General features: G+C 46.6%; 3 protein-coding genes and 1 long non-coding RNA gene across 11 annotated transcripts; 3 read left to right on the top strand and 1 right to left on the bottom strand.

The window, feature by feature from the left end:
- The first annotated feature begins 31,952 nt into the window (after positions 1-31,952).
- On the top strand, positions 31,953-47,582 carry LOC115094106. The gene is made up of 3 exons (XR_003857498.1): positions 31,953-32,118; positions 42,394-42,656; positions 45,676-47,582. It is a non-coding gene; the product is annotated as an uncharacterized LOC115094106 (long non-coding RNA).
- A 22,881-nt stretch (positions 47,583-70,463) lies between these two features.
- Positions 70,464-134,906, top strand: PHKG2 (phosphorylase kinase catalytic subunit gamma 2). Of its 3 annotated transcripts, none has more exons than XM_029606809.1 (10): positions 70,464-70,778; positions 78,374-78,534; positions 96,708-96,883; positions 101,964-102,018; positions 102,574-102,639; positions 111,400-111,563; positions 111,658-111,748; positions 112,787-112,940; positions 115,749-115,874; positions 134,285-134,906. In XM_029606809.1, exons 2-10 carry the CDS (start codon positions 78,440-78,442, stop codon positions 134,564-134,566), a joined length of 1,209 nt encoding a protein of 402 aa, XP_029462669.1. In that variant the 5' UTR covers positions 70,464-70,778; positions 78,374-78,439; the 3' UTR covers positions 134,567-134,906. The 3 variants fall into 3 exon arrangements, with proteins under 3 accessions (XP_029462669.1, XP_029462670.1, XP_029462671.1); XM_029606810.1 differs by lacking the exon at positions 70,464-70,778 and adding an exon at positions 70,785-70,940; XM_029606811.1 differs by lacking the exon at positions 70,464-70,778 and adding an exon at positions 71,020-71,269.
- Positions 134,907-135,714: 808 nt separating this feature from the next.
- CCDC189 (coiled-coil domain containing 189) lies at positions 135,715-181,502 on the bottom strand. 2 transcript variants are annotated; one of them, XM_029606812.1, is made up of 9 exons: positions 181,340-181,498; positions 180,882-180,913; positions 180,107-180,172; positions 179,763-179,932; positions 163,570-163,640; positions 149,366-149,482; positions 136,562-136,628; positions 136,299-136,382; positions 135,715-136,018 (listed from the first exon to the last, which is right to left on the bottom strand). In XM_029606812.1, exons 1-9 carry the CDS (start codon positions 181,367-181,369, stop codon positions 135,834-135,836), a joined length of 822 nt encoding a protein of 273 aa, XP_029462672.1. In that variant the 5' UTR covers positions 181,370-181,498; the 3' UTR covers positions 135,715-135,833. The 2 variants fall into 2 exon arrangements, with proteins under 2 accessions (XP_029462672.1, XP_029462673.1); XM_029606813.1 differs by lacking the exon at positions 149,366-149,482 and having other exon boundaries at positions 181,340-181,502.
- A 749-nt stretch (positions 181,503-182,251) lies between these two features.
- Positions 182,252-271,755, top strand: RNF40 (ring finger protein 40). Of its 5 annotated transcripts, none has more exons than XR_003857497.1 (20): positions 182,252-182,352; positions 182,775-182,983; positions 198,292-198,459; positions 198,556-198,712; positions 206,117-206,347; positions 206,446-206,567; positions 206,786-206,932; positions 207,077-207,151; positions 207,506-207,625; positions 207,923-208,102; positions 232,188-232,323; positions 255,782-255,903; positions 256,280-256,671; positions 256,924-257,041; positions 257,144-257,293; positions 257,466-257,678; positions 266,029-266,154; positions 270,421-270,561; positions 270,719-270,887; positions 271,028-271,168. XR_003857497.1 is itself a non-coding variant. In XM_029606804.1 (20 exons), the coding sequence occupies exons 2-20, from the start codon at positions 182,852-182,854 to the stop codon at positions 271,202-271,204; spliced, it is 3,009 nt and encodes a 1,002-aa protein (XP_029462664.1). In that variant the 5' UTR covers positions 182,252-182,352; positions 182,775-182,851; the 3' UTR covers positions 271,205-271,755. The 5 variants fall into 5 exon arrangements, 4 of the variants coding, with proteins under 4 accessions (XP_029462664.1, XP_029462665.1, XP_029462666.1 ...); XM_029606804.1 differs by having other exon boundaries at positions 270,786-270,887; positions 271,028-271,755; XM_029606805.1 differs by having other exon boundaries at positions 182,254-182,357; positions 270,786-270,887; positions 271,028-271,755.
- The last annotated feature ends 16,603 nt before the right edge of the window (positions 271,756-288,358 follow it).

Here is a 288,358-nt window from a genome sequence, read left to right as displayed (position 1 = left end):
TTTTTTTTCAAGATAATCAACATAAGCCTGTTCGAAAAGCCATGTTTTTAGAGCTTTTTTAAAAGCTTTAAACTCTGACTCTAAACACAATGCCTCAGGCATAGTGTTCCAAATGCATGGACCGGCAATTGAAATGGATCTCTCTCGGATTAATATAAGATGGGCAGAGTTCACAAATGGAATTTGAAGCAGTCCTTTAATCGCCAATCTTAAGGATCTCTGCGGGCCATGTAACCAGATTAGGAAATTCAGCCAGTCTGTTTTTTGTCTATAAATCGCTTTGTGTAGTATACAACAAGCTTTGTACTGTATTCTTTGTGTTATTGGCAGCCAATGCAGATTGATTAAAACAGGGGTGATATGTTCACGTTTCTTACAATTTGTTAAAACCCTTGCTGCAGAGTTCTGAAGCACCTGTAAAGGGCACAAAGTAGATTGTGGAAGGCCTAAGAGAAGGGAATTACAATACTCCAAAGATGAAAATATCAAAGATTGTAGCACCAATCGGAAATCATTAACATCTAAAAGCGGTTTAAACTTTCGCAACACCAACAATTTATAATATCCTTCTCGTAATTTAAGGGAAATATGTTTTTTAAAATTTAGCTGACAATCAATGGTAATTCCTAAGTCTTTAACTGATTCAGATAAAACTAGTTTAATATTATTGGGTAATAAAAAGGGTATTATTTGTACTAGCGAAGGTATCTTTTAATTTTCTGTCAAGGAGAATCATTTCCGTTTTTTTCATATTTAGGGCTAATTTCATATGGCATAGTAATTGGTTGATGGCTCCGAGATAGATGTTTATTAATTTAAATGTTTGTTCAATAGTGCCAAGAATAGGTATAAGAAGCTGAATGTCGTCGTTATAGATATAAAAATTTAGACCTAAACCTACTAAGAGATGACACACTGGAAGATAAATATTAAACAGGGGCGCCGATAAAGCGGACCCTTGTGGGACACCAGTTTGAAGTTGAATTTTATCGGAGCAATTATTTCCTATTTTCACTTGAAAGGATCTTTGTAAGAAAGACACTATCCAATAAAGGGTTTTATTAATAAGGCCAATTTCTTTTAATCTTAATATTAAAATATTATGATCTATCGTATCAAATGCCGCAGACAAGTCTAATAAAACTAGAATATATTTTTGTCCAGAGTCAAAACCTTTTAAAACTGTATCAGTTAATGATAATAAAAGTGTTTCTGTATTCAAATATTGACGGAAGCCAAATTGGTTTAGATATAAGATATTGTTGGATTCTAAGTGTTCTACTAATTGTTTATGAACGATTTTTTCAATAATTTTTGCTAGACAAGAAAGATTTGATATAGGCCTATAATTACTTAATACTTCGGGGTTTAAGGTGGGTTTCTTTAAAATGGGTTTAATAACAGCTGACTTCAGAACTTCCGGAAGATATCCTTCAGCAGATAAGATCCTTTACTCAGATGCAGTTCAGGATTTCAATCTCTTGGGTCCTTGGGTGAGCCTTTCCCCTTATGCATTGCTTCTGGGCACGAATGTCCTTTATTTCCTTATCTTTATTCTTTTATTGAAATATAGGACAATGAACAAGTCCCTTAATTGTATTTCTTTAAATATTCAAGGGATTTCCTTGCCTATTAAGCATAAGTGTATATTGCAGTTTGCTAAGCATGTTGAAGCTCAAATCATGATGTTACAGGAAACACACCTTTCCAAGTCAGAACATGAGAAATTGAAATCAGGTTGGGTTGGGGAAGTTTACCATGCCTCTTATACCTCCAGAAGTAGGAGAATCTGTATCCTGGTGGCAAAGAACCTGTCTCTTCAGGTTCTTAGGTCTCTCTGATCTGAGGGTCGATTTTTGTTGCTTGACTTTTCCTTATTTAACGTGGTTTTTACCCTTGTTAATGTTTAGAGCCCTAATACTGATTGGAGAGAGCTCTATTGGAAGCTAATTGACAATATTGTACAATTTGGTTTTGTGAACCTCTATATTGGGGGGGACTGGAATGTATGTCCTGATCCTAACCTGGATAAAACTTTGCATTCTAAGAGGGATACAGGTGGCTTAGTGGGATTTACAGATATCTCCGAGGGTCTCCATGGCTAACATGCGTTGACTCTTAATATACTTCATATGGCGAAAAAATCCAGCCAATCTGCTTTAATCTTATCCCTAGATGCTGAGAAAGCTTTTGATGGGTTACACTGAAGCTTTCTCTTCTGAACCCTGCACCATGTCCTGATACCCACCCACTTTTTAAATTGGATCTTGGTTATGTATTCTCGACCTTCTTCCTAATTGCTGATCAATAGCTTTCTTTCTCAGTGATTTGACATTGCACAGGCTGTCCCTTGTCCCCTTTGTTATTTGATTTGGCCATCAAGCCCTTTGCAGCTGCAGATCCGCTGGCATATTCATATACAGAGTCTTCGGTTAGGAGGGTGGTTGCAGAAGATCTCTTTATATGCTGATGATGATCTACCAAAATTGAACTGTCTTCACATGCTAGAGACCTAGGAATAATTATTGATGGCAAATTAAATTTCAAAAAACATATTAGTACAAAAATAAAAGGTTACAATAAACTGCAAATTTTGAAAAGGTTAAAACCTGTTATAATTAGTGAGGTTTGGGTGGACCCTTGGATACCGTGGCAGCTGACCACGCCCACGGGGGGAAGTCCCGTGAGGGGCCACAGGTCAGGCTCAGCTCTGGACACGCAAACACAGATATTTCTTTATTTAGATAGTTTGAGAAGTCACCAGAGGTGGCAGTAGTGAGTAGAAGATGTAGCTCGGCTGGGCTGGTATTCCCCAGGGCACTGGAACAGCGGTTCCTCCGTAGCAGTGCTGTAGTGGAGAGAACTGAGAGAATGAGTACAATAGAATATTCACAGAGTCCCAAATATGGAAAAGCCCTGAGATAGGGAGAGCTGGCCCATGAGGAGCGAGTACCAGATCCCTGGGAGCAGAGATACTCGTTGGCAAAGTACTCATACAGCGGTTCCACGTAGGAGATGGCACTGGCGCTGGAACGGAGGCAGGCCCTCGAGGAGCGAGTACCTGGTTCCAGGGAGACAGCTCTGAGGAGTAGATGATGGTAGTACTCACTGATGGTGTCTGTAGCGAATTCTTCCAAGTAGAAGAGGAGATAGATGCAGGTAGCGGGTCAGGGAACATGGGCCCTCGAGGAGCGAGTACCGGTGACCTGATAGCAACCTGAAAGAAGCAAAAGAGGCCCCCGAGGAGCGGGTACCCTGTTAGCAGAAAGAGTCCAATGGAAGTTGGCGAGGCAGAGTAGCTGGGTACTGAGAGCGAATCCCATCCGTAAGAATCCCCTTGCTAACTCAACGGCTAGCAATAAACTGTAGGCTTAAATATCCGGGCAGTATGACGTCATCTCAGGGGGACGCCCCTGAGGAACGTGACAATGAGGAAATAAGGAGGGCCGCGTGGCGTGTGTGCCCTAAGGTACCTGAAGAACATGGCGGGAGGCAGTGCCCAAGCCGGTCCGGGGACGGCAGGTGGACGCTGCGGCAGCCAGGCTTCCGTGAAGAGCAGGAGGAGCCGCAAACAAGGAAAGGTAGGCAGAGCCATTGGGAATTGACAGTCGCAACAAAACCATTGCTCCACTATGAACATTTCCGTACAGTACTACAAACACTGCTCTTCTCTGGCCTGGATTATTGTAATGCATTTTTACTTGGCCTGCCAATAAGTATATTAAGACCATTTCAATTATTGCAAAATGCGACTGTGAGAATACTGACTGGAGCCAGAAAATTTGATCATATACACCTATTTTAAATTCCCTGTGAAATCAAGAATCAAGTTTAAAGTCTTATGTTTATTACACAAATGCATAAATAATAATAATACAGAATGGCTGAATGCTTCTATTCAACTTTACACCCCACAAAGAAATCTGCGATCTGCTGATAAGGGCCTCCTTGTGGTACCAACTGTACGTACCTCACACCTCAGTGAAGTCAGATAAAGAGCTATCTCTATAGCAGGACCGAAATTGTGGAATTCGTTATCTCTTAAATTAAGAATTCAGACCGATTACTTGGCTTTTAGAAAGGGTTTAAAAACATGGCTCTTTCCGAAGGCATTTGGCACTGAGACTTAATAATGACTAAGGTTTCTAATATTGTGGCAAGGATTTATTTTAAAATGTTTTATAATTTTTATGTTTTATTTTATAATGTTTTATTTGTATTTATAATATCTTTAGCTGGCTTTATTTTATTTATAATTATTTTAATTATTTTCTGCCTATTGTCAAGATTGTAAGTTTTTATTTATTTTTATTTATTCTGAATTATTTGTTTAATTTATTGTAAATTGTCATGATTGATACCCAGAATGGCGGTATATAAACGTTTTAAATAAATAAAGTAAATCTTATTTATCTGGCGTCTCCCTTTCTTTCTGGCCCCTCTTTGTTGTCCTTGATTGACTAGTATGAAAAGTTGTTGGGATTTAAGGTTAATACAGCTAAATCAGAGATTTTCCTGATCGATCAAAAAATACCCCTCCCTGGCTGCTTTTGTGCATTTCGTAGGGTGACTGAAGGATTTACTTATCTTGGTATCTTCTTTCCTCAGGATTTTCATGACCTTTTTTCTTCCAACTCTCTTGCAGAAGATAAAGGGTGACTTGCGTACGAGGGAGGAGTTATCCGTTACTTGGGCGGGTCGAATCAACCCTTTGAAAATTCATATTTTGTCTAAGTTATTATATAAATTTCAGCATTTCTGTGTTTGGTGCCTGCTCCAGGTGTTTGCAGACCTATATAGTACTTTCGGTAAGTTTATCTGGCTTTGAGAAATTTCTCTGTGATCCCAATTCTCATAGGATGGGTGTGGCCTTAATAAATAAGGGCCTTCTGGTTGGCAAGTATGGGAGCAACATTCCACAAATCCTTATTGAAGCTTAGAATAGGGATTTGAACCTTCAGCTAACTGATAGGGACTGGACGCATATATTTATATTTTTTTTTTTATTTAACATTTTCTATACCGACCTTCATGAAAAGGATTCATATCAAACCGGTTTACATGGAACTTAGGGTCTAACTAAATAATAAATAACCAAATAATAATTAAATAACCAAATAACAAGTAGGCCAAAGCAAAGTTACATATAACAAGGAGATATATGGCAGGACACACATTTATTTATTTATAACTTTGTAATACCGAGGTTCAGGTAACAGAGTTACTTATCACTCCGGTTTACATTCTAACAGGCAATAAATAATGACAATAATATGTCTTACAAAGAACAAGGAGGAGAATAACTTGGAATAAACATAACTAGGAAAGAAACAAAGTGTGCAGGTAGAAAGAGGTGGCCTTGAGGGGATTCAATCCAAAGGGGAAGTTGACTAAAGGAGAAAGAGAAGATAATAAGGTTGAATGAACATGAGAGTGGGCCCTGTATAGGGGACAGTTTGTGGAAGTTGTGAAGCAGCTTAAGGCAGACAGAACACATAAGAGTTCTGTCTGCCTTAAGTCGGTGGCTCTCTTGATCCGGCTTCTACATAGAGCCTGTAGAACACCCCCCCCCCCCCCGAGTACTATGCCAAATTTGTTCCTGGGGCTAGTACTAGTTGCTGGAGAGGTTGTGGAGTCCTTGGTACTGACATCCATATGTGGTGGCATTGTCAAAGTGTAAGTTTCTTATAAAAAAAATAAATTAAAAAAAATTTTACATTGCGTATCTTATCCAACTTAAGACAACACCTGATGGTGAAGATGTCCTTAAATGGGTCCACAATGATAACTCTGGCTCAGAACTTTGGTTCATTCAGCCATTCCCAGAATCCTCAGCTGGTTGATTTACACTGACACTGTTGAAATATAGTGAATTTCTGACCCTCTCAGACTCAAGAATGTGGAAGATCTGGGAAACTTGTATGCTCTGCAAAGCCTATAATTAAAGGCCAGGTGGACATCAATGGCAATATTTACAGCATAATACAAGAAAGCTTGGTTCTCACGACAAGCTTGTGGTTCACAGATGCCTATCTCAACTGCAGGAGCCAGGTGAATGAAGATTCCCTGAGGTTACAGCTTTAATTAAAGTCCTGGCACCAGCAACAGAATTCAGGCCTACTGTCTATTCAGAACACAGACCTACTACCTGTTTACACAACACAGAAGATCAAAAGGAGATCAGAAGAAACAAAGTGCATCAAAGCCATGTTGATAAAGGAACTTTTATGGTGGGAGGGTGTTGTCAGGAAAGACAAGTATAGAGTATGATTTTGACAAATGAGTGAAGGATTTTCTCACAAGCATGTTCTATGTATGTGTTTAACTATAAAAGAAGGGTCACTTCCTGCATTCAATGAGATGCTGGTCATTTTGAAAGACAAAGGGCACCCAGAATTACAGCATCTCCCAAGAACATTTTTTAATGCCAAATAAAATTTACTTTATACCGTTTACTGAGTCTAAGTGTTCTTGTGTGCCTGGCCCTGAGTACAGAAATTATGTACAACAATCAGCTCTAAGTTACAGCTCCCGCTTGCAACTTAGTGTCTTGCCCAGGTATCTTTACCAAACTGTTATTGTGTTTTATTGCATCCAGTTCTATCTTACCTTTCACCTTGTAGAAGAGGGACTCGCTCATGAAGGAGTCCTCTCTACTAAACATTAGGTACATGTATGTTTTGTGTCTCTGCTAGCTGGACATATACTGAAATGGCGTCTCCGCTCCAGTGTATGTCAGTCAGCTTCCTGGTGTATACAGAGCCGGTGCTTCCATTAGGCAAACTAGGCGGTCGCCTAGAGCGCCAAGATTTTGGGGGCAGATAAATCCTGCCATGATGAGGTTCAAAGTGATGCTGTACTACAGCCAATACCACCAAAGAAGGGAGCTTGGTGCTGGAACTGCCGCCAATAGTTAAATTGGGTGAGGGTGAGGGTGGGGGGGGGGGGGCAAATGATCAAAGGTTCGCCTAAGGTGCCAAATATTCTTGCACCAGCCCTGGGTGTATACCAGGTGTGTGTGTTTTGTTATAGATGGACTTACTTCCTGAGCTCCTGAATCAGCTCTGCTCTGGTCAGTTGGAGGTGGGGCCCGGTCAAGACAGATCTCCATTCAGTTGGAATCTAGGACAATGCTAAGTATGGCCTCCTTTTCCAAGAGGATAACATTGTCATTATTGTCTTCCCCTTCTTCTGCCTGTCTGTACCAAAGTACTAGTAGGTCAGGATCTGCAGACCTCTGGAAATTTATGGAGAGTAGTCTTTCTGTTCTATGGAGCAGAAACTATGGGTCCCTCCCCCTTTTGAGCCTCTCTTCCATACAGGAGAGGGTACCTGACCTGAGTCCACATGACCTCGTTTACATAGCCAAGGATGGGGGACAGTCTCATGAATTCATGAGACTGTCCTGCAGTCATGGAAAAACCTCACCGCTACCACTTAATCATCATTTTTTTCTATATCCTACCCCCCGATTCTCTGTCTAAGCGCTCATCAATAATCCGCAGAAGCCTTCAGACCTTCTTGGATCTCCGTCGATTGACTCCCGGACCTCGACCTTTTGCTGCGCACCGCCTGCAACCACGACCCATCTGAATTCTCTCTATCTGCCTCTGCCCACAGCAAGAACTGTTTCTCTCTTCCAACAAGTAACATACAACTGTCACCACGTTCTGAATGAACTCTCCACTGTACCCTTTGCTGCATTAATCACCAGTATTAATTACTACTTTCCTAGCGTGTAGCCAGATGGACTCAGAACAAGTGGGTATAGTGTGCTCTTGCTAGCAGTTGGAGACTGATCTGACGTCAACACGGGTACATATACCCCCACAGGAAGTGAGGCAATTCAGTAATTTCCGTCTCCAAAGCAGTTTGGAGAGCCTGCACGCTCGCTGAGCGTGTTTTCCAATACTACTTTCTACTTTCTATATTCTACTTATTAAATTTCTACAGAACATCGAGCCCCGCACTCCTGCGGTGATACCCTCGGGTCCCTCCCCCAGTTGAGTTTCCCGGGATGATTTCCGCGATCCCTCGGAGGTCTAGGCCTCGGTCTGGTGGCCGAATCGCGGCAGGGATCTAGCCCCCGAGCGTGAAGGGCTTGGGTCGGGCTAAGAGGCGCCTCGGTCCCGGCGTGGACCTAGAGGCAGCGGGTGCATTTCCTCACAAGCGGCGGTGAAGGTATTTTCCCTCTCCCCCCGCAGCCGGAGACCGCCCGGGTTCCAGCCGGGAAGCGCCGAGGATCAGGTAAGGCATACATCTCTTCTTTTTTGGTCTCCGAGGTTCGAGATTGGCGGCGTTGCCTGTATGCGGCACACCGTGGAGGTCGCCATTTTGTCGGCCTTGTTCAGGTATTATTGAACGCATATTGTATTGAGCGTATATTGCTGACAGCATATTACTGAGCGCATATTGTATTGAGCGTATATTGCTGACCGCATATTACTGAGCGCATATTGTATTGAGTGTATATTGCTGACCGCATATTACTGAGCGCATATTGTATTGAGCGTATATTGCTGACCGCATATTACTGAGCGCATATTGTATTAAGCATATATTGCTGCCGCATATTGTTGAGCGCATATTGTATTAAGCGTATATTGCTGCCGCATATTGTGGAGCGCATATTGTATTGAGCGTATATTACTGCCGCATATTCTTGAGCGCATATTGAGCGTGTATTGTATATTCTTCAGCACAGATTGCTGCCGCTTATTATTCAGCGCATATATTTCAGCGCTGCGAGCCGCGATGGAACATTCGAACGCCCCGGTGTCTCCTGCGGCGGCACCTCCTGATTCTGGAGTGAAAGCTCTCGGCCTCTGCTCTGCATGCCAGCTTAGAGCCACGCACAGCGAGGAGCCAGACTCCCTTTGTGCCCAATGTGAAGAAGCAGTGGGAGCCTCGGGCCAGGACCAGTCTCAACCGAGGTTTGCTGACAGTTCCCCAGGGGCCACTCCGGATCTAGCGGGCAGTCTCGAACAACCTGGGATCCCGGGGGACCTGGTACCCCGACGGATAGAGACCACTTCCATTTCCTGGGTGGATCTCTTTAAGGGGATCCATGCCTTCGTACAGATGCAGTCAGCTTCCCATCCAGGCCCGGCTGCTGCTGCTCCAGCTGATCCTGCCCCTGGACCTTCACGCCCTTATCGGGGGCACCCGCCTCCGGGCAGTCCGACTCATGCGGACCCTGATGTCTCGGAGGACGAGTCCGAACCCCCCGAGGAGGGAGGACTTCCCTCGGGGATTGAGCCCTATCGAACCATGAGGCGGTTCTTTCCTAAGGAAGATCTCTCCGACCTGGTTTCTCAGTGCCTGACGGAGTTGGCTATTACAGGCCCCAGCACTTCGGTGCCATCTACGCAGAACCCCCTGCTGGAAGGTCTTCGTCCTACAGCCCGCCATTTTCCCTTCCTGCAAGCAGCACAACAACTGATCGATTTGGAGTGGAATGCGCTGGCGGCTTCATTCAAAGGGGGTCGGGCCCTGACGGGCATGTACCCCCTGGACCTGGCAATCAAGGAGATGCTGGCGTGCCCTCAGGTGGACGCCTTGATTAGCGCTGTGGTTAAGCGCACTACCATTCCAGTTGAGGGGGGGGCGGCCCTCAAGGAGCCTCATGACCGGCGACTGGACGCCATCCTGAAACAGACCTTTGAGGTGGCAGCTCTAGCTTTGCGGATCGCAACCTGCTGCACAGTGGTGACACGTTCCTGTTTGTCACAGGTCAGGAACAATGCTCCGGCAGCGGACATGGAGTCTGCTCTCTCGTTCCTCACGGATGCCGCATCCGACCTAGTCCGTACAACAGCCAAGGGAGTCTCATCCTCGGTAGCTGCCAGGAGGCAGCTCTGGATCCGGAATTGGTCAGCCGATGCCCCTTCGAAGACACGTCTCACCAGAATGCCCTTTAGGGGTTCTCTCCTGTTCGGCAGCGACCTTGATAAACTGGCCAGCACATGGGGTACCTCTCCAATACCTCGCCTGCCGGAAGATAGGTTCAAAAGGAACCAGCGCACCTTTCCGAGGCCTTCCAGAGGCAGAAGCTCCCAACGCTTCACTCCCTATAGGAATTGCTACCAGGCACCTCGTCCTCAGGCCAGAAATCAGTCCTTTCGGACCAAGCAGCACAAGAGGGGAGCCGGCTCGGGTTCAGGGCCCGGCCGCGCCTCCCAATGAGAATTAGCCGATCCATCCGGGGGACGGAGCCATAGGGGGCAGGTTAACCCTCTTCTACCCCAGATGGGTCGAGATTACGTCGGACCAGTGGGTCCTCGCCATCATCCGAGAGGGGTATTTTCTGGACTTCCATCACCTCCCTCCGGACAGGTTTGTGGAATCTCCGTGTCCAATCCACAAGAAGGCAGCATTGGAAGCTACCCTGGCGAGGCTCCTGTCCTTGAAAGCCATAATCTCAGTACCTGCATGGGAAATGGATTCTGGGCATTATTCCATTTATTTCATGGTACCCAAGAAAGAGGGTACTTCCCGGCCCGTATTGGACCTCAAGTCAGTCAACCGATACTTAAGGGTCCCAAGGTTTCGCATGGAAACTCTGCGCTCAGTCAAGACCGCAGTACAGCCAGGAGAGTTCCTCACGGCCTTAGACTTGTCAGAAGCCTACCTGCATATCCCGATCCATCCGGATCATCAGCGCTACCTACGCTTCAAGGTTCTGGGACAACACTTCCAATTCCGGGCTTTGCCCTTCAGGTTAGCCACGGCGCCACGGACCTTCACCAAGGTGATTGTAGTGGTAGCAGCAGCGCTCAGACGGGAAGGAATCCTGGTCCTTCCCTACCTAGACGATTGGCTGATCAGGGCAAAATCACGAGAGGAGAGCCATCGGGCAACCAACAGAGTGATCGCCCTTCTGGAAAGCCTGGGATGGGTAGTCAACCTAAACAAGAGTTGCCTACAGCCTTCCCAATCACTGGAATACCTGGGAGTCCAGTTCGACACCCAGGCAGACAGTCAGTCTCACCGCCAAGAGAAGGTTAAAACTTCAGACGCGTCTCCGGTCCTTGATGGGAGCCAGCCGGCCCATACCTTGGGATTATCTGCAGGTTCTCGGCCTCATGGCATCCACCCTGGAAGTGGTACCCTGGGCAAGGGCCCATATGAGACCTCTACAATGCTCCCTGCTCTCTCGATGGAGCCCCCGCTTCCGGAATTACTCCATGCATCTACCTCTACCTGCCAGAATGCGGACCCAGTTACGGTGGTGGTTGCAGTCCAACCACACGAGCAGGGGGTCGAAGATGTCCTCCCCCACGTGGATTCTGCTCACCACAGATGCCAGCCTGAGCGGCTGGGGAGCACACTGCGAAGAACTCACCGCCCAAGGGCGGTGGACCAGAGAAGAGTCAGGGTGGAACATCAACCGCCTAGAGGCACGGGCAGTCCGGTTAGCCTGCCTGCGATTTGCTCACAGACTGAGGAACAGAGCAGTCAGAGTGATGTCCAACAACGCCACCACGGTGGCATACATCAACCGTCAGGTGTCCCTAGAGAGAGCCCCGCTGATGGCTTGGGCAGAGGCGAATCTCCAGGACATCTCCGCCGTCCACATTGCCGGAAGGGACAACACCGCGGCAGACTTCCTCAGCAGGGAAAGCCTAAATCCGGGAGAATGGCAGCTGTCCCCCACAGCCTTCCAGATGATTGTGGATCAGTGGGGGATTCCGGACATGGACCTACTAGCGGACAGGTCCAATGCTCAAGTACCCAGATACTTCAGCCGCAAGCGAGATCCGTTCTCTCACGGGATCGACGCCCTGGTCCAGCCATGGCCTCCAGGGACCCTGCTATACGCTTTTCCTCCGTGGCCCCTGCTGGGCACCCTTATCCACAAGATTCAGAAGCACCGGGGCCTAGTTCTTCTAGTGGCAACAGACTGGCCAAGAAGACCCTGGTACGCGGACATGAGAAAACTGCTGGCAGGGGAGCCTCTTCCCCTGCCTCCTCTCCGGTACCTTCTACGTCAAGGTCCCATCCTCCACGAGGATCCGGCCAATTCTCTCTTATGGTCTTGCCATTGAGAGGGCTAGGCTTAAGAAAAGAGGTTACTCGGAGCCGGTGATAGATACACTCCTCCGAGCTCGCAAGTTTACATCCCTCACCTACGTAAGGATCTGGAGAGTATTTGAAGCCTGGTGTGACACTCACGGCACCAATCCACATGCGGCCACAATCCCTATTGTTTTGGATTTCCTGCAGGATGGGCTTCAGAAGGGTCTCTCCCTCAGCTCCATCAAGGTTAGGTGGCGGCGCTGTCTTGCTACGGTCCCCGGAGGGACGGCAAGACTATTGCCACGCACCCAGATGTTTCCCGCTTCCTGAAAGGAGTCAAGCACATTCGTCCGCCACTGAAGTGGCCAGTGCCTCTGTGGAACCTCAACATAGTTTTGGATTTCCTCGCGGGATCCACCTTCAGGCCCCTTCGGGGCCTGTCTCTCCGTTCTCTAACTTTGAAGATGGTGTTCTTGCTGGCTGTGTGTTCAGCACGCCGCATTTCGGAGCTACAAGCGCTGTCCTGCCGTGACCCCTTTCTCAGAATCACTCCAGAGGCTATCCATCTTCGCACGGTTCCATCCTTTTTGCCTAAGGTGGTCTCACAATTTCACCTCAACCAAACCATATCCCTGCCAACCACAGCGGGTTTGAAGAAATCAGAAGAAGGGCGTTTACTACGCCATCTCGACATCGGCAGATTGCTGCCCAGATATCTGGAAATGACAGAAGAAGTACGAAAGACGGATCATCTGTTCATCCTTCACAGCGGGAAGAAACAAGGAGAAGCGGCCTCTTGGCCCACCATCGCCCGCTGGATTAAAGAAGTTATCAGAGCGGCCTACGTAGAGGCCGGGAAGTCACCGCCTCTACAAGTCAAGGCTCATTCTACCAGAGCCCAAGCAGCATCTTGGGCGGAGTCTAGGATGCTGTCGCCCGCAGAAATATGTAAAGCGGCGACATGGTCCTCCCTCCATACCTTCTCCAGGTTTTACCGTCTGGATGTCCAGGCCAGGGAGGACACAGCATTTGCGAGGGCAGTCTTACGCGGTCCTCAGGCAGCCTCCCGCCCAGTCCGGGAATAAAGCTTTTGTACATCCCACTTGTTCTGAGTCCATCTGGCTACACGCTAGGAAATGGAGAGATTACTTACCTGATAATCTCGTTTTCCTTAGTGTAGACAGATGGACACAGCATCCCGCCCGACTGCCGGTATACATGGGTTTCACCGATTCAAGGTAGGCCATGTCATTTTCTTACATAAGAGCATCCCCTTTGCCAGGTGTCGACGCCTTCCGGTTGAGAACGCTGGCGATCTCCAGCTACTATCAATCGGTCAGGGGAATCCTGTTTCACTATTTCATTGATCGTCAGTACACATATATCCATAACAGCTTTTGCAAGGAAGATTACTGAATTGCCTCACTTCCTGTGGGGGTATATGTACCCGTGCTGACGTCAGATCAGTCTCCAACTGCTAGCACGAGCACACTATACCCACTTGTTCTGAGTCCATCTGTCTACACTAAGGAAAACGAGATTATCAGGTAAGTAATCTCTCCATTTGACACTTAGTTTGGCTATCTTTGTTATCTGAGTATTTAGTTGCAGACCTTTTCGCTTATATTTAGCCTAGTAATTGCTCTGCCTTATGTATTTTAATAAGTTCTTTGATATGCTTATTTAGGCTCAGCCTCAATTAGTTGTAATCTCCTGCACTGTTTTTCCTGTAGTATTGCCAAATCTGTTATTTGCTTATTTAATTGTTTCTCAGCATTTCCTGCAGAATTTTTGCACCCCCCCCCCCCATCTTGTTAACTGAAATGTGTCGCTTGACTCTACCTATCTTGCACCACCCCTCCCTGCGCAAAATTCACCCAGCCAATCCACTCCTTTCCAGTTCTCACAAATCATTAGTGCCATCATGATTTCACCCCTTACACAATTTCTAGGCCTAGCTACACTAGCCATCTCTTTATTCAATGTGCAATCCATCCTTAAAAAAGCACCCATCCTCCATGATCTGCTCTCAGACTCCAATCCTGATATTTGTGCCATCACTGAATCCTGGTTAAAAGATTTAGATCAGGTCTTCCTTAACCAGCTCCCCCTACAGACCTACGACATCTTCTCCATCCCGAGACCTAAAAAAAAAGGTGGTGGTTTACTCTTGGCTGCCAGAAAATCCCTCCACCTCAAACTCCAAACCTCCCCCCCCTCCCCTCGATTAGAAACTGGGCTTCTTAAATCGAACTCTCTGCAGGTCTGCCTCATTTATGCCCCCCCCCCCCCCAGGCCTTCTCAAACATGACCCTTCCCCTATCATCGAATATCTTGCAGACAATCTTAAACCAGACACCCCTGCAGTTATACTCGAAGATTTCAATCTCCATGTTGATGTCCACCCTGTCACACCTGCATGCGAAATCCTCCTTGACACCCTCAAGGCCTTGGGCTTCAGACAGCTTATCTCTGTACCTACTCATAAAGCAGGTCACACCCTCGACCTCCTCTTTGTTAACTCACTCATTACAGCACCCAACACCCCTGTAGTTTCCCCCATCCCCTGGTCCGACCACTTCTTCATTAACGCCCACCTTACCACAAATACCCCCTGCCAGATTCACTAACACGTAGTAAGACAATCTCCTTCCGCAAATCTTGTCCTTCAGAGGACCTTGCTCTAGCGTTTAATAAAGTAGTCAAGAACCTTGACCTTGCCAATCCAGATGCTGCCCTACACTCATGGAACACCATCACCACCACTGTAGCTGATGAAATCTGCCCTATAGTCCATAAAGAAATACCCCTGTCGCGAACAGAAAACCCTAGTATACCAGTGAACTAAAAAAGATAAAACAGGACCTCAGAGCTCAAGAACGCATCTGGCGTAGTCAACCCTCCCCCTCACACAAAACAGCTTACAAACATACATTGCACACCTACTCTCCAAGCCAAACGAGATTTCTACTCAGCTAAAATTCATGATTATCAATTCAACTCAAATGCCCTTTTCTCTTATGTTGCGGATCTCACTAAGACCACTCCTCCCACCTCCCACGAAGAAAACACCAAAGATAAATGCGAAGTACTAGCTAAGTACTTACAGAACAAAATCACCAATATTCTCCTTTGCTTCCCCACCAATCCTTCCCCCACCTCTCCGCACCCAAATAACAGCGGAGTCAATTTTGGCTCTCTCGACCTTACATCATCCTTGGAGATTGAATCCATCCTGAAAAAGATTAAACCTGCTACACACATTTCAGAAACATTCCCCTCGAAAACCCTCCTCTCTATCCCCACTGCCATTGCAAAACCCTTAGCTGACATAGTTAATTGCTCCCTTGCTTTTGGTAAAGTCCCAGACTCTCTTAAACTTGCTGTTGTCAAGCCCCTCCTCAAAAAATCTCTCCCTCGACCCCACTGACCCAGCAAACTACTGGCCTATATCCAACCTTCCTTTCATCTCCAAAATCCTTGAAAAGGTTGTCAACAAGCAACTCACTGACTTCCTTGAAGACTACAATATCCTACACCCATCACAATTTGGTTTCCGCAAAGGTCGCAATACTGAAAATCTCTTGCTAGCAATTACAGACACCATCCTCATAGGCATGGACCAAGGCAAATCGTATTTACTTGTCCTCCTAGATATCTCGGCAGCCTTTGATACTGTCAACCACAGTCTAGATGTATTCCACACATTAAGAAAGATGGAAAGAAAGCAAAACGATTACCGGCATGGTTAAAAGGGGAGGTGAAAGAAGCTATTTTAGCCAAAAGATCTTCATTCAAAAATTGGAAGAAAGATCCAACAGAAGAAAATAGGATAAAGCATAAACATTGGCAGCTTAAATGTAAGACATTGATAAGACAGGCTAAGAGAGAATTTGAAAAGAAGTTGGCTGTAGAGGCAAAAACTCACAGTAAAAACTTTTTAAAATATATCCGAAGCAGAAAGCCTGTGAGGGAGTCAGTTGGACCGTTAGAAGATTGAGGGGTTAAAGGGGCACTTAGAGAAGATAAGGCCATCGCGGAAAGATTAAATTATTTCTTTGCTTCGGTGTTTACTGAAGAGGATGTTGGGGAGGTACCCATGATGGAGAAGGTTTTCATGGGTAATGATTCAGATGGACTGAATCAAATCGCGGTGAATCTAGAAGATATGGTAGACCTGATTGACAAACTGAAGAGTAGTAAATCACCTGGACCAGATGGTATACACCCCAGAGTTCTGAAGGAACTAAACAATGAAATTTCAGACCTATTAGTAAAAATTTGTAACCTATCATTAAAATCATCCATTGTACCTGAAGACTGGAGGATAGCAAATGTAACCCCAATATTTAAAAAGGGCTCCAAGGGCGATCTGGGAAACTACAGACCGGTTAGCCTGACTTCAGTGCCAGGAAAAATAATGGAAAGTGTTCTAAACATCAAAATCACAGAACATATATTTATTTATTTATTTAGTTTCTTTTACTATACCGATGCTCAAGACTAGGTCTTATCGTACCGGTTTACAATGTAACTGAGGGGAAACCAATTAACATCAAGGTAGAAAGTAAAGTTACATTAAACAGGGAGCGTAAAACCTGGGCAATGGAAGACAGTACAGAGTTTAAACTAAGAAACGATTAGAGAGAGATAAATATATAAATCAACAAAAACTATAAGATACATAAACATAGGTTTATCCTAGGCAGTTATTAGCATGGTATGTCCATAGGGAGAAGGAAAGGGTGAGGTTGGGTGGGGGGGAAGGGGAGAGGGAAAAGAGGGGGGGTAGAGATTGGGGAGGGGTGGGAGAGTGAGAGTCAGTGATGGTTGAGGAGATCCTTCAGCGGTAGGCTTCTGCGAACAGCCAGGTTTTCAATTTCTTTCTGAAAGTTGAATGGCATTGTTCTTGGCGTAAGTCATGAGGAAGTGAATTCCAATGTAGTGGACCTGCTGTTGAAAGAGCTCGCTTGTGAATAGTGTTGTGGACCGATGATTTGTTGGGGGGGGCCTTGAGCGAACCTTTGTAGGCAGTTCTGATCGGTCTTGCGGAAGTATGTAATTCAAGTGGGAAGGTGAGTTGGAGAGTGGATTGCTGGTAGACAATATAGAAAGACATGGTCTAATGGAACAAAGTCAGCATGGCTTTACCCAAGGCAAGTCTTGCCTCACAAATCTGCTTCACTTTTTTGAAGGAGTTAATAAACATGTGGATAAAGGTGAACCGGTAGATGTAGTATACTTGGATTTTCAGAAGGCGTTTGACAAAGTTCCTCATGAGAGGCTTCTAGGAAAAGTAAAAAGTCATGGTATAGGTGGCGATGTCCTTTTGTGGATTGCAAACTGGCTAAAAGACAGGAAACAGAGAGTAGGATTAAATGGACAATTTTCTCAGTGGAAGGGAGTGGACAGTGGAGTGCCTCAGGGATCTGTATTGGGACCCTTACTTTTTAATATATTTATAAATGATATGGAAAGAAATACGACGAGTGAGATAATCAAATTTGCAGATGACACAAAATTGTTCAGAGTAGTTAAATCACAAGCAGATTGTGATAAATTGCAGGAAGACCTTGTGAGACTGGAAAATTGGGCATCCAAATGGCAGATGAAATTTAATGTGGATAAGTGCAAGGTGATGCATATAGGGAAAAATAACCCATGCTATAATTACACAATGTTGGGTTCCATATTAGGTGCTACAACCCAAGAAAGAGATCTAGGCGTCATAGTGGATAACACATTGAAATCGTCGGTTCAGTGTGCTGCGACAGTCAAAAAAGGAAACAGAATGTTGGGAATTATTAGAAAGGGAATGGTGAACAAAACGGAAAATGTCCTAATGCCTTTGTATTGCTCCATGGTGAGACTGCACCTTGAATACCGTGTACAATTCTGGTCGCCGCATCTCAAAAAAGATATAATTGCGATGGAGAAGGTACAGAGAAGGGCTACCAAAATGATAAGGGGAATAGAACAGCTCCCCTATGAGGAAAGACTAAAGAGGTTAGGACTTTTCAGCTTTGAGAAGAGACAGCTGAGGGGGGACATGATAGAGGTGTTTAAAATCATGAGAGGTCTAGAACGGGTAGATGTGAATAGGTTATTTACTCTTTCGGATAATAGAAAGACTAGGGGGCACTCCATGAAGTTAGCACGTGACACATTTAAAACTAATCGGAGAAAGTTGTTTTTTACTCAACGCACAATTAAACTCTGGAATTTGTTGCCAGAGGATGTGGTTAGTGCAGTTAGTATAGCTGTGTTTAAAAAAGGATTGGATAAGTTTTTGGAGGAGAAGTCCATTACCTGCTATTAAGTTCACCTAGAGAATAGCCACTACCATTAGCAATGGTAACATGGAATAGACTTAGTTTTTGGGGCACTTGCCAGGTTCTTCTGGCCTGGATTAGCCACTGTTGGAAACAGGATGCTGGGCTTGATGGACCCTTGGTCTGACCCAGTATGGCATATTCTTATGTTCTTATGTTCTTAACTACCAAATCCTCATTTCCCGCCTGGCAGAAATAGGCATCGCCGACTCAGCACTATCATGGTTTTCATCCTATCTCTCCCACAGAGAATACTTAGTAAAAATTGAAAGATCTGAATCATCATGCATTCCACTTACACAAGGTGTTCCCCAAGGTTCCTCACTATCCTCCACCCTATTCAATATTTACCTTTTACCACTCTGCCACCTACTCTCTGACCTAGGCCTGAAGTTTTTCCTGTATGCTGATGTTGTGCAAATCCTTATCCCTATTCAAAAAACCCTCATGGAATCCCTGCAGTTCTGGGAATATTGCCTTGTTTCTATCAATTCCCTACTATCTAACCTCCACCATGCACTAAACGCATCTAAAACCGAAATCCTCCTCATCTCTAAGCAACCGGAACACACATCTATATCCACCCCTCATAACTCTGCCTCAGCCCTTACCCCACTGTACTCCGTAAAAGACCTAGGCGTCTCACTAGATCAATGCCTAAACTTCAAACCCCACATTAAGTCTCTAATAAAGGGGGGCTTCTACAAACTCCACGTCCTTAAAAACCTTAAGCCCCTCCTCCACACCCAGGACTTCCACCTAATTCTGCAAACGACCATTCTATCTAAACTGGACTACTGCAATTCCCTTCTTTTAGGCCTCCCATCATCAACTATTAAACCCTTGCAAATACTGCAGAACACAATGGCGAGAATCATAACCAACACCCGTAAGAGGGACCACATCACCCCCATTCTAAAGGATCTGCACTGGCTTCCCATCCCTTTCCGCTTTCAATACAAAACTCTCACCATCCTACCCAACATGCTTTACAAAGACAACCCTCCCTGGCTCGAAGAACTGCCATGTTTCCGATCCTCTAACCGCCCCATCAGAACCTCCCTTGCAGGCACCCTTCACACCCCATCCCTCAAAACTGCACACCTTACCCTCACTAAAGAAAGAGCCTTCTCCATTGCTGGCCCCTCCCTCTGGAACTCCCTTCCCACTGATCTCTGTCTAGAACCATCCTTATACAATTTTAAAAAAGGCATCAAGACATGGCTTTTCAAACAGGCCTACCCAGACACTAACCAAACCTAGACAAGACCCACCCTGCCTCGCAGAACTCACCCTACAATATATTTATGTATATAGCTAGCCCAGTTACTTTATGTACTCTCCCAATGATGTAAATATAGTAAGTTTCTATAGCTACTTTGGTTCCTCTCCACTCTCTCTTCTTTACTTCGTTTCAGTCCTCTACTCTTAGTGCCTCTCGTTTCCAACCCTTCTCTTCTCCCCTTTTCTTGCCTGCTCCCTTCGCCCCAACCCCCGTTAAATGTAATTTTCCTTTCTTTGAGTTAATTGTAAACCGGCGTGCTGTGTTCTACGAATGTCGGTATATTAAAAGTACATAAATAAATAAATAAATAATGCCTGATTTCATGCAATATCTACTCCGTTGATCTAAGCCAACTGCCTATATGTCACAGACATAATTTTTATAACAAAAAAATTCCTGATCCTAACTGCTCCTCAACTCCTGCATACCGATATGATATACTATAGCGATACCTGTAAATTATTATTTAACCCTCTAATAGCCATTGATGCTCTCCTATAACATAATATCCACCCCTTAGACTATTTGTGTAACCTATTACCCATGTTACTGTTATAGATGTTCCCTGTATCAAACATTATCTATTGTTATTATTATTATTGTTATTATCCAAGTTACTGTTATTATCTATGTTACTGTTATAGATGTTCTCTGTATCATGACAAAAGGAAACGCTTGACTTCCTGCACCACCAAGTTGTATGTAAACCGATGTGATATGTAAAATTGAACACCGGTATATAAAAACAAATAAATAAAATAAAAAATTCCCAATAAGGAATTCCTCACCGGGTGTTTTAGTGATCAGAACTGGGTGCTTTACTTTCATCTTCCCTATCTGAATGGTGACTCATGCATTACCTCTAACCTCCACCAGCATTCCTCCTTAGGCCCCTAGGCCCACCTTATACAGGACTATGTTTGCCGTGGACCTACTCTCTAAGGAAGCAGACAGCTTGTCAAATAAACTCTGAGACACTAGTGTGACCTCAACCCGTATCTAGAAGACCCTCACAACTGAACACATCTTGTATTTGGATGGAGATCAGAGTCCCTGCGGTTTCAGTTTCCCTAAGAAATACTTATGCTTCCTAACAGATTCCACATCCAGAAGGAGTGAAGTACTCTCCTGCGGCTGGATGTCACCTTGTACTGAGGAGGTATTGGCATCTCTAGTTTCAAACAGAGACGACTCCCAGGTACTTATAGTAGAGACCTGGGGAGAAAAGAAACATGCTATTGGAGGACCCTTGGGTACTGGGGCCCTCTTGGGGTGTGCTAAGCCCAGTGCTACTCTTAGATTCCTCAGTCTTTTTCAATTTCTTTCTGGGGAACATTTTGGGCATATCAGGCACACTGTGTTTTTGGTCAATGAGATTCTGGATGGCAGCTACCAGCTGACTTTCCACTGATGATCTCTGGTTATTTAGATTTTTTTTATTCCAATACTTCAAAGTGGGTTACATTCAGGTACTGTAGGTATTTCCCTATCCCCAGAGGGCTTACAATCTAAGTTTGTACCTGAGCCAGTGGAGGGTAAAGTGACTTGCCCAAGGTCACAAGCAGAGACAGTGGGACTATGAACCTTGGTCTCTTGGTTCCTAGTTCGCTGCTCTAACCACTGGGCTACTCCAGTTATAGATTTTCCAGCACTTCTGTTGCAATTCCTTTTGGGAGGCTATGACTTGCCTGCGTCCTCTTCTGGATTAGCTGCTGGTGCAGCAGATTGCTCCTGGGGAGGAGGTGTCTGGAGCCTGTCAGACTTAGGATAAGAAGATAGAGAATTAGTTTCAAAGTGTATTTCTGGATTCTGACTCGTGGTAGATACTTGGTTCCTCTCCTTATCTGTCTTTTGCTCTCTAGGGACGGCCTTTCCTTTGTGGCAAATGGCATAGCGCTTCTCTGCTTCCACTATAAGGAAACTTAAGGGTGCCTCCCTGTGGAAATATATGCGAGTTTGCATGGTTTGAGGAAGAGACTCAAAAAAGAGGTTTCAGAGAGTGATCTTGTCAGCTTCTGTGACACAGGGCTCCCCATAAAAGAAAACCTGCTTTAAGTGATAGCTAAAAGCTCGGGGACTTTCCTCAGCGCCACATCTTAGGTTGTAGGTGGCCTGCCATGCCATAACACTATTAGTGTAAGTCCCAAAATGCTCTTTGAAGGCAAACTCAAATGTGTCTAAAGACTCTTACCTTGGCGGGGATGATCGCTAGGTATTGTCTAACTTCTTCACTGAAACTCTACGGGAATAGGGCTACCTGGTCTTTTTCAGAGTGAGCGCCTACTACAGCAAACATTTCATGCAATTTGGCCATTGCTGCAAAATATGAGCCAGAATTTTCCTTAAAGGGGGAGATTAGTGTCCAAAGGAGCTTAATTTGTTTGGTGAGGATTGAAGCTCCCTCTAGTGTTGGTTAGTTGTAAGCCGGTCTACATCGTGGCTTCTGATCCCAGCCCCCTGTTGGTCTCCCTTTGCGGGTGGACCCGCCCCACTTCTGGGAGAATGGGAGGGGGCACCCCTTCTCATCCCAGGCTGCATGGGGAGGGGGGGCAGGGGTGTGCATCTCTTGCCTTTGTGCCAGTGAGAGGCTGCAGCTGTATCTAGAAGCTAACATGTCTACAGATTCTTGCGCCCTAGGCAGATCAATGTAACACTGTTCCCAAAACCCACCCTGAGTTGAAAGTGCCCCTCTTACAGTGGGGGAGATATAGTGTCAGATATTGTCTATAATAGAGTCTCTTTCTCTCTTTCTTGGACACATGTACATTCCTTTTAAAATTTACCTGTTAGTGAGATGTGGGGTCATGGGCATTTCTTGAGCTGTGCTGGGATACTCTGATGTCTGCATGTTCAGCTTTGGAGAGACAGGATTTGGCATAACAGTAGCTGTCAGGGCTGGAGGAACCACTAGGTGAGCTAGGCCTGTGCCTAGGGTGCCGAGACTTAGGGGGCGCCGCGGCAGGTGGCAGATTTTTGAAAGGGCAAAAAGTGCCCTTTCAAAATTCTGCCAGCCCCCGCCTCACCCTGCCTCCCCCCCAGTGCCATCCTCCCAACTCCCCCCTAGTGGTCCAGCGGACGGCCTGGGAACAATCTGCTGCTCCTGGGGCCTCGGCTGCCACTAACCAAAATGGCACCGGTGGTCTTTAGCCCCTACCATGTGACAGGGGCCAACCAATGGTACCGGTAGCCCCTGTCACATGGTAGGGGCTTAAGGCCACTGGCACCATTTTGATTAGTGGCAGCTGACGACCCGGGGCGGCAGATGGATCCCGGGCCCCTGCTGGACCACTAGGTGATTTGTGAGTTTTCTTTTTTTTGGGGGAGTCGGGGCTGCGACCGGTGGAGGGGGGAGCGCAAGGTTGAAGGTACCTAGGGCGCCAAATCCCCTTGCACTGGCCCTGGTAGCTGTTTTTTCTTTTAATAATCATATTTTGAGATAGCTTTAGTTGATACCTGAATTCATTTAAATTTATTAACAATTCCTGGTTTTCTTTTCTAAAATTAAATGTGCTTCATGTAGCTGGCAAAGCCAAGCTGTATTTTGCTTACTTTGCTTATCTGCAGAGAGCCTGTTAACTTCCTGTGCTCTAACAAGCATTTGAACCTCCGCAAGTTGTCGAATTAACATTCTATTGCTATTCTTTAATAACTCAATTTCAATGAGGTGTGCCTCCGGAAGAGACAGCCTCTGTTGTAAATCTCTGATCTGCCCCTCTCAGAAACCTGAAAGGAAAATTGGTTCTTACCTGCTAATTTTCGTTCTTGAAGTACCACGGATCAGTCCAGATAAGTGCATTTATGCATCCCTACCAGCAGATGGAGGCAGAGAACAAAACTTTAAGGTACTGCTACATAACTGAGAGTGCTACCTGCAGTCCCTCAGTAATGACCTGCAAGCAAACCAAGATGTCTACCTCAACAAACTACAATAAAGTTTGGACGAACAGAGACATAAAATTGGAGCTCCCTGCAAACTAGGCCCCCTTGATTTAACACAACACCATATCCCAAACTATGTACACTTCTTACTTTAATTCAATCATAAACTAGCTCAGCCAAATCTAGAAGTGAAGAAGTCTTTCGACAGATTGGAACAGGTCTCTGGATTGAGCCATGGTGCTTCAGGAATGAAAATTAGCAAGTAAGAACCAATTTTCCTTTCCTGTTCATACCCCGGATCAGTCCAGATGAGTGGGATGTACCCAAGCCCCTCTATTCTGGGCAGGAACGCGAAAGACCCGCACGCAATACACTTTCCCCAAGCATTGCCTCTTCTGGGGCCTGCACATCCAAGGAGTAATGTTGGTAAAAGTGTGAATAGAAACCTTATTTCCTTTTTTTGTTCCACTGAACAGGACAGATGATCCAATCTCCAAAAGGTATTTGTCACTTTGAGATATCGCAAAAGAACTTGATGCACATCCAATAAGTGAAGCTCCCTAGCCACTGGAGTATCTGCCATCAAGTTCGGAAAGGCCGGAAGCTCAACGACCTGATTAAGGTGAAAGGATGATACCACCTTCAGCAAAAAAGGAATTGTATGTAAAGAAACGCCATCCTCCAAAAAGCAGAGGAAAGGATCCCTGCACGACAATGCTTGCAGCTCTGATATTCGCCTAGCTGAACAGATGGCCACCAGGAAAATCATCTTCAAGGTTAAATCCTTCAACGATGCCCTCCACACTGACTCTAAGGGAAGGCACACAGTACCAGAAGAACGAAATTCAGATTCCAAGCCAGAAAGATCTTCAGCACTGGGGGGTGCCGAACATTTCGCTCCTTTTAGAAAACGAACTACATCTAGATGAGATGCCAACAGCCTACTCTGAATCTTGCCACAAAGGGAACCTAAGGCTGCTACATGGACCCGAAGATAATTATAGGACAAGCCCTTTGCTAAATCACTCTGCAAAAAGGCCAGGACCTGAAGAATATCCACCTTTAAAGGCTGCACCCTGTTCTGCAAACACCAAGATTCGAAGGCTCTCCACATTCGGACATAAGCCATCAAAGTGGAAGGTCTCCTTGCCTGAAGCAAAGTAGCAATCACTGGCTCCAAATAGCCCTTCAAACAGAGTTGCCACCTCTCAAAGGCCAAGCTGCTAGACAGAAGTGATCCTCCCAGTCTGAAAATACGGGACCATCTACCGCCAGACACAGAAAGTCCGCAAACCACGGCCACTCAGGCACCACCAGAATCACCCTGCCTGGATGACGTTCAATGCGCCGCAGCACCTGACCTATGAGAGGCCACGGGGGAAACGTACAGCAGCAGGCGTACTGGCTACAGTTGAACAAGAGCGTCTATGCCTTCTGACCTGACCTCCCTTCTGCGACTGAAAAACCAGTCCACTTTGGCATTCGCTGGAGTCCCCATGAGGTCCACTACTGGTCTGCCCCACTGTGCCTGCAGTAAGGTGGCCTTCGCTGACAACTCCCACTCCCCTGGATCCAGACGCTGTCTGCTGAGGAACTCCGCCTGCACATTGTCCACTCTGGCCACATGAGAAGCAGCTATCCGCACCAGATGTTTCTCCGCCCATTCGAACAATTCTTGCATCTCTAGTGCCACCAGATGACTCTTTGTGCCACCCTGCCAATTGTTGTATGGCACTGTTGTCACATTTTCGGAGAACACTTGCACCGATTTGTCTCAGATGAGCAGGAAAAACCCTTACAAGGCCTTGCACACTGCCCTAGTTTCCAGCCGATTGATTGACCAATTCACCTCTTCCAGTGACCACTGACCTTGGGCTGATTTTCCCTGACAAATCGCCCCCCCAGCTGAAGAGGCTGGCACCCATGGGCACTAACACCCAGTCGGGCATTTCCAGATCCATCCCTTTCTCTAGATTGCGTCAAGACAGCCATTATGAAAGACTGGACCTGACATCTTCCAGCAACAGTAAAGGAAGCTGAAATTCTTCTGACAGTAGATTCCAATGGGATAACAGAGCCCCCTGAGAGGACACATGTGAACAAAGGCCCATGGCACTAAATCCAGCATAGACGCCATGGAACACAGCGCCTGCAGGTAATCCCAGACCCTAGGAACCGACAGGTCCAGTAGCCAAAGAACCTGACTCTGCAACTTGAGGACTCTCTCTGTAGTAAGAAACACCTTCCCTAGCTGGGTATTGAAGCGAGATCCCAGCTATTCCAAGAATTGGCTCGGCTCCAGATGACTCTTTGTAAGGTTAGTCACCCAGCCCAATGACTCCAGATGCCATAGTACTTGCTGGACCGAGTGAGCACACTCCACTTCTGACTTTGCCCATATCAGCCAATCATCCAGGTATGGGTGCACTCTAGAGATACCTTCCTTCCTGAAAGCCACCGCCACTGCCACCATCACCTTTGTGAAAGTGCGTGGTGCCATTGCCAACCCAAAGGGAAGAGCTTGAAAGTGGAAGTGTTCCCCCAGTACCATGAACCTCAGAAACTTCTGGTAGTCAGTCCACATGGGGATATGCAGATAGGTTTTTGACAAGTCCAATGACACCAGAAACTCCCCTTTGCGTACTGCCATATTACCGTGTGCAACATCTCCATCTGAAAATGCAGCACCTGGAGGGCAGCATTGACCTTCTACAGAACGAGAATGGGCTGAAAAGTCCCTTCCTTTTTGGGCACCATGAAGTACATGGCGTATCAACCCTGTCCCCTTTCTAGAGGAGCACTGGAACAATGGCGTTGCAGACATTGCAACATCTCCCGCACTGCCTCCTGCTTGCTCCAGAGATTACAAAGGCGTTCTTGAGAGGCCAAGAAAATTCTAAAGCATAGCCTTCTCTCATCACCTGCAGGACCCACCGGTCCGATGTGGGTTGGCCCACTCCTCGTAAAAGAGGGCCAGCTTCCCTCCAATAGCCTCCGGAGAGGAGTGGACCAGCAGGCCTTCATTGCTCAATCTTGTTTCCGCCCCCACCTTGGGGACCCATTGACCCTCGGGGGCCTGTGTTGGGCTCAAAAGGACTGCTGTCAGCCAGAACTCTGCTTTGGGGCAGCCAGCACCAGACTCCTGCCACCTTGTCTCCAAAAATCAAGAATGTGGAGGAAAAAACTTTGTGGGGTTCTTCTTGTCCTCTGGCAACTTGTTACTCTGACTCCCTCAATTGCTTCATGAGCTGCTCCAGATCCTCCCCAAACAGCAGCTTCCCCTTAAAGGGAAGGTTAGACAGCTGGGCCTTAGACCACACATCCACCAACCAATTTTGTAACCCCAGGAGTCTCCTTGCAGCTACCACCGAGACCATGCTTCTGGCATACTTCATACAAGGCATCCGCCACATAGGCTGCTCTCTCTTCCAAGTGGGACGCTTGAGCCGCCTCCACGGCCATTCCCCGACCTCTTATTGTGCTGCTCCTGAATCCAGCACAAACAGGATCTTTGCATCAGACTCCCACAAACCGCCTCATGCAGGCTCAGAGCTGAAACCTCAAACAGTCTGTTAAGGAGGATTTCCAGTTTCTGATCCTGAATATCGTTCAAGGCCGCTGCGCCTGTCATCGGGATGGTAGTCGTCTTGGTAACCTCTGATACTGCAGCATCCACCTTGGGAATCTTCCACGATTCCAGAGTCTGTTCTGGCAAGGGATATAAGTTGGCCATAGCTCTGGCTACCTTCAAGCCCACTTTGGGAGATTCCTGATCCAACAACTTCTTCACCATCTTAGGTAACAAGAAAGCCTTAGGGGTCCCCACAATCCCTCCAGGACTGGGTTCACCCCCTCAATGTTCGACTCCTCCTGAGCGACCTTAATCCTCAGCTCTTCCAGAACCTGGGGGGATCAATGGGCCCAACTTCTCCCTGCGGAACAAATGAATTACTCAAAGATCATACCCATCCGCAGCCGGAATCTCATCTGGATCCTGCATAGGATCCTCTTCAACATTAACAGGATCCTGACCCGGATCCTCTAATGGATCCAGCAAAGTACCAGGAGGGTTCCTGCCCGGATCCACTGGACCTCCCTGCCCCCTGATTCAGATCATTCATCTCATCCGACATTTCTTCCTCCACCGCGGACCTTCTTGAGACCCAAAAACCTCAGGAACCCTCCAGAATCTGCCTGTCTAAGCTTTTTCTCCTCCAGGGACTTCCTAGGCAAAAACCTCTTGGTCCCAGCTTCCTTCCTGGCCAAATAGGCCTTATGCATCAAAAAGACAAAACCTGTAGAAAAAGTGTCTGGATCCGCTTTCCTCCTACGCCTGTTCCTCCGCCCTGCTACCAGCAGGGTCTTGTTCCGCAGGGAAAAGCATTGGAGGGGAGTCCCAAGGGCCCTGAAGCTGCAGCCTGGCTCCCAGCATGTGTGCACAAAATGGCCACTAGTTCCTCAGACCATCCCCCAGGGCCTCCAAAACCTTCCCCGCCGAACACAGGCTCCTGCCATCCCCCGGGGTGCCCGCGGAAGTCCCGGCCCCTCTGGAGATGCATTCCCCGCAAAACGTAGCCGAATCAAGGTGAGAGTGCCTGAAGCTGCAGCCATGGCAAACTTTCCCACGCAGTGCGGGAGGAACCATGCTGGGAAGAAAAGAGGCCTAAAAATAAACCCTGCCTGCGAGCACTGCAGGCGGCGCTGTCCAGTGCTGAACAAGCACCCAGCTCAGACACACCAGCCCTGGGCTGGTTTGTCTTGGGTTCCTTTCCTTTTTTTTTTTTTTAAACTCACTTAAAGGGAAACACACACAGAAGGGAAATTAAAAATTGAAATACTTCTCTGCTTCCGGCGAAGGCTGAGCCCAGCAAGGTGACAGGGACCCAGAGGTGATGAGGGAACTGGAACCACCATCTATCACCCTCCTGAAGACAAGGGCCGAGCTACCCCAGGGATCACCAACCCCCTGCTTGCCCTGCTCTACCTGAGGGATGGTCCACAAAGGAACCTAACACCTTGGGGAGCCGAAATCTTCTCTCAAATCCTTTTTCTTTTTTGTTTTTGAAAACTCCAGACTGCAGGTTTGCACCTCTGCCATCTGCTGGAGACAGAGAAATACTGAGGGACTGCAGGTGGCACTCTCGGTTATGTAGCAGTGCCTCAACGTTTTGTTCTCTGCCTCCATCTGCTGGTAGCGATGCATAAACTCACTTGGCTGGACTGATCCGGGATATGAAGAGGAAACTCCAATTGCGTAAATTTCTTGGGACAATTGTTTATCTCTTGAATCTGTTCTGCAGCTTCCTCTGAATTTACCTCCTCTTCCTGTTGTCTGATGATCTCCTGAAATTCCTGAATTTTCTCTAAATATCTGGGTAGTTTATCTAAACGGGGATCTTGAGGCTGTCCTTCAGCAATCTTTCTCTAAGTCTTGTACCTTTAATATTGGCTCTTGGTTCTGGTCTACTAATAAACTGCAAATTGCCTTCCTATAGAGACCATTTTTCAATTACATCCTCAATTTCTGCTCTTAGCTGACTAATATCTTTTTCTAATGCTTGATTTAGTGACAGTAAATGTGAGTTATTATTTTGCAATAATTCTCTTAAGTGCAAAATGGTGGCATATTTAGCTAATGTCTTAAGGGTGGCCTGGCAGCACCACTGAATAAATCCGGCTAACTTTAGGACAGCCCTGTGGCTGGAATTAGCCAGATAACTTATCCAGCTAATTCAACTCCTCTCAGTTACGCCCATTTCCTGCCCCTGACTAAATATTTAGCCACTCTAGCCAGATATTCAGCAGTGTCACATAGCTAGATAAGTAAGCTAATGGTTACAGGAGAGGGCTACGAACCAGGGATTACCAGGGTTCAAATCCCACTGCCATTCCTTGTGACCATGAGCAAATCACTTTACCTTCTGCGGCCTCAGGTACAAAATTAGATTGCGAGCCCACTGGGGATAGGGAAATACTTACAGTACCTGAATGTAATCTGCTTTGCAGCACCAAAAACAGCAGAATCTAAATAAGTACCATTTTGAACATTGGGCTATTAGAGTTTAGTCCTTAATATGTATTTTAATACTGTTAAGCTGCTAATGATCCCTAATTTGATGCTGCTATTTCAGTATGGTATTCTGAAATTATGTGCTGCTATTCTAATATGTTGTACCCGGCTTTGGATGAATTTTCATATTAAAAAAAAAAAGGCAGATGATTAAATAATAATTGTAATGTTTTTGGGTTTTTTTTATCCAAGTTTCCCAACTATGCTGTCACAGAAGAGTGAGTTATTTCTGAGTCATTCCTAAGTTTTTGTCTTGGAGGCCTGGGGATCCCCACTGCACACACCCGGCCAAAGCAGTATCGAACAAAAGCACTATGTATAGTCTGATAGTCATCAGCCAAAGTGGGAGGAGTGTAAAATGTTGCTGCAGTCTAGTAACAGCAGTGAAAAAAATTGTTCCTTTAGAAAAGTTGTTATTGGGTGCTCAAGTTATCTTCTCTCTCTCTCTCTCTCCCTCAGAGAATGGGGGCTGTGTTTGTTGGGTTTCTCTTAAGAAGGCTGCCACATAAAGAGCTGTATGAAGGAAGATTCTTATTAAATAAAGAATCAATTGCTGTTTCACCTGATTGAGAAGCTGATTATGTTATATGCCTCATGGATGGGAAATAGATCTGCCTGCATTTTTTCCCATTTTCCTATCAAAGGAACCAAAGGGGAAAAATAGATGGATGGTGTTTAAAAAAAAAAGAGGACAGAGTGTGGAATTGTATCCTTGTCCTAATACACAGGCCATTTGAGAGGCTGAGAGATAAGAGAAATTGGAAGAAGTCAGAGCCTAATGGGCTAATTTTAAAAGCCCTACACACGACTATACCAGGAGAACTGCTAAAAAAAAAAAAAAAAGGGGGGGAGGGCAGGGGCTAGCTGGGACAGCGCCATTGAACGCTGTCCCGCTGAAGCGTGCACCGGCAGCTGGTCGGCACGCGCAACAACTAACTGCCACTCCGTAGAGCAGATAAGCTGAAAAAGAAAAAAAAGAAGGGTAGTTATTGGAGTGGACTGGGAGGGAACTGGGGAAATGCCCGATCGCATCACTGTGCAGATGTTATAAAATCCACCCCCCCCCCCTTCAGTGTGCGAGTCGGCACTCGCATGCACATGCGTGTACTGATATAAAATCGGGTGCGCATGGGTAGCTGATTTTATAACAGGCGTGTTGATGCGTGCATGTTATATAAAATCGATGCATCCATGTGAGCGGGCTGGGAACCGTGCGCACATGGACACCAGTGCTCGTGTTGTAAAATCTACCTTTAAGGGGACAACTGTCTTAGCACTCTAGCCATAGCCTTCTCTAAAAAAAATCACAGGTCAGACCTCTAAAAGTCTTGACCACAGCCTTCTCTAAAATGAATCAAGTGGATTGGAGAGTCATTAGATAGGGCCCTTATAAAGGGTGAGCAAACAGGGCAACTGCCCTGGGCGCAAAGCCTGAAGGGACAACCCCACTGTCCATTTGAGTCAGTTTGAGTCTGCAAACATGGAAGTCCAAATATGAATGGGGCACCAAAAGCAATACTTACCCTTGGCACCATTTTGTCCATTGATTACATTGGCCTTAAGGTTACTGTATGCTCTTTCTGTACCCCCATGATGCAAACTGTTCTTAAAGTGAGTATGTGCAGAGGGAGCACATGCAGCTATTTGGCTTTAAGACTTTTGAGCTGCCAATGCAAGGCTACAAAAGGGTGGCAAGCTTTCTAGCTTAAACATCTTCAGGCCGATGCAGTATTGGCAAGCAGAAAACGGGCACTCAGGAGAGCGCCCGCTCTCCTAACACGCCAATCAACCTCTCCAGGGTGCTAGATGAAATATGCAAATGGGCTGCCGCGGTAAAAAGGAGGCGTATGGGGAAATTGCTCAGTTTTACGAGCGTCCTTTTTCCTAACCTGACTGCCAGTTCACTTTTTTTTTTAACCTAACTTTTTTTTTAGTTCCTCGATCTTAATATTGCCACAATATTAAGTTGGAGGAACTACAGAAAAGCAGTATTTTCTGCTTTTCTGTCAACTTTAGGAGCTCCTCAAAACGTAACGCCTGCTCCGGGGCAGGGGTTAATTTCTGAAGGTAAAAATGTGCATGTCAGGCGCACTTTTTATTTTTATTTTTTGCATCCGGCAGCAATAGCTAACAGCCTGATCAAATTCAATTTACATGTGATGAGCGCTATTAGCTTCGTGGGGGGGTTGTGGATACACGGGGTCCCACTATGGGTTAACCAATGTGCTTGGCTGAGTGCACTGTATTGCTTTGTCCCGCTTAAGCTGCTTGCCAAGTATTTAGGGAGGAACTAGAAACCAGAAGGGGAGTGAGCATTCCAGACATTCAGGCTACCTGAGTCAGCCTGTGACATCAATGGCCAGGACACACCCAGAAAAAAAACTCCAGGGAGGCAGAGGAAAGAGAAGTCAGACAGATGGAGAAAAGGTGCAGAAGAGGAGCCCAGAGAAAGAAAGACAGGTGAAACACCTGCTCAGAAGAAGTTGTGTGTGTGACGGGAAAGAGAGGGATCACAACTCCCTGATCCAGCTGAGGTAAAAAGAACCTGTTTGACTTCAGTTTTTCTCACACATTGTGGATTTCAAGATGGCAGAGGAGGGAACAGCACTAATCTGGGGCTTAAGCTAATTGTTAGATTCTGGGGTTAGGGAGAAATATATATATATATATATATATTTTTTTTTTTTAACTGTGATAGTCAGCTGAGAAAGCAGAGTATATGTTTTTCTGAATTACCACATGACCTCTGATCTTCTTTGACTTCCAACCCAACTTTGCATCTGAATTCTAAAAGGTTTTATACAATATGCCTTTTGTATTCTGAAGTGTTATTTGAGCACCCAGAATTTGGGATCATTTCTCCTACTCGAAGCAGTGTGTGTATATATATATATATAAAGTAGCATGTGGTGGTGTGTGGTGGTATCAGTGTGTCCAGGATTTTAGTAGATGCTGTGTACGTGTATGCTTCATTCTGTACGGATTTTTTTTGTGGGGGGGCTGAATGTGTCATCATTTGTGCCTGGAATTTGTAAATATGTAAATGTGTGTCCAGGGGTAAGGGTGTGTCTGGATTGTATGTCTAGGTATGTGTGCCTGGTGTGTCTAAGTGTGAGTGAAAATGTTGGTGTCTATGAAGGTGCATGTGTCTGTGTGTGTCATAGCTAAGTACAGCAGAATAGGATTAGGTGGGTTTCTACTCTGAGTGTGGGGGGAGTAAGAGAAAAGGGGTCAGTTCTGATTCTAAAGATACTTTTCTCACTTTTTTGAATGTGTTCATATAACTAAGATCAAATACAGTCCATTGTCCCTACACCTGCTTCTCACATTCCATTGCTGATAGGCAGGGGAGTCATTAAATAGCTCTGTGACACATAGGCAGGAGGAGCAAGCCCTGGTTTAACCCTCATGGCATGCATGGAGATGTTTTTCTTAGGGTAAATCAGAATTTCAACAGGAACTAAGCTTTATAAGAATGTAAGAAATGTCATGCTGGGTCAAACCAAGGACCATTGAGCCCAGCATCCTTCTCAGACAGTGGCTAATCCAGGTTACAGGTATTTGGCAGATTCCATAAAGTGATTTGTTTCCTGTTACTCACTCCCAGGGATAGCAATAGCTTTCCTTATTCTACCTGGCTAATAATGTGTTATGGACCTTTCCTTCAGGAGCTTGTCCAAACCTCTTTTAAAACCTGCAATGCACCTTGGCCATGTTCTCTGGCAGCAGATGCCTCATCTTGATTGTGTGCCGTGTGAAAAATATTTTCTACAAATTGTTTTTAATCTGCTGGTTGTTAGGTTCATGCAGTATTCCCTAGTTTTAAAACCTTGTACTTTAGCTGTTTCTCCGCACATATGATTTTATAAACCTCTATTGTGTCTCCTCTAAGTTGCCTCTCTTCCAAGCTGAAGTGCCCTAGCCTGCGTAACCTCTCATCATAAGAGCCATTCTATTCTCTATACTTTTGTTACCCTCTTCTGCAGCTCTTCTAGTTTCACTATGCCTTTTTTTTATTTTGAGATGGGGTGACTAGAACTGCATCTACATCAAGATGATGGTCTCTCATCATGATTAGACTTGTGCATGTACACAACATCTCATCAACAGGTAGATAATCATACATGTGACACTTGGTGCAAAAGATTGGATAGTCCCCATCTTGCTACAGGACTAAAACAAGGGTTGACTCTGCCTGTCTTAGGAAACCCGGAGGCTGGCGTCACTGATGGTCATTCTAGCTAGATCTCAAACTGAGGACAAACTTGGCACAATCTGAGTCTGGTCTGACCTGTGTTATATCTATTAAGGGTATATGATAACCTTGCAGGTATTCTCATGATGCTTGTAGAACAGATAGTATCACTAGATGTCTCCAGATCATCAGGAAATCGCAAAGCAAAAGGATCTGTAAAAAAAAAAAAAAATTTGTTTTAAAAAGCTCTTAAAGAAGATCCAAGATGGTGCCAACCTGAGAGGATGCATTTGAGAGGTCTCCTGATTTTCCTTGCTATTTACCTTTTCCTAAGGGTAGGAAGCGTAAGGCAAACATGGGTATGATTTCCATGCCAACATCTTTCACCAGTGGAGCTCCTCTGGACTCATGGATCCTCTTTTCTAGCTGCTGAGATTGGGCAAGTGCAAGAGAAGGAGATGGAGGAGACATTTTGGTGTCTCTTATGGCAATAACTCTTTCAGCCCTAATGTTGCGATGGAGAAGGTACAGAGAAGGGCAACCAAAATGATAAAGGGGATGGAACAGCTCCCCTATGAGGAAAGGCTGAAGAGGTTAGGGCTTTTCAGCTTGGAGAAGAGACGGCTGAGGGGGGATATGATAGAGGTCTTTAAGATCATGAGAGGTCTTGAACGAGTAGATGTGACTTGGTTATTTACACTTTCGAATAATAGAAGGACTGGGGGCATTCCATGAAGTTAGCAAGTAGCACATTTAAGACTAATCGGAGAAAATTCTTTTTCACTCAAGGCACAATTAAGCTCTGGAATTTGTTGCCAGATGATGTGGTTAGTGCAGTTAGTGTAGCTGGGTTCAAAAAAGGTTTGGATAAGTTCTTGGAGGAGAAGTCCATTGACGGCTATTAATCAAGTTTATTTAGGGAATAGCCACTGCTATTAATTGCATCAGTAGCATGGGATCTTCTTAGTGTTTGGGTAATTGCCAGGTTCTTGTGGCCTGGTTTGGTCTCTGTTGGAAACGGGATGCTGGGCTTGATGGACCCTTGGTCTGACCCAGCATGGCAATTTCTTATGTTTTTATCCCTCACTGCTGACTGAGGGCTTCTTGTGTTTGGGGGAGAGCGAACCAATCCCACAGTCAACAACTTGCACTCTTAACAGGGCAACTGGCTTGACTCTGTCTCACCAACCAAAGAAGATGCCAATTGTAGTGAGCTGGGTGTTGCAGTCGGGGAAATTTGAAGCTGAGCAACCTAGAAGACGTAGTTATAGGGAGGGCTTCCCTCAGATTTGAGATTCCAGCCCCAGTGCTATCACTGGCTGTAGGGAAGCCCCGAACCCCACATCCAGCTAAAACAGTACCCTTGGCAGATTTGGAGTCTCCTTTTCTAGAATGGAGGGTATATTGGAGGGATGTGTGACTCAGCTATGCACCTTCCCCTCTGAAGTGGCAGCTAAGATCCAAGAGCAAGAAGGGACACTGGACTTACAATTCATCTCAGTTAAGTGTTCTTTCTTTGAATTATTCAGTGGTTAGGGCATCCAATACTTCTTTAATCCAAAGAAAATAGATTTCCCACAGTGAGTGCAGGCTTTGGAAAACTCTTTGAAGTATAAAAATCTCACATTTGTAAATTATTCTGGGTTAAGGATGTCCTTGTCCTATGAGTCTCTTAAGAGGTATTTTTTGAAAGTGCTGAAAATTCCATCCTACCAGCTACTTCCAACTTACAGAGTTTTTCTCCCTGCATTCAAAAGATCTATACCAGGGAAGGTAATTTGTTGGTTTTGGTGAATAGCCTGGATCTAAAGAATCCCAGGAAGAACATTTGCACTTGAGATGGACCGTGACTTAATTTTAAAGCTCTTTGCAGTAGCGTTCCAAAATGTTCTATGAGCAAAACATTTTTTTTCATATTTATCTAAAGTAACACAGGAAGTCAGAAAGTTTTTGTTATAAAAAAAAATCAGGTTTTGCAGATTGGCGCTCCCTTGTAAATATTTGGTATGCTTTCAAGACAATACGTTTTTTTATAGAACCTTTGCAGCTGTAAATTTTCTTAAGGATGTTCTTTTCCTGTAGACTACTGTGTTTTGGCTTACAGTCATGATCACTGACTTGCTTGGTCAGGTTTCATGTGTGTTAGATGACATATCTTTATTGGATATTGCCTAATAGATGTCCACTTGGGTTTCCCTGTTGGGGACTAGTATCATAGTGTGTGTTTATGAATTTTCTTTTTTTCTTTTCACTCCTGTTGCCAAAATGCTTATGACTTTTCCAGCATTGTATTTCGGTTATAATGTTTTTGAAGTTATAAATATATAATTTTTAAAAGCCCTCAAGGGGCAAAAAAAAACCATGTGAAAATAGTCTAAACATGGATACATACAAAACTGATCAGAGAATCCTTATATCGTAACATAGCAGTGATGGCAGATGAAGACCAAATGGTCCATCCATTCTACCCAGGAAGTGGCCCATGGTAGCTACTGCTGTGCCATGCAGGTTATACCCCTATGCAGTGTTGCCAACCTCACTTATTTCCCATGTGTTTGGACTTGTTTTTCCAGCGATTTACTTTTTTCAATTTGTGGGTTGCTTATTATTGGGCTTTTTTTTTTTCTCCCAATCGTGTCATTTTTTGGGTTGGTGTGCCCTGTTGTTCCTGTGATTGGCTGTTGCTGCCAATAAGGCCTGTTAATAGCAGTGGAGTCACTACGGGTGTACCTGAGTGGGCCATGGCCCACCCAAAATATTTGCGAGACAGCAAGGTGCCGCAGCCTATAACAAGCAGTTTCAGGGCACTAGGGCAGGCATTCGGCAGTCCAGGCACTCAGGCTCAAGAGGAGTCTGCGCGGAGGAGGCATGTTTGTGGCAACATAGCAACAAGCTAGAGCTGCAAAGGTCATCGTCAAGAAGCAGGTGGCCAGACATGGTGCGGCAGAACCAGCCTGCCTTAGTAGGAGCAAACACGTTGGGTGACCAAAGAAGATTTTATGTAGCACAGCAGGCCTGAACGCTGAAGGGAATGATGCACTCAGCTGGTAACAGTCAGAGAAGAGGTACCTGGAGGGGGAGAAATGAGCGTGAGGAGGCCGGAGACATGCTTGGAGAGGGTGGGGGAGGGGGGAATGAGTGTGAGGGGGGCCATAGCCTCTGGCGCCCCTCTCTGGCCAGGAAAAAAACCCCAAATGCTTAGTGTGTTCTCAGACAATCAGCTTATGATGCTACGAATGCTGCTTTTCATGAAGACTAAAAAAAAAAAAGGTAAAAGGAAAGGAGGGAACCAGGAGGATCAGTCTGCTCAACAACATCCACTGCGCAAAGGCAGAAAGGAATCTTGACTTTCAGCTGGTGTCCTTTACCTCATCACAGAATCGATTAACTGAGGAGGTAGGGGTATGGAAACAGATAAGAAACCAACTAAAAACCTAAATATGTAACAGCAGGTTATATTTTGGGGGAAGTGGTGGCAGGCAGAGGAAACCGTTTACCGCCCATTCAGCAGTGAATATTCAAATGGTGCTAAGTACGTAAGAACATGCCATACTGGGTCAGACCAAGGGTCCATCAAGCCCAGCATCCTGTTTCCAACAGTGGCCAATCCAGGCCATAAGAACCTGGCAAGTACCCAAAAACTAAGTCTATCCCATGCTACTGTTGCTAGTAATAGCAGTGGCTATTTTCTAAATCAAATTAATTAATAGCAGGTAATGGACTTCTCCTCCAAGAACTCATCCAATCTTTTTTTAAACACAGCTACACTAACTGCACTAACCACATCCTCTGGCAACAAATTCCAGAGTTGAGTGAAAAAGAACTTATTCCAATTAGTTTTAAATGTGCCACATGCTAACTTGAATGCCCCCTAGTCTTTCTATTATCTGAAAGAGTAAATAACCGATTCACATCTACTCGTTCTAGACCTCTCATGATTTTAAACACCTCTATCATATCCCCCCTCAGCCGTCTCTTCTCCAAGCTGAAAAGTCCTAACCTCTTTAGTCTTTCCTCATAGGGGAGCTGTTCCATTCCCTTTATCATCTTGGTTGCCTTTCTCTGTACCTACTCCATCGCAACTATATCTTTTTTGAGATGCGGCGACCAGAATTGTACACAGTATTCAAGGTGTGGTCTTACCAAGGAGCGATACAGAGGCATTATGACATTTTTCCATTTTATTCACCATTCCCTTTCTAATAATTCCCAACATTCTGTTTGGTTTTTTGACTGCCGCAACACACTGAACTGGCGATTTCAATGTGTTATCCAGTATGATGTCTAGATCTTTCTTGGGTGGTAGCTCCTAATATGGAACCTAACATTGTGTAACAATAGTATGGGTTATTTTTCCCTATATGCATCACCTTGCACTTATCCACTTTAAATTTCATCTGCCATTTCCATGCCCAATTTTCCAGTCTCACAAGGTCTTCCTGCAATTTATCACAATCTGCTTGTGATTTAACTACTCTGAACAATTTTGTATCATCTGCAAATTTGATTACCTCACTCGTTGTATTTCTTTCCAGATCATTTATAAATATATTGAAAAGTACGGGTCCCAATACAGATCCCTGAGGCACTACACTGCCTACTCCCTTCCACAGAGAAAATTGTCCATTTAATCCTACTCTCTATTTCCTTTCTTTTAGCCAGTTTGTAATCCATGAAAGGACATTGCCACCTATCCCATGATTTTTTACTTTTCCTAGAAGCCTCCCATGAGGAACTTTGTCAAACGCCTTCTGAAAAGCCAAATACACTCCATCTACCGGTTCACCCTTATCTACATGTTTATTAACTCCTTCAAAAAAGTGAAGCAGATTTGTGAGGCAAGACTTGCTTGGGTAAAGCCATGTTGACTTTGTTCCATTAAACCATGTCTTTCTATATGTTCTGTGATTTTGATGTTTAGAACACTTTCCACTATTTTTCCTGGTACTGAAGTCAGGCTAACCGGTCTGTAGTTTCCCAGATTGCCCCTGCGATGATTTTAATGATAGGTTACAAATTTTTAATAATAGGTCTGAAAATTCATTTTTTAGTTCCTTCAGAACCCTGGGATGTATACTATCCAGTTCGGTGATTTACTACTCTTCAGTTTTTTCAATCAGGCCTACCACATCTTCTAGGTTCCCCGTGATTTGGTTCAGTCCATCTGAATCATTACCCATGAAAACCTTCTCCGGTATGGGTATCTCCCCAACATCCTCTTCAGTAAGCACCGAAGCAAAGAAATCATTTAATCTTTCCACGATGGCCTTATCTTCTCAAAGTGCCCCTTTAACCCCTCGATCATCTAACGGTCCAACTGACTCCCTCAGAGGCTTTCTGTTTCGGATATATTTTAAAAAGTTTTTACTGTGAGTTTTTGCCTCTACGGCCAACTTCTTTTCAAATTCTCTCTTAGCCTGTCTTATCAATGTCTTAGATTTAATTTGCCAATGCTTATGCATTATCCTATTTTCTTCTGTTGGATCCTCTTCCAATTTTTGAATGAAGATCTTTTGGATAAAATAGCTTCTTTCATCTCCCCTTTTAACCATGCCGGTAATCGTTTTGCCTTCTTTCCACCTTTCTTAACGTGTGGAATACATCTGGACTGTGCTTCTAGGATTATATTTTTTAACAATGTAGCTGCTCCTTTCAGTTTTTTTCTAACAATTTTTCTCATTTTCTCAAAGTTTCCCTTTTGAAAGTTTAGCACGAGAGCTGTGGATTTGCTTACTGTCCCCCTTCCAGTCATTAATTCAAATTTGATCATATTATGATCACTATTGCCAAGTGGCCCCACCACCATTACCTCTCTATCAACTCAGGGACACCACCAGCGGTAAATCCCACTCTAACAGTTCTGTGTTCAAGGATGTGTCCAGGGTGTGATCCACCCTGGACACATCCTCCCTCTCGGCTATCTGCTGGGCTTTGGCCAGCTGATCTCTCTTGCTAGCCTTCGCCACCTGGGCTATGGGCCCATCTATGGTCTTTTTATACCTTTTGCCCAGGTTCATTAATTCGGCATCTGGGGCATCATGGGTGGTAGGCATTGGGGTTGCCCGATCCTGTGGTCCTGCAATTTCGAATACAGGTTTTGTCCGGCATTTCTTCACCAGCACATTTCGTGCCTCTTGGCCTTCAGCCTCTGCTTCCTCCCTTCCTTCCTCTCCCTGCCTCTCTAAGGTGGCTTGGGTTTCCTCAGGGGGTGCTGCTGCTACCTCTGCGGCCGGATTCCTGAGGTCAGTGGGACAGGGGGGTTCTGCGGGGTCAGACACCCCAGGTGTGTTCTGCACAGTGGCTGTGGTGTTACTGTCAAGGGAGCGATATCCCCTGACTTGGCCTGTACCGCAGCCTTGGAGGATTTTATTTTAGAGGCTTTGACAGGTTTTTCCTTGGGGTTCTTCCTCCCCTGGACGTTTCGCCATTTGAGTCCCATATTTCGATACCCTTGGCCCAGGGCCTCGGGTCTTTTACCCGAAGCTTCTGCTGGGGCAGGGGGAAGGTCCTCCTGGATTTTGGCCTCAGCAATGGAGGAGTCGGCAAGCCCAGATCTCCTTTTGCGCTGTTGGGCGCTTGTGGATGTTGAAGCCGGGGCCAGGATTGTGCAGATGGCAGAAGGTCCAGGGTCCTTCCTTCCAGATGACACGCTGTCCTTCTGGCCATGCCCAGGGGAGTTTGGGGCCTTCTGTTGAGGGGCTGAGTGGGCTATCATGGAAGAGGTGCGAAGCACTGCGGCCGCAGGGGAAGGTGGGAACAGTAACTGGGGGCGACCCAGGTGCAATGCCTGCCCTCCCCAAAGCTCATTGGTCAGACATATTCCTCAGCCAATGGGCTGCAGGAGGCAGCAAGAGCAGCAGCTAGGAGACAGAATCACTTCTTTACTGCCTTCCCCCCATTTCCCTGCAGCATGGAGTTCTCGGTTCCTGATCCACAGGAGACAATATTGGGGGTGCTCTAGCAAACCACAGCACCCACAGAGCTGGTGCCTATGCTTGTCCTCACCACTTCATTCAGGAGTTGGTGAGGACAATAGATAAATTTAAAAGTTGCTAAAAGTGAAGACACAGCAGAAAGCATAACCTAGCTGCATGTTTTTATAGTGCCACATTTTCCTGATTCAGCAGTGAGTGCTGGGATAGCAGAACACATGGCAAAGTGGTAATATGAAGTGTTAACAGTTCTAGTGGAAACTTAGGCCACCATGTGGCCAAGTTTCTCAGATGGGCTGCATTAACAAAATCAACCAGCAGCTGGATCTGTTTGGCAAGCTGCAAGTTCTGTAATAGAAATCCTAGTGGGGTCTATCTGGCAGACTATGCAGGGGATCTAAGAGACCGGATGCTTGGGCAACTGCCACATTAGTACAGGGTAGCCCAGGGAAAAGTAGCCCGCCTCCAATATTGTAGGCAGGCTACTTTTCCATGGGCCACCCTGTATTACTACTGGCTATTTAGATTACTACAGAGCTTTGTGATTAGGTGTTGGAAAGGTGAATGCTGGAGGAAATTAAGTGGGGAAGACAAAAAGACAGTCCTGGACAAGAAGTTTTGCAGGTAGTCACACTGTGGCTGGCAAATGGGTCGTATCCTTAGCAGTGTGGACAGTGTACCTGAACAGACTGAATGGGGTCGATTGTTTTCTGCCATAATCAGCTATGCTATTATGTTACTAGGTATTGAGAAGTACTGTACATGAAAGGAGAGAAATATGAAGAATGATACAAATCTTCACATTGTATATACAAGAATAAATGAACAACATTTGTAAAGGACTCACAGATCAAAAACTGTGAATTAGGTTTTCACAATGCAGATTCTCATACAAATTTTGGACAATAAAAGACAAATATGGCATACAATGAACAAACATATATGTATTATGTGAACCTAAAATGCATATAATTTTAATACCAATGGTCCCGGACATTTTTTGGTTGAAGAGCTGCCTCAAGTGTTAGGTGAATTGGATGCTAATAAGTTTTGTATGTACCAAGTTTAAGACTATCTTCACCTGCTATTTTGCCCCTTTAGAGCTTTCTTACAGGTCTTTTTGTTTTGCGATTTCCTTTTTTCATCCAGGTCATCGGGGACAAGGTAAACTGATGTTAAGCCAATGTATGTAGGGAGCTGTAATTTCAATGTTGCTGTCAAAAGAGGAACTATTAAATCTCTGCCTGCTACAGCAGTGGTATTTTACTTTTAGTCCTCAAGAGCTGCAAACTGGTCAGGTTTTCAGGATATCGCTAATGAATACGTATGAGACAGATCTGCATACAAATTGAGGTAGTGCCATGAATTCATGCATATTCATTAGGGATATCCTGAAAACCCAACCTGTTTGCCACTTGAGTACCATCATTGAATACCACTGTGCTGCAGGGTAAAATCAGGACTGGCTTGATCTGTCCTTCATGGCCTAAAAAGCTGCCTGGTGATCCCTTTCTCACTAAAGTGATGAGGTTTGCCATTTTTGGATTCAGGTTGACTCTATTCAGAGATTGTTCTGTTCAGGATGATGACAGAATTCTGCTTCCTACATCGTTAGGCTAGACTCTCCTTCCACCGCTATCCATTCCTCTGCTCATGGCAAGCATTTTCATTTTCCCTACTAGGAATGACGGCTGACACCGCAATTGGCAACGGGCATATGAAGGCACATTTGGAAGAGACATTGCTCCAAGAGGCACCCCTCCCCATGGACAAAATCCCACAAGAGCACTTAGTGCAGGTTGTAACCATGGACAATAAATTGAATGGGACCCCAGGATGCGCTTGTGCTGAGAGAAGGTCATGCAAGCTACGCCATCTTGCCATTGCCAGCATCATTTGTGGTTACTCCTGTATTGGAATTGCTGCGCTCTTCTATGCCATGAAGGTAATACTCGTTTCCTGGAAGATAAAATAGTGACACACAGTGCAGATAATACATGTTTACAGTACAGGTTCTACGGCTATGTCTGTGCTAAAATACATACAGAAAATGCAAGTGTTTTTCAAGGTTGCTCAGCATAATTAATTTAGATGTGTTTTGGGATTGCGATCAGTGGCATACTAAGGGGGGGGGGGGAGTGTGACAGCTGGGAGGTCGGCGGCTGCGAGCGGAGCCTATCCCACTCATGCTAGAAGAGGAGGCAGGCCTCCGGACAGTGAGCGGTGGGAGCACTGGGCGGCTGCCTAGAGCCAGAAACTACATAGCCTTTTCTTCTTCTCGCCCCCTGCGGCCTGGAAGAGGAAGTGGTGGGTCCGCGTGGGCAGGAAGAAGGGGAAAGGTCATGCAGTCGTAGCCCAAAGCAGGAGGAAGAGCAACAGTGCTGCCCCCCCCCCCACCACCACCACCACCGCAGGTGCAGGAAGTATAGCCGTACCAGCCTCAAGAAAAATGAAGAGACCCTGTCTGTCATGGGGGCTGATGGAGGAAGCTGCTGCTGTGCTTCTGATGGGGGAGCGGGGTAGGACGTGAGAGAGAGTGTGTTTGTGTGTGTGTGTGTGTGTGTATGGGAGTGAGGGTGCATATTTGTGTATGAGAGAGGGAGCTGTGTGAAGGGGTGTGTATGAAAGTGTGTGCAAGAGAGAGAGCCTGTGTGAGGGAGAGGGGAACTGGAGATCACTGGGGAGGGGGAGGGGGGATGGAGAAATGAATCGGGGGGGGGGGGGGCCAAAGGAAGTATCCATGCCGGGTGCCAAATACTTTAGGAACGCCACTGATTGTGATACAATGCAGTAATGCAGATATGTTCTAGGATAAAACTAGAGAGAATACAGCCCACTTATTGTACCAAAACATACAAAAGATTACAAAGAAAATGAAAAGGAATAGAATCTGATCCAATCACTGAGCACTCTTATAATGATACACAAAATTACTAAGCAAAATGATATCAGATCCTCAATGATCTCTCTCAATATGTTATTTCACAAATAATTACATAATTATAGAGTCGACATATTTCGCTTAGCTGACATGGAGATAAAGTCACACTTTTGCGATTCTCAAAACAAGCAAAATTTTTATCTTCAATTGGACTTTTTAAATTCTACATACCGACTTGATCTTATCCAAAACTTCTTGTTCTAATGCATTGAACGCCTTTTCTCGGACAGCATGTTGTTCAGCATCTTAAAAAACAAGGTGCCATGAAACCGTGTTTTGAGAATCGCAAAAGTGTGACTTTTATATGCAATCCGATGAAGCTTTGGTGTCAGTCGGGTGATATTGGTAATAAGACTTCTCCGTTTCAAGAATATAAAGGGCACTGTTTGGAGAAGAATGCTGCTTGGTAAATAGCCTATGTGCAGTTTAAGCTTTGAGTAAAAGCGATGTGAGGTGAACCACATCTGCATGGGATCAAGATGTGTTTAAGTCCATGAAGGACTTTATCTCCATGTCAATGAGGTTATATGAACGACAAACATCTGTCATCGATCTTTAATAAAAATGTTTAATTGGTAGTATTTCTATAACAAGAATTAGTGGCTGGGTGCTGGTGAATTGTCCTGACGCAGCTAAGCAAAATATGTTTCTATTTGTGAAATAACATATTGAGAGAGATCATCGAAGGATCAGATAGCTTAGTAATTTTGATTATCATTATAAGAGTGCATAGCTATTGGATCATATTTTTTTCCTTTTAATTTTCTTTGTAATCTTTTGTATGTTTTGGTACAATAAATGTTCACAATTGTTATTGACTATGCCACATCTTTTAAATATATAGTTATTTTGATATCCAGTCAGCTGAAAGTTGTTTGGGATGTATTCTCTCTGTTTTTATCTACTGATATCTTTACAGTCTAAGGATCTAATTTGACATGTAGATATGTTCTGGGGCCATGAAACAAATAATTTGGGATGGGCTGAGTTTAAAAAAAAATTGTTTTAGTTCATTTGTTTCATAGGTCACAGTCATTTGCCAGGTTCATCTGAAACGAAAAAAAAAGATTAATTCCTTTGTTTCATTTGTTTTTGTGTTTTATATTGAAGTCAATGAGGGAAGCAATTGATAAGCCCTATTGATTTTAACGTAAAAGGCCAGGTCCTGTTGCCCAGGACCAGGCCTTCTGGCATCGTCTTTCTTTATCTGACAAATGAAAAATATGCAGTCCACCTGAGAGAGAGGCCACAAATGGTGCCACTGTGGCGCCTTCCTCCCAAGCAAACAATAGGGATATGCATTTGTTACACTAGTTTTGGTGGTACCTGAGTGCCTTGCAGACTTTACTGATAGTATGCGCATATTTTTAATAACTAGCATTGTGCATACTTTCTGTTTTTACCCATGTATTATAAAGTCCAAGGTACACTGGGACCGCCGAAACAGATGGAACGAATGCACATCCCTAGCAGAGAGTGCCTTTTTGCCGTACGGTTGTACATTTCAACAGCCATACATCAAAATGGAGAAGTACACTCAGGAGGAAGGCATCACTGCGGCGGAACCGTCAGGAGAACGGTATCATTTCCATTTGTTGGATGCAGAGAAAAGATGCTGGAAGGCTTTTTGACCTTGGTGATGGGACTCTACCAGGCTCCGGCCTAGGCCTTGGGCAATGGGACCCAGCCCCTGTCCGGGCCCTTATGCCTGAACTAGGCTGAGGCCTGGTCCCACCAGAAGCCCATTTTGATAATAGCGAGCCCTATTTGCTAATGGTGTGTACTATTTCCTGAAAACAAAAAATTCATGAATTTTTTGTTTTCAGGAAAAAAACATTTGGTTCATTGCATCAAAACAATGACATCCTCATGCATATTTTCCTTTTTTTAGTTCAAATGAATGCACATCCTTACAAGTAATGCAGCCCATTTCAGGGCTGTAATAAAGCACAGAATAGATAATGTGGGCTCTGGGCTGTTATGCATTAATGTGTTACTAGTTCCCTTTCTTCTTCCCTTTCAGGCTATGGAAAAGGAGAAAGTGAATAGAGGAGATGCAGGACCATTCAGAAGGAAGTCTTTTAAACTCGCCGTCCTTAGCATCATTCTCTGGGTTACCACACTCATTCTTGTGCCCCTTTTCCTTTATTTTCTCTCTTATATTCTTGCTGTGGCAGAGTGAATCCAAAGGTGCTGGAAGCTCTTAAGTCCATGTTACAGACTCTTCTTATTTAATGAATCTTGCAAGGATCCCTGCCTTGGAGCTTAAGCTACTCTCTGGGAATTTGTTGGTAGATTCGGCAGCAAACAGATGGGCCACCTACTTCAAAAGCGTAGGATCAGTATCCAGCACTGGAACCAGGGACTCTCACCAGAGAGAAGGGAGCTTTCAGACTCCTTGGTCTTCCTCTTTAAGTGCCAGGGTTTCCTGGCCTTGTTCGGCCCATTCTACAGGGCTTGGTTACTTCTTTTCTAAAAAAAAAAAAAAAAGTATAAATACCAAACATTCCATATTTAAGAGGCAATTTTCAGACCCTCCACTTTATGCCAAAGTCTGTGGGTACTTTTTACCCATGGGCATTGCATTCAGTTTCAGAGAAAGTAGGCATGTATTTTCCTTTTGAAATCTGCTACTTGCAGACTTTTGCATCTGCTTTTTGTGTGGGTAATTTGAAAATACAACTTACATGCATTATTTTCTGAGCCCACCCAAAGTCTGCTTCTGAGAACACCTCCCCTTAATGTAGCTAAAAGTGTGCACTTTGTACAACACACGGTGCCATATCGAGGGAAGGAAATTTTCAGACAGCCAATTTATGCATGTAAATCACTATTTACCTACATAAATGGCTTGAAATTTGCCCTCCCTTGGAAAGAACAATTTCTAACATTCCAGTTCCACTGTTTTGATTTAGAGAGCAGGAATGCAGAAGGCTAATAAGGCTGGGTAGGGAAAGCCACAGTGAGACGAAATCTCTTACCTTTAGCAATTAAAGAGCGTCAGGTTCTGAGGGGGAAGGGTGAGAGAAGGCACAATCTGGACTGGAACCCTTCGGGATTAAAATCCTGTGCCTGAAAAACAGCTTTTTATTTTGTTTAGATTTATGTGTAGACTTTGTGTGTGTGTATGTATATTTATTGTTCCTGGATATGTTGTTAATATGATTAATATGAGTTTTGATACTGCTGTTGAGATTGGAAATAGGATATGGAGGAAGCCCATGGAACTAAACTCATTATTCAATAACATCCAGTGCAATGCTTTATCACTTTCTATGATCTGTTAAAGGGGGCTTTTCATACTCTGTGGTCTCCATTTTATCGGAGCCACCTCTGACATTTTCAGCCCTCACATTTTGCTGGAGTTTACCTGTAATTTTAATGTTATAACAAACAAAAAAAAAGTCAATGGAAAAAACAACTTTGATAAAACACACAGGAGAAAAATCAGTAGAAAGTCATTTTTCCACTGATTTCTTTTTAGCTCTAACGTTGAAATTCTCAGGCAACATAAAATAAAAACTGAAAATGAAGGTCCCTACAGATGGGTTAAAGTGGGAGCATATCTGTAGCAGCTGCTGCTGTTGCTCCCTGGACAATACTAGTATGATGAGCCTGACCCCCTGAAAACTCTGCAAACTATACCGGCAGTTCCAGATGGCAAAGGATAGGCTGAGTCAGTCCCATGTCAGTCTGGGATTTATTGTCCTAACCACCCTTTGAGAAGCAGGACTGGTAGTCCTAGCATGCTATGAAAACCGAGATGCAGTGGGACAGGACTAGTTTATCTTGTTCCTGACGTCCTAGGGCCCTGTGCCCTCTACGTGCAGAGAGAGAGAGAGACTGTAATGAAAAATGGGGAACCTTTTTCACATCTCTTAACACTGGAAGGAAGATGTTTACATTTCATAATAAAATGTTTATATTGAACTCTGCTTGAGGCATCTTTCTGTCTTCTACTTTCTCTGTAAGATGTATTGTGTGCCGCATGCTTTATGTGCCAGAGCAGAGGTCTATAAACCTTGTAGATAAAGGGCTGCATGCAACATTTCAAATGAGTTTTGATGAATGTTGGTGACGGGAGAAGTTGGTCTCCCTTGGAGTCTGTCCCTTTCAATGATTTGAAATGCTGGAGAAGGGGAAAGGCAGGGGTCAGGATTCCCACAGAGGTATGGCCGATAGGATGTCAGAATATTTCTAGGAAGGTGGCATCTTTGCCATACCCCTGTGAACTCAATATCCTGTCTTCTCACTTCCTCAGCATCTCCATCTGTGCCCTGGGGAAGAGTGTGTGGGGTGTGTGAATAAAACATAAGCATTGTCAAGTTAAGTATAAAACATTGATAAGACAGGTGAAGAGAGAATTTGAAATGAAGTTGGCCATAGAGGCAAAAACTTTTTAAAATATATCCAAAGCAAGAAACCTGTGAGGGAGTCAGTTAGACCATTAGATGACCGAGAAGTTAAAGGGGCTCTTAGGGAAGATAAGGCCATTGCAGAAAGACTAAATGAATTCTTTGCTTCCGGATGTTGGGGAGATACCAGTTCTGGAGATGATTTTCAGGGTTGATGAGTCAGACGAACTGAACCAAATCACTGTGAACCTGGAAGATGTAGTAGGCCAGATTGACAAACTAAAGAGTAGCAAATCTCCTGGACCAGATGGTATGCATCCTAGGGTTCTGAAGGAACTAAAAAATGAAATTTCTGATCTATTAGTTAAAATGTGAAACCTATCATTAAAATCATCCATTGTACCTGAAGACTGGAGAGTGGCCCATGTAACCCCAATATTTAAAAAGGGCTCCAGGGGCGATCCGGGTAACTATAGACCAGTGAGCCTGACTTCAGTGCCAGGAAAAATAGTGGAAACTATTCTCAAGATCAAAATCGTAGAGCATATAGAAAGACATGGTTTAATGGAACACAGTCAACATGGATTTACCCAAGGGAAGTCTTGCCTAACAAATCTGTTTCATTTTTTTGAAGGTATTAATAAACATGTGGATAAAGGTGTACTGGTAGATATAGTGTAGTTGGATTTTCAGAAGGCGTTTGACAAAGTCCCTCATGAGAGGCTTCTAAGAAAACTAAAACGTCATAGGATAGGAGGCGATGTCCTTTCGTGGATTACAAACTGGTTAAAAGACAGGAAACAGAGAGTAGGATTAAATGGTAAATTTTCTCAGTGGAAAAGGGTAAACAGTGGAGTGCCTCAGGGATCTGTACTAGGACCGGTGCTTTTCAATATATATATAAATGATCTGGAAAGGAATACGACGAGTGAGGTAATCAGATTTGCAGATGATACAAAATTGTTCAGAGTAGTTAAATCACAAGCAGATTATGATAAATTGCAGGAGGACCTTGTGAGGCTGGAAAATTGGGCATCCAAATGGCAGATGAAATTTAATGTGGACAAGTGCAAGGTGATGCATATAGGGAAAAATAACCCATGCTATGGTTACACAATGTTAGGTTCCATATTAGGTGCTACTACCCAAGAAAGAGATCTAGGTGTCATAGTGGATAACACATTGAAATCGTCGGTTCAGTGTGCTGCAGCAGTCAAAAAAGCAAACAGAATGTTGGGAATTATTAGAAAGGGAATGGTGAATAAAACGGAAAATGTCATAATGCCTCTGTATCCCTCCATGGTGAGACCGCACCTTGAATACTGTGTACAATTCTGGTTGCCGCATCTAAAAAAAGATATAATTGCGATGGAGAAGGTACAGAGAAGGGCTACCAAAATGACAAGGGGACTGGAACAGCTCCCCTATGAGGAAAGGCTGAAAATGTTAGGGTTGTTCAGCTTGGAGAAGAGACGGCTGAGGGGGGATATGATAGAGATCTTTAAAATCATGAGGGGTCTTGAATGAGTAGATGTGAATCTGTTATTTACACTTTCGGATAATAGAAGGACTAGGGGGCACTCCATGAAGTTAGCATGTGGCACATTTAAAACTAATTGGAGAAAGTTCTTTTTCACTCAACGCACAATTAAACTCTGGAATTTGTTGCCAGAAGATGTGGTTGGTTCAGTTAGTATAGCTGTGTTTAAAAAAGGCTTGGATAAGTTCTTGGAGGAGAAGTCCATTACCTGCTATTAATTAAGTTGACTTAGAAAATAGCCACTGCTATTACTAGCAATGGTTACATGGCATAGACTTAGTTTTTGGGTACTTGCCAGGTTCTTATGGCCTGGATTGGCCACTGTTGGAAACAGGATGCTGGGCTTGATGGACCCTTGGTCTGACCCAGCATGGCAGGTTCTTATGTTCTTATGCCAGGGACAGCATGCCCATGGCTGTTCCCTGGTTTTATTTTTAAGGAGGCAGCCTCTGGGGAGCAAAGACTGGAGCCTCTGGGGTCTTTACAATTGAGACCTGGATTCAGATAGATGATTTCACCGTTTTGGAAGGACAGTGTCTGAATCTTTCAGCATCATGTCTCTTTCTGTGTTTCCTGATCTCATATTTTTGTTTACATTTAAGATTTTATTTTTTCTAACATGCCTGAGTACTCTCCCAGGGGCTCAGTGTATGTAATCTAAGGAGCGGTCTCTCTCAGTCCAAGGGCACCGGTGAACTGTAAGGGAAAGGACAGACCCGTCCCTAGGTCCATTAATCATCTCAAGCAGATAAGAGGAGTAAAACAGGAGAAGGAAGGAAGGACTTCTACTGGATAGGTATGAGAGATTTGGACTTTCTATACCAGACTGACTAAAAAAAAAAGGACTATCTAATATCAATTGGGAAGGAGCTTACAAACCACCTCAAATTGATTTGAAAGGAAAAGAAATACACTTATTTAACTGAAATTGGATTGGCACATCCATATAAACTGATTGAAAGAGAAAAGGTCGCAAGTTTATTCTAGAACTAAATATGTAACAACCTATTCTGAGACATCCAAGGCTGTAAAGAACTTTTCCATCAACTGCACAATTGATCAGTAAACGTTATGTTAGATACTGCCTACAGCTTATCAGTGCTGTTTACATGAATTTTATGGTGGGATTTGAGTAAAAGGTAATGCATAGCGCCTCAAAGAAATTTCTTCCACCCGCTGAGCGAATCCTGGCCATTAATTTAAAACCAACAGTATGGGAAGTTTGAACATCAGGGACTGTGTTTAAAGTGTGGGACCTGGGACCTTATCCGGGGGTTAAAGATAGATTTGCATACTCTGACTCTCCAATGTATGCAGATCTGTTTTCTGCATATTCGTTATGGATATCCTGAAAACCCAAATGGTTAGGTGTGCCTCCAGGAGAGGGTGGGGAAACTGCTGAGGCCTGTAGCTGGCATAGCCCTAGTCCCTCCCTTCTTGTCAGTCCCTGTTCCCTGCCTCCTCTACCCTTTTTTTTGAGGGAAGGAGGCAGAAGAGGGAGGGGCTGGACCAGGGGGATTAGCAGGTTCTTTACTCTGTAGTGTCAACTCTAGCCTTACCCTCTCTCCTCCCTGAATGTCAGTTGGGGACGGCTGGATTAGGGGTCGGAGTAGTTTTTATTTTGCTTTGCTAAAAGGCTCACCCTCTCCTCTCCGCGCAAGCTGCCTGAGGTTGGAGTACCGTCATGAGCCCATGCTTAGTAATACCCACCTAACGGGGCAATACTGCAAATGTTATGGGTATTTTATTTACCTTTATTTATCCAAAATTCCTGGGCAAGGAACAAAACACAAACATTGTATTCCTAACAGCATCACTACAGCACAAACTGACATAAAATGTTACCATAACAGAATACTGTCCTACAATGTTGACTCAGTGACGTGTTAAGGCTAATATTACTACACAAAACTGCAGATCATGCTAGCCAATAATTATTCTTAAGCGCGTTTAAACAAAAAGGTTTTCAATTTCTTCTTAAACTAGAGAGGACACGGCTCGTTTCATAGACCATCTGAGAGAGAATGGCACATCACAGGACCGCCAATTGAGATCTGTTCCTATGTTTCATCAAGAAAAAATCTTGGTAAAAGGACATCCAGTAAATTGTGGCCCAGTGATCAAGAAGGTTGACACATTTTTTTTAACAGCTTAATTCAAAATGGAGCATTATGACTTCATGCCTTACTAGACCAGCATCAATACCATAATTTTATTTTCTGTACATCAGGCACCCAATTGAGTGAGAATAGGACTAATGTGTTCCCTTGCTTCGGGTGCTGGTTAGCAGATGAGCTGCAGAATTCTGCACTACCTGTAAAGGGCTGTACGGCAGTGTTCCTTTCCCTGTCTGTCTAAGGTAAACTGAATTTCAAAGGAAATAACTCTTATTTATTTATTTATTTTTGGTTTTTATATACCGGAAGTTCCTGTATAAAATACATATCACTCCGGTTCACGGATAAGAGGTAACTACTGCCGGGTGGCGGTTTACATGTAACATATCAAACAGTTGATCTATAATAGAGTAGAGTAGAAAACAAACTAAGTTCAACTAAGAATACCTAAATAAAGGCAAAATAATAAATACGGCAAATAAACATTACATAGATGCTATAGTATCTATAGTACAGGGTTGTTTGTCTTGGTTGTTTGTCTTGTTGTCTTGGTCACTTTGTTAGGTATAGAAGAATGCTAATGGCACATGTTTCTTTTGAAGCCAACAGAAATCATTCTCATGTATTTGTGAGGGCCAATAACTTTTCCCTTTGATATTCAAGGGGATTCTTTGGCTGGAAGCCAGTGCTGTATTGTTTGGTAGATTACACTGGCACCTGCTGGACATGACTGGAAGGAAAGATATTAGAATTTAATATAAGTAACATTCCATAAAATGCAAAATTATTTTGGGATGGACCAATGGGGAGAACACTGCATTAGAGCCTGGGTGGGCAAATCTTGTTGGAAGCCAATGAGTGGTATGGGATTAAATACTAATGAGCTTTTTTAATTAGGTATGAAAGGTGGGTTGCTTTTTGCTTTAGAGAGGAGAGAGTGAGATACAGAGATGTAGTCATGAGGTTTTCCTGCAGCTGGGTGCTTCTAACAAAGGAAAACAGTTTCAGGGGACTGGAGATTTTCTTGTAATAATTATATGAAGAAAGCTATTTATTCAGAGTACGGAGACAGATAGGTCTTTTGTTATTTTGTAGTGAAGGAAAGCAAGGTGATCTGCAGATATCCCATGACTTTATTTTATTTCACGCCAGATGAACAGTGAGCACGATTAATATTAATCTGAGAGAAATTTCAGAAGACTTGCTGTGACTTTATTCAGAATAGAGAAGGAATTTTTGTTTATTTTGGAAAAGATCCTACGTGATGAGCTGGAATCAAGTCTTCCCAAGCATCAGCAGCTGCTTCATTCATCTGGACTACAAAGAAGTTTGTACTATCACTTGAGATTTAAACTGGGAATGTATGCTTACATTCTGGCCTGAATTTAGAAAGAAAATTTGAAACCCAATATTTTAGTTTTTCTTGCACTGAACTGAGATATAGGGTGGGGTTAATGATTTTCTGTAATAATTTACAAATTCTTCTTTCACTATGTAAGGATCCTGTTAGTCCCCTTCTAGCTTTAGTCTGGCTTATACCATTTGGTGTGGGAAGAGATAGTTGCTAACATATGGGCCAATTCAGTAAAGTCCGCGGGCAAATGCCCGCTCTCCCGGCATGCGCACAGGCCATTTGCCTGTGCGCGATTCGGTATTTAAATTAGGTCCGGCGGTAGAAACGGGCAAAAGGAGGCGCTAGTGCCTCCTTTTGGCCCAGAGCGGCAGCTGTCAGCGGGTTTGACAGCCGACGCTCAATTTTGCTGGCATTGGTTCTCGAGCTTGCTGACAGCCATGGGCTCGGAAACCGGACGCCGGCAAAATTGAGCATCCGGTTTTTTACCTGACAGCCGCCGGCCAACTTCAAAATTGTTTTTTTTTTTTTTTTTACTTTTTTTACCCTTCGGGACCTCCGACTTAATATCGCCATGATATTAGGTCAGAGGGTGCACAGAAAAGCAGTTTTTACTGCTTTTCTGTGCACTTTCCCGAAGCCTGAAGAAATTAGAGCCTACCTTTGTAATGAATCTGATATTGTAGTGGGTGGATCCCTGGGCTGATGGCAGATGACTACGCCCCCGGGAGGATACCCCGAGAGGGACCACTGGCTAGGCTTGAGTATGGAGACAGACACACATTAGTTCTTTTATTAAACAGGTTTTTGAAACCACCAGAGGTGGCAGTAATGAGCTGATATGCCCGGCAGGGCTGTAGTCCCTCAGGTACTGGAACAGTACCTGAGGGACTGGAACAGCTGAGCTGTTGAGAAACTGTAGAAAGTGAGTAGGCAGAGTTCATGAACAGAACTAGATGACAAAACTCACGTAAGATCTCAAGTAAGCTCAGAAGCTGGAAAGGATTAGGCCCTCGAGGAGCGAGTACCTGGTTCAAGGGAAAGCTCTGAGAGAGCGATGGTAACTCACAATTGTTTGTAGCAGTGATAGCTTCCAGGCAGTAGAGAATCTTCAGAGTGTCCAGGAACATGGGCCCTCAAGGTGCAGGTACCGGTTCCTATCTGTAATCTGAAAGTAAAGAAAAGAGCGAGGCCCCCGAGGAGCAGGTACCTCGGGTAAGTCCAAGGAGGCAGAGTAGCTTGGATAGGGAAATCTTGTCCGTAACCTTATCCCTTCCTTGCTAACTTGGTTTGTTAGCATTTTCAAAGACCTTTAAATATTGGAAGCAGATGACTTCATCTCAGGGGGACACCCCTGAGGTTCATGCCCTTGCTGGTACAAGAGTCGGGACGCATGCGTGCGCGCGCCCTAGGCATCAGGACAAGATGGCGGAGTTGCAGCGTTGAGCCGGTCCGGGGATGCTGGAAGGAGACGGCATGAAGAAGCCGCGGCAGCCAGCCGTCCATCAGACCCGGAGGGAGTCGCCACAGAGGTAAAAAGGGCGGAGTGAGGGCGTCGAGCAGCGACGGATGCAATAGAGAGGCTGAAGGATCTGAATACGTATACCCTGGAAGGGAGGAGGTGCAGGGGAGGTATGATACAGACCTTCAGATACCTGAATGCTTTTAAGGATGCATGTTCCTCGAATCTTTTCCAGAGGAAAGCAAACAGTAGAACTAGTGGTCATGATATGAAACTTCATGAGGGACAACTTAGAACCATTGCCAGGAAATATTTCTTCACAGAGAGGGTGGTGGATGCCTGGAAGGCCCTTCTGGAAGAGGTGGTGAAGACAAAAATAGTAAACAAATTAAAAAAGGCATGGGATAAACACTGTAGATCCCTAAAGGCTAGAATTGGAAATTAAGAAAAGGATGCATGGGTGGGTAACTAGCATGGAGCGGCAGCTGCTAACTAACAGAAAACATGGGGATTACTAACCTTAACCAATTAGCTTACATGATTTTTGAAGCATAGGTATTAATAATCTTAACTAATTAGCACACATGATTTTGAAACAATTGCAGCATCACTATTCACTTTGATGGCAGGGGGAGGGAAAAAAGGGGAACTGGATTCAAACAACCAACGCTGGACCCTGACTTTTATGTTCTAAGGTTCTGATATGCAGTCATTAGGGAAAGAGCGCAGGACTGCTTCTACAGGAAAGTCCAAAAGCAAAGCACATTCAAGCACATTAAATTATCAGGAAGGCTGCACATTCTGTAAAAATGTTACAAGCAGTCATTTTGTTATGGATTTCACAGTTGCTTGGTTTTGATTTTTAATATGACTACCCTTAACATAGGGCTTTGCGGTAACCTGCAAGGAGCAGCAGTTAATCCTCTTAACCTGTACGGAGCAGCAATTATTACCATAAGAAATTTGCTAGGCAGACTAGATGGACCATTTGGTCTTTTTTCTGTTGTTTATTACTATGTCATTGTTATGTTACTTGCAATAGAAATATGTTACATGTTTTGTTTTCTTGTACGTTTTTATTTTTTGCTCCAGTATCTCCTCCCCATCACTGGGGAACCCTTTAGTTGTGTAGGCGTGTTACACAGGCCAATTCTAAATCACACAGCTGAGAGATGGAGTTATTTATGTAGCTTTTCCCATACTTTATGGGGTTTACAGGACTTAAGGAAGTCCCTTCTTATTGGCAGTCCAATGAGAAAAGAACTACAGTAATCTAGGCTGAGTAACACAAGACCCTGCAAAACAATAAGAAAATTTGTAGTGTGAAAAGGTTTTGAGGTTATGTAGTAAGCGTAACTCGGAAATTATATCCGGGGCGGTTTGGCCTATCGGGGCTTCGGGCATACCACGGTGGGCTGCTCAAATAGATCACAGGACCTATGTTTGCTGTGTTCCCCGTGCTCTGGTAGGAAGGGTCCAGAGGAGCTGCCACAGGAGTTCATTTTATTGGCAGGCAAAAAATGATAACAGGGGCTGCAGTCCAGCCCGACATCTGAAGAAACAGAAGAGTGGCTGCGAGCTGCCGCTGGAGCCCAGGCCAGCAGTGGTTGAAGAAATAGAAAAGAGGCCAGGAAACCATGGCCAGAGCCCAGGCTGGTGGCAGTTGCAGAAATGGAAAAGAGGCCGTGAGCCACTGCTGGAGCTCAGGACGGTGGCGACAACTGAACAAAGGGACGAGAAGCCACGAGTTGTCGTCGGAGCCTGGGCCAGTGACAGCTGAAAAGCAGGGGATTTTTAAAAACCATTTCTAGGTTTAATTCGGTGTATTTGATATGTCTCCCAAACACAAAAAAAAATGTTTTTAAACAAAATTTTTAAAAAGTTTGTACTTATTGGATATTCTATTCATCTGCTGTATTTAAGTTTTTCCATAGATAAGCAGCTGAATTAGCCATGCTGTCTGGGTCCGTCCTCCGTGCCACTAAGTAGCGGAGCTTCCAAGATCACCCAAAGTCTTTTGGTGAGGTGTTCCTTCTTGTATACTCCCCTGCCCCCTCGAGGCTCCTCAGTCCATTTTTTTCCACGTGACTGACTGCACATGGAGATCTTCTCTCTTGTGAGGAAAAAATATTGTCAAAAATTGATAGAATTAAAAAAAAAACAACAACTCTTCAACTTAGGATGCCTCGTCCAGGGTTTAAGTTTGCAATTGTAAAAAGATTATGTTTGTAACTGACAGACATCAATTCTGTTACCTCTGCCTAGGTTCCAGACATGACCAGGCAAATTGCAGGGACTGCGGACGCATGTCCCCATGGGCGCAGTGCCAAAGAGCCGCCGTATCGCCCTCTGAGGCTTCAGCTAGGTCGTCCCCGGGATTGAAGACGACACCTAAGGCCCAAGCCCATCGAAAGGCCACTTCTGCGGACTCTCCAGGTCCAAAACAAACAAACAACATCGAGAATCCCATTGACGCAGGGCGCGGGAGATACGCCGCAGACGCAATCTGCATCTAAAAACGTCAGGACATCGTGGCATCGATGCATCTATGGTGCACCGAAGCTAAACCGATGCATCGACGCTCCGACACATCGGATGAGTGTCGATGCATCGACAACGCTGCGTTGAAGCCGAAGTTGGCCAACGCATTATCGATGCAATCCGGCACACAATTTTTTCAACCGACGCAGCCTATAAAAAAACATAATAAACATCCAACTGGTCACAAAAGACATAGAAGTCCTTCACCATTGCTAGTGGTAGACTTGGAGGATAGTCCGTCCCTCCACGGCTTTCCAGTCAGGGGTTTTAAACGTGACAATCCAAAACCACCAATTTTACGTGGCTCAATATCTGTTCGAGTGCCTACAGACCTTAAAACCTATTTTACAACAAGGTTCTGAGAACTACACCCCTCCACAAGAATTTCATGATATGGAGGAAGGCCTTCGGCATCTCGTGCGCTCTATTTATGAGGGTTTTGAAACCTCTGCGAAGACCATGGCTAATGCCATAGCAGCAAGGCGACTAGCATGGTTAAGGGCAAGCGCCATAAAAGATGACGTACATGATAAGCTTGCCAACCTCATACTCTCAGCGACACTTCAGTTCGGATAAAAAATCTTACCCTAGATGAACATATTGTCCTTACACCACTTACAGGCCCCAGCAATACCAAACGAATCGCCAACAGCCTTACCAGCAAGAAGATTCATGCCAGCGCCCTCGCGTTCCTCACCAGCCACGCCAATCGGCAGACCCTCAACCATCCAAAAACCAACAAAGTTTTTAGGATTAACCCGACCACCACTACCCACCCAGAAAATAGGAGGATGGCTGTCCCACTTTCTTTAAGAATGGAGCAACATAAAATCAGATTTATGGGTCCTCACAATAATAAGAGATGGTTACTCTTTCAACTTCGCATCCCCTCCATGTCTCCCGCAACCAGTTATCACCAAACATCAAGGTATTCATCGAGAGATTCTTCTCCAAGAAATAAACCAACTACTTCAACAACACTGTATACAGGAGTACGTCCATCCCAAAATCAGAAGGGATTCTATTCACAATACTTCCTCATCCCCAAAAAATCTGGAGGGCTTCAACCAATTCTGGATCTACGCTCCCTCAACAAGCACATAAAGAGAAATTCAAAATGACTTTTCTCAAATCCATTCTTCCCTTCCTACAACCCAGGGACTGGATGTGTTCCCTAGATTTAAAAGATGCGTATGCCCACATACCAATGCATCCTAAATCTTGGAATTACCTTTTTTTTCAAGCGGGAAAGAGACATTTTCAATACAAAGTTCCCGTTCGGTCTCTCTTCTGCCCCCAGAGTATTCACAAAATATATAGCAGTAGTGGTGGCACACCTCCGTCGACAGGGGGTTCAGATATTTCCTTATCTCGACAATTGGCTGTTAATGGCCCCCAATCTTTCTCTCCTTCAGGACAATTTAGTTCGCACGATCACTTGTCTGGACAATCTGGGACTTCTAATAAATTACGAAAAGTCAAACTTGCAACCTACCCAAACGTTGCAATTCATCGGAGCTTCTATAGACATCATTCAAGACAGAGCTTTCCTACAACAACCTTGAGCACTGGCTCTGACTACACTAACGCACCACTTATTAAACCTCCCGACGGCTTCAGCCCGTCAAATCCTAACCATACTGGATCATATGGCAACATGTACCTATGTTGCTCCACACACATGATTACATATCTGTCGCCTACAATGGGGCCTGAAGAATCAATGGTCTTAGTTCCTAAGCCCATTGTCTACCTTAGTGACACTGACAACCAGAATGAAAACAGACCTTCACTGGTGGATAACCCCACCAGCGTTGACAGAGGGCTCACCGCTAAGACCCCTTCACCATCAACTAGTACTTACCACAGATGCTTCCCCAAGGGATGGGGAGCCCATCTTACCAATCAAGAATTGTGGTCCGAACAGGAACACAATCATCACATAAACCTCCTGGAACTGAGAGCTATCAAAAATGCCCTTCGAGCTTTCGAACACAACCTAAAACATCATGTTGTCATGATTCATACAGACAACCAAGTGGCAATGTTTTACATAAACAAAGAAGGAGGGTCTGGTTCATGGAATCTTTGCAAAGAAGCGATAGAGATTCTAGACTGGGCCCACAACAAGGGAATCTCCCTACAAGCCACATACCTACTGGGAATCAACAATACCAAAGCAGACAAGCTGAGCAGAATTTTTCACCCACATGAATGGGATCTACATCAAGATGTCGCCAATCAAATATTTTCCATTTGGGGTCTTCCCCAAATTGACCTTGCTATGGAATGCAACAAGAAAGTCAACCTATTTTATTCAGTATACCCCAGCATGCACCGATTGACGCAGGACGCATTCCTCCTCGATTGGTCCCACGATCTCCTTTACGCATTCCCCCCCCCCCATCCCTGTAATCTCTCGCACAGTACAGAGATGCATTGAGGACAGGGCGGATCTGATCCTGATCGCACCAGCATGGGCGCGTCAACCGTGGTACATCTACCTAATTCAACTATTAATCTACAAACCAATCCCTCTAGGGAACGCCCTCACCTTCCTCACCCATCAGGGAGGCTCACTGCTCCATCTGCTTCACGCATCGTTGAATCTCACTGCATGGAGATTGAAAGGGTCATGTTCCAAAACCTAAACAATTCCCCTCAACTAGAAGGCATTCTGATCGCATCCAGGAAACCATCAACTTGACTAAACTACCAATGCAAATGGGCGCGTTATGTATCCTGGTGCTCCTCAATAGACACAGACCCACTCACATGTCCACCAGAATGTCTTCTGACTTACCATCATCTGCTTTACACGTAAGGTCTGGCCATAGCCTCTCTTCATGTTCACCTCAGTGCAATAGCAGCTTACCACACTCCTCTCAATGGTGAATCTATAGCCTGTCATTCTCGTTTGCCGATTTATGAAAGGCGCACTACACCTACGACCCCCCCATAAGAAAACCACCGGTACCACGAGATGTCAACCCAGTTCTGGAGCAGCTTATGCTACCACCTTTCGAACCACTAGACATTTGCCATCCTAGATACCTTTCCTGGAAGATACTATTTTTAGTTGCCCTCGCATCCGTGAGGCGAATCAGCGAACTTCAAGCCTTAGTACACTACCCACCTTACCTTGAATTCTACACGACAAAGTTATGCTGCATACACATCCAAATTTTCTTCCAACAGTGGGCTCCACTTTTCACTTAAAGCAAGCCATTTCCCTCCCGACTTTCCACCACAAACCTCACGCAAATGACAGCGAGCGCTGCCTTCATACATTTATTTATTTATTTATTTAAAAACTTTTTTATACCGGCATTCGTAGGACACATCATGTCGGTTTACAAAAAACTGAGAAGGAAAGGAAATTACAAAGAACAGGGTGGGGGGTAACTGGGTGAATATACAAGTATAAGAGAGTAAAGTTAAAAGGCAGCGATACAACTATTTGCATTCGATTCGGATTAGATATGCAAAAGAACTAATATACAATGTTACATGGCATGTGCATTTGATACATTTAGCACATGGAACTTATTTACAGTGCAACATGGCATGTGTACTTGATATACAGTGATGGTTGCGGGGTGGGGGGTGAGGGGGGGGAGGGGGCGGGGGGGGTGGGGAGGGTTGAAGAGAATAAGGTAAGAGGATATAGGGTAGGGTGGGATTGAGGTGGGATTGAGGTGGAGCGTTGCCTTCATACGTTGGACTGTAAACATGCGCTCGCTTATTATAAGAAACACACTGATTCTAAAAACAGAGCCTCTCTGCTCTTCCTCTCCTTCAATCCAAATACAACAGGATTTCCTGTTACTAAAATAACATTATCATCCTGGCTTTCCAACTGTATACGTTTCTGCTATCAAAGACGTTCAGAATCCCTATCTTCCACACCCAAAGCACATCAACTACGTGCGATGGCTGCTTCCGTTGCTCACCTCTATGATGTACCTCTCTTGGATATCTGCAAAGCAGCCACATGGTCCTTGCTACACACCTTCGCATTCCACTACTGCTTAGACAAACAGACGGGGGAATGACGCAAGGATGGGGTGGATAATCTTGGACAAAAGCACTTCCTTAACTAATTAAACTAACTCATAAAACTGTCTGCCTCTTATTCTGTATTGAGCGATAAACTACCTACAACACACTTGCATGTAATAACGTGCTCAATACTTCAGCAGGGGACTTCCAGACAGCATGGCTAATTCAGCTGCTTATCTATGGAAAAAAGAAAGTTTGCTCACCATAAACTGTGTTTTCCGTAGATAGAGATGAATTAGCCATGCTGACCCACCCGCCTCCCCGGACAGTTCCAGCATTGCATATCATCTTGCTTTGACACGGACTGAGGAGCCTCGAGGGGGCAGGGGAATACACAAGAAGGAACACCTCACCAAAAGACTTTGGCTGATCTTGGAGAGCTCTGCCACCTAGTGCCACAGAGGACATACCCAGACAGCATGGCTAATTCATCTGCTATCTACGGAAAACACCGTTTATGGTAAGCAAACTTGCTTATTTGTTCTTTTGTTTAGTATGCTTTTACTATTATGTTTTATATTTTTTGGTTTTATTTGATGTTTGATGAAGAATATGTAACTCTCCCTTGACTGCTTTCCTTGCAGGGGCGTTTCTGGGTCTGGGACCGACCTGGTGGGAATCCCCCTAGGGCAGACTCTGTCTTCACATTCTTGGCACCTGGTGCCTCCACCTGGGGAAGGGAGGTGAGTTTTCCCTCCCTTCACCCCAGGAAACCAAATAGGACTGTGAACAAGGCTGGCAGTATGTGCAATTATATACAGGTTTTATTAGACTACATAAGTATATTATATAGTTCTACATGACTAAGTACATTGTTAATAGGATGTCAAACAGCACACTTATCTACTCATGATAAGGAGTCTCAGGACATGCAACTATATACATTTCAACACAGATAGCAAGAACATTTAATATTTGGCAATTTGGGGTTGTTGGCCCCCACAGTATACCATCATATAGAAGAGACCTGTTGCATTCCTGATTAATCAAGTATTATTATCCTCCCCTTTTTATCCCAAGTCTCACCCATGCAAAAACATACAACTGGGCTGGTGGGCAGTGTTGGCCTGTGGGGAGTCCGTTGTATCTAAACCGCTGCCATCTCCTCAGTGCTGCTTCCACTCGGCTGATAGATCCGTGTAAATGCTGGGGTCCACGTCCTCCTGGGGACCTGACTCCACCTCCTAGTCTGTTGCTGGGGTCCACACCCTCCTGGGGGACCTGACTCTGCCTCCTGGAATGCTGCTGGGGTCAACGCTCTCCTGTGGAACCCAACTGCATCTCTGGACCTGCTGCTTGGGTTCACACCATCCTGGAGGACAGTTTGATCTGCCACTGGGGTCACCTCCCTTGATAGAACTCTGTTTTTTTCTTGGCTTTGTTTTATAGCTCCACTAGGCAAATGGCTTATTTAGGGTACAGTGATTCAGGCCGTCCGCATTATTTAAGGTACAGTGATTCAGGTCTCAGCTTTCAGTGATTTTAGCGCTGCTAAGCTCCTGGCCAGTCATTCGCTGTCACCCAGTTGGATAGGTCACCCTCTCTGAGCCAAAAGGCAAAGACCCAGGCAGGGACCATAGCAAGAGAATATGTGCACACCCTTCCATCCATCCTGCCTTTTTTTTCCTGTTGTCTGAGAACTATGTACCCAAGGCGATTCCCCTTGTTAATCAGGGTGAGAATCTGTTTGCTTCCTAGGACTGTTTTTTCAATATATTTCTCATGTAAATCCCTCTCTCATTCAGATTTCTCCAATGTAGGACTTTTCCAGTCATAGTTCTGTTGATTTAAAGTGATATTCACTGCAAGTTACCAATAGTAGCCCAGGGAGCTGTGACATGAAAATCCCCTGACTTATCTATTCAATGGTCATTTAAGCACTTTCATATTAAGGGGTCTGGCAGCCTTTTCAAATTCATTCTAGGTTTTCTGGGCTGGCGGCTCATTTTAATAGCTGCATTGTCCTTTTTTTTCTCTGCTGTGGTTCACTTAAATGGTAACGTTATTTTCTCTCTCTCCTTTGGGAGGGGGATGTTTCAAACAGTTTTTTGTTTTTCACATAGTCTCTGGCTTGTTGCGGTTTCCAGTTCAGTTTTGTGGATAATGTTTCTATTTATACTTTTATGGTATATTTATTCTGTATTTGTGTTCTGCCTGTGTCAGACCAAGGTGAGGTATTCTGTTAGAGTATAGTTTCTGTGTAGGGATATATATAAAACAGGTTGACTATTTGTATTTTCATAATAGTTTATTGATGTTTTAGGGCTTTGTGAAATATGAGTAGTGTTGTCTTTTCATGAGTAGGGTTGTTACTGTTGGTGCTTTTTTGGTATGAGAGGTTTAGTATATTATAATAATTGTAATTTAGTTTGCGTATAACTGTTAGGGAACGCTAATAAAGCGGTCCCATTTCCAAGGAGATTGTGTGCCCTTGGGCCAAGGCACGACCCCAGAGGAACTCCGAAGCGGTGCCGAGGCAGGTGAGACATGTCCAAGCCTGGGCTGAGACCAGGAAGCCAGGCCCCTGCCGACTTGCACAGCCTGAGTTAGGCCAACCACACAAGGTTAGTCTCTGAGTGGTCCTCCGACTACTCCAAGCCCTTTTAGACCTGCTGCTGGGAACGGCAAAGGCGGTAGGCCGGACAGGAGGCAAGGGCGGACGAAGACTCTGGAACATGAAGACTCAGACGAGGAACTTGGAAGATGGAGACTCAGATGAGGAACTTTGAACGTGAAGACACAGACGAGAAGCATGGGATGCGAAGACTCAGGATCAAGGTTCAGGAACAAAGTCAAATACTGGGTTGAGGCTGCGATGCAGCGTGCCCTACACAGCCCACCACAGGGCGAACCCACAGGACCGGTCACGGACCTCGTTTGAGTGCGAGGCAGACTCCAGACGAATACGTGGAAGATGAAACAGGGACATTTCGAAGATTCAGTAGAGGCCTGCACCGGTGCGTGCCCTACACAGCTGCCCATGGCTGGTCACAGACCATGCTGGAGCGGAGCAGGTTCTGGCAGAGTCTTGGTCATGGACGGAGCAGCCACAAGGGAATCTGAGGGCTGGAATGAGCCTCAGGGAACAGAACCAAGACGAGACTTGGCTACAGGGAAGGATGACCCTCTGGAAGCTTGTGCTGCGGACGAGGAGGCAGGCCTGTGCCACAAGGTGACGAAGCACGATGGTGGCACGCCAGGAAAGGTGGACAAGGAACCAGGGGTTCAGAACATCACAGCTGGATGACGAAACATCCGGAACATTAGGACTGGATCACGAAACACAAAACATCAAGATATCAGCAGAGACCAGGAACGGAACAACGAGGGATCCCATGAAGAACAAGGAATGCCAGCAAGAGTGAAGATGAGAAGTCCTAGGGAGGACGAACCCCTTGCGAAGGCAAGGATGAACTGACTGCAGGGCCCTTAAATAGGGCTGAAGATCAAAAGTCGCCAGGGAGGAGTCCAGGTGGGGCCAGGAGGCTGGCCCTTTAAATCTTCTAGGAAGACACAATCCTGCCCCTTAGGGGAAGTGGGCAAGACTGTGGACGGCAGCCATGCTGCTGCTGACGCCAACACAGGAGCGAAGCAGAAGGAAGCTGGGTCTCAGGGCAGGCCCCGAAGTCAGAGGCGGCTCTGAAGCTGCCAAAGCCAGGCAGAGGAGCAGCTCCATGCCGCAAGGGAGCCCGAGGACTGCAGCCCCCAGACCACCACGAAGACATCGTCTGTGGCCTCCTGGCCGCAGGCAGAACATCAGCGGCGGCTCCTGCCACGCTGAAAGGTCCCGGGAGGCGGCTCCTGCCGCAAAGAAGCAGGAGGAGAGGTGAGAGGCCTCCCGTGGCTCCAGCCGTGGGAGGAATCGTAACAATAACTTTAAGAGCTAAGCCCAAACCTGACACACATTACAACAGACCTAATACAATTTGAGTTCCAATTTTTTTTTTTTTTTTAGGGTTTTCTGGTTGGCACCACAGCAATGCATGTAAAGATAGTTTGCATGTTGATATATTTACTTCATAAAACTGTACTTTGAATGTCCTTTTTTTTCATACTACATCATATTACAAATGCATACTTTTTAATTCTGTGTGGGGGGGAGGGGTGGAACTAGGGGGTGCAAAGTTGTAAGGTTGCCAGATGCCTAATATCCTTGCAGCAGCCCTGGCTTCATGTAGGAAAGAAGAATTCCATCTGGAGCTGTGCTGTCATGGGTAGGCTCTCCCCAGCCTCAGTTGTAGCAGAGGGAGGAGGAATAGCCTAGTGGTTAGAGCAGTGGGCTACAGGGTTTGAGACCCGCTGTCGCTCCTTGTAACCTTGGGCAAGTCACGTTACCCTCCATTGCCTCAGGTACAAACTTAGATTGTAAGCCCTCTGGGGATAGGGTAATACATACAGTACCTGAATGTAAACCGATGTGATATCTCAGATCAAATGTCGGTATATAAAAATAAATAAATAAATAGAAAATAATTCACATAGGAGAAAATTAAGCCATGGCCAAGCCTTTTTTAAACCCTGGAGAAAGGCAGTAGGGATAACTTCTGGTCCCCCTCCTCAGGAGCAGATAGGCAGAGCAGAGCCTGTATAAGAGTAGGGGAAGCCTTGAGAAGTGGAGGCAATAGAAAGGGGGGTTGTGAGCCAGAAGGAGGTACCTGTGCAGTGTTAGTGAGACATCTGTCTGAGGTGGGTGGGCTGAGCTTTGAGAGGGGCAGCTAGTTGGTTGTGGATCTAGTGCATCTGATGGAGAGTAACGGTGCCGAGAAGGGGTGAAAATGAGAAAGGAAAGGGGCAAGGGGTGAAAATGAGAAAGGAAAGGGGCTGTTGCAGGCTGAGGGAGGGCCCCCGTTTGGACGCGCTATTATTACCCTTTATACAATAAGGGGTAGTAATAGCGCGTGGAAAACATGCGGCCAAACACCCCCCCCCCCCCGAAACTAATAGCACTCATCACATGCAAATGCATGTTGATGAGCCTATTACGTATTCACCCGCAATACAGAAAGCAAAATGTGTGGCCAAGCCGCACACTTTACACTCAGAAATTAACTCCTGCCAAATTTCAGATGGCACCGGACAAGTATACAGAAAAGCAGAAAAAACTGTACACCCTTCGACTTAATATCATAGCGATATTAAGTCGGAGGCCCCAAAAATACAAAAAATAAAAATCTTCTTAAAAAAAAAAAAAAAAAATTCTGCCCGCAGCCCAGAAAACGGATGCTCAATTTTGCCAGCGTCTGTTTTCCGAACCCATGGTTGTCAGCAGGTTTGACAACCGACGCCGGTAAAATTAAGCGTCAGCTGTCAGACCCGCTGAGAGCCGCCGCTTCCGCCAATAAGGAGGCGCTAGGGACGCGCTAGTGTCCCTAGCGCCTCCTTATTAGCGCGGGCCCTAACTTAAATACTGCATCGTGCGCCCAGGAGAGGTGCCTGGGCACACGTTGGGAGAGCGGGCGCTCGCCTCGGAGCGCTGGCTCTCTCGTGCAATTTACTATATGGGCCTGTTTGTTAGGAAAAATGTGAAATTTATGTTGGAGTTTTTTCTAAGTTCTGCCAGGCTCAGGTCCCAGGATGTACACTGCAGCAATTAGCTTGGTGTGCTTTTTGGAGCTTTTAAAGTACGTGCCACACAGAAAGTACACAAGTGAATCAGATACCACTGTGGAGCAGTTTTGGAAAAAAAAATCCCCCGGGCTATTTGCCAGCAATCCGCCCCTGATTATAATCTTGACTATTGCTTTTATGTGCGGTTGAAAAGACAACTTCCAATCAAGAAGAACACCAAGATTTTTAACCTTGGAGGAGATGGGAACAAAGAAATCATAACTTTATAGTAAACAGGGATCACTGAAGCCTTTATACCAATTTTCAAAGGACATGCCCTTTCACAGAAACTTGCCTCAGGCAAATCTATCTGAAGAGATTTTCACCTCCTTTGTCTATGAATACGTTTCCTGATCAAAACCACACATGTAGCTTTCTCCCCTGACCCTACCACACCCTGGAACGCCTCCGCTACAATGCATGTTATATAATTATGCATATACTTTTACCTGCATACAGGCTTGCCAGTGTTCAGACACGCAATTGCATTCAAATACAATGGGTTGTGGATTTTTTTTAACCCGTGGAATGCTATTTGAAAACTTGCCCTCCTAAATAACAACTTTGCTGTAAATGATTCGAAAGAGGAGATGAACTGGACAGGATGAATGATTGGGGTGGGGAACACTGGAGTATGTGCATGTTCTTTCTCTCTCTCTCCCATCACCAAGTAACCAATGCAATCTTAAGCTATCTGGTCCAGTGTTGCCAACTCCTACATGAAGAAAGTCACTAGATCCACTGTGAAAAGTCTCCATATTGCGTAAAATGTAGCTAAAATCATGTTGTACAGTGGCATCAGCATTGCTAGTAAGCCTAAGCTTAGTGGGGGGAGTGGGGTGGATCATACTCGCTCATTCTCTTGCCCTGTCCGAAAATCTCACACCCTTTCTTAGAAATATTCACATAACGATGCACTCTTAAAAACTCTGAAATACACTTACTTAGATATCCTTCACACACACACACACACTTCTACTCCTGTTCATGTGCTCACTTAGGGGTAGATTTTCAAAGGTTTACGCACGTAACCCCCGAAAACCTACCCCTGCGCGTGCCGAGCAAGCCCCGGGACGCGCATATGCCCCGGGGCTTTAAAAAATGGGTGGGCCGGGGGTGTGGTGGCAGTTCGGGGGTGGGGCCAGGGGCGTGATGGCGGTTTGGGGGTGGGCCAGAAAACTCCAGCATGGCGGCCTGTGCTGGGGGATGGCGAGCCGGCAGACATAACTCAACGAAATAAGGTAGGGGGGGGGGGGGGATTTAGGTAGGGCTGGGCGGTGGGTTAGATAGGGGAAGGGAGGGAAAGGTGGGGGGGACAAAAAAAAAAGTTCCCTCCAAGGCCACTCCGATTTCGGAGTGGCCTTGGAGGGAACAGGGAAAGCCATCGGGCTTCCCCTAGGGCTCGGCACGCGCAAGGTGCACAAATGTGCACCCCCTTGCACGTGCTGACCCTGGATTTTATAACAAGTGCGCGGTAGCGCGCACATGTTATAAAATTGGGTGTACATTTGTGCGCGCCGGGTGCTCTGCAGAGGTGCTAGGTCCAAAGAAACAAAGCGGAAATCGGTCGAGCGTAGCCACAAGTGTGAAGAAAACAAAACAAAACTAGACCGATGTCTTGGAAGATGTAATATTTATTCCAAGTACAAGTAAAAGTGCCTGACTCTGCCCTGATGCAGCCCAAAAGGCGAGTTTCGCCTTTTGGGCTGCATCAGGGGCTGTAAAAATGATAATTTAATATTTGATAAATAACAGTAAAAGTTAAACAATTATGCACACAAAATTAAATAAGCACAACAATCATAAAAATGGAAATCAATTGTAAACAATCAATTATAAAAAGGAGGGTTACACATGTATAAAAATACCACCAACAAAAGAGTGAAGGGAAACAGCCACATACTATTTTAATAATTGATTGTTTACAATCGATTTCTGTTTTTATGATTGTTGTGCTTATTTAATTTCGTGTGCATAATTGTTTTTAACTTTCTTACTGTTATTTATCAAATATTAAGTTATCATTTTTACAACCCCTGATGCAGCTCATAAGGCGAAACTCGGCAAGAGTTGGGCACTTTTACTTGTTATTGGAATAAATATTACATCTTCCAAGACATCAGTCTAGTTTTGTTTTGTTCGCAGATGTGCTAGGAACACACAATTTTCCCTAGTGCCTCCTTTTTAGCATGACATCTCATTTACAGGCCGATACAGTAAAGTGCACTCTGGCGGAGCGCACTGTTAGCCCCCGGTTGGACGTGCGTTTTCCACACGCTATTTTTACCCCTTATACAGTAAGGGGTAATAGCGTGTGGAAAACGCACGCCAACCCCCCTGAAACTAATAACGCCTGAAACATGCAAATGCATGTTGATGAGCCTATTAGTTAGTCCTGCGCGATACAGAAACTAAAACGTGCAGCCAAGCTGCACATTTTACTTTCAGAAATTAACGCCCGCCAAAGGGAAAGTGTACAGAAAAGCAGAAAAAACTGTCATAGCGATATTAAGTCGGAGGTCCCAAAAGTAAAAAAAAATTTTAAAAATTAAAAATCTGCCTGTGGCCCACGGGTTGGAAGACGGACGCTCAATTTTGTCGACATCCATTTTCCGAACCCGTGGCTGTCAGTGGGTAAAATTGAGCAGTGGCTGTCAAACCCGCTGACAGCCGCCGCTTTTGTTACCGCGGGCCCTCATTTGAATATTTTTTTCCCCTGAATCTCCCACTCTCCTGTGGGGTTTTCTGTATCGGCCTGTGAAATACTGCATTGCGCGCCCAGGAGCAATGGCTAGACCAGCGTTAGGAAAGCGGGCATTCAACATTGAGCACCTGTCTTGTATGCACAAAACGAGTATTGGCTGTCAGTGTCCATGGCTTACTGTACTGCCCTTATCTGAGATCAGACTAGCCAGCTCACCCTGAGTAACATAGCAGAGAACTTCAGTTTCTACAAGCAGCATAGCAAAGAAGAAAACATATTGAAGATAGAAGAGAGCCTGCTCCTTGTCGTCTGTCATAAGGTGATAAGACCGCAGCTCCTTTTTAATTGCTGGCTGGCTGTGATGTATTCTTTCGCCTTCCCGCAGGGAGAGCTCAATCGTGCTGTCAGATTCTCTGATGGTTGGGGAGAGGTGAGGCCTGAACCAGCAGAGCCTGTTCTGAAGGGCTGAAGGGCTGGGAGGGGGCAGAATCTGCCAGCACGGCGCGCACTCTAGGCAGAGGGCGTCTTACCCTCTTGTAGTTTCCCGTCCCATTCTACCCAGAGAAGGTCTCACGCTCTTGCACTTTTCTGCTTCCCCATCTGCTCCACACGTAGGGAGTCAGATGGCATTTTTAGAGCTGTGACCGGTGCTAGAGTTGTGTCTAAATTGTTCAAAAAATAGCTAAATTAGCTTCCTGTCTCATTCACAGTTATCCATTTGGTTCAAAAAGGCGCGGGATAGGGTTATAAAATCTCTAAACTGGCAATGCGGAGTCCTTTTCAGGCTTCCAAGCAACGAATGTTCCTCACGATGTTCGCATAACTTTATTGGCAGGACAATTTTTCATAGGTTGTCAACGTAAGATACAGAGAATAATTAACATCTCCCTGTCCCATCGTCTCGCGATGGGCAGTTCCCCACCTCAGCCCAAGCAGAATTTATAATTCCTCGAGTGACCAATTGGGGGGCGGGGGGGGTTAGAGCTCCTCCTCCACCTTTGCTGGTTCTGAGGTTTTCCCTTCAACACTCCCGCCCCTTTCCGTCCAGGAAGTAGCTGATGCCCCACTCTAGCGTCATTTTGCCCAAGCTGAGTGGAGGGTTAGGGCCTCCCCTCGCTCACGCCAGCCTTCTTTAAACGATTGGTAGAAGGCTTCTTGCGCAGTGATTGGCTGGGCGTCTAGGTCAATTGGTGCAAAGCCTGCCTCCCTCCCGTTCGTTCATTGGCTGGTGCTTCTGTAGAGGGGACCCGGTACGAGTTAGGCCTGATCGTGCTGCGGGGGCGAGAGCGCTCGGTTGTGTGTGACCGGCCTGGGTACCGCAAGAAGTACTGCAAATTGTGGGATCCCGCGCCGGCAGTCCGGGGAGCTACATAACGCAGTAAAAGCGGTGAGAGTGGGCATCGAGGCAGTCCGATTCAGACATCCGGATCACCCGGGCTCTCGTGTGGCACGCCGGGAGTTGTAGTCGTGTGTGTAAACTGACGCCCGTGGAGAATGCTGGGTTCTGATCCCTCGTCTTCTGCCAGTCTCACTGTGTGATAGCCTAATGGTGAGAGGCTGAGCACAGGACTGTAACAACTGCAGACTTGCATTCTGATTTCACTGTTGCTCCCTGTGTAACAGCCTAATGCTTGGTAGTACGTAGATGCCACTTCGGCATAACTTATTTATTTATGTACTCTGCTGCCAGTTTCACTCTGTTATAACCTGATGGAGTTCCGTATCTCGACTGCCACCAGTCTCTATATGTAATGGTCTGACTGAGAGCACAAAGTGATACAGAGCAGTGATATTTGCAGACCTGTGTTCAGATATTCCTGCTACTACCAGTGTCCTTGCCTGACACTCTAGTGGTGAGAAAACGTAGAAAACCTGCAGGTAAGGGTTCATTTGCCATTGTTGACATCAGTCATTTTGTGATGGCCTTGTGCTAAGATCACGAATCTATACCTACAGTTACTTGAACATAATACACTTTTGAAGCGTCATAAAAGGCAGAATATAAATAAAAAATATTAATAATAATATAATGATTCTACCGCTGCCAATTGTTGAGAGCACAGAGCTGAGACACTTAAAGAGCAGGATTCCAGTTACATGGCAGCCACCAGTCTCACTGTATGGTAGCTTATAAACAGGCCAATACAGAACGGTGTGCTCGACCGAGTGCACCGTTTGGATGCGCGTTTTTGACACACTATTATTACCTCTTATACAGTAAGGGGTAGTAATAGCGCGTGGAAAACACGTGGCCAACCCCCCCGAAACTAATAGCGCTCATCACATGCAAATGCATGCTGATGAGCCTATTAGGTATTCACCCGCAATACAGAAAGCACTGGGCAAGTGTACAGAAAAGCAGAAAAAACTGCTTTTCCCTGTACGTACCCGGATCAGTCCAGACCATGGGTTGAGCCTCCTGTCCAGCAGATGGAGACAGACCAAAACTGAAAGGGTATCCTATATGAGGACAGTGCCTACCCTGTAGCCCTTCAGTATTTGTCTGTCTCCAGCAGGTGGAACAGCTCACCCTGTGGTTCTCTGTGTCGTCTTCTTGTCCCTTTTGGGGATTTTGTCGTCTTCTTGTCCCTTTTGGGGATTTTTTTGTCTTGTGTTTCTATTGTTGTTTGGATCAAGCAAGTAATTATGCTTTCTTAATTTAAAAAAAAAAAAATTTTGTTCTTTGAACTCTGTGGATTCTTTCTACAGGAGACAGTCCCTGTCTCCTTGCTCTTGCGGGGGCCATGGGGGGCTTGGCCCCTTGTTTTATATAGCCTAGGCTCCCTATTCCCGGTGGTCCTCGGCTGCAGGGGTGGAAATTGGTGGTGCCAGTCACTCCCCCTGTTCAGCCTCTCTCTCTCTCCCCCCATACTTGTCTCCCTTCACTGGGATGATTTGTCTCTGAAGCTGCTTACAGGGACGTTTTTTCCCCTGTCTGGGTTTTAAAGTAAAAAAAGAAAGGCAGGATCAGAAGGAAAGCTCCTCTGTTTTACCTGTGCAGTTTTGCAGCCTTAGAGAGAGTTAAGAGCGTGCACAGTTCATTCTGTGCCTCCGCTCCTTCAGCCCCGGCAGCCCAGCTGATTTCCTCCACATCGGGGCCATGCCACGATCCCCACTGTGCCTGGCTTGTGGGGATTCCTCTCTCCGTTTCTCTAGGGAGGGACTCTGTTATCGATGTCTACCGGGGGGGGGGGGGGAAGTTCCTCTGGGTCCCCGATGCCCTCAGGAACCCGAGCCAAGCCTCTCAAACGCATGGCCGCGCCGTTCCCGGGCCGTCAAACCACGGGAATGGCGGCCATTTTAGGTTTTTCACCTTCTTTCTCGGAGCAGCCTGAAGCTCCGGACCCGATTTTTTTGGAGCCCCCCCCCCCATCGATTTGAGTCCCGCGCACTCTCCTCTTGCAGGTCTTGCCCCCCCCCGGAGGCGCCAGACCCCGTTTTTCAGCTGATTTTGTGCTTTTACTGCACCAATCCTATTTGGCAAGTTTGCAAGAGGAAGTGGCCCCCCCCCCAGCTAAGGTCCCTCGGCTCCAGACAGGCAGGGGTCGATTCGGATTTGCGTGGTTCCGGGGGCTCCCGCCCCCCTGCCTGCCTAGATTCAGGACCCGGATTCGGCTGACGCCCCTCCCCCCCTGGAGGGGGATGACCCCCGGGTCCTCCGTCTCTTCCGAAGGGAGGAATTGGAGCCTCTTATCCCCTTCATCTCACAGGAATTGGGGATTGACTGTCCCCCAGTGGATGAGTTTTCGGCGGCGATGCCAGCTTCCTCGGACCCGGTCCTGGCGGGGCTCAGGGCTCTGCCATGTTCTTTTCCCTTCTACCCTATGCACAAACTAATGCTCCTCAGGGAATGGCAGGCCCCCGAGTTGGGTCTTCAGGTTGGGAGGGCCATGGAAAAGCTTTATCCCCTCCCGGAGGAGTGTTTAGATTTATTGAAAATGCCTAAGGTGTACTCTTCTGTGACGGCGGTCACTAAACATACCACCATCCCGGTGGTGGTGGGGGCTACGGCCTTGAGGGATGTCCAAGATCATAAGCTGGAATTCCATCTCAAGCGCATTTTTGAAATTCTGGCCTTGGGTGTTCGGGCGTCGATCTGCAGCAGTCTCATGCAGCGGGCAAGCCTTAGGTGGGTCCAACAATTACTCAGCACCCAAGACCTCCCGTCTGCAGAGGCAAAGCAGGCTGACAGGTTAGAAGGTGCTATAGCTTATGGGGCGGATGCCCTATACAACTTGTTCCGGGTGCAGGCAATGGCTTCGGTGGTCTCGGCCAGACAGCTCCTCTGGCTCCGACACTGGGCAGCTGATTCGTCTTCCAAGACACAGCTGGGAACTCTCCCTTTCAAAGGTAAGTTGCTTTTTGGCAAGGATCTGGAGCAGCTTATTAAATCCTTGGGGGAAAACAAGGTTCATAAGTTGCCTGAGGACCGCCCGAAACAGGCTAGATCCTTCTTCCCTACCCGTACCCGCTTCCGGGGCCAACGCAGATATCACCCAAGAGCAAGGGGCGCCTTCTCTAGGGGAAATTCCTCTAGGTCCCAGTCTTGGCCCCAGCCCTTTCGAGGCCGTTGGGCCTTCCGAGATGCCGCTCCTCATCGTCCCGTGCCCAAGCCCACCTCCCAATGAGAATCCGCCGGTCCATCCCTCCGTTCCCAACTTAGGTGGTCGTTTGTCTCTGTTCGTAGAGGAGTGGGCCAAAATCATGTCAGACCAGTGGGTCCTCAAAACAATAGACAAAGGCTAAGCCTTAGAGTTTGCTCGCGACATCCAGGACCTGTACATGGTCTCTCTGTGCGGCCACCGGAAGCGGGCCGCTGTGACTCAGACTCTTACCAGACTCCAGAGGCTGGGGGCCATCCTCCCGGTCCCAGTGGCAGAACACGGCACAGGCCAATATTACATCTACTTCATGGTCCCGAAGAAGGATGACTCCTTCCGTCCCATCCTGATCTCAAGAGGGTCAACTGGGCCCTCAAGGTGCCCCATTTCCGGATGGAAACCCTTCGGACAGTGATAGCGGCGGTCCATCCCAGAGAATTTCTGGCCTCACTCGATCTGACGGAGGCCTACCTGCACATACCGATCAGTCCCGAACATCAGAGATTTCTCCGGTTCCACATCTTGGGCCAACACTTCCAGTTCCGGGCCCTGCCCTTCGGTCTCGCCACAGCACCATGCACGTTTACCAAGGTGATGGTGGTGGTGGCGGCAGCCCTTCAGAAGGACGGTGTGCTGGTTCACCCGTACTTGGACGATTGGTTAATCCGGGCCAAGTCGGAGACCCTATGCCGCCAGGCGGTGGACCGCGTACTTGCTCTTCTCTCGTCCCTGGGATAGATCATCAATTTTTCCAAGAGCAATCTCCACCCAACCCAGGTCTTGGAGTTCCTGGGGGCTCGCTTCGATACCCGCGTTGGCAAGGTTTTTCTGCCGGACTCAAGAGCTTTCAAGCTGATGGATCAGGTTCAGAGCTTCCTCTCCATGCCTCTTCCCACGGCATGGGATTATCTGCAGGTCCTGGGGACCATGGCTTCCACGATTGACTTGGTCCCCTGGGCATTTGCACATATGCATCCTTTATAGAGAGATTTGCTGACGCGTTGGCGGCCGGTATTGGAACAGTTTCAGATGCAGCTCCCGCTCTCCGACTCTGCCATCAGCGACTTACAATGGTAGCTTTCTCTCAAGCACCTCCTCCGTGGAATGTCCCTTTGGACCCCGCAGTGGATGGTAGTCACGACGGATGCCAGCCACTCCGATTGGGGAGCGATTTGCCAGTCTCAGACCACGCAGGGGTACTGGTCCCCAACCCAGTCTCGCTGGCACATCAACCGCCTGGAGACTCGTGCGGTTCGTCTGGCACTCAAGGCATTTCTCCCACTACTTCGATGATGGGTGGTCCGGGTGCTCTCGGACAACTCTACCACCGTGGCGTACATCAATCGCCAGGGGGGCACCAGGAGTCGCCTGGTGGCCCTCGAAGCAAGTCGGTTTCTCGCGTGGGCAGAGTGACACCTGGACTGCCTCGCAGCTTCTCACATAGCAGGCAACGAGAATGTTCAAGCCGACTTCTTGAGTCATCAGTGTCTGGATCCAGGCGAGTGGGAGTTATCCGATGACGCCATAGCCCTGATCATCAGCAGCTGGGGTCCCCCGCACCTGGACTTTATGGCAACTCTGAACAATGCCAAGGCTCCCTGGTTCTTCAGCTGCTGGCGGGAACATTGCTCGGAAGGGGTAGTTGCTCTGGCCCTTCCGCGCGACGTTCTTCTGTACGTATTTCCTCCTTGGCCCCTCATAGGGAAAATGCTCAGACGGATAGAGCTTCACAGCGGTCCGGTCATTCTCGTAGCTCCCAAGTGGCCTCGCAGGCCGTGGTTCGTGGACCTAATCAACCTCGCGTTGGACGGTCCCCTTCGCCTCGGCCATCTTCAGTACCTTCTCTGCCAAGGTCCTGTATTTTTCGACCAGGCGGATCGCTTTTGTCTTGCGGCTTGGCTTTTGAACAGCGAAGGCTGAGGCGGAGGGGATATGCTGAGAATGTCATCTCCACTATTTTGCGGGCTCGCAAAACTTCTACTTCCCTCGCCTATGTCCGGGTCTGGAAGGTTTTCGAGCTGATCTGCGAGGAAGTGGGTGTTATGGCACGTTCGGCTCCAGTCTTGCTAGTCCTCTCGTTCCTCCAGTGTGGCGTCTCTAAGGGTCTGTCCTTTGGCTCGCTCCGTGTACAGGTGTCTGCCCTCGGTTCTCTCTTGGGAAGCCTTGAAGGCTACGTGGTTGCATCTCATCCGGATATTGTCCGTTTTCTCAAAGGGGTCAAACATTTGAAGCCGCCGTTGCGTCCCACTTGTCCCTCGTGGAGTTTGAATCTGGTCCTTCGGGATCTCTGTCAGGCTCCCTTTGAGCCCCTTCGCCGTTCTACCCTCAAGGATTTGACGCTTAAGGCGGTGGGTCTGGTTTCTATTTGCTCCGCCAGACGGGTGTCCGAGATCCAAGCGTTGTCTTGCCACGAGCCCTTCTTACGTTTCTCGTTTCTCCGGGGTCTCTCTTAAGACGGTCCCGTCATTCTTACCAAAGGTTGTGTCTTCATTTCATGTCAATCAGTCGGTGGAGCTCCCCGCGTTCTCTCCTATGGACATTGCAAGCCCTGGTGGGGATGATCTCCGTCGTCTGGATGTGAAATGCGTTCTTATGCGTTATCTTGAGGTGACTAATGACTTTTGAGAATCGGATCATCTTTTTGTCTTATGGAGTGGCCCCAACCGGGGCAAACAGGCCTCTAAGGCTACGATATCTCGCTGGTTGAAGGAAGTGATCTCGTCGGCTTACATCTGTCAGGGACGTCCGGTCCCGGAGGGCCTCAAGGCCCATTCCTTACGTTCTCAGGCGGCTTCCTGGGCGGAGAGCCAGTCTGTCTCCCCGCAGGAGATATGCAGGGCAGCTACTTGGAAGTCTCTGCATACTTTTGCTCGACATTACTGCCTTGATGTTCAGGCGCAAGTTTTTTGTTCCTTTGGGCGGCAGGTGCTTCGAGCAGGATTGTCAAGGTACCACCCTGTCTAGGGAAGCTTTGGTACATCCCATGGTCTGGACTGATCCGGGTACGTACAGGGAAAGGAAAATTAGTTCTTACCTCTTAATTTTTGTTCCTGTAGTACCATGGATTAGTCCAGACACCCTTCCCTTTCTTGTCTTCCTGTCCGCTCGAAGATCCTTATACTATTCCTCCAATGCTGTATCCTACATTGTTCTTTTCAGTTCTATGTGTTCCTTAATAGGAGGCACCGGAAGCATCTATGTGATTATTGTGGGCATTCATGCAAGAGTGTCCATGCACAGAGTTCATTCACTGTTTTCTCTTGTTCAAAATTTTCAGAGTTCTCTTGTTGTTTGCTCGAGTTCTTCTGTTACTTGCTTGTTCCATGGTGTTTATCTTCTCTGCTTTGACAATGGTTATACTGAAGGGCTGCAGGGTAGGCTCTGTCCTGAAATAGGATACCCTTTCAGTTTTGGTCTGTCTCCATCTGCTGGACAGGAGGCTCAACCCATGGTCTGGACTGGTCCGTGGTACTACAGGAACGAAAATTAACAGGTAAGAACTAATTTTCCTTTCTGTACACCCTCCGACTTAATATCATAGCGATATTAAGTCGGAGGCCCCAAAAATAAAAAAAATAAAAATCTGCCCGCGGGTTGGAAAACGGATGCTCAATTTTGCCGGCATCCGTTTTCCAAACCCATGGCTGTCAGTGGGTTCGACAACCGACCCCGGTAAAATTAAGCGTCGGCTGTCAGCCTCCTTATTATCGCGGGCCCTAATTTAAATAGTGAATCGCGCCCAGGAGAGGTGCCTGGGCGCGCGTTGTGAGAGTGGGTGCTCGCCTCGGAGCGCCGGCTCTCCTGCGCACTTTACTGTATGGACCTGATTGAAAGCTAGAAGGACCAGCTGGCTCCATAATTGTGGGACAGGCTGATCCATGCTTAGATATACTCCATTATGTGTATGCACTTGTAGTCCTGATTTTCTTACAAAAACCGGAGATACAAATCCATATATGTAATGGATTATAGACAGCATTGGGTTAGAATGTCCTGAGGAAATGGAGCTAGCTGTTCACTCTAGTGAGAGCACAAACCTGTGACACCTCAAGTTTCAATCCCATTGCTTCCACATATCTCTTTGTGATAGCCTAATGCTGAAAGACAACTGTGAAAGCTGTGTAACTGAGTTCTGATCCCATTGCTACCACCACACTCCTACTGGTGAGACCATAGAGCTGCAATATCAAATCCAACCAGTACAATTTTCCCTCTCTGTATCTGTGTATACTTTGTTTTATTTTTCAATTGCTGAAGTGAATTATGGGGTTTCTGGTTTCAGGTTGTGTAATGCTATAGAAATGTTTAGTTGTAGTAGGTGGATCTGGCTATTTCAGGTTTGTGTGTTACTAGTAATCTGCTTGCTCTTTTGTCTGTACAGAATTAGAGAGTCCCACTTTTGAGAACCAGTGGACGAGGTGACCCATTTTCCAACACAGTTGACACCATGACCCGTGATGTAGGTCTAGACGATGAGCTCCCAGACTGGGCTGGAGCTAAAGAGTTCTATCAGAAATACGACCCTAAGGACATAATTGGCAGGTAGGCGGCAAGCGTTTCTTGGTGGGAAAGAAGTTTTAGAACAGGAGTTCATTGTTGGGAAGGGGGAAATAAGTCCAGGAATAATCTAAAAAAAAGTATTTCTTCACTGAAAAGATGGTAAGTGCATGGTATAATCTCTCTGTCGAGATGGGAATAGTTTTGGAATTCATAAAACCATAGGCAAAGCACAAAGAATCTTTGGCAATGGGGGAAATGGGTAACACTGGAAACCAAATAGGGTCTGCTGTATTGTAGTAGGAAGGCAAAATAACCTGAAGGTTATTGTTTGTTAAAGAAAACACAAATAATCCAATGAATCCATGGATAGAAATGCAAAAATAACCATGGATTACCAAAAAGGTCAAATCAAATATATTCTTAATTGTTATCTGGGCTTAGTTAAACAGTCTTTGAATTATCCCTTTGATAATTTCACAGTCATGCATCAATGTAATCAGTTTTGATCCCCAAAGTAGCCATAGGATTGTGCTGAAACACATCTCTGTCCGAAAGGGAAATCTGCCTCATCAGAGAGATCTACAGATAAAAACATAGATCACATCACTGTGTCTCGAAGGTTATGTGCTCTCTTGAAAGCAAACAGATAAGGAGAGGAAAATACAGAGTGTACCTGTAAAATAGCCCATTGCCTACACATAATTTGGATGTAAGAAAAGAAGAGGAATATACACACTGGGTATATTATGAGGCCAATATTCAAAGGCTTTTAGCCAGATAACTCATAAATTATTTGGCTTAAATGTCAAGTTCTCAAAATTGCTCATACTTATCTGGCTAACCTTTACGCTTTATACATTGCCCACATAGCAACACTGAAAGCACTGGCGGGGATCACTTTCGGACTGTTGTCCAAGCTTCCATTTTACCTGGGCTTGACTACTTACAGTGCCATCTATGTAGATTTGCCAGATTCTGCCTTGAAGCCCTTACAGTTGTTACAGAACGCCACTGCAAGATTGATCACAGGAACCAATCGTCGTCAGCATATTGCTCCAGTTCTGATACAGTGCCACTGGCTTCCTATTAAATTTACAAGGCAATATAAAATCTGTCTGATCGCCATCAAATTGATTGGTGGGTTGGAGTTAGGGTTCTGTTTTTACAGACACATTCAGAAGTATCCATTGTAAAATTCACATCATTAAAAGATTTTTAGACCCTATAAGTGATGAAAATTCTAAAAAGAGTTGATTTGTACACTGCAGTTTCTGCTAGCTGCATTGTACAAATCAACTCCTTTTCATCACTTCTAAAGTAAAAAAATCTTTAATGATGTGAATTTTGCAATAGATACCTCTGAATGTCTGTAAAAACATCCCCCAACTCACCCCCCCAAAAACTCATCCCGAATGAAAGTGCCCACTTACAATGATCAATGTATGCGTGCCCTTCCTGGTCATTTAAAATTCGCGTAGCTCCCACTCGGGCCACTTAACGTGCATAAGTGACCTTTTTTGCACACACAAGGCTTTTAAAATCTACCTTTCAATTTGCTTCATATAGGAAATTTTAGTTGAATGGAATACAAAGACTCATTTATCTGTATTGAAAAAAAAAAGATTTTGGATGGGACATGATTCTAATTGGGACAATCGCATGTGAAAAATTATTTGATTGTTGCATGTGTGATCACATCTAACAATGCAGTATATACTCTGGGTAATCCATGATTATCATCTGTTGTCAGTCTATGGGTGTAATGTGTATGTGTTTCTGTGATCTGTCATTTTTTTTTCTCTTCCTGGGTATCTCACTTCTGTTATGATTTGCTGTCTTTCATCCTTTCAGGCTGATGCAATAATCTTAGTGCTAATAAAATGTACGCTGGTTTTCAGTGCACATTTTTAATGCCAAGATTATTTTTTTAAACTCCTGATACAGTAAGCTAATATACTAATGCAACAGGAGTTAAAAACAATAACACAAAATATGTAAAATATGCATTCGGCACAGGTCAAATGCACATTTCAACTAGGGAAGGGCATGGAAGCATCCCTGACAGGCTATCCAGGTAAACAGCGGCAACTGCTATTTCCACTTATCCGGATAAATTCAGATTTATCCATTTATTTGGCAGTAGGAAGCAGCCACCAGATAGATACATAAATCAATACTTATACGGCTATATGCTGTGGGTATCCAAGACTTAGCCAGATAAGTACTTTAATTGGCTAAGGTAGCAGCGAACTGCTGCCAGATAGATGGATAAATCAGTATTTATCTGAGTAAGTGGCAGTGGCGGCTGCAGCCAGTTACACGGATAAGTCATTTATTATCTTGGTAAGAGGCAGTGGTTGCCGGCACTTACCCAGAGAGTATTTTAAACTTTTTAAAAACTTTTAAAATCTTTTTTTCATACTACTGGAAACTTAACTCCTGCACTAAACAGGGGTTAAATTTCCAGTGCTAGAAAAGGTGTGCTGGCCAGATGCAGTCTCTCTGCCTCGGGGATAATGATTAATGCCCTCGTTTGCATGGGATTTCCATGTGAGGGCGCTAAGCAGCACTCCCATTTGGAAACGTGCAAATCCTCTTGCTGCAGTATGTTTTGCCCACAGAAAATGCACGTCAAAGTTTGCGCAGAAAGGTACATTTGGCCTGTCTGTGAGAAATTCTTGGTCTTTCCTTGGCCTCACTGCTATTGTTACCCATCTCCTCTCTTCCCTTTATTTGTCAGCCCCTTCGATCTCCCTTGCCTTCTGGGGCCCTCTCCCCTTTTAGTCTGTCACCATTCTTGCAGAGTTCTCTCATCCTCTCTCACTCTCTTGCCCCTCTTGTGATGCTCCCCATACCTTAGAGTGACAAAGTATACTTGTACTGCTCTTTACAACTTTGTCCTATGCCCTGCTTAAGCAAGAGCAGGATGCACAGTTGTCCCATTTTTCAGTCTGGCTATCCATGGAGAGAGAGATTTGACTAAAAACTCCATGTACAATATTAACTGAAGAGCTTAACAGATTTCTCAGAAAATAAATAACAATATACTGAAAAAGGAATCCAATAGCTTAATAAAACGTTTTAAATCAATTGTATTGGATGCAAATGTGGTAGCAGAAATCATTAGTGCTCCAATTCAAATCTACAGCCCTATGCCATGTAATGGGCTTTAGGCTGAATCATAACCGGCATTTAAATGTAATCATTTACCACCTTATACACGGACTATTTAACAGTTCTCAAAGATTTTATTAGGAGATCAAAAATGTAAGCTAAGCTTAAAAAATTCTAAGGAATTATCTTGAAAAAAACCTTTCTTATTTAAAAAAAACGAATGTATGAACTTATCTTGATAGTGACGCAGTAATCAGCGTTTAGGAGAACATCGGCTCCAAACTGTGTTCATCAGTAAAAGAAGATTGGCCCCCAACACCATGATGTTTCGACAAATGTCTGTCTTTGTGAAGGGGTAACTACAAAAAAAAAGGTGCATAAAACATTACTGCAGGACATTATTTAGAAGAAATATGTATACCACTCTCCTTACTTCTTAAAAAAGCACCATTTATCATGAAGTATTTCAAAGAGGGCAGATATTTTGTCTGAGTTTATAGCCCAGAATCTTCTCCCCTAATTATAATATCCGATCAGCATGCAATCATAATAGCTAAACCAACTCACAAAATGACATGCAAATACATTAGTCAAACAACTGGCCCCACCAATTGAATCATATTAAATGATTCTTGTGCTTACAAAACTACCACAAAGTCAAATTCCTTATTTAAACCATGAGAGGACATTATGTGTAATTGATAATTCCAAGTTTGTATCCTTTGCAACAATAAAGAATCATAATCTTCTAAGGGGTTACAATGTGGTTTCTCAAGTTCTGACAATTTAAGATTGCTAAAAGAATGTTCCAACACCATACAGTGTTGGACTAAAGGGCTTTTACCCTTTTTTTCACTAGACAGCTCTGGTACTCCATAATCTATTACTTATTTATTTATTTATTTAACATTTTTTATATACCACAGTTCTAGAAACAATGTTGCTAATCACTTCGGTTTACAAGTAACTTTGGGATGACAAAACATATGTGTGTCTTACAGAGAACAGGAATATGAACTGGGAATGGTTAAGATAAATATAAATATATATAACTTCCAAACATTAAACATTAGATTATTATACTTCAAAACAGGCACAATAGTATACTACACCTCCTGACTGCTGAACAATTGAAGACAAAACTGTACATTGTTCACAAAGGAAATGACCCTTGATGGAATCTGCCTTATTATCAGAGATATCTACAAATAAAAAACATAGATCACACCACTGTGTCTGGAAGGTTGTGTGCTCTCTTGAAAACAAACAGATAAGGAGAGGAAAATACAGAGTGTAACTGTAAAATAGCCCTTTGACGACATATATTTTGTTGGACATAAGAGTACGGGAGTATACGCATTGGATAAATGGAAGTTGGATCCTTTGTTGAATGTAATAATTCATGTTGTGCCCACCAAGCTCTTGTATAGGCTAGTTTGACATATGGGGGATATCATGTATCAATAAATCTGTATTTCATTTCTAGAGTGTGTGCCTAATATTCTGTTACTGAGGAACACAATCTGTGCAGTTAAAAATTGGCCAAAGAGTAAATTCTCCTTTAATTTTCTAGAATGACAATTGCAGAAATGCAAAAGTGTGTTATGATCATTTTTTTGCGATTATATATAAAAAGTAAAGTTGTTTTTTTGCTCTAAAGTAATATTGTCGTCTATTTAAGCAATTGATGAAAAACTGTGATTTATATGAAAATTGACAGCTCTCATCTTAAGAATTTAGCCATGTAATTCCAAAAGAAGATACTATTTCCTGCCCATTGCACCAGGACATCATCAGTATAGTGCCACCAAATCTGAATATTATGTTTATAAAGGTAAATAGTTATAAATATACCTCAAGATGGAGCTATTCGGGTTATTAGGGAGGTATTCAACCAAAGAATGAACCTCCCAGGATACCTACATCCTTTTTATGTCATTTAGTTTCTATCCTTTTTTTTTTTTTTGTTTTGACACTATTACCAATGGACAAAAAAATAGATAAATTGGAGAAAACTATTAAAACTCTAGAAGAGAAATCAGAAGACCTAGAAAACAAGTGCTACTAAAATATAAGAATACATGGATTACCGGAGTCCAGCAAGGGCTGTGACGCAGTGGCTTATATTTCAAAATGGCTGCCGGAACTGGTAGAACTGACAGTGAAAGAAGGCCAAGTTAAAGTGCATGGAGCACACAGGTCTTTGGCTCCCCAACTGGGCCCAAAAGGAAAACCCAGAGCAATCATTGTCCACTTGCATAATTTTTCCGATCATACATTAATAGGCATTTAAACTAGAGGGTGGGGATAGCAAAAGGTGGCCAGCAAAATTAGCATGTCATCCTCAAGCAATACAGGAAGTGGGAGATGAGAATAACAAAATCAATCATCTCAAAAAAGCAGAAGAGCATCAAACCAAGGGAGAAAAGTTGGAAAGCTATGAACACTAATGCTCGTAGTCTGGGCAATAAAATCCCAGAGCTGCAGGCCTTAATGATGAAGGCAGACTTGGACATTGTTGCTGTTATGGAAACATGGTTTACTTATTCTCATGATTGTGATCAAGCCATTCCAGTCTATAACTTGTTAAGGAAAGACGGAGGACAGAAAAGGAGGAGGAGGGAGGAGCTCTTTATGTCAAAAGCAATATCCAAGCACCTGAAGTGCAAGGGATGTGGGGTAGGGAAGAAGCATTATATGCTGTCCTAAAGAAAGAAGATGGTGCTTCCATTTATACTGGTGTGGTCTACAGGCCCCCGACTGAAACAGAACAGGGATCTGACCGAAGTCATCCAAAAGGTGGGAAAGAAAGAAGTGCGGCTCATTAGAGATTTTAATTTTCCAGATGTGGATAGATGTATCAATTCTGGATGCCTTTCAATGGGCTCTGTTCAAAGAAATGGTAGTGGAGCCCATGCGAGAAGGCATAATGTCTCTAAATCTGGGTTGGTGCCCACCTGAGCACCAGCGATCATCAGATCATAATAATATTAATATAATAATAATAATCAGATTAATATTAATAGCATCCCGTATACAATATAAGGCCCTCTCTCTCATCCACAAGGCTTTATACAACCCTGGAATGAACTGGTTTAATGAATCCTTCCGCTTACACCAGTCTAATAAGCCTACCAGACACACACATCTCGCAACCATGCCTATCCCTTCTCCTAAACTTTACAAACTAACATCCACGAGAGCCCGTGCACTATCGATCGCCGGGCCGACCCTTTGGAACACAATGCCAGTTGAATTACGGCAAGAGGAATGCCCTAAATCTTTCAAGCGGAAGCTCAAGACCTGGCTCTTTGCCAAAGCATACACCCCTTCCTCTCCACTGCCCCCTCTATTGTCCCTCTCTCCCCTCACCTCGCCCCTATCCTACCTTTCTCCCCCCTCCTCCCTTCGTTCTCCCCCCTCTGCTTGCCATTCCCCTCTCTCTTCCTAGCATTCCTAAATTTCATATCTCTTAGTGTCTCCACTTTGTACATATGTATATAATTGCAATGTGTATTATTTAATGCAAATTATCCCATGTTATCTCACACCATCTTTTAATCCCATGTTAACATGTTTTATTTGTTCAATGTAAAGCACCATGCCTGGCATCTGTTTGCGTTACACTGTGAACCGATGTGATATCCTGGATGAATGTCGGTATATAAAAATTTTAAATAAATAAATAAATAATAGCAGGTAATGGACTTCTCCTCCAAGAACTTATCCAATTCTTTTTTAAGCCCAGCTACACTAACTGCACTAACCACATCCTTTGGCAACAAATTCCAGAGTTTAATTGTGTGTTGAGTAAAAAAGAACTTTCTCCGATTAGGTTTAAATGTGCCCCATGCTAACTTCATGGAGTGCCCCCTAGTCCTTCTATTATAGGAAAGAGTAAATAACCGATTCACATTTACCCATTTTAGACCTCTCATGATTTTAAAGATCTCTATCATATCCCCCCTCAGCCGTCTCTTCTCCAAGCTGAAAAGTCCGAACTTCTTTAGTCTTTCCTCATAGGGGAGCTGTTCCATCCCCTTTATCATTTTGGTCGCCCTTCTCTGTACCTTCTCCATTGCAGCTATATCTTTTTTGAGATGCGGAGACTAGAATTGTACAGTATTCAAGTTGCGGTCTCACCATGGAGCGATACAGAGGCATTATGACATTTTCTGTTTTATTCATCATTCCCTTTCAAATAATTCCCAACATTCTGTTTGCTTTTTTGTCTGCCGCAGCACACTGAACCGACGATTTCAATGTGTTATCCACTATGACGCCTAGATCTCTTTCTTGGGTGGTAGCTCCTAATATGGATCCTAACATTGTGTAACTATTGCATGGGTTATTTTTCCCTATATGCATCACCTTGCACTTATCCACATTAAATTTCATCTGCCATTTGGATGAACAATTTTCTAGTTCCACAAGGTCATCCTGCAATTTATTACAATTCGCTTCTGATTTAACTACTCTGAATAATTTTGATTGATCTGCAAATTTGATTACCTCACTCGTTGTATTCCTTTTCAGATCATTTATAAATATATTGAAAAGCACGGGTCCCAGTATAGATCCCTGAGGCACTCCACTGCCCACTCCCCTCCACTGAGAAAATTGTCCATTTAATCCTACTCTCTGTTTCCTGTCTTTTAGCCAGTTTTTAATCCACGAAAGGACATCGCCACCTATCTCATGACTTTTTACTTGTCCTAGAAGTCTCTCATGAGGAACTTTGTCAAATGCCTTCTCAAAATCCAAATACACTACATCTACCGGTTCACCTTTATCTACATGTTTATTAACTCCTTCAAAATAGTGACGCAGATTTGTGACACAAGACTTGCCTTGGGTAAAGCTATGCCGACTTTGTTCCATCAAACCATGACTTTCTATATATTCTATGATTTTGAGATTTAGAACACTTTCCACTATTTTTCCTGGCACTGAAGTCATGCTAACTGGTCTGTAGTTTCCTGGATCGCCCCTGGAGCCCTTTTTAAATTTTGGGGTTACATTAGCCACCCTCCAGTCTTCAGGTGCAATGGATAATTTTAATGATAGGTTATTAATTTTTAGTAATAGATCTGAAATTTCATTTTTGAGTTCCTTCAGAAGCCTGGAGTGTATACCATCTTGTCCAGGTGATTTACTGCTCTTCAGTTTGTCATTCAGGCCTACCACATCTTCTAGGTTCACCGTGATTTAGTTCAGTCCATCTGAATCATTGCCCATGAAACATTCTCCGAAACGGGTATCTCATCAATATCCTCTTCAGTAAACACTGAAGCAAAGAAATCGTTTAATCTTTCCACGATGGCCTTATCTTCTCTAAGTGCCCCTTTAACCCCTCGATCATCTAACAGTCCAGCTGACTCCCTCGCAGGTTTTCTGCTTCAGATATATTTTAAAAAGGTTTTATTGTGAGTTTTTGCCTCTACGGCCAACTTCTTTTCAAATTCTCTCTTAGCTTGTCTTATCAATGTCTTACATTTAGCTTGCCAATGCTGCAACAAGTGTTGACTGTGGACAGCTCTATTCTACCCTTTAATGATTTGGTAATCCAGTATGTTCCTTGGACGGTGGATCATTTCTCTTATCTACAACTGTGCCATTATATCAGCTTGTTACCCCAAGGCTCCCTTTCTTAGGAGTGGATATTTAAAATAGAAGATTCCTTCCATACTGAAAGATGAAAATTAACAATCTCCTTAATGTACCAAAAATTGCAAACTTTATATCCGCTTCAGTCTGCGGGTGTAGTGTGGGATAGATGGGTGAAAGAGAGCAATTTTTCCCTTACAGAGAGTCATTCAGTCATGCTTTAAAGGTTTGCAATCTATTTCCTTGAATATATATCTGAAAGAAATGCAGTTTAAATTTTTGCATAGAGCCTACATCTCTCAAACTCTGGCTTTTCATTCTAACCTTACAGATTCTAGGATATGTGTGAAGTGTAAGCAACCTCCAAGTACATTATCTCATGCTTTCTGGGATTATGCTGTAATTAAGAAATTTTGGTGGAAGGCTTTTGGTTATGTCACCAACTTGGTGGGTTATCATGTTCCTTTATCTTCTGAATTGATTCTGTTTAACAAAGATATTTCCAGACTTTTTGTTCAGAGAGGTATTGTTCTTTTTGCACAAAAAGCATTCCTGCTGGGGAAAAAGTCGATTTTGTTACAATGGTGGAGCAACTCTTCACCTTCCTACTGGCAATGGAGCAACTCTCTATATGATATGATGACCATGGAATCTTTGTGTATTTGGAAACCTGGGAACTGTATATCCAAAGTTTGTCACCTAGAGCCCACAGTCTCATACCGAATACTTTGTAGCTCTGATGTATTTGGCCAAGATTCATCCAAGATGATGAGCACTTCTTTACTTTCGTTGTGGGAGGGACACAGGGTGGGATATTCATGTTTGTTGACCCTTTGTTCTATTCTTTGGTTGTGATGGGAAAATGTCTGAGCTTAAGTGCACAAGAGGCAAGCACTCAAGATCATTTGTCAAATTGGCTTTTAGGATTTTCTTATGCATATATGCAAACTTTTTCTGACATAGAGCTATCATGTATCTTAGTTCAAAGTGCTAATTCTGTTTGAATTTAGCAATATTTCATGCATACTTTGTATTTACCAGCTTATATGTCATGGCTTGTTGGTAATGTTGGTTTTTTGAATAAATGGCTTTGTACCAAGATGGGTGGGAGGGGGGATGAGGGAGCGGTTAACAGGGGATGGAAAGTCATGGTACATGTATACACAAATGGCAGCACTGGGAAGGATCAACCATTTGCTTGAATGCTTGCCTGTGTTTCTGGTACCTGGCTGTTGAAATTTAATAAACCATATTCAAAGATAAAACAGTTTTATTAAGCTATTGTTTTCCTTTTTCAATATATTGTTTTTTTTTCTGAGAAATCTGTTAAGCTCTTCAGTTAATACTGTACATGGAATTTTTAGTCAAATCTCTCTCTCCATGGCTGAAAAATGGAACAATTGTGTATCCTGCTCTTGCTTAAGCAGGGCATAGGACAAAGTTATAAAAAGAGCAGAACAAGTATACTTTGTCACTCTAAGGCATGGGGAGCATCACAGGAGGGGCAAGTGAGTGAGAGAGGATGAGAGAACACTGCAAGAATGGTGACAGACTAAAAGGGGAGAGGGCCCCAGAAGGCAAGGGAGATCGAAGGGGCTGACAAAAAAAGGGAAGAGAGGAGATGGGTAACAATAGCAGTGAGACCAAGGAACGACGAGTGAAAGACCAAGAATTTCTCACAAAGCGTGAAAATAAGACAGAAAATCTTAAAAGAAGCAAGATACTTAGGGAGAGAGAAAATATGGCAGAACACAGAAACATAAACACCTGCACCTATAGACTGACAACAGATAATAATTATGGATTACCCAAATATCCCGAGTATATACTGCTTTTATTCTGCACTGTTATCTTCTAATATCTTTTGAAGCGTGCTCACATTTGTGACTCAATCAAATAATATTTCACATGTGATTGTCACAATTATAATCCTTTCCCATCGAAAGTCTTTTTGTTTTCAATACAGATAAAATGGTCTTTGTGTTCTGTTTCAATAATATTTCCTACATGAAAATTTTCATCTCCTTTTTCTAAGACTCCTTTTCCTGATCAAAACCCTGCATGCAGCTTTCTCCCCTGAACCTACCACACCCTGGCACACCTCCAGTACAATAATATATGAACCAAGGGAACAACTAGTCTCCAATTCCTAAATGCACAATAACTAGCTGTGAGGACTATCTTTAGTTATCGTGTGTGAATACTCTGTTAAAAATAACCTTTATTTAAACAAATAGCAGATTAAAGTTGGTATTGCAGTTTTTTTATAGCAAGCTGAAGAGCTTATTCGATAACATAAAGACAACGTGAGCCCATAGTTTGCTGTATAATAAAGGCATGTGAAATTTCCACCTTTATAACACGTTAACCCAAACTTCATGGAAAAGCACTTATCTTATGGCTTGTTATGATTCTTTTCATTTTAAACAAGTCAGTGCAACGCCGACACCACCAACGTTAACGTTTCGCTTGACGCTTCATCAGGGAGGTCTGAGCCCAGACCGTAAGAAGCTGCAAGTAAAAATCCGCCCTGATGAAGCGTCAAGCGAAACGTTAACGTTGGCGGTGTCGGCGTTGCACTGACTTGTTTAAAATGAAAAGAATCATAACAAGCCATAAGATAAGTGCTTTTCCATGAAGTTTGGGTTAACGTGTTATAAAGGTGGAAATTTCACATGCCTTTATTATACAGCAAACTATGGGCTCACGTTGTCTTTATGTTATCAAATAAGCTCTTCAGCTTGCCATAAAAATGAATAAGCTCTTCAGCTTGCTATAAAAAAACTGCAATACCAACTTTAATCCGCTATTTGTTTAAATAAAGGTTATTTTTAACAGAGTATTCACACACGATAACTAAAGATAGTCCTCACACTTCCAGTACAATGCGTGTTATGTAATTATGCATACACTTTTACTCGCGCACAGGGCTGCCAGTTTTCAGCCAGTACAATTTACATGGCTTTTTTTTTTTTTTTTTTTTAAACCTTCAAAACACCCTTCCCTGTACGTACCAGGATCAGTCCAGGACACCTGGGTTGTGACTCCGCATCAGTAGATGGAGACAGAGCAAAACTTGTGGACGGAGCCATATATGCCCCTGTGCCAGTCACAGCCCCTCAGTCTTACTCTGTCTCCAGTAGATGGTGCAGGTGCGGTCACAGCTCCTGCCTGCCCTGGTTCTGGTACTCTGTCAGGGTTGGTTCTCTTGCTTGTTTTTAGGACGGTTTAGGCCATAGTTGTTTTCTTTTGGGAATTTTGCATTTTTGCATTGTAAATTGTCACTGACGTCCCATCTGCCCTGCCTCCCAGGGGGGTTGAGAGGCCATGAGGGGACTACCCCCCCCCCCCCGGTTGAAGCCGCTGCTAGGGTCGAGGACCCGGCTACGCGAGTAGCAGCGTCTGGGGTGACACCGGGGAGCCCGGTTCACTCACCCCTGCTAATCCTGTCAACTATCCACCCAGGACGGTGGATAGTCGACAGGTTTTTGTAAAAAAAAAAAAAAAAAAAAAGTTGTTGATTTTGTTTCCGGCTCTGTTCCTTCGCGTCGCCGCTCCGTGTTGGTTCCGGGGGGGGGGCGCTGCTGGCGGGGGGAGGTCGGTCGCCTTAATTTTACCTTTTTAGTCGCGTGGCTCTCCGTCTCGCCGCGTTTTCGCCGGCATGCCTCGTAGCTGGGTCGTTTGCTCCCAGGGGGTCCCTAGGTCCTGAAGGGACCATTCCTCCGGGTAGAGCCCTTTCTGGGCTACGGGTCGCGGATCCTGGGTTAGCTTACAGCCCAGCCGGGGTGATACCGGGGAGCCCGGTTCTCTCGCCCCGGCTGGACCGCTGCGAGGGACAGCTCCGGGTAGTTTAAAAAAAAACAAAAAAAACAGTGCAGTTTTCTTTTCAGCGCGCCGGGTTCTCTGCTGCAGCGGTCGTTTCGACGTTTCCCATTTTAATTTTCGTCATTCTTCCGAGCAGGCCGCTTGGGTCGGCCTGCTCGACTTGCTGCTCCAGCACCGCGCGCCTCTAGCGAGCTCGGTTTCCTCAGGCTGCGAACAGGGGGGGCACAGGATCGTCGGCCTTGCTTCGGGGGGGTGCTTGTTCGGCGGCAGCCTCTCGCGAGTGCGGTCGGGGACCGTCCGGCGGCCTTCCCCAAGCAGTTCCTGTCTGCCGCGGAAAAAGATTAAAAAAAAAAAAAAAAACGCCGACCTCTCGCGTGAAATTGGCGGGAACGTCGGCCATCTTGGTGCCAGCGTCGAGCGCGACACCAAGCGCGGCAGGTCCCAGGGTTTCCCTCGTTTCCGTTTCCCCCCCCCCAGCGGCCGGCTCCGCGGTCTGTTTGCCATCGGAGGCGGTGGGGGGGAGGGCTGGGGGAGAAACGCTCTTTGCCCCTGGTTTTCTTTTGGCCTAGCATGGTGCTTTTCTGCCCCTGGTTTTCTTTTGGCCTGGCATAGGGCCTTTAAGGCCCGCAGAGTCCACAAGCGACCTTCTGGCCAGGGCGGGGGCCTGAGAGGCCAATCAGTTTGGACCGGACGCGTACTCGGCCGCGGATCGCGGCGGGGCGATTCATAGCCAAACGCCCGTTGCGGTGCCCTTCCCTCCTCCGAGGGGGGCTGGGGGAGAGGTCTACTTCTGAATCGTCGGGTCCGGAGATTTCCAAGGTGTCCTCCCCGCCTCTGAGGGGGGCTGAGAGGGATGGCGCGCCGCCGCAGGGGGCGGCGAGGCAGACACAGCCTTCGGAAGGGGATTACTCTAGCTTGATCCGCCTCTTCATCAGGAAGGAGCTGGCCCCTGATTCCCGCCATCCTGGAGGAGTTGGGCAGCGCCACCCCGCCAGGGGTAGTTTCGGCTGGGCTTCATTCCTTTTCACCTCTCTGTGGCAGCCCTGCTCTATCGAGAATGGGGTACTCCGGCTTTGCACCTCTAGGTCACAAAGGCTATGGGTAAGCTCTCTCCCTTGCCGGAGGTCGAATGATTTCCCTAGGGGACATCAGGGTTTTTCCAGCTGCCCGAGGATAATTTCAGGGCGCGGTATTCGTTTTCGGCCAGGTCCCGCTTTCGTGATCCCAGGACGTCGCGTCCTCAAAAGTCTCCTGGTCAGTCGTATAGGTCTTCTTCCTCCCGGACCCCGCAATGGCAGCAGCAGTCCTTTCGGGGGAAACGAGGGAGCCCTGGCGAGCGCAGGGGCCTAAGCTTCGCAATGAAAGGGGGTCGGCCTCTCTCTCACTCTCTCACCGCAGCCACAGCACGCCGTTCCCAACGTCGGGGCGCGGTTGATTTCAGTGGTCGAGAGATGGGCCGGTGTAACGTCAGACCAGTGGGTCCTCAAGGCAGCACGGCCAGATCTATTCTGGATCTCGGTGGGGTAAACCGATGCTTTCGCGTTTCTCACTTCAAAATTATTTATTTATTTATTTATTTATTTATTTAAAAACTTTTATATACCGGTATTAGTATGCATACATCATACCGGTTTACAATGTAACTTTAAAGGTAGAAATTACAATGAACAGGGAGGGCGAACAAGGAGGAGTATACAAAGAGCAGGAGGTGGAGGAATTAAAGCAATAAATAAAAACTGCAACGGACTATTTACAGGAATATACAAGGCGTAGGCAAGATACTTGCAGAAGTCGGTGTACTTAATCAGGGTAGGCTTGTCGGAAGAGCCAATGGAGTCGATTCGGTCGGTAATTGCTGCAGGGCGGCCCGGCGAGTTTCTGACCTCCCTAGATCTCACGGAGGCGTATCTTCTCATAGGCTTTCAGCCGTCGTTCCAGCACTTCGTCAGGTTCTGCGTTCTAGGACGGCATTGCCAGTTTCAAGCGCTCCCGGTTGGTCTCGCGACGGCCCCCGTACGTTCACGAAGGTGATGGTGGCGGCGCGGCTGCGCCAGTAAGGTCTCCTGGTCCATCCTTCCCTGGACGATTGGTTGATTCGGGCGCAGCCCGAGGATCAGTGTCGGTTGTCAGTTGGCCAGGGTCCTACACCTTGGCAGTCCCTAGGTTGGGTGGTCAACTTCAACAAGAGTCATCGGACACCCTCGCAGACCTTGGAATTTCTGGGAGCCGTCAACACGTAGCAGGGCAAGGTGTTCCTGTCACACGAACGGAGATACGAACTGCCAGCTCCAGTAAGGCGCTTCTTGTTTCTCCGCCGGCCGCGGGTCTGCGTCTGCCTTACGGTCCTGGGCTCTAGGGCTTCCACTCTTGCGCTGGTTTCCTGGGCGTTCGCTCATCTGCGACCGTTACGGTCGTCCTTACTATCTCGCTGGGCGCCGGTTTCCGAGGAGTTCCACTTACCGCTTCCACTAGGGGGACACGCGAGGTCCAGCCCGCTCTGGTGGCTGGATTCCAGTCACCTGTCCTCTGGAGTGTCTCTTCTGGTGCCCAATTGGACGGTGGTGACCGCGGATGACAGCCTCTCCGGTTGGGGAGCGGTCTGCCTAGGGAGCTCGGTCCAAGGCCTATGGTCAGTGTCGCAAGCCCAGTGGTCTATCAACAGACTAGAGACCAGAGCGGTCCGTCTGGCTCTGCAAGCCTTCCTACCGGTAATGCGGGGAAAGGCGGTCTGAGTGTTGTCGGACAACGCGACCACCGTGACCTACATCAACCGCCAAGGCGGGACAAGGAGCCCACAGGTGGCGGAGGAGGCTCAGAGCTTAATGGTCTGGTCAGAGCTACATCTCAGCAACATAACAGCCTCTCACATTGCAGGAGTCGACAACGTTCAGGCGGCTTTTCTTAGCCGGCATCGCCTGGATCCCGGAGAGTGGGAGCTGGCGGACGAAGCGTTTCTTCTCATTTGTGAAACGTGGGGAGTGCCCCACATGGATCTGATGGCCGCGTGGCACAACGCGAAGGCTCCGCGATTTTTCAGGCGACGTCGAGAAAGGGGGGCAGAAGGCGTCGATTCGTTGGCGCTTCCCTGGCCGACGGATGTTCTGCTGTATGTGTTTCCCCCGTGGCGGATGATCGGCAAGATTCTGCGGCGCATAGAGTTGCACCCAGCCAACGTGATCCTGGTGGCACCGGGGTGGCCGCGCCGGCCGTGGTTCGCAGTCCTCATCCAGCTTTCAGTGGCGGCACCCCTTCAGCTCCAGGGACTTGGGGGGTCTACTCCATCAGGGCTTCGTCTGTTTGGAGGATGCGGATCACTTCTGTCTCGCGGCATGGCTGTTGAGAGGAATCGGCTGAAGAGAAAAGGTTACTCAGATGCGGTGGTAGCCACATTGCTACGTTCCAGGAAACAGTTGACGTCCCTGGCTTATGTCCGTGTCTGGGTGGTTTTTGAGGAATGGTGCGTGCAGCGTGGGGTGGACCCCACTGCGGCTTCTGTCTCCGACATTCTGGCGTTCCTCCAGGCAGGTCTAGCCAAAGGTCTGGCTTGCAGTTCTCTACGTGTCCAAGTGGCGGCGATTGGTTGTTGGTGAGGTAAGGTCTGTGGTACTTTCCTGGCTCTTCACCCGGATATCTCCCGTTCCGTCGGGGAGCTAAGCACCTTCGTCCTTCATGGCGTCTCCCCTGTCCGGCTTGGAACCTCAATTGGGTTCTCTCCGTTTTATGCGCGGCGCCGTTTGAGCCCTTGAAACGCGTAACTATTAACGATCTCACGTTGATGACGGTGTTCTTGGTGGCGATTGCTTCGGCACGGCGTGTTTCAGAGTTACAGGCCTTGTCCGATTCCGGAGTTTCTTTGCGGACGGTTCCTTCCTTCCTGCCGAAAGTGGTGTCGGCCTTTCATGTCAATCAATCGGTTGAGCTGCCCGCTTTCGCGGTCAGGGAGCCCTCTGATCCAGAAGCGAGGGAATTACGGAAGCTTGACGTGCGGAGATCCCTCCTTCGCTATCTGGAGGTCACTGATCCATTTCGGGTCACGGATCATCTGTTTGGTTTGTTCTCTGGTCCAAAGAAAAGAACTGCAGCGTCCCGCACGACGATTGCCAGTTGGCCCAAGGAGGCCATTGGTTCGGTGTACTTGGTGCGGGGAAAACCACTTCCCGTGGGTCTTCGGGCTCACTCAACTCGATCTCAAGCGGCGTCTTGGGCGGAAGCTTCTCAGGTGTTGCCTCAAGAGATTTGCAGGGCGGCTACCTGGAAGTCGTTGCATACCTTTATCAGGCATTACCGGTTGGATGTCCGGACTACCGATTCCAGGGGATTTGGAGAGAGGGTACTCCGAGCGGGACTCTCTGCTTCCCACCCTCGGTAAGTTTGCTCTGGTACATCCCAGGTGTCCTGGACTGATCCTGGTACGTACAGGGAAAGGAAAATTAGTTTCTTACCTGATAATTTTCGTTCCTGTAGTACCAAGGATCAGTCCAGGATCCCGCCCGCAGCGCTGCGTTGAAGTAACGGAGAGTCCGCTCACTGTTCTGGGTTACTCTTGTCCGCTTGTTTAGCTCTCTCGGTTGGAGAGTCCGTTTCCAGAAGGGGTGTTTCTTTCCCCGTTCTATTAGCGGTTTATAGCTAGTTTTAGTTTTAGTTCTCTGGTTGTGTTTCTACTTTGACATTACGTATGACTGAGGGGCTGTGACTGGCACAGGGGCATATATGGCTCCGCCCACAAGTTTTGCTCTGTCTCCATCTACTGGTGCGGAGTCACAACCCAGGTGTCCTGGACTGATCCTTGGTACTACAGGAACGAAAATTATCAGGTAAGAAACTAATTTTCCTTTTGAAAATTGCCCTCCCAAGTAACCAGGCAGCTGTTCTGTAAATGCTTAGAAAGAGGAGATGAACTGGATGGGATGAATGACTTGGGAAGGGGGAAATACTGGCGAATGTGCTAAGTAACCAATGTAATCTTAAGCTGTCTGGTCTCTGCTGCTTTCAAGCTTCCAAGAAACAAACGTACCTCACTAGATTCAAATTTTAATGGTATGACAATTTTACATATGTTGTCAAAGTAATTTACAGAATTAAAATAATTAAAGGGAATGATTGGATTTTTTCCCCAATATTTTGGTTTTTAGATTCCATTTATGACCCACCTGTGCATATCTAGGATTTTGAAATGAGTGCTGTAGATGCTTGCTAGAACATCATCCCCCACCTGCTTCTATCCTCTCCCTCTCATCCTCCCTTCTACTCTTTCTTCCCTTTCCCTTCCCTCTTATCTAATCCTTCCAGTTTCCTTTCCCGTTTCCAGTTTCAATCCCTCCTCATTCCTCTCTGCTTCCCCTTTCTCTCCCTCGGGTACCTCTTCATCATCCTATCCTTCCTCCTTCCCCACCACTTTCCTTGTCATTTCCTCTTTCTTACTCTCCACCAGGCTCCTATCCAGCTCCCTTAGATTCCTTTCTGTCTCCCTCTTCCCAAGATCCTTTCCCTCTCTCCTCATGTCCTGTATTCTGAGGGTGCATCAGTGGCCGCTCTACTCTTCCTGCTGTGTCTTTCCTCCATTTGTCTTTTAGCTTTTCGGTGCCCCATTTTTTTTCTCTCTCATTTTGTCTCTGTCTCTCTCTTGGTTACTCACTCCTCCTGTGGGCCTTCTCCTACTCTTTGTGCAGGGGAGTAAGTAGCACTGTTCGCCGATGTATCCTCAAGCAGACAGGGAAGGAGTATGCTGTGAAGATTATAGAAATCACCCCAGAGCGTATGACACCACAGCAGCTGGAGGAAGTCAGGCTCTCAACTGTGAAAGAGATCGAAATCCTCAGGAAGGTGGCAGGACACCCCTACATTAGTAAGAGCCATGCTTGTTTCTTCCTGTGTCACCTTCTGTTTTTCTTTTTCTCTTTGGATCTTATTTATAAAGAGATTTTTCCACTGATTTTTAGATTAAGGTCCACTGTTTCTTTCTGTTTTTTTTGATGTTGCTTTCCGTCTGTTTCCACATATTTCTCTCCCCATTTTGTATTATCAATAATACCTTTTTCCCTGTACGTACCCGGATCAGTCCAGACTCCTGGGTTTTGCCTTCCCTCCAGCAGATGGAGACAGAGAAGTTTTAACAGACTCTGTCCTATACCCCTGAGGTACCACCTAGAGTCTGTCAGTATTTCTCTGTCTCCAGCAGATGGTGGAGGTGCAAAACCCACTTTCCCTGTACGTACCAGGATCAGTCCAGACCGCTGGGATATGCCTCCCTTCCAGCAGATGGCGTCAGAGAAAAAAGCTAAAGGCACCCCCTGATAACCCAGTATGCCACCTGCAATCCCTCAGTATTTCTCTGACTCCAGCAGATGAAGGATGGCATAACCTGAGGTCCTGATCCTTTTACGATCTTTCATTAGTGTGAGGGATTATTCTTTGTATCCCTAGTTTCCTTTGGCTAGATCAACTGTTACTTTAGAAAAAAAAGAGGAAGTAGTGTTTGAGTTTAATAAGGTCAGTCAGCAAGCAGTCGGCTGCAGATCTCCCAAGGGGGGTGGGGGCGGTCTTCCCCCACTTGGTAGCAGGCAAGGCAGGGCCGGGTGCCCTACAGCCTAATTTCCCAGAGAATTTTGGTGTCTCAGCCCGGTGAATAGGGGGGATTTACCGGTGGGCCGGTCCCTCCCCCCTAATGATACAGAAAAGCTTCATTCCTCTGTTAAGAGCCCAGGGACATGTCATTCCCCTGGTTTGCTGGTTTTAAAAGTTTAAAAAAAAAAAAGGAGCATTTAAAAGTTTTTAAACATAGCTGGTTGTAATCTCCCAGGTCTCCAGAGGGGGTAATCGCTTACCCAGCAAATTTTTCTGTGGCAGCTTGGACGGCCTTGCTGCAGGGAGTGCGCTGCTCCGCCTGTGGAGAGCCAGCAGCGCGGCTCTCCCGCGAGGGACTTTGCTTGCGTTGCATCCCTGGGGGGAAGGCCCTTCTCAGGTACCGGGTGCAGGCAAGCGGCCATCCCTTACATGATTGCGAGGGTTAGAAAAAAAAGTCTCCCTGCTCGCAATCAGAGGCTGTCCCCGAGAAGCGCGGGAATGGCGGCCATTTGCCCGATTCTAGGTCTGATACTGCGCATGGTTCCGGGGGAGGAGAATCCCCTCCGTGGCTTTCTCCTGAAAGGCCTCGCGGTTTGGGGGTTGACTCCCCGCCTCGTTCCGTCTTGCCTCCGGTGGGGGGGGGGTCCTTAAAGCGACAGCACCCCTTTTCTTCTCAATTTGTATTATTATTGCATAAAGCTTACATGGAGGCTGAGGCAGTTTGGAATTTGCAGGAGCCTCCACCTGCAAAGCTTCCTAGGCCTGCAGAGGGTACAGTGGCCCCTAGGGTCCAGCCACCTCGTACAGTTCCTGATGCTGTGGTACCGCCATCCCTCGTCCAGCCAGATCCCGATCCTCAGGATCCTCCCACGGGTGATGACATTGACAATGCTGCCCCGGTTGACAGAGATGACCCGCGAGTGCTCTGGTTATTTCGTAGGGAGGAGCTGGACCCCTTGATTCCTCATGTGCTCGCGGAACTCGATATTCAGGCGCTGCAGCCCGTGGCGGAGCCTTCCTCGGGGGATCCGGTCTTGTCGGGTCTTCAGGCTCCACTTAAAACCTTCCCTTTTCACCCGATGCCATTGCAGTTTATGACTCGGGAATGGGATGCGCCTGAAGCCAGCCTGTGAGTTAGTAGAGCCATGGAAAAACTTTATCTGCTTCCGGAGGAGTCCTTGGATCTGCTTAAGATTCCTAAGGTGGATGCGGCCGTCTTGGCGATCGCTAGGCACACAACCATTCCTGTGACGGGAGCGGCAGCTCTTAAGGACCTCCAGGATAGGAAGCTGGAGGTTCTTCTCAAAAGGATTTTTGAGGTATCGGCTCTGGGTGTCAGGGCGGCTGTGTGAAGTAGTCTCATGCAGAGAGCTATTCTTAGATGGGTGCAGCAGTTGCTCACAACTCAGGAGCTTCCCCCGGCGGAGGCGGAACAGGCGGACCCTATGGAGGCGGCAGTAGCTTGTATGGCGGATGCTTTGTATGATCTCCTCCGTACATCCTCGCACACGATGGCCTCAGCGATGTCGGCAAGAAGGCTTCTTTGGCTTCGCAAGGTCGGCTGACATCTCATCGAAGTCTCAGCTGGGTTCCTTCCCATATAAAGGAAAACTATTGTTTGGTGATGACCTGGAGCACCTAATTAAGGCCTTAGGGGACAATAAGGTTTACAAGCTCCCGGAGGATAAGCCCAGGTCTTCTCGCTCTTTCAGCTCGTTTCGGGGTCAACGCAGTTTTCGTGCGGGTAGGGCCCCGTCCTTTCCTCCGCGACAAATGTCGGCATGGTCCCAGTCTTGGGCTCATTCCTTTCGCGGTAGACGGCCTCCTCATGACGGAGCCTCCCAAGGATTCTCCGCAAACAAGTCTACCCAATGAAGGTGCACTGGCCCATTCCTCCGTTCCGGAGATCGGAGGTCGCCTCTCTCTGTTTCACGAGGAATGGGTCAAGATTACTTTGGATCAGTGGGTTCTAAACATCATAAAACACGGTTACGCTTTGGATTTTGCTCGCCCACTACGGGATCTGTTCTTGGTGTCTCTTTGCAGGTCCCGGGCAAAGCAGCAGATGGTATTCCAGACTTTGGCTCATTTGAAGGCTCTGGGGGTGATTGCCCCAGTCCCGCCGGACGAGCATCGGACCGGAACCTACTCGATTTATTTCATAGTGCCCAAGAAGGAGGGCTCCTTCTGTCCGATATTAGACTTAAAGAAGGTCAACAGAGCGCTTCGGGTACCTCGTTTTCGCATGGAGTCATTGAGGTCCGTCATTGCGGCCGTCCACAAAGGCGAAGTTTTGGCCTTTTTGGATGTGACGGAGGCTTACCTGCACACAGAAATCCAAGAGCGTTATCGGAGGTTTCTGCGATTCATGGTCCTGGGCGAGCATTACCAGTTTCGGGTGCTTCCGTTCGGTTTGGAGACTGCTCCTCGCGTATTCACCAAGGTGATGGTGGTAGTGGCAGCGGCCGTCAGACGATGTACTAGTCTATGTGTTTCCTCCTTGGCCGTTGGTGGGAAAAGTCTTGAGGCAAATAGAGTTCCACCGGGGGCTGGTGATTCTCGTAGCTCCGGAATGGTTGTTCGCAGATCTGATCAACCTAGCGGTCGATGGTCCCTTGTGTCTCTGTCACCTTCCGAATTTACTTCGACAGTGTCCAGTATTTTTTGATCAGGTGGCTCGCTTTTGTCTAGCGGCTTGGCTTATGAGAGGCGGCAGTTGAGAAAGAAGGGGTATCCGGATGCAGTTATCTCTACTCTGCTGCACGACCAGAAGTTTTCTACTTCTCTCACTTATGTTCGAGTGTGGAAGGTTTTCGATTCCTGGTGCAGCGGGTTGAAGGTTCCCCCGCACCAGGCCTCTATTGTGCACATTCTCGCTTTCTTGAAGGAAGGCTTAAAGAAGGGACTGGCGTACAGCTCGCTCTGGGTTCAGGTAGTGGCGTTAGGATGTTTAAGAGGTAAAGTTGATGGTACGTCTCTTGCAGGACATCCTGATGTGGCGTGTTTTTTGAAGGGAGCCAAACATTTACAGCTGACAGTGCGTGCAGTGTGTCTTTCGTGGAGTTTGAATTTGGTTCTCCGTGGGCTCTGCGGTCCTCCCTTTGAGCCTATCAAGCGGGCTACGTTGAAAGATTTAACACTCAAGGCGGTGTTCCTCATGGCCATCTGTTCGGCCAGACGAATATCTGAGATTCAAGCATTGTCCTGCAGAGAACTGTTCTTGCGGATCTCGGATTCTGGGGTTTGGCCTAAGACGGTGCCTTCTTTTCTGCCGAAGGTGGTATAGGTGTTTCACGTAAACCAGTCAATTGAGTTACCAGCTTTTCAGGATTTAGATCGGAACTCTCCTCAGGCTCATGATTTGAGGAGACTGGATGTCCGCTGGATACTTCTGCAGTACTTGAAAGTGACTAATGCTTTTCGTTTGTCAGACCATCTTTTTGTCTTATGGAGCGGTCCTAAGAAGGGATGTAAGGCTTCCAAGGATACTATTGCCTAAGGTTGAAGGACACCGTTGCTTCAGCATACTTATGTCACGGGCGGCAAGTGCCAGATGGTCTTAAAGCTGATTTGATCAGATCTCAAGCGGCATCTTGGGCAGAGAGCCAATGTGTTTTGCCGCAGGAGATTTGCAGAGCAGCTACTTGGAAATCTTTGCACACGTTTGCTAAGCATTACCATTTGGACGTCTGGGCTCCGGATGTTGATTTTTTTTTGGCAGCAGTGTGCTTCGAACGGGACTCTCCGGGTCCCACCCCATTTAAGTCAGCTTGGGTACATCCCAGCGGTCTGGACTGATCCTGGTACGTACAGGGAAAGGAAAATTGGTTCTTACCTGCTAATTTTCGTTCCTGTAGTACGAAGGATCAGTCCAGACGCCTGCCCAGGGATATAGTGTTCCGGAGAGTCTGCAAGTCCGCACCATTGTTTTCTCTTTCTGCAGTGTTTTAAAGACTATGAAGAAGCATTCTAATCCGTACTCTGTTCATGTACGTAGTTTTCACAGGTTATTGTTCAGTGGAGTTCTCTTGATCTAGTCATTGGTTGTTTTAAATTTACTTCATTCTGCTTTGATACTGATTATACTGAGAGATTGCAGGTGGCAGACTGGGTTATCAGGGGTTGCCTTCAGCTTTTTTCTCTGACTCCATCTGCTGGAAGGGAGGCATAACCCAGGAGTCTGGACTGATCCTTGGTACTATAGGAATGAAAATTAGCAGATAAGAACCAATTTTCCTCTCTCTCTGCTTCTCTTCCATGCTATTAGTAAGAGATTTTGGTATGATGTTCTCTTTATCTGTATCTTCTGTCTGTCGATGCTGTGTTATCAGTCGCAGGTCTCATAGAGGTTTCTTTTTCAGTTACACTCATTGATACCTACGAGTCCTCCACATTCATGTTCCTGGTCTTCGATCTGTAAGTATTTTGTGATTTCCACCTCATGACAGGAAGTGGTCTGGCTTGTGAGTGAGAAGGGGAGGATTCACTTTTCATGGAGCCTAGATATTAGATATTGTTCTGAGTTTTCTCATGCTTGACTACAATGCCCCTCAAAATAGAATCCACTTATTAAACTCCTGCTTGCTCTCATCCCACCTGTCATCACCCGTGATCTGTGTTCTTCACCCAAAATATATTTTTCTATAGAAGTATAGATCGGGGTAGGCAAATCTGGTTCCATGTACAAATAGGTGTAGTTTTCATGATATCCACAATGAATATGCATGAGATAAATTTGTATACGATGGAGGCAGTGCATGCCAATTTACCTCATTGTGGATATCCTGAAAATCAGACCTGTTTGTGGCACTCCGAGTCTGGAGTTGCCTACTCCTATTATATAATGTTGCTTCTAGCTGTGCCTCCCTGCCCCGTCTCTCCTTCTGCCATCTCTCCCTCTCCCATCTCTGCAACCCTTATCTGTCTCCACACTTTCAGCACTTGTGTTCACAAAATGTCTTCTTCTGACAGAATGAAGCGAGGAGAATTATTTGATTACCTCACTGAGAAGGTGACCCTGAGTGAGAAGGAAACCAGGTAACTTTTCTCCCCTACAGCTCTGCACATTGAAATGCTGCCCTGTGCAACCTGGCACGACCTGCTTGGACAGGATAGGAGTGCAGAAGCTTTGAGCTTTCCCACAGGAAATGCTTCGTCACCATTTGCAACAGCTTCTACTAGAGGAAGATGATGGAAGTGCATGTTGGGTTTGAGGCCAAACTAGGGATTCCTGACCCAGGTCTGAAGCAGTGTTTTGTGATGAAAGACAAAAATAGACCCAGCTATAACTTTCAGAACAGTCCTCGGGATAAAGATACAGGAGTAGAGAGCAATAAGCAAGGTCATAGAATAAACAGAGTTGAGGACAAGAAATGTATACAAGGGATTGGAAGGATGGGAACAAAGCAGAAATAAAAGTAACAACAGGAGTAGATTAGTAATGAAGCAGATACAGGAGCTAGTCGTTTGTCCAAGCTGTTGTACCATCAGGGAGCAGATCAGGAATATTTGCAGTTGATCTGGGTTGGTTCCTGCTGGTCCAATGAACTGACAGCTGGGCTGATCCAAAGCAGATTCCACTTGTATTGGAGAGCATACTGAGAAACATCCAGCATATGGATGTATAACTCGCCATACAAGTCCTTGAGCTGAGAAGCCACAGGATGCCAGATCAGTATCAGCCAACCTTGACAGTATCTTCCTCTGTTCTGCCTTTTCCTTTCCCCTGGTCAAATCCTAGGATACTTGGATTTGGTTTCTCTGGATGCAAATGATGGAAAACGTGAATCGCTTCAGGGCATGTATATGCCTTACTGGCTCCCACTTGTGCACTTTGGGATAATAGCCCATTCAGCCTGCCAGGTAGTGAAGATGATCTTGAATATGTTAGAGATCAGAATCTCCTTCTCAGGAATTCTGCCTGACTCTAGATAACCATTGGAGGTGATGATAGGATGTAACGGGAAGAGCTAAGTATGGTAGGGTTTGAGCAGAGCTACATATTAAAAACAAATGGATTCACATAAGAATAGATAATGGAGCTTATAAAACCACAGAGTTGATTTGTTTAATTGTGGTAAACTGTTTCAGTTATTTGTGGCTTAACTTGGTGGAAGGTCATTCAGATTTCAGACGCTGAACAGAGAGCCAGACCTTATTACCAGAGCTTCTGGTTTCCTGTAGCAGGTTTTTCAAAATTCTGTGGCAAGTATATAGCAAATTTGTATGATTTAGTATAAAGTTTCAGTCTCTCACTATGCACAAAAGTCTATTTTTTTATTGAAAACCTTTCACATTTTTAAATAACTGCATTGCTCCCCTTCCTCCTTGTGTCTGGGATTCCTGCTTGCATCCTGCTTGGCTGTATGGGCACACTGCAAAAGTGATGTGCTTGAACTGGAAGGTAGTTGCTGTTACAGCAGAAAGCAACCTCAAACAGCAATAAAGAGGTGCAGAGGGAATAGTCTGAGTAGACACATCCTTCTAGCAGGCGGAGCTTCCGAGGGTTCTCTGTGCTGCCCAGGAGTAATGGCTGGAATAAAGATACGGGGAAATGGGATAAATATTCTCCCTATAAAAATACATTTATATAAATAAAACATGATTTTCAAAAGTGCAAAACATGCCATTCAGTTGGATCAGGGTAAAAGCAACAAAGTTAGAAGAGGCAAGTCTCTATGGCAGCTCTCTTGTGCCCTTGTGACTGAACTGGTACTGGCTGTGCTGACTGGCGGTCGGAGAGAGCCAGCATGGCATTCAGTGGTTCCAGGCTGAGATGGGTCATATTGAATCGGCCCTGCAGGCACTATCAGATAATTGAATTATGCTGCTGGGGAGCTTCAGGTTTGTTGATTCTGTGGAGGCTTGTAAATTATGCAGCAACAGCTTAATTATGGGACACTACCTGTTACAGATGTGCAGGATTATATATATTGGTTTGTCTAGTTATATGTAGATATTCTTGGCTTCTATGAGGTGACAAAGAAGGCTGAAATTCCATTTGTTGCGCATTATAGGTTCCACCCTTGTTTTCATCCTATAAAGTAGCAACAGTTAAAGGCTCCTGCAGAGAGAGTGGACAGCCCATCTACATAATATTCACTTTCTACAGTTCAGGTTCAGATGGTTCTGGCTGGGACTGGGAGTACCGCAAAGGTGACATACTTGATCCTTGGGAAGGAGGGAAGATGACTGCCACAACCATGACATTGCTTGCTGGCCATAGAGCAGAGCTAAGGGATTTTCTCGTGGGAGGCATCCTTCCAGTCCTTGGGACTGGCAAGGGTGTCTTGGTGCCATCTGGACCTGACATCTGAGGTGGGGGATTATGAAGAAGGAAAAGGAGGGGGAATAGGGCTAGATGGACAAGTGCACATGTTTATGGAAAACATTTGCTGATGGTAGCAGAAAGGCTTAATTATTCCAATGGAAACTGCAAAGACAGCAGGAATGTGCCAGAATCCAATTTACCCATTTCAGCTGGTTGGTTTACTGTGAATGGTGTGCTGTGGAAAGTTGCAGATGTATTTCCCAAAGGGTCTTGGGTTGTTACCAAAATCTTTAAGTAAACTTCAAGCTATAGTCCAAAAAGATGTTCTCTGTGTTACAATCTGCTCCGCCAGAGGGAAGGAGTTAGCAATCTGTTAGGATCTGCTATGCTGATGAGAGGAGCAAGCAGATGAGAGTTAGCAGTCTGTTGTGCTCAGCTCCTGAAGTGGGAGGAGTGAGCACTCTAATGTAAATAGGTGAATCCTTGGGCCGATGGCAGATGACAGCGCCCCCAGGAGGATATCCTGAGAGGGACCACCAGCTAGGCTGGAGTATGGAGACAAACCCAGAGTTCTTTATTAGACAGGAAGTAGAACCACCAGAGGTGGCAGTAGTGAGCTGATGTGCCAGGCAGGGCTGAAGTCCCTCACATACTGGAACTGCGATCCCAGGGTTGTTGAGCTGTAGAGAGACTAAGATAGTGAGTAGACAGGGTATGCTGTATACATAGCCAGTAGTAGATAACACACTCACATACCCTGTTTCCCCGAAAATAAGACATCCCCCGAAAATAAGACCTAGTAGAGGTTTTGCTGAATTGCTAAATATAAGACCTCCCCCGAAAGTAAGACCTAGCAAAGTTTTTATTTGGGAGCATGCCCGTCACACAGAACACCAGAGCATGCAGCTGTGATTTTTTTACCCTGCAGGATTCACAGTTAGTTGTCATCACAAACCAGCATAACCAGACAACTATTCAGAATATGATAAATGTTCATTTTTTTGTTCAACAATATATGTGAATTCTTCTTCATGGAAAAATAAGACATCCCCTGAAAATAAGGCCTAGTGCATCTTTGGTAGCAAAAATTAATATAAGACACTGTCTTATTTTCGGGGAAACACGGTAGATTCTTAAAGAGGCTCCGTAGCTGGAAGAAGTTAGGCCCTCGAGGAGCGAGTACCTGGTTCCAGGGAAAGCTCTAAGAGAGCGGTGGTAACTCATGAATGTCTGTATCTGCGATAGCTTCCAGGCAGTAAAGAATCATATTTATTTATTTATTTATTTATTTATTTATTTATTTATTTATTTATTTATTTATTTAGGGCTTTTAGATACTGACTTTCTTGATACAAATCAAATCAACTCGGTTTACATCGAGCTAAAGTGGTTAACCGTAACCAATTAACAAGAGGCAGAATTTGATGAAGCATAAAGTTACCTTATAACAGGGGCGCAAAAACTGGGGATAGGAAAATAAAGGGGGGAGAACAGAGATAGTATACTATATACAGGTAAGGGTGTGGGAGGGAGGCAGAGGAGCCAACCTCATTATAACATATTTGTGTCTTAGCGCTTGTTTAATTACAATGGAGAAGGGAACAATTCTGAGTCAAGCTATTGGATTAGGAACAGGGAAAGGTGCGACCGAAAAGCCATGTCTTGAGTTTCTTTTTAAATGTTAGGAGACAGGTTTCCTGCCTGAGGTCTGGGGGCATGGCGTTCCAGATGGAGGGACCTATCATTGAGAATGCCCGGTCTCTGATGTTTGAGTGGTGCACCGCTTTGACTGGAGGAACGTGTAAGGATCCTTTGTAGGCTTCCCTTAAGGGTCTGGCTGTAGAGTGAAGTTTGAGAGGGTGTAGCAGATCGAGAGGCGTCTGATGGTGAATGTTTTTGTGAATAATTGTAAGTGATTTATGGAGAATCCTAAAGTTTACTGGGAGCCAATGAAGATCTTTTAATATAGGGGAGATGTGCTCTCTCCGATTAGTGTTCATCAGGATTCTTGCCGCCGCATTTTGAAGCAGCTGGAGGGGTTTTATTGTGGTAGCAGGAAGACCTTGCAAGATGGAGTTGCAGTAGTCGATCTTAGAAAAAAAGATGGCTTGGAGGACCGATCTGAAACCATGATGGAAGAGGAGTGGCTTGAGTTTTTTGAGTACCTGTAGCTTGTAGAAGCACGGATCTTTTTCAATGTTTATTAAAACAGAGACATATTTAAAAAACTTGCCCGACTCTGGCCGAGTTTCACGGCTCAAAATGCCGCTGCCTCAGGGGCTACAAGCAAACCAAACAGAAGTCAATATCAATATCAACAAATCAAAAGTTAACAATTAACAACATCATTAAGATCTCATAAATATTAAAAAGTCTTTAATAAAAATTAAAAACCTTTTTAAATTTTCACTAAGATCTAAGATATTGATCAAAACTAAAAAATGTAAATAATCTTAAAATGATGACAAAATTAATTATAATATGTTCGTATTATAATTAATTTTGTCATCATTTTAAGATTCACCATCAGACGCCTCTTGATCTGCTACACCCTGCTACGCCCCCGCCGGCACATACTTCGGAGCATAACACAATAAGGGGTGAGAAACCAATGTGCACTAACCTGGGGAGAGAGCTTGAGGTGATTGTGTGTGATGACCTCAAGGTAGTAAAACAGGTGGCGGTCAGAGCCAGAGGGATGCTAGGGTGCACAGGAAGAGGCATAACCAGGGCAGGCAACTGGCAAGTCCTCATCTAGAACATTGCTGCTGCCATTTGTGGAGGTATATACCTAGCAAAGGGTGGAGGCAGTTCAGAGAAGGGCTGCCAAAATGGTGCAGGTTCTGCATCGAAAGCCGTATGAGATGAGAGTTAGGGAGGAAGTTTTCTAAATGTCCACTGTGGTGCAAAGTTCATGGGTACTAATGTGTGTGGGCTTTGTACCAGATTTCATAGGAAACGTGCATGGATATTTTTCCTTTGAAATTGCCAGTGGTACTAAGTACTCATGGACTTTTGTACCAGTTCTTTGTACAGCTAGAATAGCCTACTTAGATTAGAAAATACAAGCTATGCACATTATTTTCTCACGTGCCCAATACACGCCCTTGGGAATGCCTTCCCCAGATGAAGCTAAATGTACACGCGTTGTGGAACCCTGCATGTCCTTTGAGCTGGAATGAGGGAGGGCAGCTTATCTGGGTAAATTACTGTTTGGCTAGGTAAATGTGAAAATTGTCTTCCCCCACCCACAACACACGGACCTAACCTGGCTGCTGTGCGGCCTTCATGTCTGCATTCTGAACTATATAATGGAAGGCATATGAGGTAGCTTGCCATGCCTTAATAGCCTGCCTCTCACCCAGCCCATTGCCGCCTCATCGAGTCGCTCATGCTTCCTGTGACCACCTGAGCGCTTACCTTGTCTTGTCTAGATTCTTGCTTGCTTGTTCCTCGTACATTTGCCTGTCTCCTGTGGGCCTTCCAGTGGCCCTCTTGCCTGTTGTCTCTCCTTGTTTGTCTGGTTCTGTTTTGCTTGTCTTGGCCCTGTTTTGCCTTGCACCCTGTTCCAGTTTTGCCTTGCCTTGTACCCTGTCCCTGCCTTGTTCCAAGTCCTCTCTCCTGGTCTTCTCTGTTTCTGCCTTGCTCCGCCCCTGACTCCTTGCCAGTCCTGTTCCTGCTTGACCTGCATCTCCTTGTCGTCAGCCTGACTCCATGTTCTTGGACTCACCTGGCCTTCAACTATGCCTGCAGTGACCACAGCCTGCCTTTCTCTCTGCCTGAACACTGCCTGACCTGACCAGCCTGCCTTGGCTTTTCCTGAATCCTCGCTTCAATTACGCTGCCAGAAAAGACCTGCTGGCCACTGGAACCTGTGGGCTCAACCCAAGAGGGAGGTGGCCAGACAGGCAGAAGACCCTGCCCTGCTCTGCTCTTGACCCCTGTGCTGCACCTGCCTGGGGAATTACCTTGAACCGGCCTGCACGGCCATAACAATTTATGCCTTAGAGGAGCAGAGAGATGGGGGTGGGGGGGATATTTAAATATCCCAACAGTATAAATAATGCACAAGAAGCAAACCTTGTCCATAGGAAAGAGGGCTCCAGAGCAAGAGGCTTTGGGGGGGGGGGGGGTAGACTCAGGGGTACCACATAAAGGGTGATGGATGCATAGAAGGTGGCAGGCCTGGATTCATCAAGAAGCAAACTACTAGACCTGTCCCTAGGGTGGCAGAAATCTGTGGGGGCAGCAGTCTAGAGGAAAATTGGTTCTTACCTGCTAATTTTTGTTCCTGTAATACCACAGATCCAGAGGCCCTCCCATTTGATGCCGAGAGACTGATTTTCTGTCAAGTTTTGCTGCTTAGTACAGAATTTTTCTGTTTAGTAAAGAATTTTCCTCTTAGAGGGCAGTTACGGAATTCACTTCCTTGTCTTGTTTGGTTCTTAACGAACGAGGTTTATAGTACAGGGGTATCCACCCTTTAGTTCCCTATGTCTGTGTGAAGGGGTTTCTAAAGTATCTTGGCTTGGGTACAGGTCAATACTGAGGTCCTGCAGGTGGCACTTTCAGTTAAGTAGCAGTGCCTCAAAGGTTTGTTCTCTGACTCCATCTGCTGGAAGGGATGATTGACCCACTGGTCTGGACTGATCTGGGGACGTTCAGGAACTGAAGATTTACTACCTTCCAACTATGCTGAATCTTACTGGGCAGAGAACTGGCCTCTGCTTTCTGATCCCAAGCAGCATGCAGAGAACAGGAGGGGGGAAGGGGGTGAGCCTGGAACAGACAGCATCATTTTAGGAAGGTTGGTTATTTATTTACAGCTATTTATAACCCACCTATCACAGCTCTGGCCATTCTAGGCAAGTAACGCAATCACATAAATATCATAGAAACATAAAACCGTAACATAAACAGAAAACGACACAATTGAAATCACAGCAACACATAAACATATTAAAAGGGGATATAAACAGTAGCATATAAAAAGTCAAGCAAAAGCTAGCCCAAGCAAATGTTTTGGTTGCTTGCGCAATACCCTTAGGCCAGTGATGGCTTGAATCTCTGCAGGCCAATGAGTCCACAATGTGAGCCCAATAACAGAAAAGGCCTGAGGCTACCTTCCTTGATGGAAAGGGTGCAGAGCAAGCCTGATCTGAGTGAGGCTGAATGGGGGGATGAAAGGAGCCAGTTGGAGGACTTGTCTCTATGTGTGTGTGAGAGAGAGGGGAATGGGAGAGGCAGGCAGGCAGTGTTTGTTGGTTTTTATTTGTATGTGTGCTGGGTGTGTGTTTTTATGTCTGTGCCAGATTGGGTGAGAGGTAGAGGGGGCATGCAAGGCATAGCAGGGTTAGAACACAGTAGGAACACCTGTCCCCTCCTCCCCCCTCCCCCCTACTGCTGCTCACATCCGCTCTCCTTTTGATCTTGGATCCTATCCCAAAGATCCAGGAACCTCAGATCCTTTCTACCTCTCCCTTCTCTCCAAATCCTGGAGCCCACCCCAACCCCTTCTGCTCCCTCCTCCTCGTCCTTAATCCCAGAATTTTCCTCTTGCTTCCTCCTTTTCTCACATCCCAGATTCCTGATCTGCATCCCCATCTCTGGTCCTCTCACCCTCTCCTCCTATTTTCCCTATCTCTGAGATCTCCCTGTATTGATACTTTAGATTCCTTTTCCCTCACCCAGTAAAAGGAAAATAAATTATACAGACACAAGCAAGGTTTATAATATAATATGAAAGGAGGAAATATTTGTCTATGTACCTCAGAATTTTCAAACATTTGCCTCAGAATCTACCCTTAACTGTCACAGGAAACTGTGAGGCTGTGCCTTAGACCTACCCTACCAGGGGTAGGGGGCACGACAGCACCATCTGTGCCTAGGGGCAGCAAAATCCTAAATCCATCACTGCTGGTGGAGATAGTGGAAACAAAAATGGTGGCAAAATTCAAGAAAGCTGAGATAAGCATAAAGGTTCCTTAACTGTGAAGAAGTGAGGAAAAAGCCAGAGATCAACTAGGGTCTATGGCATTGCACCGGGAATGAAATTGGGCAGTCTGAATGGGCATTCATGCCAACTTTTTAATATTTTGAGCACGTATCCTGCTAAATTTTAGCCAAATGACTCCTTATCCAGCTAAAATTTTAGCCAGATAATATAAGGGCATTCTGGGGAAGAGTTTCTTATCCAGCTAACTTATCTGGCTAATTTTAGTCGTGCCACAGAGTAGTCCTAAAGTTAGCTAGATAGTTATCTGGCTGTCTTTAAGACAATTACATAAGCCTAGTGTTGCAGTTGTGCCACTGAATATCCTACCAGAGTAAGCCAGATAAGTTTATCTGGCTAACTTTGCAAGCCAGCCAGTGGCTGAATATACCAATGAATGTAGATCTATCTCATGCATATCTGTTGTGTAGGCCATTACCTTACAGCAACTTTTACTGGGGGATGCTCGGACTGTAGGAATTGTGAACAACACATTATTGTTCAGGGATAAATCCTGTCACTTTTTGGACTTCAGGTGTATCATGCGGGCCCTGCTGGAGGCCGTATCCTACCTGCATTCAAACTTTATCATCCACCGGGACTTGAAGCCTGAAAACATCCTCATGGACTCTCAGATAAATATCAAGCTGTCGGATTTCGGGTTTTCCTGCCTGCTGGAGCCAGGCCAGAAGCTGCGTGGTGAGTGGGTGGCAGTTCCGCTTTCAGCCCTCTGACACCTCTCATGCCTCCTGAAGAGATCCTGGAGTAAACAGTCCACGTTTTTTCTTACCAGAACTATGTGGCACTCCAGGCTACCTGGCTCCTGAGATTCTGAAGAGCTCCATGGATGAGACCCACCCAGGATACAGCAGGGAGGTTGACCTGTGAGTGACTTCCTCCCTCCTGTTCACACTCACACACTCACACACACACACACACTTTCTCTCTCTTTCTCTTACGCTTTCCTGCTTGTAGTAAGGGAGCCTGGGTCTTCTTTTTTTTATTTTTCTTGATCTCTTTCTGCCTCTGTTTGACTCAGTTGCTCATTCTCTCTCTCTCTTTATGGGGAGCTCTCTTCCGTGTTATTTCTCAGCCCTTTCTTGGAAGGACTTCATTCTCTTGGAGTGGGAGAAATCCTTTGCATTCGATGCTGAACATTTATCCATGCAGCATATCACCTCACAATCTCCTAAATCAATCAAATTGGACTCAAATTCTGGCCTGAAAAAACTCTCTTCATATACCTAGACAAATACAAATCTCTACCAATATCAAACACGTATGCTCATATGCATGCTACTCTATTTTCTACCTCATGGATTAGTGTGCATGGATTAGTCCCAGGCTCGGCTGTTGCGTGTTTCAGGGATAAGACTCTTGGCCGAGTGATTACCCTGTCCTTTTCAGCAAAGGAGTGTAACCTTTCAGAATTTTAATGTCTAGATCCATGGAACATAAATACACAGCTGAAAATAAAACCTGCCTCTTCCCCAGAGTGCTAGCTACACAGGGGTACCTGCCCCTTCCTGTCTTGGCACCCGCTTATGCTCTCTGAGCCATTTCTCTCTTACTGCCCCCTTCTTGGACTACTCCAGGGCACTCTTCAGTTCCTTGCTTCTTTCCTAAGCTTGCTCCACAGCTGGTCTCCAAGCTCGGTTTCCTTCCTGCTCTGTAGGACTCCTTTATCTCCCCCCCCCCCTTCCATTCTGTTTCCGGTTGGGGGTAGAGACCATATTCCTCCCCAGGGACACCCTTTATCTTTGTCTTTTCCGTTTTTCTCTTTTGTACAATATTTTTATCTGTTCCTGCCCCAGAAGTGGCAAGGTGTTGGTGCTCTTTTTCCCTCCCTCTCTCTGCGTCGCAGTGTGTTAGAGCTCTTTTGAGATAAGTTCTCCTAATATCTCCTTTTCCTTTCCCTGTAGGTGGGCATGCGGCGTGATCATGTATACCCTGCTGGCGGGCTCTCCACCCTTTTGGCACCGCAAGCAGATGCTGATGCTGAGGATGATCATGGAAGGTCGCTACCAGTTTGGATCCCCAGAGTGGGATGACAGATCTGACACTGTCAAAGATCTGGTGAGTCTTGCTGCTTCCAGAAACTCACAGATCAGAACTAATGCAGACCAGGCATTAATGACATTACTTGTTTAAGTTTGCCGAGACTCTCGCTGAAAGGAACTGATCTAGGGCAGAGTTTAATTGTGTTGCAGAATTAGGCTTCCTGTGATGTTCACTGCTAGGAGCTGATCTAGAACAGGGAGAAGACATTCTAAGCTTTAGATTCCAGGTTTTCTCAGTCCCATGGTCAGACCATCAAATTATCTCATCTGAGCTTCAAATCAAAGATCATCCTCGGCCTGTCTTCCCTAAAACTACAATACAATACAGGAAACCTTGCTCCACAGACCAACTTAGCAAACTGCTTTTAAAAGAGCTAGATCGACTTGATCTCACGGACGCTCCCTCGGCTATTAACTCTTGGATCAAGATAACAAGTGAGGTCGCAGAACAATCTCGCCCAACCATCACCAAATCTCTGCACCCACCCCAAGATAACAGGAATCCTTGGTATACCCCGGAACTTAAAGCCCTCAAACAAGAACTTTGTAGTAAAGAGCTCAGATGGTGCAAGACCCAGTCCACCTCCACCCTATTCAACTACAAAGCCCACCTTAACGCATACAGGAATGCCATTCTCAAAGCCAAAAAAGACTTCTTTTCCAAAAAAGTCCAAAACTTCTCCTTCGACCCTAAAGCCTTATTCTCTTTTGTTGCATCTCTCACAAAACCCTCGCCCCCCATCATTCCCGATGAGCAAGCATCTAATAAAGCCACAGAACTAGCTATCTACTTTGATAAGAAGATAACCAACCTCCTCAAGCCTCTCTCCACCTCCCAACTGACAACCCTCCCCTCCAGCACTTCAACAACTACTCGGAACGTCAACTTAATATCCTTCGAGACTCCATCTTCACTGGAAATCGAAACCATCCTCAAGAAGCTAAAACCTTCTTCTCACCCACTGGACGCAATACCCTCCAATCTTCTTCTCTCCATCCCAAACATCATTTCAAAATCGTTAGCAGACCTCATTAATTGCTCCTTATCACAAGGAAGGGTTCCAGACCAACTAAAACTAGCCATTCTAAAACCCCTACTAAAAAAAAACCTAACCTTCTGACGTCTGTCCCTGCTAATTTCCGACCAATAGCAAACCTACCCTTGATCTCCAGAGTCATGGAAAGAATTGTAAACAAACAACTGTCTTGACTACCTTGAGGAAAACAACATTCTCTCCCCCTTCCAGTTCGGATTCAGAAAATCTCAAAATACTGAAGCCTTATTATCCTCACTATCTGACACCATCCTTCTTAATCTGGAAAGAAAACAACCTTACCTTCTCGCACTTCTCGACTTATCGGCTGTTTTCGATACGGTTAATCACTCCATCCTACTGGAGCGCTTATCAGATATCGGTATTCAAGGAGAGGCACATAGTTGGTTCAAATCGTTCCTTGAGAACAGATTCTACAAGGTAAGGATTAATAACAAGGAATCACACCCAATCAAATCGAACTTGGGAGTCCCACAAGGATCATCCCTCTCCCCCACACTCTTTAACATTTATCTGCTGCCACTTTGCCAATTACTTTCCAACCTCAAACTAAAGTATTACATATTCGCTGACAACGTACAGATTCTCCTACCAATCACAGAATCCCTGCAAAAAACTTGGGCACACTGGAACAGTTGTCTACAATCCATCAATAGTCTGCTTACCAGCCTTAACCTTATCCTCAGTTCAGACAAGACTGAGATCCTCATCATTTCACCAGACGAAAACCATGTTCTCCTCAAATCTCAAAGCGCATCCCAATTCGCCAAAACATTCATCAACCACTCCTCTTCCATCAGAGACTTAGGGGTTCGGCTCGATAATCACTTCAACTTAAAATCTTTCGTCCTCAACACAACTAAAGAATGTTTCTTTAAACTACAAGTACTCAAAAATCTGAAACCTCTCCTGCATTTCATTGACTTCCGTTTAGTAGTTCAGTCATTTATCCTCACAAAGTTAGACTACTGCAATTCTCTACTGCTAGGTCTCCCAGCGACAACTATCAAACCCTTACAGATGGTGCAGAATGCCGCGGCTAGGATACTCACCAACTCAAATAAAAGAGCCCATATCACACCCATCCTTCATTTCCTTCACTGGCTTCCCATAAAATCTAGGATCACCTTCAAAGCTTTGATGATGATCCACAAGGACATTCACGGCATCACCCATCTCAATCTAAGCTCTCAACTCCGTCTGCATACATCAGACAGACCAATCAGAAACGCATATAAAGGTTCATTATATGCCCCACCGGTCAAAACCACACTAAGAAAACGTGCAATCTCGACAGCAGGACCCACCCTTTGGAACTCTCTGCTTCCGGAGCTTCGGCAAGAACCCTGTCATCAAACATTTAAGAAACACCTCAAAACATGGCTTTTCAGACAAGCCTTCCCGGAATCCCAAGACTATTCTGACACAGGCCAAAGGACATAATTGGGATCTAAGATCTCTCCTATGTCCTTCAGGGTCCCCTTTATGCTCTATTTGAATTGTTCACTTGTTCTCATATTTATACTCTATTAGACGCTATGTTTTAATGTAACGCCTTAGCTGCTATTGTTCTGTTGTATTGTAAACCGATATGATTTGTTAATTATACAAGAATGTCGGTATATAAGAATTCTAAATAAATAATAAATAAATAAATAAAGAAGTTAGATTGGAAGAAAGTTGATCTCCTAGTTTGATGACTCTCTCCTTAGCACAATGCATTTTTGCACTTTGACCTGATTTCCCTTCTCTTTTTTTTTCTCTCCAAGATCTCTCGCCTCCTGGTTGTGAACCCTATTGATCGCCTGACAGCGGAGCAGGCCCTGCAGCACCCATTCTTCCAGCGCTATGAGAAGGAGGAAGTCCGACACTTCAGCCCATTGCGCAAGTTCCGAGTAAGTTCCCCACATGGGCTGAGTGTCCAAATTCCTCCCACTATAGGCAGAATGGTTCCTTCCAAAGGGGATATACCCCCCTCTGAACTGGGAGAATGGTCTCCTCTCAACATGGATTTACCTTCTTCTGTACAGAGACACTATTTCCGTTTTACCTCTCTGCACTGGAGGTGAGGTTCTTATCCCTCTGTATTGGGAGAATGAGAATTTTATCTTACCTCTGCCAGTTCCTGTACTATTAGTTCTCTCACTGGTATGGGTCTCAGGTTTTAAGAAAGGTTCCAAATTTTATTCCAAAGTGAATTCTAGTTTTATTTATTTATTTATTTATTTAGAAACTTTTATATACCGGCATTAGTGGGTACATCATACCGGTTCACATAATAACTTAAAGCTTGGAAAATACATTTCAACAAGGAGAATGTAACTGGGCGGGGGGGTAAAATAAATAGGCAGTAGGAAGGATAGATAAAACAAGAAAGTCATAACCAGAGAATACAATTTATAATTTACAATGGTAGTCTCCTTAATATAAGGAGAGGGCAGTCCCCTGGAGGGGGGGGACTACGAGGGGAGATGGAAGAGTTATTCTGGGTAAGCATGGTTGAACAGAAGTGTTTTTTGTAGTTTTTATAAAATCAAACAATTAGTTTTACCTCAGGGTATACGTTCTACTGCAGCTGGTTGAGACCAATGAAATCACAGATTTTGCAATGCTTTTTCTCCTTGTATGAACTGGTGTTATGTTCCATGCTGGAACAATGAAGGACAGTATCAGAATAATGAGTGCAAGAGTGCTCAACATGAGCCACAGTCAGTACCTTTTGGAGAGTCCGGTGGCGTAACCAAACCAGTCCAAAAAATAGAAGTGAAGTTGGGCCCGGCTGAGATCAAATCTGGGAAATCAATACACAAGAAACTAGCAGGAATGGATCAAGAACAAACTGGGAGTAAGTCAAAAACAAACAGATAGGACATATACAGGAACAGGAGCTGAGAACAGAGTCCAAGTTTTCCTCTCCGTCCAGACACATGGGTTATGCCTACTAAACAGCAGATGGAGACAGACACTGACAGGTTTGCTGACATCCCCACTTATAGGCTCCCGTGCTGACCCCAGCCTACCTGTGCTGTGAGCTGAGGCCTGGTTAGGCCAAGAGAAAATTTAATTTTATTTGGACGGGTGGTTCCTGATCTGAAAGTCTAGGACTCCTTCCCTTGATTGAGCACAGCCCTAGACCAGAGGGCTTCCAGGCTTTTTCTCTGGTGGGAGGTGGTCAGACTGTGTTCTTTGTTGGCCTCTTCCTTCTCCTCCTCCCCTTCCTGCTCTTCTTATAGCAATTTCTCCTCCTCACATTAAAAAATAAAAAGAGAGAGAGAGTTGTTTGCATTTCCTTGCTCTTTTCATAAAGTTAATTAAAAAAAAAAAAAAAAGAGGCAGAAGACTTGAGCAGCCTTTCAGCAGAGCAGTTCGCAGCCAGCCCAAAGGTGAGTACAGGAGTGTTTTTTTGTTTCTCCTGAGCAATTTTTATTTCAGTCAGGGTGGATTAAGGCAGTGAGGAGGAGTGATGGCAGCTCCCCTTGAGCATGTAGTGCATGCAGGGAGGAAGAGATCTGTTGTGCAAACTTTGTGGGGAAGAGAAGGTGGGGTAGGTAGCGAGCAGGAATTGCTGCTATCCTGGGGGGGACGACAGAGGGATCTGCATTGGCAGAGTTGGCTGCCCAGCCTGTTCTTGGTAGGGTGGCTGCTGTGGCGGAAATGGTGGCCATTTTAAAGCTGCAGCAGTCTCGAATCAGACCCAGGGCCTCCCTCCTTGATTCTCATGCTACTAAAAACAGCGTTTTGTAATTGCTGGGGCTGCGATGGCCGCACATTTTAATGGCCCGGTTCACTCTTCTGCTATTTTTTTACAGCCTGGGCATTTGTTTCTGTAGAAATTCTCAAATCCTTGAGCCAAGCGTTTTGCATGGGGCCAAATGTGGCTCTGGGAACCTCTTTCCCTTCCCTGCTCACTCATCCCCCAAGATGTAAGTTCTGGGAACAAGAGATTGAGGAGAGATGAAGAGGATGAAGACGGGGAGGAAGTAGGGGCCTCCAGGTCAGAGCTGTCCCTAGTAGACTTTAAGGGTTTCAGAGACTCTGACAGAGATGGGGAGTCCCAGGGAGGAAGATGGGTCTGTGTTAGTCTTCCTTTTTCACAAAGAGTTGTATTCATTAAGTTCTTATTCTTTGCGAGTGCTACAGAGGACCCAATTCTGATTAATTTATATAAGCCTAATAGGCCCTTTCCTTTATATAGATCGGTTAAAAACTTGATTTCTTTAATGGCATTCTCCTGAGGCCAATTTTAAGGGAAGTCAATCTCTGGCGAAACTTATCCCCATATATTTATTTATTAGATTTTGTATACCATGTTGTGAACCATCGTAATGGTTCACAACATAGTAAAAAATATACAAAAAATATACTTTTTAAAATGTTCCTGGGGGAGAGTCCCCTTTGTCACAGGAAAATTTATTAAACTAATGTTCCCTGTACGTACCAGGATCAGTCCAGACACCTGGGTTGTGACTCCGCACCAGCAGATGGAGACAGAGCAAAACTTGTCGGGCACCCCTACATATAGTAAGGCGCCACCCAGAGCCCCTCAGTCTTTCTCTGTCTCCAGCAGATGGGGCAGGTCCACCCACAGTCTCTGATGATCCTGGTTAGTGGTTAGCTAGTCAGGGGATTCTGATTTAAAAAAAAAAAAAAAAAAAAAAGGGAATTAAATTATCAAGCACCTGCAAGCAGAAGAAGATATCGCCCAGGTCCTGGAAGCCTCCCAGGGGGGGGTTGTAAGGTTCTGAGGGGACCATCCCCCCCTGGTTGAGGCCGCTGCTGAGGGTTGAGAACCCGGCCATTCCTGGCAGCAGCGTCGGGGGTGACACCGGGGAGCCCGGTTCACTCACCCCCGTTGGAGAGGAAGGATCAGGACCAGGGCCAGCATCAAGTAAAAAAAAAAAAAAGTTTGTTTTTGTGTTTGTGCCGGCTTGCCGCTCTCTCGCTCTGTGTGGTTCGCGGGGGGGGGGCCGCCGTGTCGCCGGATCGCCGCGGTTTAATTTAATTTAATTTAATTTAATTTAATTGTCCTGATTGCCCGGCCACGCGCCGCAGCAGAACGGCGAATGCCGCGAGGGGCCTCTTGCCGATCGTGCGGCTCGGCGCGCTCGAGGGTGTCGAGGGACGGACTTTGTTCGACCTGCGTCTCTGGCGGCGAGGGGCCGTCCGAGAGCGGTCGGGGGGTCCGGACTCGGCCGGCGCGATTGCCGCCGCGCGAAGGGCCGGAAGTAGGAGGCAGTTCGGAGCCGTTCTCGCTTAGCGCGGGAACGGTGGCCATCTTGGGTACGGTACAGGAGGCCACGAGGAAGGCCGTGGAAGAGGCCGCGCTTTCCCCGCAGCAGCGGGCCCCCGGGGGGGGATGAGTCGCCAACGGGTCGCACTTCAGGGGAGGCCTCCTCGGATTCGGAGGCCTCCTTTTCTTCCGATTTCGCGGGCTTACTGCAGAAGTTATTGAAATACAAGCGGACAAAAAGGAAGAGAAGAACTAGAAAGGCGGAACCTCGAAAGAAGAGGGCGGGGGAGGGCCCTCGGAGGCCCGCAGACCCGCCCAAGGAGCGCCGGTCCTTGCGGGGGGTTCCCCAGGACACTGAATCGGACTCGGTCTCGTCGGCGGAGGAAGATCCGGACGGGACTCCGGAGGGCCCCGGAACTCCCGCCGACCAGGGGGCGGGGCATCCCGGGACGGCCAAAGGAGTGCCAGCGGTGGAAGGAGACAACCCCAAGGTCGTCAGATTGTTTCGGAAGGAAGAGCTGGCGTCGTTGATCCCGGCTATCCTTCGGGAAGTGGGAGTGGATGCCCCCCCGGTGGGGTCTCGTACAGACGCCAAGATGGATCCGGTCCTATTGGGCCTGACTGGGCCGGCGGTGGCTTTCCCATTCCACTTCTCGGCGACTGATATCCTGTTCCGGGAATGGGATACTCCGGAATTGGGCCTGAAGGTAAGTAAAGCTATGGACAAGCTGTATCCATTACCGGATGACGCGCTGGAGATTTTGCGCTTTCCCAGGGTAGATGCTGCGGTCTCGGCAGTGACGAAACGATCCACGATTCCGGTCACAGGGGCTACAGCTCTTAAGGATATCCAGGATCGGAAGCTGGAGGCACAGCTCAAGAAAGTGTTCGAGGCTTCGGCCCTGGGAGTCCGCGCGGCTATTTGCAGTAATTTTGCGTTGCGGGCCGGTTTGCGCTGGGCTCAAGTACTTCAGGCCAATGCAGGTCTCTCGGGAGAAGAGGCGGCACAGGCGGACCACCTGGAGGCGGTGATCGCCTATAGTGCGGATGCCATGCATGATCTCCTGCGGACGTCGGCCAGGGCCATGGTCTCGGCTGTTTCTGCACGCCGGTTGCTATGGCTCCGAAATTGGGCAGCGGATGGGTCCTCGAAGGCTCATCTGGGATCCCTCCCGTTCAGAGGGAAGTTGTTGTTCGGTAAGGAGCTGGACGACTTGATGCAGTCGCCCGGGGAGAACAGGGCGTTCAAGTTGCCGGAGGACAGGCACAGAAACAGGACATCTTTCTCCAGTAGGGCCCGTTTTCGGGGGCCTAGGAAGTCGCGCTCTCAGAGATCTTTGGGGCCCTCCTACCGGGCTGGGTCGGGCTCCTCGGGAGCACCGTCGTGGTCTCAGTCCTTTCGTGGGAGAAAGTTTGGGAGGCGAGACGGTCCCGCGTCGGGGTCGGGTCCAAAGGCCTCGCAATGAGATACGGATGGTCCATTCCCTTCCGCCGGCTCTGTTGGCTGTGCCAAACGTAGGAGCCAGGTTGGGGCGGTTTTATGGGGAATGGACCAAGATGATGTCGGATCAGTGGGTCCTCAGCGTGATAAGACAAGGTTACGCTTTAGATTTTGCACGAGTTCCGGCGGACAAATTCTTGATCTCCCCTTGCTCGGGTCGCAGCAAACAAGAGGCAGTCTGAGATACGCTGGGTCGGCTAGAAGACCTGGGCGCGATAGTGCCCGTACCATCGGGGCAACACCGACGGGGACTGTACTCCATCTACTTCATTGTGCCAAAGAAGGAGGGTACGTTCAGACCCATCCTAGACCTGAAAGGAGTAAACAGGTGTCTTCGTGTTCCACGCTTCAAGATGGAGACGATTCGGTCGGTGATTGCGTCGGTGCGACCGGGCGAATTCCTGGCGTCTCTGGACCTCACGGAGGCTTACCTTCATATCAGCATTCTGCCGAGCCATCAGCGGTTCCTGCATTTCTCACAGGACAAGCAGGATGGTAGTCCTCACAAATGGGTGACATCGAGGATGGAGCCCTGTACGGAAAACTTTTCTGTCAAAGTTTCAACAAGCTTTGACTGACACTGGCACACTGGGTGCACTGAGCATGCCCAGCCTGCAATTATCCCTGTGAGCCACAGGTGTCTCCCTCAGTCTTCTTTTTTCCGCTCTGCAGTCAGCATAGCGGTTGGAGCTCTGTGAGGATTTTTTAACTAATTACCTCATGGAAACACTTAACTTTTCACTTCAAAAAACACTTTTCCCTGCACAGGTCTCCCTCCGCGTACGTTTTTACGACGCTCGGTGAGTACTAATTCTTATTTTTCGGTCGGTTCCTGTCACTATCTTAAGGCTGTTAACTGACTGAAGCCTTCCCTTCCCCCATTTTTCAGTTAGCTTTAAACAGCTTGCGAGTATCTCTGTGACACTCTGCTTGCTTATGCTAGTGGGGTAGGGATTTTTTCCTTAACTTAGGACCTCTGTAGCTTCAAGTCCTTCGTTCCCTGGTACCCTCACGCAGTCGATACCCTATCGCTACACCGGGACCCGCCTAAACCGCCCTGGGCTTTTATATGTCATCAGCGCCCCTCCCCCCACGGTGCCCTGATGCCTTTATCCATGTTTTTTGCTTTTCAGTGCTACCAGGCTTTTTCCTCCTACGCACTGTTTTTTTCCTTGGGCTTCCTCGGTGCCGTCCCTACCCGGGTGCATGCCATTGACGCACACGCTGTTAGTCACTGCCATGCATACTCGGGTCGCCGCCACCGCTGCCCGAGACACTTTTTAACGATCCCAGGGTCACTTCATCGATGCCACCCCCCCCTTTTGGGGATGCCATCGATGCCCCATCCTCCCCACCGATGTCCAGCCCTTTCCATCGGGGGGGCATCGGTGCCACATCGATTCGTCGGTGGGCATCGATGCCGGATGGTCCCCATCGGTGGACATCGGTGCCGGATGGTCCCCATCGATGGACATCGGTGCCGGATGGCTTGTCCGTCGATGGCATTGGTGCCGGATGGCCGTCCGTCGATGGCATCGGTGCCGGGTCCTTTTGCATCGATGGACACCGATGCCCAGGTGTTTCATCCATGGGCATCTATGTTAGAATGCATCCATCGAGGGCAGTCGATGCCAGGCTGCTCCCATCGGTGAAATTCGATGCCCAGGTGGATCCCATCGGTGGATATCCATGCCGGCTCGATTCCGTGGATGGGCGTTGATGCCAATGCCAGCCTTATGGCTGGCATCGATGCCCATGCCGATTCCAGGACTGGCGTTGATGCCGGGATGGAATTCATCGACTGGGAGATCCATGCCATCGATTCCATACGTGTCCATATCGATGCCACCGACACACGTGTCTGGGGCACCGATGCCATGTACACTTGGAAATCTGAGTCTGTCCAAATCGATACCGTCAACGTCTGTGGCCCTATAGTTGATGCCCGTGGCCATGCCACAAACGGCATAAATGCCCGCCTCCATGCATCGATGCCCTCGACACCTCCGTTTTCCTTCGGTGTCCTTGACGCCCTATTGATTCGACTCAGTCGATGCCGGTATCTTTTTCAATAACGGCAATGTTTTTCGATTATTCGATTCCACATCGTTTCAAAGATACCTATGCCACTGCTGTCAGTGCCCGTCACTGTCATCATTCTCCTGGCCAGTCATCGACGATTTTTCATACCCATTTTGATGATATCCTCGAAGCCCCTTAGGTTGCCTTCAATATCGTCAATACCGACATAGCACCGCCACATAATACCCTCGCCTCCTCACATTGCTCCACGCTTTGGGTTCTTTTTTAAGCCCCGTATTAGTTTAAGACACTCCATTGTGTCAGGAGCAGAGCAGGCGTGCTGACAGTTCGTCATCGATCGCCTTCCAGGACGACGAGGGCTTCCATCTCGGCGCTGGGGAAAGACCGGGCCGAGCACCGTGGCACCCATCATCGCCGACATCGTGATCGTCCGCCGCTGACGCCATCCAGCACATCGGTGCCATCCTTCTCCAGGCTGGACAACGCTCGGGCAGAGCGACATCACCACTGCCATCAGCACTGTTCCTACAGTTTTGGCAGTCCTTGGTGATCCAGAACTTCCGGATCCAGGTCCGACAGCTTCTGCATTGGCGTCACGACACATCGAGCCGCTGTGACGAGGGAGGGAACATGAGTTCCGTTAGGGCTCCTCTGTTCCTGGCGTGCCCCACCGTCAAGTGGTGTGGGACTATGGCCATCTGTTACACTTAGCAGTCTAAACGCCACTCACGCCTGGCCTGTCTCCTCTGTACCTGTGCCACCATACCGGGTTTCAGAGCGAGATGGACGTTTACGTCCCCGGCCTTACCCTCGAGGACTCCGGAGACCGTCGGGGTCAACAATCTTCACCGGCTCGTCTTGCGGCGATCCACGTCGGATGGTAAGTACCCGCTTCGGCGGCATTCCCATAGAGTTGTGTTCTCCCATTCGGACCGTGGTTCGAAAAGTTCTGGGTCATGTGCCTTTTAGAACTGTATTAGTGTCACATATCACTATGTTAGCTATGTTAGCCACAATATCAGGAGAACCCCTCTATCTTCTTGGGATTGCAGCAGGGCTTCTTCTCTTGTCAGTAACAAGTCCCTGTGCCGACCAATGCTCTGACTCTTGGTTCCCTCCCAACCAAGGTCCAGCTGCATTGGCTGATCTGCTAAACATGAGATTCAGCAACCATTGCCCCATGTACAAGTCCACCTTGAGGCCTGGCCACAGGTCTCAGTGTCTCCTTGTACAGCATACAGAAATGCGGGTACCACTTACCGCTCACACACCTGCAGGAGCCTACATGATATCCTCCATTGGGACACCTCTTGGTCTCCCATCTGGTCAGATATCAGAGCGGCCACCCCACCTTGTACCAAAGTCCCGGTACACTCCCCCAGGCGCTACGAAGTGCAGAGGGGAGAAGGGAGGGGGGTTGGGGAGTTTTAATTGCACTATTCTTTCTTTTAACAGAAAATAGTTACTCTCCGCACATCCTGAACCTAAGAAAATCCAACTTTCTTTAGACGTCACAGGTACAATGGTATCTTTGGTTACCATCACTCCATACTGCAGTAAGTACATTATTTTAATGTTTCTATGTGCTTTATGGTGAGTCAACATTACAACCCCAAGCTCTGCCGCCGGCACCAGCTTCGGTAAGTGAACTGTCTCTTGCATCACTGTTGGTGAATGCTGTTTTCTCTGCGGAGTGTAACATCATTCACTTTCCTTTCAGTACATGCAAAGAGCTCTCACTTTTTTCAGGACTCACTATACATTTACTAACTGGGATTACTGTCACTGCCATAAATCCCTTCTGTAACACTTCTGGACACCACAGTCTTAAGACCCTCTTGTCCAGCATGCGCACAGACATTCTGATACATTGTTATATGTCCCTGCGCATATTTTCCATAACCTCAACCTTTCAACTTTTCATGGTTGGGCTATGGGGTTTCTTCCCACTATGCATTTTTTCTCATAATTCAAAACTGCTATGGGTTATATTCAGTGACATTCTATACTCAATGGACCTAAGTGGTTTCATTGCTTTCGTCCCTGATTCTTATCCCAGTTCGAACTAGGACCTAGTCTCCTTCGACTCATGCTCGCAATTCCTTAGGGTTATAAAGTTTCTCCTGAAAGCTGTCAACCCATTATGCATCTATTGCACTCCAGCATAGTTTCTCATAAACTTCCTGGACGTTGCACCCATGAGTTATGCCCTTATGCCTTCCAATACTGCTTTTGCAACAATTCTTTGTGCATACAGACAGACAGCATAGGGACAATGTGCTTTCCAACTCATAAGCACGCACAACCTTTTAGCTGCTCTGCTAGACAGCTGCGCAGCTCTACCCTTGGCCCTTGTTCACTTCATGCGTCTTTGGGCCACATATCTAAGAGATTTAATGAACGCTCTATCTGACCTTCTCCACGTAGGTTCTATCCTCTCGAATGGTCTCAATTACATGTGTACAGGGCAAATCTTTTAACGCTGAGTTTAACTAAACTTTCCTCTGCGTCTGCATCATTCCATACGATGCACAGGTTCTGCTCCCTACACATGTTTCCTATGCGTTCCCTTAGATGCCTTTTCTTCCATCAAAGGCCTCTTCAATATATCTCTTCTGCTGCCTCTCGTAGCCAGCATTCTTCTAATGTTGAACTGGGATGGGGTTCAGTATTCTTTTCCCCACTCCCTGACTGAGATCAGTATGCTTCCCATACTTCTCAATCCATCATATCAGTAACCTTTTATTCCCTCACCAGTCAGTCCCAAATCATAGACTTACTGATGTTCTTAGGTTCTGGTAGCGTCACAAAACCTTCTAAACATAAATCTTGCCGTTTAATATGGCAGGCTTACCTCCTGACGCTAAAAAAAAAAAAAAAAAAAAAAAAAAAAAAAAAGAGGTATTACCCCTTTTACTTTTCCACCATTTTTTCTTACTCCCTCGGATTCTGTTCTCCAGACATCCTCCACATAGATACACCTTTCTCTTAGGAGGTGTATCGTTTTGGGAGTTGGGTTCCCGTTTTCGGTAATCCTCTCTGAGTCGGCTTACCATGGATTATCCACTGATCAAGCCGCCTCTATTTCTCTAATCACGGAATGAACATATATATTCTCCTTATAAGTCTCATACATTCTACGTTTGAGCCTTTCCATTCCTCTCTTCCACAGTTTGGCAAGGGAACTTCTTTCCCTCTTAATGTCATTCCTGCCAGCAGGGTCCGTGAGTTATGCACTCTTTCCATACTCACCTGACTCCGTTCCTCTGCCACTGAGTAGTTCTACGCATTCAACTTTCTATCCTTTTCAGGTAGATGTTGTATCTCCGTTCCTCAGGAAATACTCTATTAATTTTTCCTAACCTCTCTCTCTCGCCCTAGGGAGAGACTGGGTTTTCCACATTCATGGACAGTAATGCTGCGCTTACATTCTATCTACATTGCACTGCATTCCATGTGAATTCCACTTGACTCTTTCCTTCATGCAAGGGTCAAGCTGCTACTTCCAGTGGCCACACAGACCTAATCCTTCTGATTAAGTGGTCTATATTTCCTTTCCTACCAACAAGCAGACATTTCACTACAACACTGTGGGTATCCACATACTGTTGTGTCCGTCTTAGCCTTAACAGCTTCCCTTTGGTTACTGCTGCTTGTACTTTTTATCAGGTTGCAGCCTGGAGTCCTCTCCATACCTTCGCAGCCTATTATTGCTTACATTTGACTAGCCGGCATGCTCCATGTTTGGCCAGTCCGCCTACTCTTACTTTTTTCAATTCACTACCCAACATCCTTCCACGAACCCATTATGGTGTTGCGGATGCCCTCCGTTCCCATTTCCACCTCAGTTGTTACGCCTTTGCGCATCTGCGGTGTATCTGGTGCATTCCCGGGCATCCTCAGCTCGGTACTCACCCATTTGTGAGGACTACCATCCTGCTTGTCCTGTGAGAAAGCAAATGTTGCTTACCTGATGTAACAGGTGTTCTCACAGGACAGCAGGATGTTAGTCCTCACGAAACCCGCCCGCCACCCCGCGGAGTTGGGTCTGTATACTTTTATTTTAGTTTCGCTTGCGCTTTTTAGCTATAAGACGAGACTGAGGGAGACACCTGTGGCTCACAGGGATAATTGCAGGCTGGGCATGCTCAGTGCACCCAGTGTGCCAGTGTCAGTCAAAGCTTGTTGAAACTTTGACAGAAAAGTTTTCCGTACAGGGCTCCATCCTCGATGTCACCCATTTGTGAGGACTAACATCCTGCTGTCCTGTGAGAACACCTGTTACATCAGGTAAGCAACATTTGCTTTCTGTATCCTGGGCAGGCATTATCAGTTCAAGGCCCTCCCCTTCGGCCTTGCCACCGCGCCGCAGACATTTACAAAGGTGATGGTGGTAGTGGCAGCCGCGCTTCGAAAGGAGGGATTCCTGGTACATCCCTACTTGGACGATTGGCTCATCCGGGCCAAAACAGAAGTCCAATGCAGACAAGCTGTCGACAGGGTCCTGCAGCTCTTGCGCTCACTTGGATGGGTGGTCAATCTCTCCAAAATGCGGGGGGGCAGCTTCCCGTACCACAATTGCGTGTTGGCTCAAGGAAGCCATTGCTTCAGCGTATATACTGAAAGGGAAGACTGTTCCTGTGGGTCTTCGGGCTCACTCGACACGAGCTCAAGTCGCCTCATGGGCGGAATCTTCGCAGGTGTCGCCGCAAGAAATTTGCAGAGCGGCGACTTGGAAGTCTTTGCATACTTTCGCTAGACACTACCGGTTGGATGTTCGGGGCCTGGATTCAGGGGGATTCGGAGAGAGAGTACTGCGAGCGGGACTCTCTGGCTCCCACCCTCAGTAATTCAGCTCTGGTACATCCCAGGTGTCTGGACTGATCCTGGTACGTACAGGGAAAGGAAAATTAGTTTCTTACCTGATAATTTTCGTTCCTGTAGTACCAAGGATCAGTCCAGGAGCCCGCCCACATAGTCTGTGTTTTCCTGTTACGATGAGGAGAGTCCGCTCGGTTGGTCTCTATAGTTTATTTACTTGTATGTTGTTGCGCCTCTGGTTCTGGGAGTTCTGATCCAGCTGGGGGTTCTTGAATCGGTCCCGGTTTCGGGCGGTATAGTTAGTTAGTTGGAGTTCAATTTTGCTTTGACATTACGTAAGACTGAGGGGCTGTGGGTGGCGCCTTACTATATGTAGGGGTGCCCGACAAGTTTTGCTCTGTCTCCATCTGCTGGTGCGGAGTCACAACCTAGGTGTCTGGACTGATCCTTGGTACTACAGGAATGAAAATTATCAGGTAAGGAACTAATTTTCCTTTTTCATAGTTAATTCTAATCTCATAGTTATTCAGCCTTCTCCTCAAAGCAAAATTATTTTGAACCACTTATTTACCACTAGATTTGTTTTCTCATTTTTGTCCCTTCAAATCTGTGAACTTTTCTATATTCACTTGGTTTGCTGTAACTTGCTCCTTTAACTCTAGAACAGAATGATCCAAACAATTAGCTTTAGGAACCAAAGTTGTTTTATTTCCAGAATAGCCTGCCAAATTTGCCCCAATGATATCTTTTAGTTATGTAAAAGGATTTTATTCCATTCTCACTTTCCTATTGAATATACCTCACATGCAGTTGAATTTCTGCTCCTGACAGCATCACTTGACTCCAGCTCCTACGTATCACCACTGGAGTTATCAAAAGACGCACCCGCATATGCTGGCTTGGTCTCAAGGAAGAGCCTTTCAGACTTACCGAGGTCATTTGGAACACTTTAGTGGAGTGGAAGGAGATCTGAAGCTGCATTCATGGAAGGCATTGAGGGCACTAATATGGGGCAGAGTAGTGGCTCTTTTGGATGTGCCCATCCCCTGATCAGGGTTTATGAGGAAAGAGTTTATTGGACCAACTACTGCCAACATCACCGGAGAATCCATAGAGCAGCGGTTCTCAACCTGTGGGTCGCGACCCCGGCGGGGGTCGAACGACCAAAACACAGGGGTCGCCTAAAGCAGGTCCCCAACCACCGGTCCGCAGACCAGTACCGGGCCGTTGGGGTTTTTTGCCGGTCCGTGGCGCCGTGGCTGCTGCGGGGAGGCGGGGCGAAGCTGGAGACCTGCCTCCTCCAACCCCAAAAGGGAAGAGACCAGTGGCGTAGCCACGGGTGGGCAGGTGCCCACCCAACTGGCACCGGAACTGCAAGGCTGTCGCGGGATCCCATCCCCGCGACAGCGAACAAGAGAACCCACGCCTCGCGTGCCATCACGGCACACATGGGGAAGCGCTGCTGCGGCCGTATGGCCAACCGGTCTTCCTGTTCGGGGAGGGGGAAGCGGAAGCGCCGCGCGCAGCTTCCGCTTCCTCCCCCCAATGCAGGAAGATCAGCTGGTCTCTCCTGCTGCCACCCGTTCTCCTGCTATCTTCGGGCCAAACGGCCGCCGATTTTCCTGTTTGGGGGAGCGGAAGCGCCGCGCACAGCTTCCGCTTTCTCCCCCAAAGCAGGAAGATCAGCTGCCTCTCCTGCTGCCACCGGCCTCCTGCTATCTTCGGGCGTCGGGCCGTACTGCCCGCCGATCTTCCTGCTGGGGGGGGGGAGGGAGGAAGCGTACGTTGTGCGCTGCGCTTCTGCTCCCCCCCCCCCCCCGACAGGAAGTTCGGCGGGCAGTACGGCCCGACGTCCGAAGATAGCAGGAGTCCGGTGGCAGCAGGAGAGGCAGCTGATCTTCCTGCTCTGGGGGAGAAAGCGGAAGCTGTGCACGTGCTTGAATGTGTATGTGTGGATGAGAATGGGAGTGTGTGTGGGTGAAAACTGGAGCCTGGGTGTATATGTGGGTGAGAATGGAAGCTTGAATATGTGGGTGAATGGGAGCTCGAATGTGTGTATGTGTGGTTGAGAATGGGAGCCTGGGTTTGTGGGTGGGTGAGAATGGGAGCTTGAATGTGAGAATGAGAGCCTGGGTTTGTGTGGGTGGGTGAGAATGGAAGCTTGAATATGTGGATAAGAATGGGTGCTTGAATGTGTGTATGTGTGGGTGAGAATAGGACCTTAAATGTGTATATGTATGGATGAGAATGGGAGCTTGAATATGTGTGGGTGAGACTGGGAGCATGGGTTGTGGGTGAGAATGGGAGTCTGGGTTTATGTGTGTGGGTGAGAATGGGTGCCTGGATGTGCGTCTGTGTGTGCATAAGAATATAAGCCTGGGGAGGGGTGAGAAAGTGAGAACTTGTATGTGTGTCTGCAGAGAATGTGAGCTTGTGGGGGGGGGGGGGGAGAGCATATGAGAGTGACAGCTTGAGTGTGTGAGAGGGAGTCTGTGAGAGAAAGCGTGTATGTGTGTATGTGTGTGTGTGGAAGGGAAGAAGACAGTAATAGAAGAAAGACACTGAAAAGGAATTAGGAAATGAGCTATAAGGGAAAAAATGGGAAAAAAGAGACCAGGACCAACTGATTAGAAAAATACAAAGATCAGACAACAAAGGTAAAAATATATATCTATATTTTGAGATGTTAGCAATTTAAATATAAGCAACACAACCGCTCTCTCAAAATTTATGGACAGGTAGGAGCCGTGTATAAAATCGTAATAATAAGAAGGCTAAAGTACCACAAATCATCGTGAATTATGTTTGTATCATTAAGTAAACCTCATACTTAGGCGTAGATGTGAATGCTATGCTGCATAATTTGGCATTATTTATCAGTAAAAAAAACAACTAGTAGACCTGCATGCCTACAGCCCACCCATGTTAACCTTGTGCCCACCCAAAAAATCAATTCTGGCTACGCCACTGGAAGAGACATGGCCCAAAAAGCTAGCGCGTCGCAGTAAAGTATGTGGCTGGAGCCGCGCAGGCAGGAAGGAGGTGTATCAGCCACTGCAGGTGCTCCTCCTACTTCCTTCCTGCCCGCCCTGCCCCGGAAGACAAATGTTGCCGGAGCCACACGGGCAGGAAGGAGGAGGCGCGTCAGCCGCGTGGGTAGAAGAGGTGCTTCAGCCGCGTACAGAAGAGGAGCAGCGGGGCCGGGAAGACTAGGGCCGCTGCAGAGCCCATCCTGTGGCAACCCGTAAAGAAGAGGCCCAGAGGTGAGAGAGAGGTGTGTGCGAGTATGAGATGAGTTGAGAGATTGTGTGTGAGAGTGAGTTGAGAGATTGTGTGTGTTTGCAGAGACAGCATGTGAGAGCCTCTGTGTGTGTGAAAGAGACAGCATGTTAGAGTGAGAGCCTGTGCTTGAGCAAGGCAGCATGTGGGGGTGTGAGAGAGCTTGTGTGTGAGACTCAGACAGCCTGTGCCAGTGAGAGACTGTGTGTATGAATGATTGCATGAGAGAGAAAGCATGTGACAGTGAGAGCCTGTGTGTGTATGTGTGTGTGAGAGAGAAATGCACGTGAGAATGAGAACCTGACTGTGTGTTTGAGGGAAGAAGACAGGTGGAGAGAAAAGAAATAGAAAAAAAGGCAATATAAAAGGAAATGGCAAAAAAATGAGAAAGGGAAGCAGATGTAAAAAAAAAATAAATTACTTTTTACTGATTGGTACATGTAATCTTTGGGAATGTGCAAGAGTAGCACTTTCTCTATGGCGGATCTCACAATGTACGAGATCAACATGGAGGAAGTGGAAACCCACGGGGCCTGCACAAAGGAGGCAGCAGAATGGGCTTCAGTGCCAATAGCAGCAATCCGCGCCTCCCCAATAGCCACGTGGCAGTAATTAGATTAATTGTTTGACTCAGCTGGAGGTGACAAAGTATGAAGTGGTATGTGAAATCAGCTTGATCTGGTGGAGAATTAGGATTGCTGTTACACATGAACTGTATTTGGCAAACATTAAGGGAGCCAGGATAATCAATTGAAGCCTGCAGCTGAGGACTGATTCATTATGACTCATGTAGAAATTAGTGCATTTTCCAGATTAGTCTGCATAACACAATTCTCAACATTCAGCATTATTTCTGCTGCATAGAGTTTTATCTGAGAGGCTCTGAGGTTGTGAGGGAGCCAGTAAGAGTGAGAGCATGAGTGTGTATGAGAAAATCCAGGGGAGTAAGAGTGTGTGTGTGAGTGGGGGGGGGGGGGGGGGGGAGAGAGTGTCTTACACCCTGAGAGTGTATCAGTGTCTGTGAGAGTGAGAGGTTATGGTGGGTATAAGAGCATGAATGTGTATGTATGTGACAGTGTATGTGTGAGAGAGAATGGACATGTGAGTATGTGTGAGAGAGAGAGGATAACCTCCTAATCCTCGACAATATCAGGGTGACTGGAAATCAAGAGCTCCCATGTATGGACAGCAGGGGCTTTTTAAAATCCTTATTAGTTTTAATTATTGTGTGTTATTTGATATATGTGCTGTTTTGAAATATTTTATAGGTGTTTGGGAAATTATAAAATGTATATGATTTTAATTAATAGAAATTCTATTTATCAGTAATTTTAAAATATTCTTTTAGTAGTATGGTTTTACTATTATAACTGATGCTTTATGTTTAATTTTATTGTTTTATGAGGAATGGTGGTTCTGTTTATAAATGTCATAATAAATAAGTATGCGCTAAAATCCAACCCCATCCATAACCCCGTCCCCATATGACCAAAGCCCCGCCCTCACCCCGCCCTCGCGGGGCGAGGGCAGGGCGAGGGGTCACTGCAACATGAGGAACTGTATTGCGGGGTCACGGCATTAGAAAGGTTGAGAACCACTGCCATAGAGGGAAAGATGCATTTCTTCCTCTTTCTTTTCACCATCTAGGGTTCAGACAAACATTTCAAAGACCTCTGGTTCTCAGTGCCAGAAGCTCAAAGCCCCATATCCACTCTATAAACACCATGCTGCTTCTAAACAGCATAGGAAGTCTCTTGTTTGTTACTCTCCCCTGTCCTAATTTCTAAAGGCAATGATTTTCACAACCCTGGAACTACAGTAGAAAAAGTCCTTTCCTATGTGCTTGATAGATTCTTTTGAAGGGCAAACAGTAGATTGCCCTATGAAGATCTCAGCGACCTGCCTGGGTTATAAGGAACCAGGTATTCTCTCAGATATTTTGGATCAAGACCATTCATGTCCTTTATTGGGTAGTGTAAGCAATTTACAGGCCGATACAGTAAAAATCGCGGGAGAGCGGGCGATCTACTGTTTGCGCGTGATTCAGAAATAAAAATTATTCAAATTAGGGCCCGCGGTAAAAAGAGGCGCTAGGGACACTAGTGCATCCCTAGCGCCTCTTTTTGGACAGGAGCAGCGGCTGTCAGTGGGTCTGACAGCCGATGCTCAATTTTGCCGGCGTCTGTTCTCAAACCCGCTGACAGCCACGGGTTCGGAAACCGGACGCTGGCAAAATTGAGTGTCTGGTTTTCAAGCCGCGGGCCGATTTTTACTTTTTTTTAAATTTTTGATTATTTTTAACTTTGGGACCTCCGACTTAATATCACCATGATATTAAGTCAGAGGATGTACAGAAAAGCAGTTTTTATTGCTTTTCTGTACACTTTCCTGGTGCCGAGAGAAATTAGCGCCTACCTTTGGGTAGGCGCTAATTTCTGAAAGTAAAATATGTGGCTTGGCTGCACATTTTACTTTCTGTATCGCGCAGGAATAATTAATAGGGCCATCAACATGCATTTGCATGTTGTGGGCGCTATTAGTTTCGGGGGGGTTCAGCGCACGTTTTTGAAGTGCTATTACCCCTTACTGAATAAGGGGTAAAGCTAGCGCATCAAACGCGCGTCCAAACGTGGGTTAACAGTGCGCTTCGCGCTGTACTGTATCGGCCTGCTAATTTGGTTGCTGATAGTTTACCAATGTAAATTTCTTAATATTGGTGGTATATGATCTCTGAGGTTAGAGTGGGTCAGATGCCTGGCTGCTAATTCTGGACATGCTGTTTATTTGCTTTAGAACAAAGACCTCTGATCATTTTAGTAGCCACACTCTGGACCAACTCCAACTGGTTTATATCCTTTGAAGGTGCAGTCTCCAGAATTGTACACATTATTCATAAGTCATTTTTTTACTCCAAATCTGCAATAGGAGAGCGCACACACACACTTTCTGGTTTATATGAGTCTCTTTTCAGAGGCTACATCTGCTTCTCTGTGCTGGAAGAATAGACCCACCTTCTTTTTGAACCTGTACCATGGTTCTTTTTCAAAAGGATGCATCCACCTATCTAAACTGGGAGAATAGATTCATCCCAAATGGAACACACACTCTCTCTGTACTGATTAAGTAGTTCATTCCCAAAGGGAATACTCCCTGTTTCTCGCTCTACTGAGAAAATGGCCCCTTCCCAAATGGAACACACACATATCGGTATAGATTCCTTACAATGGTGCAAACTCCCCTTTCTGTATGGGGATAATGGTCCCTTTCTCCAAGGAGTTTACTTATTCTCTGTATGTACTGGAAGAATGATCCTTTTTCCCTGGGGCATATTCCCCATTCTGTATTTGGGAGTGGCTCCTTTTCCTTCATTACACAGTCATATTCTACCCATTCTCCCTTCCCCTCTCACCATTTTCTCTTATTCCCTGCAGGTAGCTATATGGACTGTTCTGGCATCTATACGCATTTACTGCAATTATCGACGAGTACGACCAGTGACAAAGGACGTGCTGATGCGAGACCCCTACGCCCTTCGTGGGGTGCGCAGGCTGATTGATGCCTGTGCCTTCCGCATCTACGGTCATTGGGTGAAGAAGGGTGAGCAGCAGAATCGGGCAGCACTCTTCCAGAATGCACCCAAGGCCTTTGTCTTGATGCTGGCCAGTGAAGAAGAGGAGGAGGGTGAGGAGTATGAAGCAACAGCACTGTACTGAGGGGATGGGAGAAGGACTGGTCCCAACCCCCTCTCTAGCACACACTGCTGTACTGCGGGCATTCTTTCTCTATCCAAAGGGGCCCATGTAGTCTCAATATTGTCTTTGGAGAGCTTTTATGTCAGTCCAATAAAACTTATCACAGCTTGCAAAAAATACCAAATCATATGGGAAGTTCCAAAGAAAAAACACAATTTTAAACCCTGCAAAATAAGGCTGCGGTTCCCCTAATGCCTTAGAGGTATTGCTGTTATGCAACAGATAAACAGCAGTTACAAAAGAAATCCCTTTTCTATAAAAAGAAAAAAAAAAAAAAGGTGTGGAGACAAGCTAGGCCTCTGGTTCAGGTTGAGGTATTTCATGGTGCTCAGAGATCAGATTGCCTATGGAGCTAGAGAGGCCTAGGGAAGGAGGCAGCCTTGCTACTGTGGTGGGCTTGCTATTCAGCATGCAGCAGTGAAGCATCCTTCAAGCCTCTTAGGGTGTCTGTAACCTCTCAAGGATGCCATTTGGAGGAGGGGTCAACAATGCAGGCAAGAAAAGGGAGATGGGGGAAGAATTCATGAAGTCATTGCCAGCCATCTATAAAAATCCTGCCAGCCTTTATGGATAGAGGCCCCTGGGGACTCATAAGTATGCAGTAAATGGTTCCCTTGAGGCCAGGCATGGACTTCAGCTTGCTGTACTTATCTATGGATGTCTTTCTTCTGTACTTGGATTTCATGTATCAATCAGCTATTTGGTTTTGGTTTTTTTTACATGTGTTTTTAGTTACATGGGTGGGTTGACTTTGTTATTTGGAATGGATTCCAAATATCAATAACTAAATAAATAAATAAATTAGATTCAAGTAATTAAAAAAACAAAACTTTCACTTTCTTTTCCTGTGAGATGATTAGGAATGCAACTATCTGCCTGGAACCAGGAGAAGGCTTCAGGCAGATAGCCCAGAGCCAGGCAGCTACATGAAAATATTTTGGATTCTTTGTTTTGAGCACATTGTGTGATGTCAGGTGTTATGCTAGCTGCCCATACCTTCTTTAGAAATGTCATAGCATCACAGCAAGCTGCAGTGCAGCATCTTCAACTGAATCTGCTTCTGTTCCGTCAGAGAGAACTGGGAAGCTTCATGTAAGACCAACTCTGGATAAACATTCCGGTTTTTATTAAGACTATCAAAGAATAGTGGATCACTAGTCCCATCTCTGCATTCTGTACAAGGTATAATCTCTTATTTGCTCCCGCCTCTGCGCTTCTCAAGTTTCTGTCATTTGCGTTTGCCCTTGACTCCCCCTTGAGATTTTTTGGGACTGATTGGTTCTTCCAATGATGCCAGTTTGTGGTTGAAATTCTGCTCATTGGCCCGAAGCTTCGATTCCACGGTTGAAAGCAGCTGGGAAACCTCCTGTGCTAGCTGTGATTTTATATAGTTTTTCAGTGGTGCTGTAGGGCCTGTAAAAACAAAAATAAAAAAATAAAGCATATGGAGAGCAGAAGGGTGTGTCAGAACCCAGACTGGAGCTTGAAGAATTTGCGCTGAACTCTGGGAGATGTCACTAAGCTACTTCGCTAACAGTGCCTGATACCATAATATAATCGTGTCATACTTTGTATGATGTCTCCTGACCTTTCATTGCTGCTGTACTGGTCTCTGTGAGTGTCTCACTGTTACAGCATGTATCCTAAGTGAGGGAATATGGAAGGGAGTCAGCTTTTCCCAGTAGTATCTTACTTTCAATTTTCTCACGTGCCGCCTCTTCATCATCACTAGCACCTTCCTGCTCCTCACTGCCTTCCTGCTCCTCAGTCTTTTTCCCTAAATACAAAAATATATCCAGTCAAACAGATTTCATAATCATTCCCTTCAGTGCTTCTTGCTGGGAGAAGGAGATATGGCAAGAACTGCTCTATAGGCATATCTAGCTGGGACTGCACAAGCTACGAACTGTTAGAAATTAGAAATGAAAGGCAAGAGTGTGTATTTTCTGTCTGTACCTGAGCCATCGCCCTTCTCGTCTTGCTCAGGAAGGCCAATATACGACAGAGAAATATCCAATCGCACCTTAAACAGGAAAACAAAACGTCAAGAAATACTTGGATAAGCATGTTTGTGTCTATTCCTATCTGATATGGAAAACTTTGTTGTAAAGTGTATTTCTGTATATGTCGCTATAGGCAGTGTGAGTGTACATTCTGTGAATATATTCACATTATAGATATATTTGTGTGTGTGTATATATATACATATTACATACACATTGCATTAGTTCAGCAATTACATGATAGCATGTGTACTCGTATGGTGGATATTGGTGCATTATGTGAACAATATCTAATGATTTATTATTATATGGTACTAAAACATGTATCCACTGCTGGTAATGCTTTCTATTACTATTGTTATGTTTACATTTATCTAAGATTGACAAATAATAAAAATATTTTATGTTCTAAGTATTTGCCTCTTGGAGTTTTCTGAAAGAATAGGTATCTTGTAAATTTAAACAAATAAATACATTTCTCCTAGGACAAGCAGGATGGTAGTCCTTACAGATGGGTGACATCATCAGATGGAGCCCGGCACGGAAAACTTTTGTCAAAGTTTCTAGAACTCATGCCCAGCATGCCACTATCCGCGCATCCACACGGGGTCCCTCTTCAGTCTCTTTTTTTTTTCCGTGAAGTAGTTGCCTTGCGGTGGTGGAGCTCTGCTCTGTAGTGCTTCTTCAAAGTGTTTCCCGGTTGTTTCTTGACTTTTTCTGCATTGGGTCCATCTTCTCCAGTCGGTGCCCTATCCAGCGGCATAGTAGGTGTTTGTTTTCCCTTCATTGCGGTTGATTCCCGGTGTGTCACTCCTCGGTCGCCGCCGGCCATAGACTGACTGCTAGCTGTTTTTTATGGCATCATCTGGTGCCCCAGTGCCTGTGGACCATGTCTATTACTGATCCACATGAGGTCTCTATCCGCTGCCTGGGGGCATCGCACAATGCCCCTGGGAGCCATCTGTGTCATCAGATGACCCCCAAAGGCTGTCGTGCCCAGCTGGACAAAATGGAAAAGCTTTTTGGGTCCAAAAAGTCTGATCCATCTACTCCGGCATCAGAGGAGTCGACACCTAGAGGCCGAGGGGAGCCGTTAGATACGCCATCCCTTTCCACTCCTCCAGGGGGCCCGTCTCGAGAGAGAGGAGCTGGAGATAGGCTGTCTCCAGTGTCGTCTCATTCCAAGATGTTGGGGTCTTCACTTTCCTTGGTGCCTGGGAAAGACTGGGCCGAGCATTGGTCACTGTCGACACATGGCACCAGGATTGGTGTGGCATTGCAGCTGCTGTGCTGTGATGAAAGCGACTTGTGGGGAAGAGGCATTCCCTGTACGTACCTGGATCAGTCCAGACAGTGGGTTATGTCCCCAATCCAGCAGATGGAGTCAGCACAAGCTTTGAGGGGGCGTATACATATATCCTACTACCCCCTCTGCAGGAGTTCAGTATCTTCTGACTCCAGCAGATGCGAGTAGGGGAATCAGGCTTCTCCTCCTTTTCCTTCTTTCTCACTTCTTTTGCTTGATTATTTTGCTGCCTTTTTCTCATGGATCAAGTTTGTATCAAGTTAAAAAAAAAAAAAAAAAAAGTAAAGTAAAGCAGGGTCCTTTCACCTTTTGGGGAGTGGCTTATCTCTCCTGTCTCTTTTCTGCAGCCGTGCTGTTTTCTTTGTCGTTGCAGCAGGGGTAAGTAAGTTTTTCTTCCTCTGAGTTTTTCTTCACAGCACAGCTCCTGGTGCCCGCGAAAGCCGGTGGTGCCGGCCTCTTCGTTTTTCTTCACTCACCCGCGGCCATTTTGCAGCTCCTCGTGGGCTGCTGCTGCGCTTGGGAAAGACTTCTGGGGCGGGTTGTGTGGCCGGGAAGGCCCCCCCCCGCGGCACCCCCCTGTAATTGCGGACAGCGGGCAGTGCGGGCCGCCCGGGCCCCCCGCAGCGGCGCTTTTGTGCGCGTGGCCCCCCCCCGAGGCTTTTGCTCTTTTTTGCCGCTGTTTTTCATCTCTCCCCCGGCGATCCCGATGGCTGCGGCTGTTGCGCTGTGCGGCCTGCGGCGACCCGGGGTCCCGGATTTCCCGGGAGGGCATCTGTGCACGATGCCTTCCCAGGGGGGAAGGTACCTCACAGTCCCTTACTGAATTTTCTTTTTTGCCCGGGCGGCGCGGGCCGGCCACTCCGCCATTTTTGGCGGGAACGGGGGCCTTGTGTCCTGCACCCGGAGGCGCAGGACACAAGGGAGAACGTCTCCCGGGAAGACCCTACAAGCTGGGGCACCCCCCCCGATTCTGGTGCAGGAGCCAAGCACCCAGAGCAAGGGAGCAGGAACCACGCCGCCCCTCGAAACGCACCCGGGCAGGCCGGGATTCTCTCCGGAGTTTATCCTGCTCATGCATACCGCTTATCTACAGGGGCTGGACACACCTGTGGGACCCCCCCCCTAAGATCCAGCGGATGTCGCCCTCGGCGCCGGCCCCCCCCGACCCTTCGGGAGCGGGGGCCTCCCGTCCTCCTACTCGGGTCCGTTCGGCGCCAGCGGCAGTGGGGGCGGTGCCCGACCCAGCGGGACAGGGACCTGACCTCCCGGACGGGGGCCAAGGGGACGGCACGCAAGAAGGGGATGATCCGCGTACCCTACGCCTCTTCCAGAGGGAAGAACTGGACGACCTCATCCCGCAGATCATTCAGGAATTAGATTTGGACCCTCCACCGGACCCGCCTGCTCCAGTGGCTCCCGCTGTCGTCACCTCCTCAAAGAAGGGAGATCCAGTCCTGGCGGCGCTTCGGCCGAGGGCTCGGGCTTTTCCTATCCATGACTCGTTTTTACAACTTCTCACCAGGGAATGGGACACCCCGGAGGCCTCCCTGAAGAGCAGCCGGGCGATGGAAAAGCTGTACCCGCTCCCTGAAGATTTTCTGGACCTCATCAAGGTCCCAAAGGTGGACTCCGCAGTGTCGGCGGTCACGAAGAGGACGACTATCCCAGTAACGGGAGGTGCGGCATTGCGAGACACACAGGATCGTAAGTTGGAGGTTTTTCCTTAAGCGGGTCTTCGAGGTCTCCGCGCTTGGCATGCGGGCGGTGATGTGCAGTTCGCTTGCCCAGCGGGCTAGTCTCCTTTGGGTACAACTCCTCACGTCTCAGAATCTGCCGGCCGATGAGGCTGCCCAGGCGGATCGGCTGGAGGCCGCGGTGGCGTATGGGGCGGACGCCTTGTACGATCTTTTTCGGGTCCTCGCAAGATCCATGGTATCAGTAGTGGCGGCACGCCGACTACTATGGATACGCAACTGGGCGGCAGATACGTCCTCGAAGTCCAGTCTGGGCTCTCTCCCCTTAAGGGGCAAGTTCCTCTTCGGGGAGGATTTGGATCAGATCATCACGTCCTCTGTAATAAGCAAAAGCTGTTACCTGCACCTTCAGTGAATTTAGGGGTAACCCTTTATTCAAGTCCTCCTAAAGAAAGTCCAAAATTGATGTAATAAAAGCTCTCTTTGCTGACACTCTCATATCAGTACACCAACCCTCAAAGATCTTCCACACTCTTACATCCTCCAACAATGTAGATATCTTCTTTGCCCATAAGAAATATTCACAACACCTGTATATAATCCCTCAACTAAAGGCACCCTTTCATTGGCTAAGGTGAAAGACGAAACCAAGCTTATCATGTAGCAGTAGACCATGGAATGGAAGCGGTCCAAGGAATGATGACCAAAATGGTGTGGGGTCTATACAGAAAGCCGTATGAAATGAGATTGAAGGACCTTAATATGTACAACATGGAAGAGAGAAGAGAAAGGGGAAATATGATACAGACCGTCAAGTACCCAAAAGGAATTAATGATATGGAAAAATAAAATCTTTCCTGATAGAAACAAAGCTGCAAAATTAGGGGTCATAATATGAAACTCCAAAGAGGAAGACTCAAAAACAATGTCAGGAACTATTTCCTCATGGAAAGGGTGGTGGATGCATGGAATTCCCTCCTGGAAGAGGTTGTGAAGATGAGAATGGTAATGGAATTGAAAAGGGTGTGGGACAAACACAGAAGATCACTGCTGGCTAGAAAATGGAAATGAAGAAATTGGGAAACTTTACTATTACACCTAAAGTTTACATTTCCTCTTGGGGGTAGCCTGCATAGAATGGCAGTTACTACTACCCTTAACAGAAGGCTTGGGGTAGCCTGCATGGAGTAGCAGTTGCTACTACTTTAAAAAAAAAAAAAAATATGGTGAACAGACAAGATGGACCATTTTGGTCTTTTTCTGCTATAATTTACAATGCTACTATGAAACAGATGCCTGGACAGAAGAAACACCACTGGATCCCCGTCCTATATTCGCAACAGATCTGCACCCCAGGAACATCTTGGCCAATTGGGAGCCACCAAAATCAGGAAGCCTCAATGCTTGAAAATTCTCTGTATAATCCTGCCCAATAAAGGCCAAGGTGGAAAAACATAAAGGCAGACCAATTCTGAATCAGGGCATCCAATTCTGCCAAACCCTTTTTGACTAAAGAAGTTCTACAGCCTGGTGTTGCTGCTGGAAGCCATCAAATCCATCATTGGCTCTCCCCATTTGTTCACTATCAATGAGTATATGTCCTCTGACAACAACTATCCTCCCAATCCAGAGGGTTCTGGCTGAGATAGTCCGCCTGCACATTTTCCACTCCAACTGTTTGTGCTGCTGAGATCATCCTTACGTTTCTCCACCCAATCTGTCAAAAGACTTGCTTCTTGCCCCACCTGAGGGCTTTTCGTTACTCATATACACCACCACTTTCACATTGTCTGAAAGAATTTTGACCGTTGTTCCCTCAACAGAGGAGCAAAATGAAGGTGTGCCAATCTTATTGCCTCCATTTTCCAATGATAGATGGACCACCTGCCTTCTTCCAGTGTCCAACTGCTCGAAGCACCTGATCCTGACATTGCGGCCCTGCCCCAACCTAGGAGACTCTCTCCTCCAGATTTCCAGCAATCAGCCACCATTCCAAACTCCCCTTTGCCTGATTCAGCAATTCCAACTGCTGGTAATAAATCTGAGACTGAGGAGACCATCTCGACATTAAAGCTTTTTGTAAGGGGCTCAAATGAGCCTTTGCTAAGGGACCAGTTTCAACATTACTGCCATGGAGCACAACACCTGAAGATAATCCCACGCTCTGGGACTCTGAAACCCTAACAAGGCCATTCCCTTGACTCTGCAGCTTCTGGATCCATACTTTGGACAGATAAACATAACCTTATCTCCTGTCGAAACATGGCCCTAGATAATCCAGTATCTGGATTCAGCGTACTCTGGCTGAACTTGACCACCCAGCCCTGATCCTGCAAAAATTGCACCACTCTGGCCATAGCAGTTTTGTTCTTCTCAGCCGACTTCCCCCATATCAACCAGTCATCTAGAAATAGGTGGACTAGAACAGTGGTGGGCAAACCTCAGCCCATGGGTGAAATCTGGCCCCTAAAGATTTTTATTTCAGCCTGCCTATCACTTGGACACGCTTCATTATGTGTTGTCTGCTGATGCTCTAACCTGCCTGCCCGAGTGTCCGATATTATTATCATAGGCCAAGTTTTTGCCCTTGATGACGCTTCACAGGGAGATTGTAGCATCAGCACAGTTTAATGATGCACTGATGGGGGTCCCACTCCTGCCAGCAAGGAGAAACCCCATGCTGCTCAGAGGAGGAGTGGTGAGTAATATGGGAGTAAGGGAAGGGGCAGTAGTGAGGATGATGAATGAATGAATGAATGAAATGGAAGGGACATGAATAAGTAGGAAGGAGAGAGAAGCAGTGAGTGTCAGGGAAGGGAATGTGTGGGAGGGGCGAGTGATTGAGTGAGAAGGGGGTGGGAATGAGAAACCTAAGAGGGTGAGTGGGAGTGAGGGGGTAGTGACAGAGGAAAGGGTTTTGAGTAGGAGGGTGAATGACAGAGGGGAATGAATGGGAGTAAGAGTGAGTGACAGAGAAAAGGGGAGGAATGGGAGGGGAGGGAAATGAAGGGAGTGGATGTGAGGGAGGGCGTGACTGAGCGGTGAGTGACAGAGGGAAGGGTGAGAATGAAGCAAGAGAAAATGGTGAGGGAGCGAGTGACAAAATGCAAGGTGTTGCATATAGGGAAAAATATCCTATGCTGTAGTTACATGTTGAAAGGTTCCATATTAGGCGCTACCACCCAGGAAAAAGATCTAGGCATCATAGTGGATAATACTTTGAAATCGTCGGTTCAGTGTGCTGCGGCAGTCAAAAAAGCTAACAGAATGTTAGGAATTATTAGGAAGGGAATGGTGAATAGAACGGAAAATATCATAATGCCTCTGTATCGCTCCATGGTGAGACCGCACCTTGAGTACTGTATACAATTCTGGTCACCGCATCTTAAAAAAGATATAGTTGCGATGGTGAAGGGTCAGAGAAGGGCAACCAAAATGATAAATGGGATGGAACAGCTCCCCTATAAGGAAAGGCTGAAGAGGTTAGGGCTGTTCAGCCTGGAGAAGAGACGCTGAGGGGGGATATGATAGAGGTCTTTAAGATCATGAGAGGTCTTGGAACGAGTAGATGTGAATTGGTTATTTACTCTTTTGAATAATAGAAGGACTAGGGGGCACTCCATGAAATTAGCAAATAACACATTTAAAATAAATCAGAGAAAATTATTTTTCACTCAACCCACAATTAAGCTCTGGAATTTGTTGCCAGAGGATACGGTTAGGGCAGTTAGTGTAGCTGGGTTTAAAAAAGGTTTGGATAAGTTTCTGGAGAAGTCCATTAACTGTTGAGTTAGGGAATAGCCACTGCTATTACTGGCATTAGTAGCATGGGATCTACTTAATGTTTCAGTAGTTGCCAGATATTTGTAACCTGGATTGGCCACTCTTGTAAACAGGATGCTGGGCTTGATGGACCCTCAGTCTGACCCAGTATGGCAACTTCTTATGTTCTTAAGGGGTTGCGTGAATGAGAGGGAAGAAGGGTGAGTGAAAGGCGAGAGGGTGAATGAATGAAGGTGAGTGAGAAGGAAGGGAAAAGAGAGGGAGGAAGTAGAAGAGGGCAGTGGAAGAGAGCATAGAAGGGTACATGAGAGAGAAAGAGAATGTGTGTGTGTGTGAATGAATGTGTGTATATATGAGAGAGAGAGGAGAAAGTCTGTGTGTACCCTACTATCCTTCCCCCTATTAATCCTCTACAATCTCACGGTGACTGGAAATGAAAAGTTTCCAGGTATGGGGAGGAGGGAATTTTTTCATTCTTATTGTTTTTTATTTTTGGGTATTTGATATGTCTGCTGTTTTGAAATATTGATTTTGAGGAAATGTTTAAAGTTTTTTTTATCCTTATTCTTTTTAATTATTAGATGTTCTATTTGTCTCCTGTTTTGAAATATGCTTTGTATTAGTATGATTTCCTCACTGTTATGATTGATTTATATTTCTTGATTTTGTTTTAAGAAAACCACTGCATATAGTGGACTGAATCAAATTACGGTGAACCTAGAAGATGTGGTAGGCCTGATTGACAAACTGAAGAGTAGTAAATCACCTGGACCGGATGGTATACACCCCAGAGTTCTGAAGGAACTAAAAAATGAAATTTCAGACCTATTAGTAAAAATTTATAACTTATCATTAAAATCATCCATTGTACCTGAAGACTGGAGGATAGCAAATGTAACCCCAATATTTAAAAAGGGCTCCAGGGGCGATCCGGGAAACTACAGACCGGTTAGCCTGACTTCAGTGCCAGGAAAAATAGTGGAAAGTGTTATAAACATCAAAATCACAGAACATATAGAAAGACATGGTTTAATGGAACAAAGTCAGCATGGCTTTACCCAGGGCAAGTCTTGCCTCACAAATCTGCTTCACTTTTTTGAAGGAGTTAATAAACATGTGGATAAAGGTGAACCGGTAGATATAGTATACTTGGATTTTCAGAAGGCGTTTGACAAAGTTCCTCATGAGAGGCTTCTAGGAAAAGTAAAAAGTCATGGGATAGGTGGCGATGTCCTTTCGTGGATTGCAAACTGGCTAAAAGACAGGAAACAGAGAGTAGGATTAAATGGGCAATTTTCTCAGTGGAAGGGAGTGGACAGTGGAGTACCTCAGGGTTCTGTGTTGGGACCCTTACTATTCAATATATTTATAAATGATCTGGAAAGAAATACGACGAGTGAGATAATCAAATTTGCAGATGACACAAAATTGTGCAGAGTAGTTAAATCACAAGCAGATTGTGATAAATTGCAGGAAGACCTTGTGAGACTGGAAAATTGGGCATCCAAATGGCAGATGAAATTTAATGTGGATAAGTGCAAGGTGATGCATATAGGGAAAAATAACCCATGCTATAATTACACGATGTTGGGTTCCATATTAGGTGCTACAACCCAAGAAAGAGATCTAGGTGTCATAGTGGATAACACATTGAAATCGTCGGTTCAGTGTGCTGCGGCAGTCAAAAAAGCAAACAGAATGTTGGGAATTATTAGAAAAGGAATGATGAATAAAACGGAAAATGTCATAATGCCTCTGTATCGCTCCATGGTGAGACCGCACCTTGAATACTGTGTACAATTCTGGTCGCCGCATCTCAAAAAAGATATAATTGCGATGGAGAAGGTACAGAGAAGGGCTACCAAAATGATAAGGGGAATGGAACAACTCCCCTATGAGGAAAGACTAAAGAGGTTAGGACTTTTCAGCTTGGAGAAGAGACGACTGAGGGGGGATATGATAGAGGTGTTTAAAATCATGAGAGGTCTAGAACGGGTAGATGTGAATCGGTTATTTACTCTTTCGGATAGTAGAAGGACTAGGGGACACTCCATGAAGTTAGCATGGGGCACATTTAAAACTAATCGGAGAAAGTTCTTTTTTACTCAACGCACAATTAAACTCTGGAATTTGTTGCCAGAGAATGTGGTTCGTGCAGTTAGTATAGCTGTGTTTAAAAAAGGATTGGATAAGTTCTTGGAGGAGAAGTCCATTACCTGCTATTAAGTTCACTTAGAGAATAGCCACTGCCATTAGCAATGGTTACATGGAATAGACTTAGTTTTTGGGTACTTGCCAGGTTCTTATGGCCTGGATTGGCCACTGTTGGAAACAGGATGCTGGGCTTGATGGACCCTTGGTCTGACCCAGTATGGCATTTTCTTATGTTCTTATGTTCTTATAGTGGTTTACAGTCCAGTTTTTTGTCTGCACCTTACTACTTATACTTTATGGCTTTTATATGTGACTGAGGTGAGGTAGTCTGCTAGCTGGGAAAATATCTTGTACCTGTTGGGTTGAACGTTTTTCTGATTTTGGTAGAGGTTGGGATCCATGATTGCAGAGGGCTCCTTGGGTGCTAAATATGATGGCACTTAAGCCTGCTAGATAATACCTGCAGCAAGTGCTGGGGATTTCATTGCTGTGTCACGGAACTTCAAGGGGGATCTGCCCACTGGCCCTTGCTGCACTTGATAACTTGTAATGAGGCTCCAGGACAAAAATGTTTGCCCATCCCTGCCTTAAATCACCAGGCTATGGAAGATTATGATTCTGCCGAGTCTGTTTCACCCTTCCTTGGATCACTGAATGAAAAAAAGTTCCAATCTTCTAAAGGGATTAGAGATGTTTAGCTACTACAAGAAGACTCTGAAAAACCAACCAGTGAACTCTCTGATCAAGATACCTTCTTCAAAGTAGAAAGGAAAACTGAGTAAGGTGAACTGTGATAAACCTTAGGAAGACAGGAACTGTGTGACTAGTCACCCACTCTTCCTAGACCCTCACAAGGCATTCCCTATAGGAAAGGGCTAGCAACTTCTACATTTTTCTGGCTGAACAGTTAGCCAATATAAAGGCTGACTTGTTAGATCCTTAAGCAATACTCTTTAGAGGAGCTCAACGGTGTATCGCTCAAGGATATCAAGAGCAAATGAAGGTCCCAAGAAGGAACCAGTTCTTCCCTGGGAGGACATATACTTAACTCCCCTTAGGAAGCATGAAATGTCTGGATGAGCTGCCAATGACCTGCTGAAAAATCGGCCTCTATAACAAGTGATTGCCATAACCTGCATCTTGAGGAAATTTAGCAACAGATCCTTCTCTAGACCCTCCTGTAATGATGCCAAGATGAAAACCACCGCAGCCTTGCTGAAAAAAACCTTCTCTTGGTCCACTGTGTTTCAAAAATCACCCATTCCTTATCAAAAGCTAGTGAAGTAGATCTCATTCGGTCTTTTAACAGAATGGGCACCACTCCATCGGAATAGTCCTTCCTTTCAAGGACCAGGCTGACGAAGCTGCTTGGCTACCTCCTGCATCTGTTTCAGTAGGTCCCCTGTATACTGGCCCATGAATCAAAGCAGGCATTAAGCATCACTCCCTGGGAAACCTTTTTTCCACAAGAATATCCAGGGTGCTGGAATCCTTCACTGGGAGAACCGAGAAATGCATTCTAGTTCCCTTGGCCTTTTTCAGAGCAGATTTGACCACCATCAGTTGGTGCAGTAATTGCCTCTTTTTGAAGCTGGGAGCCTTCTGGACAAGATAAATCTTGTCTGCATTCTTAATCACAAGAGCTGCAAAGAGGGAATTATCCTACACCCTCATCTATATCTCCTGAAGGATCTCATGTGTTGGGAGTGCTATGATCTCCTTAGGAGGCTCCATGAACCGGAGGATGTCCAGCATTATGTTTCTGGTTCTATCCTCCTTCAGGGGCTAAATCTGTATGATTAGCCCCTGAAGAAGTATTTAGTGAAACATCTGCCATGTTGGGTGATGAGATTATGCTTATAAGATCAATTGTCTTTAATTTTTGTTCTTTTCAACATTTTATTTGTACATAAAAATTTTCAAAAAAAAGAACCTTTATAGAATTTGTTTATATGAAAGACTTTCCCTTAAGGTGAATGGTTGAATAGTGCGGGTGGCCCATTCATTGAAGGGCACATCGTCTGGCTTGCTGACACCTTATTTATAAGAGAAAAATTAGCTGGGGTTTATGAGATTGTGATAGTCATCCCCTTTTTTTCGAGTTTGTGGGTCACAGTTTTTTGGGAGATATAACGGCTCTCTATATTGTTTGATTCATCCTCCTTGAACAATTCTCTGCACAAAACTAGTGAAAGAGAAGGCCTCTGGTGAAGACTTCTTTCTCTCTGGAGGAGAGGGGTCAGAGGGGAGAGCTGTCAATTACTCTACCTCATATCTGTAACCATACCCCAAAAATACTCTGCATCTGACTCCAGTTAGAATACCTAGGGAGAAGACCCAGATGCTGCCCTTTCTGCAAACAACCCATTCCTCTGAATGCTTGTCTGTTTAGACCTAGAACCCAAAGAATTCCTGTGCATCGGTTAAACTTCCTTTTCCAATAGGCTGGAGGTACAACTGCCAGTGACATTGATTTCTCTCTGGGAACTAACATTGATAACAGTTCTGGGGCTGAACTGCCAGGCAACTGTTGAGACTCCAACAGCAGTAGGAACTCGGCCTGCATCAACATCAATGCACTCGATACAGGGGCACTGATGCTCCATAAGGCCTTATCCAAGGTCTGCTGGATTTTTTTTTTATCTAGCTCCTCTTCCAAGATCGCTGATGCCAACACCATTTGGAAGGCAGGAGAGAAGGCCATATCTTCCTGGAAAACCAGAAGTGTATCTATGTCCGTCATCTGGACCCTTGGAGACTGTTGCTTGTTCCCGGGAATACATAAAAAATGAGCTCTCCTCTCCACGGGAATGCTTCAGGGGATTCATAGCCACAGCCAGAATGTCCCTGTTCCCAACCTTCGCTCAATGCCAGCATTAGAAATCCTCAATGCCAGACCCAAAGAAGCTGAACCCTTGGCTTTCTTTGGATGGGAAGAGTCTGTCCCTATGGCAAGGAGGTTCGATGCCCTCTTGATGTCTATGCATCACCAGCATCTAGTGCAGCTCCTAGGTCTGTCGGTGCCGATGATGATTGGCTGGATTCATGGTGCTTGAAGTTCTTCTCCATGAGCTACAGTCAGGACCAGTGCCCTCTAGGGATCATGATCGTGCATTGATGATACCTCAGAACATTGCATGAGGCACAGGGCACATCTATCATGGTGGTCCATGACAGACATGACATCTCATGAAGCCGCTGTTAGACTTATCCATGGACAGATGAAAAAGAAAAGAGGGAAAATAAAATGATAACCATGGGTGATCAATGCCCTTCAATATATTGAGCAGTGCACGACCAGGCACGACAAAAGAAACTTCCAAAAAATGACAGAAAAATCGTACTTATTGGCCAATAACACAGGAGAAAATACCACCCAAAGAAAAGTAGAAGAGAAGATACACAATAGGTGGGCTCTGCAGAAGAAAAAAAGAGTCTGCGGGACCTTGCATGGACATGTAGTATCATGCCAGCCTGCACAAGCCCAGTAGGACACAGCCAAAGTTCTGGAAACTTTAACATAAAAGTTCCAGGACTGACTCCATCATGAGGACTGCCATCCTGCTTATACCTAGAGAAATAATTGTTCCCTGTTTACTCATTCCACCCCACTCAAGATTTTATAGATCTCGATCATATTTCCTCTCAGCCATTTCTTCTCCAGGCTGAAGAGCCCTCACCTATTAAGCCTTTCCTCATAGGGGAGTTGTTCTATCTGCTTTATCATTTTGGTTGCCCTTCTCTGTACCTTTTTCTAGTTCCACTGTTTCTTTTTTGAGATAGGGTTACCAGTTGTATGCAGCCATACAGTGAGTGTTACCTGTGAGGTGAAGACATATTTGTACAGCTTGAAATGGCGGAAGTATGTGTTGACGACATAGTCTGAGATCAGCAGCATCTGATCTTGACTGAAGATATCAGTGCTGAATGGAGGACGCTGAGGAAGGAGATGGGAGAGGGATAAATGATCCATATCCAAAAGTTACCTTATCGCATCCTACCCCATTTCAATCTACCATTTTTCATACATTTTATCCTACTTCCAGTTCATTCTGTTGCATGCTATCTCATTATAACTTATCCTGCCACATGACATACTACTCATCTAATGAAAAATTACTATTTACTTGATAATTTTCTTTTCCTTAAACCAGACAGATGGATTCGGGGCCAGTGTGTTATGCACCTCTACCAGCAGATGGAGATGGAGCAAAGCCGACATCATGGTATATATATACCCCTGCACTGACATGAGCCTACCAGTAAAGTATTCTCTGCAAAAGCCAACTGTGGACAAAACTTGATTATTAACAGATAACCATTCCAGCACTCAGCCAACAGGAAAAGACTGAGCTCAGACAAACGGCCCAATTTTAAAAGGGTCACGCGCGTAAATAACAGGGGTTACATGTGTGGCCAGGCCTTGCGCACTGCATGCATTTTCGGCCACGTGCGTAACCCCCATTATGTGCCGAAGTGCTGGACCTCTCCAAAGGGGTGGGCTGGGGGGGGGGTGGGACAGCTCCATGTGACGCTGTCCCGGGGAAGCATGTGCCGGCAGCTGGCCGGCGAACGGAGATTACTTCATCTCCAAAGGAGCAGTAAGTAACAAACTAAAAAATTTTAATTTGGGAATAATTAGGTTTAGGGGATGGGGATGAGAGGGGAAGAGGGAGGAAGGTTAGATAAGGGTCTAATATCAAATCAGTGTTCACGGGAACAGACGGATTATTCACATATTTTTGAATTGTTACTTGATTTGAATTTAAAAGTATTGTGCCTTCAAAAAAAGATACACTGCAAATGACGATCAGACCGGATGCTGTATAGACACATACTGCCGTTGTCAGGCTTGCTGATGCGGTTTCATCATATAAGGAAAGTCCTTTTGAGATTTATACAGTGTCACAGCATTGAAAGTTAAATACAGTGTTCTTTTGTTGTTTTTGTGTTTGTTGCTGATAGGACTGTTTTTGGGTTCTTTATTTTTTCGTATAAAATCGGTGTGTCCATGTGTGCACATCGGTAACAGTGTGCATATGGACGCACGTGCGCTGCTTTTAAAATAGGCCCCAAAGAGTGTAATAACACAAATCTAGGGACCGGATAGATACTTAACAGTACTCCCTGGAACATGTTGCCATTCAGGAGGACCATAATACGATCATTCAGCAGCCAAAGGCGGGAAGCTGAATCCATCTGTCTGGTTTAAGGAAAAGAAAATAATCAGGTAAGTAGTAATTTCTCATTTCCTAGCATCCAGACAGATGGATTCAGCACCAGTGGGATGTACCCAAGCTATTCCCAAATAGGGTGAGAGGCTTCCCGCGGTCCAGTCAAAACCGCATGTGCAAAGGCTGCGTCCTCCTGGGCCTGCACATCCAGACGATAATACCTGGAAAAGGTGTGTAGGAGGATCACGTTGCAGCTCGGTAAATGTCAAGAGGAGACAACAATCTAACCTTTGCCCATGACACTACCTGAACTCTAGTGGAATGAATCATAATCTGAGTAGGCAATGGTTTTTCAGAAGCCACATACACGGCCGTGACAACCTCCTTAATCCAGTGAGCTATTGTAGCCCATGAAGCTACCTTTCCCTGTTTACCTCCACTATAAAGAACAAACAGGTGATCTGTCTTTTGGAAAGGTTTAGAAACCTCTAGATACCTCATGACATGCCTCTTGACATCCAAGGGCCGCAACAGGCGATATTCCTCCGCATCCAGAGATGTCAGGAAAATGGACTGATTCAAGTGAAAATCGGAGACTACTTTTGGCAAAAAGGAAGGAACAGCATATAGTTGTATCATCTCTGGAGTCACCAGAAAGATGGCTCCCGGCAAGACAAGGATTCACCATTCAACTGACCCCTAAAACGGGCAAGAGCCGCAACCTGTTCCTTCAAGGAATTAAGGGCCAATCCGTTATTCAATCCTTCCTGCAAAAATTGCAAAATGAGCGAGATCTTAACTGAACAAGGAAGCAATCCTCAATCTTCACCCCAAGCCTCAAACACTTGCCAAACCCACACATAGGCTAAGGAAGTGGAGAACTTTCTTGCTTGTTGTAAGATGGAAATCAATGCAGAAGAATAAGGGCCATATCGCAAGACAAAATCAATTCAGATCTTTGTGAAGAACTGATCCCTGCCGCAACAGATTCCTGTGTGCCTTCAGTTGGAGGAAGGAATCCACCAGGAGCCGCCACAGATTCGCATACCATGGTCTCCTGGACCAATCTGGTGCCACCAGAAGCACCATCCCTCTGTGATGCTCAACCCTCCGAATCATTCTGCCCAGCATGGCCACGGAGGAAAAGCATACATCCTGCATGAGAGCACAGGTTCCCAATGACTTCGGATCTCTCCTGCGACTGAAGAATCAAGGAACTTTCGCATTACGAGAAGTTGCCAGCAGGTCTAGAAATGGAAGCCCCCAGTGATCTACTATCAGCTGAAATGCCTCAAAAGAACATAAGAAATTGCCATGCTGGGTCAGACCAAGGGTCCATCAAGCCCAGAATCATGTTTCCAACAGAGGCCAAACCAGGCCACCTGGCAAGTACCCAAACACCAAGAAGATCCCATGCTACTGATGCAATTAATAGCAGTGGCTATTCCCTAAGTCAACTTGATAAATAGCAGTTAATGGACTTCTCCTCCAAGAACGTATCCAAACCTTTTTTTGAACCCAGCTACACTAAATGCACTAATCACATCCTCTGGCAACAAATTTCAGAGCTTAATTATGCGTTGAGTGAAAAAGAATTTTCTCCGATTAGTCTTAATGTGCTACTAGCTATTTTCATGGAGTGCTCCCTAGTCCTTCTATTATCCGAAAGTGTAAATAACCGATTCACATCTACTCATTCAAGGCCTCTCTTGATTTTAAAGACCTCTATCATATCCCCCCTCAGCCGTTTCTTCTCCAAGCTGAAGAGCTCTAACCTCTACAGCCTTTCCTCATAGGGGAGCTGTTCTATCCCCTTTATCATTTTGGTTGCCCTTCTCTGTACCTTCTCCATCGCAACTATATCTTTTTTGAGATGCGGCGACCAGAATTGAACACAGTTTTCAAGGTGCGGTCTCACCATGGAGTGATACAGAGGCATTATGACAATTTCCGTTTTATTAATCATTCCCTTCCTAATAATTCCTTATATTCTGTTTGCTTTTTTGACTGCTACAGCACACTGAGCTGATGATTTCAAAGTATTATCCACTATGATGCCTAGATCTTTTTCCTGGGTGGTAGCTCCTAATATGGAATCTAACATTAAATTTCATCTGCCGTTTGGATGCTCAATTTTCCAGTCTCACAAGGGCCTCCTGTAATGTATCACAATCCACTTGTGATTTAACTACTCTGAATAATTTTGTACCATCTGCAAATTTGATAACCTCACTCGTCGTATTCCTTTCCAGGTCATTTATAAATATATTGAAAAGCACCTGTCCAAGTACAGATCCCTGAGGCATTCCACTGTTTACCCTTTTCCACTGAGAAAATTGACCATTTAATCCTACTCTCTGTTTCCTGTCTTTTAACCAGTTTGTAATCAACGAAAGGACATCACCTCCTACCCCATGACTTTTTAGTTTCCTTAGAAGCCTCTCATGAGGGACTTTGTCAAACGCCTTCTGAAAATCCAAATACACTACATCTACTGGTTCAACTTTATCCACATGTTTATTAACCCCTACAACAAAAATGAAGCAGATTTGTTAGGCAAGACTTCCCTTGGGTAAATCCATGTTGACCATGTTCCATTAAACCATGTCTTTCTATATACTCTATGATTTTGATCTTTAGGATAGTTTCCACTATTTTTCCCGGCACTGAAGTCAGGCTCACTGGTCTATAGTTTCCCGGATCACCCGTAGAGCCCTTTTTAAATATTGGAATTACATTGGCCACCCTCCAGTCTTCAGGTATAATGGATGGTTTTAATGATAGGTTACAAATTTTAACTAATAGATCAGAAATTTCATTTTTTAGTTCCTTCGGTACCCTAGGATGCTTACCATCTGGTCCAGATGATTTGCTACTCTTTAGTTTGTCAATCTGGCCTACTACGTCTTCCAGGTTCACAGTGATTTGGTTCAGTTCGTCTGACTCATCACCCTTGAAAACCATCTCCGGAACTAGTATCTCCCCAATATCCTCATCAGTAAACACGGAAGCAAAGAATTCATTTAGTCTTTCTGCAATGGTCTTATCTTCCCTAAGAGCCCCTTTAACCCCTTGGTCGTCTAATGGTCCAACCTACTTCCTCACAGGTTTCTTGCTTTGGATATATTTTAAAAAGTTTTTATTATGAGTTTTTGCCTCTATGGCCAATTTCATTTCAAATTCTCTCTTCGCCTGTCTTATCAATGGTTTACACTTAACTTGACAATGATTATGCTTTATCCTATTTTCTTCAGATGGATCCTTCTTCCAATTTTTGAAGGATGTTTTTTTGGCTAAAATAGCCTCTTTTACCTCACCTTTTAACCATGCCCGTAATCGTTTTGCCTTCCTTCCACCTTTCTTAATGCGTGGAATACATCTGGACTGCGCGTCTAGGATTGTATTTTTAAACAATGTTCATGCCCGTTGAACACTTTTAACCTTTGCAGCTGCACCTTTCAGTTTTTTTCTATTTTTCTCATTTTATCAAACTTTCCCTTTTGAAAATGTAGAGCTAGAGCTGTAAAAGAAAATGTGGTTCTTACCTGATAATTTTCGTTCCTGTTGTACCAAGGATCAGTCCAGACTCCTGGGTTCATACATCCGTGCCAGCAGGCGGAGACAGAGAAAGTAAAACTGCCACTGCTTTAACTATGCAGTTTCTCAGTATTAATCTGTACCAAAGCTGAATACCAAAGATCGTAAAAAGCCCCATTGAATTATAAACTTCCGAACAACTAAACAAAAAAATCATCTCTGATAACAATGAACCAATAGGAAAGCACGCCGTGACCTCGAACATCCATCCGGGTGCTCAGGTCACGGCGTGCGCTCATGCGCCTTCGCTGCTTGAGCGCCCAAATTGGACGTGCGTTCATGCACCTTCGCCGGCGGGGCTGCTGGAAGCCGCTTTCGCCACAGGCTGCCCCCGGGAGGCAGGGGAGCCGCGGGGGGCGCCTCGGGAGGAGGGGAGAGAGGACTGGGGCTGCTGGAAGCATGCAGTAAGTTTACTTTTGTTACAATTTCTATTTGCTTTAATAACATGTCGAGTCGATTTTCGCCCTGCGCCTTGCTTCGGGAGGGGAGGGGGGAGAGAGGACTGGCAATCCCCGATGCCCGAGCGTAGGAGAACCAGGCCACACCATGTTACTCGCTTGCTCCAACCCACCCACTTATTTGACCGGAGCCTGCCTATTGCTGTCACATCCCTCTAACGCCAGGGTCAGGGTAGGCGGTAAATTAGCGGGTTAAAGACGCGGCAAAACAGTTGGTTAAAAAGGCGATAATCGGGCCGCACGTTACTGTATGGGAGGGAATAGCTAATCCGATCGTTTACATATCATATACACGCCGCGGGCGGAAAGGGATACATGTCGATTTAAAGAAGCGGTAAAGATTGGTAAAAACGGATAGTGAATTGCGGGTTAGACTTACGCGGCCAAATTGTGGGTAGAAAGCAGGTTAGAAACAGGGTAACCGCAGCTGCGCTTTACTGTATCGGCCTGCAACTAAGAAAAGGCGATAGGAACCAGACAGAAAAGCCAGCCAGGAGAAAAGGAAATCAAGGACAGGCCTGTCTGCAAGTGCCCCGAGGAGAGTCAGACAACAGTGACTCTCCCTAAATTAAACAAATCTTTTTTTTTTTTTACATAAGAAACTTGATCCCTCACAAAACTCAAGTGAACAAAGGCTAAACTGAGAGAAAAACTACTACACTAAGCCAATGTACTGGGGAACTGGTGTTCCCCTGCTCCTAACTGCTGGAGTCAGAAAGATACTGAAGAGGGATAGCGAGGGTGCGGGCTTATGTGGCACCTCCCTCAGAAGTTCTTGTTTGACTCCATCTATTGGACGGGGGACATAACCCACCGTCTGGACTGATCCTGGTACGTACAAGGAACTCTCCTGTTTCATTAGTATCCTTCGAGGATACATTCCTCCGAACCATGCACTGCTGAGTGACTGTCAGCTTTCCCCCCTTGTTCTAGTTTAAAAGCTGCTCTATCTCCTTTTTAGTGTCTTCTATCTGTTCTATCTTCTAAGGCCCAGCTGAGTTCGTTACCCTTCAAGGGTAAATTTCTTTTTGGATACGATTTGGAGCAATTGATCAAAAAACAAGGTTCATAAGCTGCTTAGTGCTAGCAGCTTGGTTCCACTCTGGTTAAGGTGGAGCCCATTCTTTCGGAAAAGTCTCCTTCCCCAGACGTTTCCCCTTACAAAACTGAATCCCTCTTCATTGCACCATCGTCTCATCCATGCATTGAAACTCTGGAGCTCTGCCTGCCTCTGGGGACCTGCACGTGGAACATAAAAACATGCCAATCATTGGTCAGACCAAGGGTCCATCAAGCCCAGCATCCTGTTTCCAACAGTGGCCAATCCAGGCCATAAGAACCTGGCAAGTACCCAAAAACTAAGTCTATTTCATGTTACTGTTGCTAGGAAGCATTTCAGAGAATGCGACCCTGGAGGTTCTGGATTTCAGCATTCTACCTAAAATCCTAAATTTGGCTTCCAGAATCTCTCTCCCACATTTTCCTGTGTCTTTGGTGCCCAAATGTATCATTTATTTAACACTTTTTTTTTTTTTTTTTAACACTTGACAGCTGGCTCCTCCCCAGCACTGTCTATAATCCTATCTAGGTGACGCGTGAGGTCTGCCACCTTCACACCAGGCAGGCAAGTTACCAGGCGGTCCTCACGTCCATCAGCCACCCTGCTATCTAATTTCTAATAATTGAATCACCAACTATGATGACCAGCCTAACCCTTCCCTCCTGGGCAGTAGCCCTGGGAGACTTGTCCTCAGTGCGAGAGGACAATACATCACCTGGAGAGCAGGTCCTTGCTACAGGATCACTTCCTGCTACACCAGGGTGATGTTCTCCTACTGGGAGACCTTTCTGATCCAAGGCAGAACTGAGGCTTCCAGACTAGATTTGGGACTTGGCTACTATGTCCCTGAAGGTCTCATCAATGTACCTCTCTGTCTACCTCAGCTCCTCCAAGTCTGCTACTCTAGCCTCCAGAGATCAGACTTGTTCCCTGAGAGCCAGGAGCTCTTTGCACCGAGTGCACACATACAATCTCTCACCGGCGAGTAAAAAATCATACATGTGATACTCAATGCAAAAGACTGGAAAGCCCCCCTCTTGCTACTGGCTGCTGCCTTCATCTTAATTTTATTGAGTTCCTAGTTAAGTTTTGGATACTAAGGGAGTTGGAATTAGAGTACTTTAAATTTACAGGTGTATTTACTAATTAATCAGCTAGTGTCCTACAAGGGGATGATTAAACTTTCAATAAGGGCTGGTACAATATTATGATTTAGATAAGAGCCTGACTGATTTTAATGAGAAAGTGTCTTGTGCCTAAAAACCAAGGGTTGAGTGGGTGGGAAAGACAGGCACTAGAATTAACTATCTCTGGCTTGCTTATTACCTCAGACACACAAACTCTAAAGAATATATCCCACTATTTCACTTTTTCCAAATTTTTATAAGTCCAAAGATTTCCCAAAGCTATACTTACCAATCCTCTTTAACCAACATTAAATTGATCTTCATTCAAAGAATTGCAGAGTTTGAGATTTGCATGCCGTTAGGCGCACACTTCTGGTCCTCTTCTACTGCAAAGGGTGCAGGGCCTCTGGAAGCTGGGGTTGTGGAATTCAATCCCTGGATCGCTTGCGGTGACCTCTGGACTCCTCTCCCATGGGATGCTGGGAGCAGTATGCAGATGAGCCTTCCGGTCCTCTTCTACTGCCTCATCTGATAATACCCATTCTCCTGGGTCCAGGCTCTCCCTGCTGAGAAAGTCAGCTCTCACATTGTCTTTTCCTGCTATGTGCGAGGCTGAGATCATCTGAAGATGCACTTCCACCCATTCCATAAGTTGATCTATCTTCTGCATTGCTTGCTGGCTCTTGATTCTTTCCTGCCAATTGATGTAAGCCATTGTTGTTGCACTGTCCAACATTATCCGGACTGCTCGACCCTGCAGTCTGCCTTTGAACTGCAAGCATGCCAACCGGACCGCCCTGGCCTCCAATCAATTGATGTTCCAGAGAGACTCTTCTGCATTCCAGCACCCTTGCGCTGTCAGCTCCTGACAGTGAGCTCCCCAACCATGGAAGCTCATATCTGTCGTGAGTACTAGTCTGGTGATGATAGGGAAACTCCCTTCCTTGATGATCCGCTTGTAGCCACCACTGCAGGTGGAGCTGAATAGAGTAATCCTGAGACTGTGGAGTCCATTGAGACAGCAGGGAATATTGGAGAGGACGCAGATGTGCCCTTGCCCATGGCACCACGTCCAGAGTTGCCACCATTAAACCAAGCACTTGTAGATATGACCACACGGTCAGGTAATAGTGTCCATCAACAGAAGCAGCTGAGCCATCAACTTCTGAATACGAACTTTTGGCAGGAAAACCTTGCCCTGCTTTGTGTTGACCTCAGCCCTGAGATACTCCAGTGACTGAACAGGCTGAACACTGCTCTTGGCTAGGTTCACCATCCAGCCGAGCTCCTGCAACAGGGAGATCACTTTGTGGGTCACCCGACAGCTCTCTTCCAGAAACTTGGCATGAATCAGCCAATCGTCCAGATACGGGTGTACTAAAATCCCATCCTCTCTCAAATCTGCTGCAAGCCACCACCATTACCTTGGAAAAGGTTCTGGGAGTGGTGACCAGACCAAAAGGCAGTGCCCAAAACTGATAATGGCATCCCAAAACAGCAGATCATAGAAAAAATTGGTGCTCTAGTCAGATGGCAGTATGTAGATATGCCTCGGATAGATCCAAGGAGGTCAGAAATTCCCCTGACTGCATGGCCATTATCACTGAGTGCAATATTTCCATGCGAAAACGAGTCACCCGCAAATGACATTTGACCCTTTTGAGATCCAGAATGGGGCGAAAGGAGCCCTCCTTCTTGAGCACAATGAAATAGATGGAATATCAATCTGTATTTTCTTGAGGCGTGGGCACTGAACCACAGCCCTCAGACTGAGGAGCCTTGATAATATATACTCCACCACTTGCTTTTTCTGTGGGGAGAGGCAGGGAGACACCATGAACACGTCTTGAGGAACATGGCGAAACTCCAGCGCATATCCTTCTCTTATCACCTCCAGGACCCACTGATCCGTTGTGATTTCAACCCACCTCTGATAAAAAAAAAAAAAAGAGAGAGGCGTTCCCCTCTCCCCTGTTCCTGGGGGTGGGTTGGCACACCTTCATTGGAAGACCAATCTGGGCTGTCTGGGACAAAAGGACTGAGACCTATCAAAAGGCCAAGTCCTCTAAAGGAGTGCAGCGTCTGCTTCTTATCCTCCTGCATCCGAGGAATCAGGGATTCGCCCCACTTACTGGCCAGTTTCTCCAACTCACTTCCAAACAAGAGCAAACCTTTAAAGGGCAATTTCATAAGGTTAGCCTTAGAAGTTGTGTCGGCCGACCAATTTCTCAGCCATGGGGGTGGCTTGCTGGAATGTTGGCTACTACCTGGTGATTACTACCCTTACTCAATAAGCCTTCACACGGTTAATGCAACTCCAAAATTGCTCTCTGCTTCAACGGCATGAGGAAATGTGGAAAAGAGGATTTGCATTCAGACAACAACCAACAAAGACTGAACTACACAATCTGGGTAAACAAATAAGCGTGGGGGTAGCTTGCTTATTGAGGCGGTTACTACCCTAAACCAAGTAAGCCTGATACTTCACTTTGAATGCATATACAGCGTTGCTCTCTGCTTCAATGGCAGGGAGAAATGTGGAAAAGAGGATTTACATTCAGACAACATCCAAAAAGGCATTGATCTGTGCAGTCTGGGTAAACAAGCATCGGGGTAACTTGCTTGATGCGGCGGTTTCTACCCTTAACCATTAAGCCTTATGATTTACCTTTGATGCAACTCCATTACTCTCTGCATCAACAGCAGGGGGTGGCAGGAAATTCGAATCAGTTACCAACAAGGGCCCTGAACTTGATGGTAGATGAAACAGATAAGTATGGGAAAATAAGTGTGGGAGCTTGCTGAGCAGACTGGATGGGCTGTTTGGTCTTTTTCTGCCGTCATTTCTATGTTTCTATATAACTGATGTATGTGTATATATGTATGTATGCCTGGCGGTTATCATCGAAACCACCCCTCTGGCTGAGGTGTGGACCAAATCACAGCTCATATCTGCCAAAAAGGAGGCTGCTGGCTCCATAACTGCCCTGGAATTTACTCCAGAGTCATCGACCTCCTGAGAGAGAAGTAAACAAGAGCAAGCCAGGGAACAACAAGAAGCTATCTGCAAAGTCACTGTCACTGCTTCACATGCTTGCTTAAGGATGGTCTCAATCCTCCTATCATGTACATCCTTCAATGCCGCTCCTCCCTCCAAGGGGGGATAGTCATCCGCTTGGAGACTGCACAAATCAGTGCATCCAATTTTGGAAAACGCAAACGCTCTCTCACCATTGCATCCAAAGGCCTTCCAAAACTCAATCCCCTTTGAAATTAGCTTCCGGGGTGACCCACTCAAGATCAATCAAATCCTGAATGGCCACCATCACAGGGAAAAAACAAGGGGCTTTACCTTGCTTTTTTTTTTTTTTTTTTTTTTACACAAAAAATTCTAAACAACGGGATCCTTTCCTGATCCCCAGGCAGCATCTGCAGGCTGCTGGCTCAAGGGGAGGGAGCCGATTCTCCAGTACCAAAGGAACAACTTTTGGGGTCCCCAACCCCTGCTCGCTGTACGTCTACCACCAGGGAGGATGGTCCCACCAGGACCTAAACAACCCCCTGGGAGGCTAGACCTACCTCTCTTCACTACAATATATATATATATATATATATATATATATATATATATACACACATACACACACATACATACATATATATATATATATATACACACATTGTTTATTCTAAAGGAAAACACAGCTGTAATAGTTAACTTTGAGACTTTATTAGGGAAAGAGGGAGACAAAGGGAATAGAGACAGATACTGGAACAAAGTACAGATAAGTTTGTTCCAGGGAGCGACAGGTCCATACAAATGTATAATCACCAAGTCACTCAAAGTTCCAGTAATGTGTAGAACCTTTTATACCTTCCATACTGACCAATCAGAACATATTGAGTGTTATTTCTAGATAAGTGCAGGGCTTCTGATTTGGGAATATATTAGACCAATCAGCTAATGGGTCTGGGGTGTTGGCTGGCTGCATTCCAGCGCGTAGTCAGAGTCCTTTGTTTCCTTTAATTTCAAACTAGCATTCTTGAATACAGCAGAGATGAGGTACTTCAGAAAGTCAGTGCATAATATAACATACAACAGTTATTTATTTATTTATTTTTAAAGCTGGATACAGAACCACAGGTTGTCGTTGAGTTGCCCCCGGGGCTCTGCTCTCCCGAAATCTTTGGCCCCAGAAGTGAGCGCGGGCCGCAGAAAAACCTCTGTAGGGTCTCGGCCTATCCTTCGGAAGCTTATGAACCTTGTTTTTTGATCAATTGCTCCAAATCGTCTCCAAAAAGGAATTTACCCTTGAAGGGCAATGAACTTAGCTGGGCCTTAGAAGAAACATCCGCGGACCAATTATATAGCCACAGAAGTCTCCTGGCTGAGACCGCGGATGCCAAGGTCCTAGAAGAAGTCTGCAGGTCATATAAGGCATCCACCCCATATGCCACTGCCACTTCCAGGCGCTCCGCCTGAGCTGACTCCTGAGGTGGTAGGTCCTGTGAAGATAACAGCTGCTGAACCCAACGCAAACTGGCCCACAGCATGAAACTTCTGCAAACTGCCACCCAAATGCCCAGGGCGGAAACGTCAAAAGATTCGTTTGAGGAGAACTTCTAGCTTCCTGTCCTGGAGATCCTTCAATGCCGCCACCCCAGCCACCGGGATGGTAGTTTGCTTCGTGACCGCCGACACCGAAGCATCCACCTTGGGAGACCTCAGAAGCTCCAAGACCTCCTCGGGCAGCGGGTACAGTTTCTCCATCGTGCGCCTGACTCGGCGGCCCGCGTCCGAGGCATCCCACTCCCACGACATCAACTGTTGGAGCATGGGATACAGTGGAAAAGACCTGGAGGGACCCTGCAACCCAGCGAGGACCGGGTCCACCGAACCCTGGGAAACCTGTTCCTGAGGAAGGCCCACACCGAGCTCCGCTAGAACCCATGGAATAAGCAGATCCAATTCCTCATGTAACAGGCGGACCACCTTAGGATCATCGCCTTCCAGCAGAGAAGCTTTGCCAAGGTCCTCATTCAGGTTGCCCCCAGGGGTGGGGGGGGGGGGGGAGAGGAGAAGCCAGGGATGTGTCAGCCTGGCTCACTCCCGCTGGATCAGATAGAGGAACACTAACCCCCGGAAGGGAAGAACCTCGAAGTTTCTTTATCCGAAGAGCCCCCTGGGGCTCCTGCAAGCGGGGGAGCTTAGCCGGGGGTCCTTCAGAGAGCCCCTGCGCTACGTCTCTTTTTGTTGAGACTGGGTAGCCAGAAAAGCTTTGTGCATAAGTAGCACAAAATCAAGGGAAAAGGCCTCTGAGCTGCCCCCCCCCCCCCCCCCCGTGGACCCTCGTCGAGGGCGTCATCCAAGCTGTCTTGGGTCTGGTCCCAAGGGTTGCCGGGGCCTGGAGAAAGGTTGGGAGGGAAATCCCCACCCCCTAATGCTCCGGCCTCCGCCGTGGAAAAGTTATTCAAAATGGTCATTGTTCCCGCGCTCAGCGAGAACGGATCGGCCTGAGTGCCCCGAGCAGCCTGCCTCTTTATTACTGCCAGCGAACCCGGGGTGCCCTCCCCATCGGGGAGGCGTCTGGTACAGAGACTCGTGCGGGAGAGCCGAGAATCGGACTCCCCGCACGATGTGCATCGTGGCGGACGTGGCATTGGCACGGTAAGGAAGGGGGGGGGGGGAAGGAGAGAAAATGGCGTGAAAACTCACGCTGCCTCCAGAAAATTATGCCCTGTCAGCTCATCGCTACCCAGGATAAACGCTATGTTTCAAGTCTGCCTGGCCGCGGGACCCTGCAGGAATCCCAGAAGAAGGCTGCGGCAATAAAAAAAAAGAAATTGTCTTTTTTTTTTTTTTACGGGACTGAAAGGGGTAGAGACCGAACTACTGGTATCCCCGAAAATCCTTACCGGAGTGGAGCCCCATGGGATCCCCAATCCTAGTTCCAAACATGCCTGCTACCAGGGGGGATGGCCTTACTGAGACCTACCTACCCCCTGGGAGGCTGAATCTGCAGTGCCGCTGGCTTGCCGAAGTTGCCTTGCCTCAGTATTTCTTTGCTTTTCTTTTTTTTTTTAAACTTTACTTGCTATTTGCTGCCACAATCCTCATAAGCTGTTTTGTTTTTTTTTTAAAGGAGTCTACACCCCAAAAAGAAGTGCAGGCTGCAGGTTTTGCACGACCTCCATCTGCTGGAGACAGAGAAATACTGAGGAGAGAGGCAGGTGGCACATCAGGTTACAAGGGAGTGCCTTACAAGTTTTTCTTTGTCTCCATCTGCTGGAAGGGAGGCAAAACCCAGCAGTCTGGACTGATCCGGGTACATACAGGGAATTAATTTTCCTTTTATTTCTCCTAAAATCTGAAGCAATCCCCAGTAGGGAGATGCACATTCACCACCTGCTGGAGACGGAGAATGTCACTGCAGGGGTATATATGCTGTGACGTCAGCTTTGCTCCTCCATCTGCTGGCAGAGGTGCTTAACCACTGGTCCTGATTCCATCTGTCTGGGTGCTAGGAAATACTGTGCTATCATATCCCCCTTATTCAGTTCTCTTCTGTTTTGTTCTCGTTTTCGTTGCTGTAAATTAGGACACTTACCCGTATAGTGTGGCACAGCAAGAGTTCAGTAAAATAATTGTAACAGCTCTCAGTGTTCCCCAGTGGTGTCTCTGAAATAGAAAGAATCAGAGAGAGAGCGAGAGAGAGACACACACCCAGAAAACTTTACAAAGTCTTATGATTATTGGGACTGGAAGGGGGAAGCTGATATCGGTAAGGTATACGGTCATCCTGAACCATTATAACCAAGGCCCTCTGTTTCCTATGATTCCGCACACAGGGCTATAAACTCTGGCCCTAGTTATGAAATTGCCGGATTCCTGTGGAAACCAAGAGACAGGCTGAGGATGGATTGCCCACTGGCTATGCACATGAGAACTCAGAGCTTAAATGCTGTGACACAGTTCAGTGTCCCCTACAATTGCAGCACGTAGCAGCAGAGGATGATGCCGCCTGTGGCACCACTACTTGCCCCCACTCACCGGGTTGTTCTGGGGGGGAAGGGAGGGGATTCAAGAGGGAGCAGGAATGGAGCTGGAGGGACATATCCCTCCCCCTTAATCTGATCCTCCTGTCCCTGATCCCAGATGATCTCTTTGCCTCTTCTCCCAAAAATAACTTTCTTTGCCTTCTCCCCTAGATTCTGATCCCACCTCTTGCCAGTTCCAGATTATCTCCCATCTCCCACACTCCTCTCTCAGAATTCTCCCAATCATCCCTCCTCCTCTTCCCATTCCCATCCTCTTCAATTCCAATGACCCCCTCTTCCTCTGCTCCCTTTATCCTAATTTCCGAGACCCTGTTTCTCCACTCATCACTCAAAAAAAAAAAAAAAAAGATTATAGACATCATTTTTAAGGTTTATATTAAAATACAAATGAACTATAGAATTTCAGAAGCTACGCTGCTGAATTTTCTAACTCTTGTTGCAGAATCTACTCTGACTCCATCTGCTGGAAGGGGGACACAACCCACTGTCTGGACTGATCCGGGTACATACAGGGAAGCTGTAATTATACATATTTCCTTCAGCAACAGCAAATTATTATTCTGTAGAAAAATTAAATACTGGATGTGAGTTTTAACCTCTAGATTTTCTGCTGCTTGTGTGTGACCATGGTGCAAGAAACATCTTTCTCCCTGTATTATGATTAGGGAGAGCGGATAAGAAAATTATTATTTACCTGCTAATTTTCGTTCCTGTAGTACCATGGATCAGTCCAGACAGTGGGTTATGTCCCCAATCCAGCAGATGGAGTCAGCACAAGCTTTGAGGGGGCGTATCCATATATACTACTACCCCCTCTGCAGGAGTTCAGTATCGAGTATATCAAAGCCCGAGTAGAAACCCCCGAAGGATCAAGTTTGTGGAAACAGATAATGAAAACAATTGTAACCGCAACAAGTAACTGCAAACATCCTACCAACTTGTAGGGAGCTGTGAAAAACAGCGAAAAGAAACGACTGTGAAGACACAGAACACTGCGAGCAAGAAGTAGCGCAGAGCTGAGCAGGATCAAGAACCCAAACGCGGTGGGCGTCTGGACTGATCCATGGTACTACAGGAACGAAAATTAGCAGGTAAATAATAATTTTCTTTTCCCTGTACGTACCTGGATCAGTCCAGACAGTGGGATGTACCCAAGCTTCCCTAAATCGGGTGGGGTCCTGCGAGGCCTGCTCGGAGAACCTGCTCGCCAAAGTGTTCAGAGACTGAAGAGGCGAGGTGCCGCCTGAGAACGTGTAGAATGCGCTACGATTCCGGGTGGGGGAGTCCGACCCGCCCCAATGTAGGAAGCAGCAATGCCGGCCTTCAGCCATCTGGCAATGGTAGTCTTCGAGGCCTGAGACCCCTTCTTAGGACCGGCCCAGAGTACGAAGAGATGGTCAGAGGTCCGGAACTCATTTGTAGCCTCCAGATAGAGGCGCAGAGTGCGCTTGACATTCAAGAGACGGAGAGACTTCGGCTCTGAGGAAGAGAAGGATGGCAACTCCACCGTCTGGTTCACATGGAATGCAGAAACCACCTTCGGAAGGAAGGAGGGAACGGTGCGAAGCGAAACTCCAGAGTCGGAGAAACGGAGATAGGGCTCTCTACACGACAGAGCCTGCAGCTCCGAGATGCGTCGAGCGGAACAGATGGCCACAAGAAATACAGTCTTGAGAGTGAGATCCTTTATCGTTGCATTGCGCAGCGGCTCGAACGGTGGTCCCGACAGGGAGCAAAGCACAAGGTTAAGACTCCAGGAGGGACAAGGGTTCCGTAACGGAGGACGCATATGCTTGCCACCCTTGAGAAAACGAGCAATGTCAGGATACTGTAGAAGAGAGCCCCCATCGCTCAACAGCGAACCAAGGGCGGCCACCTGAACCCGTAGTGAATTATAGGCGAGCCCTTTTTCCACCCCCGCCTGTAGAAACTGAAGGATCTGAGGTACAGAAGCCTTAGCGGGTCTCGTGGCCTGGGTGGTACACCATAGCTCGAACACCTTCCAGACTCGAACATAGGCCGCCGATGTCGATGTCTTTCGTGCCCGCAATAGCGTGGATACTACTGCCTCCGGGTAGCCCCGACGCCGGAGGCGGCGCCTCTCAAAAGCCAGGCCGCAAGACAGAAGAGTTCTGCCTGCTCGAAAAATACCGGGCCCTGATGTAGGAGCTGGGGGAGGTGCCCCAGCCTGATTGGCCCGTCGATCACCAGCTGTAGCAGGTCCGCAAACCTGGGTCGCCTGGGCCATTCTGGGGCAATGAAAACCACGGTCCCCTGATGGCTTTCTATTCTGCGGAGCATCCTGCCCACCAGGGGCCATGGTGGAAAAGCGTAGAGCAGAAGATGTGGCGGTCACGGGAGGACCAGGGCATCCACTCCCTCCGCGCTGCGCTCTCTCCGGCGACTGAAGAAGCGTGGAGCCTTGGCGTTGAGAGCGGACGCCATCAGATCCAAGTGGGGGGCCCCCCACCGATGGACGAGAAGTTGCATCGCTTTGTCGGAGAGAGACCACTCTCCGGGGTCCAGCAGTTGACGACTGAGGAAGTCCGCCTAGACGTTGTCCACACCGGCGATGTGCGAGGCCGCTAGCCAGACGAGATGACGCTCCGCCCATTGCATCAGCAGCGCCGCCTCGAGCGCGGGCTGCGCATGCCTCCTTATCGGTTGATGTAGGCCACGGTGGTAGCGTTGTCCGATAGGATTCTGACTTCCCGGTTCCGAAGAAGTGGGAGGAAATGTCGCAGAGCTAGCCGGACCGCTCTGGTTTCCAGACGGTTGATTGACCACTTCGCCTCCACCGTGGACCACGTCCCCTGCGTGGCGCTTCGATCGCAGACTGCACCCCAGCCTGCTAGACTGGCATCGGTGGTCACCACCACCCAATTTGGCAGATCGAGGGACACGCCACGGGCCAGGTTCGGCGGATCCAACCACCAGCCCAGACTGTCCCTGGCATTCTGCGGGAGTGGGAGAATCATCTGGTAGTCCTGCGATACTGGTTTCCAACGGGAGAGGAGCGCCCACTGTAAGGTCCTGAGGTGCGCGAAAGCCCAAGGTACAAGGTCGATGGTGGACCCCATCACTCCCAGGAGTTGCAGGTAGTCCCAGGAGGTGGGCTCTGGTAACGCAGAGAACCGTCGTGTGTGATCCCGCAAGGATTGAGCTTTGTTCTGGCGCAGAAAAACTTTGCCCAGTAGGGTGTCGAAGGTCGCCCCCCAAAAAAACCCAAGCGTTGCGAGGGCATGAGGGAGCTCTTGGAGAAGTTCACTACCCATCCCAGGGAATGTAGAAACCGTACTACTCGAGTCACCGCTGAGCATCCATGATCGAATGACTTCGTCCGGAGGAGCCAATCGTCCAGATAAGGATGAACCAGGATGCCCTCCTTCCGGAGAGCTGCTGCCACGACTACCATGATCTTGGTGAAGGTGCGCGGCGCCGTCGCCAATCCGAACGGGAGAGCCGTGAACTGAAAATGCTGGTCCAGAATTTTGAAACGAAGGAAACGGTGGTGGTCCAGGCGGATGGGAATGTGCAGGTAGGCCTCTGTTAAGTCCAGGGAGGCGAGGAACTCCCCCCGATGCACCACCGCAATCACTGACCGGAGCGTTTCCATGCGGAACCGAACGACTCGAAGGGATTTGTTGACTTCCTTGAAGTCTAGGATAGGCCGGAAGGAACCGTCCTTCTTTGGTACGACGAAATAGATGGAATAGTGGCCCGAGCCCACCTCTCCGAAGGGCACGAGCGCAATAGCGCCTATCTCCCGGAGTCTGTCCAGAGTCAGCTGCACTGCTCCTCTCTTGAGGTCCAAGCCACAGGGGGAAAAGATGAACCTTCCCTGCGGGGGGCGGACAAATTCCAATGCGTAGCCGTGTTTTATTGTATCCAGGACCCACTGGTCCGAGGTGATCCGTGCCCACTCCACGTAGAAATACGTTAGTCGGTCCCCAATCTTGGGGACAGGGGAGTGGGCGAGACTGGCATCATTGTGAAGACTTGGTATAGGGGTTCCCGGTTCCGGGAGTAGTGCGTGCGGGCAGACGCCCGCGAAAGGAGCGCGACCAGGGCTGAGACCTGGGGGTGGATGACCGGGAGCCCGCCTGTCTGTATCCCCTGATGCGCCGTTGCGCTCTGGCTCTGGTCTGAGAAGAAGAAAATGCTCTGGATGGTCGAAACCTATCCTCCGGCAGCCGATGAACAGCGTTCTCCCCCAGGGACTTGATGATCTGGTCCAAATCCTCCCCGAAGAGGAACTTGCCCCTGAAGGGAAGAGAGTCCAGACTCGACTTAGAGGACGTATCAGCCGCCGAATTGCATAGCCACAGTAGTCGTCGTGCTGCCACTACCGAAACCATGGATCTTGCGAGGACCCGAAAAAGGTTGTACGAGGCGTCCGCCCCATACGTCACTGCGGTTTCTAGCCGATCTGCCTGGGCAGCCTCATCGGACGGCAGGTTCTGAGACGTGAGGAGTTGTTGCACCCAAAGGAGACTAGCCCGCTGGGCAAGCGAACTGCACATCACCGCCCGCATACCCAGAGCGGAGACCTCGAAAACCCGCTTAAGGAAAACTTCCAACTTACGATCCTGTGTGTCCGCAACACCGCACCTCCCGTCACTGGGATAGTCGTCCTCTTCGTGACCGCCGACACTGCGGAGTCCACCTTTGGGACCTTGATGAGGTCCAGAAAATCTTCGGGGAGCGGGTACGGCTTTTCCATAGCCCGGCTGCTCTTCAGGGAGGCCTCCGGGGTGTCCCATTCCCTGGTGAGAAGTTGTAAAAACGAGTCATGAATGGGAAAAGCCCGAGCCCTCAGCCGGAGTGCCGCCAGGACAGGATCTCCCTTCCTTGAAGAAGTGACGACAGCGGGAGCTACTGGGGCAGGCGGGTCTGGTGGCGGGTCCAAATCTAATTCTTGGATGATCTGCGGGATGAGGTCGTCCAGCTCTTCCCTCTGGAAGAGGCGTAGGGTACGCGGATCATCCCCCTCCTGCGTGCCGTCCCCTTGTCCCCCGTCCGAGAGGTCAAGTCCATGTCCCGCTGGGTCTGGCACCGCCCCCACTGCCGCGGGCGTGGATCGGACCCGGGTAGGAAGGCGGGAGGCCCCCACTCCCGGAGGGTCGGGGGGGGCCGGCGTCGAGGGCGACATCCGAGGGATCTTAGGAGGGAGGGGTCCCACAGGTGCTTCCAGCCCCTGCAGATAAGCGGTATGCATGAGCAGGATAAACTCCGGAGAGAACCCCGGCCTGCTCGGGTGCGCTTCGGGGGCGGCGTGGTTCCTGCTCCCTGGCTCTGGGTGCTTGGTTCCTGCACCAAAATCGGGGGAACACCCCCGCTGGTAGAGTCCTCCAGGGATCCGTTCTCCCTCGTGGCCTCCAGGGATCCGTTCCCCCTCGTGGCCTGCGCCTCAGGGCGCTCAGAATGTAAAATGGCCGCCGTTCCCGCCAAAAATGGCGGAGTGGCCGGCCCGCGCCGCCCGGGCAAAAAAGAGAAATCAGTCAGGGACTGTGAGGTACCTTCCCCCCCGGGGAGGCATCGTGCACAGATGCCCTCCCGGGAAATCCGGGACCCCGGGTCTCCGCAGGCCGCACAGCGGGACGGCCGCGGCATCGGGATCGCTGTAGGAGAAAAGAAAAAGCCACGGGGGGGGGCCACGCGCAGAAAAGCGCCGCTGCGGGGGGGCCTGGTCGGCCCGCACTGCCCGCTGTCCGAAAATAGAGGAGGGTGCCGCGGGGGGGGCCTTCCCGGCCACACGACCCGCCCCAGACATCTTTCCCTAAATGGCTCAGCAGCCCATGAGGAGCTGTAAAATGGCCGCGGGTGAGGGAGTAAAGAGCGAAGAGGCCGGCTCCACCGGCTTTCGCGGGCACCGGGGGCTGAGCTGTGAAGGAAAAAACTACAAAGGAAAAAAACAAACTTACCCCTGGCTGCAACGAGAAATAAACAGCAAGGCCGCAGAGAAGAGACAAGGAAGATAAGCCACTCCCCAGAAGTTGAAAGAACTCTGCCTTTTTTTTTTTTTTTAAACTTAATACAAACTTGATACAAACTTGATCCACAGAAAAAGACAACAACAAGCCATAATCAAGCTAGAAAGTGAAGAAAAAGGAAAAGGAGGGGAAGCCTGATTCCCCTACTCGCATCTGCTGGAGTCAGAAGATACTGAACTCCTGCAGAGGGGGTAGTAGTATATATGGATACGCCCCCTCAAAGCTTGTGCTGACTCCATCTGCTGGATTGGGGACATAACCCACTGTCTGGACTGATCCAGGTACGTACAGGGAATGTAAGATATCTAAATGTATGTGTTGGGACTGAATAGCCCCCACCGGAAAGTGAAATACTGAGCTCTGATTTATAGCCTAGTTTTGTTTGAGACAAAGAAATCTGCACTGCACTTGTCTGTGTACTGCACAGTATAAATCCTCATCCGCCGCCTCAATTATTCAGAACAGATAAAAGACGCTAGATGCAGATCTGTTCTCCTGTGCAGTTTTGTCCTGGGACTTGGGGGGGGGCGAATTTCTTAAACCTTATGCCAACTCCTTGCAGGGGCAATGCTGGGGTTGCACTGCTTGCCTGACTGGGGGACTGGGTCAAGGGACATGAGCCTACAATTTAGTGCATTGTTGTATTATATTATCTCTTTCTTTTTGCTGTTCTGTACATAAACATGAAGCTAGCAATAGTTTTGTTTTTAATCTATCACTGTCTTATATTTATTTATATACCATCATTGAGGTATACAATAACGGCGGTTTACACATATATGCACATATGCTATAGTTTCTGACGTATTACCTGTGACACATTTTTGCCAGAACATTTTCGTACTAAAATGTTTTAAAAAGTAACTTTTCTACTAATCTCCTGTGTCCTTGTCTTCTTCCCCACACGATTTACGATCAGTTATTGCGCCACCTCGCTCCCTGCGCTTCATTTTGTAGTTTGCCTGTGACAGGGCCGGCTCTAGGTTCATCAGCACCCTGTGTGAAAATTTAAATTTGACACCTTTCCCCCTAAAAAATGCTGACTTCGTGTGCCACCACCCACAATCCCCAAGCCCCTCCCCCTCATCTTCCATTCAGCTTCTCCCATCCCTAACTCCCCCCCCCCCACACCTTCCATGCTTCCCTCTTCACCTATCAACCCCCATTTTCCAATACCTATCATCTTCTATCCTTCCCTATGACCTGGCAGGCGGCAGAGACAGAAAAGCAGTCCAGGAGCCCTGGCACTTCTAATGTCCTCCTCTTGTGGCCAGGTCCTCTCTTTCGTGTGGTTTAAAAAAGCTGATCCAAAAAGTTAACTGTGTGAGAAGGAGAGGAGGAGGTTAGAAGCACTGGGCTGCTGGCTTCACAAGGAGGGGGAACAGCATAACCACTTTTTTTTTTTGGACCCAAGGACCATTTCATGGCTGAACTGTAGCAGATCTTCAGCATTACAGGACATCCCCAGAAGCTGATCCATCTCTTAGCTTTCTGTTCCATTTGTGACCCAGGCAGGGGACCCTCTTCACTCCCAAGATCTCAGCAAGTCCTTCCTATATCCCTACAGAGTTCATGAGGGGTGGTTAGTGCAGGCAGCATGGTGGTAGTCACCTGACATCAGTGAGGAGTAGCTTTGGTCCTGCACAGACCACATCCGGGCAGTGCAACCATGACGACTTTTTTGTCCCTGCAGCCGCATCATAAAGGAAGTAGTGGCCTAACACTGTTGTGCCCCACCTCCTCCTCGCAGTGCCTATAGGGCCCCAGGGCTGAAAAGAAAATTATTCCTTACCTGCTAATTTTCGTTCCTGTAGTACCAAGGATCAGTCCAGACGGTGGGTTATGTCCCCCGTCCAGCAGATGGAATCAGACAAGAACTTCTGAGGGCGCTGCCATATAAGACAGCCTATCAAGATTCCCTCTTCAGTAAATAGACTATCAAAGCCATAACAAAAGAGGAAAGCATGAGGAATCAAGCAAAAAACATGTGTGTCAAATAACTCTGAACTAGAACCTGAATCAATGGCAACTTGCCAAGAGAACTAGAACAGAACGCTTTAGTGGAAAAAATTCATGTAGGGACAGAGAAAAACCTATGATAGGACATCGAGCAGGAAATCCCCTAATGTAAATATCAGCGAATCTGAGGGAGGGCGTCTGGACTGATCCTTGGTACTAAAGGAACGAAAATTAGCAGGTAAGGAATACTTTTCTTTTCCCTGTACGTACCAGGATCAGTCCAGACGGTGGAATGTACCAAAGCTTCCCTACTGAGGGTGGGCCGTAGATAGCCCTGCTCAAATGACCTTGTGACCAAAATACCCGAAGGTTGGAGACTGGACATCCAGGCGATAGTGACGTGCGAAAGTATGCAAGGACTTCCAGATGGCCACTCTACATATCTCCTGAGTGGAAACTGAGTGGCTCTCCGCCCAGGAGGTCGCTTGGGAGCGAAGAGAATGAGCATTGACGCCCGCCGGAGGTGGTTTTCCTGCGCCAATGTATGCCGCCGCAATTGCCGCCTTCAGCCAATGGGCAATCGTCACCTTAGAAGTCTTAGACCCCTTCTTGGGACCCGACCAAAGTACAAACAGGTGGTCCGAAAGACGAAAGTCATTGGTAAGCTCCAGGTACCGCATCAGGCAACGTTTGACATCGAGCTTGCATAGCTCCCTCGGTTCGGCCGCTGAGAAGGAAGGAAACTCTACCGTCTGATTCAGATGGAACGTGGAGACCACCTTGGGCAGGAACGAGGGTACCGTGGGCAAGGAAACCCCCGAGTCAGTGAAGCATAGATACGGTTCCATGCAGGAAAGCGCTTGCAGCTCGGAGACGCGTCGGGCCGAGCAAATGGCCACAAGAAAAACCGTCTTGAGCGTCAGGTCCTTGAGAGAAGAGATACGTAATGGTTCAAAAGGTGGTCCGCCCAGGATCCGGAGTACCAGGTTGAGTCTTCAAGGCGGACAAGGAGCTTGGAGTGGTGGTTTCAAATGCTTTACGCCCTTGAGGAAATGGACAACGTCCGGGTGTGACGAAAGCGGAATCTTCTCCTCTCGGCAAAGCAGAGCCCCTAGAGCCGCTACCTGTAACCGCAGAGAGTTGTAGGCTAAACCCTTCTCCAAGCCCGCTTGTAGAAAAGAGAGAATCTGAGATACGGAAGCATGTCCGGGCAGTGTTGAATGTGCCGAGCACCATGCCTCGAAGACCTTCCAGACCAGAACATAGGCAAATGAGGTAGAGGTCTTACGCGCATGGAGGAGGGTCGAGATCACCGCCTCCAGATAACCACGGCGTCTCAGTTTGCGCTTCTCAAAAGCCAAGCCGCAAGCCAAGCCGCAAGACAGAAGCGATCTGCCTGTTCGAAAAATATTGGGCCTTGTCGGAGCAGGTGGGGAAGGTGACCGAGGCGTAGGGGTCCATCCAACGCTAGATTGAGTAGGTCTGTGAACCGGGGCCGGCGAGGCCACTCCGGGGCCACCAGAATTACGGCGCCCTGGTGGTGCTCGATCCTCCGTAGAACCTTTCCCACTAGTGGCCACGGTGGGAATGCATAGAGTAGGAGATGACGGGGCCAAGGCAGCACTAGGGCATCTATGCCCTCCGCGCCCCTTTCCCGTCTGTGGCTGAAGAATTGAGGAGCCTTCGTGTTGTGAGCTGTCGCCATGAGATCTAAGTGGGGGGTCCCCTATCGTTGTATCAGGAGCCACATCGCCTCTTCAGAGAGCTCCCACTCTCCCGGATTGAGATGTTGACGGCTTAGGAAGTCTGCTTAGATGTTGACCACTCCTGCGATGTGCGATGCCGCCAACCGAGCCAGATGAAGTTCCAACCACTGCATGAGCTTGTCCGTTTCCAGCGAGACGTGGCGACTTCTTGTACCCCCCTGGCGATTTATGTATGCCACCGTGGTCGCATTGTTCGAGAGGATCCTGACCGCCCGATGGCGAATGAGAGGGAGGAAAGCCTTCAACGCTAGTTGGACCGCTCTGGTCTCAAAGCGGTTGATCAGACACCGCGCTTGAGATTTCGTCCACTGCCCCTGCAGGGACCTCGTCTGGCATACTGCACCCCATCCGGAGAAACTGGCATCTGTGGTGACTATTACCCAGTCCGGGACGTCCAGAGGCATACCTTGGGCCAAGTCCTCTGCCAAGCGCGGTAGTGGGAGGATGGCCTGGAAGTCTCGCAACACTGGTTTCCAGCGGGAGAGCAATGCTCTCTGTAGTGGACGCATGTGTGCAAAGGCCCAGGGTATCAGATCGATAGTAGACACCATGGAGCCCAGGACTTGAAGATAATCCCAGGCTGTGGGTAAGGGGAGGCCAGAGAAGCGTAAGATCTGGGCCTGTAATGCCTGGGCCCGGTCCGGCCGCAGGAAGACCTTGCCTTCCGCCGTGTCAAATCGCGCCCCCAAGAAGTCCAACGACTGGAATGGAGTAAGATTGCTCTTGGTATAGTTGACAATCCAGCCAAGTGACTGGAGTAGTCGTACAACTCTGTCGACCGCCTGGTAGCCTTGCCTCAAGGATTTTGCACGAATGAGCCAGTCGTCCAGGTAGGGGTGGACTAAAATTCCCTCCCGACGGAGGGCAGCCGCCACGACCACCATGACCTTTGTAAAGACGCATGGAGCAGTCGCCAGGCCAAACGGGAGGGCCTGGAACTGAAAGTGCTGTCCTAATATCTTGAACCGCAGAAACCGTTGATGGGCCTTGAATACGGTATGTGTAGGTACGCCTCCGTGAGGTCCAGGGAAGCCAGGAACTCTCCTCTGTGGACTGCCGCGATGACTGAGCGCAGGGTCACCATCCTGAAGCGTGGAACCTTGAGGGCCTTGTTCACAGATTTGAGGTCCAGGATTGGACGGAAGGTGCCCTCCTTTTTGGGGACCACGAAATAAATGGAATAGTGGCCCCGGCCCACTTCTGAGGGGGGCACCAGAACAACTGCCCCCAGCGTGAGGAGACAGTCTAGAGTCTGGCGTACTATGATTTGTTTTTGGGGGGAGCCACAGGGGGAAAAGAGAAACCTCACTCTTGGGACCCGAGCAAAGTCCAATATGTAGCCGTGCTTTAGAATATCTAGGACCCACTGATCCGAAGTGATCCGGACCCACTCCTCGCAGAAGAGGGAGATCCGGTCCCCTATTCTGGGGATCAGAGAGTGGGTCGGCCTGGCATCATTGAGAGGGCTTGGAGGACATCCCGTGGGGCATCGCTTCTTTGGCAGGTCTGCGCCCACGAAATGGCTGGGTCCAGGAATGCGAGCGGGATGAGGGTGTTCGTGGAGTTTGTCGTCTCGTAGTCCGAAAATGGCGTTGATTGCGAAAGCAACTTCTGGAGGAACTGAAAGATCTTGTGGATCGTGGGCGATCCTCCGGCAGCCTGTGGACCACATTTTCACCAAGTGACTTAATGATCTGATCCAGATCCTCACCGAAGAGGAATTTACCCTTGAAGGGAAGGGAAGGGAAGGGAAGGGAAGGGAAGGTAGGTAGGTAGGTAGGTATGTATTTTTTTTTTTTTTTTTTATTTATTTATTGATTGATTGATTGATTGATTGGCTTTTATATACCAGAGTTCATGCACTAGTGCATACCACTTCGGTTTACACAGAACAAGGAACAGAAAATTACATCAAACAGATTGAACAATTAAACAAATATACAATTACATCCAACGATTGGGTATAAATAACATGGCTAACTTAGTAGGAACTTAGAGTTTGAGGTAAAGGAGAGAAATAGTACCAAGTGGTAACAGAACAATGTTAATAGCTAAATAATAAATATAAATAGTAAATACAAATTCTTATAATAAATACATACAGGTGCTTACAGATTACAGTCTTCATGAAAAGTTTACGTCTACAGAATAGGGTTAAGTAAATAAGAACTGGCGGTTATTTCTATAGGAGTGAAAACTTCAAAAACTGAGGTTACATCTGGATTAAGAGGTATTGGTGTAGCATGCTCAAATATTTAATGATTTGGAATTGTGAGACCAAGGGATCCCAGTCGAGTCTTGGAAGACTCGACTGCCGACCAGTTTTGGAGACAAAGCAGTCGCCGGGCCGACACCACCGCCACCATCGACCTGGCCAGGACCCTCAGGAGATCATATAGGGCATCCGCCCCATACGCAATTACGGTCTCCAATCGGTCTGCCTATCGAGGCTCCTCAGGGGGTAGATCCTGAGAAGTAAGGAGCTGTTGCACCCAGCGGAGACCCGCTCGTTGCGCTAGAGAACTGCAGATGGTCACCCGAACACCCAGCGCCGAGACTTCAAATACTCTCTTGAGGTACACCTTCAGCTTCCTGTCCTGAAGATCCCTCAGCGCCGTGCCCACTGTGACCGGTATAGTGGTGCGTTTGGTGACTGCCGAGACTGCGGAATTGACAGTTGGAACCTTGAGTATCTCCAAAAAATCCTCAGGGAGCGGGTATAGCTTCTCCATGGCTCTAGTAACCTTGAGGGTTGCCTCGGGTGCGTCCCATTCCCTGGATAACAACTGGAGGAAGGTGGGATGTGTAGAAAAAGCCTTCACCAGTGGACGAAGCCCAGCCAGTACTGGGTCCTCCTTCTTCACCAGGGGTTTAGACCCCGGGGGTTCTGGGGGAGGGTCGATGTCAAGTTCCTGCAAGATATGAGGAATCAGGTGTTCCAGCTCCTCCCGTTGGAAAATGTAGAGGACCCTGGGTCATACCCTTCCATCTGAGCTGCGAGGAGGGGATCGTCCATGGTCGAGTCTGGCATCGGGTCCCCCCGTCCCCGGGGGGGGGGGGTCCCCACTGGGCAGGCCAGGAGGAACCTGAGCTGCACCCCCAGCCCCCCCCTGCCGGAATGGTTCCCGAAGGGTTCCCCCGGGAAGCAGATCCGCTCGGGAAAGCTTGGGGGGGGGGGGGGGGGGCCCGGGAGGGAGATCCGGAGGGTGATACAACCTGGCCAAGTAGGCGTTATGCATTAGCAATATAAAATCCGAAGTAAACGCTGGTGGGCCTGGAGGGGGCCTAGATGAGGAGTCCCCTGGTTGAGGCCCCGAATCCAGGGGCTGCACAGGGACCAATGACAGAGGAAAAACTGAAAACGGGGCCTCCGCTTCTTCCTCTGAGGAGCCGGAGTCCATGGTGTGCTGCAACAAAATGGCCGCTGTTCCCGCGCTCCGCGGGATCGGAGGCTGCCGCTGTCCCTCAAATCGGTCCTGACCATGCGGTTCCGGAGCGGTCGTCACCTGCGAACTGCCCTCCCCACAGGGGAGACAGGCAGTGCAAATACCCTCCTGGGATAGCTGGGACCTGGGCTACCCACATGCGGTACATGCCGCTGATCTCGGCATGTCGGGGGGGGGGGAGGAGGGAGAGCGCGGGAAAAAAAATACCCTGAGATCCTCGCGCCGTGAATTACTGCTCCGGGACCTGGAGAGGCCGCTCTAATCACCCCACCAACCCGATTTCCTAGATGGCCCGCCGGGGAATGTGACCTCCCGGCTGGCGGCGACCTCGGGGAATGAGTGTCACAGGGCCGCAGGTCGGATAGCATCCGAGGGGGGGGGGGAGGGGGAGGTTGGAGACCTCCAACTTACCCCCCCCCCCCATGGCCCGGCGCGATGGTAGAGAGCCCTGAAAATGAAAGAAAACAAACTTACCCCGGCCCGCTACCTGAGGCAGGAAGAAAGGCAGACAACAGCCAAAGAAAAAGACAGAGGGAGATCTGTTGGCAAGGGCTCCGTGGAGAGCCAGGCTCTAGGCTCTCTCGCTGAAGCTAATGCTAACTCTTTTTTTTTTTTAAACTTGATTCCTCAACTCAACAGTAAGAGTACCAAACAAAGAATGAAAGGAATGAAAAGAAATACACTGAGACCAGTGTACTGGGGAACCACTGTTCTCCTGCTCCTATCTGCTGGAGTCAGAAAGATACTGAAGAAGGATACTTGATAGGCTGTCTTATATGGCAGCGCCCTCAGAAGTTCTTGTCTGACTCCATCTGCTGGACGGGGGACATAACCCACCGTCTGGACTGATCCTGGTACGTGCAGGGAAAGATTGCTGCTGGGGATAGGACAATTTCCCTCCCCCCCAGGATGGCCCTGATAGGAAGGGAGGGGAGGGGAGGGGAGGTGAAGAAGAACTCTTCAACTTTTTCAGCAGGAGAGTATGTGGTTCTTCATTATCAGATGCACTATGTGGCATCCCTTGCTGGCTTCACCTAAATAAGCTAAAGCTAAACCCTCAAAAGACTGAAGTACTATGGATTGGGAAAACCAACACTTGCATCGATTCTAGGGTAATTCTAGAAGGATCCATTGTGCCTTTCAACCACCAAGGCCATAGCCTAGGCTTTATCATAGTCTCCAAACTCTCATGTGAGGCCCAAATACTATTTGTGACAAAGACTGCCTTTTATCAACTACAAAAAAAGTCACCTTCAACTTCTATTTGACGGACAAGCCTTCATTACAGTTGCATAGGCTTGTGTTGTCTCCTGCCTAGACTATTGCAATTCACTTTATGCTGTTCTCTTAATAAAGCTAAATCACTGCCTGCAACATAAGCAACATGCTGCAGTGTCGAGCCTGCTTAATTCCAACAAATTTGCATGGATCACTCCACTACTAAAGACTTTGTTGGCTTCCAGTCATCTTCAAGATCCCTATTCTGGCTTACAACACAATCAAGGGCCTGGCTCCATCCTACTTAAAAGTCGACTCTACCTGTACACCCTGCTCCCTCCACTGTGCATATTGCCTTGTACTCAATTGGTAGTGCTGGCTCCCAATGAAATGCAGCTCTGCAGCATGAGAAAGAGGACCTTTCATAGGATGGGCCCCCACCCTCTGGAACTCATTAACACTGGACGTCAGACTTGTAACTGACGACCTCCCTTTCAAGAAGAAACTACAAACTTGGCTGTTCATTGAAGCCTTCGGACCAATCAGACACCCGTCGGTCAGACCCTGCACCTAAATGGAGCTTCATGGCTTCTCACACCAGCTCCCTCCCAGTGATACCTCAACTTGCCCCTGACTGCTTGTTACATGAACATGGTTCTATGCCTTATAGTTTTTTGTTACCTAGTATGATGCTTATTATGGCTAATGTAAACCTCTTGTAAGTTATAATTTTTTATTGTCTAGCATACTGCTGGTTACCTCCAAGGCAAATCTCACTTTTCTGTAACATGCTTTGAACTCTTTCATGCTGGAAAAGTGTGTAATAAATAAACAATGATGATGAAGATAATTTGATGGATGGCACCTTCTGCGATCACACAGGTCTCACAACCTATAAGACAGCATTGATGGCTGTAAAAGATTTGCTTCTCCTTAAGAGAAAGAGCCTTAACCCCAGAATCAGGGCAAGACTGCAGGGTTTGCACCACCTCCATCTGCTGGAGACAGAGAAATACTGAGGGGATGCAGGTTATATGTATATGTAAGAGTTATATGTAAAGCATTTTAAGCTAAGTTCTTGTTTCAATGTAAACCGATGTGATCCAGTGTATGTCGGTATATAAAATTGCTAAATAAAATAAATAAATGCAGGTGGTACACCAGGTTAAGAGAGGGTGCTCTTTGAGTTTTTCTCTGTCTCCAGCAGATGGAAAGGAGGCATAATCCACAGTCGGAATTGACCCGGGTACGTACAGGGAATGATAATTTGATGGATGGCACCTTCTGCGATCACATAGGTCTCACAACCTATAAGACAGCATTAACAGCTGTAAAAGATTTGCTTCTCCTTGTATCTTACCCATGCAGACCTCATGGGTCTTTTTTACAATGGAGAAAAGACAGGATGTTTGAGCATCACTGAATCCTTGCTCCCTGCAGAACAGCACAGTGTAGTAATACAACTCCAGCAGCACTGCAGCACGCTGATCTATCTCTGCATCTGTGAGTGAGAACAGTCCTGCCAATACCCTGCAGACACAGAGAAGGGAGTCAATAAGGGCAAAGTCCCCCCCAAACCAGCACCTCTGATGGAAAAAGCCAGCTACCATAAGAGATAGAAGCATGAGGACTAAAAATGCCATTTCCCTTATAGTATCCTCACCAGGCTAGGATAAAGTGACAGCTATTTTGGATATCACGTACCGTTTCAACTCTTCTCCAGTTTGTGCTTTCCCTATTACTTCCATCTGCTGCATATTAAGGTCCTGCCTGCAAAGGAACATAATTAAAAGTAACCTCAGCTACTGCAGACATAGCAGTCCCAGTCTCTCCCAGCAGGAGGCAATGTAGGCAAAGGAAAATTGGGTTCTTACCTGCTAATTTGACATGCAGCCACCCAGGGGAAAAAACGCCACTGGAACCTCAATCGCGGCACAGGCAGCCCCCCCTGAGGAATTATGCCATCTCAGGGTGCAAGGGGGAGGACCGGCTCACCAGTTAATCCCCCTACTCACTGGCAGAAGAAGCGGCTCCGGGAAAACGGCTAACCGGGTATCTAACCCCAGCCGTGCCTCAACCAAGGCAGCAGCCTTGGGAGGACTGACTGTCACCTCCAGAAAGAACTCCAACTACTTAAAAAAATGTTTTTTTTAATAGCTTGATTTAGCCCCTGGTAGAAAGCAAACTCCTCTAGGTCTTACTATTCCCAGCTTGCTTTGCTTTCCTTGTTTTTTGTTTTTTTTTTTAATGGATCAGGACCGCAGGTTCTATCACCCTCATCGGCTAGAGTCAGAGAAATACTGAAGGATCGCAGGTGGCACACCAGGATAAGAGGGGGTGCCTTTCAGTTTTTTCTCTGACTCCATCTGCTGGAAGGGAGACACAACCCAGCAGTCTGGACTGATACTGGTACGTACAGGGAACTGGATTTCATGCATTCACAAGAGAAGTTTTATTTTTTTGAATTCTACATACTTACCATAGGCAAATTCTGGCTTTATGAGTCTTTGGCTGTAAAAAAAAAAAAAAAAAAAGCAAATAAATAGGACTACAGTTGGCAGTCTACAATGCAAGTAATATTCAGGGCTGTATGTTCCAGTGCACAATGCAAGTAAGGCACAGGACTAAATGCCACATATATGAGCGTAGATAAATTAGATACAGATCTACAATACCATTATACAATGCAGAAAAATAATAATACATACAACTATAGCTAACAATTTGAAATGAAAGCAAATACTACATAGGACTACACATCCCAGCGTGCACCACGGGTAAATAAGAGGTCGGACTAAGGTTACAAATGTGCAATAAACGTAAATCATCCATACAGGTGGTAGAGAGCACCGCAAGTAAACAACATTCAAGACATGTAGTGCAGATAATAATATAAAGAACTACAACGACCCGCATGATTATTCAAGCCCTACTTACCAGCCACATTGTCTCCCAGGTCGCCGACATTCTCCTGCCGTCTCTCCTACAGAACCCAAACCGTCTCCATGGCTACCGCCTATGAGATACTTCCTCCGATAAAGATTAGCCAATGGAATAATCCGAAAAAAAAAACCACCTCCGCTTTGCTGGATGTTTTTTTCTTAAAGGCGCCATAGGAGTTATTCTCTATTCAATTTGATTGACCTTCAATTTATATTTATTAAATTAAATTAAATTAAATTAAATTAAATTAAAATGTGCCTTTCCACAGGACGATCGCGTTAAAGCAGTGTGCTGGTTACTATGATACTATGTCAATACAAATGTTCCCCCCCCCCCCCCCTTTTTGCTCACCTGGGAACCTATATTCCAAGGAGTTTATGATTAATAGGAATATTATCCAACTGAATGAATGGAACAATTTAGGGAAATATGACGAGAATATTAGAGACTATGTTTAGAAACACCGCCCGACACTATTAAATATAATAAAAACCAAATATGCCAATAAACATGTTTATTATATTAAAGCATAATATTAGTAGTAAAATCTAATAAAAATTGAGCCTAAAAGCAAGAACAATAATCTTAACAGTAACAATATTCACATACACGAATATTCCAACAAATAAAGAAAACCAAACACTAACTTTGATAACGCTCATTCTACTAACTGATACTTTGTGAAGCTTTAATTTCAGTGATCACGCTATCAATACAAACTTAATAGACAAAGCAATTAACAATATCACGATTTCCATAACTGTAGTAAAACTCTAGCATGACAATACTGAAAATGATAAAAAATTTAATACAATAAAGTACAGAAATAAGAATGCACCGTTTCCACCCCGCAGTGGGTGCCAAAGTTGTTAACAATGCGCATGTGCGGTTTTGCGCGCAGGCTCACGGGCTGGCAAGAGTTTTTACGACCGTGGCCGTGTAGCGTTCCCTACGAGGAAGAAAATGGCGGTGGTTAAAGTAGTTAAGTGGCTGTTGCTCGAAGAAAGGTGAGGTAAGGGTAGAGAGCACAGTATGCATCTATTCCAGGCTCTCTTGTCACCGATACAGGGAAACGGGGGAGGGGGCCGAGACGTCATTTATATTGTTTACTGTTGCGCCAGGGCCGCTTCCTGTCACTGCTGGAGATTGAGGCGAGTGGATGGCGACGTAATTGTATATCTGGCCCCTACTTTTTGAGTCTGCTGTTACTGTCACGGGGAATCGAAATAACATTTATATCCACCCATATTTCCAGACCGTTCGGAAGGATCAGTGAGTGGATAGGGACAACATGTATACGTGCGTGAGGGAGGAAAACGATGCTCCCACTGGTTTCTCCTGTCATTGTCGCAGAGGGAGAGAGGGAGGAAGGAACAGGCTATTATTATAATTACTATGCCCAGGCTTGAATCATATTTTTTCCCTACAGGTGAATGACCCCCTTTGAGAGAGAGGAAGTGATTGACATCTGATTCTGACCAAGAGCTCCTCTGGAAAAGACCCACTATGTCCGGGGCTGGCAGCAAGCGTGCAGCAGGGGATGGGGTCTCAGGGCCCTCAGAAAAGCGAGCCAATCAGGAGGAGAAGACTACCACCACTCTCATTGAGCCCATCCGCCTGGGTGGCATCTCCTCCACGGTGAGGCCAGGAGTGTACTCAGTATCTCCTGTTAACAGATGTGAGTGAAATGTCTTTAGAAGCCATGCTGTCCTGAGCAGGAGCCAAAGAATGACATTTCCGAGGGCATGCTTTGATATGTACAACCACTTTGGATAATAAGTGGAACAAATGCAACTGATTAGAGTGGCATACAGCAAGATCTCTGCTTCTCTCTGTGCAGTGAGTGAGAAGCTCCAGCAGCAGGGATTATTTCAAGATAATTTTCAAGTGAGGTAGTGACTCAGAGCAAAGAGTACAAGTCAAATTTTGATAACTAAAGGTTAAAATGTTATGGAATTTTTCTTATAGTTTTCTTCTCTGTCCTTTCTCCTGCCTTTTCTGTTCTTTCTCCAAGTTTCTTGATGGTTTCTCCTGGCACCTGGTCACATATCCATTTATGTGCCTACATCTGTACTTTAATGCTTCTCTGAATAAGGCTGGTGAATCAAGTCTTCTGCTGGTAGTTAGAAAGTGGTGCTAATGCTTTTTAGTAAGCCTGCTAACAAGAATGTGTTTGGGAAAGCGTGGAAGACCAAGAGATGGCCTAAATTGCAGGGGACATGTTGAAGTAAGAATATAAGGATTACTGTGCTGGAACAGGCCAAGTCTGTCAAGCCCAGCATTCAGTCTCTTCAACAGTGGTCAAACCAGGTCTCATGTACCTGCCAGATCCCACAAAATAGATCTAATTCCTGTTACTCACTCCCAGGGATAGCAATAGCGTTCTTTGATATACCTGGCTAATAAGGTGTAATGGACTTTTCCTCCAGGAACTTGTCCAAACATCTTTTAAACTCTGCTATGCTAGTTGCCTTGACCACATTCTCACAGATTTCACATCTTGATTGTGTGCTGAGTGAAAAAGTACTTTATGGTCTATTTTGAGTCTGCTGGTTGGTATTTATTTATTTATTTTTTTAATGCTACTAAAACAAGCATCCCCTTCTTTTAGTAATAGTTGAAAAGGTAAATACTTATCCTTTATTTACCAGTTCCACACCATTCATGATTTTATAAACTTCTATCATGTCCCCATTGATGTCTCTTTGCCTGTATAGTCTCTCATTATAGGAGAGATATTTCATCCTCTTTATCATTTTTGTTGACCTCCTCTGTAACTTTTCTAGTTCTGCTGTGTCTTTCTTGAGATGGGACAAATAGAACTGCACACAGTATTCAAGGTCTGGTCTCACCGTGGCTCAATAACAGAGGCAATATAATTTCCCCTTTATTCTCCATTTCTTTTTGGATTATTTCTAACATTCTCTTTAATTGTTTGTTTGACTGCCACTGCACACTGAGCTGAGGATTTCAACATATTGTTTACAAGGACTCCAAAGTCCTTTTCCTGGGTATTGAGTCCCAATTGAGAACCCAGCATTGTGCACCTGTAGTTGGGATTATTTTTCCTTATGGACATCACTTGCACTTCTCCATTCAGTTCCCAGTTTTCTAGTCTCACAAGGTTCTTCTGCAGTTCCTCACAATCTGCTGCCATTTTAACAACTTTGAATAATTTTGTGTTATCTGCAAATTTGATCAACTCACTCATTTGTTTTTTCAGATAATTTATGAATATGTTAAACAGCACTGATTTCAGTACCAATCACTGTGGTACTCCACTAACTATCATTCTTCATTTCTAAAACTGACCATTTAGTCCTGCCCTCTGTTTTTGCCCTTTTAACCAGTTACTAATCCCCCATAGAAAACTGCCTCCTGTCCGCTGAGTTTGCAATTTCCTGAGGAGTCTTTCATGGGGGCCATTGTCAAATGCCTTCTGACAATCCAAATACATATCAACCAGCTCACCTTTATCTATTTGTTTATTTACACCTTCAAAAAATTCTGAAAGATTGGTAAGACAAGGCTTCCCCTTGCTAAAAGTATGTTGACTCTTCTCCATTAAGCTATGTCTAACTATGTGGCCAGTGATTTTGTTTTTAAGAATGGTTTCTATCATTTTGCCAAGCACTGACATCGGGCTCATCGGTCATTTCCTGGATCACCCCTGGAACTCTTCTTAAAAATCGGCATCACATTGGCCACCTTCCAGAATTCAGGAATCATGGCTGTTTTTAAATGATAGGTTACAGATTACTAGTAACAGGTTAGTGATTTAATGTTTTAGTTCTTTTAGAACTCTGGGGTGGATGCCATCTGGTTCCGCTGATATATTACTCTTTAGTTTGTCAGCCTGATCTCTTACATCCCCCACTGTCACAGATATTTGTTTTAGTTGCTCAGAATCTCCACCATTAAAGAATATTTCATGTGTGGGTATGTTGCCCAATATCCTCCTCCGTAAAGTCACAGAGGCAAAGAATTCATTCAGTTTTTCTGCTATTTCCTTGTCCTCCCTGAGCAACTCTTTTTGCCTCGCTGTTTATCTAGCAGGCCATCTGACTCCTTCATAGGCTTTTTGGTTTAAATGTGCTTGAAAAGGTTTTTATCATTAGTTTTTGCCTCACTGATAAGCTTTTTCTCAAAGTCTCTCTTGGCCTAACTACTGTTTTACATCTAACTTAAGTGCTTATGCTCTTGGCTATTTTCTTCACTTAGGTCTGCTTCCCATTTTTTCAGCGATGCCCTATGCTGGCAGTTGGTTTTGGACGTCTTTTGACTTTTTTTAATGCAAGGAATACATTTTATTTGGGCGTCTGAAAAGATATTTTTAAACAATGTCCATGCCTCATACAAACTTTTAATCCTTGCAGCCATTCCTCTTAGTTTATTTTGTCTAATTCTATCATAACTTCAAAAAGGAAGGCAATTTGCTTCTGTAGTAGTTTTGCTTAGTGTCCTCTCCCTAGTGATTGTAATATAATCGCTATTGCTGAGCGGCCTCATCACAGTAACCAGGCTTTGCGTTCCCCTCTTATCAGTTCTAGGACCAACTAGTCCTTGAAGCAGTTATTTACAACATCTAGAAACTTAACCTCTCTAGTTTGTCCCAATGAGACACTGACCCAATCAATATAGGGGTAATTGAAGTCTCCCATTATTATTGTGTTGCCAAAATTATTTGCTTTTTTAATAACACAGGAAGGTGCTATGAATGCTCGATCCCCCCCCCCCCCCCCCCAACAATAATACATATGGAGTCATCAAAATGGGTAAATAAGGCTGCATCATTATTATAAACAATAACCATTTCCAGGTTCTCAAGTCACATGGTTACCCAAGACACTAAGCTGTGTCAAACACCATCTGCCTTAGCCAAGCAAGATGACCTTCATGCCTGGCCCCCTGCTGTGCTTCCAAGCAGAGGGCCTCCCAGGCCACCCTACTGACAGCCCGCCGGCTCGAGAACCTGCCCTAACAGCTGCAATAAGTGCAAACAGAAACAGTTTACAATACAGAAATAGTTACTAACTAATACACCTGCCTCACTATCAAATGTGACATTAACAAATGCGATAACCACAACAAGAAAACTTCCTTCGGACTCATCCCTTCTACTGCCCCCTTCCCCTTCTCTTTTTTTTTTTTTGTAACAAGGGATGGTGGGTGGGAATGCCCGCGAACAAAGAGGCCTTGCCCTCATGGAAGTGGGCTTAAGCTGCAATGACGTGCATCTGTGTGGTTACCCCTGGTGATGTCATTCTCCCGCCGGCCTAGCAGTGCAGGAGGGAGGGATAAATGACCACAATGTGTCACTTGGAAGTGGAGGAAAGCCTGAGCCTGCGTCCCCGTGTTAAGTGTGGGCCACGGGGCATATAGGCACATGCCCTCATCATAACACTGGGAGGTGCTATGAATGCTCGGTCTGTCTCCCCCCCCCCCCCCCCCCCCTCCCCGAATCCCACCAACAATAATACACATAGTCATCAAAATAAGTAAATAAGGCCACAGCTTTATTATAAACAACCATTTCCAGGACCTTGAGCCACATGGTTACTCAAGATACCAAGTCATGTCAAACACCACCCTCCGTCTGGCTTAGCCAAGCAAGACAACCCTCGTGCCCAGCCCCCTGCTGTGCTTCCGAACAAGGGGGCCACCCAGGTCACCCTACTGATGGCCCACCGGTTCTAGAACCCGCCACCAGCATGAGGTTGTGCCCCACTTGCCTCATGCCCCCATTCCTAGCTGCGGCCTCATCAACTTAACAAAACATTCCTGCTAAAGCACTTTGTAATGCATCATTTAAAAAGATTATAACCGATGTCTGAAAAGTGTATTTTAGCCATTTGATACAGACCCTCATAGAAACCTTCTGCCCATTTGTGTCTGATTTGTTGCCTTCTTAGCCTTTGGACCCATACGCCCACCTGGTGGTTCACCTTTTTCCGACCGTGCCCCCATAATTTACTATCACGCCATTTGTTATGCCGAATAATGTCTGACCAGAACAAAACAGTTTTCGGGAACAAGGAAGTCATCTCGACTCTGTCAGATTTTATGCATTGGATCAGCTGAGTTCAGGATAAGGAACAGAGGTCATGCCCATCGCATCAGGTCTTGCGGTACTGTCCCTTCAGCACCTCAATGTAGGTGCCAGCTGCTCCCATCGCATTCCCTGTTTACCAATCCATGTAATTTGTACACCATAAGTGGCCAGACCCAAGTGCAGTCCATAAATCCAGTGGACAAAGGAGTGTCCCACAATCCAGATCCTTCACCCCGTGGCACATCTGAAATACAAGCTAATTAATGAGATTAAACACAGTCTAACTTGATATAGCTGTTAATTGTGGATGACTTCCACCGACCGATTCTTTGAATAGTATCTGAGAGCAAGCCGGCTTGAGCCATGCTGATGGCCACACCGATTCTAAAGGAGTGGGCGCTGAACTCACTTGGATTGAATCCCAATTTGATTGAAAACTCAGTATTGCCGAACATTGATATCTAGTGAGAGGAATAAATGTAGTAGGAGATACATACCACCTGCAGTTCACAAAGCCATGTAACTTTTCAAATTTCTCATGAGACAGGTAACCTGAGAAGCCACCTGGTTTAAACAAAGCTTGGTCCCCCGTTCCACCTGGTCTGTTTTTGACCTGTGGATTAAAATTTGGACAGTTTGCTCACAAATCACGACATTCTTTAAGAGGATGCCGTTTTATAACCCATGTCCTTCTTGGATATGGCCACCAACTCGCTAACTCTCAATGCCCCGAAAAATGCAGAGGAAAATGCAGTATGAAACAAATTAGCTTAAAATTCAGATTCACAAATCGATGTTAATACATGCCTCAGGTGTACTAACAACTCATGAATTATGGGACACCTTGAGTCTTTCAGGGCCCCCATCTTCTTTGTCCACCCTTTTTAGCATTTTTCTTACCATAAAACTCTAGGTGGGGTTACCCCAACCCCGCACTTTCATTAAGAAAGCCAGCCTTGCCAGCTGATTTTTAACAGATCTCCTTGACTGGCCGTTATTGCTAGACAGGGATATATATTTTCAACTATTAAGTGATCAAGTACAGGCCCTGACATCCATCTATGTTCACTCAAAACCTGGATACTGTTTCATATACTGGGGCTACAGAGCCTTGCAGAAGGTCTCTTGCAGCCTCACTCCAATTTCCCATAGATGTTTGGGCACTGCAGCTCCTTCCATATCTGCTTCCGGAACCTTTTTCCGAAACAAATCCCATTTAGCACAAGACAGCAAGTCAGCAGTACCATTGTTTATTCCAGGGACGTGATGGGCATGAATGGTCATATTCAAATGCAAACAAGCTAGTATCACCTTGTGTGGTAATTTGGCTACTCTGGGACAGTAAGCTGGCTGTCTATTAATAACTTGAACTACTGCTTGATTGTCGCTCCACAATATATCCTGCTTGTTTCGAAATTTGTCCTTCCAGATCACTAACTCCACTAAGATGGGAAATAGCTCAAAGAAGGTGATATTCCGAGTAAGACCAGCCTAATGCCATGGGCCAAGGTGCAGCACACCAAGAGCACTGGCAGTACACCTCTAGTCCCCACTAGCCAGAGGCATCCAAATAAATATCCATAATCCCAGCTGGAAACAGGCGATTATTGCCATATGGAGAATGTTATATTTGTCCAGAAAAGAAACCCACAACTTTTAGATCGTCCTTGATCGCCCTCGTCATTCTGATGAAATGATGCAGTCTCCTGTTGTCCATAGTTGTTGTCCCTCAGAAACACCCTCCCCATAGGAATAACTCTGCAGGTGAAATTGAGGCTGATGATGAGGAACTGCACAGAGGTCAAAGTCAACTTTTTCGCTAGCAAGGCATTGTGCAAGAGTGAGCGTAGCTTCTGCAATTTGTCCATGGGTAAATTTGATTCTATATTGACTGAATCGAGCTCTATCCCCAAGAATTTGATTACTGTAGACTGTCCTTCGGTTTTGACCTGTGCCAGAGGTACGCCGAACTCCTAAGCGATGCTCTGAAATGACTAAAGTAAACAAACACATCTGTCAGATTCCTTCAGGTCCACAAATAAGAAATCATCCAAATAGTGGATAATGTCCAAACCTGCATGATAGACTGTGACCCAATGAAGAAAGGATCTAAAGAGCTCGAAGCAGGCATATGATATGGTGCACCCCATCAGCATGCACTTGTCGAAACAAAACATGCTATGGATCTTAAAACCCAGCAATGGAAAACTGGAAGGGTGCACAGTAAGGAGATGGAATGCTGATTCAATGTCTGTTTTTGCCACCTGTGCCCCTTGTCCACTCTGGTTCACCCTTTTCAGTTGGCAGCGGTGGTTATGTTGCCAAACGAAGATTTATTTCATAGTGCCAAAGAAGGAAAGCATATTCAAGCCCATTCTGAACTTGAAGCAGCATTTGTATCTGATGAAGTGGACTCTGTCCTCGAAAGTTCATGCTTCAATAAATTGGTTAGTTTATAAAGTGCCACCCACCTTGTGTCATTTTTGCTACACCAGACTAACATGGCTATCCCTCTGAATCTCTTATTCAGGTGGGCCAAAGAGCATCTGACGGAGTTTTTGGCATCCCACATTACAAGACTGGAGAATGTTCAGATAAATTTCTCGAGCAGGCACATTTTAGATCTCTTGAGAATGGGAACTGCCTGATGTGGTGTACTCCATGATTTTGTCCTAGTGAGTAGAGTCTCAAATAGATCTGATGGTGATTGGAAGCAATACCAGAAGTTTTCAGTTTTACTATTGCAGAAAGAGAACCAGGTTCTATGGCCTAGATGCTGTGGCCTCCAGGGAGTCTGCTGTACGTTTTTCCTCCTTGGCCATTGGTAGTGGGAGGGATTCTTGTGGCCCAGGTGTCCTAGGTTCATGGACCTCATAAGGCTCAGTGTGCAAAACTGTTGAGGTTTGGTCAGATTCAGGAGTTACTACAACAGGTTCTGGTAGTCTTCAATCAGTAAGTTCCCTGTACGTACCAGGATCAGTCCAGACACCTGGGTTGTGACTCCGCACCAGCAGATGGAGACAGAGCAAAACTTGTCGGGCACCCCTACATATAGTAAGGCGCCACCCACAGCTCGTCAGTCTTACTCTGTCTCCAGCAGATGGGGCAGGTCCACCCACAGTCTCTGGTGATCCTGGTTAGTGGTTAGCTAGTCAGGGGATTCTGTAAAAAAAAAAAAAAAAAATAGAAGAAAGGTTTATTTTTTAACAAGTTAAGCCCGGGTCCTGGAAGCCTCCCAGGGGGATTGCGAGGTTCTGAGGGGACCCCCCCCCCGGTTGAGGCCGCTGCTGGGGTTGAGGACCCGGCCTGTTCTGGCAGCAGCGTCGGGGGTGACACCGGGGAGCCCTGTTCACTCACCCCCGCTGGAGAAGAAGGATCAGGAGGACCAGGGCCAGCGGCAAGTTGTAAAAAAAAAAAAAAAAAAGTGTTTTTATTTTTGTGCCGTCCTCACTCGGAGTTCGTCGAGGGGGGGGGGGGGTCGCCGTTTTTCGTCTGTTTCGGCCGCGAGTGTCGCTCTATTTAATTAATTTTAATTAATTTGTTGATTCCTGTCCCGGCCGCGGGCTGAAGCAGGGCGGCGCATGCCGAGAGGGGCCTCGTGCCGTGCGTGCGGCTCTGCGCGCTTGCGGGTATCTAGGGCAGGAATGTGTACAAATTGTATTTCGGGCGGCGAGGGACCATCCGAGGGCGGTCGGGGGGCCCGACACCGGCTGCAGGGGACAGTGCTGACCCGTTCCCGCTGAGCGCGGGAACAGTGGCCATTTTGGCAACGGTGTGAGAAGCCACGAGGAAAGCTGCGGGAGAGGCCATTTTGCCTCCCGTGCTTTCCCCACAGCAGCGAGCCCCCAGTTGGAGCCCCGGAAGAAGAGGGCGGGGGAGGGTCCTCGGAGGCCTGCGGACCCGCCCAGAGAGCACCGGCCCTTGCGGGGAGTTCCACAGGACACCGAATCTGATTCGTCTTCCGCAGCGGAGGAGGAACCGGACGGGGGGGCCCCGGTGGGCTCCGGAGCTCCCGCCGAGGAAGATGTGGCGCATCCAGGGAACGCCAAGGGAGCGCCAGCTGTGGAAGGGGACGATCCCAAAGTCGTACGCTTGTTTCGGAAGGAGGAGCTGGCACGGCTGATCCCGGCTATCCTTCGGGAAGTAGGAGTGGATGCCCCTCCGGTAGGATCTCGAACAGATGCCAAGATGGATCCGGTGCTGCTGGGCCTGACGGGGCCGGCAGTGGCCTTCCCGTTCCACTTCTCGGCGACCGATATCCTGTTCCGGGAATGGGATACCCCGGAGTTAGGCCTGAAGGTGAGTAAAGCTATGGACAAGCTGTACCCATTACCGGATGACGCGCTGGAACTCCTTCGGTTTCCCAGGGTGGATGCAGCGGTGTCGGCAGTGACGAAACGATCCACGATTCCGGTCACAGGTGCCACGGCTCTTAGAGATATCTAGGATCGGAAGCTGGAGGTACAGCTTAAGAAGGTGTTCGAGGCTTCGGCCCTGGGGGTCCGCGCGGCTATATGCAGTAATTTTGCATTGAGGGCAGGTTTGCGCTGGGCTCAGGTGCTTCAGGCTAATGCAGGTCTATCGGGAGAAGAGTCGGCGCAGGCGGATCACCTGGAGGCGGTGATCGCGTATAGCGCAGATGCCATGCATGACCTTCTGCGGACGTCGGCCAGGGCCATGGTCTCGGCTGTGTCAGCACGCCGGCTTCTCTGGCTCAGAAATTGGGCGGCGGATGGGTCTTCCAAGGCTCATCTTGGTTCGCTCCCGTTTAAAGGAAAGTTGTTGTTCGGCAAGCAGTTGGACGACTTGATGTAGTCGCTCGGAGAGAACAGGGCTTTCAAGCTGCCGGAGGACAGGCACAGACCCAGGGCATCGTTCTCCACAAGAGCCCGTTTTCGCGGGCCCAGGAAGTCACGGACTCAGAGATTGTCAGGGCCCTCCTACCGGTCGGGCTCCTCGAGGTCGCCGTCGTGGTCTCAGTCCTTTCGCGGGAGAAAGTTTGGACGGCGGGACGGTCCCACAGGCCTCGCAATGAAATACGGTTGGTCCATTCCCCGCAGCCGGTTCCGTCGGCCGTGCCAAATGTAGGAGCCAGGTTGGGGCGTTTTTACGGGGAATGGACCATAATAACCACGGATCAGTGGGTACTCAGCGTGATAAAACAAGGCTACGCTTTAGATTTTGCAAGAATACCGGCGGACAAGTTTGTGGTCTCACCTTGCAAGGGTCGCAGCAAACAAGCGGCAGTCCAGGATACCCTGTGTCGGCTAGAAGACCTGGGCGCGATAGTGCCCGTACCACCGGGGCAACACTGTCGGGGGCGGTACTCCATCTACTTCATCGTGCCAAAGAAGGAGGGTACTTTCAGACCCATTCTAGACCTGAAAGGGGTCAACCGATGTCTTCGCGTCCCACGCTTCAAGATGGAGACGATTCGGTCAGTGATCGCATCGGTGAGACCGGGCGAGTTCCTGGCGTCATTAGATCTCACGGAGGCTTACCTTCATATCGGCATTCAGCCGAGCCACCAGCGATTTCTGCGCTTTTGTATCCTGGGCAGGCATTATCAGTTCAAGGCTCTCCCCTTCGGCCTCGCCACCGCTCCGCGGACGTTTACAAAGGTTATGGTGGTGGTCGCAGCCGCGCTCCGAAGGGAGGGATTCCTGGTACATCCCTACCTGGACAATTGGCTCATCCGGGCCAAAACAGAAGTTCAATGCCGACAGGCGGTCGACAGGGTTCTGCAACTCTTGCGCTCACTCGGATGGGTGGTCAATCTCTCCAAGAGCCGCCTGGTTCCCACCCAAACGCTACATTACCTGGGAGCGCTGTTCGACACGAAGCAGGGCAGAGTGTTTCTGTCCCAGGAGCGGGTGTGCAAGCTTCAGGGTTAGGTGCGCCAGTTATTGGCCCTGCGGTGCCCTCAGGTCTGCGATCATCTGATGGTATTGGGGTCGATGGCGTCCACGCTGGCGTTAGTGCCCTGGGCTTTTGCTCATCTACGGCCATTGCAATCCGCATTGCTCTCCCGATGGCGTCCGGTGTCGGAAGAATTTCACCTGCCGCTCCCACTCACGGATCAGGCGAGATCCAGTCTACCGTGGTGGCTCAACTCCGACAATCTGACGCGCGGAGTGTCCCTGCTCATGCCAGCCTGGACGGTAGTCACGACGGATGCCAGCTTATCCGGCTGGGGGGCTGTATGCCTGGGCCGCTCGGTGCAAGGACAGTGGTCCAAAGCTCAGTAACAGTGGTCCATCAATTGCTTGGAGACCAGAGCGGTTTGGATGGCGCTGCAAGCCTTTCTCCCATTGATTCGCGGGAAAGCGGTCAGAGTGTTGTCGGACAATGCGACCACGGTGGCGTACATCAATCGCCAGGGAGGAACGAGGAGCCGGGCTGTCGCGGACCAGATGCGGCAACTGATGCTCTGGGCGGAAAGAAATCTAACCAACATCGCGGCAACCCATATCGCCGGAGTAGACAATGTCCAAGCAGATTTCCTCAGCCGCCATCGCTTGGACCCGGGGGAATGGGAGCTGCCGGAGATGGCTTACCAACTGCTCTGCAAGAGGTGGGGAACACCACACATGGATCTGATGGCCACCGCTCAGAACGCCAGGGCACTGAGGTTCTTCAGTCGAAGAAGAGAAAGGGGAGCCGAGGGGGTGGATGCTCTGGTGCTCCCTTGGCCCACAGACGTTCTGCTGTACGTGTTCCCTCCTTGGCCACTGATAGGCAAGGTCCTTCGGAGAGTAGAGATGCATCCAGCGGAGGTGATCAGGGTGGCACCCGAGTGGCCACGGTGCCCTTGGTTCGCGGATCTCCTGCAGTTGGCAAGGGAGCCCCCCCTCAGATTTCGCGGGGCGGCGGCTCTTCTACGTCAAGGACCCGTTTGTTTGGAGGACGCGGATCACTTCTGTCTCACGGCCTGGCTTTTGAGAGGAAACGCTTGAGGAATAAAGGGTATTCGGACGCGGTGGTAGCCACCTTGCTGAGTTCTAGGAAGTGTTCTACATCCTTCGCCTACGTTCAGGTTTGGGCGGTATTTGAGGATTGGTGTAGAACCCGGGAGGTAAATCCTGTACTGCCATCCGTGCCGGATGTCCTCGCCTTCCTCCAGACAGGACTTGCAAAAGGTCTATCTTGCAGTACTCTTAAGGTCCAGGTAGTGGCGCTTGGTTGTCTCAGAGGTAAGGTGCACGGTATATCTCTAGCGCATCATCCGGATGTGGCGCGTTTCCTTCGGGGGGCTAAGCATTTGCGGCCCCCATTACGTCATCCCTTTCCGTCTTGGAATCTCAATTGTGTTCTTTCTGCGCTGTGTACGTCACCTTTTGAGCCCATCAAGCGTTCGACGCTAAAGGACCTCACTATTAAGGCGGTGTTTCTCGTGGCTATTGCGTCAGCGAGACGAGTTTCAGAATTGCAGGCGTTATCTTGTCAGGAGCCATTCTTACGCTTCTCTGTTCTGGGGTTTCCCTAAGGACGGATCCCTCCTTCCTTCCGAAGGTGGTGTCAGCTTTTCATTTGAACCAGTCGGTTGAGCTGCCTGCTTTTCCGGAGGGGGAGCGTTCTGATCCTGATGCTAAATTGTTGAAGAAACTTGATGTCCGCAGAATTCTGCTCCGTTATCTGGAAGTAACGAATCCTTTTCGGGTTTCGGACCATCTTTTTGTTTTGTGGTCGGGCCCAAAACGCGGAGGGGCAGCTTCCTGTACCACGATTGCGCGCTGGCTCAAGGAAGCCATTGCTTCGGCGTATATACTGAAAGGGAAGGCTGTTCCGGTGGGTCTTCGGGCTCACTCGACACGAGCTCAAGCCGCTTCATGGGCGGAATCTTCACAGGTGTCGCCGCAAGAAATTTGCAGAGCGGCGACTTGGAAGTCATTGCATACGTTCACTAGACACTATCGGTTGGATGTTCGGGGCCTGGATTCGGGGGGTTTCGGAGAGAGAGTACTGCGAGCGGGACTCTCTGCTTCCCACCCTCAGTAGTTCAGCTCTGGTACATCCCAGGTGTCTGGACTGATCCTGGTACGTACAGGGAAAGGAAAATTAGTTTCTTACCTGATAATTTTCGTTCCTGTAGTACCAAGGATCAGTCCAGGAGCCCGCCCACGTAATCTGTAGTTGTGTTTATGATGAGGAGAGTCCGCTCGGTTGGGCTCTACAGTACGTTTCTTGTCTGTTGTTGGACCTCTGGTTCTGGAAGTTCTGATCCAGCTGGGGGTTCTTTGAATCTGCCCAGGGGTTTCGGGCGGTATAGTTAGTTAGTGGAGTTTTTCCATTTTGCTTTGACATTACGTAAGACTGACGAGCTGTGGGTGGCGCCTTACTATATGTAGGGGTGCCTGACAGGTTTTGCTCTGTCTCCATCTGCTGGTGCGGAGTCACAACCCAGGTGTCTGGACTGATCCTTGGTACTACAGGAACGAAAATTATCAGGTAAGAAACTAATTTTCCTTTTGCTTTTGTCTCACGGCTTGGCTTTTAAGTGGAGAAGGCTGAGAGGTGGGGGATATTCCGATGAAGTGATTTCCACTTTTCTGCAAGCCAGGAAGAAGTCAGCCTCATTGGCTTATATCTGGATCTGGAAGGGTTTGAATTGGGTTCAGAGATGGGAATTTCTCTGTTAGGAGCATTGATTCCGGCTATTCTCTTCTTTTTGCAGAAAGATTTGCACGGAGGCTTGGCTCTGAATTCGCTCACAGTGCACCTAGCAAGTCTGTTGTGTTACAGAGGAAAGGATTAAAGGTTGTCTATGACAGCTCACTCAGATGTGGTCAGATTTTTGAGGGGGTTAAGCATCTCAAGCCTCCCATCAGGAAGTTGCTTCCCTTTTGGGACCTTATCTTGGTTTTGGGAGCTTTGTGTAAAGTACTTTTTAAACCCATAGAAGAGGCTTCTCTGTAGAATCTTACTTGGAAGGTAGTTTTCCTACCCGGCATATTTTGGAGTTGCAGGTCTTATCCTTCAGGAATCCTTTCCTGAAGTTTTCCTTGGAAGGAGTGTTTCTTGACAAAAGTAATATCATCATCTTTTCGTTTAGCGCAGATGGTAGAATTGCCATCTTTCAAGACAGATTTAGGAGATAAATCTCTTTATATTCTAGATGTATGTAAGGTGCTTCTAAGGTATTTAAAGGTGCCAATTGCCTTTTGCAGGGCTGATCATTTGTTTATGCTATTCACAAGAAAGGGGAGAAAGCTTTTAAGGCTTCTGTTATCAAATGGATTAAGGAGTCCATTGCTACAGCTTGTGTTTTACAAGGGCCTGGTAGTACTTGAGGGTCTCTGGGCAAATTCCATTAGGACCCTAGTGGCTTTGTGGGTAGAGTACCAGTTGATCACTCCAAAGGACATTTGCAAGGTGGCAACTTGGTCCACTGTACACTCTCTTTTTTGAAAAATCATTTGCACATGTAGGCTAGGGCGCAGCCTTATTTGGAGTGAGTGTCATCAAAGCGGGTCTTTTGGATTTCCTCCAAGGTTAAGGGTGGCTTGGGTACAACCCATGCATCTGGACTGGTCTGGTTGGATAATGAGGAAGATACTTATTTACTAATTTTCTTTCCTTGAGTCCTAGCAGACCAGTCCAGATGCCCATCTGTTTGACTTGTATCCTGCTCTACTATGTTCATAGTCTTGACATAGTATTGCACTATATAGTGTTTTGGCATTGAGTTTGTTTGGTTATCAAACCTTTTAGGTAAAGGGGTCAATTTGTTTGAGGGTTCACAGATGTGCTCTAATTTTTGGCTCCCCTGCTCATGGGAGGGGATTAACTTTGAGAAGCTGTAGGTGGCACAGTTCCTTATGTGGGCTCAGTCCTGCAAAGCTTTTGTTCTCTGTCTCCATCTGCCGATAGGGGGTCAAATGCATCTGGATTGGTCTGGTAAGACTCGAGGAAACAAAATTAGCTGCTAAGTAACCTAATTTTACCTTATCCCTAAACACACTCCATTCTTAACACTTGCAAACAAATACTAGCCTTAAAAACTAACGCACTATATACACACAGTCAGTAATAGTTTAAAAAAGAATTCTTAAAGAATTAAAGATTTAAGCGTTGTTTTCCAGCAAATTCAGCTTTACCAACAGAAGATGAAGGTTCTAGAGGTGCTGGGTCCTATAATCTCTCTTCTCTTTCCAGTTCCCTAGTCTTATGTTTTCTCCCCTTAGCACCAAGCCTTTCTTTTCCCACCACAACTCCTCCCCTGCACTTTTTCTCTGATTCTTCTTTCTTCTACCCACTCTTTTTCACATTATCTCATGCCCCCTCCTACCTCTTCCCCACTCCCTCTGTAAAAGATCAATGCATTTGATAGAGCAAACTCTTCTGTGTGGCTTAACATACTGAATTGAGTTCCAACTTGTGACGTTAGTAGGAAAGATCCTGCAGAGTAAAAGAGAATCCACTTTTTTTTAGCAATACTGCTCTTCTGTAGGGCTTAGGAAAGAGGTGCAGAGGAGGTGGAATCCTGTTTTTGGCTTACACAGAAGTGACAGGACGTGCCAGCATATCCCTAGCTGCAAACATGCCAACAGTCACTGTATTAGCCAGGATTACATATTAGTCAAGAGAGAGACCCGGGGATCCTAGGTTTTGCAATGAACTCTGTGGCAGAAGCTGAGGTATCCGATGAGCGGCAGGCAGTGAACGTCTTGTCTCCCTCATGCAGTGAGCAAGAAGCATCCCTGCAGCATATCGGAGGAACAGGCAGTGAGATTATTTTATCTTTCTCTTTATTTGCAGTCTCTGAAAAGTTCTGGCATAAGCTGATGCATTCTTAGAACACAATAAGAAAAGAGAGTGGGTGTAGTGGTTGAGGAAGGAGAGGCCTGGGATGGCCTGACTCATCTTTATTTGCTGTGCTCCCTCCCCATGGCAGGAGGAGATGGATTTGAAAGTGCTGCAGTTTAAGAACAAGAAGTTGGCTGAGCGCCTGGAACAGCGACAGGCTTTTGAAGATGAGCTTCGAGAGCGCATTGAAAAACTGGAGAAGAGGCAGGCCACTGATGATGCCACACTACTCTTGGTGAACCGTTATTGGAGTCAGGTCAGTGCCCTTGATACTGTTCTATGTTCCAGCTGTCCACATGGGAAGATACTTTGCCTGTATCGTGACCTTGTACTTTGTGTGTGCTTTCTGTAGTTGGATGAGAATGTGCAGGTCCTACTGCAGAGCTTTGACCCTCTGGCAGAGCCTTCCGCTATCACAAAGACCCTGGGCTCTGATGGAGAAGTACCCCCTGTATCAGCTGCTGTGATACCAGAAAGAATGGAGGGAGCGGAGGAACCTGAGGAAAGAGGTAAAAGGAGGCTGTGGTTCTTGGGGATCTCATCACTGCTTTTACAAGGTCTAAACACAAAGCACTACTGTGGAAGAGCAGGCAGGAATCAGGCAGGTGCTGAAATAGAGACGGTGAAAAGGGAGTCTTCTACAATCATTTCACAAATAATTAGTATAACAAATCCATGTAGGTTCTTATATTTTCCCCATCAGTGGCTAATTTCAAATATAGATTCAGTAGCACAGTTGCCATTTTAGTTCACTTGATTATGTAGAAATTAAGGTCTAGTAGGAGCTGGTTGATGATACCCTTTTATTAGTCTAACTTAATATGTTTGTTACTAGCTTGTGAGAGCTTTGTTCCTTTCATTAAATCCATGCAGAATGAATTACAGATGTTTTCCATATATACAAGTAAATTACAGTTTATGGTATAAAGTGGGGTTTTAGTTTTTGCAGAGCTATAAAAAGTTGTAAAATAATTGGGGACATGAGGGTGGTTTGTGTTTGCAGAGGAATGAGAAGTCTACTACTATTGCTTATTTATTTTTTTAAATAACTTTTATTTAAACAAGGCACAAAAGCTACAATAATACATTGTGGAGAAGCCAGACATTTGATAAACCAGAATTAGAGAATCGCGACACCCCTTGAAACAGGTTAAGCTTCAGCCTGTTCCCTGCTCCACAGCTAATTCAAGGACCAAATATAATCCTAGTTCCCTGTATGTACCCAGATCAGTCCAGACACCTGGGTTTTGCCTCCCCTCCAGCAGCTAGAGAAAGTTTTACTGACACTTAACACGAGGTGCCTCCTGCAGTCCCTCGGTATTTCTCTGTTTCCAACAGATGGTGGACATGCAAAGCCTGTCTTGTCTAAAAAAACCAAACAAAAAACAACCCAAGAAAATATAGGGAAGATAGAAGTTATTCTTCTGAAAGAGTCTACCTTGAGTGCCTCCCAGGAGGTTATTAGGTCCTGGTGGAGCCATTCCCCCTGATTCATAAGGTGGACGAGCAGAGGGTCGGGGACCCTTTATTGCTTGATCCTTTGGTGTCGGGCAGGGCTGACAGCTGGGGGGGGGGGGGGGGGGTTCCCAGTTCCCAGTTCCCAGTTCCCAGTTCCCAGTTCCCTGTTCCCTCGCCCTGTGGAGCGGTTGATGCCTGGAGGCTTTTTCAAGGGAGGTGATTCCTTTCACTTATTTCTAGAGTTTAAAAAAAAAAAGAGAAAAAGAAAAGAACTTTTCCTCTTAATTGTTAGAGTTGAGCAGTGAGGTAGGGCAGCCATGGGACGGCACGTTTTCTATCCTGGCTTTGCTTCTCTTTGGCTCTGGTGGCTTGACATTGTTCTCCGTTTCACCTGGTGACTTCTTCCCTCCCCCTCCCCCTCCCCCCCCCCCCCCCCCCCCCCCCCCCCCCCCCCCCCCCACGGCTGTTCAATATGCCACATGGGCTCCTTGCGCAATTTTGAAAAGCTGCCCCCGATGCCTCCCAAAGAGCTCTCTCCCCGGGGAGGCAGGCTGATCAGACGATCAGAGCCCGTCCCGTGAGGTGCGTGCGCATCGCCGCTCCACGTGGCATGAGTAGTGAGCTCCGGTCAGCTGAAAAGAAAAAGGGAACTTGCGGCGGGAAACCGGCAGCGCGGGGGAAAGCAGCCTGTGATTAAAAGTCAGCGTTGGAGGGAGCGGGGAGTCTGCCCGGCAGACAAACCCCGCTACTTTTTTTTTTTTTTTGCAAACCTGACACAGAAGGCTCGGGTCCTATCCTCCTGGGGTGAGTGAGCCAGGCTCCCTGGTATCATAACCCCGAGGCTGGAGACAATTAGGGCAACAGGGTCCTCAACCCCTAGCACCCACCGCCTCTAATACCAGTGGGGAAGGCCCCTGTGGGTCCTGCCAACCCCCTGGGAGGCGGAAACGAAACTTCTCATTGGTTTCGATTTGGGCCTGAAATCAAAAAATCCTTTTTTTTTTAAAAGAAAAAAAGGGACTAAGACCAAAGGAAAACCTAACCAGGTGCTAACCTGAACACTTTGTCTATTCTTTTTTTTTTTTTTTTTTTTTTACTAAGTCTGGACTGTAGGATTTTGTACCTCCACCATCTGCTGGAGACAGAAAACTACTGACGGATTGTAGGTGGCACCTAAGGAATTATACATACTGGGAACCATTTTCAAAAAATTTAAACTACTAACCCAAATGGTTTGTCTATAAGGTGCCACCCAACTCCTCTCATTTTAACCCAGGTAGTTGGTTAAACCTAAACAGTTAAAAAGAGGCCCTCTCTGAGTAGTTAAATCTAACTAGCTAAATGCACAAGGCACATAAATTTTAACCAGCTCCAGGAGCAGATTTATGACTTAGGCAATAGGCAATCATTTTCAGTGCTAATCAGTTAAGTTTAGATAATAAAACTAGACAAATGAGTTGCAGACTTCAGTGTACCTTATCAAACCTTGACAAGCTAGATTTAGAAACATTTTCTGCCAAAACCCTAGCCAGTTATGTTTGGTTGAAAATTCACCTAAAACTAAGTAAGTAAAATTAACTATACTTGCTGCATCAGTGTTTTGAAAATTGACCTCTTTCCTTATCTTTTATTCATGTTCCCACTGCTTGCCACTGCCAGAGAAAGGATGCTGAGTAAGATGGACCTTGGATTGGTCCTTGAACCGGTTCTTTTCAACATTTTCATAAGCAATATTGCAGATATGTCCACATTAAATGAAATTTAAGGAGGAGAAGTGCAAGCATGTAGGGAAAAATAACCTTGCTGTAGTTACAAAATGTTAGGTTCCATATTAGGAGCTACCACCCAGGAAAAAGATCTAGGCATCATAGTGGATAATACTTTGAAATCGTCGGCTCAGTGTGCTGCAGCAGTCAAAAAAGCTAACAGAATGTTAGGAATTATTAGGAAGGGAATGGTTAATAAAACAGAAAATGTCATAATGCCTCTGTATCGCTCCATGGTGAGACCACACCTTGAATACTGCGTACAATTCTGGTTGCCGCATCTCAAAAAAGGTATAGTTGTGATGGAGAAGGTACAGAGAAGGGCGACCAAAATGATAAAAGGAATGGAACAGCTCCCCTATGAGGAAAGGCTGAAGAGGTTAGGGCTGTTCAGCTTGGAGAAGAGACTGAGGGGGGATATGATAGAGGTCTTATTTTATTTATTTATTTAAGTTCTTTTAATATACCGATGCTCAAGACAAGTCTTATCGAACCGGTTTACAATGAACAAGGGTCGAACCAATTAACAGAGCAGGTGTAGAAAAGTTACAATAAACAGGGAATGAGTAACTTGGTCATTAGAAAAGGTCTTTAAGATCATGAGAGGTCTTGAACGAGTAGATGTGAAGCGGTTATTTACACTTTTGGATAATAGAGGACAGGGGGCATTCCATGAAGTTAGCAAGTAGCACATTTAAGACTAATCGGAGAAAATTCTTTTTCACTCAATGCACAATTAAGCTCTGGAATTTGTTGCCAGAGGATATGGTTAGTGCAGTTAGTGTAGCTGGATTCAAAAAAGGTTTGGATAAGTTCTTGGAGGAGAAGTCCATTAACTGCTATTAATCAAGTTTACTTAGGGAATAGCCACTGCTATTAATTGCATCAGTAGCATGGGATCTTCTTGGTGTTTGGGTACTTGAAAGGTTCTTGTGACCTGGTTTGGCCTCTGTAGGAAACAGGATGCTGGGCTTGATGAAGCCTTGGTCTGACCCAGCATGGCAAATTCTTATGTTCTTAAGGACTATTTGGAACAAAATCTGCAACAGGGCAGGCACCAGGGAAGGTATGAAAAACATGAGGAGGAATTTAGCAAAGCTTGAGAAATGGTCTAGAGCCTGGAAGATAAGCTTTAAAGCTAAAAATATGCAGATCATGCACTTGGGATGCAAAAATACAAAGGGCATGATTTTCAAAAGCAATTACAAGCTTAAAAATGGGTTTTACATGTATAAACACACTTTACACAAGTAAGTAGGCTATTGAAAATTGCTACAATATATGCCATTGAATTGTCCATAGGTTTACCCATGTAAGTACACTTTATGTATGTATATGGCTTTTGAAAATTGCTACGATAGTATGTTATATTTATGCATGTAGCTCCTTTGAAAATTATCTCCAAAAGGAGCAGTTCAGCATAAGAGGCAAAATTCTTCTATGCACGAAACAAGAGCAGGATTCTTCTATGCATGAAACAAGAGCAGGATTTGGAAGTGATCATATCTGATGATCTCAAGATGGTCAAACAGGAGGATAAGCTGATGGCAAAAGCTAGAAATATCCTTGGCTGCTTAGGGAGAGGAATGGTCAGCAGGAAAAAGGAGGTGGTATTGCCCCTGTATAAGTCCAATTCTAGACACCATACCTTCAAAAAGATATAAGCCGGATGGAATTGTTCCAGATGGCGGCTAATAAAATGGCCAGTGGTATTCTGTAAAGTATGGGGACAGAAAAAGATCTAAACACGTATACCCTATAGAAAAGGTGAGATAGGTGAGATATGAGAGACATTTGAATACCTCCAAGGTATCCATGCACAGGAGGGGCCCTCTTTCAATGGACAGGGGGCTCTGAAACAAGGAGTGATAGAATGAGGGTGAAAAGTGAAGACTCAGAAGTAATCTAAGGAAATATTTCTTTACAGAGAGAGTGATGGAAGTATGAAACAGCCTCCCAGTGAAGGTGGTGGAAAATGTCAATATGCAGGGCCGAATTAGCCATGTAGGTGACGTCATCCAGTAGCATCAAATGGAAACTCTCTCTCTTTAGTAACATAACATATATTATTGGCAGAAAAAGACCAAATGGTGCATCCAGTCTGCCCAGCAAGCTTCCCATGGCAGCAACTGCCACTCCATGCAGGTTACCCCCATGCCTTAAACCAGAGCTTTCCAAACTTTTCCTGACACAGTAATTCAGTCTACTAGCAAACCAGAGGTTAAAGGTTAAACGAACGAAACGTATTTCGACAATTTATGTATGTTTCCTTAAATATATACATAAATAAAATGTTTCACGACACAACCTATCTCATGAAAACCTTTCATTTATATTAAAAATATATAATATTCCAAGATTAATGTTATTGTTATAATTTATGAGTAACACATTCATCTCTCTCCCCCCCCCAGCACATGTCTGGCCTCCACATTCATGTTCCTCTTTTTTTTTTGATTGTTGCCAGTTTAGTGCTTCACCTCCTTCAGGGTTCTAGCCTGCCGTGGTGCATAACACCTTCCATGATCACCAGACACTGTTGCTTGCAGTCAGTACCTGTTTGCCCACGTGCTCCTCGTGGCCAGGCCTCAGCAGCAGCAGCCAATGACAGGGACAGCTGGGCTCAAGTTCCACCCACCAAGCCCAAAAAAAAAAAAAACGTGATTGACAGCAAAAATCGCCCAATAATAAGCAACGCAGGAACTGGAAAAAAAAAAAAAGTGAATCTCTAGGGGAAAAAAAAGCCCAAACTCGCGGGAAATAAACGAGGTTGGCAACACTGCATGCTACGTTCGCATCGGAGTTGCCGTCGCATGCGCGTGATGCTGGAGGGGAGGGGCTTCCGAGGTGCTGACTGCTTTAATGTGCTACGTTTGCGCGACACACTACCGTGTCGCGACACACAATTTTGAAAGCTCTGCCTTAAACAGTAACGACGGGAGAAAAGGACCAAAAGGTCCATCCAGTCTACCCAGCAAGCTAGAAGACTTTTTGATCTACTGAGCATGCGGGTGTTGCCTCGTGAGACCCCTCAGTCTTTTTTCATGTGAGAATCAGAACAGATGTGAATTTCTAGCTCTCTGATTTTTCTGGTTATAACCTAATTTCCCTCTTCATACCCATATCAGTCCAGACTCCTGGGTTTTGCATCCCTTCCAGCAGATGGAGACAAAGAAAATTTTACTGACACTGCTTCATAACCTAGTGTGCCACCTGCAGTCCCTCAGTATTTTTCTGTCTCCAGCAGATGCATAGATGGTGCAATCCTGCAGTTCTGGAGTTAAAAAAAAAAAAGAAAAGAAAAAAAAATTACCTCCCAGAGGGGTTGTTAGGTCCTGGTGGGGCCATCCCCCTTGGTCTCAGGAGGATGAGCTGGGGGTTTGTGACCATAACCCCCCAAAGACTGTAAGCAACAGAAACGACCCAAACGCTTACAACAATTGGAAGGCAGAAAGGAATGAAAACAAAAATAAAATACAAATAGCAACACTCAACCATTACACACAACAACAACAAATCTCTCAGCAGCTACTTAACACTTTCTTTCCTACTCTTTAATGCTCAATCTATAATTAAAAAAATACCAATTGTCAACGACCTTCTCCAAGATGAAAAACCAGATTTCATAGCCATCACAGAAACATGGGCAAAAAACACAGACACAGTACTAATCAACCAAATTAATAACTCTGCCTACAGAACTTTTTCAATACCCAGAGAAGGGCTACCAAAATAAGGGGAATGGAACAGCTCCCCTATGAGGAAAGACTAAAGAGATTAGGACTTTTCAGCTTAGAGAAGAGACGGCTGAGGGAGGATATGATAGAGGTGTTTAAAATCATGAGAGGTCTAGAACGGGTAGATGTGAATCGGTTATTTACTCTTTCGGATAATAGAAAGACTAGGGGACACTCCATGAAGTTAGCATGGGGCACATTTAAAACTAATCGGAGAATGTTCTTTTTTACTCAACGCACAATTAAACTCTGGAATTTGTTGCCAGAGATTGTGGTTAGTGCAGTAAGTATAATGGTGTTTAAAAAAGGATTGGAAAAGTTCTTGGAGGAGAAGTCCATTACCTGCTATTAATTAAGTTCACTTATAGAATAGCCACTGCCATTAGCAATGGTAACATGGAATGGACTTAGTTTTTGGGTACTTGCCAGGTTCTTATGGCCTGGATTGGCCACTGTTGGAAACAGGATGCTGGGCTTGATGGACCCTTGGTCTGACCCAGTATGGCATGTTCTTATGTTGGATAAGTTCCTGGAGGAAAAGTCCATAACACATTATTAGCCAAGTACAGTAAAGAAAGCTATTGCTATTCCTGGAAGTGAGTAATGGGAATTAGATCTATTTTGTGGGATCTGCCAGGTACTAGCGACCTGGATTGGCCACAGTCAGAAAAAGGATGTTATGTTTGATGGGCCTTGGTCTGATCAGCATGGCATTTATGTTCTTCTTTAGTTTTGTTTTGTGTTTATTTTTTAACGTCACTTCAAAATTTTCAAAGATTTTACATGTTTAAGATATTAATTAAGATAATTAAGGGCCCTTCTGGTCCCAAGTTACTGTTAAGACACCTAAATAGGGGCTGCTACTTATAGCAAATCTTACTTCCTAAAGTTAGTGATCTGAACATATTGGCATGCACCCTACTTTACGTTCTTCCCTGATTCTTATTCGCAGACGTGGCCCCGACTTTGTCTTTCTCCTTGATTTCCTGTACACCAAAGGAAGGTCTAACAGAGCCAGCTCGTTCTTTCCTGGAGACGCTGTCCAGCAGCAGTAGTGAAGAGATTGAGCTTCAGCTACAGGAAAAGATGAAGTTCTCCAAGAAAGCTGTCTCCCGCATTGTGGAGGCATCAGACAAGCAGCATCGGCAGCTGGAGGAGCTATGTTACAGATTCCAGAGTGGAGGTAGGACAGGGTCAAAGCAGGGAGGGTTCAGTGCTGTGAGACCTTGATTGATTGATGGAAAGTGGTGAAGGCTGATAATTGCTGTTACATTTTTTTAGTTGAATTTGACCAGGTAGATGAGGTGGTAAAATCGCTGAACAAAGACATGATGAAAGACAACCAGAAGCTGCAGGATCTGTCAACACAGCTGCAAGAGAAACACCATCGGATATCTCTGCAGGTGAGGGAGTGAAGGCCAGGATTCTGTGACAAGGATTGGCTTGGGGTAAATGTCGGGGATCTCCTTGCAATTGAGGGGGCAGCGCCAGGGTTCTGCATTGGGATCGGGGTTTGCTGAGAGATTCACTGATAGGGAGTTGATCTAGGACATGGTTTAATGGAATCAGTGGGTCAGATTGGCTGCTTTCCCCATTGTTTGCCATTCTTGTCTCTCTGTAGTACAACGAGCTACTAGACAAGGTGACCTCCGCCGAGACCAAAGTGTCAGAGATGGAGACGACCATTGAGGACCTACAGTGGGATATTGAGAAACTGCGAAAGAGGGAGCAGAAACTCAATAAGCACCTGGCTGAGGCATTGGAGCAGGTATTACCCATTTAGTGATGGATAAGCTCTAAATACCCTCGGGGTAAAATGTTTTGTCCCAAGATCGCAATGTCAGTGGATGATTCATTTGTCCTACCGAGTACTCTTCTCGATATAGTAATCGTTTTGCCTCTCTCATTGCAGTTGAACTCTGGGTACTATGTCTCAGGCAGTTCTGCTAGCTTTCAGGGGGGTCAGGTGACCCTCAGCATGCAGAAGGTAAAATACTACTACACCCTCTCCAAGCATGATGCCCTGCACAGTGATACCTACTATGTATTATTTACTTGCAACATTTATCCTCTAGCTCCTGTTTAAATAACTCATCACATTCACCCGAGCATATGCTTATCCTGATATGCTTACCACCTTTCCCCTCTCACACACACTTTCCCATAAACCTCCACAAACTGTAACATGGACATGCTTTCTCTCTCTTCCATGCAATGTCATATATCATGTGCTGTATCTGTTTCTTAAGCTGCCATTCACTTTTTCTTGTCACACTCATTCTCTGAGATAAACTTTCTTGGTTTGCTTCTAACCTCCCTCCCCCCCAACACACATCCATAGTTTGAAATGCTGAATGCAGAACTGGAGGAGAACCAGGAGCTGGCAAATAGTAGGATGGCAGAACTGGAGAAACTTCAGCAGGAGTTACAGATAGCCGTGCGACTTAAGGAGAAGCTAAAGGTAACGGTGGTAGAGGGAGAGGAAAATGTAGGGAGAAAAGGAAGACAGAAGGTTTGAATTGTGGGGAAGGGATTGAGAATAAGCTCTCTGCAAGACAGGTTTTGATTAATGTTTTTGATGTTTCTCCCTTCCTCTTAAATTACATCATCTCTTTTGATCTATTTCTATACCTCTGTGTATGTTTGTTAGTTTTGTTCAATTTAAAGAGTTTTATCCTATATTGCCAAAATTATATCAATACAGGATAAAGTAGAAAAAATTGAAAACACAACATAGTGATGTATATCTCTCTCTCAGATGGATCTTCGAAACATGCCTGAGGAGGTGGTGAAGGACACAGGTGACTATAAGTGCCTGCAGTCCCAGTTCTCCCTGCTTTACAATGAAAGTCTGCAAGTGAAAACACAACTGGACGAGGCCCGGGCACTACTCCTCAGCACTAAGAACAGCCACCTACGACAGATCGAGCACATGGAGGTGAGGTGGGAGGAAGGAAGGAAAGATAACTCAAAACACTGCTATTCAGTACCAAGAACAAACACCTGTTCCAGATATACCACATGAATTTTATGGGTGGGGGAGACACTAGAGAGCTATACTGATGTGCCCGAAGAATATCTGCCTGTGGTAGATAGGTTGCATAAGTGTTCAATATTTGTGCTGATATACCATCTATCTTCCCTCTGATTGTTCCTGACTTTGTTTTAATTATGGATCCTCTTGTCATCTCTGGTGCCTTTGTGCTGATTGGTCTCTCCCTATTTCTTTTGTTCCCTGTACGTACCAGGATCAGTCCAGACAGCTGGGTTATGCCTCCCCTCCAGCAGATGGAGTCAGAGAAAAGCTGAAAAGCACCCCCTAGATATACTGGTGTGCTGCCTGCGATCCCTCCGTATTTTCTCTGACTCCAGCAGATTAAGAGGCATAACCTGCGGTCCTGATCTCTCCAAATTTCTACTTTTGGTGTACATGTTGGAGAAACCCTGACTAGATCAATTAGTGTATTTAAGCAGTTTGAAAAAAACAAACAAAGAAAAGTAGTTTTTGAATTTTCTTCTGACAGCGAGGGTGTCTTGTTAAGAGCAGGCTTGGCAGGGCATTGCCCTATGGCCACATACCCGGAGATAGTTTATTCATAGGGGACCGGGAGGAGTATTTACCGGTGGACCGGTCACTCTCCCCCCACCAGATTACGTGTACCAGAGGTTTTCCTCTGAAGGGGGCTTGCTATTTGAATTGTTGGACCCTTGAATTTAAAAAAAAAAAAAAAAAAAAAAAGGAGTCAGACGACTTTTTCAAATAGGTGCCGGTAAGACCTGTTGGGGACAGGCAGAGCACAGTAATCTGCAGCCCCAGCCTGCCACATTCGGTCCCGGGACTCCGGAGGGGCTGGCTTTGTCGCCCATAGCGTCTTCAAGCGCTGCTTGTTTTACTTACTACTTTGGCGCGCTTTTCCCTGGCTGTCCTGTTCGCGCCCTCATGCCGTGCTCCTCGTCTTGCACGGCCTGCGGGGGGGGGGGCGGGGGCGTGACTCTCCCGAGAGGGTCTCTGCTCCCGATGTCTTCCCGGGGGCGAGGGACCCTCTTGGGGGTCGAGCGCTGTCCGAAGTTCGCCTTCTGTTTCCCGATCGTGGAGAGCTGCGGTCCTTGGGCGATCGGCCCTGCCCCCTGCCGACGAAGGGGCAGTGGCCATTTTGTCCACGCTGCACTCTGACGAGTAAGCATCGGAGGAGGGAGAATTCCCTCCTCATTCTCCGCTGGCACTAAGCCCACAGTGGGATCAAGGTTTCGGTCACCTCCCCCTCCCTTTCGTCCCGCGGGGGATGTTTTCAAAGGCCAGCTCCGTTCTCCTCACAATTTGTACTCTTGATGCACAAAGCCTTTTTGGAGGCAGAAGCGGGCTGGGAGGACTCAGGGCCCCCACCACCTAAGATTCCAAGGGCGAATCCAGGTCAGGGCAAGGCGGGGGCTCGCTGTCCCCGGCCACAATGAGAATTGGAGCCTCTGGAGCCCTTAGATCCTTCACCGGACCCCTTGGTCACCTTCGGGGGAGGGGATCTGGACGGACAGGTGTCCGTGGAGGGAGATGATCCCCAGGTCCTGCGTTTATTTAGCAAGGACGAGCTGGAACACCTCATCACGCATGTTTTGCAGGAATTGGGAATCCCGGCACCTCTCCAGAAAGCGGATTCTTCCCCAGGGGATGAAGCCTTGGCGGGGCTCAGGGGGCCCCCGCAAACCTTTCCATTTCACCCAGAATTGTTTCAAATTGTTTCTAAGGAATGGGAGCTTCTGGAAGCTTCCTTGCAGGTCGGCAGGGCTATGGATAAATTGTACCCTCTGCCAGCTGAGTCTTTAGCCTCCTCAAGATTCCCAAAGTGGATTCAGCGGTCACGGCGGTGATAAAACACACCACTATCCCCGTGACGGGGGGCACAACACTTAAGGATCTCCAGGATCAGAAATTGGAGATCATATTAAGGTGCATTTTTTTAAGCTTCCGCACTGTAGCAGCCTCATGCAGAGGGCCACGCTCCGCTGGGTCCAACAATTACTTACGGCCCAGGAGCTTCCGCCGGGGGAAGCGGAACAGGCCAACCGTATGGAGGCTGCGGTCGCCTATACTGCGGGCGCCTTATATGATCTGCGGACTTCGGCTCGCAATATGTCCTCGGCTGTATCCGCCAGGAGGTTGCTCTGGCTTTGTCACTGGGCGGCGGATGCTTCCTCTAAGTCGCGCTTGGGTTCCTTTCCCTTCAGGGGGAAATTGTTGTTTGGCGACGAGCTTGAGCAGCTCATTAAGAACTTAGGGGATAACAAGGTTTATAAGTTACCGGAGGACAAGCCCAGGCAGTCTCGCCCCTTTGGGAATTCAAGGGGTTGGTTTCGGGGCCAACGTCGTTTCCGGATGGAGAGAGGGGGCTCCTTCTCTCAGAGGCAACAGACGTATCGGTCTCTGTCTTGGTCGCATTCCTTTCGTGGCAGACGGTCTCAACGATCGGGAACATCACATGCCTTTACCCCCCATTCCTCCGTTCCGTGCATCGGGGGGTCGGCTATCCCTATTTTGGGAGGACCAGTAGGTCGTAGACGTTGTAAGTCACGGTTACGTTTTGGATTTTGCTTGACCGCTCCGAGATCTGTTTCTTGTATTGCCCTGCAGGCTTCTGGCAAAACAAGTGATTGCGCAGACGTTGGATCGGCTTCAGGCGCTGGGGGCAGTGATCCCGGTTCCACCTGCCGAGTGCTGAACTGGCCGGTACTCCATTTACTTCGTGGTCCCGAAGAAGGAAGGGACATTCAGGCCAATTTTGGATTTGAAGCAGGTCAACAGGGCTTTACATGTTCCGCGTTTTTGCATGGAGACGCTAAGGTCTGTTATTGCGGCCGTCCACAAGGGAGAATTTTTGGCTTCTTTGGACCTAACCGAGGAGTATCTCCATATTGGAATTCAGGAGCATCATCAGCGGTTCCTCAGGTTCATGGTGCTGGGGGACCATTATCAGTTTTGCGCACTACCAAGGTTCTGGTGGTGGTAGCGGCTTCTCTTCGTCGTCAAGGGATATTGGTACATCCTTATCTGGACGATTGGCTCATTCGGGCCAAGTCAGAAGCTCTGTGCAAGCGAGCGGTTCGGTCAGTGGTGGATCAACTACAGAAGCTAGGTTGGGTAATCAACTTTACCAAGAGCCATCTAGACCCAACCCAGCAATTAGAATTCCTGGGAGCCCGGTTTGATACTTCTCTGGGCAAGGTATTTCTTCCCCACCAACGGATGATCAATCTAATGGATCAGTACGGAACCTGTTGGAGCTCCCATTGCCTACGTCTTGGGATTATTTGCAAGTAATTGGGCATATGGCTTCCACCTTGGAAATGGTTCCTTGGGCGTTTGCTCACATGCGGCCTCTGTAGAGGGCGCTACTTTCCCGCTGGGATCCCAGGTCAGAGGACTACGACATGCTATTACCCTTGTTGGAACTGGCCCGGGCCGGCCTCACGTGGTGGCTGATTCCGGACCATCTGCTTCAGGGGGTGGACTTAGAACCCCCACATTGGATTGTGGTGATAACGGATGCCAGCCTATCAGGGTGGGGAGCGGTATGTCAGTCCCGGGCAGTACAGGGACGTTGGTCCCCTCGGCAGGCCGCTTGGTCCATCAATCGCTTGGAGACCACGGCGGTTCGCCTGGCCTTGCGTCAACTCCCTCCGTTAGTGCACCGTCGGGTGGTGCGAGTTCTATCAGACAATGCGACTACCGTGGCATACATAAACAGACAGGGTGGCACAAGAAGTCGCCCGGTGGCGACCGAGGCGGCCTTGTTGATGGCATGGGCGGAACGCCATCTGAACCGCATCGCGGCGTCCCATATCGCAGGCGTGGACAACAAGATTTTCTCAGTCGACAACATCTGGACCCCGGAGAGTGGGAATTGTCGGCAGAGGCGATGCACCTCATAACTCGAAGTTGAGGGATTCCACGCTTGGACTTGATGGTGACGCGGTTAAACGCCAAGTTGGCTCATTTCTTCAGCCGAAGGTGAGAGCATGGTTCGGAGAGGGTGGATGCGCTCGTGCTTCTGTGGCTTCCGCACATCCTCCTTTATGTATTTTCCCCGTGGCCTCTGGTGGGAAAAGTTTTAAGGCGCATAGAATCCCACCGGGGTCTGGTAATTCTGGTGGCCCCAGAGTGGCCAAGAAGACCGTGGTTCGCAGATCTGGTCAACCTAGCGGTGGACGGGCCCCTGCGCCTCAGTCACATTCTGAATCTCCTGCGTCAGGGTCTGGTATTTTTTGATCTGGCGTATCGCTTTTGTCTAGCGGCTTGGATTATGAGCGGAGACAACTGAGAAAGAAAGGGTATCCTGAAGCGGTGATTACACTTCGCTTTGGGCTCGCAGATCTTCAACTTCGCTGACCTATGCTAGGGTTTTGAAGGTAGTTGAATCCTGGTGCAGTGGTTTACAACTGTCCCCGTGTAAGGCTTCCTTAAGGCATATTCTCACGTTTTTACAGGAAGGTTTGAAGAAGGGCTTGTTGTACAGTTCTCTTCGGGTTCAGGTAGCAGCACTGGGCTGTCTGAGAGGCAAGGTTGATGGTTCTTCGCTTGCATGTCACCCTGATGTTGCACGTTTTTTTTACGCGGGGTTAGGAATTTGCGTCCCCCCATGAGGGTTCCATGCCCATCCTGGAGCTTGAATTTGGTTCTCCGTGGTCTCTGCGCTTCTCCTTTTGAGCCTCTTCAGAGAGCCACCTTGAAGGATTTAACTCTCAAGACAGTATTCCTAGTGGCCATTTTGTCGTCGCGTTTCGGAACTTCAGACTCTGTCGTGCAGGGAACCGTTCTTGCATATTTCTGAGTCAGGGGTTTCTTTACGCACAGTACCTGCCTTCTTACCTAAGGTGGTATCAGCCTTCCATGTTAATCAGACGGTGGAATTACCTTCCTTTTCGGAGGAGGAGATCCGGTCTTCTCAAGGTCGGGATTTGAAGCGTTTGGATGTCCGGGTACTCCTGCGGTACTTGGAGGTGACTAATGAGTTTCGAAGGTCGGATCATTTATTTGTGTTGTGGAATGGGCCCAAGAAGGATCTTCAGGCATCCAAGACGACTATTGCCAACTGGTTGAAAGGCGCGATTGCTTCCACATACATTGGCTGCGGAAGGTTTGTTCCCGATGGGCTTAAGGCTCACTCTCTGCATTCTCAGGTGGCTTCGTGGGCTGAAAGCCAGTTTGTGTCTTCCCAGGAGATTTGCAGGGCGGCCACTTGGAAATCCTTGCATACGTTTTCTAGGCATTATCGCTTGGATGTTCGTGGTCCGTCGACAGAGTTTTGGGGGCAGTGTGCTTCGAGCGGGACTCTCTGGGTCCCACCCCATTTAAGGCGGCTCGGGTACATCCCAGCAGTTTGGACTGATCCTGGTACGTACAGGGAAAGGAAAATTAGTTTCTTACCTGATAATTTTTGTTCCTGTAGTACCAAGGATCAGTCCAGACGCCCGCCCAAGTAGGTTACGGGAGAGTCCGCTCGTACCTGCTGCTGCTGTTTTCCTTATGTTGCAGTTACTCCGATTACAGAGCATCGGCATACGTGATGGTTCATTGTTACAGGCAAGTTTTACTGGGTTTCCTTTCTCCTGTTGGAATTTGGGAGATAGGATTTTTTTTTTTTGTGGGTTTTTTTTTAGGGCAGTAGTCCTACTTGATCTAGTCATTGGTTGGGTTCTAAACTGTTTATTATTCAGCGGAAGTGTATGATTATATATTGCTTCTGCTTTGATATTCTTTATACTGAGGGATCGCAGGCAGCACACACCAGTATATCTAGGGGGTGCTTTTCAGCTTTTCTCTGACTCCATCTGCTGGAGGGGAGGCATAACCCAGCAGTCTGGACTGATCCTTGGTACTACAGGAACAAAAATTATCAGGTAAGAAACTAATTTTCCTATTGTGTCTATATCCATCCTGATTAGCTGTTCTCCCTCCCCTTAAGTTGTAATTCTGTTTTTCCATCGATAAGCAGGGCTGAATTGGACATGATCTGTGGGTGATGTCATCAGGTGGCACTGGACGAAACTCTCTCCAAGCTAGTAGAGCTTTGAGCTCTACTGAGCATGTGAAGAAGTTCCCATACGATTGTTGCTTCTGGATTCTCTTCAATCTATTTTTGTCTGCACAGACACTTAAAACAGTCTCTCCATGACTGTTTCCTCAGTTACAGGAATTATCACTCCTCGCTACCTATAGCAAGCCCCAAACAATACTTTTCAGTACTATCATAAAAAAAACAATACTACACTGCAGAGATGTCGAGGAAAATGACCAGCAGTTTCAAGGCCTGCCCCTGCAGATGCCTCATGTCCAAGATGGACGGCCATGAACTCTTTCGATGCTTAGGCCCAGATCACAATCAGCCGAACTGCTCAGCCTGTGACTGCATGTTGCCTCGTTCCCAGAGGGCGACAGCCATGAAGACTGCCTTCCTGCACCCTTCAAAAAGCAGATCTTGGTCACAAAGTCGCCATGCCGCCTCCGCTTTCCAGAGTGTTGACTCAGGTCCAGGCTCAGAGACCCATAGTGCATCAATACATTAAGACAGATCGACGACCAAATTGCTGCGGCTGACAGACAGAGTGCACCATCAAAAGTCAAACACCCAGACCCTTCAATGCGCTCTGTGCAAACGGAGGAAGGTCCAGTAAAGAAACAAAAACACTTGATGCAGCATGGAGAAAAAAAAAATAAAGCATTGAAGTCACTCAAACGCATTGAAAAATCCGCACTGAAAAAGCATGCACCCATCGATGCATTTTATTTATTTATTTGTTTATTTATTTGGACATTTTATATACCGTCGTTCCATGTAAAGATCTAAGAAACAGTGGCCATTGGCTAAGAAATTCAATGCATTGGCACATTACTTGATGCAGGTCTCCTTGATGCTCCCAACGACACCTGTGCTGACACAACCGGTGCATGTTGCCTGGATGCATGCCTCAACCCTTTCTTCATCAATGATGACATCAACCTCTTCAATGCACAAGTTGATGACGCATCAGAAAAAATCTGCACCAGTGCAGATCACACATCTTTCTTCCACACACATTGTCTGATAAATCTTTAGATGACACATCAGCTACACAAGGCCCTTCGGCCCATCTTTCATTGAGAATCCTTCATCTCCATTCAGCACCCGGTATCTGAAGATGACCATCATACCTCTCCTGCCTCAATACACTCTAGTTCTGCGGCTGTGGGATCAGGAGACATGCAAACACTTTTTCCACTACTGGTGGCTCACCCGGCAGAGCATTATGCCCATGACATCTTAAAGGCAGTGCTGCCAACAAAGCTCTTTATGATGTATGGAGCTTCCTTAGCGGAAGCCCAGCTAAGACACCACATCACCACCTCTCTACTGATTGCACAGCTACTATACCAGGGACTTCAACTATAATCACTGGATCCCTGCTGTTCTATTTGACAGCTTCTGTCTAATCCTCCTCCAGTCATAGATGAGCCTATTCTGGTCTCTAAGGAAGATGGACCACCTCAAAGGTCTCAGCAAGCCATGGACCAGATAATGGGTACTGTTGAGGATTTTTTTCACATCCTTCATCCCTGAAGCAACCTACTTTCCAACCAGTTTATCTGATTCTTCCCGCCTCTCCAGATGATTCTAATCAGGAGTCCCACCATTCACAGCTACCTCCTCTTCAGACCGCAAAAAGTCAACTTCCAGTGAAGCCCCACCCATTCATCTGAGGACTCTTGTGAAACTTAGTCCTCCACTGTCCCCTAAGTCATCTTGGTCCAGTCACCATTCTCCAGGGGAGTCCCCCAGCAGCTCCACTGGCATCCTATCCAACCTGCCTGTGGAACTGCCAAACCATACCTCTCCATCTGAGGACTTAACATTCTCCAGGATTGTGAAGAAGGTGGGCATAATTCTCAGTGGTCAAGTCAGAAAAGAGCAAGACCCCAGAGCAGAGGTAATGGGGATTCTGAAAATCTTTGAAATCCCAGCTGAGCCTTCAAAACTACCTGACTCATCAGGCGTTGGACACCTTATTGATGAAAATGTGGGAATCTCCCTTCTCTGTTCCTATGGTAGCTTGTTTCTGTGGTAGAGTCAAGAAATCACTGGGCTATGGCATAATTCAGCTGCCACATAATTCAGTCATGGTGGAAAGTCTAATGAAAAAGGCAAAGAAAACGAGATTCCACTTGAATACCCATTTGGGGAAAGACCACTGTCTTTTGAACGATTTCAGGAAGAAGATTTTTCAGGGCTCTATGTTGACCGCCAGAATCTCCTAGCATCAATTTTATATTGTCCAATACATTTACTAATGTATACAAAATCTTAAGCCCTTTGTTAGAACAGATACAGGCGAACAATTTTTTCCACTTCCACTCTGTTCTGGAAGAGGTGATTTATTGTCATCTTTGAACAGTATATGAATCCTTTGGCACTACAGCGAGAACTTCGGCTGCCTCCATCAGAGCACAACATATGTCCTGACTAAGGGCAATCTCGATAAGGGAGGATGTGAATGAAAAACTAGCTGACCTTCCCTGTCTGGAAGGTAATTTGTTTGGTGAAAAACTAAGGAAAACAGTTGCCCTGATAAAGGAACAAAATGTTTGTCTACCTCAGCTGATCCGCACCTACCACCTAGAAGGGCTTACATATCCTACAAAAGACCATAGTATCCAAGAAGGTCTTTTTGGCCAAATCAACAATTTCTTCTCCCGTTGCTTCAACTGCAACAACCAGCCCAACAAGTTCCTGCACAGGGGTGTCCCAGGGAGCAAAGGCAACAAAAAACACAAACGCAACAACCATCTAGCAAACCGGGGCAGAGTTTTGGATCCTACCTGGCACCTTCTGCCTCACAAGGGTTGGTGCACGGATCCAGTTGTTTCTTCAAAAATGGAAATTGATCACCAAGACCCGCTGGGTGTTGGAAATCATTAAAAGGGCCTATCGTCTACACTTCAAAACTCACCCAGTGCTTCTTCACACATCAATTCCTCCTCCTAACCTTTCTTATTGGTCACAATTACCATAAGAGGTGACTCGACTCCTCTCGTAGAATGCAATTCAAGAAATAATTCCTGCCCTACAAAATCAGGGATTCTATTTCCCATTCTTTTTTTATTCTGAAGAAAACGGGGGAAATCTGCCCAGTCCTGGACCTTTGAAATCTCAGCTACCACAACCACAAAGAGAAGTTCAATATGACCTCACTGTCAATGGTCCAACCTTTCCTACAACAGGAAAACTAGATATGTATCTTTGAGGTCTAAGGAGCACATGCTCATGTCCCGAATCAAATGGTTTGTCAGCCTTCCATCCAGATGGCTGCATGCGGAGACGCGTATATTTTGTTATATCATTTGGATTTAAGAAGGATTTTAAGAACATAAGAAAATGCCATACTGGGTCAGACCAAGGGTCCATCAAGCCAAGCATCCTGCTTCCAACAGTGGCCAATCCAGGCCACAAGAACCTGGCAAGTACCCAAAAACTAAGTCTATTCCATGTTACCATTGCTAATGGCAGTGGCTATTCTCTAGGTGAACTTAATAGCTGGTAATGGACTTCTCCTCCAAGAACTTATCCAATCCTTTTTTAAACACAGCTATACTAACTGCACTAACCACATCCTCTGGCAACAAATTCCAGAGTTTAATTGTGCGTTGAGTAAAAAAGAACTTTCTCCGATTAGTTTTAAATGTGCCCCATGCTAACTTCATGGAGTGCCCCCTAGTCTTTCCACTATCCGAAAGAGTAAATAACTGATTCACATCTACCTGTTCTAGACCTCTCATGATTTTAAACATCTCTATCATATCCCCCCTCAGCTGTCTCTTCTCCAAGCTGAAAAGTCCCAACCTCTTTAGTCTTTCTTCATAGGGGAGTTTTTCCATTCCCCTTATCATTTTGGTAGCCCTTCTCTGTACCTTCCCCATTGCAATTATATCTTTTTTGAGATGCGGCGACCAGAATTGTACACAGTATTCAAGATGCGGTCTCACCATGGAGCGATACAGAGGCATTATGACATTTTCCGTTTTATTCACCATTCCCTTTCTAATAATTCCCAACATTCTGTTTGCTTTTTTGACTGCCGCAGCACACTGAACCGACGATTTCAATGTGTTATCCACTATGACACCTAGATCTCTTTCTTGGGTTGTAGCACCTAATGTGGAACCCAACATTGTGTAATTATAGCATGGGTTATTTTTCCCTATATGAATCACCTTGCACTTATCCACATTAAATTTCATCTGCCATTTGGATGCCCAGTTTTCCAGTCTCACAAGATCTTCCTGCAATTTATCACAATCTGCTTGTGATTTAACTACTCTGAATAATTTGTGTCATCTGCAAATTTGATTATCTCACTCGTATTTCTTTCCAGATCATTTATAAATATATTGAAAAGTAAGGGTCCCAATACAGATCCCTGAGGCACTCCACTGTCCACTCACTTCCACTGAGAAAATTGTCCATTTAATCCTACTCTCTATTTCCTGTCTTTTAGCCAATTTGCAATCCATGAAAGGACATCACCACCTATCCCATGACTTTTTACTTTTCCTAGAAGCCTCTCATGAGGAACTTTGTCAAACGCCTTCTGAAAATCCAAGTATACTATATCTACTGGTTCACCTTTATCCACATGTTTCTGTATATGAAGGTGACTAACAATTTTAGGAAGTCAGATAATCAGTTTATTGCTACTTTTCAGTGGCCCGAGGAAAGGTGAAGCAGCTTTCAAACCTTTGTTGGCTTGGTGGATTAAGGAAGCTATTGGCACAGCCTACGTGGACAAGGGTTTGCCTCTTTCTTAGATGTTGAGAGGTCACTGTACTAGAGTGCAGGTGGCGCCTTAGGCGGAGCTCCATTTGGTGTCTCCAGTGAATGTTTGCAAGGCAGCAACTTGGTCATCATTACATTCCTATTCAAAGCATTATCATCTGGATGACTGGGCCAGGAAAGAAGCAGCTTTTGGTTCGGGGCTACTGAGAGAGGGGTACATCCTATGCATCAGGAATGTTCTAGCTGGATGATGAGGAAGGAGAAATTTACTTTTAATAATTTCCTTTCCTTGAGTCCAGCCAAACCAGTCCAGAATCCTCTCTGACTGCCAAGGATTATCCTGCTGTTTGTGTAGAGTGGTCATGTTTTCAGTAGCTTGTAGTGGGTAAGGCTAATGCTCAGTATCCGTACTAGTGGAGTCATGGATTTCTTTGTTGCGTGTACTGGTCGTGACAGGCCCACGACTGGCCCTACTCATGCCCGGGTCCCGGACCTGGCCCTTCTTCCTTGGTGGCGGTGGGCAGCCGCCTATGCGCCTGCACTCCTGCCACTTCCCTGGGTTCTCCGGCTGCTCCTCAGCCTCCTCCGGTTCCAGTCAGGTCTCCCCACATGGGCGTAGGAAAATCTCCGCCGCCATGTAATCTAAGCTATTGCCTTAAGCGCGTGTGCCTTTCCTGACTTTAAAGGGGCCGTGCTCTGCTATTTAAGGCAAGCCCTGCCACTTGGTCTTTGCCTTGGCAACAGGTCTCCAAGTTTGTCATGTGCTTAGTTGCTACTCCTTCATTCCTGTTCCCAGTCCCTGAGTTCCAGTACCTGTTACCTGTTCCTGATTACCTTGGACAGATTCCTGGCTTTGACCCTTGCTTCTCCTGACTGTTTTTGGATGGATTCCTGGCTTTGACCTGTGCTCGTACTTTGACCTTATCTCCAGCCGCCTGCCCTGAGCTCAGCCTGTACTCGACCCTGTCTCCAGCCGCCTGCCCTGTCTCCAGCTTGAACTTGACTCTGCCTCTAGCAGTTTACTTGGACTTGGTCTCTTTTAGGCTTCTGCCTACTCATAATCCCGGACTTAACTTGTCTTCGTGCTCCAGCCTGCCTCAGCCTGTCCGGGCTTCTGGATCCCAGCCCTGTCCTGAATTCAGCTACTTCGGACTCTCTGTCGCTGCTGCTTCCTGGCTCCCTGTCCTGAACATCTTCCTCTGGATTAATCATGTGGAGACCCACCTAAGACCAGCCGGCCCCAGTACTCAAGGGTTCAACCTGCGGGGAATGAGGGCTGGTATTGACGAAGCTTCAGTTGGCCTCTGTTTCCCGATCTACTCCGCCTCTCGACGGTGGGGACCCACCTGAGGTGGAGTTGACGCTACCCACGGGTAGCGTCAACTCCACCTTAGGCCAAAGGTCCACCTCCGCAATATTCTTTGCTCCGGTGAGTGATCTGTTAGGATATTTCCCAAGAAGTTCCTGTGGTTTTGCTTGTCTTCTTTCTTGCTGTTCCCTAGAAGCGTTTTGATTTTGAGGCAGGCAAGTTTATTTTCTTTCTTAGCATGTTGCATAGAATACTGGCAGGTTGAGCATGGCATGGGAGCCTTTAAAAGGTAATGTCAGCAACCATTTCTCGTTCTCCATCTGTTGACTGGGGAGTATAATCCATGTGTTTGGATTGGTCTGGCTGGACTCAAGGAAAGGAAATATCAGGTAAGAGTACATTTTCTCCATTTGCCACATCTTATGCATGCCCCTGCTCTTCTATTGTGGTCAGACTCATCAAATAATTGTAACCTGTTTTATTTTTGAGTCACTTGTAGATACCCATGGATATAGGACTCTCTTAAGGCTAGTGCATACATTGCAAATGCGCTGGGTCCCACGGTGTTCATATTTGCACAGGTCTGAAGATGGTCTTCAGCACTGGGCTGGAAAGAGGAGCAACAACAGTAGGAAGTAGGGCAGATCCCACAAGAAGAGGAGTAGTAAGAGTGAGTACAGAGCTAGCTACCATGTGGGGACAGGAAGAAGAGCAGCAAGGAGTGCAGAGCCGGTGATAGAAGCCTTACATGATTTATCAGTTCACTTGGCTCTAGCAAACCACACTGACCATCTCCTGCTCTCATGGCTTCTTGAGACCTTCAGTTTGCACGGCATTAACTGGTACACATTGCTTGTGAAGGGAGATGAGAAGCAAAGAGGGAAGGAAGAGGGATAGGAAATGAAATGAAGACCTACATGGAATGGAAGGAGGAATGGGGGAAGAGGTGTAGAGATTCATGCAGTGAGGGGAAGAGGAGGAAGGAATGCTTGTCTGTGCATTGTGGACACCTTAAAGATTGCTCAGCATTACATAGCTGAGGAAGTGCGTAAGGAAGTGCATAGAGGAAGTCTGAAGAGTGACTCCTGATGGTTCAGCTGATCTGTTAGGCTCCTTGAGCTCATATACCTATTGTTCCTTGTTTGTGTCATTGATTGACTGCTTCCTCTCTGGTTGAAATCATCTCTCTGATTCTCTTTCCCTGTACATACCCGGATCAGTCCAGACAGCTGGGTTTTGCCTCCCCTCCAGCAGATGGAGAAAGAGAAGTCTTGACTGACTGTACCTTATACCCCGAGGTGCCACCTGCAGTCCATCAGTATTTCTCTGTCTCCAGCAGATGGTGGAGGTGCAAAGCCTGCAGTCCAGAGAAATAGAAAAAAAAATAAAAAGCCAGATTCATTTTGCAGTGAGTTTTCTACTGCCTCCCAGGTCCTGGTGGAACCATCCCCCCTGGTATCCGAGGCTTAAGGGCAGAAGGTCAGGGATCTTGTGAGCTCTCCATCTGGCTGCCGGGATAGGGTGAAACTGGGGAGCCCGGCTCACTCATCCTACGGGACCTCAACAGAGCCTGTTGCCTTCAGGGACATTTAGCCTTAAACATTTTGTTTTCAAGTTTTGTTTAAAAAAAAAAAAAAAAAAAAGGTAAAGTAGAGCGGTTTCTCTATCTTCCCTTACGGGAACCGGTGTGCTTGTTTGAGGTAGGTGGGTGTTTTTGGCTTGAGTGCTTCGGTCCTGTTTTCGGCTCAGCTACTTGCCGGTATTCCCCTCTGATACCGCGGGGCTCAGCGTGTTCGGCCTGTAGGGACGCCTGCACATGTCTCTTACGTGGCGGGCTTTGTTCCAGATGCCTCCCCAGGGTGGGGGTGGAAGGGATATCAGGGAACGCGTAGGGGGAGAAATCGTCCCAGCGCCGGGAGCCTGGGCAGCTTTGTCCGGTGCAGCAGACCTCGTGGGATCCCTTCCCCCTCAGCGTGGGAACGGAGCATTCCCCTGAGGTTTCGGCTCCGGAGGACTTGCCAGGCCAGGACCCTCCAGGAGCTGATCCAGCCTTGGATGACCAGGCGCTGGACAGTCCATCTCAAGTGGAGGGGGACGATCCTAGAGTTGTGCCGTTGTCCCCCTGATACCTGCAGTTCTGGAGGAACTAGGTTTGAATTCCCTCAGGAGGTCAACAAGCTGGGTTCCATGGATCCTGTCTTGGTGGGCCTGAGAGGTCCGACTAGGTCCTTTCCCTTCCACGCATCAGTCACCGACTTGTTGTTCTGGGAGTGGGACACTCCAGATATGTCGTTGAAGGTCAGCCGAGCTATGGATAAGTTATACCCGCTGCCTGAGGGTGCCCTGGATTTGCTCAGAGTCATGAATGTGGATGCTTTAGTCTCAGCTGTTATGAGGAAGACTACCATTCCAGTCACTGGGGCTACAGTCCTCAAGGACCTTCAGGATAGGAAGCTGGAAGCGCATCTCAAGAAGAATTTTGAGGTGTCAGCCCTAGGCGTTCTTGCTGCCATGTGTAGCAGTTTTATGCTGCGAACAAGACTTTGTTGGGGTCTACAGTTGCAGCAGGACAGGACGTTATCGGATTCTGATGTTAGCCAGGCAGAGCAGCTGGAAGCCAAGGTGGCCTACAGTGCAGGTGCTCTGTATGATCTGCGTCTGACCTCCTCCAGGACCATGGTATCTGCGGTTTCTGCCTGCAGACTCCTGTGGTTATGGAATTGGGCGGCGGATGTGACATCCAAGGCTCAGCTTGGTTCCCTGCCTTTTAAGGGGAAATTGCTATTCGCCAAGGACTTGGAGGAGATGATTAAGTCTTTGGGAGAGAGAACAAAGTACATAAGTTGACGGAGGATAAGCCGAAGATGAGAAGCTCCTCATCTCAGCGCTCCCATTTCCGGGGTAACCGCAAGTTCTCTGTACGTACCCGGATCAGCCCAGACTCCTGGGTTTTACCTCCCCTCCAGCAGGCGGAGACAGACCAATTTCTGTGGACTCTGTCGTATACCCCTGAGGTGCCACCTGGAGTCTGTCAGTATTCTTCTGTCTCCAGCAGGTGGGAGAGGTGCTTCCCTGGAGTCTGGTATTTTTTGTCAGGATTTAGTTGATTTTTTTTTTTGGTCAGGCTTCGGAGTTAGCTCCTGATGGTTAGTGAGGGGTCAGGTTTTTTGCTCTCTCAGCTAGCTTCCCCTTTAGCCTTCCAGGGATTTGTTAGGTCCTGGTGGGGCCATCCCTCCTGGTATTTGAGGCTCAGGAGCAGAGGGTTGAGGACCCTGTAACTGCCCGCTGAAGGTGGTCCAAGTATTTAAATTAAAGTACTGTGCCTTTAAATTCTCCTGCTCAGCCAGCCTTGTATGTTCTTCGCTGGTGTTAGTTTTAGAACCGCGGACAGCTCCCGATTGGGTAGACCTTTGTTTTCGCGCCTCCTCTCTCCGGCCGGGCTAAATTTAGAGCGCTGCTCATGCCACGTGGTGTGGCCTGTGCCGCATGCGGCAGCGCGTGCGCGGCTTTCCCGGGCCGGTATTTGCACGGCGTGTTTATCTGGTGGGGAGGGGTCATCGGGGTTCGCGGCCCCAGTGATTTCGGCGGGGGGGTGGATTGCGACCTTGGGGGGCCAGCACCTCTGTTTCGAATAGGCAGGCCCCGGATCCGCTCCTGCTCAGCGTGGGAACAGAGGCCATTTTAAAGACCATGAGGGAGCAGGCTACTATGGGAGATGGGCCTTTGCCTCTACCCTTGTCTCCGCGGCCGGGGGCACTGGGGAGGGGGCCGGTTCAGATGGGGCTGCGGAGGACTCGGAAGAGGGTGATGAAGGGGACGACTCAGATGGGTCTTCTTCATCATTCACCTCGGATTTTGTGCTTTTAATGTACAAAGCATTTAAGGCTCGCAAGGCTGGGAAATTGCAGGGGCACAAGCTAGGTTGCAGGGAACCCGCGGCCTGAAAGCGGGTTCAGGCGCCGAAGCACGGTGGAGCGCCCAAGGAGAAGCATCCGCTTCGCTCCATAGTCAGTCCGAGGGACAGCGCATCTTCCGATCTGTCAGATCAGGAAGGGTCTCTGCGGCCGGCTCCTGATCAGGGTACAGAAGGGGATCCGGATGCCCTGGCTCCGCCGACCAAGCATATGGGCTCCCTTCCGGTGGAGGGGGATGATCCCAAGGTGGTTCGCTTGTTTAGAAGGGATGAACTGGGGCCTCTAATTCCATTCATCCTCGACGAGCTGGAAATTGAAGTCCCTCAGGAGGATTCCAGGTTTGGGCCTAATATGGATCCGGTGATGCTGGGTCTCCGAGGTCCAGCGAGGTCGTTCCCATTCCACTTGTCGGTGTCTGACCTTCTATTTAAGGAGTGGGACATTCCTGATCTGAGGTTGAAGGTTAGTAGCGCCATGGATAAGTTGTATCCGCTCCCAGAGATCACGCTGGATCTTCCCAGGGTGCATAAGGTGGACACTGCGTTCTCAGCGGTGACTAAGATGTCGACTATTCCGGTGACGGGGGCCACAGCCCTGAAGGACTTGCAGGACCACAAGTTGGAGGTACATCTCAAGAAGATCTTTGAGGTATCAGCCCTTGGGGTATGGGCTGCGATCTGCAGCAGCTTCGCTCAGCTAGCCAGTCTCCGCTGGGTCCAAGATTTACAAGAGTCCGTGGATCTTACGGATGCCTAGTCACAACAGGCTAAGAGGTTGGAGGCTGCGATGGCTTACATTACAGTGGATGCACTGTATGATCTTTTAAGGTCATCGGGGAGGACGATGGTCTCCACGGTATCAGCATGTCGCCTCCTATGGTTGCGGAATTGGTCGGCGGACGTATCCTCCAAAGCGCATTTTGGTTCTCTGCCCTTCAAGGGAAGATTGCTGTTTGGACAGCAGTTGGAAGATATGATCAAGTCACTGGGGGAGAGCAAGGTAGACAAGCTGTTGGAGGACAGGCCTCTGACGAGAGGCTCGTTTCCGCAGAGAGCAAGATTTCAGGGACTCGACGTTTCTCGATCCACTGGATCATCATTTCGTCAGGGGCAAAACCGTCAGTATATGGGCGCCCAGTCCTTTCGGGGCCAGCGGCCTTTCCGAGAAAGAGCCCTTCAGACGCATGGGGGCCCCAAGCCCTCACAATGAAGTGCGGCCAGTCCACTCCTCGGCAGGCTGTCCTTATTCCTGGAGGAGTGGACCAAGCTAACTTCGGATCAATGGGTCCTAAACATAATCGAACATGGCTACACTTTGGATTTTGCATGGCCGATCCAAGACCGCTTCATGGTGTCCCCATGTGCGTACCGTCAAAAGAGGCAAGCGGTACGAGCCACCCTGCAGCGTTTGCAGGATCTTGGCACCATTCGTCAGGTTCCTACCGGAGAGCTCAGACATGGGTGTTACTCCATCTATTTCATTGTGCCGAAAAAGGAAGAAACCTTTCACCCCATCCTCGATTTGAAACAAGTCAATCGGACGTTGAAGGTACCTCGTTTTCGGATGGAAACTCTACGCTCCGTGATAGCATCCATACACAAGAGAGAGTATCTGGCGTCGCTGGACCTGACGGAAGCTTATCTGCACATACCCATTCATCCGGATCACCAGAAATTCCTACAATTCATGATCCTCGGACAATACTTCCAGTGTTGTGCTCTCCCGTTCGGCCTCGCGACAGCACCCAGGGTTTTCACCAAGGTGATGGTGGTGGTGGCAGCGGCCCTTCAGCGCGAGGGCATACTGGTTCATCCCTATCTGGACGACTGGCTGATTCGGGCAAAGTCGAAAGCTTTGTGTGAGGCCGCGGTCCAGCGAGTTCTTCAGAGATTGACTACCTTAGGCTGGGTGGTCAATCCCGACAAGAGTCATCTGATTCCTTCCCAGTCCTTGGAGTTCCTGGGGGGCCAGGTTCAATATGATCTTGGGCAAGGTTTTTCTTACAGAAGAGAGGCTTTCCAGGTTGGTTTCCCAGGTGGATTTATTCAGATCCATGCCACATCCCAGTGCCTGGGATTACTTGCAGGTTCTGGGGTCGATGTCTTCCACTCTCGAGCTCATCCCATGGTCCTTTGCTCATATGCGACCTCTTCAGTCTGCGTTGCTCTCCAGCTGGAGTCCGCTTTCCCAGCAATTCCAGCTTCGTTTACCACTGATGGATTTGGCACGCTCCAGTCTACGTTGGTGGATGTGTCCGGACCATTTGCGTCGGGGAATGGACCTGGAGATTCCCACGTGGATCGTGGTCACTACCAACGCCAGCCTCTCCGGCTGGGGAGCAGTGTGTCAGGGATTGGCTGTGCAGGGCCAATGGACAAAGACAGAATCCTCCTGGTCCATCAATCGTTTGGAGACCAGAGCAGTTCAGCTGACATTACAGGCCCTTCTCCCCTTGGTGGAAGGGCGGTCGGTGAGGATACTGTCCGACAATGCCACAGCGGTAGCTTACATCAGTCGTCAAGGAGGAACCAGGAGCCATCCAGTGGCGATGGAGACACGGCTGCTGATCGCCTGGGCGGAATAGCACCTTTACAAGATTGCAGCCTCCCACATCGCCGGGGTGGATAATGTGCAGACAGACTTTCTCAGTCGAAACCAGTTGGATCCGGGAGAGTGGGAACTCTCAGACGAGGCTTTTCGTCTTCCTTGCAAGCGTTGGACCCAGCCCTCCATGGACCTCATGGCGACGAACCGCAATGCCCAAAGCCCCTCGCTTCTTCAGTTGGCGACGAGAACCGGGAGTGGAGGGAGTAGATGCTCTGGTTCTGCCTTGGCCAAGGGACGTTCTGTTGTACGCCTTTCCACCGTGGCCGTTGGTGGGAAAAGTGTTGCGCCAAATCGAGGTTCACGCAGGCACAGTAATTCTAGTGGCTCCGGAATGGCCACGGCGTCCATGGTTTGCGGATCTTCTGACTCTAGTCGTCGACGGTCCATTACGGTTTCCATCGTCCTCGATTCTCCTATGTCAGGGGCCCGTCTTTTTCGGAGAGGTCGATCGCTTCTGTCTAGCGGCATAGCTTTTGAAAGGCAAAGGTTGAGTAAGAAGGGTTACTCACCAGTGGTTATTGCCACGCTCTTGCACTCCTGCAAAACCTCTACCTCCAGAACCTACGTTAAAGTTTGAGGAGTGTTTGAGTCCTGGTGTCTAGAGCGTAGCATTCATCCTCCCAAGGCCTCGATCGCGGAAGTTCTGGATTTTCTTCAGGATGGTTTGTCCAAGGGCCTAGCCTTTAATTCCCTGAGAGTACAGGTAGCGGCGCTAGGTTGTTTTAGAGGTAAGGTGCAGGGGGTGGCTCTAGCTTCGCATCCCGATGTTGCTAGGTTCTTGAGAGGTGTTAAACACTTGCGCCCTCCAGTTCACAATCCCTACCCTTCCTGGAAACTTAATTTGGTTCTCCATGCCCTTTGCATGGCTCCTTTTGAGCCCTTAAAGCAGGCGACCCTGAAGGACCTCTCTTGCAGAGAGCCTTTCTTAAGGATTATGGAAGCGGGTGTGTCATTGTGCACGGTTCCCTCCTTTCTTCCCAAGGTGTAGTCTCTGCTTTTCATTTAAATCAGTCAGTGGAGCTTCCTTCATTTGCGGGTCTAGATTCCTCTTCGCCAGAGGCCAGAGATTTGAGAAAGCTAGATGTGAAGCGGGCGTTATTGCGTTACCTGGAGGTCACGAACAGTTTTCGTCTTTCAGACCATCTTTTTGTCTTATGGAGTGGATCCAGAAGGGGTCAGAAAGCTTCCAAGGCAACTATCGCCCGTTGGCTGAAGGAGGCTATTGTGTCGGCATACCTTGTACAGGGCCGGCCGATCCCGGTCGGACTTAAGGCTCATTCTACGCGCTTGCAATCAACTTCGTGGGCTGAATGTCAACAGGTGGCGCCTCAAGAGATTTGTAGGGCGGCTATCTAGAAGTCTATCCATACTTTCGCGAGACGTTACAGACTTGATATCTGGGCACCTAAGCCTGGGACTTTCGGAGCTAGTGTTCTCCGAGCGGGACTCTCGTAGTCCCACCCTGGTTAGGGAAGCTTGGGTACATCCCAGGAGTCTGGGCTGATCTGGGTAAATACAGGGAAAGGAAAATTGGTTCTTACCTGCCAATTTTCGTTCCTGTAGTACCACGGATCAGCCCAGAGTCCCACCCAGGGGAGAGTCTGCTTGGCCGGTGGTTAATCAGTTATTGCTGTTAGTTGCATATGGCCCCTATTCTGGGTTAGAGTTATTGGGCATAGTTTGATTTCAGTTACATGCTTTCAGTTCCTCTGCTCTTCAGGGGGAGGTTGTTCAGAGTACAGTGTGAATCTTTATTATCGTTCTGCTTGGGTACAGTGGAATACTGACAGACTCTAGGTGGCACCTCAGGGGTATACGACAGAGTCCACAGAAATTGGTCTGTCTCCGCCTGCTGGAGGGGAGGTAAAACCCAGTGGGCTGATCCGTAATACTACAGGAACGAAAATCAGCAGGTAAGAACTGATTTTCCTTTTCGGGCGTCCAGATCAGGCTATTCTTCAAGGCAGCCTTCGGGCAAGCAACACTCCTGGGGTCAGTCGTTTTGTAGCAGATGGTCTGGCAGGGAAGACACCCAGGGAGTTCCAATAACTATTTTACGAGGAGTGGACCACAATAACGTCAGACCATTGGATCCTAAATGTGATAAAACATGGTTATGCGTTAGAATTTGCTCAGCCTCTGAAGGAAAAGTTTCTGGTATTCCCCTGCTCGTACGAACAAAAGCGAAGAGCTGTGCGGGACACGCTTTGACATCTCCACGACCTGGGCGCAGTGTTTCCAGTGCCCTGGGAAGAGCAAAGAACAGGCCGTTACTCCATTTACTTCATAGTGCCAAAGAAGGAGGGCACCTTCCGGCCCATATTGAACTTGAAAAAGATGACCAAAGTCCTGCAAGCTCCTCGCTTCCCGAATGTAGACTCTGTGTTCTGTGATCGCTGCGGTACACAGAGGGGAGTTCCTGGCATCTCTGGATCTCATGGAGGCGTACTTGCACATTGGGATCCGGTCCGATCATCAGAAGTATCTGAGGTTCATGATTCTGGGGGAGCATTTTCAATTCCGGATTCTCCCCTTCGATCTGGCCATGGCTCCCAGAACCCTATTTGGACGACTGGTTGATTTGGGTGAAATCGGAAGATCGCTGCCGAACTTCGGTCGAGCTGGTCCTGCAACGTCTGCGTTCATTGGGATGGATAGTCAATCTGGCCAAGAGCCACCTGAACCCTTCCCAGACACTGAAGTTTCTGGGAGCGCAATTAGATACCAAGCGTGGGAAAATTTTCCTCACCAAGGAGTGGATCTCCAAGTTGCAAGCTCAGGTCTGCAGTTTATTAGCCAACCACTTACCCCGAGTTTGGGATTACTTGCAGGTCCTTGGTCCATGAAGTCCACTTTAGATTTGGTTCCATGGGTGTTCTCACATATGAGATCTCTTCAGTCTGCCTTACTTTCCCGCTGGGACCCCATGTCCGAGCAGTTCCAGCTGCCTCTTCCCCTTCCGGAGCCAATTCGGTCCAGTCTAGCCTGGTGGTTCCTTCTGGAGTCCCTGCGTCGGGGAGTGGACTTGGACATTCCTTCTTGGACAGTGGTTACTATAGATGCCAACCTCTCCAGTTGGGTGGTGGTCTGTCAGGGGAAGTCCATCCAAAGCCATTGGTCAAGGGAGGAGGCGGCTTGGTCCTTCAACCATCTGGAGACCAGGGCTGTCCGGCTGGCATTACAAGCTCTGCTTCCTCTTCTCAGGGGGAAGCCAGTGAGAGTGCTGTCCGACAATGCAACAGCGGTGGCCTATATAAATCGCCAGGGAGGTACCAAGAGCCGGGTGGTGGCTCAGGAGACTCGGGAGTTAATCACCTGGGCGGAACTACACCTGGACAACATGGCTGCGTCCCATGTTGCGGGGTTGGACAACATTCAAGTGGATTACTTGAGTCTGCATCATCTGGATCCCAGAGAGTGGGAATCAGATGACGCGTTTTGTCTCATTTGTCAACGGTGGAGCATCCCTTGTATGGATCAGTTGGCAATGTTCCGCAATGCTAAAGCTCCGTGTTTTTTCAGCCAGCGCAGTGAGACAGGAGCGGAAGGGGTGGATTCCCTGGTTCTCCCTTGGCAGTCTGATGTCCTCTACGTCTTCCCTCCATGGCCGTTACTCGGCAAGGTCTTGTGTCGAATAGAAATCCATCCGGGCAATGTAGTTCTTGTGGGGCCCCGGAGTGGCCATGGCTCCCCTGGTTCGCAGACCTGATCAATCTAGTGATAGATGGCACCTTACGTCTCGCACACCTGCTTAACCTCCTGCGTCAAGGGCCCGTTTGGATCAGGCAGATCGCTTTTGTCTAGCGGCATGGCTTTTGAGAGGGAGCGTTTGAAGAACAAGGGTTATTCATATGGTGTGGTCGCTACCCTCCTGCAATCCAGGAAGACTTCCACTTCTCTGGCATATGTCAGAGTGTGGAAGGTCTTTGAGTCCTGGTGCATGCAACGCGAGATAGATCCCACTAGAGCCTCAGTAGGGGATGTGCTGGCTTTTTTACAGGAGGGTCTGGTGAAAGGCTTGCCTTTTAATCCCTCGAGAGTGTAGGTCACTGCTTTGGGTTGTCTTTGTGGAAAGGTAGGCGGTGGTGCATCTGGATGTGTCCCATTTCCTCAGGGGGGCAAAGCATTTGCATCCTCCACTTCGGAATCCTAGTCCCTCTTGGAGCCTTAACTTGGTTCTGAGAGCCATGTGTGCTCCTCTGTTTGAGCTTTTGAAGCGGTCAGTGATAAAAGATCTTACTCTGAAAGTGGTTTTCCTTTGGCCACAGCTTCTGCCCAGAGTATCAGAGCTTCTGGCGTTATTGTGTACTGAGCCTTTTCTACGGATTTCAGATATGGGAGTGTCTTTGCGTACAGTTCCCTTCTTCTTGCTTAAGGTGGTGTCAGATTTCCATTTGAAACAATCGGTGGAGCTCCCTTCGTTTCCGACTTCAAATCCAGTTTCTCTAGGGATTTACAAAGGCTGGATGTTAGGTGGGTCTTGTTGTGGTATCTGGAGGTTACGAACAGTTTTCGCCTGTTGGATCATCATTTTGTATTGTGGAGAGGACCTCGACTGGGACAAAAGGCTTCTAGAGCCTCTATTGCCAGATGGTTGAAAGAAGCTATTACTTCCGCATACATTGCTCAAGGTTTTCCGGTTTCTTAAGGACTTCGGGCTCATTCCACCCAAACGCAAGCGGCTTCTTGGGCCGAATGCCAGCAATTTTTGCCGCAAGAGATCTGTAGGGCGGCTACTTGGAAGTCACTGCACACTTTTTTGCTAAGCATTACCGTTTGGATGTCCAGGCCCCAGAAGCTGGGGGTTTTGGTGACAGCATGCTTTGAGTGGGACTCTCGATGTCCCACCCTGGGTAGGAGAGCTTTGGTACATCCCAGCTGTCTGGACTGATCCAGGTACTTACAGGGAAAGGAAAATTGGTTCTTACCTGCTAATTTTCATTCCTGAAGTACCACGGATCAGTCCAGAGTCCTGCCCAGTTTTTGGCGTGGAGGAGATGGAGAGTCCGCTCGTTAAGTTATTTGTAATCAGAAGAATGGCACAGGTTCGTGTCCCATACCACTTTTTTGGTGTACAATGACAGTATTTGAATTTACGAGGTTCCTCTCCTGGTTGTAGGGGGAATCAATTGGTTTACCTTAGTGTTTGTTTTTTACTCATCTAGCTTGGATACAGTTCAATACTGACGGACTGCAGGTGGCACCACAGGGTATAGGGTACAAACAGTCAAGACTTCTCTGTCTCCATCTGCTGGAGGGAAGGCAAAACTCAACTGTCTGGACTGATCCGAGGTACTACAGGAACGAAAATTAGCAGTAAGAACCAATTTTCCTTTGTTTCCTCTCTGGTTGTGAATACTCTCAGTGCTGATTGGCTGCTCTTTCCCCTTGTTTCAGAGTGATGAGCTGAGCCTGCAGAAGAAACTGCGGACAGAGGTGATTCAACTGGAGGACACATTAGCACAGGTTCGAAAGGAGTATGAGATGCTTCGTATTGAATTTGAGCAGAATTTGGCGGCTAATGAGCAAGCAGGTAATGATAGCCCACCAATAAAAGCCCTAGAGATTTCAGATGGAATACCTGTAATAAAAAGAAATCAAGTTGCATCTATTGACTGGATTGATGGAAGCAAAATTTGAAGAAAATTGAAATAGGCTATGAAAAATAAATTAGTAGAATAACTAATTTAAAAACGTATGTAGTACTGCAATGTTTTAGTTTTGAACATTAAAACTTGGTTAGATGTTAATCTGTTTATACTAGACTACTGGTGGCAATGTATTGCTGCTGACTGAGACTGGAACCTAAGGTTATCCCAGGACAAGCAGGATGATAGTCCTCACATATGGGTGACGTCACTGGATGGAGCCCTAGCACGGAAAACTTTCTGTCAAAGTTTCTAGAAACTTTTGACTGGCACACTGAGCCCATTGAGCATGCCCAGCATGCCATGATCCCTCGAGCCACAAGGGTCTCACTTCAGTCTTCTTTTTTTCGCGCTGCAGTTAGCCTCGTGGTGATGGAGCCCTGTATGATACTTCACACATTTTTTCCCTCATAGAAAAAATTGAAAATAATTCTCAAATTTAATTCCCTTCATAGGGGTCTCCCATTTTCCATCGATTGGTGAGTAAATATTTTTTGTTCCTGTCAATACCGTTCCGAATTTTCTTGTCAGAAAGCCGTCGACAGCTGTCCGGCCTTCAGAATGACATCAGGGTTTAAAAAATGCCCAAATTGCCCTTGCACGATGTCCTTCACCGACCCTCATGTCAAATGTGTCTTGTGTTTGGGTGAGGGACATAGTGTCACGTGCCGAGATGACAGCCAAAGGCAGATGAGCGCCTCTGGAAAAGATGGAACACCTCTTTCACATTCAGCTACTTCCATCGACATCGACACAGTAGTCACTGGCAGGAGCGGCTAAAAAAAAATTGGTAATTTAAAGTAAGCGGCATCCTGATGGAAGCGGTGACAGACCGTCCCCGACTCCATCTCTGTCATCGATCAAATCGACCTCTGTGCTCAAAAAGAAAGGCACCGAACATCGTGAAAAGCATCTGCACAGACATCGATGGACTTCTACCCCCGATGTCGGCTCGATTCCCGGGCTGGCTTCGATGGCCATTGGGCCTCCACCGAAGAGGACTAGAGTAGAGGAGCCATCAACGCCCTCGATGTTTTTAGTCCAAGGTGATCCCCACCGATATCTTTGCCGGGTAGTGCGCCACCACAGGGACCTGTGGAAGAGCCAGTTCCACCTTCTCTACCACCCCCTATAGCTTCTCTCACCTCACCAGCTATAAGGAAGGAATTGGACGGATTCATCCACCAGGCAGTAAGGGAAGCTCTGCGAGATCTTCATCCATTGCTGCCGATGCCGGACCCATCGGTGTTCACACCACTACTCACTAAACTCGATGCCCTGATCAGTGCCCTGCCGATGCAACCACTACCATCAAAGCCAATGACTCTGATTAACCAACCAATACCAATGCCTGATCCTCGGGATGACGACGCCTCAGATAATTCACTGATGCCTGAGCCAGTACCGGGACCGTCGGGAATTTCTCAACTGAGACGCCCGATTATCATTGCTATTAATTCCACATCAACCTCCATCGATGCCACCGACAAAACCATAAATACCTTTACATCCTTCGATGCCGTTTTTCATCCTTCACTCCATTCCTCCACGGCGTATTTATCAGATTCCTAGGACGATGTGGACACCGATTCTTCCTCGGAAGATGTATTATCAGATCCATCTCCACCAGAAGAAAGGAGGCAGTCACCTCCTGAGGACCTCTCCTTTTCCAATTTTGTGAAAGAGATGTCAGATACAATTCCTTTCCAGTTAATAACTGAGGAAGACATGAGACAAAAAACTCTGGAGGTTCTACAATTTGTAGATCCCCCCCCCCCCCTAAGGAGGTGCTTGCCATACCAGTGCATGAAGTCCTCGTTGATCTCCAGCATAGATTGTGGGAGCATCCTTGTTCACTTCCACCAGTGAACAAGCGGACTGACACCACTTACTTAGTCCAACATATACCAGGTTTTCAAAAGCCTCAACTCCCACACCAGTCTGTAGTGGTGGAGTCTGCCCACATTCATTCACGCCTCCTGGCAAGGAGCAAAAATTCCTGAATAGTCTGGGGCAAAAAATGTTCCAAGTTTCCATGCTTGTTTCCAGAATTGCATCATACCAATTATATATGACACAATACCAACGAAATTTATGGAACCAAATGCAGGAGTTGTCTGAATCTCTGCCTCAGCAACATCAAGATTCCTTAAATAATATTATTCATAAGGGCCTGGAAGCAGGTAAACATGAAGTGCGTGCAATCTATGACTGCTTTGAAACATCTTCCAGGATGGCAGCAACAGGGATTAGTGCCCGGAGATGGACTTGGCTAAAGGCTTCTGACTTCAGGCCTGAGGTTCAGGAGAAATTGGCAGACCTGCCTTGTACTGGGGACAATCCTTTTGGAGAGAAGGTATGAGATGCTGTTGCACAGCTAAAGGAACATAATGAGACACTGCGCCATCTCTCCACTGTTCCGGCAGAGACGTCATCTTCTGCAAGATGCTCAGCCAGAAAAGACACCAGGAAACCTTATTACAGACCACGAAGATATTATCCTCCAGCACCTCGTGGTAGGGACAACAAGGCCATCCCAGAGAGGTCAATCCAGGCAACCAAAGGCATCTAGACCTCAGCCTCCCCCTCAGACAGGCCCAGCATCAGGGTTTTGAAAACCTGCCAGAGAACAGCAGCCACTCCATGAACCCATTCCCAGATGTACCAGTTGAAGGCCGAATCTCCTTCTTTCTACCCAATTGGTCAAACATCACAACAGATCAATGGGTACTATCCATTATAACACAAGGTTACCATCTGGATTTTCTCACAGTGCCCAAAGGCTCTCCACCAAGGTTTCTTTGGGTATACAAAGATCATACCACTCTTCTGCAAACAGAATTATCCACCCTCCTGAGAGCCAGGGCCATGGAACCAGTTCCCTGACCTCAGCAGGGCAGAGGATTCTACTCCCGCTATTTTCTCATTCCAAAGAAAATAAGAGGGCTACGTCCCATCTTAGACCTCCGAAATCTCAACAAATTTCTACGAAAAGAAAAATTCAGGATGGTCTCATTAGGCACCATGCTTCCCTCTTCTTCAAACAGGAGATTGGCTCTGTTCTCTGGCTCTTCAAGACGCTTACGCTCACATTCCCATATTCTCTCCTCATCACAAGTTTCTGCACTTCCTGGTGGGTCACCAACACTTTCAATATCGGGTTCTGCCATTCGGAATTGCCTCTGCACCCCCAGTATTCACAAAGTGCCTAGTGGTGGCAGCAGCCCATTTATGCAAGGAAAGTATACACGTTTTCCTTTATCTGGGCGACTGGCTCATCAAAAGCCAATCAAGACAAAGAGCTCTCAACTCTCTCAAGCTCACAATCAATCTGTTTCACTCGTTGGGATTTCTAATCAACTACCAAAAATCCCACCTCATACCATCTCGCCTCCTACAATTCATCGAAGCAGAATTGAACACCACGATTTCAAAAGCCTTCCTCCCAAAAGACCGTGCAGACACACTCTCCAGATTAGCGAAATCTCTGCGCACAAAGGAAACGGCGACAGCCCATCAGTTCCTAACTCTGCTAGGCCACATGGCTTCCACAGTCCACGTCTCTCCTATGACCAGATTAGCCATGAGAATAACGCAATGGACATTGAGATCACAGTGGCTCCAAGCCATTCAACCACTGTCTTCTCCAATTCATATAACCCACCAGTTACGTTCATCTCTCCTCTGGTGGACGAACACGAACAACTTGCTCACAGGCCTACCTTTCCAGCAACCAGTTCCACAAGTAACATTAACTACAGATGCATCCACCTTAGGTTGGGGAGCGCATTTAAACAATCTTCAGACTCAAGGTACTTGGACAAACCTCGAAGCAACATTACAAATCAACTTCCTGGAGTTTTGAGCTATACGTTATGCTCTCTATGCGTTGAAGGACTGCCTTTCACACAAGTCTGTTCTAATACAAACAGAAAACACAGTTGCCATGTGGTACCTAAGCAAACAAAGGGGTACAGGCTCTTATGTCCTATGCCAAGAAGCCGCACAAATTTGAGACTGGGCCCTGTCACATTCCATGTTTCTCCGGGCCACTTATCTAGCAGGCATACACAACGTAGTTGCAGATCGCCTCAGTCGTCAGTTCCAACCCCACGAGTGGTCCCTGGATCCTTTAGTAGCACCCAGGATATTCCAACGTTGGGGTCAGCCAACAATGGACCTCTTTGCATCTGAACTGAATTACAAAGTGGACAGATTCTGCTCCCTGCGCAAACAGAAAAAACTCTTAGCCAGGGATGCCTTTGCTCACCCCTGGAGCTCAGGCCTTCTATACGCGTATCCCCCAGTACCGCTAATAACCAAAACTCTAGTGAAGCTACAACAGGACAAAGGGTCAATGATACTCATAGCCCCCGTATTGGCCTCGACAAGTATGGTTTCCCATACTTCTCGATCAGGGAACCAATTCGCCTGGGCACAGCACCAACTCTCATAACTCAGGATCAGGACATGTTGTGCTACCCCAACCTTCAAACCCTATCCCTCACAGCCTGGATGTTGAAAGCATAATCCTTCAACCACTAAATCTTTCAACTAATGTATCTCAAGTGCTTGTAGCTTCACGAAAACCTTTCACACGAAAATCCTATCGTTGTAAGTGGAAAAGATTCACCACGTGTTGCACGCAGAAAAGTATTGACCCTTTTTCCTGCCCCACATCATCTTTATTGGACTATCTTGCACCTTTCAGACTCTGATCTCCAGACTACGTCAGTAAGTGTACATCTGAGTGCCATCTCAGCTTACCACAAAGGAGTAGAGGATGCCCCGATATCAGCGCAACCCCTTGTCAGTAGATTTATGAGAGGTTTAATTCAGCTAAAACTCCCGTTACGGCCACCAGTCACAGAATGGGACCTTAATGTAGTACTAACAAGACTCATGCGTTCTTCCTTTGAGCCTACAGATTCTTGCGATATTAAATTTCTTACATGGAAAGTTCTCTTCTTAGTAGCTATTACATCTGCTAGAAGAGTTAGTGAGTTACAAGCACTTGTCACATGCCCTATACAAGGTTCTTACATGACCGAGTGGTCCTCCGTACTCACCCAAAATTCCTTCCCAAGGTGGTTTCGGATTTCCACTTGAATCAGTCCATAGTCTTGCCCACATTCTTCCCAAGACCTCACTCTCACCAAGGTGAAAGGGTTTTGCACACCTTAGACTGTAAACGTGCACTTGCATATTACCTAGACCGCACTGCAGTCCATAGGAAATCCACCCAGCTCTTTATTTCTTTTGATAAAAACAAACCGGATAAGGCAGTGGGCAAACAAACTCTCTCCAACTGGCTAGCAGATTGTATAGAGTTCTGCTATGAAAAAGCAGGCCTTCCTCTCCAGGGACAAGTGAAAGCACACGCAATAAGAGAAATGTCAACCTCAGTAGCGCACTATCGTCCAATTGCTGAGATTTGTAAGGCTGCAACATGGAGCTTTCTTCACACATTTGCAGCTCATTACTGCTTGGACAAGGTAGGATGACAAGATTCAGCCTACGGACAATCTGTCTTAAAGAACTTATTTCCAGTATAATCCCAACTCCTTCCACATCCAACCTGCTGTGATTTCAGGCTGCCTCATCTTTTCCAACAGTACTCCAGTTGTTGTGCCTGTTGTACAAGTTGTATGCTGTTGGTCCACAACAAATATGACTCAGCCTGTAGCTTGCTAATCACCCATCTGTGAGGACTATCATCCTGCTTGTCCTGGGATAAAGCAAAATTGCTTACTTGTAATAGGTGTTAACCCAGGACAGCAGGATGTCCTCACGAAACCCACCCGCCACCCCGCAGGGTTGGGTCGGACATGTTTTATTATTTTATTTTTTGCTAACACTTATTGCTACAAACGAGACTGAAGGGAGACCCCTGTGGCTCGAGGGATCATGGCATGCTGGGCATGCTCAATGGGCTCAGTGTGACAGTCAAAAGTTTCTAGAAACTTTGACAGAAATTTTTCCATGATAGGGCTCTGTCCAGTGACGTCACCCATAAGTGAGGACTACATCCTACTGTCCTGGGATAACACCTTTTACAGGTAAGCAATTTTGCTAACTCTAACCCAATAGGGTGCTTTTGGTATCTGGAATGTAAATGTACCTACTTGGAACCATTTCATTCAGCAGGCAAGGCATCCTTGTGGATGTCTACAGGCTCAAAGTCCCATGTCATTTCCTCCTACCTAGATCTGGCCTAGTCTTCAAATTTTGGGTGACCCTGTTGGAAAACCTCTTGACAACAATATAAATTCTTTAGCAACATCACAGGGTTTAAGCAATCTTATGGAAAAGCCTCTTAGCAATAGTTCCAAACCAAAACTGCTGTAGCAACTTTTCTCTCCACTTCTGTCCTCAGCAGTAATCCCAGGGTTTAAGCAGTTCCTATTGAAAAGCTTCTTGACAACAGTTCAAAACAACAAATAAACTGACTTCAGTCTATCTCCATGGCCATGTTTTCTGGTAACTCTGAGGTCTCCACCTCTATTTCTTCCAGTGTCCCATCCAGCTACTTCAGGGAAGATGTTCAACACCCAATTGGCTTTTGCTGGAGACTAGTGCTCCATATATGCTCTCTTTGGGAATTATGTTGCCATCCATATGATGGATGTGTTGAAAACACTGGATGCATGTCTGTTTAAACAGGATGATGATAGTAGATGAGTCTACTCTAGGACTTGTGAAGTTTAGGATTTTATCCTTCCAGGACATGTTAAGGATGTATATATGGAAACTGTTCAGTCTGTTCTCTTGATGTGAATTTATTCTCCATATCTCACTGTGATACAGGGAAAGTACTGATAATACAGTCTTTGTAGACACTGATTTTGATGCGTTCCATAAGTTTGCTATTCTTCCAGATTCTGTAAACTTAGAATGGTGACAGATTTTCTAATCACAGATTTAACTCTGTGATAGTGGATCTAAGCAGTGTTTTTTTATGGGGTACTTGTTGGTACTGAGTACCAGCACCTTTTTTCTTCACCTGCTTAATTTGCCCTGTGGTCTTTCAAAAAAAAAACAAAACAAAACCCCATGCATCCTGCATGTGAGTACTGGCACCTTTTTTTTTCCAGAAAGATAGCATGGATCCTAAGTATGTGAACTTAATTATCTTTAGTATATAATTTCTGTTCCCTGTACGTACCAGGATCAGTCCAGACTGCTGGGTTATGCCTCCCGTCCAGCAGATGGAGTCGGAGAGAAACTGAAAAGGCACCCCCTATACACCCTGGTGCGCTCCCTGCGATCCTTCAGTATATCTCTGACTCCAGCAGATGAGAGAGCATAACCTGCGGTCCTGTTCTCCTGTAAATTGGGAAGGGTTTCCCTATCAGGTTTGAATTAAGCTATCTGGGAAATTCTGTGACTAGATCAATATAAACTTTAGAACTACTTTTAACAAGTATTAGGAGCCGTAGCAGGCAAGGCAGGGTACTGCCCTGGAGCCTTTCCCGGAGTTTCTTTTCTGCCCAGCCCAGTGAGAGGAGGGGGAGGATTAATCGGTGGGCCGGTCGCTCTCCCTCTCCGCCTCCTGAGAAGTTTAATTCCTCGGAGAAGATAGCTCAGACGGGTATGGTACACCCTCTGCAGGCTCCACAGTAAAAAATAAATAAATAAATAAATAAAAAAATAAGGAACCTAAGCGTTCATTGAAGTGAGTTGTGAAGGATTTGCATAGTTGCTGGTGGCAGCGCTACAGACGTTAAAATAAATAAAACCGAGGTAATTTTATTTCTATCTCTCCCACTGCCTGCTTTTACTCACTGTGGTCTCCGGAAGGGGTGGCTTGTCACCCGGTCCCATTTCGCGCCGTTTCTTGCCGAGGAAATGCCCAAAGGGACAGTTTGTTCTGCGTGTGGAGAGCCGGGTCGCCGGCTCTCCCGCGAGGGCCTCTGCTCCCGGTGCATACCCGGGGGCGAGGGGTCTTCGCGGAGGACAGCCGCGGCCGGGATCTCTCTCTCACCACGGCAGGAGGCACGGTCAGTGTCGGGCAGACCACGGCAGACCTTGCTCCCGATACCGGAGGCGGCGGCCATTTTGGAACATTCGGCGGCCATTTTAGGGGAGCCCGATCGTGAGGCAGTTTCTTCGGAAGAGGGAGAGGACCTCCCGCCCCTGTCTCCGCCGGACCTTAGCCCCCATCGAACCCGCGGTTTACCAGGGCTCATGTCTTTGCCACCTGTGGGAGCCAAGGGAGGTCCTTTGAAGAGGCCTCATCCTTTTTCATCACAATTTATTCTTTTGCTCCACAAGGCTTATCTGGAAGCCAAAGCTGAATGGGAGCAGGCTGCTCCTACCCTCGATAAACGGGGCAGACTGTCCACAGCTCATACAGACCTGGGATTAGGAGGCCCTAATCCAGCCCTACCCCCTAAGCCTCCGCAGCACGCTGCTATGGATCCTGTTTCACAGGACCCGCCCGCTCCGGATTCTGGTACTGACATGGGGGGTGTGGACCCAGTCGAGGGCGATGATCCTCAAATCCTCCGGTTATTCCACAAAGAGGAAAGACTAAAGAGGTTAGGACTTTTCAGCTTGGAGAAGAGACGACTGAGGGGGGATATGATAGAGGTGTTTAAAATCATGAGAGGTCTAGAACGGGTAGATGTGAATCGGTTATTTACTCTTTCGGATAGTAGAAAGACTAGGGGGCACTCCATGAAGTTAGCATGGGGCACATTTAAAACTAATCGGAGAAAGTTCTGTTTTACTCAACGCACAATTAAACTCTGGAATTTGTTGCCAGAGAATGTGGTTCGTGCAGTTAGTAGTATAGCTGTGTTTAAAAAAGGATTGGATAAGTTCTTGGAGGAGAAGTCCATTACCTGCTATTAAGTTCACTTAGAGAATAGCCACTGCCATTGGCAATGGTTACATGGAATAGACTTAGTTTTTGGGTACTTGCCAGGTTCTTGTGGCCTGGATTGGCCACTGTTGGAAACAGGATGCTGGGCTTGATGGACCCTTGGTCTGACCCAGTATGGCATTTTCTTATGTTCTTATGTTCTCATGAGAGGCTTCTAGGAAAAGTAAAAAGTCATGGGATAGGTGGTGATGTCCTTTCATGGATTGCAAATTGGCTAAAAGACAGGAAACAGAGTAGGATTAAATGGACAATTTTCTCAGTGGAAGGGAGTGGGCAGTGGAGTGCCTCAGGGATCTGTATTGGGACCCTTACTTTTCAATATATTTATAAATGATCTGGAAAGAAATACGACGAGTGAGATAATCAGATTTGCAGATGATACAAAATTGTTCAGTGTAGTTAAATCACAAGCAGATTGTGATAAATTGCAGGAAGACCTTGTGAGACTGGAAAATTGGGCATCAAAATGGCAGATGAAATTTAATGTGGATAAGTGCAAGGTGATGCATATAGGGAAAAATAACCCATGCTATAGTTACACAATGTTAGCTTCCATATTAGGTGCTACAACCCAAGAAAGAGATCTAGGCGTCATAGTGGATAACACATTGACATCGTCGGTTCAGTGTGCTGCAGCAGTCAAAAAAGCAAACAGAATGTTGGGAATTATTAGAAAGGGAATGGTGAATAAAACGGAAAATGTCATAATGCCTCTGTATCGCTCCATGGTGAGACCGCACCTTGAATATTGTGTACAATTCTGGTCGCCGCATCTCAAAAAAGATATAATTGCGATGGAGAAGGTACAGAGAAGGGCTACCAAAATGATAAGGGGAATGGAACAGCACCCCTATGAGGAAAGACTAAAGAGGTTAGGACTTTTCAGCTTGGAGAAGAGACGGCTGAGGGGGGATATGATAGAAGTGTTTAAAATCATCAGAGGTCTAGAACAGGTAGATGTGAATAGGTTATTTACTCTTTGGGATAATAGAACGACTAGGAGGCACTCCATGAAGTTAGCACGTGGCACATTTAAAACTAATCGGAGAATGTTCTTTTTTACTCAACGCACAATTAAACTCTGGAATTTGTTGCCAGAGGATGTGGTTAGTGCAGTTAGTATAGTTGTATTTAAAAAAGGATTGGATAAGTTCTTGGAGGAGAAGTCCATTACTTGCTATTAATTAAGTTGACTTCGGAAATAGCCACTGCTATTACTAGCAATGGTAACATGGAAATAGACTTGGTTTTGGGTACTTGCCAGGTTCTTATGCCTGGATTGGCCACTGTTGGAAACAGGATGCTGGGCTTGATGGACCCTTGGTCTGACCCAGTATGGCATGTTCTTATAATGGTTATATAATATATTTTTACAAAGAACATTCAGGCCGATACAGTACAGTGTGCTCCGATGGAGCGCACTGTTAGCCTGCTTTTGGGACGCGCGTTTTCCCTTACCCCTTATTCAGTAAGGGGAGGAAAATGCACGTCCAACCCGCGGCACCTAATAGCGCCCTCAACCTCCAAATGCATGTTGAGGGCCCTATTAGGTATGCGCGCGGTATACAGAAAGTAAAATGTGCAGCCAAGCCGCACATTTTACTTTCAGAAATTAGCGCCGACCCAAAGGTTGGCGCTAATTTCTTCCGGCACGAGGAAAGTGCACAGAAAAGCAGTAAAAACTGCTTTTCTGTGCACCCTCCGACTTAATATCATGGCGATATTAAGTCGGAGGTCCCGAAGAGTAAAAAATAGTTAAAAATAAATAAATAAATAAAATTTGCCGGTTTCCAAGCCCGAGGCTGTCAACGAACTCGAGAACTGACGCCGGCAAAATTGAGCGTCAGCTGTCAAACCTGCTGACAGCCGCCGCTCCTGTCAAAAGGGAGGTGCTAGGGACGCGCTAGTGTCCCTAGCGCCTCCTTTTGCCCGAATCTACTGCCGGACCTAATTTAAATACTGCATCGCGTGCACCCGCTCTCCTGCGGACTTTACTGTATCGGCCTGATTGTGATTAAAGGACTAGCATAGTTAATAAGATTAAACTATTTACATAGAACAAATTGGTAGAGTGCATAATAACTGGAACAAATTAAACTATTTACAAAGAGCAAGGTTGAGGAGAGTAGGATTAGCATAAGTCTAAGTATAAAATAAGCTGTAAATGATAAAACGCAAGAATATGGCCGGAGTTTGTTTATATAGTGCGGTTGTATGTAGTTTGTAGTTTATGTAGTTTATATAGTGCGGTTGTATATATGTATGTGTGTGTATATATATATATATAAGTATGTATGTGTATATATATATATATGTGTGTGTGTGTGTGTGTGTGTGTGTATATATATATATATATATATATATATATATATATATGTATGTATATATATATGTGTGTGTGTGTATGTGTATATATATATATATATATATATATATATATATAAGTATGTATATATGTGTATGTATATATGTGTGTGTGTGTGTGTGTGCATACTTGTGCTTGTATGTATAAGAACATAATAAATTGCCATGCTGGGTCAGACCAAGGGTCCATCAAGCCCAGCATCCTGTTTCCAACAGAGGCCAAAACCAGGCCACAAGAACCTGGCAATTACCCAAACACTAAGAAGATCCCATGCTACTGATGCAATTAATAGCAGTGGCTATTCCCTAAGTAAACTTGATTAATAGCCGTTAATGGACTTCTTCTCCAAGAACTTATCCAAACCTTTTTTGAACCCAGCTACACTGTATGCAAACGTTTATGCACCCTTGCTCAATGAACCTTTACTTCCTTATCCTGCTACACCAGTCCAGATGTGTGAGTTACCGCCCCCTATTAACAGATAGAGTCAGAGGACACCTTTTTCCGTAATATCCCCACTGGTAGTCACCATGGTGCAACTCTAGCAAAAAGCAAATATTCTCTGTCTGAGCAGATGGCAGGACATATTTGTCTGATGCATCAGAAATTTGACTCCTAGGCTTCACGCTTTGTACAGCCAGGTGGAGAATTTTGGGCAGTTCTGCATTTATCAGTCTTTTGTGTTTTATTGACAGTAAACTGCAGGCCAGGCTTCTGGTGCTTTCCAGCTAAGTGAGCCCTGTGTATGGCTCCCAACCTCAGAGGTGGTTTCGGAGAGCTTAAAGAGAGGAAGCTTGTTTCTCCCATGACAAGCAGGATGGTAGTCCTCACATATAGGTGATGTCATCAGGCGGAGCCCTGTTACGGAACACTGTTGTCAAAGTTTCTAGATACCGGGATACTGTTCCCCGGACACAACAAGGCAGAGGTTTTTAATCCCGCTGTTTCCTAGAAACTTTGACTGGCACACTGAGCATGCTCAGCATGCCATGATCCCTGTGTCCACAGGGGTCTCCCTTCAGTCTCTTTTTTCCCCTCAATGCAGTTTGCCTCGTGTTTAGGAGCTCTGTGAGATTTTTCTCACAACTTTTCCTCATGGAAACACTTGACGTTTTACTTCACAAATAATTTCCCTACACGGGTCTCCTTTCATGTACATTTCATCGACGCTCGGTGAGTACTATGCCCTGTTCTCCGGTTGGTTCCTGTCACCTCACTATCGGTTCCCCCGGGTTACCAACCGAATTGCGGCCCTCTTTTCTCCCTATGTCTATCACCCTCTGTCCACCCCATGATGCCCGCGAGTGTCCTTGCTGCGATCTTTCACCGGGTTCGTTGGGGCTAGAGGGATTGGGACGTCCATGGTTCCTATTGCGGTCACCATTGATGCCACCAGGGCCGCCATCCATGCCTTCGCCCCCCTCGATGCCGTCGACGCCCCTGTCGGCATTTCTGTCGATGCCTTCAATACCTCCGTCGATGCCTTCGATACCTCTATCGATGCCCTCGATTAAAGAAAAGGCTCCATACTTCAGGTTCTCAACCAGAGCCCCATGTAATCCTTGGGCGAGAAACAATACCAGGAGCTCTAAGCCATTCCACCGCTTTCGTCCCTGTTCCATATCACCGATCCCGTACCAAATCCTCACATGATCTTGGCACGGTCGCATCCAACTTGGGTTGGAGAACTCATATCAACACCCTCCAAACCCAAAATGCGTAAACTCCACTCCATAACAGGTCTCTGATCAACTTACTGGAGCTTCGAGCCATGCGTATTGCCCTTTATGCCTTCCAACACTGCCTCTCACACAGAACTTTGTGGATTCAGACTGTCAACATAGTAGCAATGTGGTACTCGAACAAACAGGGATGCACAGGCTCTTATCTACGCTGCCAGTCAGCTGCGCAGTTCTGAGCCTGGTCCCTCGCACACTCCATGCATCTCCAGGCCACTTATCTAACAGGCATACCGAGCATACTAACAGACCATCTCAATCGATGTCTCCATCCCCACGAGTGGTCTCTGAATCCATGTGTAGCGAGCAAAATCTTCTAGTGCTGAGGTCAACCAACCATCAACCTCTTGCATCCGAATCAAACCACAGAGTGGACAGGTTCTGCTCCCTACAGAGGCATACAGTGCGTTAGCCATGGCGCCTTTGCTCACCCCTGCAACAGAGGCCTCCTATAGGCGTCTCTTCCAATACCGCTCATAGCCAAAACTCTCGTGAAGCTGCAGCAGTACAGGTTTTCAATGATTCTCATAACCCCATACTGGCCTCAACAAGTTTGCTTCCCCATACTACTCAACCTATCACTCCAGGAACCAATTCGCCTGCCCACAGGTCAATCTCATAACACAGCCTCACTGATATTCTCAGGAACTTGTAGCTTCATGACAACATTCAAAATGTAAATCTTACCATTCAAAATAGGCAAGATTTACCAAATGGTGTGCACAAAAAGGTATTGACCCCTTTTTCCTGCCCCACTCCATCTCTATTAGGCTATCTAGGATACCTTTCGGATTCTCGTCCCCAGGCATCCTCCACACGGGTACACCTCAGTTACATTTCAGCGTACCACCAGGGAGTAGGGGATGCCCTGTTAACAGCTCAACCCCTAATGAGTCGGCTTATCATGGGTTTTCTACAACTTATGCCTCCTCTACGATCACTGGTTACGGAATGGGACCTAAATGTAGTGCTTACAAGGCTCATGCATTCCTATAACATTAAAATTCTAACATGGAAAATTCTTTTCTTCGTAGCCATCACCTCTGCTAAAAGGGTCAGTGAGTTACAAGCCCTTGTTGCATACTCACTCGACACTAGGTTCCTCCGTGACCGAGTGGTCCTCCTTATTCACCCTAAATTTCTTCTTAAGGTGCACACAGTCTCTCCACTCTTCCGAAAGCCTCTCTTTCACCAGGGTGAGAGGGTTTTGCACACTTTGTAAGCATGTACTTACAAGGTGTGCTTGTAAGTATGCACTTGCATTCTATCTACACCGCACTGCAATCCATAGGAAATCCACTCAACTCTTTGCTTCTTTGACAAATACAAGCTTCCAGTTCCAGTGGGCAAACAAACTCTCTCCAACTGGCTATCAGACTGTATCAAATTCTGCTATGAGGAAGCAGGCCTTCCTCTCCAGGGGTGTGTGCAGGCACATTTTGTAAGGGCCATGGCAACATGGGTAGCACACTATCGTTCAGTACCAATTGCCAACATCTACTAGGCTGCGACATGGAGCTCTCTTCACACATTCACAGCCCTCTACTGCTTAGATAAGGAAGTCCATCAAAACTCTGCCTTTGGCTAATCTGTCTTGCAGAACTTTGTTCCGGTATAATCCCCAACTCCTTCCACAACCACCTGCTGTGATTTCAGGCTGACTCATCCTTGCCAATAGCACCCCAATTATTGTGCCTGCTGCACGAGTTGTCTGCTATTGGCCTGTTGTAATATGAGTCAGCCTGTAGCTTGCTAATCACCCATATGTGAGGACTAGCATCCTGCTTGTCCTGGGAGAAAGCAGAGTTGCTTACCTGTAACAGGTGTAACAATGGCTTGTTAATACCATTTTCCAACCTTTCCCACACTGAATAGGTCATTTTATGTGACCATTCCCACACAACCCTCTGTCCTATATTTCCCCCTCCATTCTTTTCCATTTATTCCTTCCTCCCTGTTCTTGGAAACTGCATTTTTAACGCATTACAATTATCTCAATGCATTTCTACCACCAACATGAAGTGCTCAGGTGCCAACTTTGCTAAAACATAATTGGACAAACCTTATCCACAAGCAGAGCTGCATATTAAAGATTTTCCTGTCATGGTCCCCACTCGAAGCTCCTCTTGGCAATGAATTTATAAAGTCTGCAGCAGTACCTGCTATATCAAAGACATGACTTGATGCCAGACCCGCAGACTAGCTGTAAAGCAAATCACACTTGTCTGCAGGCCAACTCCGTGCATGTCGGGGAGAACTCCTTCCACTGGTTTGAGACCCGGAGCAAGAAGTCTTGGAATATTAAGATCTTCCGATTCTCAAAAAGCACTTCTCTTTTCTTCCTGTAGCATTGCAATATTTTCATCTTCTTTGCGTAATTGAGCAACTTTACAATGCCGACTCTAAGCCTCTGGTTTGCCGCCGTTTTCGGATCCAGCTGGTGCGCACGTTCAACAGTCACACCAGCCACGCAATCTGAAGGGAAGAGCTCAGAGGCTAGCCAGCACTCCAAAATATGCAGAAGATCTTGCTCAGGAATGCTTTTTGGGAACCCGATGAAATGTAAGTTTCTCCTATGTGAGTGGTTCTCCAGCTCATCAATTTTAGCATCCTAGCTCTGCGCTTCTTTCTCCAGTGCTGCTAATTTGCTTTCCAAACTTACCAGGCCATCCTCTACTGTTGCGATCTGACCCTCCGTCAAGTCCATCCAACCCCCGATCTCAGCCATGGAGTTTTGTACCACATTTATCTATTTCAGGATTCGGGACAGCTTAGGGTCTAAGCCTCCAGAGATCCTTCTGGCAAACTTAACAAAAGCTCAAAGTTCTTGTGCAGAACTTCTGCTCTTGCCCTGGAGGATATTGGTAAAACAATCACTTGGTCTTCCTTACATTTATTTACCTAAACATTTCAGTCTGGATGTTCATGCAAAAGAGGACGCAGCCTTTGGAGCTATTGTTTTCAGGCCAGCCCAAAATGCATCCCTTCCAGATTAATTGGGCTTGAGTATTTCCTACATGTCTGAACTGGTGTAGTGGGATGATAAGGAGAAATTTAGTTTTACCTGATAATTTCCTTTCTTTGAATCCTGCTACACTAGTTCAGGACCCTCCTGGGAAGTTGGGTCTTGAAATGGTGAACCTCAGTTTACAGAGATTGAGGCAACCAGAGGCTTGCTTTTTACTTCCTATTTTCCTTTTTCTTTCTCTTCATTTATCCAAGAAACGTTTGGAGGATACTTTAAGTGTTTCAAATTATGTATGTTATTTAAGAGTTTGAATCTGTTAATTTTTTCCTTCCATGGCTTTGAAATAAGAATACTGGCTTTTTGCTGAAACTCACTATGGTAACTACCAATGATATCACAGAAAAAGGTGTGTCTTCTGTCTCCATCTGCTTGTAGGAGGAGATAACCCACACATCTGGACTGTGTAGTAGGATTCAAGGAAAAGAAATTATCAGGTAAATACTAAGTTTATCCATGTTACAGTTAAACACAATATTTTCCTATAATTTTTAATGCAAAATTACTATTTGCTGATTTTTAACAAATTGAAAATAATAAAACAGTGAATATAATGTACAAAAGTTTAGACAACTTTCCAGTTGATTCATTAGTACTTTTTTTAAGATAACGCCCAAAAAATTGATAAACTTATTAGGTCTTCAGTTAGTCAGGTGAACATTTACTCCTACCTTCAGTTTATGATTATTGTTCTGTCTACTTTTAATAACCATGGGCTCCTCTAAGCAGCAGCTGTCTGAGCATTTGAAAATGAAATTACTTCCTTTCAAAGCAGGGAAAGGCTATAAAAAAAACCCAACTCTAAATGCTTCTAGCTAGCAGTTTCAGCTGTCAGAAGCATAGTTATGAAACAGAAATTACATGGAACTGTAGAATTCAAGGCAAGATTAGGTAGACCAAGAAAGAATTGCCAAACACTAGGCAGATGTGCAACTCAGAACCCACTGATCACTACAAGCAACCTGCTGAAATGTTTAGCTTACACTGGAATAGTTGTCCACAGTTGAACAGTGCAACATTGCTCACACAACAATGATCTGCTTGGGAGAGTGGTCAGAAGGAAACTGTTTCTGCATTATCGCAAAAGTCATTGTCTAAAGTATGCAAAATAAAACGCTGATAAGCCTGAAACGTTTTGGAATAAAGTGCTTTGGACTGATTAAATGAAAATTGATCTGTTTGGCCACATCCACAACCACACAAAATATTGTAACTTCAGTTTCTTAGCAACTTAGCTTAGAAAAAAAGAAAAGAAATGGAAATGCCATAAATCAACTGAACACCTGACTCAATACCGAAAACAGCTAGCCTACTATAAAAAAATAATTCTTGAAGCCAAAAAAAATTACTTTAGTACCAAGATTGAAAAATTCATGAATAATCCCAGAACCCTATTCAAAATAGTCACCAAAGATACAACTGACTCCCCTGATAATTTGCCAGAGAATAGATGCAATGAAATTGCACAATTTTTCAGTGATAAAATTGAGAACCTAAGAACCAAAATACCAAAGACACCCAAACAAGAGATTAAAATGTGTATGAGAGATGCTACACAATGGTCTGAGTTCACTGATATATATAGCCTTTGTAGGAGTAATGAAGAGGCATCAGACAGCTTTCATGGCAGGCAGGAAGAGAGAAGGCAAAGAGAGCTTGTCCTCAGAGCCTCTTCCTTTTATTGTACATTCATACAAAGGCAGATGATGTATCATTACATGATTGGCTACTTTCCCATAGCAACAGAAGAGTCATTACACCATTGGCTTTGGCTCAGGGGGTGTGCACGGATCATATCCTTGGCTGCTGAAATCTATACCTCCTGACTTTGTCCTGCCTCTGACTAGGGAACACCCAGCCCCTCCCCCAGGAATTCAGGGCCAACAGGTATCCTTTCCCAGGCAGAGACTTAAGCACAAGTGATGCTTTTATTCAGGCAAAGGTCAGGGAGAAGGGAAGTTAGTGTTTAAACCCTGATGAAATGGCTTGCTGGCAAGCGCATATTTCCCACAGCCTTGAAGTAGAAAACATGCTCAAACAGCTAAATCCAGCCCCACATAATATAGATGCATTACCCATTTTAGAACTCAAAAAGTTCCCTGATGTTACTGCCACAGCCCTGGCAAAAATTATAAACCTTTCCCTTGAGGAAGGGTATATGCCAGATATATTGAAAGGAGCAATAATCAAGCCAATATTAAGGAAAAAAAAACATGGGCCCCCCTAACTCTAACCAATTACAGACCAGTTTCAAACCTGCCACTAATTGCAAAATTAATTGAGAAAACAGTTCAAAAACAACTATCAGAGCATTTAGAAAATAACATCCTCTACCCATCACAGCACGGATTTCGAAAACATTACAGCACGGAAACACTCTTACTCTCACTAACAGACAATATACTAAGGATTTGACAGTGGAAAACATTACATTTTTGTACTACTTGATCTATCATCAGCATTTGACACAGTGAATCATGAAATACTAATCAAAAGGCTAGAGGAAATAGGACTACACAACAAAACAATCAAATGGTTTAAATCATTTCTTAGTAACAGAGTGTTCCAAGTACAAATTAATAATACCTTGTCCAGAAAAATGACACTAAAAACAGGAGTTCCCCAAGGATCATCACTATCAGCAACACTCTTTAATATTTATCTGTTACTACTATGCCATCTCCTTGCAGGGCTAGGAATCATACACTTCGTCTACGCCGATGACATTCAATTAATCCTACCAATTGAAGACACCATTGAAAAAACACTAAGCTTAGCCAATATGTATCTCGAAATAATCAAACAGCTTTTAAACCAAATGGAATTGGCAATTAATATTGAGAAAACCGAATTCCTACACTTAGAGAGAAAGAACATAAACATAATTCAAATTCCAATAACACTCAAAAGCAATCAAAAAATCAATCTAGCAGAGAAGGTATGCAACCTCGGTGTTATAATAGACACAGAGCTAAGCCTCAAACAGCACATATCTCTAAAAGTTAAAGAAGGGTATGCCAAACTAATGGTACTAAGGAAACTAAAACCACTACTGACATTACCTAACTTTCGCACAGTGCTCCAAGCACTAATATTTGCGAGCACCGATTATTGCAATGCAGTACTACTGGGCTTGCCATACACATCAATAAGACCACTGCAAATATTACAAAACTCTGCAGTGAGAATTCTCACAGGCAAAAGAAAATGAGATCACATCACAGAAACACTACCAGATCTACATTGGCTACCTATCGAACAAAGAGTTCAATTCAAAGCACTTTGCACAATACACAAACTGATCCACGACGAAAAAGCAGAATGGCTGAATACAGCACTGCGAGTACATGTCCCACATAGAAATTTAAGATCAGCAAATAAAGCTCTCTTAACCATCCCATCAGTAAAAACTGCAAGACTAACACAGGTGAGGGAGCATGCACTATCTCTGGTGGGTCCCACCCAATGGAACTCCATGTCCCTAGAACTAAGACTGCAGAGAGATTTCAAAATGTTCAAAACAAACCTCAAAACATGGCTTTTCAAACAGGCTTTTTACAATGAGAACATGGAAAACAGATAAGGAAGAGCCAGCATAAAGCACCTAACACATAATCTCCAGGTACCAACCTGGAAATTATCTTTCTTACACTGTTAAGCATAAATAACAATAGGCCGTAGGTACCCACCCAAGAGACAGGTACCAATAGATATATAACGTCAGAAATCGAATAGTTTACAGCGATTCAATTGTTACCGATTAGTAATGGCACCTTCATTGTAAAGTTTTTTGGGTTTTTTGCTATTTTCTTTCTATTTGTGCCCTATTGTAAACCGTTATGATGGTAACTTAAGACGGTAAAGAAAAACTTTTAAATAAATAAATAAACTTTTCTGACAGTTGAAATTGCTAGCTGGAAGTGTTTTAGATGTAGTTTTCCCCATGCTTTGTAAGAGTGATTACAATATTTTCATTTTCAAATGTTCAAACAGCTGTTTAGAGGAGCTCATGATCATTGAATGTAGACAGAACAGCAATTACATCCTGAAAGGGTAAAAGAATCAGAGTATTTATTCAACTGTGGAATTAACATCCAACTAATTGAAAGCCTAATGAGTCAGTCAACCTTATTAAAAACTTTAAAAGAAAAAAAAGTAGTAATGAATCAACTGGAAGGGTGTCCAAACTTCAGCACACGCCATATTCAGTGTTTTATTATTTTCAGTCTTAAAAATCAGCAAATAGTAATTTTGCATTAAAAAATTTCAGAAAGATGTGATGCTTAACTTTGAACTAAGTAGAGTTTGTATCAGCTTATGTTCAGAGATTAATTGAAACATACACTTTGACCAGGGAAACCTAAACCTTTGCATACAAGTGTACATACAAGCACTCGCATATACATGTTACAAACACACATACACACACACTTGCATCATGGGTGGGCTTGATTTCAAATCTCTCTTGATGTAAAAGCATGGTGTGTGTATGTATGTATGTATGTATATATAATGTGTGTGTGTGTATAGAAAATAAAAATTAGACAATGTATGTAATCAATAAAGTGCTCTGTGTGATCTACAAAAATTTTCCAAAGAAGAAAAAGATGCACAAATGGGGGGACGTATTAAAAAAAACTTTTAATCAAAAAATAACCACATTAAAATAAATGAGCAATGCCTGCTGTATCAAGGACTACGTGAACAATCAGTCTACTTGTACTACAGCATTACAGGATTCTAACATAATAAACTGCTGACTCATATAAATTACACAATTAAGTAGTAAAGTGTATTATATGCTACACATGGACAGATACAGTATTACTGGTTAACAATCAAACAAGTATACCAGTTGTTTGTGGGTTACATGTCACTGTTTCAAGATGTTACATTTTCAAATAACTCACAATATATGAACACAAAAACATGCACATACATGCTAACATTCATACACATACACACAGAAAACAAACTGTGATCTCTGATGTCCTGGGTTGGCAGATAAACAGCCCTGACAAGGCCCTTGTTTCGCTAATTAAGACTTCCTCAGGGGGAACCCTGGTACTGTAGACACCACAAAAAATCTATTGTGTAAAATATTTTTTAATTGTCTGTGAGCAGGACCTGTAAAGTACTATTCAAGTGCATTGTAATTTTTTTCTTTGAACACCACACTGCGAATGAAGACTAAAAGGTTGATGCTGAAGCAATTTAAGTAGCTATTCCCATGGCAAGAATCCGTTGAACAAACTGACTTTCGAGTGAGTGGCTCATTATGCAGGCAATAGCCATACAGTACTACTACTGAAAACGCTGCATACAGATGGGGGTAGGTTTTATAAATTTACGCGCGTGCGTACTTTTGTTCGTGCACCAGGTGCGAACAAAAGTACGCTGGATTTTATAAGATACGTGCATAGCCGCGCGTATCTTATAAAATCCGGGGTCGGCGCGCGCAAGGGGGTGTGTGCACATTTGTGCAACCTGCGCGCGCTGAGCTCGGCGCATGCTGCCTGTTCCCTCCCTTCCCCTACCTAACCCACCCCCCCGGCCCTATCTAAACCCCCCCTACCTTTGTTGGCAGATTTACGCCTGCCAGCGGGCTGCTGGCGCACCATCATCCGACCCGGGGGCTGGTCCGGAGGCCTTGACCACACCCCCGGGCCGGCGCCACGCCCCCGGTCCCGCCCCGAACCACCCCAGACACACCCCTCCCGCCCCTTTTACAAAGTCCCGGGACTTGCGCGCGTCCCGGGGCTATGTGCGCACCGGCGGCCTATGCAAATGTGTATGTGTGGTGTTCATCATGTTAATAAATAACGTTTTTTTAAGTTCACTATTGCCATACTGGTGTATTTCATGTATGAATGGAGCCATATTGAAGAAAGGAATAAAGCAGAGGATAATTATTATTTATTTATTTGTAGGTTTTTCTAGGCCGACCATCAGAGATATCATGCCGGTTTACAATTAACTAGGGATAACGAAGTAGGAAGATAGCAGTTACAAAAACAGGGTCATAAAAACTGGGGGGTGCGAAAGGAAGATGCACGGGAAAAAGAGCAGCAGGCAAGAAGGATAAGGGATCTTAATATGTAGTAGCAAATAAAGATATACAACAGCCGTCATAGCTGTTGAGTAGCTATATGCAATTACAGTAGCAAATGTTGTTACAAAACAGTAGACATATTTAAAGGAGATGAGTTCCATACTTAAATTGGGAGGTGAGTTGAGAGCTAGAAGGGGGTCGTGTTAATAACTCAAAAGCAGATTTAAATAAACAGCATCATAAAGCAGTATCAGGTATACAAAGTGTACAGGCTTAATAACAGCAAGATTTGAGAGTCTAGTATTTGAGAATCCAGATTTGCGAATCTAGTATCAACATATATAGTATAAAAGATACATTCAATGGACATTAAAATCCCCGTGGAATCTAGCTATATTAAATTGCATAATTTGTAAGGTTTTTGTAGAGACGTTTATGGAAGTCTTTATGATTTGTGGTGCAAGTTCTCCTTCTTTTGGGAAGCCTGTAGTACTAGATAAATGTGGTTCCTAGAGCACATACTAGTTCAACCTTAAGTTTGGCACATTCTCTCACCCTAAAAGTTCTACACAATTAGAATTGTATTGAAGATCACTAAAAGCTTTTCTGAGTACTAAAGTACCATAGCACTATTCCTCTTATCCTACAATTGCATGTGAACCAGTGTATACCAGTAGTAATAGGCTGGGACTGTTAACCATAAATGAGCAAGCAATTCAGAAATTCCCATTCCAACACAGGCATTATCAATCTGTATAATAACAAGAAGCAGTGTAGGTGGTAGGGAGGGAAGGTCTATGTAGCACAGCATCTCCAAACAAAGTAAAACTTAGAGCAAAATGAAACCAATAAGTTGCAAATCCTCAGAGCAGTAAAACAGGAGAATTAAATTGTTAAATTCAAGCTATTAACAGAGTATACCAACTCAATTGTAAGGAAGGAAAATTAAGTTTTTCCTCTAGTTTCTGCTTGTGTTCCTCCTCCGTACAGGATCTTAATTTTTCCTCTTCTCAGCAGTGCTTGCCTGCCACTATGCTGTATCCCTTTTCCTCCCTTGCTCTCTCTTTCTCTCCTCCCTGCCATTTGCTTTTCATATGGGAGAGTGTTTTTGGAGTCACAATTTATGTATAGGTTTATACAATACACACACCAGAGGTGTGCAGCCAAAAAATTTGCTGTTTTTTTTCTTTTAATGTATATCTATACATGTACTTGCCTGAGTCCTACCAAAATTCACAGGAACCAACAAATAACAGATCTCTCTCTGTCTCTCAGGGCCAATAAACCGAGAGATGAGGCACCTGATCAGCAGTCTGCAGAACCACAATCACCAACTGAAGGGAGACGTCCTGAGATACAAGAGGAAGCTGAGGGAGGTTCAGGCCGAGATGTGCAAGGTAATCCATAGCATGGAGGGTGGGGAGATGTAGGACGATAGCTCTCATGAAAGAGAGGGACAGGGACTGAGATGTACAGGCCCAAATGTTCGGGACAACCCCCAGCTTCAGAGAAAATGTTAAGAGAAGTGTAGGCCCGTGTGTGGAGCGTGGCTTCCAGTATGGATGAGGGATGGGGCTGAGGTGAGTCCAAACCTAGATTTGCTGTACAATCCTTAGCATGGAGGAAGGAGGGGGCTGAGGTGAGTAGAACAGCCCGCAACATGGATGAGAAAGGGAGCTGATAATAAAGTACTGGGCTCAGCTGTGCAGGGTAGATAAGATCTAAGGGCCATACTGACACTGAGGGATCTCTCTCTTCACCCATTCCCCTTAGATTCGAACACAGATGAGCAGCTTTTCTTCTGGTTCCTCCTCACTCCCTTCCACTCCAGGCGAGGAGCTCCCCTCAACCACGGTGAAAGAGGAGGAGGGCGTAGAGGTCAAGAAGGAGACGAAGGAGACTGCAGCTAAGGAGAGAGAGGAGCCCGCTACTCATGAGTGCAAGAAAGAGGAGGAGGAAACGACTGTGAAGAAGGAGACCGAGAGACCAAAGGGGCGAGAGAAGGAGAGGGAGGCAGAGAGGGAAAGGGATAAGGACGGCGGCAGAGAAAAGGAAAGAGAGAGAGACAAGGATAGAGAGAGGGAAAGGGACAAGGACAGGCAGAAGACAGATGAAAACAAGAAGAAGGATTCTGATCTGCTGAAGCAACTGAGAGCCGAACTCAAGTAAGTATCTTCTATATCTCTCTATCTGTCTTTCTATGTATTTATCTCCTTGGTTCTGAGTATCTTTCGCTGTCAGTTTATTTCTTTGTTTTTTCCCTCCTCCTGCCCATTATCGTTCCTGTAATCCCTCTCTTTCTCGCCTTATCTTTCACCTTTCCTTACATTTTCCTCTAATATCTCTCTTCCCTGTTTCTTGTTTTCTCCAGCATTGTTCTCTCTGCACTGTTCTTTAACCTCTCCCTTTCACTTTAGGAAGGCACAGGAGAGCCAGAAGGAGATGAAGCTGCTTCTGGATATGTACAAATCGGCCCCCAAGGAACAGAGAGACAAAGTGCAGCTGATGGCTGCTGAGAAGAAAACAAAAGCTGAGGTATAGAGTGACATGCTAATCCTGAGCTGGTGTGGGGAACGCAAAGCCCACTTTCTGGCAGCCCTGCAGGCTTCTACTCTGTCCTTTCTTCCCTTCTCTAAGGTGGAGGAGCTCAGAGTTCGAATCCGGGAGCTGGAGGAGAAGGAGAAACGAGAGAGTAAGAAGATGGCAGATGAGGATGCGCTGAGGAAAATTAGGATGGCAGAAGAGCAGATTGACCACTTGCAGAAGAAGCTAGCAGCCACAAAACAGGTAGGAGCATTTGAGAGAAGACAGACTCTACTCCCATGGGTGGGTGTTGGGGTTAGATAGTAATACTATGCTTTGACTTCCTAAGGGAGGAGCCATGACTCTGAGACAGCTACTCCAGGGGGAGGGGAAGGCAGAGTTATAAAACTGTTAATGCTGCTCTCTAATTACCAAGGAGGAGGAAGCATTGCTTTCAGAGATGGATGTGACAGGTCAGGCCTTCGAGGACATGCAAGAGCAGAACATGCGATTGATGCAGCAGCTGCGGGAGAAGGATGATGCCAACTTCAAACTGATGTCTGAGCGCATCAAGTCCAACCAGATCCACAAGCTCCTTCGTGAGGAGAAAGAGGAGTTATGTGATCGTGTGCTGGGACTGAAATCACAGGTATGATGGGATGAAAGCCCCAGATTCCAGCATTGAAATCAGAGGACGCTGCATGAAGTTAAAGATGTTAATCCTAGCACTAAAATCAGGGGACTCTGATTCCAGCAGTGAAAAAGGGGGCACAACACTCTTGGCTTGCATGCAAGCCAGAGACTCTACTCCTAACACTGAAATCACAGAATAACTAAGAACAAAGCAAAATCCGTGATCCTTTGCACTGAAATAGTATGTTCCCTGTACGTACCCAGATCAGCCCAAACTCCTGGGTTTTGCCTCCCTGCCAGCAGATGGAGACAGGAAGTTTTACTGACACTGCAACATAACCTTGTGTGCCACTGCAGCTCCTCAGTATTTCTCTGTCTCCAGTTCTACAGTGTGGATACGTTTTTTTTAGTTTGGACAAACTGGGGGTTGGTGATCCTTTTGTAGGCTCGGTCCTTGTGTCCTTCCTTTGGAGGCGATTTATTCCTCTAGCAGTTCTATTTGACAGCCAGAGGAAGTAGGCACTTCATAAAGTTGCATTAAAAAAAAAAAAAAGTTCAGTGCTGACGACTTCCCCCTTGCTAGTTTGAGCGGCTGGGGTGTTAAAATAAATGGGTTTAAGGCCGTTGTGATTTGGGCTGTGCTGAGGTAAGACAGGGTCTGCGACCGCAATGGGACGGAGGTCAGTCTGCCACGTGTGCGGCTCGGCGCAGTCAAGGCTAAATAGAGAGGGACTGTGTTCCAGCTACACATTGGATGAGGAGGACCCGTCCAATACGCCTGTGGTGACACTGGGCCGAGTGTCAGCTAGTGTCACCATAGGAGATTTGCTGAGCAGCAACTTAGAAGTCTACATACCTTTGCCAGACACTATAGATTGGACGTTCAGTCTCTGAAAGATAATGGTTTCGGAGAGGGCGTCCTTCGAGCGGGACTCTCACAGTCCCACTCAGGTTAGGGAAGCTTTGGTATATCCCAGGAGTCTTGACTGATCAGGGGTACGTACAGGGAAAGGAAAATTGGCTCTTACCTGCTAATTTTCGTTCCTGGTAGTACCACAGATCAGTCCAGAATCCTGCCCAGGAGTGTGTGTGCATTTAGAGAGTCCGTGCGATCTGTCTGTTGTCTTTGTCTGAAGAATGGCACAGATTTGTTTGTCTTTCCTTAAAGTTTGAAATATTGTTTATAGTTGTAAGTTAAATTTTCTCTCCTCTGCTCGTTCGGGGGATATTGTTTTCATAATACGAACTGAGGTGTTGCTGTATCTGCTTCGGTACATAGTAATTCTGAAGAACTGCAGGGGCTACACCATGTTATGTGCCGGTGGCTGTGAAAGTTTCTCTGTCTCCATCTGCTGGAAGGGAGGTAAAATCCAGGAATCTGTACTGATCTGTGGTACTACAGGAAAAAAAAATTAGCAGGTAAGAGCCAATTTTCCTTTATATGAGCAAGAAAATCTGATTTCATTACTGGATTGATAGTTTCCTGTTTGCGTGGATTATATGCTGGTTTAGAAAAAAAAAAATAAATATATATATATATATATATATATAAAACACAAAAATCAAAACACGTGACAACATACAGTAATATCAAACAAATTATATAGCTGAATTTCCTTATGTATGTTGGCATATATACCCTTTTATTACAACATGTACAGCATTTTTAAGCTTTTGTCATTTCTTCATCAAAACTGGGTTTTTTCTTTTTTCAACTATTAATGTGGCATCATTTCCTTTTTGTTTGTTCTTTTATCTTTCCCAACACAAACTATAGTTGGCTATCTCAGGAGAAGTTGCTTCCAATTTTACATTGAAGTCCACAGTCAGCATTACCACAGAGTATAGGTAATGCTGACAGTGGTGTTTGATGTAAAATTGCAAGCAACGTCCCCTGAGGCAGCCAAGTAGCAAAATAGCTTGTTTGGGAAAGAAAAAAGTATTAAAAAAAAAATAAAAAAAAACCAAGGAAGCAACTTGTCATTAGCAATTGAAAGAGAAAAAAAGAACAGTTTTGACAACAGTGAATGTACGACAAAAACTTAAAAATGTTGTACATGTTGTAATAAAGGGTATATAAATTAATTATATATAGTTGTATAATTTTTTTGTTTGGTATATTGTAATGTGCTTTGATTTTTTTTGTGTATTTTTAAATCAAGTCATTCTCCCAGGACAAGCAGGATGGTAGTCCTCACATATGGGTGACGTCACTGGACGGAGCCCTATCACGGAAAACCTTTCTGTCAAAGTTTCTAGAAAGCTTTGACTGGCATACTGAGCACACTGAGCGTGCCCAGCATGCCATGATCCCTGTGTCCACAGGGGTCTCCCTTCAGTCTCTTTTTTTCCGCAATGCAGTTTGCCTCGCGTTTAGGAGCTCTGTGAGATTTTTCTCACAACTTTTCCTCACGGAAATACTTGAAGTTTTACTTCACAATTAATTCTCCCTACACGGGTCTCCCTTCTCGTACATTTCATCGACACTCGGTGAGTACTATGCCCTGTTTTTCGGTCACTTCCTGTCACCTCACTATCTGTTCCCCCGGGTTACCAACCGAATTGTGGCCTTCTGTTCACCCTCGGTCTGCCCCACGATATCCGCGAGTGTCCTTGCTGCGAACCTCCACCGGGTCCATCGGGGCTAGAGGGTTTGAGACGTCCACGGTTCCCGTTGCCGCCATAGCCACTGTTTATGCCATCGACGCCCCCATCGATTCCATCGGTGGCCCCGTCAATACATAAATCGATGCCCTCGACTAAAGAAAACTCTCCATACTTCGGGTTCTAAACCAGAGCCCGTTGTAATCCTTGGGCGACAATGCCAAGAGCAGTAGAGGCACAGTGACCGTCCAACACCAGTGCCATCTGAGACAGCGAGGGCATCTTCCTCGATGCTGGAAAATGACTGGGCCGAGCACCGAGGGAATCATCGTCACCGGCATGGTGACCGTCCGTCACCAACGCCATCCATGACATCGGTGGCATCTTCCTCGGTTCTGGAGAATGACCGGGCTGAGCACCGAGGGGAAACATCGGCACTGCCACGGTAACCGTCCGTTACCTTCGCCATTTTGGACATCGGTGGCAGTTTACTCGGTGCTGGAGAATGACAAGGCTGAGCACCAAGGGAAACATAGTCGCCGGCATCGATGTGGTTCCGCGTTCGGTGCCGGCACTGATACTGCACTGGCATCAAAAATCCAGGAGCCTGCTCTGTCGGGCAGGCTCCTGGATTTTTCTACCTCGCCAGAGAACAGAACGGTCCACCCAACTGAGGACCAGGGCTCGGGATACCGTTCCCTGGACACAAGAAGGCAGAAGTTTTTAATCCCGCTATTTCCTACTTTCAAAGAAAATAGGCAACCTTCGCCCATCCTGGACCTCAGAAATATCAGTTTCTTTTAGTCTAGTATCAGGCTTTAAAATCAATTGGTAGAAATCCGAACTTTTAAATGTCTCAATCCCTCCTGATTCTATACCACAGCTTAAACAAGAACACCCTTTCAAATGGGCTAAAAATAAAATAAAATACCTGGGGATATATCTAGGTAGTGTGGGTAATTTATTTCAACTCAACTATCCACCACTAATGGCTAGAATGTATAAAGAAATGGAGGAGTGGGATTGCTACCACATCTCTTGGTTGGGACGATTGGCAGTTATAAAAATGAATATAATGCCAAGGATCCTATATCTATTACAAACATTGCCAATTGTACTTCCTACAAAAACTCTGGAAAAGTGGCAAAAACGATTAAATAAATATCTATGGAAAGGTAAAAGACCTAGAATAGCACAGGAAACACTGTATCTACCTAAAAGCCAAGGAGGTATGGGGGATGCCAAACCTACTACGTTATCAAGGAGCAGCCCAACTTAAAGCAGCAGTAGAATGGCATAAATTAAAACACCGAAAACCCTGGGTACTTCTAGAGCAGGCGATATTAGGAACTCTTCCTATAACTGCAATACTTTGGCAAAAAACGTGCCACATGGCGACCAACAGTAATTCTACCTGAGCATGTGAATTCTACCTTAATTATCTGGGAGCACTGGAGGAAAGTGTTAGTGGGACAAAAAATCTTTTTCCTTAGTATTCACCTCTTGCATCATCTTTCCTTTCGACCTGCAGAGAATCCACCAGCTTTTAAAAGCTGGACCACTAGAGGTATTACACAAATTGCACAGATTTGGAACCCAGGGAGATTGGTTTCATTTTCAACCCTTTGTGACAGATTCCATTTAGACCTTGCGGACATTTTTAAATATTTGCAGGTCAGGCATTTCTTTATTCAAAATCAGGTGGGAAGAGATTTTACAGGGGGAATATCTTCCTTTGAACTCGTGTAGAAATGCAGATAAAATTAGTAAACATATTACTAAAATGTATGGGTTACTTGCTGGTAGTTTCACTGTGTCAGCAACTCATATCACAGCTTGGGAGCGAGACCTTCAATGCGACTGGTCAGCTGAGGATTGGAAACGGATATTTCAACAACTGAGAAAGGGGTTAATATCAGTGATTCACATTGAAAATGGATACAAATTGTTTTTTCGAAGGTATATGACGCCCATCCAACTACAACATATCTTTCCAGGATCTACGGGTCTTTGCTGGAAGCTATGTCAAGAACAGGGCACTTTCTTCCATCTTTGGTGGACATGTTCTAAAATACAGCAACTATGGAGTGCAGTATCGTCTTGGATTTCCACAATTCTTGGCGTCAATGTATCACTTACCCCTTCTCAAGCACTACTGAATGAAGAACTACCAGACAGATCAAAATTTTATAATTATTTTATTAAATACGTGATAACAGTGACGAGATGTGCCATAACACTAGTATGGAAGGACACACAGGTTCCTACATTACAAGATGTACAAAAATATGTACTGAACATGCATACTTTAGGGAAAATTACTGCTTACAAACATAGTACTACTCACAATTTTTCTAAAATTTGGGGATGCTATGACTCGTGGCTATTAACAACCTCTTTATGATTTGTGGCTATTAATAACCTCTCTATAATTTTGGCCATCTGACTTTGGAATGGTCCCCCATATTCAGATATGTTTAACTCCAGAAAATCCTGTAGTCAACGTTACAGGACTACGTGGACATTAAACTTAGCCAAAGTATGTTCCGAACTATACATATATACTATACATAGCCATGTTATGATATATTTCCTTAATTAATTAAGAATTTTACTTACACTGTTAACCTCTATAGGGGGAGGGGGAAGAGGGTAGGGACACGGGTGAGATACACCATAATGGTGTTACTATACTTTTGTACCATATCCGCAATAGAACCGATTATATCACTCAGGCTTCTTTGTATTGCATGAAGTGGATACACAATGTTATATAAACGTTTTATACCAATAAAAATATATAAATAAATAATAATTAAAAAGAAAGAAATATCAATTTCTTCAGAAAGAAAAGTTCAGAATGGTGTCTCTCGGCACCGTACTTCTCTTACTACAACAAGGGGGTTGCCTCTATTCTCTGGAATTTCTATACGCTTCATAGTGAGTCAACATTTTCAATACCAAGTTCTGCCATTTGAACTAGTTTCGACAACTTGTGTTTTTCACCAAATACCTAGAAGTGACTGCCGTTCATCTACAAAGAACAACAGTATTCACGTGCTTCCTTTCCTGGACGACTACATAATAAGGAGTCAATCCAAACAAGCAGTTCTAAATTCTCTCACTATAAATCTAGAGCAGATCTGGGCACTACAGTCGCAACGGCCTTCCTGCAAAACAACCGCGCAGACATCCTATCAAATTGTCCACATCTCTGCGCACATGCAACATAGCCTCGGCCCATCAAACCTTCATTGCTGGGCCACATGATTCCACGATCCACATCACTCCTATGGCCAGTCTAGCTATGAGAAGAACTCAGTGGATTTTAAAATTTCAGTGGCTCTAAGCCGTTCCACCTCCTCCATCCCTGCTCCATATCACCGATCCTGTACCAAATCCTCACATGATCTTGGCCACGGTCGCATCCAACTTGGGTTGGAGAACTCATATCAATACCCTCCAAAACCAAAATGCGTCGACTCTGCTCCATAACAAGTCTCAGATCAACTTCCTGGAGCTTCGAGCCATGCATATTGCCCTTTATGCCTTCCAACACTGCCTCTCACACAAAACTTTGTGGATTCAGACAGACAACATAGTAGCAGTGTGGTACTCGAACAAACAGGGACGCACAGGCTCTTATCTACTCTGCCAGGCAGCCGCGCAGTTCTGAGCCTGGGCCCTCGCACACTCCATGCATCTCCAGGCCACTTATCTAACAGGCATACCAAAAATATTAACAGACCATCTCAATCAATGTCTCTATCCCCACAAGTGGTCTCTGAATCCATGTGTAGCGAGCAAAATATTCTACCACTGAGGTCAACCAACCATCAACCTCTTGCATCCGAATCAAACCACAGAGTGGACAGATTCTGCTCCCTACACAGGCATATAATGCATTAGCCATGGGTGCCTTTGCTCGCCCCTGCAACTGAGGCCTCCTAGAAGCGTCTCTTCCAATACCTCTCATAGCCAAAACTCTCATGAAGCTGCAGCAGTACAGGTTTTCAATGATTCTCATAACCCAATCTGGCCTCGACAAGTTTGCTTCCCCATACTTTTCAACCTATCACTCCAGTAACCAATTTGCCTGCCCACAGGCCAATCTCATAACACAGACTCACTGATATTCTCAGGTACTTGTAGCTTCACGACAACCTTCAACACGTACGTCTTGCCATTCGAAATGGGCAAGATTTACCAAATGGTGTGTACAAAAAGGTATTGGCCCCTTTTTCCTGCCCCATTTCATCTCTATTAGGCTATTTAGGATACCTTTCGGATTCTGTTCCCCAGACATCCTCCGCACAGGTACACCTCAGTTCCATCTCAGCGTACCACCAGGGAGTAGGGGATGCCCTGTTAGCGGCTCAACCCCTTATGAGTCAGCTTATCATGGGTTTTCTACAACTTAAGCCTCCTCTATGATTACTGGTTACGGAATGGGGCCTAAATGTAGTGATTGTAAGGCTTATGCATTCCCTGTTCGAGCCTTTGCATTCCTATAACATTAAAATTCTAACATGGAAAATTCTTTTCCTCGTAGCCATCACCTCTGCTAAAAGGGTCAGTGAGTTACAAGCCCTTGTTGCATACTCACCCGACACTAGGTTACTCCGTGACCGAGTGGTCCTCTGTATTCACCCTAAATTTCTTCTTAAGGTGGACACAGTTTCTCCCCTTACTCAGTCTATAGTCTGCCCACTCTTCCCAAAGCCTGTCTCTCATGAGGGCGAGAGGGTTTTGCACACCTTAGACGGTAAGCGTGCACTTGGATTCTATCTAGACCGCACTGCAATCCATAGGAAATCCACCCAACTCTTTGCTTCTTGGACAAAGACAAGCTGAGAGTTCCAGTGGGCAAACTCTCTCCAACTGGCTATCAGACTGTATCGAATTCTGCTATGAGGAAGCAGGCCTTCCTTTCCAGGGGTGAGTGCAGGCACATTTTGTAAGGGCCATGGCAATATCGGTAGCACACTATCATTCAGTACCAATTGCCAACATCTACTAGGCTGCGACATGGAGCTCTCTTCACACATTCACAGCCCTCTACTGCTTAGATAAAGAAGTCCATCAAGACTCTGCCTTTGGCTAATCTGTCTTGCAGAACTTTGTTCCAGTATAATCCCCAACTCCTTCCACAACCACCTGCTGTGATTTCATGCTTCCTCATCCTTGCCAATAGCACCCCAATTATTGTGCCTGCTGCACGAGTTGTCTGCTATTGGCCTGTTGTAATATGAGTCAGCCTGTAGCTTGCTAATCACCCATATGTGAGGACTAGCATCCTGCTTGTCCTGGGAGAAAGCAGAGTTGCTTACCTGTAACAGGTGTTCTCCCAGGACAGCAGGATGTAGTCTTCACGAAACCCACCCACCACCCCGTGGAGTTGGGTCCGCTTATATTTTGTTGTTTTATTTTTCACTTGCACTTTTTTGCTGCAAATGAGTCTGAAGGAAGACCCCTATGGGATCATGGCATGCTGGGCATGCTCAGTGTGCCAGTCAAAGCTTTCTAGAAACTGTGAGGACTACATCCTGCTGTCTTGGGAGTTCACGTGTTACAGGTAAGCAACTCTGCTTATTGGCCCAATAAATTGCTGTTGAAAAACTTTTAAAATTATAGGTGGAGGCTCTTTATGTTGTATATTCAATATAGTAAGCTTAACCACAATTGAAAGTGATTTTTCCATATAAAGTAGATTGATTAGATCAAACCATTCAAGTGGACTAACTCAGCTTTATGACCTACAGGTGGACTCCCAGTTGCTTCTGGTACAGAAACTGGAGGAGAAGGAACACATCCTACAAGGGAACTTGGGTGGTATTGAGAAGGAGCTGACTCTGCGGACTCAAGCGCTGGAGCTCAACAAGAGAAAAGTAAGGAGGGACTTACTGCTTCCTATAGGGGTCTCCAGCAGTGAGCAGTAATCTGTAATTCTCTGCATGCAGGTTCACAATGTCTAGGGACCTTAATTTTCAGGTTTTATTTTAGTTTATTTTTCCTAAGAATTTCAAGGTTATAACAAAAAAAACAAATTGGTGGAAAATGACTGTAACTGTCCACTGCAGGTGATCCCGGGGGTCTCGGGCTCTCACCTTCAGTCTAACCTTATTCAGGTTTAAAAAAAAAAAGGGGGTTGTGTCTCTTTAAATTTCTCCTGCTCTGCCAGCCCAGCTTCTCTCCGCAGGTGTGTAGTTTAGACCGCAGACAGCACCTGATCGGGGTTTTTCTTTGTTTTCGCCGCATCTTTCTCCTGCCTGGCTAAATTTAGGCCGTTGCTCATGCTGCGTGGTGCGGCCTTTGCCGCGTGCCGCAGCATGCGCGTCTCTCCTGGGCTGGCATTTGCACAGTGTTTGTTGAGGGGAGAGGGATCCTCGGGGGTCGCTGCCCCAGCAGAATTGAAGGGCAGTGACCCTCGATCGCATCGGGGGGCTGGGGTCCCAGTTTTATTGTGGCAGGCCCCGGATCCGTTCCAGCTCAGCGCAGGAACGGAGGCTATTTTAAGGACATTCAGAAAACAGGAGAGTGCAGCTATGGGGGAAGAGCTCCCCCCACCATTGTCTCCGCGGCCTAGTCCGTCTGGGGGGGGGGGGGATTGGATGGGGTTGCGGAGGATTTGGCAGTGGACGATGACGGGGGTCGTCTTGGACGGGTCGTCTTCATCGTTCACCTCTGATTTTGTGCTTTTAATGCACAAGGCTTTCAAGGCTCACTAAGCTGGGAAGTCGCAGGGGCCTAAGGCGGCCCACAAGGCACCCGCGTTAACTGGCCCATGGGATGCGGGTTCAGGAGCCGAAGGCCAGCGGAGCGCCGAAGGAGAAGCGTCCACTTCGGTCCGTGATCTGCCCGGTGGACAGTGATTCTTCGGATCAGTCGGATGAGCAGGAGTCTCCGCAACAGGCTCCGGATCAGGATCTGGACCGGGCCATTTTGGATTCGGAGATTACCACATTGCAGGCATCAGAAGGAGAAGGGGAGACTGGAATGGACCTTCCCCCCCCACCTGAACGCCCAGATGGACGTCCGAGGCGTTCAGGTCACGGATGGACGTCCGAGGTCACGGCGTGCACTCATGCGCTTTCGCTGCTTGAGCGCCCAAATTGGATGTGCGTTCATGCACCTTCGCCGGCGGGGCTGCTGGAAGCTGCTTTCGCCGCCGGCTGCCCTCGGGAGGCAGGGGAGCCACGGTGGGCGCCTCGGGAGGAGGGGAGAGAGGACTGGAGCTGCTGGAAGCATGCAGTAAGTTTACTTTTGTTACAATTTCTATTTCCTTTAATAACATGTCGAGTCGATTTTCGCCCTGCGCCTTGCCTCGAGAGGGGGGGGGGAGAGAGGACTGGCAATCCCCGATGCCCGAGCGTAGGAGAACCAGGCCACACCATGTTACTCGCTTGCTCCAACCCACCCACTTATTTGACCGGAGCCTGCTTATTGCTGTCACATCCCTCTAACACCAGGGTCAGGGTAGGCGGTAAATTAGCTGGTTAAAGACGCGGCAAAACAGTTGGTTAAAAAGGCGATAATCGGGCCGCACGTTACTATATGGGGGGGAATAGCTAATCCGATCGTTTACATATCCTATACATGCCGCGGGTGGAAAGAGATACGCGTCGATTTAAAGAAGCGGTAAAGATTGGTAAAAACGGATAGTGAATCGCGGGTTAGACTTATGCGGCCAAATTGTGGGTAGAAAGCGGGTTAGAAACAGGGTAACCGCAGCCATGCTTTACTGTATCAGCCTGAAAAATAGGTGCTACGTAAATCTCTCCTTTCCCTGTTTGTACCCGGATCAGTCCAGACTGTGGGTTGAGCCTCCTTTCCTGCAGGTGGAGACAGACTAAAACTGAAAGGATATCCTATATGAGGACAGAGCCTATCCTGTAACCCTTCTGTATTTGTCTGTCTCCAGCAGATGCAGTACGTCTCCCTTTGGTCTCCTGATCTAGGCTAGTCAGCCTTCTTTCTCTTCCTTCCTTCTGGGATCAAGCAAGTACTTATTTCTTAGGGATTTTGTAGTTGTTTTCTTATTTATTTATTTATTTATTTATTTATTAACTTTTATTTACCGACATTCGTGCAGCACATCATGCCGGTTTACAAAGAACTCAGGTGGGCGATACAATAAAACAATGAAACAATGTACAAAGAATAAAATAAAATTAAAACCATAACAATGTAACCTTAGAACAAAATACTATTTCTTACATAAGGACACATTAACCGATCATGATCAAAAAGAGATAAATTAAGCAGTAGGGGGGGATGTTGTTTCTTCTAGGGTATCCATGGGTGGTGCGGGGGGAAGCGGGGGAAACATAGGATGGGGTGGAGAAGTTCGAACAGGGGGGGCTGGGGAGAAATTAAATTTGGTTTGTGTCGGGATAGGCCTGTCGGAATAGCCATGTTTTGATTCCTTTCTTGAAAATTTGCAGGGATGTCTCTTGGCGTAGGAGGGTGGGGAGGGAGTTCCAGAGAGTGGGGCCAGCGACGGAGAAGGCTCTCTCTCTGGTGTGAGTAGAATGTGCTTGCCTTTAGAGATGGGGTGTGTAGAGTACCTGCATGGGTTGTTCTTGTGGGTCGGTCAGAGGAACGGTAACGAGGCATTTCGTCGAGCCAGGTGTGATTATGTTTGTGTAGGGAATTGTGAAGGATGGTGAGGGTTTTGTATTGTGAGCGGAAGGAGATGGGTAACCAATGTAGGTCTTTTAGTATGGGGGTGATGTGGTCCCTTTTTTGTGTGCCTGTTATGATTCTAGCCATGGAGTTTTGTAGAATTTCTTCCTGTTAAAATAAAGTTAAAAAGTTTAGTCGGGAAGTTGTGGATTTTTTCTTCAGGAGACTGTTCCGTCACCTTTTGTCTTAGGTCGTTTACATTCCTTAACAAACCAGGCTATTTTAGATTTGGTTTTGTTTGGTCAGCTTTTGCTATTTCTGATTTTGTAGTTAGTAATTCCCTTGCGGCTGTCTCATACCCTTCACTGTCATTCCCCTCTTTATTTCTCACAAACAACCCTACTCCTTGAATTATTCCCTCACTCACATCCTTCATGCCTCTTCAGTTACTTTGTCATATTTCATCACACTAAGCCAGTTCCTCCTCTCACCCCTGCCAAAGCTCCTCCAACATCCATCAGCTGTTCCTCTTCTTCTCTCCCTCTTCCTTCCTAATCTGGATCACCAGGAGGAAGAAATGATGGCGCTCCATGCTACCTTTTCTTCTGCCAGTGGTGTCTAACGCTGCATAATGCTGCACAGTTCAAAGCACCGGTCAAGCCCAGGCAGCAAAGGAGCAGGATACGGTCTGATGTAATGCCATTCTCCTCCTAGCCCAGGTCAGCATGGGAGTATTGGCAGAGAGGTGTGTGTGTGTCAGCCCAGCCAGTGACCCAGCTTCTGATTCTTACAATTCCTTCAGGATCTGGCAGGTCCATGGCATAGGCCTGATCCGGCAACCTTGCCAAAGTATTGCAGGAAACTAGAGGCCCTAACTATAGATTATAAATTGTTTTGTATGTGTTTTATATTTTCAGGCAGCATCCATAGATCTGCACTAACCTGATGAGGAAAGCGTAACTCAAAAATGTATTATTAATCAAATAAAAAAGGTATCAACTTCAACGTGTTTGTTGACCTTTATTTCTCTGCATTCAGTTGAACTAATATAGCGACCACTGCTTTATGTAAAGTTCAGTATAAATAATAGAAAAGTTTTGTAGTACTTTAAAAGGCAACCTTTGAAATGCAATTTAAATTTTAGGTAAAAAGATTCAAATTTTATCAATCTTAATTGCTGCTGAGTGTCCATTTTGTGCTGTCAGCTGAGCCTTGATGCACAAGTCCTTACCCCATTTGGAGAAACAACGAAGAGATTGCCAAATAATGCATCAATAGAGTCTACTTTAAAGGAAGCTGGTTTGTAACCTGCATAGGTCTAAAACATATCATTCAACCTGGGCTGGGTGAAGAAAGAGAAGGGGTGTTGATAGTTTCCCCTGGAAAGGATGGAGATTCCCCCATAAAGCTTTAACTTATGATTTTATGTATAGGTGAGCATTTTCTATGGAATATCGGTGACCCCACTGCACAACTCATTGGGTACAAGCTGCAATCCCTCTTTGCTGACTCCCTCTTGTCTCTCTTAGGCAGTGGAAGCCGCCCAACTAGCTGAGGATCTGAAAGTACAGCTGGAGAATGTCCAGTGCAAAGTGAAACAGATTCAGACCTTCATGTCTGAGAACCGCACTGCTAAGGAGAAGGAATCCTTCACCCTCAAACGGGCCCAGGTATCAGTGAAACATTCACATGCTTTATTCTCTTACTCTTTCTGCAATGGTGTCTCTGCCTCTCTCATGCTGTTTTGCTCTTAGTCTCTTATTTTCTCTTCTTTCTCTTTCTCCCTCCCCTCTGTTTTGTTTCTGTCTTTGTTTCTCTTTTTCTTAGTGCCTTCCTCTCTCTCTCTTCCTTATGGGTTGGCTATTCATCTTTCCCAATGCCCTCCCCTTCCTAGGAGGACATTTCTCGTCTGCGGCGTAAACTGGAGAAGCAGAAGAAAGTCGAAGTGTATGCAGATGCCGATGAGATTTTGCAAGAGGAGATCAAAGAGTACAAAGTAAGTAGATAGGGAAGATTTAATGCAGACAGCTCCTCAGAAATTAAACAATTCAGGGCATCAAGGAACGATCTTTTTAAAATCTAGCACCTTTATGAATACTCATCTCTTCTCCTTCCTGTTTTGTCCTTCCTGCCTAGGCCAAGCTGACATGTCCATGCTGTAATACCCGCAAGAAAGATGCTGTCCTCACCAAATGCTTCCATGTCTTCTGCTTCGAGTGTGTCAAAACGCGCTATGATACCCGCCAGCGCAAATGCCCCAAGTGCAATGCTGCCTTCGGAGCCCATGATTTCCACCGCATCTACATCAGTTGATCCCCAGACCCCATGACTGATCTCGTATTGGATGAGCCCCAGAGCCTGCATCTTCATCTGCTGATTTCACACACACTTTAAACTTTTTCCTGTGTTTACATAACGTGATCCTTGGAGATTTTGTCTGATGTCAACTGCCTGATGATCATTTACTACCCTCTTCTGGGCCCACAGCTACATCAGATGATCCTAGGAGTCTGACTGCCCCCTCATCTACAATAGCTGATCCCTGGAGCCATCCCTGTGTCTTTTACCAGTAGACACATCCTCTCTTTCAAATGGACTTTTTGTTTCCCTGTAAATAATAAAGAGTTAGGAAAGGGACCATGGAGGTGACTGTTTTGACCCCAGCAGTGGTCTATATTGTTGATAAAATTTGTTTTAAAAAATGCCTTTTTTGTCTTTCCTGCTTTTACTATCAATAGGGAAGAAGTGACTTTGTGTGGCAGGACTTGACTGCATGGTAAAGTAGATGAGAAGGACTGAATTTCATGTCCTTCCTCATGCCTGTCTGTTTACCAAAAGACTTAAATCTGGTCAAGTTTTCACAAGCTCCTGTGTCTGTGGTTATTGTGTCCGGTTCTAGTACTCTTCGCACTTTGGTGTTTTGCAAAGCTCTTCCAACCTCCCCAGGTTTTATTTGCACCAAGAGTTGCCTTAAAACTCATGTTCTGGAACCATCACAGTTTTTATTTAGAGCTTGCTTAAAGCTTCTCCCCTATTCATGTGAGAAGTGATTATAGTTACAGAAAAAGCTGCACTGGTTCATGGGGTTATGTTAGTACACGCCATGGTTATGATTTTTGCCGATGCTTACTTTTTCCCTTGTTCAGTTTTGTGAAAAACCAGCCATGCCTTTTGCCTACCTGAGACAAGAGACTGCAACCTACTGACAGTTTCAGTGAGCTAACCAGCAATAGCAAATGAAGCATGAATACAAACTGTGTGAGCAAGGTATAGTCATAGCCATCAAGCTATCAAAGCACAGGCACGAAGTGAGCAAGCTACAAGGTATAGAGATCCTCAAGTGAACTTAAGCAAGTAAGCTGTTGATAGGGATGGAGCAAAGCAGCCATTGGTAGAGACAGCAAGAGAAATTCCAAGAAATATGTGAACTGCAACCAGAAATATATGAGCAGGTCACAGGCAGTGAAGTTCAGATACACACAGCAGAGAATGAAACAAGACAAGTACCTGGCAAGTATAATGACATTAAATTGATCCCAGGTACACACAGCAAGCAAATGAGTGAAGCGTATAAAGGGAGCTAGACAATGAGCAAGATGCAGACACCTGCAGCTAGTGATGGAGCTGCAGATTAAGTGAGGAATTGAAGGACGGTAAGCAAGCCACAGAGAGCAAAGTAAGTTCCCTGTATGTACCCGGATCAGTCCGGACTGCTAGGTTATGCCTCCCTTCCAGCAGATGGAGACGGAGAAACACTTGAAGAGCACCCCCTTAACCTGGAGCGCCACCTGCATCTCTTCAGTATTTCTCTGTCTCCAGCAGATGGAGGTGGCAATCCCTGTGGTCTTGCCCTGTCTTTAGGGGTTTAGACTATATCTCCTTAAAAAAGAGAAAAGGATTTCAAATTGCAGGACAAACAGGCATAACCTCCCAGGGGGTAGGCAGGTCCTAGTGGGGCCATCCCCCTGGTAGTAGGTGTGAGGAGCTGGGGTTGGTGACCCCGTGGGGCTCCTGAATGGTAAGGAATCCCCCCCCAACACCCTTTTTTAGCCCCATCCCGATCAAAACAAAAAATTTTCAGCCTGTCAGCCTTCTTTGATTTTGCGGCTGTTGCAATCAGGTCTCTGTGTCTTAGGGGCAGTTTGGGTTTTTTTTACCTCCTTTAAAGTGGCATTTCTCTCTACCCTGTCGGCGCCCAGAATCTTGTTTCTGATATTGGGTAGTTCAGATCTGGAGTAGATCCCAAATTTGAAAGCCCATGCCATTGTTGCTTGGTTCAAAAAGAGGCTGTCTAGCTATATAATGGCTAATGAACTGCCTTCTAGAAACTTATCAAACATTTTTAAACTCAGCTTTCTTCATCATACAGCCACACCAGTCCAGACTTATGGGTTATTTTGTATTTTCTTGTCTTGGGTGCTCCGGCCTTGCATCCACTTCGTTTTCGCTGCTTTTTCGCCGTTTTTTGTCACTTTCCCGGCTTGCTTTTTGACCGGGAAATCGCCTCAATTGTCACTGTTCTTTTTTTGGATAACGATTAAATCGAGGCCGGGGATATGCCTCATGGTGTGGCCTGCTTTGCGTGTGGCAGGGCGCATGCGCGGCTTTCCTGCGCTGGGGTTTGCATAGCCTGTCAGGCAGGGAAGGCCCATTGCAGAGAAATCACAAGGCTGACAGGGACAGCGCCAGGCTGCGTCGGGAGCCTGAGCGGCCCGATCGGAGGAGGCAAGGCTCGGATCCCTTCCTGCTTAGGGCAGGGTCAGAGGCTCTGCTGCAAACCATGAGGGATCAGGAGAGAGCAGCTCTGGGAGAGGAGCCCTCTCCGCCACCACTTTCCCCGAGGCCAGCTGCCCTTGGAGGGGACACAGTTCCAGATGCGCAGGAGGATTTCTCGGAGGAGGAGCAGGACAAAGATTTGGATGGGACGTCTTCCTCGTTCTCCGAATTTGTCAGAATGCTGCAAAGGTTCTTCAAGTCCTGCAAAGAAGAAAAGAGATCACATATTAAGTTGCCCTGGACACCCTTGTCAACATTGGGAGCGGGGAGAGGGTCCACGTCACGCAAACGCTCCAGGTCATCTGGTGGCAGAGATGATCCCAAGGCAAACGCCCTCTCCGGTCTCGGTCCCATCCGGCGGAGACTTCTCAGACGGACACGTCAGATAAGGATCAGTCTCCTCCACCAGCTCAGGGTGACAGGCAGGATACGTATCCGGATCTTCACCCTCAGGTGGCCGAACCGGATGAGGTCCTGGTGGTGGAAGGTGATGATCCAAAGGTGGTGCGGCTGTTCCGGAGGGACGAATTGGGACCGCTGATACAAGTCATTCTGGATGAGCTCGGCATTGAAGTTTAGCCTGAGGATTCCAGATTCGGAGCTATGGGATCCGGTCATGGTGGGCCTCCGGGATCCGGCTCGAACCTTCCTTTTCATATGTCGGCCACGGATCTTTTGTTTAAGTGGGACACTCCAGACCTTGGCTTGAAGGTGGGTCGAGCTATGGACAAATTGTATCCGCTTCCAGAGGAAGCTTTGGATCTGCTCAGAGTTCCTAAGTGGATGCCGCGGTTTCTGCAGTCATGAAAAAGACCACCATTCCCGTCATGGGGGCCACTGCGTTGAAAGACTTGCAGGACCGCAAGCTGGAGCTGCAGCTGAAGAAATTTTTGAGGTTTCGGCCCTCGGGGTCCGGGCAGCTATGTGTAGCAGTTTTGCACAGAGGGCTTGTCTCCGCTGGGTTCAGGATGGGCAAGCGGAAGCTTCCCTCTCAGACGCGGCAGTGCTGCCTGTTAGCCATCTGGAGCTGGCGGTGGCGATTAGCGCGGATGCCCTGTATGATCTTCTGTGGACTTTGGGCAGTACAATGGTTGCAGCAGTTTCCGCCTGCAGGCTCCTCTGGCCCCAAAACTGGTCAGCTGATGGGTCCTCCAAAACGCAGCTGAGTTCTTTACCATTTAAGGGGAAGCTCCTCTTTGGGCAACAGCTGGAGGACATGATAAAGTCTCTGGGAGAGAACAAAGTCCACAGGTTGCGGGAGGATAGGCCTCGATCCAAAGGTTCCTTTCCTCAGCGGGCGAGATTTCAGGGAAATCGTCGTTTCCGCTCTTCAAGGTCCACCAGGTTGTCATTTCGTCAGGGCACTGGCTGTCAGGCTTCTTGGAACAGGTCCTTTCGGGGCCGCCAACCTGCCAGAGACAGTGCTCCGCAGTCCCATGTGGGCTCCAAGATCACGCAATGAAGTGAGGCCGGTCCACCTTCCGTCCTAAGAATCGGGGGACCTCCGAGCAATGGGTCCTAAGCATCATAGAACACGGCTACGCCTTAGATTTTGCCTGGCCGGTCAAGGAGCATTACGTAGTGTCCCCTTGCGCATACCACCTAAAGCGAAGGGCAGTGAGAGACACACTCTACAGTGCCTGGAGGATCTAGGTGCCATAGTTCCAGTGCCCGAAGGGCAGCTACGGTGTGGGCACTATCCCATCTACTTCGTGGTACCAAAGAAGGAGGGTACCTTCCGTCCCATCCTCGATTTGAAATGGGTGAATCGTGCCCTGAAGGTACCCCGTTTTCGGATGGAAACTCTTCGCTCCGTTATAGTGTTGGTGCACAAGGGAGAGTTTTTGGCATCGCTGGACCTGACGGAAGCGTACCTGCACATCCTGATACGCTCAGACCATCAGAAATATCTGCGGTTTGCGATCCTCGGGCGCCATTTTCAATTTTGCACTCTTCCGTTCGGGCTCGCAATGGCGCCCTGGCTTTTCACCAAGGTGATGGTTGTGGTCATGGCTGCCTTGCGACGGGAAGGGATACTGGTGTATCCCTATCTGGACGATTGGCTAATTCGAGCAAAGTCATAAATCCTATGCAGAGCTGTGGTGGCGCGGGTGCTCTGGATGTTGGACTCGTTGGGATGGGTAGTCAACCCCGAGAAGAGTCATCTGATTCCCTCCCAGACTTTGGAGTTTCTGGGGGCTTGCTTCGACATGGCCTTGGGAAAGGTTTTTCTGACGGAAGAGATGATTTCCAAGCTCACGTAACAGGTGGAGTCCCTTGCACTCTCTACCTCAACCCAGGGACTGGGATTACTTGTAGGTCCTGGGCTCAATGGCTTCAACGATCGATCTGGTACCTTGGGCCTTTGCGCATATGCGTCCCCTTCAATCAGTCTTGCTCTCCCGATGGAATCCCCTCTCGCAGCGTTTCCATCTTGTCCTACCCTGGCCAAAGGACATTCTGTTGTATGTCTTCCCACCGTGGCTGTTGGTAGGAAAGGTTCTACGCTGCATCAAGGGGTACGCAGGCAGGGTGATTCTGGTGGCTCCGGAGTGGCCGAGGCGCCCGTGGTTTGCGGACCTCTTGAATCTGGTGGTAGACGGTCCTCTGAGATTTCGTCCGTCTCCGACTTTGTTGCATCAGGATCCCATTTATTTCGCAGAGGCAGATCGCTTTTGTCTAGCGGCATGGCTTATGAGAGGCGTAGGTTGAGGAGTAAGGGTTACTCAAATGCAGTGGTGACCACGCTCTTACGTTCCCATAAAACGTCTACCTCTATGGCATACGTTAGAGTTTGGGAGTTTTTGATTCCTGGTGCATAGACCACCACGTACAGCTGTCCAGGTCATCAATTCCGGAGGTCCTGGATTTCTTACAGGCAGGCTTAGCCAAAGGATTTGCCTTCAATTCTCTGCAGGTGAAGGTGGTGGCCCTTGGCTGTTTTCAAGGAAAGGTGCAAGGGGTTACTTTAGCCTGTCATCCAGATGTGGCACATTTTTTAAGAGGAGCTAAGCATCTATGTCCTCCGGTTAAGAGCCCTTGTCCCTCGTGAAAGTTGAATTTGGTGCTGAGGGCACTTTTGAGCCTTTTGAGCCTTTGAAGCGAGTGACTCTGAAGGATTTGACCTTGAAGACAGTTTTTTCTGGTGGCTATTTCATCTGTGAGGCGGGTGTCCGAACTGCAGGCCTTGTCCTGCAGGGAACCTTTCTTGAGGATTTTGCAGGAGTTTCCTTGAGAACGGTTCCCTCCTTTCTTCTGAAGGTCGTATCCTCTCTTCATTTGAACCAGTCCATGGAACTCCCTTCCATCGCAGGTTTAAATACTTCCTCTGCAGAGTCTATGGATTTTCAGAAGTTGGACATGAAGAGTATTGTTGTATTACTTGGAGGTGACCAACAGTTTCCGGCTCTCGGATCATCTTTTCGTGCTGTGGAGTGGACCTAGAAAGGTGCAGAAGGCTTCCAGGGCCACCATCGTACGCTAGTTGAAGGAGGCTATAGTGTCTGCTTACCTGGTTCAGGGTTGCCCAATTCCGGCTGGTCTTAAGGCTCGCTCTTCTTGGTCATAGGCGGCTTCTTGGGTTGAATGTCAGCAGGTGTTGCCACAGGAAATTTGTAGGGTGGCTACCTGGAAATCTCCACATACCTTTGCCAGTTGACATCAACTGGACATCTGAGCCCCAGAGTTGGTTCTTTTGGAGCCAGTGTACTCAGAGTGGGACTCTCCCAGTCCCACCCTGGTTAGGAAAGCTTTGGTACATCCCAGCTGTCCTCGACTGATCCGGATACGTACAGGGAAAGGAAAATTGGTTCTTACCTGCTAATTTTTGTTCCTGTAGTACCACGGATCAGTCCAGATGCCCGCCCAGGGGGAAAATGGAGAGTCCACTCGGCCGGTAGCTGATCAATTTTTCTGCAAGTTTTACTGATTGCCCCTTTTTTAGGGAAAGGATTTGGGCATGTTTTCGTCCATTCATGAAGTTTCAGGTGTTTTCATTTCCTCTGCGCTTCAGGGGCAAGTGGTTTTCTGCTTGGGTACAGTATAATACTAACAGACACTAGGTGGCACCTCAGGGGTATAGGACAGAGTCCGCGAAGTCTTTTTCTGTCTCCATCTGCTGGAGGGGAGGCAAAACCCTGCTGTCCTGGACTGATCTGTGGTACTACAGCAACGAAAATTAGCAGGTAAGAACCAATTTTCCTTTGAGTGAAAATGAATTTTCTTCAATTTGTTTTAAATGTGTACTTGAAAACTTCATGGCATGCTCCCTAGTCCTTATGTTCTTATTATTTGAAAGAGTAAATAACTGATTCACATTAACCCATTCTAGCCCTCTCATGATTTTATAGACCTCCATCAGGGTCCCTGGGCTTCCAGGTCAATAGTTAGCCGTTTCCCCTTCCACCCACTTCTCCTTCCCTTAGCTTCTGTGGAGTTTGTGATTCCATTTAGGAGGTTTTCTTGAATGTTGCCTCCCTAGTTAGTACGGTTGCTAAAGTTAAAATAGAAAGAAAGAAAACTGATCAAGCGGCTTCAGCAGTATTCAGGACAAGGGCACCAGCTGAGGCAAATGCTCTTCAGAGTTTCTTTGGGCTGTGGTGGTGTTTTTTTCATAACCAGGATGCAGTGCAAAGAAGAACCATGTCTGTGCCAGTTGAGCGCAGGAAGAAGTTGCTGTGTGGGATGAAGAAGCAGCTGGCTGGGGAAGGCTCTGAATTGTGTTGGACTTGGTCAGAGGAGGCAGGGTTTGAGTAGAGCAGTGATTCTGCTCATGGGGGGGTGGGGGTGCATTCATACAGTTCCTGCTGGTGAGCTTGCTGTTGTGGTGGGAGCCACAGCTATCTTGGAAATGCAGCCTCTCCCTCTCAGTCAAATTATCCAAATGGAGGTCTCCCTGACTGGCCATATAGTTTCTAGAAATGCTGAGGGAGAGGATGCCTCTTCCAGAGTGTGTCCTTCATAATGAGGAACTTTCATCTTGATTTCTCAGTCCTTAAGAGTATTGAAGATTACGGAGGACAAAAGAGAAGTCATAATGGGTTCCATTTCTGCTGTGTATTTCACAATAACCAACATTCAAAAGCCCTCTAAATCCTTTCCTCTGCAGTGAAGGAATCTTTGATATTGAATGGGTATCTCCAGAAGATAAAGGAAGGTGCTCCTTGGCTAAATATTCATTTAGTTTCTCAAGAAAGAGAGAAATTCAGATTGACATGTTTTCACCAACAAGACTATTCCTGGGGAAAGGAGCACTGCTCTTAAGGATGCGCAAGACATGGAAATAGAGTCTGTTTAAATTATCCTTTGAAGCTTCCAGTATGGCACTCCAGGTTAGAGGTGTGAATCGTGTAATCGATCGTCTTAACGATTGATTTTGGCTGGGGGAGAGGGAAATCCGATCGTCGAGTTTTTTTTTTTTCTAAAAATGGTTAAAAATCGTAAATCGGGGGAGGGCGGGAAAACCGGCACACCAAAAAAACCCTAAAACCCACCCGAACCTGTAAAACAAATCCCCCACCCTCCCGAACACCCCCCCCAAAATGTTTTAAATTACCTGGGGTCCAGTGGGGGGGTCCCGACACGATCTCCTCCCGCTCTCTGGCCACCGCTGCGTTGAGAAATGGCGCTGGTGGCCCTTTGCCCTTATCATGTGACAGGGCAAAGGTAGCGCCGGCGCCATTTTGTTTCCTGGTTCCCGACGTCACGCATGCGGGAGAGCGCCCCCGGACCCCTGCTGGACCCCCAGGGACTTTTGGCCAGTTTGGGGGGGCCTCCTGACCCCCACAAGACTTGCCAAAAGTCCAGCAGGGGTCCGGGAGCGACCTCCTGCACGCGGGCCGTATTGCCAATCTTCAAAATGGCACTGGCGCTACCTTTGCCCTCACTATGTCATACAGGCGACAGTCGCCCGTATGACATAGTGAGGGCAAAGGTAGCGCCGGCGCCATTTTGAAGATTGGCAATACGGTCCCGTATTGCCAATACATTTGCCAATATCCATGCAAATGTATGTTAAAACTTCGAGGAACAACATACATTTTCTTTGAAATAAATCAGTTAAAAGATTTCTTGAAAGCAAAACAACAGGTTCTGAATGAAGGAAATGGTAATGAGGTTAATAAAGAATAATGGCTGTATCTTATACAATTGTTATTGTTAGAATATTCCTGGATACCCTATTTAAATGTTGCACAGAAACCTCTTGCAAGTATTACCTCTTTGATGTTTTAGCAATGACAAGCACAAAGATAAGATAGTATTTCCTGAAATTTATATCTGTAATTTTATTGAATAATATCATTGTGTTTTGTCAGCTATTGTATTTCACTACAAAGTGTTAAATGGAAAAAAAAAAAAAAAGAGGAAAAGATATAAAGTATTTTAACAATTTTAAAGAGGACCTTCAACTATTAAAAGAACAAAGAAGTTAATAATTTGTTATGTTTTAAAATCTGCTTCATCATGGTAATACCAATTTTAACTGTTGCGATGCAGCCCGTGGCTGGAGCCATGAGCCGCCTCTTACCTCCATCGCCGCCGTCCTGCAGCCTGACTTCCCTCGCGACCCGGAGGCCGCTATCTTCGCCGCTTCCGCAGCCAGCCTGGAGCCACTGACGCCACAGATCCCCGTGACCCAGCCGCCATCTTGCTGGCACGGCAGGAGCCATGCCGGGCCTCTCCAACACGGCCTGGAGGCCGCTGAAGCCTGGACCTGTTCGTCGGTGCCGCCCCCGGACCCCTCCTATGCGGCTGACGCCGCTGCTAATGTCGGGGCCTGCCATGAGGCCCTTCTCCGGCTTCCCACGCTCTCCTGCTACAGTGGCAGCATGGCCGCTGTCCAAGGTCCTGCTACAGCTCCTAGGGGGCAGGCCCGTGGCTCTCTTCCCTATTTTATGTAAAACAATTTTTATTCATTTTGCAACTAAAATAATAACATACAAAGAGCATCGGGTTCCTGAGATGCCCCCTGACAGAACAAGATGCAAAAGGTAAATTGTAATGACAAACCCCCAACAATCCCACCCCCACCCCCACCCCCCAATCCGTAATCCATTAAATCAAAATATCCTGAAGTCAGCAGCCTATGTCATAGTAGAAAAAGTTTTTTGGGAATCCACGGCTTATACTATCACTCATTTACGATCAAGCTGCATACTCGATGAGGAAGACTCTGCAGGTAAGGACCCCAAATGTCCAGAAACTTCTTCTTTTGTCTCGGCGGTTGTCGCATAATGGAAGCCTCCATTTGCATCATACGATATAGACTATTACGCCAGGCCCAATAAGGTGGGATGGTAGTATCTCTCCAATGTACAAGTTTAATCTTTTTGGTGACTAAACAAGCTTTATGAATGAGCAAGCGAGATCCCAGAACTCTCACCCGCAAGGGCGAAATGTAGCAAAAGAGTAACCAATAATAAGAGAAAGGAATAGGTAGCTCTAACACTGATTCCAAATAGCGAACCGCCTTTCGCCAAAAGGACTGAATCAGTGGACACGCCCAAAAGACATGGGATAAAGAACCAGATACAGAGCCACAACGTTGGCAATTGGGTGAAGAGGAAATTTTTGAGTTAAAAGCATCTTGAGCGGAAATATAACCGCGGCGAATACATTTATACTGCATTTTGCGGTAGTACATATTGACTGAGAGTTGAGAGATATGCCGGAAACAGGCTTTAATGATGGCATGAGTTAACAGAAACACCCCATCCCAATTCCACCTTTCTACCAATATAGAACACGAATCCAAGGAAGTTAATTGTTTGAGCAAATGATAGTGTAAAAAAAGAGATGGAGGCTTCGCCTGCTCCAGTAACAAAGTCGCTGCTATGACTTGAAATGACGCAGCTTGTCGAGAGGTCTGTGGTATGGTGGCAATATAATGTTGGAGTTGTAAGTACAGGAACACCTCTGTAGCGGGGAGAGCATAAATATCCCTTAATTCCACAAAGGGTAAGAGCTGACCCTCTGGGGTTAACACATGGCCCAACTGTGTGATGCCCAATTTACCCCATCTTTGAAAGGAGATAGTCTGCAAACCCGGGAGGAAATCTGGGTTTCCCTGAACAGGCAAGAGATAGGTACAAATGCGATCCAGCTTTAACAGATGCATCAATTTAACCCATGTTTGGTGAAGAGGTTTAGTAAGGACATTTTGCACCAAGAAGGTATTCAGGCTGGATGAGGCGGCTTGCAATACCGAATTGAGAGCATAAGGATTAGTCAAAGCTTGATCCACAAGAAGGTTTAGGTAGGTGGAGGTGCCCAGAACCCAAACCCAAATTAACCGAAGATTGCATGCCAAATTGTAAAGTGCAATATCCGGTACCCTTAGGCCACCTTTCCCCCAAGGCATACGCATCCACACCAAGGGGATCCTGGCCCTCCCACCACGCCAGAAGAATCTCCGTTGGCTCTTATCTAATTGTATTAACTCCGCATGATGTAAGATGAAAGGCAGATTCTGAAAGAGGTAAAGCCACTTAGGCAAAATGACCATCTTAAACAACTGGACTCTACCCCCTAGTGATGGTGGCAAAGTTGCCCAACCCTGCAAATGATCGAGGGTTGCCTGTAAAAGAGGGTGGACATTGAGGGCATAGAGCCTAGATAAATCACACAGGATAACATGGACCTCCTGGACCTCTCAGCCGCTTTTGATACTGTTAACCACTCCATCCTCCTAAATCAGTTAGTGAACATCGGAATAACAGGCACGGCACTGGCCTGGTTCAAAACATTCCTTGGGAACAGAGGCTACAAGGTCAGATTACACAACAAAGAATCTAAGCATTATCCTTCCTCTCTAGGAGTTCCGCAGGGCTCCTCCCTCTCACCCACGCTCTTTAACATTTACCTTCTCCCGCTCTGCCAACTTTTAACCAAACTGAACCTTAAACATTTTTTATACACGGATGATGTCCAGATCATCATCCCCCTCAAAGAATCCTTCACAAAAACTCTAGAATTCTGGGAAAATTGCCTTCTAGAAATCGACAGCCTTCTCTCCAGTCTAAACCTAATACTAAACTCCTCAAAAAGTGAACTCCTCCTCATATCCCCGGAAAACAATAACATCTCTACAACTCCTCCAGCCAACTTACAAACATCACAAGTAAGAGACCTAGGAGCTATCATTGATAACCGGCTAAACCTAAAATCATTTATTAATCAAACTACCAAGGACTGCTTTCACAAACTTCATGTCTTAAAAAGAATAAGACCACTTTTCCACTATCATGACTACAGAACAGTCCTGCAAGCAATAATCTTCTCAAAGTTAGATTATTGCAACTCTATATTATTAGGTCTCCCAGCATCTCACACTAAACCCCTTCAGATGGTTCAAAACACGGCAGCCAGAATATTGACAAACACACGGAGAAGAGACCACACATCTCCAATCCTCAAAGACCTACATTGGTTGCCAATTCACTATAGAATCATATATAAGTCCATCACCACTATCTACAAGGTCATCCATCAACTCTCTCCGCTTAACCTACAAATCCCATTCAGAAAATATACATCCTCCAGACCCATCAGAGAGTCCTTCAGAGAATCTCTACAGGTGCCACACTCCAAAACCTCTCAGCATATAACCTTCAGAGACAGGGCATTCTCCACAGCAGGACCACCTCTATGGAACTCCATTCCACCGGACTTACGACAGGAACCCTGCCTCCCAACATTTAGGAAAAGACTCAAAACGTGGTTATTTAAGAAAGCCTTTCCAGACCCCAACGAAAACTTAATGCACCATTAACCGACGCGCAGACTTTACCTTTAACCTGGTAAATAATAACTTTGCAAAATTCCACAACTTAGTAAATACCATTAATTGGTAATTTTGTTCTCTTTGTTAAATTCCTATCGCCTCTTCACTGCTCCAAGTTATGTAATTCCCTGTTTTATTGTAACTGCAACCTTTCGTTCAGCACCTGTTAATGTTCTTATTGTTTCTTCCTTCGCACCCCTTTGTTAATTGTAAACCGGCATGATGCGATTCCCATCGCGAATGCCGGTATAGAAAAACACTAAATAAATAAATAAATAACAATTCCAAGATACGTAAAGGAGTCTACTACGTAAAGGGGAAAATCATCCACCCAGTCCCATTGCAGCGCTACTGGATAAGCTAATGCCTTTGATTTCCGCATATTAAGATGCAGGCCCGAGAAGGCCCCAAAGGCCCAAATTAGTTATAGGAGATATCTAAGGGATTGAACTGGATCCGTAAGGAAGACCAACATATCATCTGCGAATGCTGCGTACTTGAAGAGGGTGGAATGAAATCAGACTCCCCATATTTCCTTAGTTAATTGAATTGCTAATAGTAAAGGTTCCAGTTGGAGTATGAACAATAAAGGGGACAACGGGCATCCCTGTTGTGTGCCTTGTGAGATACTAAAGGCCTCAGAGTGAGAACCATTAGCCAAAATAATCACTTCCAGACTGGAATATAAAAGACATACCAAATTGAAAAATAGGCCTTCAAAGCCCATCTTGTGCAGGATATGGAATAGGTGGTACCACTCAACCCTATCGAAGGCTTTCTCAGCGTCGAAGCTAATGGCAAGAAAGGGGGCCTCTGATTGTTGACACATCATAATGGCAGCTAAAATGTTTCGAATGTTGGTAAGCGCATAGCGTTTCCAAATAAAGCCAACCTGATCTACCCCAATAAGAGTTGGGAGAACCTCCGCCAGTCGATCCGCCATTATTTTAGCAAAGATCTTGTGATCAAAATTTAAAAGGGATATAGGCCTATATGAGTCCGGTAGCAAAGGGTCCTTCCCTGGTTTTTGGATAAGAGTAATATGCACTCGGTTTGAATGATCCGGGAAAGAACCATCTTCCAATATCATGGAGAATGCCTTTACCAAAGGACTGGCCACCTGATCTAACAAGCATTTGTAAAATTCTGCTCCGTACCCATCCGGCCTTGAGGTTTAAACCGTTTAGCCTGTTGAATTACCAAACAGAGTTCTTCCAAAGAGATCGGCCTATTCAAATAGTCCCTTTGTTCAACCGTTAGCTGAGGAAGCTGAAATTTGGAGCAAAAGTGATCACAAGCTTCACTATTCCAATCCTCAGTCGTGTATAATGAAATATAAAAATCTCTGAAACAATGAAGTATATCTGTGCGATCTTTTAACAAATGACCGGAAGGAGAACGCAAGGTTGGAATGTGACGTGAACCTCGCGCCGACCTCACTAGATTAGCCAGTAACTTACCTGACTTATTGCTGTGTTGAAATAACTTGTATTGATAATACAGGATACTTTTGCAGGCTCTCTGGTGAAATAAGGTGTTCAACTCTCCCTGTACAGTCTGAAAGTATGCTCGGGCCTCACTTGTGTTATTCCTAGCTAAATGAGCTCAGGCCATTGTAAGCTGAGATGTAAAAGTCAAGAGTCTATGATTCATTGTTTTTTTCCTATGTGACATGAACGAAATAATATCTCCCCTAAGTACTGCCTTTGCAGCATACCAAAAAAGTACCGGGGAAGATGAATGTTGATCATTTAAGTCAGCATAGTCTGCCCAGCATTTATGGAGGTACTCGTGGAACTTCGCCTTGGTAGCCAAGTAAAAGGGAAATTTCCAGAGAACGGAATTTGGGGTTTTTGAGGTCAATTCCACCTCCAACCGGACAGGGGCATGATCCGAGATCACGATATCAGCAATCTCAACCGCGCGGATCAGTGAACAGCCATGAATACTAGTTAAAAAGTAATCGAGACGAGACAAAGTCCCGTGTGCACGGGAGATATGGGTGAAATCCTTTTCACCCGGGTGAAGAACCCTCCACACATCCATCAACTGCAACAAGCTTTCTAAAAAGGATGAGCCCCTACCAAAGCCCGAAGACGAGTGAACTGGAGGGGATTTGTCCAAAGCTGGATCACGAATAGTGTTAAAATCTCCGCCTAGGATAATGAGATCTCCCAAATAGGGGAGCAAATACTGGCATATCTCTCTATAAAAACTAGGGCTATAAGTATTAGGGGCATAAACTTGCAAAGGATAACCTTAGTGTTAAATATTTCTGCTATCAAAATAATGTACCGCCCCATGGGGTCTTTAATTTCATTATGCAGAGTGAAGGCCATGTTACACTGGATCATAATAGCAACGCCAGCTGATTTAGTAGTAGCTGAAGCATAGTATATATCCCCCCGCCCCAGAGGCGACCCAATTTCAAATGTTCTGTACCAGTCAAGTGTGTTTCTTGTAGAAAATCCACATTAGCCTTCCGCCTTTTCAGAAGAGACAAAATTTTGGAATGCTTAATAGGTGAGTGGATTCCACAGACATTCCAAGTAATTACATTAGTGACAGAATTAGAGATTACTTAACGCACAAACTTTAATGACAAAACATAATGGAATTAGAATGCAGCGAAGACCCTCCCAGCCGAGGTCTCTAACTGCCCGCCAGGCAGTTCCCAGCAATAACCATAGGCTGACCACTGACATCAATAACATGTATAAAATATGGACCGTGATGACTCCCTGTCTTACTCCCAATCCCTCCCTCCTCCCCTCCCCATCCCCCGGTACCCTCCAGTACCATATACCAGTGATCTTTACTAAAGATCAAGATCACTAGCCTATACATTCACCCCCCACCCCACCGTCGGACCCCATCCACCCCTCCCCCACTCCCAAGAATTAGCCAAGCCTGCTACAATAAACTTTAATAACACAAACTAACTAAACTGCCTTCATTCCCTCCTTGCCTTGGCAAGGGGCTAGTCCTCCCTAGGACTTCTGCTTTCTGCTCCTGCCTGGCAATTCCTTATTCTTCGTGGGATCCCTCGTCGTCTGTGTTCCTGGTCTCTTCATTGGATGTCCTTCGTCGTGTCCCGTTGTCCGTCAGATGTTCCAGATGTCTTCGTCTATGTTCCTGTCATCGCCATGTTCCTGATGTTCCGACGTCCTTCGTCTCCTATGTCCAGATGTTTGCTGACCCTGATGTCCGCCTGTCCTGATGCCTCATTCCTGATGTCCGTGAGTCTGGATGTCTTCCCCTTCTCCTGGGCTTGCCCCGCTGCCCTCGTGGTCTGCGACCAGCCGGCCGGCTGTGTAGGGTGCGTAGGAGACAGTGTGGTCCGTGATCAGGGACATAAGAACATGCCATACTGAGTCAGACCAAGGGTCCATCAAGCCCAGCATCCTGTTTCCAACAGTGGCCAATCCAAACCTTTGCTCGCCTGTCCGCCCCCTTCCTGTTCCTGGACTTCCTGAGGGGCTGTTGTCCGTCCTGCACTTCTGTGCTGCTCTTCACCGAGTGTCCGCAAGCGGCGGGAGGTTCTGCGCTCCCCTGGAGGTTTTGGACTTTTAATTGATGATTTTAGCTTGCCTTGCCTTGCCATGCCGTATCATGCCATGCCTTGCCTTGCCTGAGTCTTCGTCTTCGTCAGTACCTGAGTCTTCGTCTTCATCAACGCCTGAGTCCTCATCTTCTCCAGCACTTCTGTCTCCAGTGTCCATGCTTGTCCGATGTCCTCGTCCACCTTAGCCTCCTGTCCAGCCTGCCGCCTCTGCCGTTACCTTGCGGCAGGTCCGAAAGGGCTTGGAGTGGTCGGAGGACTACTCAGAAACCAACCTTGCATAGTTGGCCTCCCTGAGGCTGCGCAGGTCGGCAGGGGCCTGGGCTTCCGGTTTCCGCCCAAACAAGGTTCCATCTCACCTGCTGCGGCGCTTCCTCGGAGCTCCTCTCCCGGTTCGCCAAGGCCCAAGGGCATACTCTACTCATCTCAGCGCAACAGGTTCCCAAGGCCTCCCAGCTCAACAGATTGCCAAGGCCTAAGGGTACATCTCATCTCCTGGAAGCAGGATCGCCCCCAGCGCTCCCGCAACAGATTGCCAAGGCCTGTGTGTGCAACAGCAATGAGGTAACCTGTGATCTAAGGACCTCCATGATATTTTCCACATTTTCAAAATGAGCATCAGTCTCTTGGAATTTAACATTAGTGTCCTGAGATATCTTGCTCAGCTGAGACAAGGAATTAGACATGGTACAATCTACTTTGGTAATTAAATGCCAAATATCCAAGAGAGAGACTGAATAAGGTTCATTGGACAAAGAGGCCTCCTCCACAGGCTGGAATACAGAAGGGAAGGGGACCCTTGCCTGCAGAATAGTTAAGTCAGTCTTATTGGCTTCATGCTCTGAAGAAACGGCTAAGGTGACTTGAGTTTGGGAATTAACAGAAGCACTGATCTTTCCAACAATAGTCAGACTCTTAGAAAAGGATCAGTCATGAGTTAATCCAGCCATCAATGATTCAGAACGCTCATGGCTCATTGAAACAGGCTGTGAAGGTGGCAGACTAGGGTCTGGACTCTAGGAGACTCCAGAAAATAAGGTCTCAAAATTTGAGTCACTTGGAGGCAGGGGAAGCTGCACTTGAGGACCCCTAGGCCCCTGAACAAGGAGAGACGAAGGCATCATCCTACCTTTTCTTTTCCTCCCCATAAATACAAATGAAAACAATTAAGGAGAAAACTGCACAGAGGGGCGCCCCCCTTAGACGCATGGCTTTAGTGTGCTGGCGGCAGAGCGCAGTTTTTTGAGGTCCCGGTCAGATATCAGTCTGGTCGCCGCAAGGTGGGGGAGGCGTTCCAAGAATCCCAGAAGGATTCCCTACTCACACAGGACTGCTTGGTTTTGAAAGT

This window comes from Rhinatrema bivittatum, chromosome 6, assembly GCF_901001135.1.
Source record: "Rhinatrema bivittatum chromosome 6, aRhiBiv1.1, whole genome shotgun sequence".
Lineage (NCBI taxonomy): Eukaryota > Metazoa > Chordata > Amphibia > Gymnophiona > Rhinatrematidae > Rhinatrema > Rhinatrema bivittatum.
The sequence above is the reverse complement of the archived record's forward strand: the minus strand, read 5'-3'. Positions and strand labels throughout refer to the sequence as shown.

Coding starts and splice junctions, on each gene's coding strand:
- PHKG2 (XM_029606809.1), top strand. CDS start 78,440: ATGACCCGTGATGTAGGTCTAGACGATGAGCTCCCAGACTGGGCTGGA. Junction 102,019..102,573: donor ATGTTCCTGGTCTTCGATCT/GTAAGTATTTTG, acceptor TTCTTCTGACAG/AATGAAGCGAGGAGAATTAT. Junction 115,875..134,284: donor GCCCATTGCGCAAGTTCCGA/GTAAGTTCCCCA, acceptor TATTCCCTGCAG/GTAGCTATATGGACTGTTCT.
- CCDC189 (XM_029606812.1), bottom strand. CDS start 181,369: ATGTCGGCGACCTGGGAGACAATGTGGCTG. Junction 180,914..181,339: donor CCTGGGAGACAATGTGGCTG/GTAAGTAGGGCT, acceptor TTTTTTTTACAG/CCAAAGACTCATAAAGCCAG. Junction 149,483..163,569: donor TGCTGTGCCACACTATACGG/GTAAGTGTCCTA, acceptor CTCCTTCCTCAG/CGTCCTCCATTCAGCACTGA.
- RNF40 (XM_029606804.1), top strand. CDS start 182,852: ATGTCCGGGGCTGGCAGCAAGCGTGCAGCAGGGGATGGGGTCTCAGGG. Junction 255,904..256,279: donor TTCAGGCCGAGATGTGCAAG/GTAATCCATAGC, acceptor CATTCCCCTTAG/ATTCGAACACAGATGAGCAG. Junction 257,294..257,465: donor AGCTAGCAGCCACAAAACAG/GTAGGAGCATTT, acceptor CTAATTACCAAG/GAGGAGGAAGCATTGCTTTC.